Source organism: Podarcis liolepis, assembly GCF_965112155.1.
Source record: "Podarcis liolepis genome assembly, chromosome: 7".
Taxonomy (NCBI): domain Eukaryota; kingdom Metazoa; phylum Chordata; class Lepidosauria; order Squamata; family Lacertidae; genus Podarcis; species Podarcis liolepis.
In genome coordinates this window covers 16917886-17177562 of record NC_139561.1, presented here as the reverse complement: position 1 = coordinate 17177562, position 259677 = coordinate 16917886, and the positions used below count along the sequence as shown (strand labels likewise).

Genomic DNA, 259677 nt, shown 5'->3' with positions numbered 1-259677 from the left:
CTGCGGAAAAGACTTTTTTGAAAAAATCCCTAAGCCCCGGGGTCACAATTTCAGCAAAAATCTGACTTTTGGCAATTCACTCAAAAATGGTGCCAGAAGCTTGATAATGCTCCCCTGAAAGCTTTGCTGATGGAAACAGAAGTCTTCTATATCACAGGACAAGAAATCAGCCCTAGAAAACTTAACCTGCGGAAAAGAATTTTTGGAAAAATCCCTAAGCCCCGGGGTCACAATTTCAGCCAAAATCTGACTTTTGGGAAGTCACTCAAAAATGGTGCCAGAGGCTTGCAAATGATCCCCTGAAAGCTTTGGTGATGGAAACAGAAGTCTTTTATATCTCCAGATGCACTGGAGGAAAGCTCTCTGCTTCCTTGGCCTTGTGTGTCTCCCATGTAGCCTCTCCTGCTCTACCACTGGGAGCGGCCGCCGAGACCATATAACCGGTCTTGAAAGACCTACATTGGCTCCCAGTACATTTCCAAGCACAATTCAAAGTGTTGGTGCTGACCTTTAAAGCCTTGGTCCAGTATATCTGAAGGAGTGTCTCCACCCCCATCGTTCTACCCGGACACTGAGGTCCAGCACCAAGGGCCTTCTGGCGGTTCCCTCACTGCAAGAAGCCAAGTTACAGGGAACCAGGCAGAGGGCCTTCTTGGTAGAAGCACCCTCCCTGTGGAATGCCCTCCCACCAGATGTCAAAGAGAACAACAACTACCAGACTTTTAGAAGACATCTGAAGGCAGCCCTGTTTAGGGAAGCTTTTAATGTTTGATGTACTACAGTATTTTAATATATATATTTTTGGGAAGACACCCAGAGTGGCTGGGGAAGCCCAGCCAGATGGGCGGGGTATAAAAAATAAATAATAATTATTATTATTATTATTATTATTATTATTATTATTATTATTATTATCACCACTGCAGAATGTGACTGCAGAATCTGCTTTCAGTTGTTAGGACTGCAGATGGCTCTTCCAGGAGGGCAGAGATGCTTGAGGAGAAAGTAAGAGGACACTGGACCTTTGCTGAGACTGTATCAACCATAGTTCATCCCAGCAGCTGTGTGCTGTCAAGGATATTGATTCGCTGTTGTGCGCTGGCCTCTCCAGCTATGGAATATCACAGTTGGCCAGTCTAGGTATTCTGAGGTATGAGATGTATCCAGAACTTGCCCCTGAACTCCAGGACACAAGTCTTGTTGGCTCAGATGGTGTTGGCCTCAACCACAGCCAGGGCTTGTTCGGCTGTGGCTCCAATCTGGTGGAACGCTCTGTCACAAGAGACTAGGGCCCTGCGGGACTTGACATCTTTCCGCAGGGCCTGCAAGATGCAGCTGTTCCACCAGTCCTTTGGCCAGGGCACAGCCTGGCCCCCTCCTTTGGTAATCCTCACAGAACTCTAGCCCAATAGTTGCCATTAATCTGATTTGAACTGATTTTAGAATGTTGTATCATTTTATTGTTATTAGCCACTCTGAGCCCAGCTTCGGCTGGGGAGGGCGGGATATAAATAAAATATTATTATTATTATTATTATTATTATTATTATTATTATTATTATTATTATTATTACACACTGAGAGCTGGTGTGGTGTAGTGGTTAAGAGCGGTGGACTCATAATCTGGTGATCCGGGTTTGATTCCCCACTCCTCCACATGCAGCTGCTGGGTGACCTTGGGCTAGTTACACTTCTCTGAAGTCTCTCAGCCCCACTGATTCTTCATTCTTCATCATTCTCCACAAGCCATTGATGGCCTTCTCCACTCTAACTTTGTCTCATTCTCCTTAAAACTCATCAAAGGTTGGTGGCCATCCCTCCCTCCTGTGGCAGCGAATTTCATAGTTTGCTTTATTTGTGAATGAAGCAGGGCTCAAGTCTTCAGAGAAAGTTCTCACAATGACAGCTCTCACATGTTGTTATTTTCACATTGTAAGGTAAAGGGACCATTAGGTTTATTGGCTGAGGGATCCGGCGTACAGCTTCCAGGTTATGTGGCCAGCATGACTAAGCCGCTTCTTGCAAACCAGAGCAGCGCACGGAAATGCCATTTACCTTCCCGCTGGGAAGGTACCTATTTATCTACTTGCACTTGATGTGCTTTTGAACTGCTAGGTGGGCAGGAGCTGGGACCAAGCAACGGGAGCTCACCCTGTCACAGGGATTTGAACCACCAACCTTCTGATCGGAAAGTCCTAGACTCTGTGGTTTAACCCACAGCGCCACCCGCTGTCGAGAATCCAGCTCGACATCAGTAAGAAAATCAGTAAGAAATCAGTCTCACACCAAGATGACTTGAAGAAAAAGCTTTGGCTTCAGCCGTGCCATGTTTATTGTGTGCAGTAAGAAATAAATCATCCTCCCTCCTCCACACTGCGCTTGCTCTGCCTGGTACTCCAAGGTACCAAATCAAAGGAATGTAACCTTGCTTTTGCCCACAGACAAAGAGAGTGTTATGCTACGTGAGCCAATCATTAGTCTAGCATGAGGTGATCACGTGCTCATCATGCTCTTAGCAATATCTCGTGCTGTAAAATCACTCTGCAATAATAAGAACTCTGCTCATGCTCTTATGTACAAGCAATCATTTTCCCACAACCCGCGTCCCTTTTCACATTGTACTGTGCAGCAAAAATAGGAAAAGCAGAGATTTGAGAACGAATGCCCCCTTTATTAAATATAGGAAATCAAAACACCCATCATTTATTCAAAGCTTTTACACCACTGTCTTTATACTATAGAAATTAAAACAAAGAAAGTTTTATTATTTGCTTTGCATTTGTGTTCTATTCAGTTACATTGAGGTCAGGCTTTCCTCTGTTGGATTGTACAAAAATGAGCAGGGACATAGGTGACGAGCAAGCAGAGTGGGCTTGCTTCATTATAACATGATCAAGAAGAACAAAGAGCCCCAGATGTGTGGGTGGCATATTAGCAGGTGGAGGGTCCGATGGAGCAAAGTGGTTGGAACTGATCATAACTTAATCTGGGATTGTGCAATCCTGGTTGAGGTGCCCAGGAGGAACTTCTTCCCTAAGGATTGCCTGATTTCACATGCTTTTCTTTTTCTGGACCAGAAGAGGACAGTCTATTGAGTATACTTAGAATCATAGAATCATAGAGTTGGAAGAGACCACAAGGGCCATCGAGTCCAACCCCCTGCCAAGCAGGAAACACCATATAGAATCATAGAATCATAGAGTTGGAAGAGACCACAAGGGCCATCGAGGTTGTGGTTGCACCAGCTGCTATATACTCAGCAGGCTTGGCACGATTCTTCCAGACATGTTTAAAGATATCCGACATTTGTTTGTAGAAAGAAGAACAGAGGTCAGAGGCCGCTCTGGGAACAGAGGTGTTCGTGTTTGTTGGTGTGTGTGTGTGTGTGTGTGTGTGTGTGTGTGTGTGTGTGTAGATTTCCTCAGATTAGACCCACTGGAAGTACTGGCCCTAAGTAAGTAATGTCCATTAATTTCTGTGTTTTTATTCTGAGTATGACTAACTTTGGATACAACCTGGACTTTTTGCCAATCACAATCTTATCTGTTTCAGATTTGGGGGGAAATCTTCGCTGAATACCTTGTGGGGCTTCAGAGAACCAGTACTTCCCTTCCTCAAATATGCACACGCATACACATGCACACACGATGTAATTAGTATTACTTCCAGTCACAGTACCCATAACTGCATCAATTATTTTCTTCTTCAACACATCACTGAGATTGCGTAAATTATCTCCGAACTTCAAATGACTCAACTTGTCAACCACCTTATAGAACTGCTTCTCAGAACTTAGAACTTAGAACTGCTTCTTCCTTGATATTTTGAAGCAGCCCATACTTGAATCTGTGCCAGAGATTGAGCAAGAACCTGTGATTGCTCTTGGGCCCATTTGATCCACTTCATGGTCTTCATCCTGGTCCTCATCCACAGACCATGTCTTAACTTGGTTTTATTCCTTGTCCAACATGTCAGCATCAAAATTAGCCAACATGCTTGTAGTCAAGGCCAGCAGCAGTACAGCTAGCAGGATGGGCATGATGGGTCATATTCACAGTGTCCTACTTTGGTGGGCCAAAAGGAATAAGAGAGTAGAAGAGTTGTCCTGTGTCTCTACTCTGCCAGTGATGGAGCTCTCTGCCTTTCTTATTTAGCCCTCTTCAAGCTCTGTTGGGTTATGCTACCAATTACTGCACTAAAACTAAGTAGGCAGTTAGGCATTTCATGCTGGCATGGGGAATGCTGAGCTCCTTGCCAGGGCTGAGTGAATTGCCTCCATTCCCTTCCTTGACTGTCCCTCCAGTTCGTTCCACTCTGGGTCCCACTCTTCCTCAATTTCATGGTCTTTTGTTTTTGTTTTTAATGGCCGAACTACATCGTGCACAGTTTGCCACGGTTCCTAAATCCTTTCCTTCTCCCTCCATCCCATCTCACAAATATGAATATGTACATTGGAGATATGCTCCAAAAAGAAAAGAAGACGTTGCCCAATTGTTTTTTACAGGTATGGAGAATTATGAGAGTCCACTGTGGAAGTTACTCAGGCATAAGGTTCGTCATGTTCGTTCAGGTCCCAAGGAGATGCCTCAGGCTTATCACCTTGTTGCTGTTCCAATCTCCAGGCTGCTCAATGACCTTTGAAGAAAAAGATTACTGCACTTTATGACAACGTATTTAGGAGGTCCATTCACATTCCAATAGTGCCATTCAGGAGTACAGTAACTCTGCTGCAGGAACAGTATGTAAGTTGTTTAATCAGCTTAGTAGGTTACTGGTGGGGAGCGACCAACATACCAGTACATGCTGTTAACCAAGCCTAACTTATAATGTCCACAGTATCCATATTACAATGTTGCCCTGAGCAGGACTTGGAAGACTCTCAAGTCCTCCATGCCCCCATCTCCAGGTTTGAAGACGTGGCTCTCTGATTATCCTCACTCTCAAAATGACTCACTTGTAGCTTTGCCTGATCCACAGACATGCAGGACGATGTGACTGCAGAATCAGCTCTGGGCGCTTTTTAGGAATTGCAGGCAGCTCTCCCAGAGAGGGTTCCTCCACATGAGAGATGAAAGCCTCCCCAACCATCTTAAGCCTTCAAGTGCCTCTAATCCTTTTCTGAAGCAACATCTTCCATGTCCTAGCCAGAAGGGCCCACAGGAGATGTCCAGGATCCTGATTTGCCTAATATATATATATATATATATATATATATATATATATATATATATATATATAATTTTTTTATTATGTATTTTTTGCTCTATAAGACGCACCAGACCATAAGATGCACCTAGTTTTTGGAGGTGGAAAACAAGAAAAAAAATATTCTGAATCTCAGAAGCCAGAACAGCAAGAGGGATCGCTGTGCAGCGAAAACAGCAATCCCTCTTGGTGTTCTGGCTTCTGGGATAGCTGCGCAGCCTGCTTTCGCTCCATAAGACGCACACACATTTCCCCTTACTTTTTAGGAGGGAAAAAGTGAGAGCAAAAAATACGGTAGTTTTTTAACATACCATTTTCAACAGTAATTAAACATATGTTTGCATCTTACTCAATTTTTTGACTTCCATCAGTCCTATCTGAGAATTTTCCAATCTAATCTCTTAGTATACATTTCTTACCTTTCCTATTACATTTAAAACTCACAACCAATATCTCTATTCTTTAATCTACTTTGTAACACTTCATATATTTCTCCTTACAAAATTTCTTCTAGTCCTACTAGTGTAATTTGTTGATTACAATTGCTCTTCGAATAGTTCATATACTTCTTCCTTGTCCTCCTCAGAATCCTCCCTGACATTCTTCACCATTCTCCACAAGCCACAGGTGGCATTTTCCACTATAAATTTGTCTCATTCTCTTTAAAAATCATCTAGGTTGGTGGCCAATCCCTGCCTACTGCGGCAGTGAATTCCTTAGTTTGAAGATGCACTAAGAAACTCTGTGATGATCTTCTAGGAAGGGTCTACCAAGTTTAGAAGGATAATAATTTTGGGGTGGCTTTTTGTTTGCCAGGAATAAGGGGATCAGGGCACATCCTCTGAACTGTGAGGCCTATCCCCTAAATCCTCTATGGAGGACTAAATCCTTCATTTGGTAACTCACTGTCTAAGCCCAAACTAATGGATTCAAATTTCACAGAAGGAGATTCTGACCCAACATTAGTAAGACCTTTCCAGTGGGAAGATCACTTTGACAGTGGAATAACCTTGTTTGGAAGGTGGTGGCCTCTCCTTCCTTGCAGGTTTTAAAACAGAGTGGGCCACCTGTCAGGGATTGCTTTAGCTGTCTTCAGTGCCTTGCAGGGGGTTGGATTAGATGTCCCTTGGGTTCCCTCCCAACTCGACAATTCTGTGATTCAATGAAATATAATTGCTCTGTAGAAGCTCACCTGCCTCAAGATTCCTCATGTAAGCTGTGCTTCAGATGGTATGAACTCCCCTCATCCCTCTGAAAACTCATTCACAGACAATGGAAGCAGAGCCTTTACGGTTGAGCCCACCAACCTTGCTCTGCCTTCAGCCGGTCCCCACCTGTCCAGAAGCATAGGAAGGTTAGGTGGTACCCAGTGCGGAAAAATTCTTGTCACACCCCCATTGATTTTTATTTTATTTTTTGCCTGCAAAAATTGTTTTATGTTATTTCATATTTTCTTACAAAGGAATAATAATAATAATAATAATAATAATAATAATAATAATAATGTTTTATTTATACAGTCATACCTCGGGTTACAGACGCTTCAAGCTGCGTGTTTTCGGGTTACAGATGTGCCAAAACCCAGAAGTACCGGAATGGGTTACTTTCTGGTTCCAGCACTCGCACATGTGCAGAAGCACTAAATCATGCTTTGCGCATGCACAGAAGCACCTAATTGCGACCCGCGCATGCGCAGACACGGCACTGCGGGTTGCGGACGTGCCTCCCACATGGATCACATTCACAACCCGAGCGTCCACTGTATCCTGCCTTCCCCAGCCAAAGTGAGGCTCAGGGTATCTAACAACAGATACATAACATTGGTATAAAATCAAACAATAATTAAATCACCTAAAAAACATGTCAAAATCAAATTGAAGTCTAATTAGATGGCTTTCTGCAGGGCTAGGGTTGAGAACAGTAAATGCTCCACTGAATTGAAATTTCAGCCTTCACGACATAGGAAAAAGGCCAAGTAAACAGCTATTTTCATGGAGAAGGGTCAAGATATTAACCAATATACATGGAATTTCATATATAGCTATATAATCCCTAGTGTAGTAAGATAAGACCTTTGGAGCAGGCATTAAAAAAATTTTTAAAAAATTATGAACTGCCCTAGTAGGGCAGAGATTGTTCCTTGATAATTTGTCATCTCCCACCTTGATGGAAACTGGGGCAACCCATCCCACCCCACCCCCCTGCCTATGCCCCTGCACCTGTCTTGCTTCTAACTTAGGTAAAAGGTAAAGGTAAAGGACCCCTGGACGGTTAAGTCCAGTCAAAGGCAACTATGGGATTGCGGCGCTTATTTCACTTTCAGGCCGAGGGAGCTGGCGTTTGTCCACAGACAGCTTTCTGGGTCATGTGTCCAGCAGGACTAAACCACTTCTGGTGCAATGGAACACCATGACAGAAATCAGAGCACACGGAAATACCATTTACCTTCCTGCCACAGTGGTACCTATTTATCTACTTGTGTTGGCGTGCTTTCAGACTGCTAGGTTGGCAGGAGCTGGGACAGAGCAACAGGAGCTCACTCCATTGCAGGGATTCAAACCTCCAACCTTCTGATCAGCAAGTCCAAGAGACTCAGCCATTTAGACCTGCGTCCCTTCATTTCTAACTTATAAGCATTCAGCGGCTAGCTTTGTCTCTCATAGGCTCTGGCTCTGCTTGTCATTGACTCTGAACCTACCTGCTGTGGTCCCCTTGCCTCCCACCCTGCCAGCCTGAATCAGCACTGCTCACAGGTTGCCATGTGGTCAGGATTAATTTGTGAATGGAACAAGGCTCAAGGCTTTGGAGGAAGATCTCACAATGCCAGCTCTCACACATTTTTATTTTGATGGTGTGCATTGCAGGAAAAGTAGAAACAGGAGATATTTGAGAATGAATGCTCCTTTTATTAAGTACATGAAATGTAATTGAAAGTACACCCATCAATTATGCAAAGCTTTTTTTGCTGCTGACAAAATTGAAGAATTTCAATTATCATCAAAGTCAGGATTGTACAGAAATGAGCATGTGCACAGGCGACTAGCTTCCTTCATTTAGTGTGTGTGCATGTTCAAGAAATATCTCCCACCCCCTGAAAAGCTGGAGTTAACCTGAATCAACAAGAATTAGGAGACTCAAGTACGTAGGTGGTATAATAGCTGGTGGGGTGTCCAGTAGAGGAGAGAGGCTGGAACTGATCACCAGATCAAACTGGGATCCTGTAACTTAGGTTCAAGTGCCAACGAGGAAATGACATGAAAACATAAAAGTCATAAAACATAAAAGGTTTCCTGCTGTTGTGGTAATTATTCAATCATTTTGATAATTGGTTATATGTAAAAAATGTTTCCTTATCTGCATTGCATTTGAGTTACATGCAACTATATACAGTATAAGGGAAGAAATGGAGACAGTGAGAGATTTTACTTTCTTGGGTTCCATGATCACTGCAGATGGTGACAGCAGTCATGAAATTAAAAGACACCTGCTTCTTGGGAGAAAAGCAATGACAAAGCTAGACAGCATCTCAAAAAGCAGAGACATCACCTTGCCAACAAAGGCCCGTATAGTTAAAGCTATGGTTTTCCCAGTAGTGATGTATGGAAGTGAGAGCTGGACCATAAAGAAGGCTGATCGTCGAAGAATTGATGCTTTTGAATTATGGTGCTGGAGGAGACTCTCGAGATCAAACCTCTCCATTCTTAAGGAAATCAGCCCTGAGTGCTCACTGGAAGGACAGATCGTGAAGCTGAGGCTCCAATACTCTGGCCACCTCATGAGAAGAGAAGACTCCCTGGAAAAGACCCTGATGTTGGGAAAGATAGAGGGCACAAGGAGAAGGGGACGACAGAGAACGAGATGGCTAGGCAGTGTTCTCGAAGCTACTAACATGAGTCTGACAAAACTGTGGGAGGCAGTGGAAGACAAGAGTGCCTGGCGTGCTCTGGTCCATGGGGTCATGAAGAGTCAGACACGACTAAACAACTAAACAACAAAATATGAAAGATAGAGTGTCCTATGTAGGATTCTACAGAAATAAGCACGCACATAGGTGAATATTAAGCCACTCCCATTAAGCCCCTCTTTCTGCCACTGCTGTGATATTGGGGGTGCAGGTTGCACAGCTCTGGCTATGCCCATCCATTTCTTGAGTGGGTTCCAAGGTCAGCCCGGTAGAGTCAGTTGAGATGGGCTGCAGTGGGGGCTTGCTTCATGATAACGTAGTCTAGAAGAATTAAGAGCCTCAGATGTGTGGGTTGTGTAATAGTTGATGGGGGGTCCGATGGAGGAGAGAGGTTGGAACTGATCTGTAGTTCAATTGGAGATTCTGCAATCCTGGTCAAAGTGCTCAGGAGGAACATATACTCTAAGGATTGCCTGATTCCACAGGCTTTTCTGCTGCTGGACCAGTAGTGACCATACCACTCACATATATCCGGTAGATTTCAGCAATGTTCTTTGCAATACGCTTGTTAAGATTCTTCCAGATATCCTTCAACTGTTTGTAGAAAGAAGAAGGGAGATGAAGGCCTAACAGCTACAACAGTGGCTTTTGAATCCTTCTGACATTGACTTGCGTGTTAGAGATCCCATCCCCTGAAGCCCTTTAAAATTGCATTGGGAAGGTCAGTTTTTTAGGTCAAGAATAGTTCTCAAGGGGCTGTATCCAATGCTGTAAGCAAATCAGGAGAGGCTAATGCAGCAGCACAAAGCATTTCCCCATAACCTTTGTCTACCTTCAGCCATCCCCCATCTGCCAGCTTCTTAACTACAACCCCCCTACCTACCAAGATTCTGCAGGGGGTAGGGTGGGCTCTGCATGTATTGGCTCTGGCTCCACTTTCTGTTGGCCTTCCTGCCTTCTGCTCCATTAGTCACAATGAGCACCAGCCACATACACAACCCAAGGAGTTGTGGCACAGTTTTTAAGCCTTCTCCCACTGAGATTTTGTCCCCATAGAACTTAGTGTTAGATGGATTTGGAGTGTAGGGGAAGATGTATTATTTAGTGATTTTCCTTCCTTTGGCTCATGTGTGTGACAATTCTTATACAGATTCAACAGAGTTAAAAGTAACCATCCTTTGCAGCACAGAATGGACATTTCTGGGACGAAAGCTACGTAGCTTTCTATAATTATTGAGGATGTGTTAGCAGACTGGATCATTTGTGGATTTCACTACTTTGTAAGCCCTCTAGACAGAAGGTTCAGACACAGCTGACTGAACTGTAAGCATATAAAAAAAATGTTTACTTACATAGCCTTGTGCAAGGTTCAGCAGAAACAATAGTGTAAATCAAGACAGGCAAAAACTAGTTACTAAATTGCAAAACACATTGTTGAAGATCAAAATAGACCTTCTTGCTCAGGAGAGCAAAAGATATGCATCCTATCTGCTCATCAGGAAGGTGCTCAGGCAGGCAGAAAGTACATAGGTTAATCTGCTTTGCAAGAAATCCCCTCCAAAGCAAACAGAGTGAAATGACCTCACAGAGTTCTCTCTAGGATTTTTTTTACTAACCCTTAGTCATTAGGAAAAATGAAATTTTATATTTGGCTGCAACATCATTTTCCCATGCTCAGCAGGGTGCAGGATGGGCTCTGCCTGCCATTGTTTCCCTCTACTGTTGGCCTCCCTAGCCTTCTGCCCCTCCTCTCTCTTTTGCAAAACCTAGGTCACTTCTATGTGTACTTATATGTGTGTGTGTGCGCGTATGCGTTTATATATAGTTTTCTTCAGAGTAGACCCACTGGAATCACTGGTGCAAAATAATTAATGACAATTAATTTCAGCGGGTCTATTCTGAGTATAACTAACTTTGGATACAACCCAGACTCCTTTCTGCCATAACAATCTTATCTCTTTGGCTTCAGGACAAAAATCATTGTTGAATATGTTGTGGTGCTTCAGAGAGCCACTACCATCCTTCCCCAAGTACACACATATAAGGCATCTAGGGTTACTTCTACTCACAGCTGTCAAAATTTCCTCGATTAACTTCTCCTTGAGCTCGTCACTGAGATTGTATCCATCCAGGGACTTCCGGTCAGCACCAGCAATCAATGGCAGATTTCCCTCTGAGCTCCGGAGGGAGTCTGCTCTGCGAGTTCAGGTCTTGCCGTTACGGCGAAGCGGGGACCCCAAAAAATCACAGGCGGCGAAGCCTGTGAGTGAGGAGACTCGGCGGGCACCTTTGTGCCCCCCCAAAACCGGGAGGAAGCCTTTTTAAAGGCTTCGGAACAGCAGTGGGTGAGTGGTGCGGTGCTGAGAGTCATCACTCGGTCCGTGGAGCGAAGCCGCGTCGCCATTATCGGAGAGTGCTGATTTCTCCCTGAAAATTGGATTTAAAAGCAACTACCTGTGAGTAGGTTTTAAAGACTTAACTGGATTCGGAACTAATTTAAAAGAAATTTGGCACTGAAATGGGAAAGGTATAAAAAGGAAGTCTGCCTTTCCGGTCTGCAGACAGATCAAAGCAAAGAGACTGCAAAGCTGTAACTTAAGAAGGGCTACTTTTTGAAAGTGAGTAAATCCCACATTAAAAAGAGCAACCCCTCTCTTGCATGCAGGAGCTGAGGGGGAGAAAGATGTACTTTATATACCTGCTTGAAAAGGAAAGAATGAAAATTTATCTGCCGTCCTAAACCCTGGGAACAGATTGCCTGACAGGGAAGCCGACTGGAGGGCTGTCAATTTGCTAAGGGAAAAATCTTAAAACTGACGTTTGATGTAACTCTGTGAAAAGATACAGTATTGCTGGACTGTTTTGAGCTTGGAATTATTTTGGAATTGAAACTGTGGCCTTTCCTGAGACATTGGGGACTTTTAAAGGAGACATTTTGTTGCTAAAATTGTAAAGTGAAGTTGGAAGTATCCCCACCTAGAGGAGATTCTGTTGTAACAGTAACAGTTAAGACAATAGCAGCTAAGCCACTGGAAATTTCCTTTTGAAAACAAATCTACAGACTGACCTTGGCTGTGTGTGAGAGTGTTATGGCAGATGAAAGAACCACTAGGTCTGGAAGACAATACAAGACTGACACTCAACACCAGCGAAGGGCCACAGTATCTGGAGGCATAGGAGCAGCTGCAGCTGTGCAAATAAAATCAAAAGCTATGTCATCGGACGCAGTGGCACAAGCACTTTGCAAAATCAATGAATCTTTGGAATTCTTAACGAAACAGGGGGCTGAAACAATTAAACAAGGACTAGAAACTAATAAACAACTGGCTGAAACTAATAAACAAGTGGCTGAGATCTCTGCAAAAATTGATTTGAATACTACAAGCATTAATGAATTGGGAAAGAAGGTGAACTCTAATACACAGTCTATTGAAAAACTTTCAGAGGAATCGGCTACAACTCGAAAGATTGCTGAGGAAGCTAAAGGTATTGCAGAGGAAGCTAAAGGCATTGCAACTGCTATCCAGGAGAAGATACCAACAGTCCATAAGAAACTAGAGGACCATGATCTGACTTTATCAATGATTGAACTTCAGAGAAAAGAGAGAAATTTAAGAATTAGAGCAGTACCTGAAAGGGAGAAGGACAACCTGGCGGAGCTCCTTACAAAAGAATTCTTGGATTTTTGGCAACAGGATTTGGAGAAGGAAGAATTTAAGATAGTGACTGCATTTAGACTCGGCTCAAGACAAAGTAGCAAGAAGGCAAGAGACTGTTTGATAACTTTAAGATCAAAAGAAGAAAGAGACAAGATTTTGAATTTACACTACCAAAGAACTCTGGAAATTGAAGATTCCTTTGTGGATAAACTGAAATTGCAGAGTTTTGAGAAATTAAAAGACAAAGTGCGAGATTGGCTCCATTATTATCAAATAATGGAGGTTTACAAGTTGGACAGGAAAATTGGCTTCCAGGTGGAAAAATCAAAACTAGAAACAGAACTGATAGAACCCAATACTAAGAACTTGTCAAGAATGTATAACTTGCTGTTGAAATGGAATACACAAGATGAAACAGTGAAATCAGCTATGATAAAGTGGGCACAAGATATTGGTCATAACATCATGTTTGCTGACTGGGAACAGTTGTGGACCACCGGTATGAAATTTACGGCATATAATGCCTTAAAGGAAAATATTATGAAAATGATTTATAGGTGGTACATGACCCCAGTCAAGCTTGCAAAAATTTACCACTTGCCTGATAATAAATGTTGGAAATGTAAAGAAACTGAAGGTACTTTTTTTCACCTTTGGTGGACATGCCCAAAGATTAAGGCTTTCTGGGAAATGATATATAATGAAATGAAAAAGGTATTTAAATACACCTTCCTTAAGAAGCCAGAGGCCTTTCTCCTGGGCATTGTCGGCCAATTGGTGCCAAAGAAAGACAGATCATTCTTTATGTATGCTACAACAGCAGCAAGAATACTCATCGCAAAGTATTGGAAGACACAAGATCTACCCACCTTGGAAGAATGGCAGATGAAGGTGATAGACTATATGGGACTGGCAGAAATGACTGGCAGAATCCGAGACCAGGGAAAAGAGACAGCGGAAGAAGATTGGAAGAAATTCAAGAATTATCTTAAGAAACATTGTAAAATTAATGAGTGCTAGAATGATGTGGTTTTAGAAATTAAGTGGAGTACAGCTGTAAAGATTAAGTTAAAAGAAAAGAAAGGTTGACAATTAGATAAAATTAAGGGTGAGGATTTGCTGAACATAATATTTGAAATGGGAATGCAGAAAGGGGAGGTATGAGGAGGTCGGTGAAGCAAGTTTTAAGAAAATAAGGTTCTGAAATTATACTTGTTCTTTTTTTTTGGGTGTTTGTTTGTATTGTTGTCTGTGATATAATTTGTGAAACTTTAATAAATATTTTATATATATAAAAAAAGAGATTGTATCCATCCAATTCGAGCTTCGTATTGATTATTTTCGTCACAAACTTCTTGGCCTTATTCCTGGCCCAATTCTTGAATTTATCAATCATGCCAAACTCAAATCTGTGGTTCTCACCATGGTCTTCATCCTGGTCCTCATCCAGAGACCGTGTCTTAACTTGGTTTTCATCCTTGTCCAACGTGTCAGCATCAAAGTTACCCAGTGTGCTTGTAGTCAAGGCCAGCAGCATTACAGCTAGCAGGATGCGCCAAGACTTCTTGATGACCCGAGACGAGACTTCAAATTCAGGGTGCCCTGATTTAGCTGACAGAAAGGAATAGAAGAATGGAAGGACTGTCCCTTGTCTCTTCTCTGCCAGAGATGGGGCTCTCTGCATTTCTTATATAGCTCTCTTCAAGCTCTCTCTTGGGTTATGCTACCAGCTATTGGACTAGAACCAAGGTCGTTCAGGTCTCAATGAGGCTTATCACCTTGTTGCTGTTCCAATCTCCAGGCTGCTCAGTGATTTCTGCACAATGTATGTAAGAGGTACATTAACTTTCCAGCAGAGTCATTACAAAGTACACAACTCTCTTGCATGGACTGTGAGTTCTTCCTCATCCAGTCCTGCCAGCTTTTTTCGAATTTCATATCTTTCAGATTTATTTTGTTTCCCTCTTTCATCAAACGTTGAGCTGAACATTTTAAATTTTCCCAGCATCAATTGCCGAACAATATCAACAGTCACTGGCAAAATAAAAAAATTCCTTCCAGTAGCACCTTAAAGACCAACTAAGTTAGTTCTTGGTATGAGCTTTCGTGTGCATGCACACTTCTTCAGATACAGAAGTTGCCAGATCCTTCTATATAGTGAGAAGGTGGGGAGGGGTATTACTCAGAAGGGTGGTGGGAATGGGTGATTGGCAGATAACAGTCACTGGGACAGCCAAAGATACCTTTGCCATACTCAGTGTTTTAGTGCTATTAACAACTCAGTCTCTTTATAAGTCCCAACCCTGCCTTAAGATTTCCACCTTAAGATCACAGTCAAAACAATATTATTTCTCATGGAGGAAGTAATGGTTGAATTATTTCAGTTTCTCAGTGACTTTTTTTTTAAAAAAAGAAAAATAATTTTTTCTCACTGAGAATTCCCTTGTTTATTTAATTTTTTTTTCAACCATAAATCAGGCTTTTCCCTCTACCATAGACACTTTAACAACCAGTTTTCCCTCTATTCATCGTAAAGACCGAAAGGAGACCAAAACCATTTGCATTATATTTAATTATACCAAGGGCATGGTTTCACATGTAGGATTGTAGAGAAATGATTGTGTACATGTGCCTAGAAAACAGAGTGGACTTTTTTCATTTTAGCTTGTGTGTGTGTGTTAGAGAGCTATATTCAACCCCCTAAAAAGAGAGAGCCAGTGTGGTGTAGTGGTTAAGAGCGATAGACTCGTAATCTGGTGAACCGGGTTCATGTCTCTGCTCCTCCACGTGCAGCTACTGGGTGACCTTGGGCTAGTCACACTTCTTTGAAGTCTCTCAGCCCCACTCACCTCACAGAGTGTTTGTTGTGGGGAGGAAGGGAAAGGAGAATATTAGCTGCTTTGAGACTCCTTCGGGTAGTGATAAAGTGGGATATCAAATCCAAACTCTTCTGAATCAACAAGAATTGAGAGCCTCAAGTGCATGGGTGGTATATTAGCTGGGTGTCCAATAGGGAAGAGGGGCTTGAACTGATCAAGCTGTGATTCTGTAACCCAGGTTCAGGTGCCATTTCAGGTGTGGAAATAAAATGAAAACATCAAAGTTATTTAAAGCTTTTTCCACTGTTGGGGTAATTATACGATCATCTGATCATTGGTTATACAACAATAATTCAAACAAATAATGTTTCATTATTCACATTGCATTTAATGATATGCAACTATATCAAAGATAGTTTCCAATGCAGGATTCTACAGAAATGAGTGTGTACATAGGTGAATTTTAAACAGCTCCCATTAAGCCCCTCTTTCTGCCACCACTGTGATATGGGGGTGCAGATTACACAACTCTGGCTGTGCCCATCCATTCCTTGAGCAGGTTCCATGGTCAGTCCTGGTAGAGCCAGTTGAGATGGGCTGCAGTGGGGGCTTGCTTCATTATGACATCATTCAGAAGAATTGAGAGCCTCAGATGTGTGGGTTGTATAATAGTAGGTGGGGGGTCCAATGGGGCAGAGAGGTTGGAACTGATTCGTAGCTGAATCTGGGATTCTTGGTTGAGGTGCCCAGAAAGAACATCTGCCCTAAGGATTGGACGATTCCTCAGGTATTTCTTCTTCTAAACCAGTTCCTATGCCCTTTATTTTTTCCATTGTTTTCAGTGTTTTGCCGACCACATCAGACACAAGCCCCAGAATAGGCACTCCGATCTTATCCCAGCCATCAAGCTGTAGGAAGAAGAAGAGAGGGTAAGGCCAAACAGCTGCAGCAGTGGCTTTTGAACCCTTCCTACGTTGACTTGCCTATGAGAGAGCTCATCACCTGAAGCCCTTTAAAAATTGCATCAAGAAGGTCAGCTAATTAGACCAAGAAAATGGGCAATAGTTTTACTAGAGCTATATCCAATGCTGTAAGCATGCAAACCAGGGGAGGCTAATGCAACAGAACAAACAGAGCATTTCCCCATTAACTGTCGGGATTCAAGCCTAAGTAAGTAGTAACTGGCAACTCTCCAGGCACCTGGCTTGATCTCCTGTTGACCTCCCTGTCTGCATTCCTCAGCAAGATCCAGGCAGAGGTCGCGATAGGCGATCCTTCTCAGTGTGAGAAGAACACACATCCTCTTTGTTGCCCCCCCCCCGGCAGGGGAAAGAGATAGACAGAAACGTATTTACATGCCTTTATTTCTGTCATTGCAGCGTTACAAAAAACATGACTGCTCTCTTCAAACTCCAGCAGTCGAGAGACAAACACTTCCTGTACTTCCTGTACAGCTCATATTACACTCTGAGCTAATTCCGGTGCTTCGCACTGTGAATTGACTGTCCCTCTGTTTCCCACGAACAGTCCCAACATCATGTGAAGTTTTCAAGCTAGCAGCTCGCAGCTGCATTGCTTCTATATCATATCAGTCTGCCATCCGCCAACTCTCACCTGACAGCTTCTTAACTACACCCCCACTCGTGCAGAGCTTTCCCCCTTGCAGAACTCAGCAGTGGGGAGAATGGGTTCTGCATGCATTGGCTCTGGCTCCCTTACCGTTGGCCTTCCTGTCTTCAGCCCCATCAGTCGCAGTGGGCACCAGCCACTACTGGCACATACACAGACAAATAATAATAATTTTTAAAAATATTTATACCCCGCCCTCCCCAGCCAAGACCGGGCTCAGGGCGGCTAACAACCAATAATAAAAACAAGTTGATTGAAATGCAACTTAAAAAACAAGATTAAAATACAACATTAAAACATCAAAACATTAAAATGCATAAATAAAATCTAAGCTTATGACATTAAAAATGAGGAGAGGGGCTTGGAAAATAATGATGATGATGATCTTGTTCAGAGCATACCCATTGGATAGTAATTTTTATTTTATTTTTTGGAGCACTGCAGCAGAAAAATTGTATACTGCTCATCATTTTCATGGTCTGTATCCAATGCAATGCAGGCTGATAAATCAGGATTGAATAAGGCTCTGCCCAACTTAACCTCAGTCACCCTCAGTCATCCTCCACCTGCAGGTCTCTTAAAACCAACCCAATGAATGATACAGCCTGTAAGCCTCCTCCCACTGTGCTTTTGTCCCAATAGAACTAAGTGTTGAATGGATTTGGAGTGTAGGTGGTTTGAGCTGACCCAGGACAGCTGTAGCAGGATTCCTGTGTTGTAGGATGTTGGACTAAATGACTCTCAGGGGTCCCTTCCAACTTTACAGTTCTATGGCAAATGCAACTAGTGTTACGTCTACTCACAAGACCTTTCTTGATCCTCTTGACCTTTCCCTGGAACTCAGCCTGGTATTCATCATTACCCAAAACACCTGTAGTATGAACCAGCAGCATTACAGATAGGAGGATGGGCCAGAACTTCATGATGGGTTGGAATCGGAGTGTCCTCTTTCAGCAGCAGCAAAAAAAGGAAAAGAAAGAAAGAGCTGCTCTTTGCCTCTGCTGTGCCTGAGATGGTGCTCTCTGCCTGCCTTATATAGCCTTGTTTGAGCTTCAATGGGTGATGCTACCCTACTTCTGGACTAAAGCCAAGTGCCTTTCAGAAAGACAATTAGGCAGTTCATGCTGGCATGGTGAACACAGAGCTCATTGCCCAGGCTGAGTGAATTTCCTTGACTCTCTTCCTTGATTGTTTCTCCAATTCGTTCTGCTCTGGGTCCCACACATTTTGATAAACTGATAATTTCTGTGCACAGGTCATGCCCAATTTGCCACAGCTCCCCAGTCATTTTCTTATCTTGCCTCTCCCTCCTATCTCATCAATATGAATGAGTACACTCAAGTCTTGGTTCCAGAGTTCCCAGAGGCAACTGGTTAGCCACTGTGAGAATTGGATGCTGGGCCAGATGGACTTGAGCGACCAGGTTCTTCTTAAGTTCTGATGGCATGAAAGAGTGTGGAAGATCCTACATAGTGCTGTCAGAGAAACTCACGAGCAATACTGTCAGGCTGCTGGGAGCGACTCCCGGCTGGTTGCCCAGGAACGTACAAAGTCAAGGGAATGTTTCTTACTATCCGCTTTCTATACAATATTTACAGAAAGAGGCTATAGAACCCAGCCTCTTGGAAAATGGCATTGATCTGAGTGAATCTCCACCCCCGTATCTCTCCCACTTTCTCATTTGTCTCTCTTATGGGTGCTGCTATGCACCCTCTGTCTTTGAGGTTTTGCTCTCCTACTTTCAAGGCTCGCCAGGTACTGGGAGAGGGGTGGGTGTTGGTTTCTATTTCCCTCACTGAGCAGCAACTGCAGTCACAAGACATTGTTTTGCATTCCACAGTCAGAGTTACTGTTGGATTCCCACAGGAAATGGGAGACTGGATGTGACGTTCACTGGTTTCCTGTTTTTCACTGTTCTCTCGGTTTCTTTGTTAGAGAGACGGTTGCTTCTCTGCTCTCACAGAGGCAAGATGCATGTTTGTATTCTCTCAGCATAGAGAGGAAATAAAGTTAAGAATGTGGCACATACTGTTTATCCTTCTGCTGTGTGGACTGCTCTGCATGGGCTCAAGATGAGACGAGCCTGTATCAGCTTCAGATGGGCCGAAGCTGGTCAAAATCTCACAGTGGGTGGGTCTGAAATGCTTTCTAAAGACACTGTCCATCAGCTGTCACCCCCCTGGTGCTTCCTCCTCCTCCTCTCCCATTATTTCCCAACTTTTCCCCTCATCTGCTTCTGAGCAGATTTACAACCCCTGTGGTAAATCTAAACTGTCTTCCTCTTCCTCCTCCCTGGAAAGGTCAAGCTGGGGAGATGGTCGCCCCCATTCCTCCTCTGCCCAGTCCCTGACACATACATTGCTACACATTTGAAATATCGCATTCAATGGTTGGATGGGGAAGATATGAGCCCGGTTTCAATTTTAATGGAAGGTTATATAGAAAAGTACCTTGGGTATGTGGTGAAAGATATCAGTACCTCCAATGATGGTAAAAGAGAGCCAGAGTGGTGCAGTGGTTAGAGTGCAGGACAAGAACCTGGAGATCAAGGTTCAAATCCCCACTCAGCCTTGAAGGGTTGACCTTGGGATCAGTCCCTGCCTAACCCACATCACAGGAACACGGGGGGTGCTGTGGTCTAAACCACTGAGCCTCTTGGGCTTGCCGATCGGAAGGTCGGCGGTTCGAATCCACAAGGATGGAAAGGGCAAGCGCGAGGGATGCAAAGTCCTCCTTGCTCATATTGCTTTGCTGTTTTCCAAGCACACTGACCTGGTCTCCTTCAGTGTGCAGGATTTTCTTCTGTGTACAGGACTTTAACAGAATAATGCTTTTTAAAACAAAAGGGTTGCTGCTTTTGTTCTTAAAAAAAAGAAATGTGAATGGTATGTTGTGTTCGACTAAGTCTGTAAACTGCCCATTAGCTATTTGATAGTGTTTGTGTGTCTTGCTTGCTTAACAATAGCAGTGTTGATATGTGTTGTGACAAAACCAGCCAAGGGTCTGATGACAAAAACTTAACAAAAAACCCCCTGGTTGATTCCATAATGTAAGCTTTTTAATATGTTGCCGAAATGTTACTTGATTTTTATTATGTTTTATGTGTGTTGGGAGGCACCCAGAGTGGCTGGGGCAGGGTATAAATAGCAAAATTATAAATTATTATTATTATTCTGTTTCTAGAGGGGTAGCCATGTTAATCTCTTGCTATGAAAACCAAAAGCAGCACCATAAAGGCTAACACACTGCTGTAAGGTTTCTTGGAGCAAAAGCTCATGCCTATAAATGTGGCACCTTAAATGTGTTACTTTTTAGGGTGTCACGAGAGATGCTTTATGTTTATTTTTATTTTCTGTGCACCTGCTTGTTGCAGCAAAATGTTCATAGGGCTAAAGAGGAGGTTTCTACCTGCTCATTCAGTTCAGAAGTGCAGAAGCGGCCTAGATTAAGACAGGAACCGAAAATGAATCAATCAAAATACCGGTAATTGAAAGCTTTATTGCTGCTGCCATAATTGATTGATTGATTGATTCATTGATAATTTGATTGTTTTTGCTACAGAAAATGAAACAATGTGACTGGCAGAATCCGAGACCAGGGAGAAGAGTCGGTGGAAGAAGACTGGAAAAAGTTTAAAGACTATTTACAGAAATACGGTAAAATTAATGAATGTTAGAAAAATGTTGGAATGAAGTTATATGGCTTTAGTAGAAATGTTATACGGAATTAAGTATAAATAGATTAATAGAGCATTAAAGGGAAAAATAAGGTTAGAATGTGTTAAGACAATTATAGGATAGAAAACAGAGGAAGATGGAAAGGAATTGCTGAAACAATTAATAGAAGTGGAATACAAAAAGGGAGGTGCGAGGAGGTCGTGGAAATTAGTGAAAGAAAGATAAGATATTGAAATTGGACTGTGTTTTAAATGGTTTTTGTTTTGTTTTGTTAGATGTATGTTAGTGTTTTGCAGTTTGTTTGTTTTTGTATTGTATTGTATTGTTGTATGTTTTTATCTTTTTTGGTTTTTTGTAGTGTTGTGTTTAATTTGTTGGAAAACTAATAAATATTATTATAAAAAAAAAGAAAATGAAACAATGGTTGCTATCTTTGCATTATGCTAATGTTCAGTCAGTTATATTAAAGTCCCTAGTTTTCCATGTAGGATTGTACAGAAGGGGGGCAAATGATCAAACAGCTCCTGATAAGCCCCTCATTCTGCTGCTGCAGTGACCTGTGGGCAAAGGTTAGGTAGCTACAGCCATGCTCAATCTTTCCCTGAGGCAAATATCACCCTGTGAGAGCCAGCATCTCAGGCAGCAGAGTAGGCTCACTTCGCTGCAGTGTGTTTGTGATTGTGAAGGAAACCATTTCTGCCCACCCATCCTGAGAAAAGCAAGCATTCACCATAATCACCAAAAACTCGAGAATCTCAGGTGCACAGGTGGGGTATTAGTTGGTGAGTGATCCATTGGAAGAGAGAGGTTGGACATGATCTCTACATCCATCTTTCATTCCACAATCCCAGTGAAAGTGCCAAGGAGGAACATAATCATGGTTTGAAACATTTCCAATTCCACAAGCTTGGTGTTTTTTCAGTCATCACACACTAGCTGGTTCCATTTGGCTTTCAACTATTGTTTTGCCCCCTTGAACGCAGCCTTGGCAGCTGCTTTAGAGATCTTCCAGGCTTCCAGCATCTATTTGCAGAAAGAAGAAGGAAGGTGAAAGCTTAACTTCTGCGACAGTGGCTTTCGAACCCTCTCTACTTTGACTTGCCTGCCAGAAAACATACTCCCTGAGCTCCTTTTAGGATTGCATCAGGAGGGTCAGTGTAGTAGGCTGAGAAAACTGGTAGTGGGCTTCTTTGGGAGCTATATCCAATATGGCTCTGCCCCCAAACTTCTTCCAAATCCAGAGCAGTGCAAGTGACCCCCAGGTTGGCCCAGGGCAGGGTGCTCTTATTTGGAAACCACCACCCCACCCTGATTGATGCTATGGGCGACGACTATTGCATCAATAGGAGTATAGCATCTAGATCAAGGGAAGTAATAGTGCCACTGTATTCTGCTCTGGTCAGACCTCACCTGGAGTACTGTGTCCAGTTCTGGGCACCACAGTTCAAGAAGGACACTGACAAACTGGAACGTGTCCAGAGGAGGGCAACCAAAATGGTCAAAGGCCTGGAAACGATGCCTTATGAGGAACGGCTAAGGGAGCTGGGCATGTTTAGCCTGGAGAAGAGGAGGTTAAGGGGTGAATATGATAGCCATGTTCAAATATATAAAAGGATGTCATATAGAGGAGGGAGAAAGGTTGTTTTCTGCTGCTCCAGAAAAGCGGACACGGAGCAATGGATCCAAACTACAAGAAAGAAGATTCCACCTAAACATTAGGAAGAACTTCCTGACAGTAAGAGCTGTTCGACAGTGGAATTTGCTGCCAAGGAGTGTGGTGGAGTCTCCTTCTTTGGAGGTCTTTAAGCAGAGGCTTGACAACCATATGTCAGGAGTGCTGTGATGGTGTTTCCTGCTTGGCAGGGGGTTGGACTCGATGGCCCTTGTGGTCTATTCCAACTCTATGATTCTATGATTCTATGACTGTGTACAGTGCCAGATTACCAAATAGGCAGAGCAGGCACTAGCCTATGGGCCCCATGCCTTTTAGGGGGCCCACAACAATAGATCAAAATTCCAACTCAACTTTAGGAATAACGTTCTGGTGGAAAGAGCTATTGGACAGTGGACTGGACTCCCACAGGAGGTGGTGGACAATCCTTCATTGGTGGTTTTGAAGCAGAAGTTGGGTGGCCATCTGCCAGTGATTATTTAGCTGTGCTTCCTGCACTGCAAGGGGGTTAAACCAGATGACCCAACTCTACAATTCTATGATTCTATGAAAACTAGAATTATTTGGAACCACCAGTCCTTACCTGTGGCTCCAGTTTCTGTGGGCCTCCCTGCCTTCTGCCCCATCAGTCTCACTAGACACCAGCTGTGTATCACACACAAACACAAAGCCTTTGCTTAAGGACTCTTAAGAATGTTGTGAATCGCTTGGATAAGTTTTTGTGCCACAAGTTTATTAATAATAACAATAATAATACTAGACAAGAGTGTGCCTCTCACAATCTTATATGATCATTTCTTGTACAAGCCACTGCCGAATACATTGTGGAGACTTTGAAGGAACACAGGAACACAAGAAGCTGCTTTTACCATTATTGTCTGCATTGTCAGCGACTCTCCATACCTTCAGACAGAGGACTATCTATGCGCTACCTTGAGATTCCAGAGATTGAACTGGGGTTTTCTAAATGCAAGGCAGATGCTCTACCATGCTTCCCAAAAACACACATATTGCATTTAGCATTGCTTCTACTCACCTTGTTCTTATTTTTTTTTAATAATGTTTATTAAAGTTTCACAAACAATAAAAAGTTCCAAAATTTAAACATAAGAAAAACTACAAAAATATAAAAATACAAAAACAAAACACATTAAAAATACACAATAAAAAACAGTTAACAAAAGAAGGGAAGGGAAAAAAAAGAAAAACAACAAAAAGAAAAACCAAAAGACAAAACAGAAAATAGATTAGTATTTTCAAATCTTATATTTCATTCACTAGTTTCTTGATCTCCTCACACCTCCCATTTTGTATTCCAGTTCAGATATTAAATTCAGCAAATCCTTACCCTCTAACATTTATCCTCACTCAAGATATTAACCTATTATAAATATCAATTTTCCAATTATCAATCCCTATTTACATTTTCTTAGAAATCTTTTTACCAATACCACTTATTTTCCATCAGACATCGTTTTAACATTCCTTAATTTTACAGTGCTTCTGCAAGTAGTCCTTAAATTTCTTCCAGTCTTCCTCCACCGACTCTTCTCCCTGGTCACGAATTCTGCCAGTCATTTCTGCCAATTCCATGTAGTCCATCACTTTCATCTGCCATTCTTCCAGTGTGGGTAGCTCCTGTGTCTTCCAATACTTCGCGATTAGTAGTCTTGCTGCTGTGGTTGCATACATAAAGAAAGTTCTATCCTTCTTTGGCACCAATTGGCCGACTATGCCCAGGAGAAAGGCCTCTGGTTTCTTCAGAAAGGTATATTTAAATACCTTTTTCATTTCATTATAGATCATCTCCCAGAACGCCTTAATCCTTGGGCACGTCCACCAAAGGTGAAAGAATGTACCTTCAATTTCTTTACATTTCCAACATTTATTATCGGGCAAATGATAGATTTTTGCAAGCTTGACTGGTGTCATGTACCACCTGTATATCATTTTCATAATATTCTCTCTTAAGGCATTACATGTCGTAAATTTCATACCTGTGGTCCACAACTGTTCCCAGTCAGCAAACATAATGTTATGTCCAACATCCTGTGCCCATTTGATCATAGCAGATTTTACCGTTTCATCCTGAGTATTCCATTTTAACAGCAAGTTATACATTCTTGAAAGTATCTTAGTATTGGGATCTAGCAATTCTGTTTCCAACTTTGATTTTTCCACCTGGAAGCCAATTTTTTTATCTAAGTTGTATACCTCTCTTATTTGGTAGTAATGAAGCCAATCTCGCACTCTATCTTTTAATTTCTCAAAACTCTCCAATTTCAATTTGTCTCCTTCTTGCTCTAGAATCTCCCGATATTTTGGCCACTTGGCCTCCATATTGAGCCTTTTTTGAGCTTTTGCCTCCATTGGTGACAACCACCTTGGGGTTTTATTTTCAAGTAAGTCTTTGTATCGTATCCAGACATTAAACAGTGCTTTCCTGACAATGTGGTTTTTAAATGCCTTATGTGCTTTAACCTTGTCGTACCATAAATATGCATGCCACCCAAAAACATTGTTGAAACCTTCTAAATCCAAAATGTCTGTGTTCTCAAGAAGCAGCCAGTCCTTCAACCAGCAGAAAGCTGCTGATTCATAATAGAGTTTAAGGTCTGGCAGGGCAAATCCCCCTCTTTCTTTTGCATCAGTTAGTATTTTGAATTTTATTCTGGGTTTCTTGCCCTGCCAGACAAATTTGGAAATGTCTCTCTGCCACTTCTTGAAACAGTCCATTTTATCCAAAATTTGTAGCGATTGAAACAAAAACAACATTCTTGGCAATACATTCATCTTAATAGCAGCAATTCGGCCCAACAAGGAAAGCTTCAAGTTTGACCATATTTCTAAGTCCTTTTTAACGTCCGACCAACATTTTTCATAATTGTCCTTAAATAAGTTCCCGTTTTTAGCTGTCATGTTAATCCCCAAATATTTCACCTTCTTAACCACTGTTAAACCTGTCTCATTCTGAAACCTCTCTCTTTCAGTCATTGTTAAGTTTTTCTCAAGAACTTTGGTTTTTAACTGATTCAACTTAAATCCTGCCACATGACCAAACTCCTGGATCAATTCTAATACTCTTTTAGTGCTAGATTCTGGCTCCTGTAATGTCAGTACTAGGTCATCTGCAAAAGCTTTCAATTTATATTGTTTAGCTCTGACCATTATACCTTTAATCAGATGGTCCCTTCTTATCATGTTTAACAAAACCTCCAGGACGGAAATAAAAAGTAATGGGGAAATTGGGCAATCTTGTCGTGTCCCTTTCTCTATCTTAAATTCCTCTGTTACCACGTTATTAACTATTAATTTAGCCTTTTGTTCTGAATAAATTGCACTTATACCATTTTCAAACCCTTGACCGACCCCCATCACCTTGTTCTTAGTGACTGCAAGAAAATTGATTACTGCTGGACTTCCGGGTTAGTGCCATCGGCGAATGGCGGAGTTCCTCCGACCGGAGGAACTGGCTCCGTGGAAACTGGGTCTTCCCGCCGCAGCGAAGGTGGGGACCCGCTAGAAATCCCAGGCGGAGGAAGCCTGGGAACGTGGGGTTCGGCAGGGCACCAGGAGCACCTCCCCTACTCACAGGGAACCCCATTTCGGGGTTCCAGAGTGAAGTGGGGTGAGCGGTGCGGTGCTGCGAACTGATTGCTACTTTCACGGAGTGAAGCCGCACAGCCATTGCCAGAGAGCGCTGACTTTTTCCTGTGGACAATTGGATTTAAAACAAGTACCCGTGAGTAGAAACGGAAAATTGGATCAAGAAATATCCTAATTTGGCACCGAAGCGGGAAGGCTCAAAACAGGAAGTCCGCCTTCCGCTTTTTGTACATAGACTGAAGCAAAAACCTTGTAAGCTAAAGCCTGGAAAGTTGTTTAAAAAGTCTAAATTTCCTTCATTTATAACCACTAAAACCCCCTTGGAAGCAGGAGAAAGGGGGGGGGGACTTTGTTTAAGCCTGCAGGAGAGGGAGTGAAGAAAGATAAGTTTCCACCGTCTCTAACCTGGGAACGGGGTGTCAGAGAAAGAAATTTATATATATATATATAATATTTATTCAAAGTTTAAGGTTTCAAAAAGAGAAAAGAACAATACAAAATATAAAAAAGAATACAACAGTAACAGAAAAAAAAGAAAAAGAAGGTATAAAAATACATTCAATTAAAAAAAATAAAAAATAAAAAATAACAGATTAAACCTTTACATAGCTTTCTTCCTTTATTTATTTCCTTGACCTCCTCACACCTCCCAATTTTGTATTCTAATTCAAATCATTTTTTTCAGCAAATCCTTCCAACCTTATTTTCATTTCAGTAATTTAATTTAAAATAATATAGATTAACGTCCTCTCTTTCATCACTTTCATCAACTCATTTTTACTTAATCCTTTATCTCATATATACCAAAACTACCTAATTTTCTTTTTCCAACACCTTTCTAACAGTCCTTAATTTTACAATATTTTTGAAGATATACTTTAAATTTTTTCCAATCTTCTTCCACCGACTCTTCTCCTTGGTCCCGGATTCTGCCAGTCATCTCAGCCAATTCCATATAGTCCATCACTTTCGTCTGCCATTCTTCTCGGGTGGGTAATTCTTGTGTCTTCCAGTACTTTCCGATGAGTATTCTTGCTGCTGTTGTGGCGTACATAAAAAAAGTTCTATCCTCCCTTCGCACCAATTGGCCGACCATGCCCAGGAGAAAGAAATTGTTGGAGAGGTTCTCTGGCTGTGAATGGAATACTTTGACAGATAGCTAAAGAAGAGAAATAAACTGATTCCAATGTTGCCTTTTGCATTCTAAAGAAACAAAATATCTGAAAAATGAAAGTAACTTTCCTTTGTTGGATACAAATTTCTTGGATACAAATAGAAATTGTCTCCTCTAGAGGGAGCTTGTTAAATTGTTGCTGCAGTCTACTTGAGGACTCTACAGCTGTGAGATTAAGATAGTGGGACCAGTCCTTTTGACCTTGAATAAAAATGAGCTGGGAGGAAGTTTTGGTGCTTGCTTTATGCAAGACAAGTGCTTTGTTGGAACAGATGCATGAGAAGATGGATTTGATGAATGAGAAAACGGATTTGATGACTGTTGTGGTCAAAAACTGTGGACAAACAGGGAATATTGATACAGAAACCATTCAGGGACCAACTCAGGAACCTGTATTGATTGGGCAAGAGCAGAAGATAATGGAGGAGGTTGCGGCTGCACCTCAAATAATACAAATGGAGAGATCCGAGGCCCTGCAGGAGCATAAGCCGCTGTTTTTGAAGATTGAAGTTGGAGTGGGCCAGGGGGAGTCTGGAGCTGAGGAGGTTCTTAACTTCGGAGGGACTTTGAAATATGCTCTTAAATATTTTTTGGATTATATTGATGACTGTGGGGAGTGGGACTGTGGGGAATGGGCTGGTTTGATGAAGGGAGATGGAGATAATCTTGGGCTGGAACCTCCCAGAGACCTACTCCTCAATGAGAAAGGAAAGAAATTAAGAAAGAGACCAACAAAAGACAAGGAAAAGTGCAGGTATAAACAAGAAGAAGAAGATCTGCAGAAGGGACATGGAAGAGACTTAAGCGCCTCGGACATAAGATTACCAGGTTGATGGACTAGATGGAATGGACAGTAAGGACTGACATGACCCGAGACCAGGAAGAAGAGACGTTGGATGAAGATTGGAAGAAAATTTATAAAGAAAATTTATTATTTCGGGAATTAGCCTAAAATTAATGAATATTAGGGAAAATGTTGGAATGAAACTATATGGTTTTAGTAGAAATGATATAAGGAGTCATGTATAATTGAGTATTAAGTTTCAAGCTCTAAGGTATTTTACGGTAAAATAAGGTTAAATAAATCAAGGCAATTTGAATAACAGAATATGGGGAAAGATGGAAAGGATTTGTTGAGTTAATTAATAGGTTAATTTGTTAAGATAAATTATTCAATAAAAATTGAGAAAGATGGAAAGAATTTGCTGAAATAACTAACTAAACTAGAATACAAAAAGGGAGGTGTGAGGAGGTCAATGAAACAAGCAAATGGAAGTTAAAGATACGTAATATGGGATTTGTGTTTTTTTCCCCTTTGTGCTGTATTGTTGTATTGGTTTTTATGCTTTGTGTTTTTCTTCTTCTTTTTTATGTATTGTAGTTTCCTATTTTTTCTTCTTTTCTGTAATTCTGAAACTTTTAATAAATATTATTTAAAGAAAAAAAGAAAATTGATTACTGCCCCCATCCTCGTCTTTGTCCTCAATCTGTTCCTGCTCCTCAGACTTGCTCTTACTCTTGTTCTTCACCTTGCACTGACTTGAAATGCTCACATTTGTGATGGATCAGAATCAAAGTGTCCTCCTTCGGATGGCATAGACGAATAGACATGACGAAGAGTTGGCCCTTGTCGCTGATCTGTCTGAGATGGTCTCCTCAGTGAGTGCTGCCTGGCATTTTGTCACCCTCCTCTGTGGTGACACCCGGGGCAACCCGCACCCACCGCACCCCCCCTTCCTCTGCCCCTGTCTCTGCCTTCTTTGTACAGACCTGTTTGAGATGGGTGATGCTACCTACTTTAAACTAAGTGAAGTTTGGTAAGGCAATAAGCCATTTCATGCTGATGTGGGGAACACTCAGCCCTTTGTCAGGGCTGAGTGGATTTCCTCCATTCTCTTCCTTGACTGTTTCTTCAGTTCATTCTGCTCTGGGTCCCACACGTCCCAAATTTCACAGTTTCTGAGCTCAATGAGGAAATTGGCTCACACTCTTTGCAACAGCTCCTTTTCTTCTCTCTCTCCCCACCCCCACCAATCTCATAAAAGTGTATGTGTGCATTAGAAAAATGCTCCAAAAGGATTGTCTTGAACCCACTGAAGCTACCCTATTTTATTTTGTTTTATTTTATTTTATTTTATTTTATTTTATTTTATTCAGGTATGGAGAATCACAAGAGTCCAGTCTGGAAGTTACTATAGCAGATTTTCAAATCCTAATTAGAAACTCATCACTGCATTGTTGTTCCAAATTCCAATTTCTACAATAACTTTAAAAAAAAATTAAGGACATTCCCCTACTTATTTAAGAGGTATATTAACTTTTCAGCAGTATCATTAATGGATAGAGTAGCTCTGTTGTAGGAAAAGTATGCAAGTTGCATCGTGAACTTGTTTGGTTACTGGTGTGGAGTGACCAGTACTCATGCCATTGACCAAGCCTAAGTTATTATGTCCCCAACAGCCATGTCATAGTGTTGCCCTCAGGAGGACTTTGATTAAGATGACCAAGCAGTCCTCAGCGCCCCTTTCTCCACTATCCAGGCTTGAAGACGTGTCTCTCCCAGAGCAGAAGAAAAGAAGAGCCTTCTGAATCAGGTCAATGACCTATCTAGTCCAGCATCCTCTTCTCATGGTGGCAAACCAGTTGTCTGTGGGAAACCTATAAGCAGGATTTGAGTACAAGAGTACCTTCTTCTCCTGAGGTTTCTAGTAACTGGTACCCAGAAGCATTGCTGCCTTAGACCATGGAGGCAAAGCCGAGCCATCATGACTAATAATAATAATAATAATAATAATAATAATAATAATAATAATTCATTATTAATACCCCGGCCATCTGGCTGGGTTTCCCTAGGGCGGCTTCCAACAAAACACTAAAATACAATAACCTATTAAACATTGTTCCAGTAGTAGATAGGTAGCCGTGTTGGTCTGCCATAGTCAAAATAAAAAAATTCCTTCCAATAGCACCTTAAAGACCAACTAAGTTAGTTCTTGGTATGAGCTTTCGTGTGCATGCACACGAAAGCTCATACCAAGAACTAACTTAGTTGGTCTTTAAGGTGCTATTGGAAGGAATTTTTTTATTTTGACTATTAAACATTAAAAGCTTCCCTAAACAGGGCTGCTTTTAGATGTCTTCTAAAAGTTTGGTAGCTATTTTTCTCTTTGACATCTGGTGGGAGGCCGTTCCACAGGGCGGGTGCCACTACCGAGAAGGCCCTCTGCCTGGTTCCCTGTGACTTGGCTTCTCGCAGCGAGAGAACCGCTCATCGTTCAGCCCGGACACTGAGGTCCAGCTCTGAGGGCCTTCTGCTGGTTCCCTCACTGGGAGAAGTGAGGTTACAGGGAACCAGGCAGAGGACCTCCTCAGTAGTGCTGCCCACTCTGTGGAACGCCCTCCCATCAGATGTCAAGGAAACAAACAACTCTCTGACTTTCAGAAGACATCTGAAGGCAGCTCTGTTTAGGGAAGTTTTTAATGTTTAATGCTGTATTGTGTTTTTAATATTCTGTTGGGAAAACCAGCCAGATGGGCAGGGTGTAAATAAATTATTATTATTATTATTTATTTATTTATTTATTTATTTATTTATTTATTTATTCCATTCTGAAGGAAATCAGCCCTGACTGCTCACTAGAAGGACAGATCGTGAAGCTGAGGCTCCAGTACTTTGGCCACCTCATGAGAAGACAAGGCTCCCTGGAAAAGACCCTGGTGTTGGGAAAGATGGAGGGCACAAGGAGAAGGGGACGACAGAGGACGAGATGGTTGGACAGTTTTCTCGAAGCTACCAGCATGAGTTTGACCAAACTGCGGGAGGCGGTGGAAGACAGGAGTGCCTGGCGTGCTCTGGTCCATGGGGTCACGAAGAGTTGGACCCGACTAAACGACTAAACAACAACAACATTGTTATTATTATTTGTGTTCTTGTCTGGCTGGGATGTGTCCTCAACTCTGATGATGCCTCTTGGTTGCCTGGATGGAGATGTGTGTGGGTGTGTGTGGGTGTGTAATCTAGCTTAGTCTGTAAAGGTAAAATCATATGGTCACCCAGAAGGAAATGCAGCCATCGGGCTGAGAATGGTCTCCCCTTCCTTGAAGGCAGACACTGAAGCAAGCAATGTGGGAATAAACAGACTCTCTTTATTAAGTACACAAAGCAAAAAAAATCAGTTATCGAAAGCCTTTTTTGCTCCTGCTGCCACCATGATTAATGAATTAATTACATGGCCGTTCATTTATACTGTATAAATTTAAAGAAATAATATTATATTTGCATGACATTCAATTACAATTACAGTGTGGTGTAGAGAGCCAGTGTGGTGTAGTGGTTAAGAGTGGTAGTCATGTAATCTGGGGAACCGGGTTCATGTCTCCGCTCCTCCACATGCAGCTGCTGGGTGACCTTGGGCCAGTCACACTTCTTTGAAGTCTCTCAGCCCCACTCACCTCACAGAGTGTTTGTTGTGGGGGAGGAAGGGAAAGGAGATTGTTAGCCGCTTTGAGACTCCTGAAGGGGAGTGAAAGGCGGGATATCAAATCCAAACTCTTCTTCTTCTTCTTCTACATTAAAAGGCATGGCTGTCCGTTTAGGACGGTACAGAAATGGGTCTTGTACATAGGTGTCTATTAAACAGCTCTCCTTAAGCCCCCTTTTGTGCCACGGCTGTGACGAGTGGATGCAAATTGTGTGGCTGTGGCCACTCCTCATCTTCCCCTGCAGAGGGTACAAAAGCCAATTGAGATAGGGGGCAGAGTGGGCTCACTTCATTGCAGTGTGTGTTTGTGGAAGTGAAGGAAGCAGCTTCCGCCCACCCTCAATAACAGGAGGAATTTAACATAATCAATAAGAACCGAGAGTCTCCGATGTGTGGGTGGCCCGGTGGAGGAAAGAGGTCGGGGTTCATCTTGAGATCTATCTTTGATTCCACAATGCTGGCAAAAGTACCAAAGAGTCACATCTGCACAGTTCAGACACAAGGTGTTTTCTGTTTCATGGGCTTGTTGGTTGTCCCTCGCTCTCTTATTTTTACCCAAATACATTGCTGAATTTCGCCTTTGCACCTCGGGTTATTGCTGAAAATGTCGCTTTTGCCCCTTTGGCCAAGTATTTTGCAGCCGCTGCTGATGCTGACGCTGCTTTGCTCATCTGATTGGAGAAAGAAGAAGGGATGTTGAGGCCTGATTCCATCAGCAACCCTCCCTACGTTGACCTGCCTGCCTGGGGACCCCTCCCCCTGAACCCCTGTTAGAATTGCATTTGGAAGGTCAGTGTGGTAGGCTGAGAAAAGTGGTCGCAGGCTCCTTTGGGAGCTGGATTCTGCCAAGGCCTGATTCAAATCAGGCATATGTGGATGCCCCAGAGTCATCCATGACTCTCAGGGCAGAGTAGGCTTCAGGCAGGAAGGTGAGGCAGAACCTCTAAAACACTTACAGAGGCAAGCCCTGCAGAGAAGCCCCTTGCATAGGAATGGCATGGACAAGGCAAGATGGGTGCCTTTGCCAAACAGCTTGTAAAGGTACACACTTCAAAAGTGAACCCCCCCTACCTTTAGTCAGTTGTGGGGAGGCACAAGCCCCGAACTACAGTGGAACGTACTAACTCAGAAGGTGGCAAACTCTCCTTCCTTGGAGAGTTTCAAACAGAGTTTGGATGGCCATCAGCTAGGGATGTCTTAGCTGTGATTCCTGCATTGCACGGGGTTGGACCAGATGACACCTGGATTCCCTTCCAACTCTGCAGTTCTATGATTTTATTATTCTACTGCAGGAACAAATCCAGGACAGAACAAGCAGTTGCTTGGGAAATGACTTATAATGAAATTGGGCAAAGGACTAGAGGCATTCCTTTAGGGAATGGTACAGACAGAGGCTCCCAGGGGCCAGAAGAGCACATTTATATATGCAACTACAGCAACTCAGATTTTGTAAGCTCAGAAATGGAGGATGGGAGAGGTCCCAAGGAAGGAGGAATGGCAGCTAAAAATGATGGTGTATGCAGAGTCAGCAGGCTTAACTAGCAGGGTAAGAGAACAAGATGATTGAGTTTATAAAGAGGAATGATTTTTGTGTGTGGAATACGTGGAAAATAACTGGAAGCAAGTGAAAACATGAGCAAGATTAATGTGAATTCAACAGTTACAATTTTGTTTGAGGTAACATGAAAAGGAGGGGAAATTAGATGGTTGGAATAGAATATGCAGTAAGAATGGGAAACTTAAAAGAACCATGGAAGGAGAAGAAGGGAAGTTGGTGTATTATTTTGTTTTATTGGTGGGTGTTTATTTGTGGAAATTCTATAACTGGAAACTTTAATAAAAAATAATATCTGATAAAGGCCAAGTAGTTGCCAGATTGGCCCAGGGCCTGATTCAGACCCTGCCTGGATTGAGGCCATAGGGCAGATGGGAGGCAAGAGCTGTGAACACTCCTAGGATCCAGCCCTACCTAAGGATTTTGTGGGTAGGACTGGGATTTTCTGGATGCAAAGCAAGCAGCACGACCGCTGAGCTCCCATCCTTCCCCAAACTCATCAGAACTGCATGTAGAATTGCCTGTACCCACCTGCTCCTTGAATTTTTCAAAGTCACTTTTCTCTTCCACTTTAGCCATGTCTCTCTTAGCTGTGTCGCTCTTAGCTGTGTCGCTGTCATCCTCCTTGCCCTGAACCGAAATGCTCAGAGTCAAAACCAGCAGTGCTGCAGATAGCAGGATGGGCCACAACTTCATGATGGGTCAGATTCGGAATTCCTCCTTCGGCTGGCAGAAAGGAATAGAGGTGAGGAAGGGTTGCTCCTTGTCTCTGCTCTTCCTGAGGTGGAGCTCTGCCTTCCTTATATAGCCCTTGTTGAGGTCTGTTGAGTGATGCTACCTATTTCTGGCCTCAAATCAGAAATAGGGAGAGCAATTGGCCATCTTGTGTTGGGAACACTGAGTTCCTTGCCAGGGCTGAATAGATTTCCTCCATTCTCTTCCTTGACTGTTCCTCTGGTTCATTCCACTCTGGGTCTCACCCTTCCTGGGTTAGACATTTCTGATATTGACTCCAAATTTGCATCATGCAAAGTTTGCCACAGCTCCCCAGTCCTTTTGAAAAAAATAAGCAATGTTGCTTCCTGTGATGGGATGATGAGCTGCTTGTGCATAAAATAGTAGTCCCTCAGAGTTTGTTCAAGCCCACAAACTTCTGTTTGTGACAGAGCCCCTCAGACATGGCTGCTCTAGTCACTTGCAGATTCCGACAGTGGTTGCTTTCGGAATCGTTTCCAGCATAAAAGCTCCTTAACGGAAACACGTCTCCTGGACTCACGGCGTGACAGTTTCCGGCGAGGAGTGGGTCTCCCTATGGGAGCTTCAGATACCCCCCCACTGTTCTCGCTGGACATGTCCCTGAGCCCTCCCTCCTGCTCGCTTTCCCTCAGAGATCCACCTCTCCCCCTGCTGGTTCCTGCTTCAGCTGCTGAGTCTCTACCAGCCTCCGTGAGCCCTTCCACCACCTGTTCCTCCGATGGCAGTTCCCTGACATCCACCTCCCCTCCAGGGCCCCCTTCACCCCCTCCCGTTCCCTCTCCTCTGGGTGGTGAGGAGGTAAAACCACGAAAAGAATCCTCTTCATCTTCAGACGTCTCGAACATTTCCCTCCATCGGTCGCCGTTCCGGCTCGCTGAATCCTCCTCCTCCTCGGAATCTGTGAACCCCTCCAACTCCTCTTCTTCGTCGGTGGTGGCAAAGTATTCCCTCCGGAACCTCGCTACAGGCTGAGGTTTACATGGGAACCTCTGATGAAAAGTTTCTATTAAAACCTCGTCATTGACATCCTCTGCCATGACCCAGGTGTTTTCCGACTCCGGTTCCCCTTCCCACATTACCAAATACTCTACTTGATCTCCCTTCCACCTGGAATCGAGGATCTCCGCTACATGGTAGCTTTGTTCCCTTTCCTCTATTGCTGGTCCCCGAGTGACCCTCTCTTCTCTGTCCCCTTTATACGGTGACAGCAACGACCTGTGGAAAACTGGGTGCAGCTTCATGTGGTTCGGTAACCGGAGTCTGAAAGCCACTGGGTTGACCTTTTGCGTGACTTCAAATGGGCCCAATCTTTTGGGTCTTAACTTCTTACAACCCCCTTTGAAGGGTAACCCTTGGGTTGACAGCCACACCTGGTCCCCCACCCTAATGGTTTCACCTTCTCTTCTGTTTTTGTCTGCCTGCCTCTTATATTCCTCCTTGGCCCTGTCTAAGTTAAGTTGGAGCTGGCGATGGATCGCTTCCATTTCTTCTACGAACTGCTCGGCAGCTGGAACGCTCCATCTCTCCCCTCCCCCCCCTGGGAAAGCCCTGGGATGGCACCCGTAATTAGCCAAAAAGGGGCTCATCCCCGTGGACACGTTCACCGCATTGTTGTAGGCAAATTCCGCCAACGCCAGCTTCTCCACCCAATCATTCTCTCTGTCATTGACATAACACCTCAAATATTGCTGGAGGATGCCATTGGCTCTTTCCGCCTGCCCGTTGGTTTCAGGATGCCGAGCAGTCGAAAAATTGACCTCTACATGCAGTAAGCTCATGAGCTTCCTCCAGAACCTGGAAGTAAATTGTTTCCCTCGGTCTGAAACCACCCTCAAGGGGGTGCCATGCAACCTAAACACATTTTCTACAAACAATTTAGCGGTTTCTTCTGCCGTGACAGCATGTGAGCAGGCTATAAAGTGGGCCGTTTTGGTTAACAGGTCTACCACAACCATGATGGCTGTTTTCCCTCTGGACTTTGGCAGATCAGTCATGAAATCTATTGCCACTGCCTCCCATGGTCTTTCAGGTGTGTGTAGCGGTTCTAATAACCCTGCCGGTGCCCGCCTCTCCCCTTTGGCTCGCTGGCATTGGTCACACCCTCTCACATACTCCCGCACATCTTCCCTGACCTTGGGCCACCAAAATTCCCTGGTAACCAGCCACATGGTTTTGTGTTGCCCAAAATGCCCTGCTGTGGGGCTATCGTGCAGCTGCTTGAGTACCTTCTCCCTCAAATCACCTTCAGGTATATATAACGCTCCCTTGTAATACAACGCCCCGTTTCTCTCCTCAAAACCTCCGGGTTTATCTCCCTCCCTCCTGAGACCCCTGAGTTTGTCCTGGGCGTATTCATCATTCTCCGTTCCCTCTACCAGTTCCCTTTGCCCCACCAATGCTGCCCCACACACCCAGCGGTCCTCTGGAATGACATGTCTTTCTTCGGGTGCTCCCTCCCCCTCCAAATATTCAGGTTTGCGTGAGAGAGCGTCCGCCCTAACGTTCTCTGGGCCTGGCACGTAACAAATCTCAAAGTTAAATTTGGAGAACTCCTGGGCCCATCTCAACTGCCATTGGTTGAGCACTCGTGCCGTTCTCCAATACTCTAGGTTCTTGTGGTCAGTGCACACTTGCACCTTATGTTGTGCACCAATTAGCAGGTGCCTCCATCTCCGGAAAGCCTCATGAATAGCAAGAAGTTCACGGTCGTACACTGTGTAGTTCCTCTTGGATTTGTTCAGCTTTCGCGAAAAAAACGCACACGGTCTCCACTCTGACTCCTCCTTCCCTGGCTGCAGAAGAAGCACCGCCCCTATGGCTCTGTCTGATGCGTCTGTTTCGACTCTCAGCTTTTTTTGTAAATCCACATGCAGAAGTTGTTCTTCAGAGGCGAAGGCCCTTTTCAGTTCCTCAAAAGCTCGCTCCGCCTCCTCAGTCCAAACGAATTTCTTCTTACTGCTGAGACAGTCCGTAATGGGCGCCGTCAGGTGGGCAAAGTTTCGGATGAACTTACGATAAAAGTTCCCAAACCCTAGGAACCTCTGCACATCCTTCTTGGTTTTGGGTGTTTTCCATTCCAGCACTGCCTGGACCTTGCCGGGATCCATGGCCAATCCCTTGTCTGACAGGCGGTACCCCAGGAACTCCACCTCCTTGGTATGAAACTGACACTTCTCCAGTTTCACCCACAGCCGGTTGGCTTGCAGCCTGCTCAACACTTCTCTGACGTCTCTCACATGCTGCTCCTCATTCTCAGAATACACCAACACGTCATCTAGGAAGGCCACACAATTCTTGTAAAGCAAAGGCCCCAGTACGTGATTCATAAACGATTGGAAGCACGCCGAGCCTGCTTGTAAGCCAAATGGCATAACGAGATATTCAAATGCCCCCAAAGGGGTGAACATGGTGGTTTTCCATTCATCCCCTTTACTTATACGTATCAGGTTGTACGCCCCCCTTAGGTCCAGCTTTGTAAAAATCTTTCCCTTCCGCACCCTGGTCAAAATGTCGTCAATCCTGGGCATAGGGAAGGCCAATGGTTCTGACACTGCGTTTAACCCCCTAAAGTCACACACAAGTCTCGGCTTGTCCTTGTTTTTTTTATCCACAAAAAACACTGGGCTACCTCCCACCGCTCTGGACTCTCTGATGAAACCTCTCTTCAGGTTCTTGTCAATGAACTCTCTCAGCTCCTGCATTTCTCTGTCTGACATGGCGTACAACTTGCCTACAGGAAGCTGTGCCCCAGGGAGTAAATTGATTTGACAGTCAAAGGGTCTATGCGGGGGTAGTTGGTCAGCTTCCTTCTCGCTGAACACGTCGCTGAGATCTGCGTATTGTGGTGGTACCTTCACTTTCTCCATTACTTCCGTCCCTGCTAGGGTGGCTTGGGCCCCTGCTGAACCCTTTCCCCCTTTGCAGTGTTCTAAGCAATGTGCTGAACCAAAGGAAACCACTCTCTGATGCCAGCCCACCAGCGGATCATGTAACGCTAGCCAGCTCATCCCCAAAATAATAGGAGCTCCTCCCAAGGTGGCCACATTTAACGCTATCAGTTCTGTGTGCCTTGCCACCTTCATTATCATTGGGACGGTCTGCAAGCTGACTTCTCCTCCCAACAATTCCCTGCCATCGATCGTGGTCACCTGCAGGGGGTTGCTTAAAGGGATAGTCTGTATCTGGTGTTCAGCTGCAAACTCTTTGCTCATGAAATTGCAGGAGCTGCCTGAGTCCAACAGCGCCTTTATCTTTAGGGGGTGTCCATTTTGCAGCTCTAGCGACACTTCTATCACTAGGGCAGGTTTGGGAGGTTCTGGCGTGGGCACTTTCACTGCTCTTTGGCCTGGCTGCTGTGCCCCGACGGTGGCAACCAGGCGTTGGCTTTTACTTGCTCCGGTTTTTCCTCCTCTCTTCCCTCAACAGCTCCCACCATCCCTTGCCATTCCTTCCTCTGGGGGCAGACTCTGGCAAAGTGACCTGGCTGTTGGCAGAGACAGCATTTCCGGGCGCCTTTTCCCTCCTTCTTTTCCCCCTCCCTGGGCTTTGAAACTGCACGCGCGCGCGCTGTTCCGATTTCCATCGGCTCTGCCGGCGGGAAAGTTGTCTCTGGAATGTCTGGAATGCGGAACTCCTTCCAACATTCCCCCTTCCCTTCCCGCCTCTCCAAAGCTTTCGCCTCCTGGCGCGCTCCTATGGTCAGCGCAGATTTGGTCAGCTGATCCATAGAATCCGCCCTGGGACCCCGGGAAAGTTCGTCTTTCACAGCCGAAGCAAGGCCTTCTTCAAATAGCATTTGAATGGGTGCCGCCGATAAGTCCCACCCCAATATGTGAACCAGCATGGTGAACTCAGTCCAGTACTCATGGACAGATCGGCTCCCCTGCTTGCAAGCCATTAGCTGTCTGCGCACCACTCCCTGCTCAATATCGCTGGAAAACATGAGATCCATTGCACGAAAGAACTTCATGGTGTCCTTTAGGGCGTCATTATGCGTTGCCATCAGGGGTCTAACCCAGTCCCTCACCCCCCTTTCAAGATGCCCAATCACGAAAGCCACTCGCGATTCCTCGTCAGGGAATTCATCAAACTGCACATTGAGGGCATATTGCATCTCTGTTCTAAAGGCATGGTAGTCCTTGGGGTCCCCCCCCCAAACTTCTGCACCGATCCTGGTACCTTTCTGGTGAACTGGGTGGCTTTCCCCTTCTTGTCTGCATCCTGAGCCCTTCTCTCCTCAAGCCTCGCCGTCTGCAGCGCCAGTTGGATCTCCAACGCTTGGTACCTTTCTTCCAAGCTTGGACCAGCTCCAACCCCTGCTTCTCCGGTTCCGGCTGGGTCACTCATGATGCCTTCTCCTGCACACACAGCTTACAAAGACTGTCGGAATGCTGTGATGGGATGATGAGCTGCTTGTGCGTAAAATAGTAGTCCCTCAGAGTTTGTTCATGCCCACAAACTTCTGTTTGTGACAGAGCCCCTCAGACATGGCTGCTCTAGTCACTTGCAGATTCCGACAGTGGTTGCTTTCGGAATCGTTTCCAGCATAAAAGCTCCTTAACGGAAACACGTCTCCTGGACTCGCGGCGTGACAGTTTCCGGCGAGGAGTGGGTCTCCCTATGGGAGCTTCAGATACCCCCCCGCTGTTCTCACTGGACGTGTCCCTGAGCCCTCCCTCCTGCTCGCTTTCCCTCAGAGATCCACCTCTCCCCCTGCTGGTTCCTGCTTCAGCTGCTGAGTCTCTACCAGCCTCCATGAGCCCTTCCACCACCTGTTCCTCCGATGACAGTTCCCTGACACTTCCCCAACATACTTAAGAGGTACATTAACTTTTCAACAGTCTCATTAATGCGTACAATAACTCTGCTGTAGGAACAGTATGCAGGTTGTATAATGTGCTTGGTTGGGTACAGGTGTGGACTGACCAGGACACTGATGCAAGCCTAATTGCAGGACGTGCGTGGCGCTGTGGGTTAGCCATGCTGGCCACATGACCTGGAAGCTGTATGCCAGCTCCCTCGGCCAATAAAGCGAGATGAGCGCCGCAACCCCAGAGTCGGCCACGACTGGACCTAATGGTCAGGGGCCCCTTTACCTTTACCTTTACCTGAGGTGGACTTGGAGTTATATGACTCCCAAGTCCTCAGTGTCCCCCTTTCCACTATCCAGGCACTATGTACAGACAAAAGAATAATGACGTCCGTTCTCTCCAGCTCCGAAAGAACAAACAGGCACAAGTAAAAAAGTACATACAGCGGAAGAGATAAGACAGTCTTCCATTCCCCACACACTTCTCAGACAGGCACAAATGCAGCATTGGAGGAGGGAAATTGCTAAAAAAAACTTTCTCCTGAAGCATCTGTGCCCTCCCAAAAGAGTCATCTGCAACCCTTAAATGAGGAGGCCAAGATGGCGACGGAGGTAGCAGCCTAATTAGAGACTCCGATTTTAACTAAGCGTTTTTATTAATTTTAGCCTCTTCAAGACCCCAAAACTGCACCTTAAGGACCTTAAAGACTGTTGGCTGTCTGTCTTGTCGCCTCGTTTTAATTAGTTTATTCTTTTATTCTTTTATTGTTTTATCGTCGCACTGTTTACTGATACTGTTACACTGACTTACAACCTTGGAGCTCCCGGACGACGGATTGGCTTGAAATACAACCAAAGAAGCAGAGGAAACTGCTGAACTCCATTGAGCCTAACCTCGATAAGATAAGTCCAAGAACTCCCCCATGAATACCTTCCCGCCCCAAGTTAAGGCTTAAAGAGGGAAAGGTAGGGAGTCTCCCTGATCCAACAGCCTGGACACCGGTTTTCCAAACTTTACCTCTACCTTTATTTCTACAATAAAGTGCCCAATAAGGGAAGCTCTCAACCTAGAGAATGGTGTTTACAAGACAGAGCTATAAAGAGCTGGGAATCCCCCTCACCAAAGCGGCTGAACCCTCTACAAGAGGAAGGCAGGCGAAAATATCACAATACTTTAAACCGAAAACAGACAAAATAAATAATGCTGACAAACAACACCCCCACGAATGGTCCATAGACTGCACCAGGTACGGGGAGCTAATGGAAATAGACGAAGAAGGGGTGGGAGTCAATCTGGCAACGGAAATAAAACAAGTTGCCATAGAAGATGAAACCTCAGTGATTCAACTGGGGCTGGGGCAGGAACAAGAGTCACAAGAGGAAAACCCAGTAATTAAGACAGATGAGCCCTCCCAAAGACCTAGGCCCGGGGAGAAGATGGGGTTTCACATTGTGACGAATGAGGACCTGGAGGACACAAGAGCCCAATATCTGGATTTGGAATGCCTCCCCTACATACTAACAGGGCTATATAATGATCTGTTAAACGAACAGAAGTTGCAGATAGACAGAGAACTGGGACACATCAAAGACTTCCTCTCAGAATGCTTGGGCCTACTTACCACTCTGACTGAAATAACTAGGAGAATAGACAACTTGCATTCATATAAAATTCTCTCTAGCACACCAAACGATAACACCAGCAAGGAAAATAAAACCCGACATAATGTGGAAAAAAGGAAAACATCTAGGATCAAAGCAAACCAGAAGGGAAACTTGGTTGACCCTAAGAAACCCCTCTTAAAGTGGAAGTGCCCCAGGAATAAAGAGAAGAAGCCCAAGAATGTAAAAATGGGAAGGAAGACAAAGCTCCCATCTCGAACAAAGAAAATGAACCTCACAAGACTATTCAAGCTATTAGAAAATTCAAATCCAACGAACCCAGCTAACCCAGTCCTGCCACCCCTTGATAAAAGCCCAAGCCCAAGCCCAAATAAAAACCTCCATAAGGCTGGGCTTTCAATTCAACAGAGGAACTCCATAAGGCTAGGCTTCATAATTCAACAGAGCAACTAGTGCTCCCGAATGGAACCGCGGGAAAATCAAGAGAAAACCCGATACCTAAGCAAGAAACTACTCCTAAAACAACATACTCTCGCAGAAATCTAATTCTAAATAAACAAAAACTCATCATCCTACCTGTATACATGCACAAAGATCTCCTTTCTCCAGCACGACAGAGAATTTATATTCTCAAGAAAACTGAATTAGCCATTAGAGGGTTCGTCCCAGCAGAAAACATCATTAATGTTAAAATTCTGCCATCAGACAAGGACCTAAACAGAGTTGTGGTAACATTCAGAGACTGGCACACAACCAAACTCGTTTCAGACAATAAGGACAAGCTGCAAAGAGTTGGCTTGCAGGTGACTCGCCTATTTGAAGTGTCTGGTACTCCCATTCCTCTCATCGAAACAATCAAGACTGATAAGATAAAAATAAAGCCGACAATGTCTATGACGGATGAGAACTGTAAGATGCTTCAACTAGAGGCAGACAAAGCCCCAAATCAGCTGGCTAAATGACCAAAAACCCTACCCCCAAACCACGTACCAGATGAAAGCTCCAACATAGAGAAGGAAAACCGCTTTATAGTAACTATTGAACAAATACATAAAGCTCAGGACGCACTAATTGAAAGATTAGCATCCATAAGGAAATCTATTACACTCCTAGCCACACCCGTCACCAGGGAATTTAACTATCCAACCCATACCACAAAACCTTTATCCAACAGTGAGTGGATACTAAGGCTATTCCTATCGCCAGAGGAACTCGGACCTACGGAACCACCTATAACAAAGAAAACAATAACACATCAAGCTGAAATAGCGGTACCACCAGGCAAGAACGGTTCAATCTTTGTGGACAACCTAGGAGCCCTAGACACCATTCACATGGACTGAAATAAGGTCACGGGGAAAGAACGCCCCTCTGGGACATTAAAATACGTCCAAGTTCACACCGTGCTAAAATGTCCCACTACACCCCCCAAAACGGACATAATGAATGATAAATCCCAAATTGGCTATAAACCTAAGTTTGATTGTCCCTTGAGATGTCTGACAACCAAAAATCACAAGCTGACCACCTGTACGTGGAACATCGCAGGGTGGGGAGCTAAAAGCAAAGATCCCAATCTAATGGACTTCCTCACTAAATTTGACATCCTGTTCATCCAGGAATCCTGGTCGATAGACGACCTCTACCTGGATAATTACCAATCGTGTATTAAAAGAGCAACACCTAGTCAAAGAGGGGGCAGGCCCAAAGGGGGCTTAGCCTTACTGTTCTCAACGCAGATACAAGCTAATATTATCCAATTACCCTCCAATGATGAATGGTCTGTAGCAGCAGTTTTAGATTTTGGACAAAGCAAACTGCTATGCATAAACTTATACTTACCTACATGTCGTCGGCAGGCACAAGTAGAACAACTATGGAAAGAAGTGGAAGCCCACGTGGTGCAATGGAGGAGACAACACCCGTCAGCCATGATATTACTAGCTGGTGACCTAAACGCAAGAGTGGGCCCTAACGACAACGCCCTATATGCACATTTTCACCAGTGGCCTCCAGAAATGGAAACTATCCCACCCCTAATGATAAGATCATCCTACGATAAGACATGCAACATTGGAGGACTACATTTAGCACACATGGCCTACAGACAGAATCTACATTTACTGAATGGGACTATAAAAGGAGATTATCCGGGTCAATACACATATTGGTCAGGACACAAACTGTCAACGATAGATTATTGCATTGTTTCCCAGGACCTGATCCCTAGGATATCAAAATTCACCATTACAGCAAGAGCTGAAAGCAATCATTTACCTTTATCCCTCGTGTGTGATTTACCCTTCGATCTGCCCAAACCACAACGCAGATATCGACCAGATCTAACACCCGGAACAGGCCTCAAGAAAATCAGATGGAACGGACAAGTGAGCGAGCGGATTTCTAACTGGTATAAAACTGAGGAGAGCTACCGTCTCTCAAAAGCAATTATGGAAGGGTGCTTAGAAATAGAGGAGAGTGCCCCGAACATGATGACAACATATGAAATGCTTATACAAAAAATTCAAGAGTTTGTTGTAAAACCGAATTCTAAGTCTCCCCACCGTCGGAAAACTTCCAGGGAGTGGTTCGATCATGAGTGTATTACCTCCAAAAAATCATTGATCCACTCCTTCATCTGCCATAAGGATAATCCAACAGAGGATAACAGACAAAAGATGCTTGAAGCCAAAAGAAGTTACAAAAAACTTCTGACACAAAAGAAAAGATACACAATGAAGTTATTATGGCAGCAACTGATAGAGGCCTCCAAATCAAGTAACCCATCATTATTCTGGAGAATCGTAGCTGTACAGCCGGATAGGGGCCTATCACAACTATCCTGCTGCATATCAATGAAAGCCTGGGAAACGCACTTCCATAATCTTTACGAGGAATCCAGCGATGAGTCCTATGCATTAGACATACCGGATGATCAGATACAGCCATGGCCAGCAGTCTCATTAACAGAGATCCATCTGCTGATTGACCAACTAAAGAACGGGAAAGCCCCCGGAATTGACTGTATACCAGCGGAACTATTTAAAACCAATGCGAACTGGTGGGCCCCCTTGCTAGCCTCTCTGTTCACATATATAGATAGAACCGCACAGATCCCACACGACTGGGGGACTTCCATCATTATTCCCATTTACAAGAAAGGCTCGAGGGATGATCCCTCCAATTATAGACCTATAAGTCTCCTGAACATAATAAGTAAATTATACGCTAAACACCTCAGTGAGAAACTGTGCGAATGGATAGAAAGAGCGAAGATTCTTGATGATGCACAGGCAGGATTTAGACAAGGGAGATCCACAATGGATCACTGCCTGATCTTACAGCACCTAGCTGAGAAATACACGTCGCAACACAATCACCACCTATTCGCAGCATTTGTAGATTTTAAAGCAGCCTTTGACTCCATCCCAAGAACTCGACTCTGGGACAAACTCAACAAATCATCCATAGACCGACGTCTGCTGCTACTAATATACAAACTGTACAACAACACACGACTTCGCATAAGATGCAGCCAAGAAGGTCAACTCTCTAATTTCATTAGAACAACAAAGGGTGCATTTTGGCCCCCTTTTTGTTCAACATCTATATAAACTCCCTAATAGACCACCTACAAGGAGCAGATACACACGCCCCAAAATTAGCAGACAAAAAACTGCCTATTCTACTCTATGCAGATGATGCGGTTATATTGTCCCAGATTCAGATGGGCCTCAAAAGAGCTCTTAACAGCTTATCCCAATATTGTAGAGAAGAGAAACTAGCAGTGAACTACCAAAAAACAAAAATCATGGTTTTCTCTAACAAAAGGAAAATATACAGATGGAATTTAGACAATCAGGAGATTGAACAAGTGACATGCTTTAAATATCTAGGAGTGATATTCCAAGCATCAAGGAAGAAGACTGCCCACATAAACTACAGCTCCTTCACAGCTCAAAAAAGTACAACGGCAATCCTAAGATTCCATCGTACAACGGGAGGAAATTTCATTCCTGCTACAATTAAACTATTCGTTGCAAAACCAACAGCACAAATCCTATACGGCACACCACTCGTCTCCCTCTCTAATCTAGACCCATATGAGAAGATACAATCAGGTTTCCTTAGATCACTCCTGCAAACACCTAAATGCGTCCCAAACGCTGCCCTACGACTGGAAGCGGGCTTATACAGCATTAAAGCCAAAGTATGGATAAGAACCTTATGCACTTGGCTAAGACTTAACAACTCGCCGGTTGGACTACTTTCCCTGATGCTTCTTGACAAATTCCAATCTAGCTGGTTGAAGGACATTCTCAGAAAACTGGCCACATATGGTCTCTCCCCAGACTATTTATTAAGTTTAGAAGGGGGAAGGGCCAAGAACATAATCAAAGAAAGGCTGGGACACTGAAACCCAAAATGACTTTAACCAACTTCCGATAACTTATAAACTTCTATACAATTCCCAAAGGCCCCATCTAGCAAACTATCTCAAAGTTCTAGACAACGCTAAACACCGATGGGCATTTTCCAGGGCCCGCTTTAACGCTCTCCCTTCAGCTCTTCTAGAGGGAAGATATAATAAAATACCGATCGAACAAAGATTATGTCCCTGTAACAGCAATGAAATCGAAACCTGGGCATGTCATCTTATACTGCCCATTATATCGAGACTCAAGAAAAGAGCTGATCGAACTGATTCTGAGGAAAATACCTCGTAGTACAGACGACACCTATATCAGACACCTCTTAGCTGACAAAGAGCCCGAAATTAAGAGGTCCGTAGCAAAGTACTGTTACATTGCAACAAGAATAAGACGAACAATGATGTCTACAAAGGAGTTCAAACTGTAAACATCGAAAGAATGATAATAAACAGTAGCGACTCCTGAATTGAATTTTAAAAACTTAAAACTCAAAACCTGGTCATAAATATAAGCACCAATTCTGAGAATTGGCCATATTTTTACTGCTACTTGTAGCACAATACTACTCTTAATGTCATATTTTATAAATTGCTTCCTGGTCACTGACCGTATTAAAGATATTTGATTTTGCAACCCTTAAATAGCCCATGGCTGATTCTGTAGTTACAGCCTCCTGCCCAGTGGTGCAGTAGGAGAAGCTACATGGAAAGAGATGCTGAGACCTGTTCTCCAAAGGATTTGGAAGGCAGCATATTGACTACATCAGCCCCAAAGCCTGAAAGAGTTCTGCTACTGTTCTACTGGGGCTTGGCACTCACCCCAGAGGTGGGAGCAATTGTGAGAGGTTGGCAAGGAAAGGCAAATCAGGATCCTACAGATCTCTCAATGGGCCCTGCTAGCTGAGGCATGGAAGATGTTGCTCAGAAAAGAGCAAGAGGCATATGAAGGCTTAAGAGGGCTGCGGAGGCTTTCCTCTCCTGTGGAGGAACCCCCTCTGGGAGAGCTGTCTGTGATGCCTAAAAAGCATACACAGCTGATTCTGCAGTCACATCCTCCTGCATGTCTGGAGCAGGCAAAACTACAAGTGGGTCATTTTGAGAGTCTGAAGATAGTGGAAGAGCCACGTCCTCAAAACTAGATAGTGGAGAAGGAGCGACTAAGGTCTTGAGAGTCATCTAGGTCCAAGTCCTCCTCAGGGCAACTTTGCCATATGGATGTTGTGGACTGTCAGGGAACTGACATCGGAGCCAGAGGCGGAGGCAAGGCTCCCGAGCGATACTGGAGAAGGGCCCAGCAGGGGGAGAGGCAGCTCATCAGCTGAGGAAGGAAATCAGTGTAACACCAGGGATAAAGGGGGGCAGATGGGGGAATCGGCAAGGGGGCTCCAGGACTCCTCGCCGGAGACCAGCGGGGAGAGCATGGGTCCTCCGCTACCCACACTCTCCCTGCGCAGAAGACTTCCGCGCAGGGAGAGTAGGAGGAGACTTGGAGTCAAACAGCTTTTGTGCTGGAAAAGGTTTAAGAAACTCCCACTGACGGATTCTGCTAGCGACTGAAACAGCCACGAAGTGAAGGGCTGTCTAGACAGAAAGGTTTAACAAGGCAACCTAGCCAGGAGTGGCGGCAACTTACGCACGAGCAACCCCTATATTTATGACAGCAATCCGTCAGTCACTGACGTTGCTTGTGTGCAGCGACAGGCAGGCAGCATAATGAGCCAAACCGAAGAAGCCGGCGCCACGGAGGGAGCAGCTGGAGTGCAAAATCTGGTGGAGAGGAACCGAGATTTGGAACAGCATGTGGCTCTTCTGACGGCGTGGTTGGAAGAAAGGCGGGCTCACGATGCACAGGTCAGACCCACCCCCGTAGGAAGGAAGGTACTGGGACTGGTACACAAGTTTGGGGGGAAGCCCCAGGACTACAACGCGTTCCGAACGGAAATAGAGTACGCTTTGGAACTGCAGCATAAGGATTTTGCGGACGATGGGGAGAGGGTGGCCTATATTGTCGGGCATCTGCAGGATGGGGCCAGGGAATGGATCAGGCCCCTAATGGCAACGCAAAATGCCGCCTTGAAAGACCTGAGGAAATTCTTCCAGGCGATGGATGCAATGTATTCCAGTGATGTGCAGCAAAGTGTGACCCGGCGGGAACTGATGGGTTGCAAACAGGGGAACCAGTCAGTGAAAGTCTACTGGTCGCGCTTTGCAATGTTAGTCCACCGGCTCGGGTGAGAATTGGACTCTGAACCCATTCAGATGTTGTTTGAGGAGGGGTTGTCCCCAACGGTGAAGGATGAGCTTTCCTGCGCGCCACGCCCGCAGTTGATGGATCAGCTGACCAAGGCTGTGCTTTTGATTGGCCTAAGACAGAAAGCGCAGGCTCAGGAGAAGCGCGAAGGGAGAGGGGAACGTTGCCATGACTACCGCATTCCTGAAATACTGAGGCAGCCTTCCCCGCCGGCAGAGCCAATGGAAATAGATGGCGCGCACGCGGGAGGTTTCAAACTCCAATGAAGGTCGCAAGAGGGAGGGAAAGGATTGGAAAACCACCAAGAAGTGTTTCCTCTGCCAGCGGCCAGGTCATTTTGCAGGGTCTGCCCTCAAAGAAAGGCCTGGCAAGGGATGGTGGGAGCTGCTGGAGGTGAGGAAGAGGGGGAAAGGGGGCAGGAGCAGGGAAACGCCAACGCTTGGCTGCCACTCAGCGGGCACAGCAGCCAGGCCAGCAACCAATAGAAGTGCCCCAGCCAGACCCCCCTGTTGGAATGAAATCACGACAGAAAAGTAGCAGGTGTCATGTGAGAGGCATCTCTTGAGCCAGCCCCGAGAACTCTCTTTTATTGAATATTACAAACATTGCCACAGGTGCGCTTGTTGCTGATTGGTTGATACAAACACAAAGCGACTTGTTGCTGATTGGTTAACACAAGTACAAGGCGAGGATTACATATAGGCATTAATCACCAATAGATTAAAGGCTGGGAAAGGGAGCACAGAACTAGACAGGCATGAAACCTCCTAATTAAATTATAACTAATGATTGATATAGCAAGACTAAAATAATTACTAATGATTGATCATAACATGAAAGAATACAACAATCATGTTCTGTAGATGTGGTCAGCAATGCATTAAGAACAGGTCAGGGTACCCTTTCGAAAACCACAGGCGGGTGAAGCCTGCAACCGTGGGACTCGGCAGGCACCTTTTGCGCCCCCCCCATCAGCAAAGGAACCCTGCAAAGGGCTCCGGAGCAAGACGGGGTGCTGGCGCTGTGCTGTGAGTCAATCGCTACTTCTGCGGAGTGAAGCTGCACAGCTGATGTCGGAGAGCGCTGTCCTTTTCCTGTGACAATTCGGCTTTCAAACAACAACCCGTGAGTAGGACAATTGAAAGATCAGGAGATCAAAGGAATTCCCCCTTTGATCAAAGAAATAACCTTGAATTTGGCACCGAAGCGGGAAGGCGTAAACAGGAAGTCCGCCTCCCGTTTTTTGTAAATAGATCGAAGCAAAGATCTTATAAGCTAAAAAGCCGGGAAAATTGATTTTAAGATTGAAATTTCCTGCATCTATAACCATAAAAAACCCCTTGACAGCAGGAGAAAAGGGGGGAAGAAATTTTGACCTTTTAATCCTGCAAAGAGAGTGTAAGAATATAAGCTCCCATCGTCCCAAACCTGGGGACGGATTGTCAGGACAGAAATTGTCGGTGATGATTACTAATTGAAAACGGAAAAACTACTGACAGACAGAACTAAAAGAGAAACAAAATAATTCTAATGCTGCCTTCTGCTTGTTTGCATTATATTGAAAGGAAACAAAGAATCTGAAAATCGAAAGTAAATTTCCCTTTGTTGGATACACTTTAAAGATGGACGTTAAATAGTAATTGTATCCCCTAGAGGGAGCTATCCAGTGTGTTTGCTGCAATTTACAGAGAAGATATAACATCTGTGAAATTCAGACCGTGGGACCAGCTATTTGACCTTGACAGAAAATGAATAGGGAGGAAGTCTTACTTGGTGCCCTTGGCAAAATAAATGCTATGCTGCAGCAGTTGGATGAGAAAGTGACCTTGATGAACCAAAAGTTGGATCTTATATCTGCTCCAGCCAGTAAAGACGAACTAACAGGAAACGAAGTCAAAGAAACCTCACAACAGTTAATACAGGAGACTGGTTCAACAAGGCAAGTCCAAGGGCAGAGGAAGACGGAAGAGGTTGCGATTGCACCTCAAAAGATACAGAGACCTAAAATCCCGCATGACCAAAAGCTGCAACATTGGAAGATTGAACTTGGAGAACATCTGTTAAACTTCGGAGTTAAGGAAGTCATTAGCTCTGGTGGGACTGTAAAGCAAGTTGATGATCATTTTTGGAACAACTACTTTTTGGATTACAAATCAAATATTGGGGAGTGGATTATCGGGGAATGGGACAATCTGATAAAAGAAAACGGAGAATTTTTCTGTATGGAGATCCCCGGAGATTCACTCCCCAAGGAGAAAGGGAAGAAAATATGCAAGAATCCAACAAGGGACAGGGACGCGTGCAAGTATAAACAGGAACAAGAAAACCTGCAGAGGGGGCACAGAAGGGACTTGAGAGCCTCTGATATTAGAACACCCGATTGATGGATAGAACACAATGGTGGAAAGACTGACATTATCCGAAACCAGGAAGAAGGGAGGTTGGATAAATCCAGAATGAGAATCTCTTTTGTATAAACTATCTTAATTTTGGAATTAGTGTAATACTAATGAAATACTAAAATGTGCTGGAAAGGAATTAATTGGCTTTAGCAGAAAGGTTTAAAGGAGTTAAGCTTAATTATGGTTTAAATTTTAAAATTTTAAGGTTTAGAAGGTAAGATAAGGTTAAAGAAACTAATGGGAAATTGAACTGTAAATTTTTTTAAATGGTAATGAAGTTGAAATGAAACGAAGCAGTTCTAGTAATATGGTAAAATAAGAACTTGTAAGAACGGATTGATATTAGATGAAAACCTGAAGTGACAACATATGAGGATAAATAATTATGGGTAAAATAAGAGGGTATGAATTTGCTGAACCAACTTCTAAATGAAATACAAAAAAGGGAGGTGAGAGGAAGTCAGGAAAATAAGTAAATGAATGGTAAGAAACTGAAAAGAGGGTTTTTATATCTTTTTTTCTTTTTTTTCTTTTTACTTTTTATGTTAAAGTTTGGCTTTTGTATCTTTTTTGTGTCTTTTTGCTTTTGTGTCTATTGTTTTGTAACTTTTTTCTGTCAAAATCTAATAAAATATCATTTAAAAAAAAAGAACAGGTCAGGGTATAATGTTTCATGAACTCAATGGGAACTGTTCAGAACATTCTCAGACTCATGTGCAGAGGCAAAAACTTCCCAGCACCCCCCCCCCAGGGCGGCTATAGCCATAGAAGTGGTGCTAGAACTTCCGAATGGGCACCCAGTCAAGGTGAAGGGGCTGTTGGATTCAGGCAGTTCCTGCAATTTCTTCAGCAAGGACTTCGCCCTAGAGCACCACCTCCACCTGCTGCCCCTTAAAAGTGACCACCATCGATGGCAGGGAGCTTCTGGGAAGGGAAGTGACGCACCAGACCCCACCAATGAGAATGAGGGTTTCCAGGCACACGGAGACCATTGCCTTTCACGTAGCCACACTGGCAGGACCCCCAATAATATTAGGGATGAGCTGGCTGGCACTACATGATCCAGTAGTGGCATGGCATCAGTGGACGGTCACCGTCAGCTTACTGCTTGGAACACTGTCTAGGGGGGGGAACCCCAAGGATGACCGTGGCCAGGGTGGCTGGGATAGCTGTGAAGCCGAAAGGGGAGGTGCCACCACAATATGCTGACCTGCAAGAGATCTTCAGCGAGAAGGAGGCGGATAGACTCCCCCCCCATAGGCCCTTTGACTGCCAAATCAACTTGCTCCCAGGGGCGCAGCTGCTGGTGGGTAAACTATATGCCATGTCGGACAAGGAGATGAAGGAGTTGCGGGAATTTATTGACAAGAACCTGAGAAGAGGTTTCATAAGAGAATCAAAGGCGGTGGGGGGCAGTCCGGTGTTCTTTGTGGACAAAAAAGATACTAATCAACCCAGGCTCGTTGTGGACTACCGGGCCGTCAACTTGGTGTCAGAACCCGTGACCTTCCCAATGCCCAGGATTGACGACATTTTAACATGGGTGAGGCAGGCGAAAATTTTTACCAAGCTGGACCTCAGGGGAGCATACAACTTGATTAGGATGAGGGAAGGGGACGAATGGAAGACCACAATGTTCACACCCCTGGGGGCCTTTGAGTACTTAGTTATGCCATTTGGATTACACTCAGGTTCCGCCTGTTTTCAAGCTTTCATGCACCACGTGTTGGGGTCCCTGCTGTACAAGAACTGCGTAGCCTTCTTGGACGACGTCTTAATCTATTCGGACAATGAGAAGCAACATGTCAAAGACATCAGGGAAGTGCTAAAGAGACTGCAGAAGCACCAGTTGTGGGTCAAGCTGGAAAAATGTCAGCTTCACGCCAGAGAAGTCGAGTTTCTGGGGTACAAGTTGTCAGACAAAGGCCTAGCTATGGACCCAAGCAAGGTGCAGGCGGTGCTGGAATGTAAGGCCCCCAAAACCCGGAAGGACGTGCAGAGGTTCCTAGGGTTCAGCAACTTCTACAGGAAGTTCATCAAGAACTTCGCCCACTTGACAGCGCCCATCACAGATTGTCTCAGTAGCAAAAAGAAGTTCGTCTGGACAGAAAGTGCCCAGCAATCCTTTGAAAGACTGAAGAAGGCGTTCGCTTTGGAAGAGCAGCTCCTGCACGTTGATTTGGAGAAACCCATGAGGCTAGAGACCGACGCGTCTGACAGAGCTATTGGGGCGGTTCTTTTGCAGCCAGGGAGGAGCAAGCAGGAATGGAAGCCGTTTTGCCTTTTTCTCGAGGAAGCTGAGCAAGTCGGAGCACAACTATACCGTGTATGACCGCAAACTGCTTGCGATCTATGCGGCGTTTTGCCGATGGAGACATCTGCTAATAAGGGGCGCAGCAAAAGATCCAGCTTTGTACTGATCACAAGAACTTGCAATACTGGAGGACCGCATGAGTACTCAACCAGAGACAGATTCAATGGGCACAGGAGTTCTCCAAGTTTTCCTTCGAAATCCGATACGTGCCAGGAGAGGAAAACGTAAGAGCAGACGCTCTCTCCCGGAAGCCAGAGTACATGGAAGGAGAGGGACCGCCAGAGATACAACACGTGATCCCCGAGGACCGAGGGGTGGGGGGTGGGCCTTGGTTGGGAAACGAGAACTGGCCGGGCTTACTAGAAACAACGTGTTCGCTCAAACTAAAATACGGGAACTCCGAGATGGAAGAGAAAACCAAGGGGGGTGAGGAAAAGGAAGGGGTGCTGTACTATAAAGGGGTGCTGTATGTACCGGGGGAGACCCTGAGGGGAAAGGTACTCAAACAACTCCACGACAACCCCACAGCTGGGCACTTTGAACAGCACAAAACCATGATGCTCGTCACCAGGCAGTTCTGGTGGCCAAGGGTGAGGGAGGATGTACGGGAATATGTACGGGGGTGCGACCTCTGCCAAAGGGCAAAGGGGGAGAGGGCTGCCCCTGCAGGGTTACTGGAACCCTTTGTTGGCTTTTTGCAGTATAGTAACGCTGCAGAGAGCTTGCTGGGGAGACCATGCATTAAAAAGAAAGGACTCAAAAAGTACTTAAAGAAGGTTTTAATAAGAAAAACAAAAACTCCATTTACACTAAATATATTAACAAACAGACATGACCCAACCACCAACCCATCCCCCAGGGTAATGGGAGAGCTAGGTGCTGCTCCTTATATACTCTACCCAAATGCTGACACACCTTAATCAAATACAACTCAGCAGCACCTGCTACGTTTCACAGCTGTAAAGCTGGGTCTCGTTAGTTTTGCTCTGGCCCTTGCTCCGGCCCCTTAAAGACATACACATGGAGTGGAACAATGATGAACCTTTACATTTAAAGAAACCATTCAACACCCTTACCCACGCCGGGAAGACCCTGGGAGGTGGTGTCCATTGATTTTATGACAGATTTGCCCAAGTCCAGGGGGAAGACAGCAGTCATGGTAGTAGTCGATCTACTGATGAAGATGTGCCATTTCATAGCTTGCTCACATGCGGTGACCGCAGAGGAGACAGCCAAGTTGTTTGTGGATCACATCTTCAGTTTGCATGGGACTCCCTCGAGGGTAATTTCGGATCGCGGGAAACAATTTACTTCCCGGTTCTGGAGGAAGCTCATGAGCTAGCTGCAGGTAGAGGTGAGCTTCTCGACGGCGAGGCATCCAGAAACCAACGGGCAAGCAGAAAGAGCGAACAGTATACTCCAGCAATACCTACGCTGCTACGTCAGCGAGAGGCAGAACGATTGGGTAGAGAAACTAGCGCTGGTTGAATTTGCGTACAATAACGCTGAACATGTGTCCACGGGAATGAGCCCGTTCATGGCCAATTATGAGTGTCACCCCAGGGCCTTCCCGGGGAGTGGGGAGGAAGGGTGGAGCATACCGGCGGCAGAGCAGTTTGTGGAAGAAATGGAGGCCCTGCACCAGCAACTTAAGATGAACTTAGAACGGGCCAAGGAAATTTACAAGAGGCAGGCAGACAAGCACCGTAGGGAAGGGGAGACCATACGGGTGGGGGACCGGGTGTGGTTGTCAACCCAAGGGTTACCCTTTAAGGGGGGGTGCAAGAAGTTGCAGCCAAGGCGGCTAGGGCTGTTTGAGGTAACACAGCAGGTGAACACCGTGGCATTCAAGCTCAAGTTGCCTGACAGCATGAAGATACACCCGGTGTTCCATAGGTCCCTACTCTCACCATACAGGGAGGGGCGGGAGTTCCCGGGGCGAGAGGGCGAAGTCACCACACACCCGCAGATAGAGGAGAGGGAACACCACAACCTGGCCACGGAAATACTCGATTCAAGGTGGCGAGGGTGCCAGGTGGAGTACTTGGTAGCTTGGGAGGGAGAACCCGGGTCGGAAGACACGTGGGTTCCCACGGAGGCAATCAATGACGGGTATCTTGTGGAGGAATTCCACAGCCTGTTCTCGGACAAACCGAAACCACTAGCGAGATTCTGGGAGGAGCAATTTGGAACCACAGATGATGAAGAGGATTTTGTGGGTTTTTCTGCCTCCGAAAAGGAGGGAGGAGAGGCTTCAGAGGAAGAAGAATCAGACTGGGAGGCCCACCCCGCGGGGAGAGATGGAGCGGGTGGGAAGCGGGTTTTGAATCCACAGAGGATGGCGACAGCTCCTTCCGGGGATTCCCCGCATCGTCAGCCGAGGAAAGGGGTGAAGTTGGATCGAAAGGTCGGGCCGGGGGTGGAGGGGGTCCTGGGGGAGAGGTGGATGTCAGGGAACTGACATTGGAGCCAGAGGCGGAGACAAGGCTCCCGAGCGATACTGGAGAAGGGCCCAGCAGGGGGAGAGGCAGCTCATCAGCTGAGGAAGGAAATCAGTGTAACACCAGGGATAAAGGGGGGCAGATGGGGGAATCGGCAAGGGGGCTCCAGGACTCCTCGCCGGAGACCAGCGGGGAGAGCATGGGTCCTCCGCTACCCACACTCTCCCTGCGCAGAAGACTTCCACGCAGGGAGAGTAGGAGGAGACTTGGAGTCAAACAGCTTTTGTGCTGGAAAAGGTTTAAGAAACGCCCACTGACGGATTCTGCTAGCGACTGAAACAGCCACGAAGTGAAGGGCTGTCTAGACAGAAAAGGTTTAACAAGGCAACCTAGCCAGGAGTGGCGGCAACTTACGCACGAGCAACCCCTATATTTATGACATGGACAATATAAGTTAGGCTTGGTTAACAGTATGTTTCACTGTGTAGGTCACTCCCCACCAGTAACCTACCAAGCTCATTAAACAACTTGCATACTGTTCCTGCAGCAGAGTTGTTGTACTCTTGGAAAATTAATGTACCTGTTCAAAACAATCTCAAAAGGTACAGTACTTTCTCTGCAAAAGCCATTGTGCAACCTGGAGATTGGAACAGCAACAAGGTGATAAGCCTTAGATATCTCAACAGAGTTGCTGTACTCCTTCATGTTGAAAAGTTAATGTACCTCTTAAATATACCTCTTAAGTATTCATTGTTGGACTGGAACAGAATTTTGGGCTTCCTGACTAATGGAATAATAGACTCACTAGGTGCTCTCTGAAACTTGGAGTCAGATGAGATGCTTAAGGAAGTTGTTAGCCACCTCTCAAAGAAATATTTGTAATGTTAACATTGTAACAAAAGAGATTACAGCCGTAATATATCATGTGAAAAATCCTGCCGCCCCCAAAACTATTGCCTCTTCTCTGATGGGGAAATGATTTTTATTTAATGTTGGAGCACCTTATACACACGAGGACGCAGGTGGTGCTGTGGGTTAAACCACTCAGCCTAGGGCTTGCTGATCAGAAGGTCGTCGGTTTGAATCCCCGCGACGGGGTGAGCTCCCATTGCTCACTCCCTGTTCCTGCTAACCTAGCAGTTCAAAAGCACGTCAAAGTGCAAGTAGATAAATAGGTACCGCTCCGGCGGGAAGATAAACGGCGTTTCCGTGTGCTGCTCTGGTTCGCCAGAAGCGGCTTAATCATGCTGGCTACATGACCCGGAAGCTGCATGCCGGCTCCCTCGACCAATAAAGTGAGATGAGTGCCGCAACCCCAGAGTCGGCCATGACTGGACCTAATGGTCAGGGGTCCCTTTACCTTTACCTAGGTCAGTGGCTATCACTGCCTCCTGTGGGAGTGAGTGCCATAATTTAACTATCCACTGTATGAAGCAGTTCTTCCTATTACTCATCCTGAATCTTCTGACATGCAGCTTCAGTGGAGGCCCATGAGTTCTAGTATTATCAGAGAGGGAGAAAAGCTTTCCTCTGTTCATTTTCTCCATGCCATGTGGAATTTTATAAGCTTCTATCATTGTCACCAGTCAGGCTTCAGGGAATCCAATCCCTCCCACAGTAGGCAGCCAAGTATGAGATAAACAAGGAGAGTTCTTACCAAGTCTTTTATACAATACAGTGGTACCTCAGGTTAAGTACTTAATTCATTCCGGAGGTCCGTTCTTAATCTGAAACTGTTCTTAACCTGAAGCACCACTTTAGCTAATGGGGCCTCCTGCTGCTGCCACACCGCCGGAGCACGATTTCTGTTCTCATCCTGAAGCAAAGTTCTTAACCTGAAGCACTATTTCTGGGTTAGCGGAGTGTGTAACCTGAAGCGTATTGTGATGGGATGATTAGCTGCTTGTGCGTAAAATCGTGGTCCCTCAGAGTTTGTGCAACTCCACAAACCTCTGTGTGTGACAGAGCTCCTCAAACATGTCTGCCCTAGTCACTTCCAGATTCCGACAGTGGTTGTTTTCGGAAGCGCTTCCAGCATAGAAGCTCCTTAACGGAAACACGTCTCCTGGATTCACGACGTGACAGCTTCCTGCGAGGAATGGGTCTCCCTATGGGAGCTTCTGACACCTCCCCGCTGTTCTCGCTGGACATCTCCCTGAGCCCTCCCTCTTCCCTGCTAGTTCCTGCTTTAGCTGCTGCGTCTCTCTCCGCATTCATGAGACCTTCCTCCAGAGACCCATCTCTCCCCCTGCTGGTCCCTGCTTTCGCTGCTGACTCCCTCCCAGCCTCTGTGAGCCCTTCCCCCACCTGTTCCTCCGATGGCAGTTCCCTGACATCCACCTCCCCTCCAGGGCCCCTTTCACCCCCGCCCATTCCCTCTCCTCTGGGCGGTGAGGAGGTAAAACCCCGAAAAGAATCCTCTTCATCTTCAGACGTCTCGAACATTTCCCTCCATCGGTCTCCGTTCCGGCTCGCAGAATCCTCCTCCTCCTCGGAATCAGTGAACCCCTCCAACTCTTCCTCTTCGTCGGTGGTGGCAAAGTATTCCCTCCGGAACCTCGCCACTGGCTGAGGTTTACGTGGGAACCTCTGATGAAAAGTTTCTATTAAAACCTCGTCATTGACATCCTCTGCCATGACCCAGGTGTTTTCCGACTCCGGTTCCCCTTCCCACGTTACCAAATATTCTACTTGATCTCCCTTCCACCTGGAATCGAGAATCTCCGCTACATGGTAGCTGTGTTCCCTCTCCTCCATTGCTGGTCCCCCAGTGACCCTCCCTGCTCTGTCCCCTTTATACGGTGACAGCAACGACCTGTGGAAAACTGGGTGCAGCTTCATGTGGTTCGGTAACCGGAGTCTGAAAGCCACTGGGTTGACCTGTTGCGTGACTTCAAATGGCCCCAGTCTTTTGGGTCTTAACTTCTTACAACCCCCTTTGAATGGTAACCCTTGGGTTGACAGCCACACCTGGTCCCCCACCCTAATGGTTTCACCTTCTCTTCTGTTTTTGTCTGCCTGCCTCTTATATTCCTCCTTGGCCCTGTCTAAGTTGAGTTGGAGCTGGCGATGGATTGCTTCCATTTCTTCTACGAACTGTTCGGCAGCTGGAACGCTCCAGTTCTCCCCTTCCCCCCCTGGGAAAGCTCGGGGATGGCACCCGTAATTAGCCAAAAAGGGGCTCATCCCCATGGACACGTTCTCCGCATTGTTGTAGGCAAATTCTGCCAACGCCAGCTTCTCCACCCAATCATTCTCTCTGTCATTCACATAACACCTCAAATATTGCTGGAGGATGCCATTGGTTCTTTCCGCCTGCCCGTTGGTTTCAGGGTGCCGGGCAGTTGAAAAATTGACCTCTACATGCAATAAGCTCATGAGCTTCCTCCAGAACCTGGAAGTAAATTGTTTCCCTCGGTCTGAAACCACCCTCAACGGGGCGCCATGCAACCTAAACACATTTTCTACAAACAATTTAGCGGTTTCTTCTGCCGTGACCGCATGTGAGCAGGCTATAAAGTGGGCCATTTTGGTTAATAGGTCTACCACAACCATGATGGCTGTTTTCCCTCTGGACCTTGGCAGATCAGTCATGAAATCTATGGCCACTGCTTCCCATGGTCTTTCCGGTGTGGGTAGTGGTTCTAATAACCCTGCCGGTGCCCGCCTCTCCCCCTTGGCTCGCTGGCATTGGTCACACCCTCTCACATACTCCCGCACATCTTCCCTGACCTTGGGCCACCAAAATTCCCTGGTAACCAGCCACATGGTTTTGTGTTGCCCAAAATGCCCTGCTGTGGGGCTATCGTGCAGTTGCTTGAGTACCTTCTCCCTCAATTCACCTTCAGGTATATATAACGCTCCCTTGTAATACAACGCCCCGTTTCTCTCCTCAAAACTCCCGGGTTTGTCTCCCTCCCTCCTGAGACCCCTGAGTTTGTCCTGGGCGTATTCATCATGCACCGTTCCCTCTACCAGTTCCCTTTGCCCCACCAATGCCGCCCCACACACCCAGCGGTCCTCTGGAATGACATGTGTTTCTTCGGGTGCTCCCTCCCCCTCCAAATATTCAGGTTTGCGTGAGAGAGCGTCCGCCCTAACGTTCTCTGGGCCTGGCACGTAACAAATCTCAAAGTTAAATTTGGAGAACTCCTGGGCCCATCTCAACTGCCGTTGGTTGAGCACTCGCGCAGTTCTCCAATACTCTAGGTTCTTATGGTCAGTGCACACTTGCACCTTATGTTGTGCACCAATTAGCAGGTGCCTCCATCTCCGGAAAGCCTCATGAATAGCAAGAAGTTCTCTGTCGTACACCGTGTAGTTCCTCTCGGATTTGTTCAGCTTTCGCGAAAAAACGCACACGGTCTCCACTCTGACTCCTCCTTCCCTGGCTGCAGAAGAAGCACCGCCCCTATGGCTCTGTCTGATGCGTCTGTTTCGACTCTCAGCTTTTTTTGTAAATCCACATGCAGAAGTTGTCCTTCAGAGGCGAAGGCCCTTTTCAGTTCCTCAAACGCTCGCTCTGCCTCCGCAGTCCAAACAAATTTCTTCTTACTGCTGAGACAGTCCGTAATGGGCGCCGTCAGGTGTGCAAAGTTTCGGATGAACTTACGATAAAAGTTCCCAAACCCTAGGAACCTCTGCACATCCTTCTTGGTTTTGGGTGTTTTCCATTCCAGCACTGCCTGGACCTTGCCGGGATCCATGGCCAATCCCTTGTCTGACAGGCGGTACCCCAGGAATTCCACCTCCTTGGTATGAAACTGACACTTCTCCAGTTTCACCCACAGCCTGTTGGCTTGCAGCCTGCTCAACACTTCTCTGACGTCTCTCACATGCTGCTCCTCATTCTCAGAATACACCAACACGTCATCTAGGAAGGCCACACAATTCTTGTAAAGCAAAGGCCCCAGTACGTGGTTCATAAACGATTGGAAACAGGCCGAGCCTGCTTGTAAGCCAAAAGGCATAACGAGATATTCAAATGCCCCCAAAGGGGTGAACATGGTGGTTTTCCATTCATCCCCTTTCCTTATACGTATCAGGTTGTACGCCCCCCTTAGGTCCAGCTTTGTAAAAATCTTTCCCTTCCGCACCCTGGTCAAAATGTCGTCAATCCTGGGCATAGGGAAAGCCAAGGGTTCTGACACTGCGTTTAAGGCCCTGAAGTCACATACAAGTCTCGGCTTGTTCGTGTTTTTTTTATCCACAAAAAACACTGGGCTACCTCCCACCGCTCTGGACTCTCGGATGAAGCCTCTCTTCAGGTTCTTGTCAATAAACTCTCTTAGCTCCTGCATTTCTCTGTCTGACATGGCATACAACTTGCCTACAGGAAGCTGTGCCCCAGGGAGTAAATTGATTTGACAGTCAAAGGGCCTATGCGGGGGTAGTTGGTCAGCTTCCTTCTCGCTGAACACGTCGCTGAGATCTGCGTATTGTGGTGGTACCTTCACTTTCTCCATTACTTCCGTCCCTGCTAGGGTGGCTTGGGTCCCTGCTGAACCCTTTCCCCCTTTGCAGTGTTCTAAGCAATGTGCTGAACCAAAGGAAACCACTCTCTGATGCCAGCCCACCAGCGGATCATGTAACGCTAGCCAGCTCATCCCCAAAATAATCGGAGCTCCTCCCAAGGTGGCCACATTTAACGCTATCAGTTCTGTGTGCCTTGCCACCTTCATTATCATTGGGACGGTCTGCAAGCTGACTTCTCCTCCCAACAACTCCCTGCCATCGATCGTGGTCACCTGCAGGGGGTTGCTTAAAGGGATGGTCTGTATCTGGTGTTCAGCTGCAAACTCTTTGCTCATGAAATTGCAGGAGCTGCCTGAGTCCAACAGCGCCTTTATCTTTAGGGGGTGTCCATTTTGCAGCTCTAGCGACACTTCTATCACTAGGGCAGGTTTAGGGGCTTCTGGCACGGGCACTTTCACTGCTCTTTGGCCTGGCTGCTGTGCCCCGACTGTGGCAACCAGGCGTTGGCTTTTACCTGCTCCGGTTTTCCCTCCTCTCCTCCCTCAACAGCTCCCACCATCCCTTGCCATTCCTTCCTCTGGGGGCAGACTCTGGCAAAGTGACCTGGCTGTTGGCAGAGATAGCATTTCCGGGCGCCTTTTCCCTCCTTACTGGGTTTTGAAACTGCGCGCCCGCGCGCTGTTCCGATTTCCATCGGCTCTGCCGGCGGGAAAGTTGTCTCTGGAATGTCAGGAATGCGGAACTCCTTCCAACGTTCCCCCTTCCCTTCCCGCCTCTCCAAAGCTCTCGCCTCCTGGCGCGCTCCTATGGTCAGCGCAGATTTGGTCAGCTGATCCATAGAATCCGCCCTGGGACCCCTGGAGAGTTCGTCTTTCACAGCCGAAGAAAGACCTTCTTCAAATAGCATTTGAATGGGTGCCGCCGATAAGTCCCACCCCAATCTGTGAACCAGCATGGTGAACTCAGTCCAGTACTCACGGACAGATCGGCTTCCCTGCTTGCAAGCCATTAGCTGTCTGCGCACCACTCCCTCCTCAATATCGCTGGAAAACATGAGATCCATGGCACGAAAGAACTTCATGGTGTCCTTTAGGACGTCATTGTGCGTTGCCATCAGGGGTCGAACCCAGTCCCTCACCCCCCTCTCAAGATGCCCAATCACGAAAGCAACTCGCGATTCCTCATCAGGGAATTCATCAAACTGCACATTGAGGGCATATTGCATCTCTGTCCTAAAGGCATGGTAGTCCTTGGGGTCCCCCCCAAATTTCTGCACCAATCCTGGTACCTTTCTGTTGAACTGGGTGGCTCTCCCCTTCTTGTCTGCATCCTGAGCCCTTCTCTCCTCCAGCCTCGCCGTCTGCAGCGCCAGTTGGATTTCCAACGCTCGGTACCTTTCTTCCAAGCTTGGACCCGCTCCAACTCCTGCCTCTCCGGTTCCGGCTGGGTCGCTCATGATGCCTTCTCTTGCACAGGCAGCTTACAGAGACTGTCGGAATGCTGTGATGGGATGATTAGCTGCTTGTGCGTAAAATGGTGGTCCCTCAGAGTTTGTGCAACTCCACAAACCTCTGTGTGTGACAGAGCTCCTCAAACATGTCTGCCCTAGTCACTTCCAGATTCCGACAGTGGTTGTTTTCGGAAGCGCTTCCAGCATAGAAGCTCCTTAACGGAAACACGTCTCCTGGATTCACGACGTGACAGCTTCCTGCGAGGAATGGGTCTCCCTATGGGAGCTTCTGACACCTCCCCGCTGTTCTCGCTGGACGTCTCCCTGAGCCCTCCCTCTTCCCTGCTAGTTCCTGCTTTAGCTGCTGCGTCTCTCTCCGCATTCATGAGACCTTCCTCCAGAGACCCATCTCTCCCCCTGCTGGTCCCTGCTTTCGCTGCTGACTCCCTCCCAGCCTCTGTGAGCCCTTCCCCCACCTGTTCCTCCGATGGCAGTTCCCTGACACGTATGTAACCTGAAGCGTATGTAACCCGAGCTACCACTGAATTCACAGAGAAAGAGATAGCAATGCCATCTTTCTTAGATAATGGCATTTCTCCAAGTTAAGCCCCACCCCTCCATCTCTCCCCTTATACGTCATTCCTATGGTGGCTGATCTGTGCCTTCTACCTCTGAGCTCTCTGCTCTCCTACTTTCAATGACCTCCAGGTTCTGGGGGTGGTGGTGTCTGGCATGCTTACTAAAGATACTGAGTCTGTCAGCTGTCTCTCCCCTGGTGCTTCTTCTTCTTCCTGCTCCTCTCCCATTATTTCCCAGCTTCTCTCCTCCTCTGCCTCTGAGCTATGCCCTCCCACAGACCACTGACTTCCTCTTCTCTGGAAAGTTCTGGAGGAAGGGGAGGTGGTCTCGACCATTCCTCCTCCACTGTCCAGTCCCTGACATCACCTCTTACTCACTTTTTCTATGGACCCAAAAGTCTCAAATGAGGCAACCTTTGCTTGTAGGGGAGTCACTTTATTCCCTTCCACATTTTGGCTGCCCTTTTCTGAACCATCCTGAAAACCAACTCCAAAGATTCTCCTCTACTTAACTTGCTGATCTCCATCAACAAAATTGAGCCCCCATCCAAGCATAAATTGTTGGGTTTCCAGGAAGAGAGAATGCTCTTGTGCTCAGGTCTGGCTTGGCCCCTGTGAAGATGGGATGCTGAGCTGCATGGGCCACTGGCCTGATCCAGCAGAGCATTTCTTAGGTTATTATCACCCTAGTGGCAGTGGAAATGTTGTGGGATGGGGAAATATAAGGGAACCCCCTGTTCAGTACAGTTTTTCTTCCCCTAATTGGACAGGGAATATCTGAGCCATGACAGCCTCATAACCCATTAGGGCCCCAGCAAACTCTGAAACTGGCCACGTGGAAAAGAGATGTCTGCCAAGACCAGTGGTAAATGGTGTTCCAAATAACTTTGTTCCTGCTCCCTAGCCAACAATACCTCACAACCCAAGCCACTCCTGATTAAAAACAAACAAACCAGCTGAGTGGCTGGGCACAAACCCAGATTCTTCCTTGCTCATGAAGGAAAGGGTATATAAAGAGCTGGTGCCGTCACCTGGGACAGAACAGACCAAAGGAGAAGCTCTTCCACTCCATTGACCAGCGTGAAGTCATCATGAAGTTCGCCATCACCCTCTTTGTTGCTGTGCTGCTGATCTGGTCCATTATAGCTCTGGATGAAGTCCAGGCTGAGGATTCAGCCCAAGGCAAGACGGTAAGTAGAAGAATATAAGGAGAGCCCTGAAGCTGGATCAGGCCAGGGGTCCATCTAGTCCAGCATCCTCTTCTCACAGTAGTCAACTGAAGGAGAAGCCCACAAGCAGGCCCTGAAGGTAACAGCCACTCTCCCTGACACTTGGGATTCCCAGGAACTGATATTAACAAGGGGTCTCCATCCTGTTGCCAAGGAGTTGTCATTTGCTGTTTCAAACTGAACATGGCCATCCAAGGGGCCTCCAATGTGCTCAGGTCCTGCTTGTGGGCTTCTTGTGGACTTCTGGATGGCCACACTGGGAACAGGATACTGCACCAGATGGGCCTTTGCTTGCTGTCTAGTGGGACTCCTCTCAGATCTCCTAAGACACAGGGTGGTATCCAATGCTTGTCTTCCTCAGAGTAGACTCATTGAAGTTAAGAGGCATGGCTATCTTAGGTCCATTAACTGCAAGGAATCTACTCTGAGTAGGGTCTTCTCTGAGTAGGACTAGCACTTGCTACCAGTGGCATGTGAACTGAAATTGTTTTCAGATGTTGTTAGATGAGTTAATTCATTTATCTCTTGTTTTGTTTGGTGCCCGGGACCTCCAAAATGTTGTTATTTGTGGAACGTAAGGTCCTCCGTGGGGCATACCAGGAGAGGCGGTCCCGTAGGTACGAGGGACCTAGGCCTACATTCCTTCCCTCAAACTCAAGTACAATCCTAGTCTTTGTGGTTCTCATAAAGGGGTGGTTTAAAGAGAAACAGAGGAAGCTGTCTTATACTGAGACAGTCCATATAGCTCAGTATTGTCCACTCTGAGGAACAAAAGATCTCCAAGGTTTAGGACAGGAGACCCGGCAAGTACACCTGGGAATGCCATTGTAGATTGAATTTGGGCCTTTTGGCCTGCAAGGTAGATGCTCTAACACTGAGTACAGTTTGCAGTGGAAGAGGATAGTCTCTTCCACTCTTGACCAGAGGGACAAAGGTTCCACTCCACACTTGTAACACGAGGAAGGGTGTCTGCAGATGCTGGGTCGTGATATCAACTATCTTCTCTTTGCTACCAACAGGGGGCATTGTATAATGTGGTTCCTACAATCAGGAGAGGTACCCCAAAGGTAAACGGGAATGGAGTTGAGGCAGGCCTACTTTTGAAAGGGATATTTAATGCTATCACAAATGCTGGCAAGCCTAAGGAATATCAGCCTGCACCAGACCACCCAGTGGCTATGTCATAGCAACATGTCCTTCCTGCCTGCTGCTGGCCCTCCTCAAGGCACCTCCACTTCTGCAACCAGACCCTGCGATGCTCCAGTTCATTTTGATCTAACCTCCGACCGCTCCCTCCTCCCAAAGATGCTCAGAGGTTCAGCACAAGGTCTTCAAACATCAGCCCATCACCACTAATTTCTCTCCATGCAGAAGGAACCCAGCACTGAGGCATCAATTGCAATGGCCCACTCAAAAAAATAAAGGTCATCCAGCATTTCTCTGTGTCTGTTTTTACCTTGGATTAATGTCACGTCAGTTGAGTTTCAAGTAGAAGAGGTTTATTCACTAGGGCTGCCCCACTGAGCTGTGATTGTCATTGGAGGCTCAGGTGGCCTTGGCAAGGAGTGCTTTTTTCCAGCTCCAGCTGGTTCACCAGCTATGGCCCCTTTTGGACACAGATGACTTGACCTCTGTGCTCCATGTTCTGGTAACTTCCAGGCTGAACCTCTGCAAAGTGTTCTACATGGGGCTACCCTTGAAGACAACTCAGAAACTTCCGTTGATTCATAATATATCAGCCAGATTACTAGCAGGAGTTCCATTTTCATCACATATAAACCAGATGCATCAGTTGCCCGTTTGATTCCAGGCTCAATTCAATGTACTTCTATTTGTGTTCAAAGCCCTAAAGGAGTCAGGCTCCAAATATCTGAAAGATAGTCCCCTTCCTTACGCTCCCTCTTGGCTGCGAAGTTCTGTGGGCTAACCAGCCTCATGTAACCAATATGCTTAAGTCTACTTAAGGCATAAAGGGGTTAAGACCATTGAGTAAGCTGTCCTGCCAGGCTTAGCTCACCTTGGGAGGAGCTAGGGAATCAGGCCTATGGTTCTTCCCTCAGTCTCCCTCAGAAACTCAGCATGTAAAGAGGTCTGAGCTGATTGCTGAAGCTCAGATGTAGCATGGCCATTATTGTGTCCCTATGCTAATAATTTAGGAACTTTGGCCTGATCCAGCAACCAGGTTCTTCTTGTGTCCACAGATTATTTACTTCTATGTTCAGAACATTGAGACAATGTCCTCATCATGACATACAGACATTCAGCTTTCCATTTTTATGGACAGTCTTCTCTCATAATGCTAGAACGGAGTCAGGGCTGTCCAATGAAGCTGAATGCCAGAAGATTCAGGACAAAGGAAATAAACTGTATAGGTCAACTATGGACCTCAGTCCCACAAAAGGTACTGATAGTCACCAGCTTGGACGGCATGAAAAGTGGATTAGTCTAATTCATTGATAATAATAATAATAATAATAATAATAATAATAATAATAATAATAATAATTTATTATTTGTTCCCCGCCCATCTGGCTGGGTTTCCCCAGCCACTCTGGGCGGCTTCCACAGAAACCCCAAAACACTAAAATATCATACATTAAAAGCTTCCCTGAATAGGGCTGCCTTAAGATGTTTTCTGAATGTCAGGTAGTTGTCCATCACCTTGACATCCGATGGGAGGGCATTCCACAGGGCGGGCGCCACCACCGAAAAGGCCCTCTGCCTGGTTCCCTGTAGCTTCGCTTCTCGCAATGAGGGAACCGCCAGAAGGCCCTCGGCGCTGGACCTCAGTGTCCGGGCAGAACGATGGGGGTGGAGACGCTCCTTCAGGTATACTGGGCCGAAGCCGTTTAGGGCTTTAAAGGTCAACACCAACACTTTGAATTGTGCTCGGAAACGTACTGGGAGCCAATGTAGGTCTTTCAAGACCGGTGTTATGTGGTCTCGGCGGCCGCCCCCAGTCACCAGTCTAGCTGCCGCATTATGGATTAGCTGTAGTTTCCGAGTCACCTTCAAAGGTAGCCCCACGTAGAGCGCATTGCAGTAGTCCAAGCGGGAGATAACTAGAGCATGCACCACTCTGGCCAGACAGTCAGCGGGCAGGTAGGGTCTCAGCCTGCGTACCAGGTGGAGTTGGTAAACAGCTGCCCTGGATACAGAATTGACCTGTGCCTCCATGGACAGCTGTGAGTCCAAAATGACTCCCAGGCTACGCACCTGGTCCTTCAGGGGCACAGTTACCCCATTCAGGACCAGGGAGTCCTCCACACCAGCCCGCCCCCTGTCCCCCAAAAACAGTACTTCTGTCTTGTCAGGATTCAACTTCAATCCATTAGCCGCCATCCATCCTCCAACCGCCTCCAGGCACTCACACAGGACCTTCACCGCCTTCAGAAATTAGGGTTTCTGCCTAATTATGTTCTTCTCAAAGTGTATCCACTGAAGGTGATGGACCCAATTGCTCATGTTCATTCATTTTGGTGGTTCTATTCTGAGAAGGACTCACAGTGGATACCACCAAAAGGCCATCCATGGCTACTGATTGTTTTATTTTCTTTATTTATTGCATTTCTATCCCACCTTTTTCTCCAAGGAGCTGAAGATGGTGTACATGGTTCTGCCACTCCTCATTTAATCCCCACAACAACCCTGTGAGGTAGGTAAGCCTGAGAGGCAATGACTGGCTCAGGGTCACCCAATGAGCTTCATGGTTTGAAGCTTGGTCTTCCAGGAACCTAGTCCAACACGCTAACCAATGCACCACATTGTCTCCTTGCAAAGTCCAGGGATCTAGATGAACAGAGAGATTTTAGTTTGGCAAACATAGATGGGGCTTTTTTTCAGCCGGAACCGAAAGGTTCCCAAACCTCTCAGGTTGGTGCCATTGCCATTCTAAGAGAATGTGACTTCATTGTGAGTTCTGGCACTTCTTTTCCTAGAAAAATAGCACTGAGCATAGTGTTATGCAGCACAGTGAAGCTCAGAAACAAAGTGGCATGAGGCTTTGCAGGATGCTAGTCACACTGAAGAGGAATTTGTTGTTGTTGTTTTGAATAGTTTGTAGACTGCATCATTTTGATAATCTCTAAGCATTGTACAAGGAAACAAAACAACTGACCTCACATTTTGACTCAGGAGGGGGACACCCTGAGATCACCTTCATCCACCTAATTATTGGGTCCACACCCATAGGCGATTGTCAGGGAACGGACATCGGAGCAGAGTGGAGAGGCTAGGCTCCCAGATTCTGCCGGAGAGGGAACTAGTAAGGGAAGAGAGAGAACGTCCTCTGGGGAAAGAAGTCCAGGTGACACCAGGAAGAAGGGAGAGGCAGAGAGCACTTCGGAGGGGAGGCTCCGAGACTCTTCCAGTGAAGTCAGTGAGGAGAGTGGAGGACCACCGCTTGGCACGCCCACTCTGCGCAGAAGGCTTCCGCGCAGAGAGGCGAGGAGGAGGTTGTCCGTTAAGAAATTCTTATGCTGGATGAAATTTAGGAGACACCCACTGACGGATTCTACCAGCGACTGAGGCAGCCGCGCAAAAGGGCTGCTCAGCCAGGGAAAGACGCAACCACCCCTAAGCAATTGGAACAGCTGGAGGTTTACACACAAGCAACCCCAATTCTCATGATAGCGATCATGTCCACCCCAGCAGCTTTTACACCAGAGTATGGGAACCATTGGTCCTCCAGATTGTGCTTGATTCCACCTCCCAAGAGCTCCAACCAGCATAATCAATGGTTCCACATGACGTGCATTCATTATAATGGATCTACTCTGAGGAGCATGAACATTGGGTGCAGCCCTCCAGCTCTTTCCCCCAAATTTCTGGTGCCTGGAAGAACAGCTGCTCCTTCTACTCAAATTCCCCTGGGCTGAGCTGCTGCTTCATTTGTGGCTCTCATCACAGACCAGAAGAGCACCAGGCTTGAAAGCAGGACAGCTGATATTTTCCATGATGGCTGTACACAGGAAGGTGTTCCTGAATGGTTATGCAGGGAAGAACCACCTTAAAGAATGCCCTGTCTTAGATGATGGCTTCGAGCCTCCTCAAAATAACCAAGCAAGTATTAAAAGTCACCCCAGAACTGGCCCTACTAAACTTCTTCCAAGACAATAATGCCCACACACATTACAAAGAGCTCATAACCCACAAAGAGCTCATAATGACCTAGATCAAAGTCCACCAATGTGAGGGGGATATCTAATCAGGAAGAATTTTGGTCATTCAGGTTTAGTGTCTATGAAGCAGAAAGAAAATTAATGAGCATACCATTTTCCATCATCTGTGTTAGTTCCACATGGGCAGCAGCAGAAACTGCCAGGAGCCTGATCTGAGACCAAGCCATAATAGATAATATCTAACTGAGCCTGCAGAAATACTTGAGGAAATATTTGCACATTCTCTGGGCATTGTGCACATCATCCAGTCAATATGCAGTGTCGCCAATAAAAATGTCCTTGCTCTCTGTATCTAATCCACAGATGCATGCAATTCTCTGCCCCTGGAAATGGTGGCAGGCCAGATGTGGAGTGCAGGCCAGATATCCCCACTTCTTGGTGTACAGGACTGAGCTGGGATCAAGGACACCCATTCAAGGGCGTATCTGATCGGGAAAGGTTTTGGCCATTAAATATGGAGCAGGAAGAAAAACCAAGGGTTATGCCTCAGCCTCATCAACTCTGTTCTTTCCACATGGCCAACACCAGATATTACCAGCACCGTGTTCCATTGAGAGGCACATCCTCCAAGACAGAAGAAATGAGTCATTTAACTTTAGAGTTGGTGAGCTATAATATTGGGAAATAATCCATAATGAGTTGAAAAAAATGTTTAAAAGTACTTGCCAAAAAAACAAGGGTTCTTTTTGTTGGGGATAATTCAGACAGAAATTTCCAGGTGTCAAAAAAGGATATTTATGTACTGTATGCCACTACAGCGGCCCGTGTGTTGTTAGCCCAAAATGGAAAACGAGCAAGGTCCAAATTAAAGAAAAAGAATAGAAATATAAGCGGATGGAATATCTGCAGTTTGCAGACCTAACACATAGAATAAGAGAACCAGAAGAACATATGTTTAGAGAAGATTGGAGAATGTTTACTGAATATATGGGGGGAGATTGTGTACACTTGAAAACGTTGGCAGCATTAAGATAAATTCAACAGTGTAAATAAGTTTTGATGGATGTAATGGAATACTGAATGGTTTGGTTGATGTAAAATATGCAGGGATTTGTATTATGCAAAATTAACCATGGAAAGAGAAGAAGGGAAGTCATTGATATTTCAAGGTGGTTTAAATGAATATTCTAAATTGTAAAACAGAAAATTTAATGTAAATTTTTAATTTAAGTTGCCATTCTTCTTTCATTGGGACCTCGCTCATTTTCCATTTTGGGCTAACAAAACATGGGCCACTGTAGTGGCATACATAAATAACTTTTGCTGACACCTGGGAATTCTTGTCTGAATTATCCCCAACAAAAATGACCCTTGTTTTTTTGGGAAAGTACTTTTAAACATTTTTTTCCCCAATTCATTATGGATTATTTCCCAATATTACAGCTCACCAACTCTAAAGTTATATGACTCATTTCTTCTGTCTTGGTGGATGTGCCTCTCAACGGAACATGGCGCTGGCAATATCTGGTGCTGGCCATGTGGAAAGAACAGAGTTGATGAGGCTGAGGCATAACGCCATGCCCTTGGTTTTTCTTCCTGCTCCATATTTAATGGCCAAAACTTTACCCAATCAGATACGTCCTTGAATTGGTGCCCTTGATCCCAGCTCAGTCCTGTACACCAGCAAGTGGGGATATCTGGCCTGCATTCCACATCTGGCCTGCCACCATTTCCAGGGGCAGAGAATTATGATTTGAGGACCTGCCCCCTTCGCTTGGGAATAAGAAAGACACATGGACACAGTATTTTAGGTTAATGGGCTAGAAAAGGCCACAACTTTATTGATTACAGCATGTGAGAGGTACTGGCTTAGGCAGTGGAAGAAACAGCGAAACCCCTCAAGGAGGGGTGAGTCTAGCAAGGGTTAACCACCAGTAGGGGGAGCCTGTTGAAGCAAATACAACTGTAAGCTCTCCCCTGATGTCACCGGGGGTCGTGCCATGGCCCCCAGCCCCCAGCAGGGCATTGGACAGGATCCACAACCGCCGGACTTCCTATTTGCGTGGTGAGTTCCTGTCCCCCAGCAAGAAGAAATAATGACACAGGACACCAAGTATTAAGGTTAAATGGGCGAATTAGGCCACGACTTTATTGATTGCAGGAATGAGAGGTATTGGCTTAGGCATTGGTCCTAACGACTAACCGGCTCCAGCCCAATTGCATGAAGACAGGCATGGGTTAACACCAGAAGGGGGAGTCCTGCTGAGGCACGTCAACTAGGAACTCCCCCAGGGTCACCACTCAGGGGGTGCCTTAGGCCCTCACCTCCATAGGCTTCGGACAGGGCAACGCCCCCCTCGAATCCTTTAATGGACTACCCTTAGATTTTGGGGGGAGGTGATGGCGTTTCCCCCCCCCCACACATCCTCTTAACCCCTTCTTACCAATGCCTAACCGCCACTCGAGCAAAGCTTGCCTCCAATACCCTCATGCCTGCAACCAATCCCTGATCCCTTTTGCTATATCAGTCAGCCATATGGCATGTCCCGCATCCGACAGATGCACGCCATCAGACCAGTAGAGGGCCTCATTGCTGAAACGAATGCCATGGTGGTCAATGACCCGACCACCCAAGACTGCCACTCTATGCACCACCGCCCGATCCAAGGCTCTCCTAGCCCTATTTATGGCTATCGGGCACCGGCTATCTCTCCAAACCCGCCTCTCCATCAGTGATGCCCACAGAATGATTATGTCTGGGTAAGAGGCCTTCAGTTCTTTAAGTCGCCATAAATATGCCACATCAAATCGACTGCCTTTCGATAAGCTAAATCATTTTCACCTAATTGAATTATTAAAGCATTTGGGGGACCCTCCACTGCCGCTTTGGCCCTAACTGTGGGCAGCATTTCTGCCCAGCTCATTCCCCTCCGGGAGATCCAGGAAATAGTAATGTCTGCAGGTAAGTTGAGGTGCGGCCCGAGACCGGCATTGATGGTGCGGACCTTGGCCCAATACACAGTGCTATGCCCAATTATCCAGATGCGCGCCCTCATAGTTCCTGTAAGAATTGAAACAACAGGCCAAGGTCAGGTTACCCCCGGTGAGCAGTCATAATTTTTTTCTCACATAACACTTTTAAGCATCTGATTTCCAACAGCCTAGATCCTTAATCCTCCCTGCAGTCAGGCCCAGGTGCATTGCCGTGGTGGCCGCCCCTATGCAAAATGAGTGCGCCGCGAAATCAGCGGGGGGTAAGCCGCATGCTGCAATTGTTAAACACATGACACGAGTGAACTGGTGCCGAGTCAGGGGTGAGCCATCCGCATGAATCAAGAGTGGCCCTGCCATATTAGCTCTCAAAAACAGGAAGCGCCTAGTCTCCTTAACCGGGCATGGACCCGATTTACCGGTCGCCAAAAGCCGAATTAAAGCCCCCCTCCCGTACTGGTCTGTTTTAGAACTGCGTATCTGCAAGACTAGATCCTGCCACGATAGCGTGACATCGCTCAACAGTAAGCCTCGGGAAGAACAGCGTTGGCCAGCCTCATATACTACCTCCCCAATGTGGAGTGCGCCAAAAAAGGCAATGGAATACGCTGCTGAGAATAAGCGGGCCTCGTACTTAGACCAGTAAACAGTTCTCAATTTTTTATGGATCTGGTAAAGGATGTCAAACGATATTGGCCTTCTGTTATCGCAGCTGGGGGGCTGCAATCTACGCCAGCCCTCCAAGGCCTTTTGCACCATGAAGTCGCCACATGGGTCAGAAGAATAAACTGCCTTGCAAAAGAATGATATTGCCACCATCTGTATGTTAAGGGTTTTTGGGGCGCGGCCCACGCGTCTCAGATGTACTAAGTAGGAAAGAACCTCAGACTTGATGGGAAGGGAATTGATTCTAGTGGTGTAGGATTTACTGCGGAATTTTAGGAAATCCAACGAAGCTTTCTCATAAGATCTTAAAGTGGAAGGCGCCACCGAGGCTAATATTCCCGGCATCACTTCTAGTTCCCAAGGCTGAATAGGTGCTCCGGGAACGGCTGTGGAAGCTGGTGCGCGCCCGGTGCTAACGAGCGGAAGCGGTGCATCTGAAAACGAGATACGGCATCCACGATGTCATTATTAACACCAGGCACAAATTTGGCAGAAAAATGGACATTGAGCTCTAAACACAAGAGGACAAAGGAGCGTAGAAGGGCCCCCACCCTTGGTGACCGGGCGGCCTGCTTGGATAGGACTGATACTACTGCCTGGTTATCGGTGTGAAAGCATACCCTATGGTTACTAAATTCTTTAGACCACAAGTGCACTGCCACTATGATCGGGAAGAATTCCAAGAAGGTTAAATCTCTGGTTATTGGAAACTCCCCCCCCCTGCCAGGCTGCGGGCCAGTGCTGTGCACACCATTGTCCCCTGAAGTAAACACCGAACCCTAGAGAGCCTGAAGCATCTGAATGCACCTGAAAGTCAACCTGCAGCGACATGTTATCCTGCCACAGGGAAATTCCATTATAACTTTCCAAAAACTTCAACCAGACTTCCAGATCGGAGTTTACCTCTTTTGATAGGTGAACCCTGTGATGAGGTGATCGCATACCAGCTGATAGCCTCGCGAGGCGGACGCAAAATGGGCGGCCAGGGGAAACCACACGGCAAGCAAAGTTTAAATGACCAAGCAGTGACTGAATCTGCCTGAGGGTTACTTTCCTTAGGGGAAGAAGTTGCCAAATAAGGTCTCTGAGTGCAATTAATTTTTCTCTGGGAAGCTTTGAGGTTTGGGCGACAGTATCCAATTCAATACCCAAGTAAACCATAATTGTAGCTGGGCCCTCTGTTTTGTCTGCGGCCAATGGCACCCCCAGCTCAACTGCTAAAGTCGTGAAGGCTTCCAGAAGGGCCGAGCACTTTGGTCTATTATCAGCCATGAGGATAAAGTCGTCCAAGAAGTGCAGCACACCCTCCGAGCCTGTTCTATAACGAAGTGCCCAGTCCAAGAAGGTACTGAATGCCTCAAAGGCTGCGCAGGCTACTCAGCAGCCCATGGGCATTGCCTTGTCTACGAAGTATGCCCCCTTGAATTTAAAGCCCAGCCACCGGAAATCCTCTGGGTGGACTGGCAGGAGTTGAAACGCAGACTCGATATCGCATTTTGCCAGCAACGCGCCTTTTCCAAATTTGCAATTAAGTTTGACCGCTTGGTCAAAGGAAGCATATCTCACAGAGCAGAGTTCTTGAGGTATCGCATCATTGACAGACCCTCCTTTCGGGACCGGCAACCCTACCTGCTCTTATCTCATTGAAAATTTTATTGTGCGCAACTTCGGGCATTTCTCTGACTGATTTCTGATTTGGTGGGTCACCTGAACTGGTGGGAAAGGTGAGTGGAATCCTAAAGCCTAAACTAAAACTTTCCCAAAGATATAGTGCTGCTGTCCTGTTGGGGTAGAGGGCTAAAAGTATTTTTAAAGGGGTCAGCTTAATGGGAGAAAAGGCCAGGCCGAGTTCCAAGTTATTATTGGTTACGCTGTGGTCAGAAGGAAGCACCATGGGAGCCTCTAGCACGCTAGTTGGAGAAGCCTCTCCCGCCCCAAAAGGGCTGCCTTCCTTTGATGCAAGCAGTGGCTGGGTGGTTGCCGAGACATTTTTCACACTCGTGGCTATACTTATAGATAGGCCTCGTACAAACCCCTTTGTTGAATTCCCAGCACAGCCACCTCTGCTTTGAGTTGGCCTTTCCAAATTTGGACGAATCCTGGGACTTCTTCTCTACGTAGGGACCGACGTGCTCCATCCAATAATTTTGGTCCCTCAAATCCCAACGTGTAGATGATAACAGAGAAGCGTTTCTACGGAAATCCTCATCATAATTTAGAGCAGCAGTCTCCCCTGCTAATTCCCGTGCCCTCCTGACATGTGCTAAGTAAGCTATTAGATGCATCACACGTTTAGGATAAGCTGCGCTGACCACACCCATGAACACCTGGAACCCGTCTAGCCAATTTTCCAAGTTATGCTCGGCTCGTGGTGTTCTATAATGCCACTTGCCGTAGCTACACTTCCTTTTCCCCTTCCCGGTCATCTTAGCTGGGGGCAACAAAGTAAATATGTCAATGAAATCACCGTTAAGTATTTTGGTCCTCTTTCTTTGAGACAAATGATTCCCCAGGATAAAATCAGTAGATAAATTTGTAGATGTTTTTACATCCTGGACTAAAGCACCATCCTTCCATTCCAGGGAACCATTGAAGGACTCGTGGTATGAATTAGCCCTTCTTTCTTACACCTATAAGGGGAGCCCTGAGCTGTCTTCCCCCCAACCCCAGTACTCCTCCATAGGTGTGTTGCTATCAGTATCTGATGATGAGGTACCTGATCCCTCCTCAGACTCCAACTGTCTGCTTCTCTTGCTCTTCTTAGAGGTATGCTTTCTTTTTTCCTTCCCCTTTCAGCTTGGCCCTCGCCTGGGACCGGTGTTGGAACGCTGGTTACCTGGTCGCCCTGGTGCTCCTGCGCCTCCTCGTCAGAAGAGGAACCTGACGCGCCTTCTGCTGCAGCAGCTTGCGGTGGTGCATCCTGCAAAAGTCTAGGGATGCCTACATCCTTGTGGGGGTTAGTAGTATTAGGGCCTCTAGCGTTTGCCTTGCCAGCCTTACCACCCTTCTGACCCCCTTTTGACTTGCCTGCACTGGACGATTGCGACCGCGTGTTGGGACAGTTTGCTGAATCATTGCTCAACCTCAGTGTGGCCGCGCTGGCAGCTGAAGTGCTGAGGCGATCCAAATCACAAAGGGGGGCATCGGGGATGCATTCTTGCGAGGGCAGCACAGGAGGCAAGGCCAACTGGCCTGCAGACTTGCATTGTCTATAAAACGCCTCAAAAGAACTGGGCAAATGCCTGCAGGTTACAAGGCATTACCAAGGCCTGGGTCCCTTCCTGATTTCCCTGCGCCAACCCAGATCCGGCGGGGGTCTGTTGGTTCTCTTGAGCAGACATAATTAGAGACAAATACCCTTATAAGATAGTTCAGTAAAGTCTACACCAGCTGTTTTGGATTGCCTAGTAGTAGGGCGGGTCCTGTCCTGAATACGTAAGTCGGAAGTATTACCAAAATAGTTCAGCAGTGTCTGCACTAGCAAGTTTTAAAGGAAAACAAAGATGCCTACCCAAACCTCAAACCAAGGTATCTAGATGCAAAAGCCTAGTCTTTAGCACCGACCTGGGTCTATAAATATGAGTACAAGAGTACCTCCGAGAAGTAGACAGCTATGAGCAAAACTTACAGAGGAAAATGAATAAGAACCCAGAGATCCAGTGGTGCAGAGGTGTGTTGATAAAGGCCAAAACAATTAGGAATTAAGATGAGACAAATGAAATATTTAGCAAAATCTATATGACCTTAGCCAAAGAGGAGAAGCAACCTGGGGCCGAGAAGCACTTTGAATTGCAATAAACCAAATGAACTGAGAACCAAAGATGAAAAGCTCCCTGGAGCCCCTTTTGCACTTTAATTAAGATTGGCCAATTAATCCCACAAAATGAAAAGCTCCCCAGAACCCTTGTGCACTTTATTTAAAATTCCTCTAATGAATTATTCAGCCCAAATGAGAAGCTCCCTAGAGCCCTTGCATACCTTAATTAAAATTAAGCTTCAGTGGAGGCCCATGAGTTCTAGTATTATCAGAGAGGGAGAAAAGCTTTCCTCTGTTCATTTTCTCCATGCTATGTGGAATTTTATAAGCTTCTATCATTGTCACCAGTCAGGCTTCAGGGAATCCAATCCCTCCCACAGTAGGCAGCCAAGTATGAGAGAAACAAGGAGAGTTCTTACCAAGTCTTTTATACAATACAGTGGTACCTCAGGTTAAGTACTTAATTCATTCCGGAGGTCCGTTCTTAACCTGAAACTGTTCTTAACCTGAAGCATCACTTTAGCTAATGGGGCCTCCTGCTGCTGCCACACCGCCGGAGCACGATTTCTGTTCTCATCCTGAAGCAATGTTCTTAACCTGAAGCACTAGTTCTGGGTTAGCGGAGTGTGTAACCTGAAGCGTATGTAACCTGAAGCGTATGTAACCCGAGGTACCACTGTATTCACAGAGAGAGAGATAGCAATGCCATCTTTCTTAGATAATGGCGTTTCTCCAAGTTAAGCCCCACCCCTCCATCTCTCCCCTTATACGTCATTCCTACGGTGGCTGATCTGTGCCTTCTACCTCTGAGCTCTCTGCTCTCCTACTTTCAATGACCTCCAGGTTCTGGGGGGGGTGGTGGTGTCTGGCATGCTTACTAAAGATACTGTGTCTGTCAGCTGCCTCTCCCCTGGTGCTTCTTCTTCTTCCTGCTCCTCTCCCATTATTTCCCAGCTTCTCTCCTCCTCTGCCTCTGAGCTATGCCCTCCCACAGACCACTGACTTCCTCTTCTCTGGAAAGTTCAGGAGGAGGGGGAGGCGGTCTCCACCATTCCTCCTTCACTGTCCAGTCCCTGACATCACCTCTTACTCACTTTTTCTATGGACCCAAAAGTCTCAAATGAGGCAACCTTTGCTTGTAGGGGAGTCACTTTATTCCCTTCCACATTTTGACTGCCCTTTTCTGAACCATCCTGAAAACCAACTCCAAAGATTCTCCTCTACTTAACTTGCTGATCTACATCAACAAAATTGAGCCCCCATCCAAACATAAATTGTTGGGTTTCCAGGAAGAGAGAATGCTCTTGTGCTCAGGTCTGGCTTGGCCCCTGTGAAGATGGGATGCAGAGCTGCATGGGCCACTGGCCTGATCCAGCAGAGCATTTCTTAGGTTATTATCACCCTAGTGGCAGTGGAAATGTTGTGGGATGGGGAAATAGAAGGGAACCCCCTGTTCAGTACAGTTTTTCTTCCCCTAATTGGCCAGGGAATATCTGAGCCATGACAGCCTCATAACCCATTAGGGCCCCAGCAAACTCTGAAACTGGCCACGTGGAAAAGAGATGTCTGCCAAGACCAGTGGTAAATGGTGTTCCAAATAACTTTGTTCCTGCTCCCTAGCCAACAATACCTCACAACCCAAGCCACTCCTGATTAAAAACAAACAAACCAGCTGAGTGGCTGGGCACAAACCCAGATTCTTCCTTGCTCATGAAGGAAAGGATATATAAAGAGCTGGTGCCGTCACCTGGGACAGAACAGACCAAAGGAGAAGCTCTTCCACTCCATTGACCAGCGTGAAGCCATCATGAAGTTCTCCATCACCCTCTTTGTTGCTGTGCTGCTGATCTGGTCCATTATAGCTCTGGATGAGGTCCAGGCTGAGGATTCAGCCCAAGGCAAGACGGTAAGTAGAAGAATATAAGGAGAGCCCTGAAGCTGGATCAGGCCAGGGGTCCATCTAGTCCAGCATCCTCTTCTCACAGTAGTCAACTGAAGGAGAAGCCCACAAGCAGGCCCTGAAGGTAACAGCCACTCTCCATGACACTTGGGATTCCCAGGAACTGATATTAACAAGGGGTCTCCATCCTGTTGCCAAGGAGTTGTCATTTGCTGTTTCAAACTGAACATGGCTATCCAAGGGGCCTCCAATGTGCTCAGGTCCTGCTTGTGGGCTTCTTGTGGACTTCTGGATGGCCACACTGGGAACAGGATACTGCACCAGATGGGCCTTTGCTTGCTGTCTAGTGGGACTCCTCTCAGATCTCCTAAGACGCAGGGTGGTATCCAATGCTTGTCTTCCTCAGAGTAGACTCATTGAAGTTAAGAGGCATGGCTATCTTAGGTCCATTAACTGCAAGGAATCTACTCTGAGTAGGGTCTTCTCTGAGTAGGACTAGCACTTGCTACCAGTGGCATGTGAACTGAAATTGTTTTCAGATGTTGTTAGATGAGTTAATTCATTTATCTCTTGTTTTGTTTGGTGCCCCAGAGGAAGGGCAGGATATAAATATAATTAATAATAATTATGGTAATGGCAATAACAACTAAATCTCAACAACTCATAGAAAGCTGCCCTCTGCCAAGTCGAACAATTGGTTCTTCAATGTTATCTATGAATTGACTGGTTGTAGCTCTCCAGGGGTTCAGTCAGGGCTCTTTTCTATCCCCACCTGCAGATGCCAGGGATTAGGTAAAAGGTAAAGGTAAAGGACCCCTGGATGGTTAGGCCCAGTCAAAGGCAACTATGGGGTTGTGGGGCTCATCTCGTTTTTCAGCCCAAGGGAACTGGCATTTGTCCACAGAGAGCTTTCTGGGTCATGTGGCCAGCATGACTAAACTGCTTCTGGTGCAACGGAACACTGTGATGGAAACCAGAGCACACAGAAATGCCATTTACCTTCCCTCTGCAGTGGTACCTATTTATCTACTTGCACTGGCGTGCTTTCGAACTGCTAGGTTGGGAGGAGCCAGGACAGAGCATCGGGAGTTCATCCCGTCACAGGAATTTGAAATGCCAACCTTCTGATTGGCAAGCCCAATAGGCTCAGTGGTTTAGACACCACAGTCTTTGGTACCTTGGAGCTTCTGCATGCAAAGCAGATGTTCTAACACTGAGATATTATTATTATTATTATTATTATTATTATTATTATTATTATTATTATTTATACCCCGCCCTCCCTGGCCAAATCCAGACTCAGAGTGGCTAACATCAAACATATAACACATTAACATAACATCAGGCAAACAATTGAAATACATCCTAAAACCAGATCAGGATCAAAATAAAATCCAATCAGATGGCAACCCACAGATTAGGGTTGGGGACCTTAAATGCTCACCAGGCCCAACTGTTTCTGTTGAACTTATATGGGTCTGTGAGAAAAATTGGGAGGCCACTTTCATGCAAGTTCTTATGAAAGGGGAGAAGGAGTCAGACTGAACCCTGACCAAAGGCCTGGCAGAACAGCTCCGTCTTGCAGGCCCTGCAGAGAGAAGTCAAATCCTGCAAGGCCCTGCTGTTTTGTGACACAGTGTTCCACCAGGCCGCCCTGGCCGAAAAGGCCCTGGTCCTTGTCAAGGTCAGTCTAATCTCCTTGAGGCTTGGGACCTCCAAAATGTTGTTATTTGTGGAACGTAAGGTCCTCCGTGGGGCATACCAGGAGAGGCGGTCCCGTAGGTACGAGGGACCTAGGCCTACATTCCTTCCCTCAAACTCAAGTACAATCCTAGTCTTTGTGGTTCTCATAAAGGGGTGGTTTAAAGAGAAACAGAGGAAGCTGTCTTATACTGAGACAGTCCATATAGCTCAGTATTGTCCACTCTGAGGAACAAAAGATCTCCAAGGTTTAGGACAGGAGACCCGGCAAGTACACCTGGGAATGCCATTGTAGATTGAATTTGGGCCTTTTGGCCTGCAAGGTAGATGCTCTAACACTGAGTACAGTTTGCAGTGGAAGAGGATAGTCTCTTCCACTCTTGACCAGAGGGACAAAGGTTCCACTCCACACTTGTAACACGAGGAAGGGTGTCTGCAGATGCTGGGTCGTGATATCAACTATTTTCTCTTTGCTACCAACAGGGGGCATTGAATAATGTGGTTCCTACAATCAGGAGAGGTACCCCAAAGGTAAACGGGAATGGAGTTGAGGCAGGCCTACTTTTGAAAGGGATATTAAATGCTATCACAAATGCTGGCAAGCCTAAGGAATATCAGCCTGCACCAGACCACCCAGTGGCTATGTCATAGCAACATGTCCTTCCTGCCTGCTGCTGGCCCTCCTCAAGGCACCTCCACTTCTGCAACCAGACCCTGCGATGCTCCAGTTCATTTTGATCTAACCTCCGACCGCTCCCTCCTCCCAAAGATGCTCAGAGGTTCAGCACAAGGTCTTCAGACATCAGCCCATCACCACTAATTTCTCTCCATGCAGAAGGAACCCAGCACTGAGGCATCAATTGCAATGGCCCACTCAAAAAAATAAAGGTCATCCAACATTTCTCTGTGTCTGTTTTTACCTTAGATTAATGTCACGTCAGTTGAGTTTCAAACAGAAGAGGTTTATTCACTAGGGCTGCCCCACTGAGCTGTGATTGTCATTGGAGGCTCAGGTGGCCTTGGCAAGGAGTGCTTTTTTCCAGCTCCAGCTGGTTCACCAGCTATGGCCCCTTTTGGACACAGATGACTTGACCTCTGTGCTCCATGTTCTGGTAACTTCCAGGCTGAACCTCTGCAAAGTGCTCTACATGGGGCTACCCTTGAAGACAACTCAGAAACTTCCGTTGATTCATAATATATCAGCCAGATTTCTAGCAGGAGTTCCATTTTCATCACATATAAACCAGATGCATCAGCTGCCCGTTTGATTCCAGGCTCAATTCGATGTACTTCTATTTGTGTTCAAAGCCCTAAAGGAGTCAGGCTCCAAATATCTGAAAGATAGTCCCCTTCCTTACGCTCCCTCTTGGCTGCGAAGTTCTGTGGGCTAACCAGCCTCATGTAACCAATATGCTTAAGTCTACTTAAGGCATAAAGGGGTTAAGACCATTGAGTAAGCTGTCCTGCCAGGCTTAGCTCACCTTGGGAGGAGCTAGGGAATCAGGCCTATGGTTCTTCCCTCAGTCTCCCTCAGAAACTCAGCATGTAAAGAGGTCTGAGCTGATTGCTGAAGCTCAGATGTAGCATGGCCATTATTGTGTCCCTATGCTAATAATTTAGGAACTTTGGCCTGATCCAGCAACCAGGCTCTTCTTGTGTCCACAGATTATTTACTTCTATGTTCAGAACATTGAGACATCAGCTTAAACCGGTCTGTCCTCATCATAACATACAGACATTCAGCTTTCCATTTTTATGGACAGTCTTCTCTCATAATGCTAGAACGGAGTCAGGGCTGTCCAATGAAGCTGAATGCCAGAAGATTCAGGACAAAGGAAATAAACTGTATAGGTCAACTATGGCCCTCAGTCCCACAAACGGTACTGATAGTCACCAGCTTGGACGGCATGAAAAGTGGATTAGTCTAATTCATTGATAATAGGGTTTCTGCCTAATTATGTTCTACTCAAAGTGTATCCATTGAAGGTGATGGACCCAATTGCTCATGTTCATTCATTTTAGTGGTTCTATTCTGAGAAGGACTCACAGTGGATACCACCAAAAGGCCATCCATGGCTACTGATTGTTTTATTTTCTTTCTTTATTGCATTTCTATCCCACCTTTTTCTCCAAGGAGCTGAAGATGGTGTACATGGTTCTGCCACTCCTCATTTAATCCCCACAACAACCCTGTGAGGTAGGTAAGCCTGAGAGGCAATGACTGGCTCAGGGTCACCCAATGAGCTTCATGGTTTGAAGCTTGGTCTTCCAGGAACCTAGTCCAACACGCTAACCAATGCACCGCATTGTCTTCTTGCAAAGTCCAGGGATCTAGATGAACAGAGAGATTTTAGTTTGGCAAACATAGATGGGGCTTTTTTTCAGCTGAAACCGAAAGGTTCCCAAACCTCTCAGGTTGGTGCCATTGCCATTCTAAGAGAATGTGACTTCATTGTGAGTTCTGGCACTTCTTTTTCTAGAAAAATAGCACTGAGCATAGTGTTATGCAGCACAGCGAAGCTCAGAAACAAAGTGGCATGAGGCTTTGCAGGATCCTAGTCACACTGAAGAGGAATTTGTTGTTGTTTTGAATAGTTTGTAGACTGCATCATTTTGATAATCTCTAAGCATTGTACAAGGAAACAAAACAACTGACCTCACATTTTGACTCAGGAGGGGGATACCCTGAGATCACCTTCATCCACCTAATTATTGGGTCCACACCCATAGGCGATTGTCAGGGAACGGACATCGGAGCAGAGTGGAGAGGCTAGGCTCCCAGATTCTGCCGGAGAGGGAACTAGTAAGGGAAGAGAGAGAACGTCCTCTGGGGAAAGAAGTCCAGGTGACACCAGGAAGAAGGGAGAGGCAGAGAGCACTTCAGAGGGGAGGCTCCGAGACTCTTCCAGTGAAGTCAGTGAGGAGAGTGGAGGACCACCGCTTGGCACGCCCACTCTGCGCAGAAGGCTTCCGCGCAGAGAGGCGAGGAGGAGGTTGTCCGTTAAGGAATTCTTATGCTGGAGGAAATTTAGGAGACACCCACTGACGGATTCTACCAGCGACTGAGGCAGCCGCGCAAAAGGACTGCTCAGCCAGGGAAAGACGCAACCACCCCTAAGCAGTTGGAATAGCTGGAGGTTTACACAAAAGCAACCCCAATTCTCATGATAGCGATCATGTCCACCCCAGCAGCTTTTACACCAGAGTATGGGAACCATTGGTCCTCCAGATTGTGCTTGATTCCACCTCCCAAGAGCTCCAACCAGCATAATCAATGGTTCCACATGACGTGCATTCATTATAATGGATCTACTCTGAGGAGCATGAACATTGGGTGCAGCCCTCCAGCTCTTTCCCCCAAATTTCTGGTGCCTGGAAGAACAGCTGCTCCTTCTACTCAAATTCCCCTGGGCTGAGCTGCTGCTTCATTTGTGGCTCTCATCACAGACCAGAAGAGCACCAGGCTTGAAAGCAGGACAGCTGATATTTTCCATGATGGCTGTACACAGGAAGGTGTTCCTGAATGGTTATGCAGGGAAGAACCACCTTAAAGAATGCCCTGTCTTAGATGATGGCTTCGAGCCTCCTCAAAATAACCAAGCAAGTATTAAAAGTCACCCCAGAACTGGCCATACTAAACATCTTCCAAGACAATAATGCCCACACACATTACAATGACCGCTCCCCGCTTAAACGGGGGGCGCCCTTTGCGTGGACGCGTGCAGCCCCTAGATCTGGAGCGGCTCCTACAGCATAGGCTTGGCTTTGCCTTCCCTCAGGTGGGATACCTGGAGGTCTCCGCCTACCTCAGTCAGCTGTCCAATCCCACCTGGGGGAAGCGTTGCCAAGGAGACCAGGCCAGGTAGGGGAGGGATTACCTGCCCACACAATAGAGGGAGGATCTTACCTAGGAATCCTCACTTGGCTCCAGAGCTTCTCCCACCCTACCCACCCTTAGTTAATGTCTTATTTTGCAGGTTAACTTTTCCTCACAGGTTTTGCAGGTTATCTTTTCTTCACAGGTATGCGGGCGCTGCTACGTTAAGGTCGCTGTTCAAGGGCCGGAAAGGAATTTCCCTGCATTGGCAGGTTTCGCCTTTCCCGTAGCAAAACGTCACAACTTTGGCGGTATCAGGCCTTGGGCGGAATCCTTTTGTCCATCTTCCTCTTGCGGCGGCGATACCAGAGTTCCCCGTTAAAGGGGTTTTATGAAGGGAGGCTTTGGCCGTACACCGAAAGGTCGTCATTGCTCTCTCCTGCGGTGGCGGCGTTACGGGGGCGGCCATCTCTGCTTGAACATATGTTCCCCAGAGCTGGCCCATCCCCCCCCACACACACTGGATAACCCTGATGCTCCCTAGGTCCACGGCCGGGGACCGGGGAGGGAGAACACCCAATGCCTGAGCAAAGGTCTACCCACATTTGAAATTTAATAAAGTTGTGGCCAGTTTAATCCCATAGCACGTTGTCTTGAGTCGTTATTCCACGTGACGGGGGGACCGTGCAGGATCTGGGGACTCTGCCTGTCCACGCAAAGAGCTCATAACCCACAAAGAGCTCATAATGACCTAGATCAAAGTCCACCAATGTGAGGGGGATATCTAATCAGGAAGAATTTTGGTCATTCAGGTTTAGTGTCTATGAAGCAGAAAGAAAATTAATGAGCATACCATTTTCCATCATCTGTGTTAGTTCCACATGGGCGGCAGCAGAAACTGCCAGGAGCCTGATCTGAGACCAAGCCATAATAGATAATATCTAACTGAGCCTGCAGAAATACTTGAGGAAATTTTTGCACATTCTCTGGGCATTGTGCACATCTTCCAGTCAACATGCAGTGTCACCAATAAAAATGTCCTTGCTCTCTGTATCTAATCCACAGATGCATGCAATTCTCTGCCCCTGGAAATGGTGGCAGGCCAGATGTGGAGTGCAGGCCAGATATCCCCACTTGTTGGTGTACAGGACTGAGCTGGGATCAAGGACACCCATTCAAGGGCGTATCTGATCGGGAAAGGTTTTGGCCATTAAATATGGAGCAGGAAGAAAAACCAAGGGTTATGCCTCAGCCTCATCAACTCTGTTCTTTCCACATGGCCAACACCAGATATTACCAGCACCGTGTTCCATTGAGAGGCACATCCTCCAAGACAGAAGAAATGAGTCATCTAACTTTAGAGTTGGTGAGCTGTAATATTGGGAAATAATCCATAATGAGTTGAAAAAAATGTTTAAAAGTACTTTCCAAAAAAACAAGGGTTCTTTTTGTTGGGGATAATTCAGACGGAAATTTCCAGGTGTCAAAAAAGGATATTTATATACTGTATGCCACTACAGCGGCCCATGTGTTGTTAGCCCAAAATGGAAAACGAGCAAGGTCCAAATTAAAGAAGAATGGAAATATAAACGGATGGAATATCTGCAGTTTGCAGACCTAACACATACAATAAGAGAACCAGAAGAACATATAGAATCATAGAATCATAGAGTTGGAAGACCACAAGGGCCATCGAGTCCAACCCCCTGCCAAGCAATATGTTTAGAGAAGATTGGAGAATGTTTACTGAATATATGGGGGGAGATTGTGTACACTTGAAAACGTTGGCAGCATTAAGATAAATTCAACAGTGTAAATAAGTTTTGATGGATGCAATGGAATACTGAATGGTTTGGTTGATGTAAAATATGCAGGGATTTGTGTTATGCAAAATTAACCATGGAAAGAGAAGAAGGGAAGTCCTTGATATTTCAAGGTGGTTTAAATGAATATTCTAAATTGTAAAACAGAAAATTTAATGTAAAATTTTAATTTAAGTTGCCATTCATCTTTCATTGGGACCTCGCTCATTTTCCATTTTGGGCTAACAAAACATGGGCCACTGTAGTGGCATACATAAATAACTTTTGCTGACACCTGGGAATTCTTGTCTGAATTATCCCCAACAAGAAGGACCCTTGTTTTTTGGGGAAAGTACTTTTAAACATTTTTTTTTCAACTCATTATGGATTATTTCCCAATATTACAGCTCACCAACTCTAAAGTTATATGACTCATTTCTTCTGTCTTGGTGGATGTGCCTCTCAACGGAACACGGTGCTGGCAATATCTGGTGCTGGCCATGTGGAAAGAACAGAGTTGATGAGGCTGAGGCATAACGCCATGCCCTTGGTTTTTCTTCCTGCTCCATATTTAATGGCCAAAACTTTACCCAATCAGATACGTCCTTGAACTGGTGTCCTTGATCCCAGCTCAGTACTGTACACCAGCAAGTGGGGATATCTGGCCTGCATTCCACATCTGGCCTGCCACCATTTCCAGGGGCAGAGAATTATGATTTGAGGACCTGCCCCCTTCGCTTGGGAATAAGAAAGACACATGGACACAGTATTTTAGGTTAATGGGCTAGAAAAGGCCACAACTTTATTGATTACAGCATGTGAGAGGTACTGGCTTAGGCAGTGGAAGAAACAGCGAAACCCCTCAAGGAGGGGTGAGTCTAGCAAGGGTTAACCACCAGTAGGGGGAGCCTGTTGATGCAAATACAACTGTAAGCTCTCCCCTGATGTCACCGGGGGTTGTGCCATGGCCCCCAGCCCCCAGCAGGGCATTGGACAGGATCCACAACCGCCGGACTTCCTATTTGCGTGGTGAGTTCCTGTCCCGCAGCAAGGAGAAATAATGACACAGGACACCAAGTATTAAGGTTAAATGTGCGAATTAGGCCACAACTTTATGGATTGCAGGAATGAGAGGTATTGGCTTAGGCATTGGTCCTAACGACTAACCGGCTCCAGCCCAATTGCATGAAGTTAACACCAGAAGGGGTTAACACCAGAAGGGTGAGTCCTGCTGAGGCACGTCAACTAGGAACTCCCCCAGGGTCACCACTCAGGGGGTGCCTTAGGCCCTCACCTCCATAGGCTTCGGACAGGGCAACGCCCCCCTCGAATCCTTTAATGGACTACCCTTAGATTTTGGGGGGAGGTGATGGCGTTTCCCCCCCCACATCCTCTTAACCCCTTCTTACCAATGCCTAACCGCCACTCGAGCAAAGCTCGCCTCCAATACCCTCATGCCTGCAACCAATCCCTGATCCCCTTTGCTATATCAGTCAGCCATATGTCATGTCCCGCATCCAACAGATGCACGCCATCAGACCAGTAGAGGGCCTCATTGCTGAAACGAATGCCATGGTGGTCAATGACCCGACCACCCAAGACTGCCACTCTACACACCACCGCCCGATCCAAGGCTCTCCTAGCCCTATTTATGGCTATTGGGCACCGGCTATCTCTCCAAACCCGCCTCTCCATCAGTGATGCCCACAGAATGATTATGTCTGGGTAAGAGGCCTTCAGTTCTTTAAGTCGCCATAAATATGCCACATCAAATCGACTGCCTTTCGATAAGCTAAATCATTTTCACCTAATTGAATTATTAAAGCATTTGGGGGACCCTCCACTGCCGCTTTGGCCCTAACTGTGGGCAGCATTTCTGCCCAGCTCATTCCCCTCCGGGAGATCCAGGAAATAGTAATGTCTGCAGGTAAGTTGAGGTGCAGCCCGAGACTGGCATTGATAGTGTGGACCTTGGCCCAATACACAGTGCTGTGCCCAATTATCCAGATGCGCACCCTCATAGTTCCCGTAAGAATTGAAACAACAGGCCAAGGTCAGGTTACCCCCGGTGAGCAGTCATAATTTTTTTCTCACATAACACTTTTAAGCATCTGATTTCCAACAGCCTAGATCCTTAATCCTCCCTGCAGTCAGGCCCAGGTGCATTGCCGTGGTGGCCGCCCCTATGCAAAATGAGTGTGCCGCGAAATCAGCGGGGGGTAAGCCGCATGCTGCAATTGTTAAACACATGACATGAGTGAACTGGTGCCGAGTCAGGGGTGAGCCATCCGCATGAATCAAGAGTGGCCCTGCCATATTAGCTCTCAAAAACAGGAAGCGCCTAGTCTCCTTAACCGGGCATGGACCCGATTTACTGATCGCCAAAAGCCGAATTAAAGCCCCCCTCCCGTACTGGTCTGTTTTAGAACTGCGTATCCGCAAGACTAGATCCTGCCACGAAAGCGTGACATCGCTCAACAGTAAGCCTCGGGAAGAACAGCGTTGGCCAGTCTCATATACTACCTCCCCAATGTGGAGTGCGCCAAAAAAGGCAATGGAATACGCTGCTGAGAATAAGCGGGCCTCGTACTTAGACCAGTAAACAGTTCTCAATTTTTTATGGATCTGGTAAAGGATGTCAAACGATATTGGCCTTCTGTTATCGCAGCTGGGGGGCTGCAATCTACGCCAGCCCTCCAAGGCCTTTTGCACCATGAAGTCGCCACATGGGTCAGAAGAATAAACTGCCTTGCAAAAGAATGATATTGCCACCGTCTGTATGTTAAGGGTTTTTGGGGCGCGGCCCACGCGTCTCAGATGTACTAAGTAGGAAAGAACCTCAGACTTGACGGGAAGGGAATTGATTCTAGTGTTGTAGGATTTATTGCGGAATTTTAGGAAATCCAACGAAGCTTTCTTGTAAGATCTTAAAGTGGAAGGCGCCACCGAGGCTAATATTCCCTGCATCACTTCTAGTTCCCAAGGCTGAATAGGTGCTCCGGGAACGGCTGTGGAAGCTGGTGCGCGCCCGGTGCTAAGGAGCAGAAGCGGTCCATCTGAAAACGAGATATGGCATCCACGATGTCATTGTTAACACCAGGCACAAATTTGGCAGAAAAATGGACATTGAGCTCTAAGCACAAGAGGACAAAGGAGCGTAGAAGGGCCCCCACCCTTGGTGACCGGGCGGCCTGCTTGGATAGGACTGATACTACTGCCTGGTTATCGGTGTGAAAGCATACCCTATGGTTACTAAATTCTTTAGACCACAAGTGCACTGCCACTACGATCGGGAAGAATTCCAAGAAGGTTAAATCTCTGGTTATTGGAACCCCCCCCCCCCGCCAGGCTGCGGGCTAGTGCTGTGCACACCATTGTCCCCTGAAGTAAACACCGAACCCTAGAGAGCCTGAAGCATCTGAATGCACCTGAAAGTCAACCTGCAGCGACATGTTATCCTGCCACAGGGAAATTCCATTATAACTTTCCAAAAACTTCAACCAGACTTCCAGATCAGAGTTTACCTCTTTTGATAGGCGAACCGTGTGATGAGGTGATCGCATACCAGCTGATAGCCTCGCGAGGCGGCCGCACAATGGGCGCCAGGGGGAACCACACGGCAAGCAAGGTTTAAATGACCAAGCAGTGACTGAATCTGCCTGAGGGTTACTTTCCTTAGGGGAAGAAGTTGCCAAATAAGGTCTCTGAGTGCAATTAATTTTTCTCTGGGAAGCTTTGAGTTTGGGCGACAGTATCCAATTCAATACCCAAGTAAACCATAATTGTAGCTGGGCCCTCTGTTTTGTCTGCGGCCAATGGCACCCCCAGCTCAGCTGCTAAAGTCGTGAAGGCTTCCAGAAGGGCCGAGCACTTTGGTCTATTATCAGCCATGAGGATAAAGTCGTCCAAGAAGTGCAGCACACCCTCCGAGCCTGTTCTATAACGAAGTGCCCAGTCCAAGAAGGTACTGAATGCCTCAAAGGCTTCGCAGGCTACTGAGCAGCCCATGGGCATTGCCTTGTCTACGAAGTATGCCCCCTCGAATTTAAAGCCCAGCCACCGGAAATCCTCTGGGTGGACTGGCAGGAGTCGAAACGCAGACTCGATATCGCATTTTGCCAGCAACGCGCCTTTTCCAAATTTGCGAATAAGTTTGACTGCTTGGTCAAAGGAGGCATATCTCACAGAGCAGAGTTCTTGAGGTATTGCATCATTGACAGACCCTCCTTTTGGGTAGGACAGGTTGTGAATCATGTGAAACTCACCGGGCCCTTTTGGGGGACAATGCCTAATGGGGATATGTGCAAACTCTCTATGGGAGGGACCAGAAAGGGACCGGCAACCCTCCCTGCTCTTATCTCATTGAAAATTTTATTGTGCGCAACTTCGGGCATTTCTTTGACTGATTTCTGATTTGGTGGGTCACCTGAACTGGGGGGAAAGGCGAGTGGAATCCTAAAGCCTAAACTAAAACTTTCCCAAAGATATAGTGCTGCTGTCCTGTTGGGGTAGAGGGCTAAAAGAGTTTTTAAAGGGGTCAGCTTAATGGGAGAAAAGGCCAGGCCGAGTTCCAAGTTATTACTGGTTACGCTGTAGTCCGAAGGAAGCACCATGGGAGCCCCTAGCACCCTAGTTGGAGAAGCCTCTCCCGCCCCAAAAGGGCTGCCTTCCTTTGATGCAAGCAGTGGCTGGGTGGTTGCCGAGACATTTTTCACACTCGTGGCTATACTTACAGATAGGCCTCGTACAAACCCCTTTGTTGAATTCCCAGCACAGCCACCTCTGCTTTGAGTTGGCCTTTCCAAATTTGGACGAATCCTGGGACTTCTTCTCTACGTAGGGACCGACGTGCTCCATCCAATAATTTTGGTCCCTCAAATCCCAACGTGTAGATGATAACAGAGAAGCGTTTCTACGGAAATCCTCATCATAATTTAGAGCAGCAGTCTCCCCTGCTAATTCCCGTGCCCTCCTGACATGTGCTAAGTAAGCTATTAGATGCATCACACGTTTAGGATAAGCTGCGCTGACCACACCCATGAACACCTGGAACCCGTCCAGCCAATTTTCAAAGTTATGCTCGGCTCGTGGTGTTCTATAATGCCACTTGCCGTAGCTACACTTCTTTTCCCCCTTCCCGGTCATCTTAGCTGGGGGTAACAAAGTAAATATGTCAATGAAATCACCGTTAAGTATTTTGGTCCTCTTTCTTTGAGACAAATGATTCCCCAGGATAAAATCAGTTGATAAATTTGTGGATGTTTTTACATCCTGGACTAAAGCACCATCCTTCCATTCCAGGGAACCATTGAAGGACTCGTGGTATGAATTAGCCCTTCTTTCTTACACCTATAAGGGGAGCCCTGAGCTGTCTTCCCCCCAACCCCAGTACTCCTCCATAGGTGTGTTGCTATCAGTATCTGATGATGAGGTACCTGATCCCTCCTCAGACTCCAACTGTCTGCTTCTCTTGCTCTTCTTAGAGGTATGCTTTCTTTTTTCCTTCCCCTTTCAGCTTGGCCCTCGCCTGGGACCGGTGTTGGAACGCTGGTCACCTGGTCGCCCTGGTTCTCCTGCGCCTCCTCGTCAGAAGAGGAACCTGACGCGCCTTCTGCTGCAGCAGCTTGCGGTGGTGCATCCTGCAAAAGACTAGGGATGCCTACATCCTTGTGGGGGTTAGTAGTATTAGGGCCTCTAGCGTTTGCCTTGCCAGCCTTACCACCATTCTGACCCCCTTTTGACTTGCCTGCACTGGACGATTGCGACCGCGTGTTGGGACAGTTTGCTGAATCATTGCTCAACCTCAGTGTGGCCGCGCTGGCAGCTGAAGTGCTGAGGCGATCCAAATCACAAAGGGGGGGTATCGGGGATGCATTCTTGCGAGGGCGGCACAGGAGGCAAGGCCAACTGGCCTGCAGACTTGCATTGTCTTTAAAACGCCTCAAAAGAACTGGGCAAATGCCTGCAGGTTACAAGGCATTACCAAGGCCTGGGTCCCTTCCTGATTTCCCTGCGCCAACCCAGATCCGGCGGGGGTCTGTTGGTTCTCTTGAGCAGACATAATTAGAGACAAATACCCTTATAAGATAGTTCAGTAAAGTCTACACTGGCTGGTTTGGATTGCCTAGTAGTAGGGCGGGTCCCGTCCTGAATACATAAGTTGGAAGTATTACCGAAATAGTTCAGCAGTGTCTGCACTAGCAAGTTTTAAAGGAAAACAAAGATGCCTACCCAAACCTCAAACCAAGGTATCTAGATGCAAAAGCCTAGTCTTTAGCACCGACCTGGGTCTATAAATATGAGTACAAGAGTACCTCCGAGAAGTAGACAGCTATGAGCAAAACTTACAGAGGAAAATGAATAAGAACCCAGAGATCCAGTGGTGCAGAGGTGTGTTGATAAAGGCCAAAACAATTAGGAATTAAGATGAGACAAATGAAATATTTAGCAAAATCTATATGACCTTAGCCAAAGAGGAGAAGCACCCTGGGGCCGAGAAGCACTTTGAATTGCAATAAACCAAATGAACTGAGAACCAACGATGAAAAGCTCCCTGGAGCCCCTTTTGCACTTTAATTAAGATTGGCCAATTAATCCCACAAAATGAAAAGCTCCCCAGAACCCTTGTGCACTTTATTTAAAATTCCTCTAATGAATTATTCAGCCCAAATGAGAAGCTCCCTAGAGCCCTTGCATACCTTAATTAAAATTAAGCTTCAGTGGAGGCCCATGAGTTCTAGTATTATCAGAGAGGGAGAAAAGCTTTCCTCTGTTCATTTTCTCCATGCCATGTGGAATTTTATAAGCTTCTATCATTGTCACCAGTCAGGCTTCAGGGAATCCAATCCCTCCCACAGTAGGCAGCCAAGTATGAGAGAAACAAGGAGAGTTCTTACCAAGTCTTTTATACAATACAGTGGTACCTCAGGTTAAGTACTTAATTCATTCCGGAGGTCCGTTCTTAACCTGAAACTGTTCTTAACCTGAAGCACCACTTTAGCTAATGGGGCCTCCTGCTGCTGCCACACCGCCGGAGCACGATTTCTGTTCTCATCCTGAAGCAAAGTTCTTAACCTGAAGCACTAGTTCTGGGTTAGTGGAGTGTGTAACCTGAAGCGTATGTAACCTGAAGCGTATGTAACCCGAGCTACCACTGTATTCACAGAGAGAGAGATAGCAATGCCATCTTTCTTAGATAATGGCATTTCTCCAAGTTAAGCCCCACCCCTCCATCTCTCCCCTTATACGTCATTCCTACGGTGGCTGATCTGTGCCTTCTACCTCTGAGCTCTCTGCTCTCCTACTTTCAATGACCTCCAGGTTCTGGGGGTGGTGGTGTCTGGCATGCTTACTAAAGATACTGAGTCTGTCAGCTGTCTCTCCCCTGGTGCTTCTTCTTCCTGCTCCTCTCCCATTATTTCCCAGCTTCTCTCCTCCTCTGCCTCTGAGCTATGCCCTCCCACAGACCACTGACTTCCTCTTCTCTGGAAAGTTCAGGAGGAGGGGGAGGTGGTCTCCACCATTCCTCCTTCACTGCCAGTCCCTGACATCACCGCTTACTCACTTTTTCTATGGACCCAAAAGTCTCAAATGAGGCAACCTTTGCTTGTAGGGGAGTCACTTTATTCCCTTCCACATTTTGGCTGCCCTTTTCTGAACCATCCTGAAAACCAACTCCAAAGATTCTCCTCTACTTAACTTGCTGATCTACATCAACAAAATTGATCCCCCATCCAAACATAAATTGTTGGGTTTCCAGGAAGAGAGAATGCTCTTGTGCTCAGGTCTGGCTTGGCCCCTGTGAAGATGGGATGCTGAGCTGCATGGGCCACTGGCCTGATCCAGCAGAGCATTTCTTAGGTTATTATCACCGTAGTGGCAGTGGAAATGTTGTGGGATGGGGAAATAGAAGGGAACCCCCTGTTCAGTACAGTTTTTCTTCCCCTAATTGGCCAGGGAATATCTGAGCCATGACAGCCTCATAACCCATTAGGGCCCCAGCAAACTCTGAAACTGGCCACGTGGAAAAGAGATGTCTGCCAAGAACAGTGGTAAATGGTGTTCCAAATAACTTTGTTCCTGCTCCCAAGCCAACAATACATCACAACCCAAGCCACTCCTGATTAAAAACAAACAAACCAGCTGAGTGGCTGGGCACAAACCCAGATTCTTCCTTGCTCATGAAGGAAAGGGTATATAAAGAGCTGGTGCCGTCACCTGGGACAGAACAGACCAAAGGAGAAGCTCTTCCACTCCATTGACCAGCGTGAAGCCATCATGAAGTTCTCCATCACCCTCTTTGTTGCTGTGCTGCTGATCTGGTCCATTATAGCTCTGGATGAGGTCCAGGCTGAGGATTCAGCCCAAGGCAAGACGGTAAGTAGAAGAATATAAGGAGAGCCCTGAAGCTGGATCAGGCCAGGGGTCCATCTAGTCCAGCATCCTCTTCTCACAGTAGTCAACTGAAGGAGAAGCCCACAAGCAGGCCCTGAAGGTAACAGCCACTCTCCCTGACACTTGGGATTCCCAGGAACTGATATTAACAAGGGGTCTCCATCCTGTTGCCAAGGAGTTGTCATTTGCTGTTTCAAACTGAACATGGCCATCCAAGGGGCCTCCAATGTGCTCAGGTCCTGCTTGTGGGCTTCTTGTGGACTTCTGGATGGCCACACTGGGAACAGGATACTGCACCAGATGGGCCTTTGCTTGCTGTCTAGTGGGACTCCTCTCAGATCTCCTAAGACACAGGGTGGTATCCAATGCTTGTCTTCCTCAGAGTAGACTCATTGAAGTTAAGAGGCATGGCTATCTTAGGTCCATTAACTGCAAGGAATCTCCTCTTGGTAGGGTCTTCTCTGAGTAGGACTAGCACTTGCTACCAGTGGCATGTGAACTGAAATTGTTTTCAGATGTTGTTAGATGAGTTAATTCATTTATCTCTTGTTTTGTTTGGTGCCCCAGAGGAAGGGCAGGATATAAATATAATTAATAATAATTATGGTAATGGTAATAACAACTAAATTTCAACAACTCATAGAAAGCTGCCCTCTGCCAAGTCGAACAATTGGTTCTTCAATGTTATCTATGAATTGACTGGTTGTAGCTCTCCAGGGGTTCAGTCAGGGCTCTTTTCTATCCCCACCTGCAGATGCCAGGGATTAGGTAAAAGGTAAAGGTAAAGGACCCCTGGATGGTTAGGCCCAGTCAAAGGCAACTATGGGGTTGTGGGGCTCATCTCGTTTTTCAGCCCAAGGGAACTGGCATTTGTCCACAGAGAGCTTTCTGGGTCATGTGGCCAGCATGACTAAACTGCTTCTGGTGCAACGGAACACTGTGATGGAAACCAGAGCACACAGAAATGCCATTTACCTTCCCTCTGCAGTGGTACCTATTTATCTACTTGCACTGGTGTGCTTTCGAACTGCTAGGTTGGGAGGAGCCAGGACAGAGCATCGGGAGTTCATCCCGTCACAGGAATTTGAAATGCCAACCTTCTGATTGGCAAGCCCAATAGGCACAGTGGTTTAGACACCACAGTCTTCGGTACCTTGGAGCTTCTGTATGCAAAGCAGATGTTCTAACACTGAGATATTATTATTATTATTATTATTATTATTATTATTATTATTATTATTTATACCCCGCCCTCCCTGGCCAAATCCAGACTCAGAGTGGCTAACATCAAACGTATAACACATTAACATAACATCAGGCAAACAATTGAAATACATCCTAAAACCAGATCAGGATCAAAATAAAATCCAATCAGATGGCAACCCACAGATTAGGGTTGGGGACCTTAAATGCTCACCAGGCCCAACTGTTTCTGTTGAACTTATATGGGTCTGTGAGAAAAATTGGGAGGCCACTTTCATGCAAGTTCTTATGAAAGGGGAGGAGGAGTCAGACTGAACCCTGACCAAAGGCCTGGCAGAACAGCTCCGTCTTGCAGGCCCTGCAGAGAGAAGTCAAATCCTGCAAGGCCCTGCTGTTTTGTGTCACAGTGTTCCACCAGGCCGCCCTGGCCGAAAAGGCCCTGGTCCTTGTCAAGGTCAGTCTAATCTCCTTGAGGCTCGGGACCTCCAAAATGTTGTTATTTGTGGAACGTAAGGTCCTCCGTGGGGCATACCAGGAGAGGCGGTCCCGTAGGTACGAGGGACCTAGGCCTACATTCCTTCCCTCAAACTCAAGTACAATCCTAGTCTTTGTGGTTCTCATAAAGGGGTGGTTTAAAGAGAAACAGAGGAAGCTGTCTTATACTGAGACAGTCCATATAGCTCAGTATTGTCCACTCTGAGGAACAAAAGATCTCCAAGGTTTAGGACAGGAGACCCGGCAAGTACACCTGGGAATGCCATTGTAGATTGAATTTGGGCCTTTTGGCCTGCAAGGTAGATGCTCTAACACTGAGTACAGTTTGCAGTGGAAGAGGATAGTCTCTTCCACTCTTGACCAGAGGGACAAAGGTTCCACTCCACACTTGTAACACGAGGAAGGGTGTCTGCAGATGCTGGGTCGTGATATCAACTATTTTCTCTTTGCTACCAACAGGGGGCATTGTATAATGTGGTTCCTACAATCAGGAGAGGTACCCCAAAGGTAAACGGGAATGGAGTTGAGGCAGGCCTACTTTTGAAAGGGATATTAAATGCTATCACAAATGCTGGCAAGCCTAAGGAATATCAGCCTGCACCAGACCACCCAGTGGCTATGTCATAGCAACATGTCCTTCCTGCCTGCTGCTGGCCCTCCTCAAGGCACCTCCACTTCTGCAACCAGACCCTGCGATGCTCCAGTTCATTTTGATCTAACCTCCGACCGCTCCCTCCTCCCAAAGATGCTCAGAGGTTCAGCACAAGGTCTTCAGACATCAGCCCATCACCACTAATTTCTCTCCATGCAGAAGGAACCCAGCACTGAGGCATCAATTGCAATGGCCCACTCAAAAAAATAAAGGTCATCCAACATTTCTCTGTGTCTGTTTTTACCTTAGATTAATGTCACGTCAGTTGAGTTTCAAACAGAAGAGGTTTATTCACTAGGGCTGCCCCACTGAGCTGTGATTGTCATTGGAGGCTCAGGTGGCCTTGGCAAGGAGTGCTTTTTTCCAGCTCCAGCTGGTTCACCAGCTATGGCCCCTTTTGGACACAGATGACTTGACCTCTGTGCTCCATGTTCTGGTAACTTCCAGGCTGAACCTCTGCAAAGTGCTCTACATGGGGCTACCCTTGAAGACAACTCAGAAACTTCCGTTGATTCATAATATATCAGCCAGATTACTAGCAGGAGTTCCATTTTCATCACATATAAACCAGATGCATCAGCTGCCCGTTTGATTCCAGGCTCAATTCGATGTACTTCTATTTGTGTTCAAAGCCCTAAAGGAGTCAGGCTCCAAATATCTGAAAGATAGTCCCCTTCCTTACGCTCCCTCTTGGCTGCGAAGTTCTGTGGGCTAACCAGCCTCATGTAACCAATATGCTTAAGTCTACTTAAGGCATAAAGGGGTTAAGACCATTGAGTAAGCTGTCCTGCCAGGCTTAGCTCACCTTGGGAGGAGCTAGGGAATCAGGCCTATGGTTCTTCCCTCAGTCTCCCTCAGAAACTCAGCATGTAAAGAGGTCTGAGCTGATTGCTGAAGCTCAGATGTAGCATGGCCATTATTGTGTCCCTATGCTAATAATTTAGGAACTTTGGCCTGATCCAGCAACCAGGCTCTTCTTGTGTCCACAGATTATTTACTTCTATGTTCAGAACATTGAGACATCAGCTTAAACTGGTCTGTCCTCATCATAACATACAGACATTCAGCTTTCCATTTTTCTGGACAGTCTTCCCTCATAATGCTAGAACGGAGTCAGGGCTGTCCAATGAAGCTGAATGCCAGAAGATTCAGGACAAAGGAAATAAACTGTATAGGTCAACTATGGCCCTCAGTCCCACAAAAGGTACTGATAGTCACCAGCTTGGACGGCATGAAAAGTGGATTAGTCTAATTCATTGATAATAGGGTTTCTGCCTAATTATGTTCTTCTCAAAGTGTATCCACTGAAGGTGATGGACCCAATTGCTCATGTTCATTCATTTTGGTGGTTCTATTCTGAGAAGGACTCACAGTGGATACCACCAAAAGGCCATCCATGGCTACTGATTGTTTTATTTTCTTTCTTTATTGCATTTCTATCCCACCTTTTTCTCCAAGGAGCTGAAGATGGTGTACATGTTTCTGCCACTCCTCATTTAATCCCCACAACAACCCTGTGAGGTAGGTAAGCCTGAGAGGCAATGAGTGGCTCAGGGTCACCCAATGAGCTTCATGGTTTGAAGCTTGGTCTTCCAGGAACCTAGTCCAACACGCTAACCAATGCACCACATTGTCTTCTTGCAAAGTCCAGGGATCTAGATGAACAGAGAGATTTTAGTTTGGCAAACATAGATGGGGCTTTTTTTCAGCTGGAACCGAAAGGTTCCCAAACCTCTCAGGTTGGTGCCATTGCCATTCTAAGAGAATGTGACTTCATTGTGAGTTCTGGCACTTCTTTTTCTAGAAAAATAGCACTGAGCATAGTGTTATGCAGCACAGTGAAGCTCAGAAACAAAGTGGCATGAGGCTTTGCAGGATGCTAGTCACACTGAAGAGGAATTTGTTGTTGTTGTTTTGAATAGTTTGTAGACTGCATCATTTTGATAATCTCTAAGCATTGTACAAGGAAACAAAACAACTGACCTCACATTTTGACTCAGGAGGGAGACACCCTGAGATCACCTTCCTCCACCTAATTATTGGGTCCACACCCATAGGCGATTGTCAGGGAACGGACATCGAAGCAGAGTGGAGAGGCTAGGCTCCCAGATTCTGCCGGAGAGGGAACTAGTAAGGGAAGAGAGAGAACGTCCTCTGGGGAAAGAACTCCAGGTGACACCAGGAAGAAGGGAGAGGCAGAGAGCACTTCGGAGGGGAGGCTCCGAGACTCTTCCAGTGAAGTCAGTGAGGAGAGAGGAGGACCACCGCTTGGCACACCCACTCTGCGCAGAAGGCTTCCGCGCAGAGAGGCGAGGAGGAGGTTGTCCGTTAAGGAATTCTTATGCTGGAGGAAATTTAGGAGACACCCACTGACGGATTCTACCAGCGACTGAGGCAGCCGCGCAAAAGGACTGCTCAGCCAGGGAAAGACGCAACCACCCCTAAGCAGTTGGAACAGCTGGAGGTTTACACACAAGCAACCCCAATTCTCATGATAGCGATCATGTCCACCCCAGCAGCTTTTACACCAGAGTATGGGAACCATTGGTCCTCCAGATTGTGCTTGATTCCACCTCCCAAGAGCTCCAACCAGCATAATCAATGGTTCCACATGACGTGCATTCATTATAATGGATCTACTCTGAGGAGCATGAACATTGGGTGCAGCCCTCCAGCTCTTTCCCCCAAATTTCTGGTGCCTGGAAGAACAGCTGCTCCTTCTACTCAAATTCCCCTGGGCTGAGCTGCTGCTTCATTTGTGGCTCTCATCACAGACCAGAAGAGCACCAGGCTTGAAAGCAGGACAGCTGATATTTTCCATGATGGCTGTACACAGGAAGGTGTTCCTGAATGGTTATGCAGGGAAGAACCACCTTAAAGAATGCCCTGTCTTAGATGATGGCTTCGAGCCTCCTCAAAATAACCAAGCAAGTATTAAAAGTCACCCCAGAACTGGCCATACTAAACATCTTCCAAGACAATAATGCCCACACACATTACAATGACCGCTCCCCGCTTAAACGGGGGGCGCCCTTTGCGTGGACGCGTGCAGCCCCTAGATCTGGAGCGGCTCCTACAGCATAGGCTTGGCTTTGCCTTCCCTCAGGTGGGATACCTGGAGGTCTCCGCCTACCTCAGTCAGCTGTCCAATCCCACCTGGGGGAAGCGTTGCCAAGGAGACCAGGCCAGGTAGGGGAGGGATTACCTGCCCACACAATAGAGGGAGGATCTTACCTAGGAATCCTCACTTGGCTCCAGAGCTTCTCCCACCCTACCCACCCTTAGTTAATGTCTTATTTTGCAGGTTAACTTTTCCTCACAGGTTTTGCAGGTTATCTTTTCTTCACAGGTATGCGGGCGCTGCTACGTTAAGGTCGCTGTTCAAGGGCCGGAAAGGAATTTCCCTGCATTGGCAGGTTTCGCCTTTCCCGTAGCAAAACGTCACAACTTTGGCGGTATCAGGCCTTGGGCGGAATCCTTTTGTCCATCTTCCTCTTGCGGCGGCGATACCAGGGTTCCCCGTTAAAGGGGTTTTATGAAGGGAGGCTTTGGCCGTACACCGAAAGGTCGTCATTGCTCTCTCCTGCGGTGGCGGCGTTACGGGGGCGGCCATCTCTGCTTGAACATATGTTCCCCAGAGCTGGCCCATCCCCCCCCCACACACTGGATAACCCTGATGCTCCCTAGGTCCACGGCCGGGGACCGGGGAGGGAGAACACCCAATGCCTGAGCAAAGGTCTACCCACATTTGAAATTTAATAAAGTTGTGGCCAGTTTAATCCCATAGCACGTTGTCTTGAGTCGTTATTCCACGTGACGGGGGGACCGTGCAGGATCTGGGGACTCTGCCTGTCCACGCAAAGAGCTCATAACCCACAAAGAGCTCATAATGACCTAGATCAAAGTCCACCAATGTGAGGGGGATATCTAATCAGGAAGAATTTTGGTCATTCAGGTTTAGTGTCTATGAAGCAGAAAGAAAATTAATGAGCATACCATTTTCCATCATCTGTGTTAGTTCCACATGGGCGGCAGCAGAAACTGCCAGGAGCCTGATCTGAGACCAAGCCATAATAGATAATATCTAACTGAGCCTGCAGAAATACTTGAGGAAATTTTTGCACATTCTCTGGGCATTGTGCACATCTTCCAGTCAACATGCAGTGTCACCAATAAAAATGTCCTTGCTCTCTGTATCTAATCCACAGATGCATGCAATTCTCTGCCCCTGGAAATGGTGGCAGGCCAGATGTGGAGTGCAGGCCAGATATCCCCACTTGTTGGTGTACAGGACTGAGCTGGGATCAAGGACACCCATTCAAGGGCGTATCTGATCGGGAAAGGTTTTGGCCATTAAATATGGAGCAGGAAGAAAAACCAAGGGTTATGCCTCAGCCTCATCAACTCTGTTCTTTCCACATGGCCAACACCAGATATTACCAGCACCGTGTTCCATTGAGAGGCACATCCTCCAAGACAGAAGAAATGAGTCATCTAACTTTAGAGTTGGTGAGCTGTAATATTGGGAAATAATCCATAATGAGTTGAAAAAAATGTTTAAAAGTACTTTCCAAAAAAACAAGGGTTCTTTTTGTTGGGGATAATTCAGACGGAAATTTCCAGGTGTCAAAAAAGGATATTTATATACTGTATGCCACTACAGCGGCCCATGTGTTGTTAGCCCAAAATGGAAAACGAGCAAGGTCCAAATTAAAGAAGAATGGAAATATAAACGGATGGAATATCTGCAGTTTGCAGACCTAACACATACAATAAGAGAACCAGAAGAACATATAGAATCATAGAGTTGGAAGACCACAAGGGCCATCGAGTCCAACCCCCTGCCAAGCAATATGTTTAGAGAAGATTGGAGAATGTTTACTGAATATATGGGGGGAGATTGTGTACACTTGAAAACGTTGGCAGCATTAAGATAAATTCAACAGTGTAAATAAGTTTTGATGGATGCAATGGAATACTGAATGGTTTGGTTGATGTAAAATATGCAGGGATTTGTGTTATGCAAAATTAACCATGGAAAGAGAAGAAGGGAAGTCCTTGATATTTCAAGGTGGTTTAAATGAATATTCTAAATTGTAAAACAGAAAATTTAATGTAAAATTTTAATTTAAGTTGCCATTCATCTTTCATTGGGACCTCGCTCATTTTCCATTTTGGGCTAACAAAACATGGGCCACTGTAGTGGCATACATAAATAACTTTTGCTGACACCTGGGAATTCTTGTCTGAATTATCCCCAACAAGAAGGACCCTTGTTTTTTGGGGAAAGTACTTTTAAACATTTTTTTTTCAACTCATTATGGATTATTTCCCAATATTACAGCTCACCAACTCTAAAGTTATATGACTCATTTCTTCTGTCTTGGTGGATGTGCCTCTCAACGGAACACGGTGCTGGCAATATCTGGTGCTGGCCATGTGGAAAGAACAGAGTTGATGAGGCTGAGGCATAACGCCATGCCCTTGGTTTTTCTTCCTGCTCCATATTTAATGGCCAAAACTTTACCCAATCAGATACGTCCTTGAATTGGTGTCCTTGATCCCAGCTCAGTCCTGTACACCAGCAAGTGGGGATATCTGGCCTGCATTCCACATCTGGCCTGCCACCAGAGAATTATGATTTGAGGACCTGCCCCCTTCGCTTGGGAATAAGAAAGACACATGGACACAGTATTTTAGGTTAATGGGCTAGAAAAGGCCACAACTTTATTGATTACAGCATGTGAGAGGTACTGGCTTAGGCAGTGGAAGAAACAGCGAAGTTTGACTCCACCCACTCAAGGAGGGGTGAGTCTAGCAAGGGTTAACCACCAGTAGGGGGAGCCTGTTGATGCAAATACAACTGTAAGCTCTCCCCTGATGTCACCGGGGCTCGTGCCATGGCCCCCAGCCCCCAGCAGGGCATTGGACAGAATCCACAACCGCCAGACTTCCTATTTGCGTGGTGAGTTCCTGTCCCCCAGCAAGGAGAAATAATGACACAGGACACCAAGTATTAAGGTTAAATAGGCGAATTAGGCCACGACTTTATTGATTGCAGGAATGAGAGGTATTGGCTTAGGCATTGGTCCTAACGACTAACCGGCTCCAGCCCAATTGCATGAAGACAGGCATGGGTTAACACCAGAAGGGGGAGTCCTGCTGAGGCACGTCAACTAGGAACTCCCCCAGGGTCACCACTCAGGGGGTGCCTTAGGCCCTCACCTCCATAGGCTTCGGACAGGGCAACGCCCCCCTCGAATCCTTTAATGGACTACCCTTAGATTTTGGGGGGAGGTAATGGCGTTTCCCCCCCCCACACACATCCTCTTAACCCCTTCTTACCAATGCCTAACCGCCACTCGAGCAAAGCTCGCCTCCAATACCCTCATTCCTGCAACCAATCCCTGATCCCCTTTGCTATATCAGTCAGCCATATGTCATGTCCCGAATCCAACAGATGCACGCCATCAGACCAGTAGAGGGCCTCATTGCTGAAACGAATGCCATGGTGGTCAATGACCCGACCACCCAAGACTGCCACTCTACACACCACCGCCCGATCCAAGGCTCTCCTAGCCCTATTTATGGCTATTGGGCACCGGCTATCTCTCCAAACCCGCCTCTCCATCAGTGATGCCCACAGAATGATTATGTCTGGGTAAGAGGCCTTCAGTTCTTTAAGTCGCCATAAATATGCCACATCAAATCGACTGCCTTTCGATAAGCTAAATCATTTTCACCTAATTGAATTATTAAAGCATTTGGGGGACCCTCCACTGCCGCTTTGGCCCTAACTGTGGGCAGCATTTCTGCCCAGCTCATTCCCCTCCGGGAGATCCAGGAAATAGTAATGTCTGCAGGTAAGTTGAGGTGCAGCCCGAGACTGGCATTGATAGTGTGGACCTTGGCCCAATACACAGTGCTGTGCCCAATTATCCAGATGCGCACCCTCATAGTTCCTGTAAGAATTGAAACAACAGGCCAAGGTCAGGTTACCCCCGGTGAGCAGTCATAATTTTTTTCTAACACTTTTAAGCATCTGATTTCCAACAGCCTAGATCCTTAATCCTCCCTGCAGTCAGGCCCAGGTGCATTGCCGTGGTGGCCGCCCCTATGCAAAATGAGTGTGCCGCGAAATCAGCGGGGGGGGGGTAAGCCACATGCTGCAATTGTTAAACACATGACATGAGTGAACTGGTGCCGAGTCAGGGGTGAGCCATCTGCATGAATCAAGAGTGGCCCTGCCATATTAGCTCTCAAAAACAGGAAGCGCCTAGTCTCCTTAACCGGGCATGGACCCGATTTACCGGTCGCCAAAAGCCGAATTAAAGCCCCCCTCCCGTACTGGTCTGTTTTAGAACTGCGTATCCGCAAGACTAGATCCTGCCACGATAGCGTGACATCGCTCAACAGTAAGCCTCGGGAAGAACAGCGTTGGCCAGCCTCATATACTACCTCCCCAATGTGGAGTGCGCCAAAAAAGGCAATGGAATACGCTGCTGAGAATAAGCGGGCCTCGTACTTAGACCAGTAAACAGTTCTCAATTTTTTTATGGATCTGGTAAAGGATGTCAAACGATATTGGCCTTCTGTTATCGCAGCTGGGGGGCTGCAATCTACGCCAGCCCTCCAAGGCCTTTTGCACCATGAAGTCGCCACATGGGTCAGAAGAATAAACTGCCTTGCAAAAGAATGATATTGCCACCGTCTGTATGTTAAGGGTTTTTGGGGCGCGGCCCACGCGTCTCAGATGTACTAAGTAGGAAAGAACCTCAGACTTGACGGGAAGGGAATTGATTCTAGTGTTGTAGGATTTACTGCGGAATTTTAGGAAATCCAACGAAGCTTTCTTGTAATATCTTAAAGTGGAAGGCGCCACCGAGGCTAATATTCCCTGCATCACTTCTAGTTCCCAAGGCTGAATAGGTGCTCCGGGAACGGCTGTGGAAGCTGGTGCGCGCCCGGTGCTAAGGAGCGGAAGCGGTGCATCTGAAAACGAGACACGGCATCCACGATGTCATTGTTAACACCAGGCACAAATTTGGCAGAAAAATGGACATTGAGCTCTAAGCACAAGAGGACAAAGGAGCGTAGAGGGGCCCCCACCCTTGGTGACCGGGCGGCCTGCTTGGATAGGACTGATACTACTGCCTGGTTATCGGTGTGAAAGCATACCCTTGGGTTACTAAATTCTTTAGACCACAAGTGCACTGCCACTACGATCGGGAAGAATTCCAAGAAGGTTAACTCTCTGGTTATTGGAACCCCCCCCCCCGCCAGGCTGCGGGCCAGTGCTGTGCACACCATTGTCCCCTGAAGTAAACACCGAACCCTAGAGAGCCTGAAGCATCTGAATGCACCTGAAAGTCAACCTGCAGCGACATGTTATCCTGCCACAGGGAAATTCCATTATAACTTTCCAAAAACTTCAACCAGACTTCCAGATCGGAGTTTACCTCTTTTGATAGGCGAACCCTGTGATGAGGTGATCGCATACCAGCTGATAGCCTCGCGAGGCGGCCGCACAATGGGCGCCAGGGGGAACCACACGGCAAGCAAGGTTTAAATGACCAAGCAGTGACTGAATCTGCCTGAGGGTTACTTTCCTTAGGGGAAGAAGTTGCCAAATAAGGTCTCTGAGTGCAATTAATTTTTCTCTGGGAAGCTTTGAGGTTTGGGCGACAGTATCCAATTCAATACCCAAGTAAACCATAATTGTAGCTGGGCCCTCTGTTTTGTCTGCGGCCAATGGCACCCCCAGCTCAGCTGCTAAAGTCGTGAAGGCTTCCAGAAGGGCCGAGCACTTTTGTCTATTATCAGCCATGAGGATAAAGTCGTCCAAGAAGTGCAGCACACCCTCCGAGCCTGTTCTATAACGAAGGGCCCAGTCCAAGAAGGTACTGAATGCCTCAAAGGCTTCGCAGGCTACTGAGCAGCCCATGGGCATTGCCTTGTCTACGAAGTATGCCCCCTCGAATTTAAAGCCCAGCCACTGGAAATCCTCTGGGTGGACTGGCAGGAGTCGAAATGCAGACTCGATATCGCATTTTGCCAGCAACGCGCCTTTTCCAAATTTGCGAATAAGTTTGACTGCTTGGTCAAAGGAGGCATATCTCACAGAGCAGAGTTCTTGAGGTATTGCATCATTGACAGACCCTCCTTTTGGGTAGGACAGGTTGTGAATCATGTGAAACTCACCGGACAATGCCTAATGGGGATATGTGCAAACTCTCTATGGGAGGGACCAGAAAGGGACCGGCAACCCTCCCTGCTCTTATCTCATTGAAAATTTTATTGTGCGCAACTTCAGGCATTTCTCTGACTGATTTCTGATTTGGTGGGTCACCTGAACTGGGGGGAAAGGCGAGTGGAATCCTAAAGCCTAAACTAAAACTTTCCCAAAGATATAGTACTGCTGTCCTGTTGGGGTAGAGGGCTAAAAGAGTTTTTAAAGGGGTCAGCTTAATGGGAGAAAAGGCCAGGCCGAGTTCCAAGTTATTACTGGTTACGCTGTGGTCCGAAGGAAGAACCATGGGAGCCCCTAGCACCCTAGTTGGAGAAGCCTCTCCCGCCCCAAAAGGGCTGCCTTCCTTTGATGCAAGCAGTGGCTGGGTGGTTGCCGAGACATTTTTCACACTCGTGGCTATACTTACAGATAGGCCTCGTACAAACCCCTTTGTTGAATTCCCAGCACAGCCACCTCTGCTTTGAGTTGGCCTTTCCAAATTTGGACGAATCCTGGGACTTCTTCTCTACGTAGGGACCGACGTGCTCCATCCAATAATTTTGGTCCCTCAAATCCCAACGTGTAGATGATAACAGAGAAGCGTTTCTACGGAAATCCTCATCATAATTTAGAGCAGCAGTCTCCCCTGCTAATTCCCGTGCCCTCCTGACATGTGCTAAGTAAGCTATTAGATGCATCACACATTTAGGATAAGCTGCGCTGACCACACCCATGAACACCTGGAACCCGTCCAGCCAATTTTCAAAGTTATGCTCGGCTCGTGGTGTTCTATAATGCCACTTGCCGTAGCTACACTTCTTTTTCCCCTTCCCGGTCATCTTAGCTGGGGGCAACAAAGTAAATATGTCAATGAAATCACCGTTAAGTATTTTGGTCCTCTTTCTTTGAGACAAATGATTCCCCAGGATAAAATCAGTTGATAAATTTGTGGATGTTTTTACATCCTGGACTAAAGCACCATCCTTCCATTCCAGGGAACCATTGAAGGACTCGTGGTATGAATTAGCCCTTCTTTCTTACACCTATAAGGGGAGCCCTGAGCTGTCTTCCCCCCAACCCCAGTACTCCTCCATAGGTGTGTTGCTATCAGTATCTGATGATGAGGTACCTGATCCCTCCTCAGACTCCAACTGTCTGCTTCTCTTGCTCTTCTTAGAGGTATGCTTTCTTTTTTCCTTCCCCTTTCAGCTTGGCCCTCACCTGGGACCGGTGTTGGAACGCTGGTCACCTGGTCGCCCTGGTTCTCCTGCGCCTCCTCGTCAGAAGAGGAACCTGACGCGCCTTCTACTGCAGCAGCTTGCGGTGGTGCATCCTGCAAAAGACTAGGGATGCCTATATCCTTGTGGGGGTTAGTAGTATTAGGGCCTCTAGCGTTTGCCTTGCCAGCCTTACCACCCTTCTGACCCCCTATTGACTTGCCTGCACTGGACGATTGCGACCGCGTGTTGGGACAGTTTGCTGAATCATTGCTCAACCTCAGTGTGGCCCGCTGGCAGCTGAAGTGCTGAGGCGATCCAAATCACAAAGGGGGGCATCGGGGATGCATTCTTGCGAGGGCGGCACAGGAGGCAAGGCCAACTGGCCTGCAGACTTGCATTGTCTATAAAACGCCTCAAAAGAACTGGGCAAATGCCTGCAGGTTACAAGGCATTACCAAGGCCTGGGTCCCTTCCTGATTTCCCTGCGCCAACCCAGATCCGGCGGGGGTCTGTTGGTTCTCTTGAGCAGACATAATTAGAGACAAATACCCTTATAAGATAGTTCAGTAAAGTCTACACTGGCTGGTTTGGATTGCCTAGTAGTAGGGCGGGTCCCGTCCTGAATACATAAGTCGGAAGTATTACCGAAATAGTTCAGCAGTGTCTGCACTAGCAAGTTTTAAAGGAAAACAAAGATGCCTACCCAAACCTCAGACTAAGGTATCTAGATGCAAAAGCCTAGTCTTTAGCACCGACCTGGGTCTATAAATATGAGTACAAGAGTACCTCTGAGAAGTAGACAGCTATGAGCAAAACTTACAGAGGAAAATGAATAAGAACCCAGAGATCCAGTGGTGCAGAGGTGTGTTGATAAAGGCCAAAACAATTAGGAATTAAGATGAGACAAATGAAATATTTAGCAAAATCTATATGACCTTAGCCAAAGCGGAGAAGCACCCTGGGGCCGAGAAGCACTTTGAATTGCAATAAACCAAATGAACTGAGAACCAACGATGAAAACCTCCCTGGAGCCCCTTTTGCACTTTAATTAAGATTGGCCAATTAATCCCACAAAATGAAAAGCTCCCCAGAACCCTTGTGCACTTTATTTAAAATTCATCTAATGAATTATTCAGCCCAAATGAGAAGCTCCCTAGAGCCCTTGCATACCTTAATTAAAATTAAGCTTCAGTGGAGGCCCATGAGTTCTAGTATTATCAGAGAGGGAGAAAAGCTTTCCTCTGTTCATTTTCTCCATGACATGTGGAATTTTATAAGCTTCTATCATTGTCACCAGTCAGGCTTCAGGGAATCCAATCCCTCCCACAGTAGGCACCCAAGTAGTAGATAAACAAGGAGAGTTCTTACCAAGTCTTTTATACAATACAGTGGTACCTCAGGTTAAGTACTTAATTCATTCCGGAGGTCCGTTCTTAACCTGAAACTGTTCTTAACCTGAAGCACCACTTTAGCTAATGGGGCCTCCTGCTGCTGCCACACTGCCGGAGCACGATTTCTGTTCTCATCCTGAAGCAGAGTTCTTAACCTGAAGCACTAGTTCTGGGTTAGAGGAGTGTGTAACCTGAAGCGTATGTAACCTGAAGCGTATGTAACCCGAGCTACCACTGTATTCACAGAGAAAGAGATAGCAATGCCATCTTTCTTAGATAATGGCGTTTCTCCAAGTTAAGCCCCACCCCTCCATCTCTCCCCTTATACGTCATTCCTACGGTGGCTGATCTGTGCCTTCTACCTCTGAGCTCTCTGCTCTCCTACTTTCAATGACCTCCAGGTTCTGGGGGGGGGGTGTCTGGCATGCTTACTAAAGATACTGAGTCTGTCAGCTGTCTCTCCCCTGGTGCTTCTTCTTCTCCCTGCTCCTCTCCCATTATTTCCCAGCCTCTCTCCTCCTCTGCCTCTGAGCTATGCCCTCCCACAGACCACTGACTTCCTCTTCCAGGAAGAGAGAATGCTCTTGTGCTCAGGTCTGGCTTGGCCCCTGTGAAGATGGGATGCTGAGCTGCATGGGCCACTGGCCTGATCCAGCAGAGCATTTCTTAGGTTATTATCACCCTAGTGGCAGTGGAAATGTTGTGGGATGGGGAAATAGAAGGGAACCCCCTGTTCAGTACAGTTTTTCTTCCCCTAATTGGCCAGGGAATATCTGAGCCATGACAGCCTCATAACCCATTAGGGCCCCAGCAAACTCTGAAACTGGCCACGTGGAAAAGAGATGTCTGCCAAGACCAGTGGTAAATGGTGTTCCAAATAACTTTGTTCCTGCTCCCAAGCCAACAATACCTCATAAAGAGCTGGTGCCGTCACCTGGGACAGAACAGACCAAAGGAGAAGCTCTTCCACTCCATTGACCAGCGTGAAGCCATCATGAAGTTCTCCATCACCCTCTTTGTTGCTGTGCTGCTGATGTGGTCCATTATAGCTCTGGATGAGGTCCAGGCTGAGGATTCAGCCCAAGGCAAGACGGTAAGTAGAAGAATATAAGGAGAGCCCTGAAGCTGGATCAGGCCAGGGGTCCATCTAGTCCAGCATCCCCTTCTCACAGTAGTCAACTGAAGGAGAAGCCCACAAGCAGGCCCTGAAGGTAACAGCCACTCTCCCTGACACTTGGGATTCCCAGGAACTGATATTAACAAGGGGTCTCCATCCTGTTGCCAAGGAGTTGTCATTTGCTGTTTCAAACTGAACATGACCATCCAAGGGGCCTCCAATGTGCTCAGGTCCTGCTTGTGGGCTTCTTGTGGACTTCTGGATGGCCACACTGGGAACAGGATACTGCACCAGATGGGCCTTTGCTTGCTGTCTAGTGGGACTCCTCTCAGATCTCCTAAGACACAGGGTGGTATCCAATGCTTGTCTTCCTCAGAGTAGACTCATTGAAGTTAAGAGGCATGGCTATCTTAGGTCCATTAACTGCAAGGAATCTCCTCTTGGTAGGGTCTTCTCTGAGTAGGACTAGCACTTGCTACCAGTGGCATGTGAACTGAAATTGTTTTCAGATGTTGTTAGATGAGTTAATTCATTTATCTCTTGTTTTGTTTGGTGCCCCAGAGGAAGGGCAGGATATAAATATAATTAATAATAATTATGGTAGTGGTAATAACAACTAAATTTCAACAACTCATAGAAAGCTGCCCTCTGCCAAGTCGAACAATTCGTTCTTCAATGTTATCTATGAATTGACTGGTTGTAGCTCTCCAGGGGTTCAATCAGGGCTCTTTTCTATCCCCACCTGCAGATGCCAGGGATTAGGTAAAGGGTAAAGGTAAAGGACCCCTGGATGGTTAGGCCCAGTCAAAGGCAACTATGGGGTTGTGGGGCTCATCTCGTTTTTCAGCCCAAGGGAACTGGCATTTGTCCACAGAGAGCTTTCTGGGTCATGTGGCCAGCATGACTAAACTGCTTCTGGTGCAACGGAACACTGTGATGGAAACCAGAGCACACAGAAATGCCATTTACCTTCCCTCCGTAGTGGTACCTATTTATCTACTTGCACTGGCGTGCTTTCAAACTGCTAGGTTGGCAGGAGCCAGGACAGAGCATCGGGAGTTCATCCCGTCACAGGAATTTGAAATGCCAACCTTCTGATTGGCAAGCCCAATAGGCTCAGTGGTTTAGACACCACAGTCTTTGGTACCTTGGAGCTTCTGCATGCAAAGCAGATGTTCTAACACTGAGATATTATTATTATTATTATTATTATTATTATTATTATTATTATTATTATTATTATTTATACCCCGCCCTCCCTGGCCAAATCCAGACTCAGAGCGGCTAACATCAAACGTATAACACATTAACATATAACACCTTAACATAAAATGAGGCAAACAATTGAAATATATCCTAAAATCAGATCAGGATCAAAATAAAATCCAATCAGATGGCAACCCACAGATTAGGGTTGGGGACCTTAAATGCTCACCAGGCCCAACTGTTTCTGCTGAACTTATAGCAGTTCGAAAGCACCCCCGGGTGCAAGTAGATAAATAGGGACCGCTTACTAGCAGGAAGGTAAACGGCGTTTCCGTGTGCTGCGCTGGCTCGCCAGATGCAGCTTGTCACGCTGGCCACGTGACCCGGAAGTGTCTTTGGACAGCGCTGGCCCCCGGCCTCTTAAGTGAGATGGGCGCACAACCCCAGAGTCAGACACGACTGGCCCATACGGGCAGGGGTACCTTTACTTAAGGTCCTCCATGGGGCATACCAGGAGAGGCGGTCCCATAGGCATGAGGGACCTAGGCCTACATTCCTTCCCTCAAACTCAAGTACAATCCTAGTCTTTGTGGTTCTCATAAAGGGGTGGTTTAAAGAGAAACAGACGAAGCTGTCTTATACTGAGACAGTCCATATAGCTCAGTATTGTCCACGCTGAGGAACAAAAGATCTCCAAGGTTTAGGACAGGAGACCCGGCAAGCACACCTGGGAATGCCATTGTAGATTGAATTTGGGCCTTTTGGCCTGCAGGGTAGATGCTCTAACACTGAGTACAGTTTGCAGTGGAAGAGGATAGTCTCTTCCACTCTTGACCAGAGGGACAAAGGTTCCACTCCACACTTGTAACGCGAGGAAGGGTGTCTGCAGATGCTGGGTCGTGATATCAACTATCTTCTCTTTGCTACCAACAGGGGGCATCGAACAATGTGATTCATACAATCGGGAAACATGCCCCAAGGGCAAAGAGGCATGTAGTTCTGATAGTGCTTCTTTGGCGATATATAGTTAAATCTATAAAAAATGGTGACAAGCCATGTCAGCCTGCATCCAGTGGCTAAGTCATAGCAACATGTCCTTCCTGCCTGCTGCTGGCCCTCCTCAAGGCACCTCCACTTCTGCAACCAGACCCTGCGATGCTCCAGTTCATTTTGATCTAACCTCCGACCGCTCCCTCCTCCCAAAGATGCTCAGAGGTTCAGCACAAGGTCTTCAAACATCAGCCCATCACCACTAATTTCTCTCCATGCAGAAGGAACCCAGCACTGAGGCATCAATTGCAATGGCCCACTCAAAAAAATAAAGGTCACCCAGCATTTCTCTGTGTCTGTTTTTACCTGGGATTAATGTCACGTCAGTTGAGTTTCAAGCAGAAGAGGTTTATTCACTAGGGCTGCCCCACTGAGCTGTGATTGTCATTGGAGGCTCAGGTGGCCTTGGCAAGGAGTGCTTTTTTCCAGCTCCAACTGGTTCACCAGCTATGGCCCCTTTTGGACACAGATGACTTGACCTCTGTGCTCCATGTTCTGGTAACTTCCAGGTGGACCTCTGCAAAATGGGGCTGCCCTTGAAGACAACTCAGAAACTTCCGTTGATTCATAATATATCAGCCAGATTACTAGCAGGAGTTCCATTTTCATCACATATAAACCAGATGCATCGGTTGCCCCTTTGATTCCAGGCTCAATTCAGTGTACTTCTATTTATGTTTAAAGCCCTAAAGGAGTCATGCTCCAAATATCTGAAAGATAGTCCCCTTCCTTACACTCCCTCTTGGCTGCGAAGTTCTGTGGGCTAACCAGCCTCATATAACCAATATGCTTAAGTCTACTTAAGGCATAAAGGGGTTAAGACCACTGAGTAAGCTGTCCTGCCAGGCTTAGCTCACCTTGGGAGGAGCTAGGGAATCAGGCCTATGGTTCTTCCCTCAGTCTCCCTCAGAAGCTCAGCATGTAAAGAGGTCTGAGCTGATTGCTGAAGCTCAGATGTAGCATGGCCATTATTGTGTCCCTATGCTAATAATTTAGGAACTTTGGCCTGATCCAGCAGCCAGGCTCTTCTTGTGTCCACAGATTATTTACTACTATGTTCAGAACATTGAGACAATGTCCTCATCATAACATACAGACATTCAGCTTTCCATTTTTATGGACAGTCTTCTCTCATAATGCTAGAACGGAGTCAGGGCTGTCCAATGAAGCTGAATGCCAGAAGATTCAGGACAAAGGAAATAAACAGTATAGGTCAACTATGGCCCTCAGTCCCACAAAAGGTACTGATAGTCACCAGCTTGGACGGCATGAAAAGTGGATTAGTCTAATTCATTGATAATAGGGTTTCTGCCTAATTATGTTCTTCTCAAAGTGTATCCACTGAAGGTGATGGACCCAATTGCTCATGTTCATTCATTTTGGTGGTTCTATTCTGAGAAGGACTCACAGTGGATACCACCAAAAGGCCATCCATGGCTACTGATTGTTTTATTTTCTTTATTTATTGCATTTCTATCCCACCTTTTTCTCCCTAAACTAGATGCAAAAAAAAATCTTTAAAGATGATGAGGGTCGATTACTAGGGGTAAAAATAACAAAAGGTAAAGAACATTTAATTATAGTAGGAGTTTATGCACCGAATGGTAACAAAACAGAATTTTTCAGAAAACTAGAAGCTAATTTACTGGCATTTATAGAAGAGGAAATTATTTTGATGGGAGACCTAAATGGTGTCATATCAATAGAATTAGATAGGACAGAGAGAGAAAGAAAATCAAAAAAAGGCGGACTCCCAGACACCTTCTTTCAGATGGTAGAAAACTTAAATTTGATTGATACATGGAGATATAAAAACCCAGGAGAAAGACAGCATACACATTTCTCGGAAGTTAAAAAATCAGCCGGCAGAATTGACAGCATATGGGTATCAAATAACAACTAAAATTAAAAAAGCAGAAATACAGACCAAAATTATTACAGATCACAACCCAGTCACATTAGAATTAAAGGAACACAAGAAAACTAATAAAAGATGGAGACTTAATGAAAGACTATTAAATGACAAAAAGATTGTGAAAAAAGCGCAAGAACTATTGAGAGAATTTTTTGAATTAAATAAAGAACAGGATACAGACTTCAGGACAATATGGGATGCAAGTAAAGCTTTTATAAGAGGCTTTTACATACAACAAAGTGCAATAAGGAAAAGAAACAGAGAGCAAAAACTAGAACAAATAAGGAAAGAAATAGGAATAAATGAAAAATTATTAGCAAAACAACCAAAAAATGAATTAATAAACCAAAAACTAAAAATATTACAAACCCAGGCTTCAGCAATATTAAATAGCGAAATTGAGGACAATGTCAAATGGATGAAACAAAGGTCGTTCAAATTTGCAATTAAACCCGGAAAGATGCTAGCCTGGCAACTGAAAAAGAGACAAAGGGAAAAACTGATTGATAAAATAGTGGAAGAGGAGAGAACTTTAGATAACCCTGAGGAAATTAAAAAGTGTTTTACAAAATATTATAATAAGCTATATAAAGCAGGAAATGAGACAGAGGTTGAAATAAAAGAGTATTTATGTGGAAAGGATATACCTAAAATTAAGAAAGAAAAGATTCAAGAGCTAAATTCCCCAATAACCACGACAGAGCTTCATCAAGCGATAATTAAGATGAAACTGGGAAAATCCCCAGGCCCAGATGGTCTTACCGCAATACATTACAAAAAAATTAGAGGAACCACTATTATCACCTATGAAGACACTCTTAAATAGAATATTAGAAGACGGGAAGATTCCCAACACCTGGAAACAGGCGCACATAGTAGTAATCCCAAAACAAGGACGAAACAAAGAGTTTATAACTAATTATAGACCAATATCATTATTAAATAACGATTACAAGATTTATGCACAAATATTGGCAACAAGATTAAAGACAGTTTTGCAGGATTGTATAAATAAAGAGCAGGCAGGGTTCTTGCCGGGCAGGAAAATGAGTGATAATATAAGAACAGTGATTGATATGATCGAGTATTTAGATATGAAACCAAGTAAGAAGGTAGCCTTTGTTTTTGTGGACGCGGAAAAGGCGTTTGACAAAGTATCATGGAAATTTCTAAAACTATTATTAGACCAGATGGACATGGGAGACCAAATTACAAGAGGGCTAAAAGCTATTTATGAACAACAAGAAGCAAATATAATAATAAATAATGATGTGACTGATTATTTTAAAATACAGAAAGGCACCAGACAAGGGTGCCCACTTTCACCTTTATTATTCATTTTGGTTTTGGAAATATTAAATCAAGAAATCAGATTGGATCAAGAAATAAATGGAATATCCCTAGGAGAGAAAATATACAAAATAAGGGCATTTGCAGATGATTTAGTTTTAATGGTGGAAAACCCAAAGGAAAGCTTAGCAAAGGTTCTAGAAAAAATGGGAAACTTTGGAAGGGTATCAGGTTTTGCTTTGAATAAAGAAAAAACGAAATTGATGGTAAAAAACATGGGAGATCAAGAGAAAAAGGAACTGGTAGAAAAATTTGGATTACAAATTGTAAAAAAAAGTGAAATATTTAGGTATACAAATAACAATGAAAAATATAAATTTGTTTGAAGATAATTATAAAAAAAATTGGGAAGAAACAAAAAGAGAAATGGAAACTTGGACAAGATTGAAATTAACACTCTGGGGTAGAATTTCGGCCATTAAAATGAATATCTTACCAAAACTTCTGTTCCTTTTTCAAATGATTCCCATAATAGGTAAAGATGATTGTTTTAAAAAATGGAAAACGGACCTAACAAAGTTTATATGGCAAGGCAAAAAGCCACGGATCAAACATAAATTACTAACTGACATAAAAGAGCGGGGAGGTTTTGGACTCCCAGACCTGAGATTATACTACGATGCAGCATGCTTTACTTGGATTAAGGATTGGATCAAGTTGGATAATAGTGACATTTTGGATTTGGAGGGATGGAACAACAGATATGGTTGTCATGCCGATCTAATTTATAACAAAGTGGCAGTTCATAAAGAATTTCTAAGCCATGTAATTAGAAATGCATTATACAAGGTCTGGGTGAGACATAGAAGGTTGTTAGAACCAAAAACCCCATGGTGGGTCTCACCGCTAGAAGTAATATCGATTAAAAAGATAAATACTATAGGAAGAATGGCAACATACCAGCAGCTCCTAAAGGAAGAACAGGGCCAATTAAAACTAAGATCATACGATGAGGTGACCCAATACTGTACCACATGGTTACAATATCACCAAATTGCACAAATATTCAACCAGGATAAAGTAATAGGATTTGAAAAAGAAGAATCAAAATTACAAAAAGTATTACTACAAAACTCAAAAAAAATTATATCCAAAATGTATAATTTACTATTAGAATGGGAATTAAAGGATGAAGAAGTAAAAGAAGTTATGATTAAATGGGCATGCGATGTAGGATATGTAATTTGGCTGGACCAATGGGAGAAATTATGGAAATATGATATTAAATTCACGGCATGTTATACAATAAGAGAAAATTTTATGAAAATGGTATACCAATGGTACTTAACTCCGGTAAAATTGGCAAAAATTTACAAATTAAAGTCGAATACCTGTTGGAGATGTAAAAAAGAAATAGGAACAATGTTTCACATGTGGTGGGAATGCCGACCTATTAAACAATTCTGGAATGAAATCTATGAAGAACTCAAAAAGATGTTTAAATTATCTTTCAGTAAAAAACCGGAGGCATTCCTTTTAGGTTTAATTACAAATGAGATCCCCGAAAATCAAAGGAAAGTATTCCTTTATGCAACAACAGCTGCCAGGATGCTTATAGCTAAAAACTGGAAAGGCAGAAAAATTCCATCAGTGAAAGATTGGCAAGTTAAATTATGTGAATACATAAATCTGGCAAGACTCACAGCTTACATAAGGGGACAATCAGACCAGAAATTATTAAAAGAATGGGGTTGTGCCAGAGAGTATATGAAAAAATATTGTTCTGGAGTTAGTATATTGGTATGTAATGAATGATGCTTTACAGGGTTAAAGAAAAAGAAAAATGGTGTAAAAAAAATAAAAAGGACCAAGGTGGATGTAATCTAATTAGACACAACAATACAGTAAGAGTAAATTTTTTGAGGCCTTAGAACAAAGGAAGAAAGTCAATTTGTGTTTATGTACGTAATGATATGTTTTTTTTCTGTAGATGTGTGCTTTTTCGTTTTTGTTTAGTTTAGTTTTGTTTCCTTTGTTTTTTTTTCCCATTTCCCTTTTCTGTTTTGTTTTTGTTTTTGTTTGTTTGTTTTGTTTTCTATATGTTCCGGGGATTTTTGTTTGTACAGTATTGTTTTGGATTCAGTGTTTGTAATTTTTGTTATGATTCTGCATTGAAAATAAAAAAATTCTTAAAAAAACAAACAAACAAAAAGAAAAGTGGATTAGTCTAATTCATTGATAATAGGGTTTCTGCCTAATTATGTTCTACTCAAAGTGTATCCACTGAAGGTGATGGACCCAATTGCTCATGTTCATTCATTTTGGTGGTTCTATTCTGAGAAGGACTCACAGTGGATACCACCAAAAGGCCATCCGTGGCTACTAATTGTTTTATTTTCTTTCTTTATTGCATTTCTATCCCACCTTTTTCTCCAAGGAGCTGAAGATGGTGTACATGGTTCTGCCACTCCTCATTTAATCCCCACAACAACCCTGTGAGGTAGGTAAGCCTGAGAGGCAATGACTGGCTCAGGGTCACCCAATGAGCTTCATGGTTTGAAGCTTGGTCTTCCAGGAACCTAGTCCAACACGCTAACCAATGCACCACATTGTCTTCTTGCAAAGTCCAGGGATCTAGATGAACAGAGAGATTTTAGTTTGGCAAACATAGATGGGGCTTTTTTTCAGCTGAAACCGAAAGGTTCCCAAACCTCTCAGGTTGGTGCCATTGCCATTCTAAGAGAATGTGACTTCATTGTGAGTTCTGGCACTTCTTTTTCTAGAAAAATAGCACTGAGCATAGTGTTATGCAGCACAGTGAAGCTCAGAAACAAAGTGGCATGAGGCTTTGCAGGATGCTAGTCACACTGAAGAGGAATTTGTTGTTGTTGTTTTGAATAGTTTGTAGACTGCATCATTTTGATAATCTCTAAGTGTGCTGGTCCCGGGGGTAAGGTACCGTGAGTGTAGCAGAGTCCACACGAAGAGGGGCGAGGTCCAATGCAGATAGCCGGGCGGGGAACAGGAACGCTGGAACAGAAGGCTGAGCAGGTAACAGGAACGCCGGATGGTCGGGAACAGGAGGCCGAGCAGGGAACAGGAGTACTGGATAGTCAGGAACAGGAAGCCGAGCAGGGATCAAGAACACAGGAAGGTCCGTAGCCAACAACGACGTTGCTCCCGCAACCTGGGGCCGGCCTGACTGGGCTTTTATCCTCTTCTAAGGTCAGGGGCGGTCCCGACCCCCAGGAGCCCCGCCTCCTCTGGCCTTAAGGCGAGCACTCCTCCTGGGGGCAACCAGTTCCCTTCGCCTCTCTGCCCTAAGCCTCTGCAGATCAGGAGAGGCCGAAGGGTTACTGGGCCCTGGAAGAGGCTCACCTGTGGCCACTGAGTCATCCAGCACCTCTGGGGCCAGAATGGTTTCACCTGGTGCCTGCTCTTGAGTTTCCTCAGCATCTAGGCCTTGCCCCAGTTCAGCCGGCCCTGGAGGCGGGGACTCCTGTGCCGGCTGGGATTCCTCCGGATCGCTCTCAGACTCGGAATCCCAGGCCATCACACCATCCCCCCTCCCAGGCCCCCCCCTCACTTGAGGGTCTGGACCCGGCTTGCTGGGGTACGCCGCATGAAACTCTCGGATGCAGGCAGGCGCGTGGACGTTGGCCGCTGGTTCCCAGGAACGGTCCTCTGGCCCATACCCCTTCCAGTCAATGAGATACTGCAGCCTTCCCCTTCGGTATCGGGAGTCCAGAATGCGTTCCACCTCGTACTCAGGCTCTCCCTGCACCAAAACTGGCTGCGGTCGGGGACGGTTCGGGTGGAACTCTTCGGGTGGGGCCACCGGACTCAGAAGGGACCTGTGGAATACCGGGTGAACCTTCAGGTGTGCTGGCAACCGGAGACGGAAAGCCACAGGCGAGACCTGGTTCACGATAGGGAACGGGCCGGTGAACCGGGCGTCCAGCTTCCGCGAAGGTCGAGAAGGGTGGAGGTGGCGAGTGGAAAGCCACACCAGGTCACCGACGTGAAGTTCCGGCCCCACCTGGCGGTGGCGGTCGGCCTGGACCTTGTACGCCTCCTTGGCCTGGCGCAGCTGCTCCATCAACAGCTGTTGTTGGGACTGGAGCTCCTGAAGCCACTCTGTCACCGCAGGGACCACAGATGCTGGCAGCACATCCGGAAACAACCGTGGATGAAAACCATAACTGGCTTGGAACGGGGTCTGCTGGGTGGACGCATTCACCGCGTTGTTATAAGCGAACTCCGCCAATGCTAGGTGGTCGACCCAGTCGTCCTGCTGGTAGCTGCAGTAACACCGGAGGTACTGTTCCAGCACCGCGTTCGCCCGTTCCGTCTGGCCATCAGTCTGTGGGTGGTAAGCAGATGAGAGACAGACTTCTGTCCCGAGGGCCTGGTGCAAAGCACGCCAAAACCGGGACGTGAACTGAACGCCACGGTCGGACACTACACGCTCAGGTAGGCCATGCAGGCGGAAGACATGCTGAAGGTACAGCTGCGCGGTTTCCTTAGCTGAGGGTACGGATGGGCAGGGGGCACAGTGCACCATCTTCGTGAAGTGGTCGGAGAAAACTAGAAGGCAGGTGCAGCCACGAGACGGGGGTAACTCCACCACAAAGTCCAAAGAAACTGTGTGCCAAGGACGTGGTGGAACCGGCAACGGCTGAAGAAGGCCGGAGGGTCGCCCGGTAGGCCCCTTGGCCCGCCTGCAGACGTCACAACCAGCGACGTAGCGAGCCACGTCGGCCTTCAAACGGGGCCACCAAAACTCACGGCTTACCAGATGGGTGGTCCGATACCACCCAAAGTGCCCCGCCGCTGGCGCATCATGGGTCATCCGGAGAATCTCAGCCCGCAGCGGCCCTGATGGGATGTACAGGCGCCCGTGGTGCAGCAGAAGACCCTGATGCGAGACCAGCCCTGGATACTGAGGGCATGATCCTTCGGCCAGTTCCTGGAGTCGTTCCTGGGCCCAAGCGTCGACCCGCTGCTGTTCCCGCACCCGAGCCTGCAGTGGCTCAACCTCCTGGGTGGCCAGGAATGCAGCTGGTGGTAGGATCGTGGTGGGTGCTGCTTGCTGAACCGTGTCTACGTTGTCTTCGGGTTTCCGGGACAGGGCATCCGCCTTCTGGTTTTGGGAGCTAGGGATGTAGCGGATCCGGAACTGGAACCGGGAAAAGAACAACGCCCACCGGATCTGCCTTTGGTTCAGCTTGCGGGTGGTCTGGAGGTATTCCAGGTTCCGGTGGTCGGTTCTCACCTCCACCGGGTGTCGTGCTCCTTCAAGATGATGGCGCCAAACCTCAAAGGCCACCTTGATGGCCAGTAGTTCCCGCTCCCACACGGTATAGTTACGCTCCGCTGGGAGGAGCTGGCGGGAATAGAAGGCGCAGGGTACAAGTGGCGCTTCCGGTCCGTGCTGCTGAGACAAGACGGCACCGAGAGCCGTACTGGAGGCGTCAGTCTCTACCACAAAGGGTCGAGAAGGATCCGGATGTTGCAAGATTGGCGCTCTCTGGAAACAGGCCTTCAACCCTTGAAACGCCTCCTCTGCCTCCTTGTCCCAGGAAAACGGCGTCTTGGGGCGCAGTAGTCGGGTCAACGGGGTGGTGCGGTGAGCATAGTCCGCAATGAAAGTCCGGTAATAGTTGGCGAACCCCAGGAAACGCTGTAGGTCCTTGCGGTTCCGAGGTGCCGCCCATTCTCGAACCGCTGCCACCTTCCCAGGATCCATCTGCACCCCACCTGGTGAGAGTCGGTGACCCAGGAAGTCCACTGACCGCTGATGAAACTCGCACTTGCTGAGCTTTGCATAGAGACGATGCTCGCGCAAGCGCTGCAGCACGGTCCGGACATGGCCTTCGTGGCACGCCGGGTCACGGGAGTAAACCAGAATGTCATCCAAGTACACCACCACGTACTTGTCTAGTAAGTCCTGGAACACGTGGTTGATGTACCGTTGGAACACAGCAGGCGCGTTGCACAAACCAAAGGGCATAACCAGGTATTCGAACTGTCCGTACCGGGTCCCAAATGCGGTCTTCCACTCATCCCCGGCGCGGATCCGAATCAAATTGTAGGCACCCCGGAGGTCTAGCTTGGTGAACACCTGCGCCCCTTGCACCCGCTCCAGTAACTCCGAAATAAGGGGCAAGGGGTACCGGTCCGGGATGGTAATTTTGTTCAGGGCCCGGTAATCATGGCAAAGGCGGAGCTCCCCACATTTCTTTTTAACAAAGAGCACTGGCGCAGCAGTGGGCGAGGTAGAAGGCCTAATGAACCCACGCTCCAGGTTCTTGCGCAAGAAGTCCTGTAAAGCCTCGCGCTCTGGCTCTGTTAACGAGTATAAGCGACTCACCGGTAGAGGCGCTCCGGGCTGGAGGTCTATGCCACAGTCAAAGGACCGATGCAGCGGCAGCTGGTCTGCCCCCCGTTCCTCAAACACGTCGTGATATTCCCGGTATTCAGCGGGGAGCGTTGCAGCAACCTCCTCAGTGGGCGCAGCTGCTAGCATCTCAGTCTCAGCAGGAGAACTGGGGTCTGGGAAGTGTACAGTCCGTTTGACCCAGTCGATCCGCACATTGTGAGCCTCCAGCCAGTCCATCCCAAGCACCAGGGGGAACCAGGGCATGGAGGCAATATCCAGAGTTCGCATCTCACGGTGCTGTTGGAGGCACAGGACCAGGGGCTGGGTCTCCTGAGTGACGGCACCCGAACGCAGGGGCCGTCCGTCGATTGCCTCCACCTGCACCGGTTCTGGCTTGTTCCGAAGTGGCACCCGATGCTGGGCAGCAAAAGCAGCGTCCATATAAGAGCGGGTTGCGCCCGAATCCACCAGCGCATGGGTAAGAATCCATGGCCCTCCTGGAGGGTATAGATGTACCGGAACCATAAGGTGTTGTAATTCAATTGGTGCGGCCCCATTCTGTGCTGTTTGGGACCCCAGGTAGCCAGGGCCATCAGCTACTGGGGTTTGGTGGTTTCCCTGCGGCTGGCGTTTCTCAGGACAGGACCTTGCATAGTGTCCGCTTCCGCCACAATAGAGACATAGATTCCCCTCCCGACGCCGCGACTTCTCTGCGGGGGAGAGGCGTGGCCGCACTGCCCCAAGCTGCATAGGTTCCTCCAATGACTTAGCTGGGCCCGTGGGGCTGCTGGTAGACACTGGGGCCAAGAACTGGAGGTGCCGGCGGTCCCGAGCCTGACGCCGGTCCTCTAGCCGATCGTCAATCTGTAGACTCCATTGAATAAGAGTGTCTAGCGTGGTGGGGCGTTCCATTGTGGCCAGCTGGTCCAGTATCTCATCTGAAAGCCCCTCGAGATACTGGTCCCGGAGAGCCGAGTCGTTCCAGGTCAAGTCCTGTGCCAGCAGCCGGAATTCTGTGGTGTATGCGGCCACCGTGGTCTTGCCCTGCCTCAACCGCCGAATCGCCCGGTTGGCTTGACTCCCCTTCTGGGGGTTGCCGAACGCGGCCTCCAACAGATTGCAAAACCCCCCGTAGTCTGTCAGCAAGGGGGAGTCTTGCCTGAGCAGCGGCAACGCCCACTTGGCCGCCTGGTCCTTTAACAAACTAATAAAAAAATGCACCTTGGTGCGGTCGTCAGGGAAATTCCGGGCGCGCCCCTGAATATACAGCTTGGCCTGGGCAAGGAAAATGGGAAAGCTGGCCGGGGCCCCATCAAATTTCTCAGGCAAAGCCACTGGGTACTTGCCAGAAGCCAGGGCGTCGGCCCCAGGAGCCGGTAGGGCGTCCAAACGCTGCTGCAGTGCCGTAACCGCGTTACTGAGCTGCTGCACGGTGTGCCTCAAAGCCTGGTTCTCCTGGGCTATTGCCAACAGTGTAGCCGCTTGGTCGGCCATGGCCTCTGACTCTTCCCGAACGCACCCCTACGAAGGGGGAGTGCGGGTGTGGCGGGAGCAAACTGTGCTGGTCCCGGGGGTAAGGTACCGTGAGTGTAGCAGAGTCCACACGAAGAGGGGCGAGGTCCAATGCAGAGAGCCGGGCGGGGAACAGGAACGCTGGAACAGAAGGCTGAGCAGGTAACAGGAACGCCGGATGGTCGGGAACAGGAGGCCGAGCAGGGAACAGGAGTACTGGATAGTCAGGAACAGGAAGCCGAGCAGGGATCAAGAACACAGGAAGGTCCGTAGCCAACAACGACGTTGCTCCCGCAACCTGGGGCCGGCCTGACTGGGCTTTTATCCTCTTCTAAGGTCAGGGGCGGTCCCGACCCCCAGGAGCCCCGCCTCCTCTGGCCTTAAGGCGAGCACTCCTCCTGGGGGCAACCAGTTCCCTTCGCCTCTCTGCCCTAAGCCTCTGCAGATCAGGAGAGGCCGAAGGGTTACTGGGCCCTGGAAGAGGCTCACCTGTGGCCAGTGAGTCATCCAGCACCTCTGGGGCCAGAATGGTTTCACCTGGTGCCTGCTCTTGAGTTTCCTCAGCATCTAGGCCTTGCCCCAGTTCAGCCGGCCCTGGAGGCGGGGACTCCTGTGCCGGCTGGGATTCCTCCGGATCGCTCTCAGACTCGAAATCCCAGGCCATCACACTAAGCATTGTACAAGGAAACAAAACAACTGACCTCACATTTTGACTCAGGAGGGGGACACCCTGAGATCACCTTCATCCACCTAATTATTGGGTCCACACCCATAGGCGATTGTCAGGGAACGGACATCGAAGCAGAGTGGAGAGGCTAGGCTCCCAGATTCTGCCGGAGAGGGAACTAGTAAGGGGAGAGAGAGAACGTCCTCTGGGGAAAGAAGTCCAGGTGACACCAGGAAGAAGGGAGAGGCAGAGAGCACTTCAGAGGGGAGGCTCCGAGACTCTTCCAGTGAAGTCAGTGAGGAGAGTGGAGGACCACCACTTGGCACGCCCACTCTGCGCAGAAGGCTTCCGCGCAGAGAGGCGAGGAGGAGGTTGTCCGTTAAGGAATTCTTATGCTGGAGGAAATTTAGGAGACACCCACTGACGGATTCTACCAGCGACTGAGGCAGCCGCGCAAAAGGGCTGCTCAGCCAGAGAAAGACGCAACCACCCCTAAGCAGTTGGAACAGCTGGAGGTTTACACACAAGCAACCCCAATTCTCATGATAGCGATCATGTCCACCCCAGCAGCTTTTACACCAGAGTATGGGAACCATTGGTCCTCCAGATTGTGCTTGATTCCACCTCCCAAGAGCTCCAACCAGCATAATCAATGGTTCCACATGACGTGCATTCATTATAATGGATCTACTCTGAGGAGCATGAACATTGGGTGCAGCCCTCCAGCTCTTTCCCCCAAATTTCTGGTGCCTGGAAGAACAGCTGCTCCTTCTACTCAAATTCCCCTGGGCTGAGCTTCTGCTTCATTTGTGGCTCTCATCACAGACCAGAAGAGCACCAGGCTTGAAAGCAGGACAGCTGATATTTTCCATGATGGCTGTACACAGGAAGATGTTCCTGAATGGTTATGCAGGGAAGAACCACCTTAAAGAATGCCCTGTCTTAGATGATGGCTTCGAGCCTCCTCAAAATAACCAAGCAAGTATTAAAAGTCACCCCAGAACTGGCCCTACTAAACATTTTCCAAGGCAATAATGCCCACACACATTACAAAGAGCTCATAACCCACAAAGAGCTCATAATGACCTAGATCAAAGTCCACCAATGTGAGGGGGATATCTAATCAGGAAGAATTTTGGTCATTCAGGTTTAGTGTCTATGAAGCAGAAAGAAAATTAATGAGCATACCATTTTCCATCATCTGTGTTAGTTCCACATGGGCAGCAGCAGAAACTGCCAGGAGCCTGATCTGAGACCAAGCCATAATAGATAATATCTAACTGAGCCTGCAGAAATACTTGAGGAAATTTTTGCACATTCTCTGGGCATTATGCACATCTTCCAGTCAATATGCAGTGTCACCAATAAAAATGTCCTTGCTCTCTGTATCTAATCCACAGATGCATGCAATTCTCTGCCCCTGGAAATGGTGGCAGGCCAGATGTGGAGTGCAGGCCAGATATCCCCACTTGTTGGTGTACAGGACTGAGCTGGGATCAAGGACACCCATTCAAGGGCGTATCTGATCGGGAAAGGTTTTGGCCATTAAATATGGAGCAGGAAGAAAAACCAAGGGTTATGCCTCAGCCTCATCAACTCTGTTCTTTCCACATGGCCAACACCAGATATTACCAGCACCGTGTTCCATTGAGAGGCACATCCTCCAAGACAGAAGAAATGAGTCATCTAACTTTAGAGTTGGTGAGCTGTAATATTGGGAAATAATCCATAATGAGTTGAAAAAAATGTTTAAAAGTACTTTCCAAAAAAACAAGGGTTCTTTTTGTTGGAGATAATTCAGACGGAAATTTCCAGGTGTCAAAAAAGGATATTTATGTACTGTATGCCACTACAGCGGCCCGTGTGTTGTTAGCCCAAAATGGAAAAGGAGCAAGGTCCTCCCACCATTCAACGTCAAGATTATGGCCGATGTCTATTGCCCATTTAATCATTGCTTCCTTCACCTCCTCGTCTTTTGTGTACCACTCCAGTAGCATATCATATATCCTAGACAGTATTTTATTTTTACCTTCAACTACCTCTACGTGGAACTTAGATTTTTTGTCTTCAAAGCCCAGTTTCTTTTTATCTTCTTTTAACAAATCATTCACCTGGTGGTATTGCAACCAGCCAGTGAATAAGTTTTTTATCTCTTCGTAGGGTCTAAGTTTGTTCCCTTGTTCTGTTTTAGTTATAAGTTCTTTATAGGTGGCATTCTTCTCTCACTTTTGTCTATTATCAGCCATGAGGATAAAGTCGTCCAAGAAGTGTGACACACCCTCCGAGCCTGTTCTATAACGAAGTGCCCAGTCCAAGAAGGTACTGAATGCCTCAAAGGCTGCGCAGGCTACTCAGCAGCCCATGGGCATTGCCTTGTCTACGAAGTATGCCCCCTCGAATTTAAAGCCCAGCCACCGGAAATCCTCTGGGTGGACTGGCAGGAGTCGAAACGCAGACTCGATATCGCATTTTGCCAGCAACGCGCCTTTTCCAAATTTGCGAATAAGTTTGACTGCTTGGTCAAAGGAGGCATATCTCACAGAGCAGAGTTCTTGAGGCATCGCATCATTGACAGACCCTCTTTTCGGGTAGGACAGGTTGTGAATCATGCGAAACTCACCGGGCGCTTTTTTGGGGACAATGCCTAATGGGGATATGTGCAAACCCTCTATGGGAGGGACCAGAAAGGGACCGGCAACCCTCCCTGCTCTTATCTCATTGAAAATTTTATTGTGCGCAACTTCGGGCATTTCTCTGACTGATTTCTGATTTGGTGGGTCACCTGAACTGGGGGGAAAGGCGAGTGGAATCCTAAAGCCTAAACTAAAACTTTCCCAAAGATATAGTACTGCTGTCCTGTTGGGGTGGAGGGCTAAAAGAGTTTTTAAAGGGGTCAGCTTAATGGGAGAAAAGGCCAGGCCGAGTTCCAAGTTATTATTGGTTACGCTGTGGTCCGAAGGAAGCACCATGGGAGCCCCTAGCACCCTAGTTGGAGAAGCCTCTCCCGCCCCAAAAGGCCTGCCTTCCTTTGATGCAAGCAGTGGCTGGGTGGTTGCCGAGACATTTTTCACACTCGTGGCTATACTTACAGATAGACCTTGTACAAACCCCTTTGTTGAATTCCCAGCACAGCCACCTCTGCTTTGAGTTGGCCTTTCCAAATTTGGACGAATCCTGGGACTTCTTCTCTACGTAGGGACCAACGTGCTCCATCCAATAATTTTGGTCCCTCAAATCCCAACGTGTTGATGATAACAGAGAAGCGTTTCTACGGAAATCCTCATCATAATTTAGAGCAGCAGTCTCCCCTGCTAATTCCCGTGCCCTCCTGACATGTGCTAAGTAAGCTATTAGATGCATCACACGTTTAGGATAAGCTGCACTGACCACACCCATGAACACCTGGTACCCGTCCAGCCAATTTTCAAAGTTATGCTCGGCTCGTGGTGTTCTATAATGCCACTTGCCGTAGCTACACTTCTTTTCCCCCTTCCCGGTCATCTTAGCTGGGGGCAACAAAGTAAATATGTCAATGAAATCACCGTTAAGTATTTTGGTCCTCTTTCTTTGAGACAAATGATTCCCCAGGATAAAATCAGTTGATAAATTTGTGGATGTTTTTACATCCTGGACTAAAGCACCATCCTTCCATTCCAGGGAACCATTGAAGGACTCGTGGTATGAATTAGCCCTTCTTTCTTACACCTATAAGGGGAGCCCTGAGCTGTCTTCCCCCCAACCCCAGTACTCCTCCATAGGTGTGTTGCTATCAGTATCTGATGATGAGGTACCTGATCCCTCCTCAGACTCCAACTGTCTGCTTCTCTTGCTCTTCTTAGAGGTATGCTTTCTTTTTTCCTTCCCCTTTCAGCTTGGCCCTCGCCTGGGACCGGTGTTGGAACGCTGGTCACCTGGTCGCCCTGTTGCTCCTGCGCCTCCTCATCAGAAGAGGAACCTGACGCGCCTTCTGCTGCAGCAGCTTGCGGTGGTGCATCCTGCAAAAGTCTAGGGATGCCTATATCCTTGTGGGGGTTAGTAGTATTAGGGCTTCTAGCGTTTGCCTTGCCAGCCTTACCACCCTTCTGACCCCCTTTTGACTTGCCTGCACTGGACGATTGCGACCGCGTGTTGGGACAGTTTGCTGAATCATTGCTCAACCTCAGTGTGGCCGCGCTGGCAGCTGAAGTGCTGAGGCGATCCAAATCACAAAGGGGGGCATCGGGGATGCATTCTTGCGAGGGCGGCACAGGAGGCAAGGCCAACTGGCCTGCAGGCTTGCATTGTCTATAAAACGCCTCAAAAGAACTGGGCAAATGCCTGCAGGTTACAAGGCATTACCAAGGCCTGGGTCCCTTCCTGATTTCCCTGCGCCAACCCAGATCCGGCAGGGGTCTGTTGGTTCTCTTGAGCAGACATAATTATAGACAAATACCCTTATAAGATAGTTCAGTAAAGTCTACACCGGCTGGTTTGGATTGCCTAGTAGTAGGGCGGGTCCTGTCCTGAATACGTAAGTCGGAAGTATTACCGAAATAGTTCAGCAGTGTCTGCACTAGCAAGTTTTAAAGGAAAACAAAGATGCCTACCCAAACCTCAAACCAAGGTATCTAGATGCAAAAGCCTAGTCTTTAGCACCGACCTGGGTCTATAAATATGAGTACAAGAGTACCTCCGAGAAGTAGACAGCTATGAGCAAAACTTACAGAGGAAAATGAATAAGAACCCAGAGATCCAGTGGTGCAGAGGTGTGTTGATAAAGGCCAAAACAATTAGGAATTAAGATGAGACAAATGAAATATTCAGCAAAATCTATATGACCTTAGCCAAAGAGGAGAAGCACCCTGGGGCCAAGAAGCACTTTGAATTGCAATAAACCAAATGAACTGAGAACCAAAGATGAAAACCTCCCTGGAGCCCCTTTTGCACTTTAATTAAGATTGGCCAATTAATCCCACAAAATGAAAAGCTCCCCAGAACCCTTGTGCACTTAATTTAAAATTCCTCTAATGAATTATTCAGCCCAAATGAGAAGCTCCCTAGAGCCCTTGCATACCTTAATTAAAATTAAGCTTCAGTGGAGGCCCATGAGTTCTAGTATTATCAGAGAGGGAGAAAAGCTTTCCTCTGTTCATTTTCTCCATGCCATGTGGAATTTTATAAGCTTCTATCATTGTCACCAGTCAGGCTTCAGGGAATCCAATCCCTCCCAAAGTAGGCAGCCAAGTATAAGAGAAACAAGGAGAGTTCTTACCAAGTCTTTTATACAATACAGTGGTACCTCAGGTTAAGTACTTAATTCATTCTGGAGGTCCGTTCTTAACCTGAAACTGTTCTTAACCTGAAGCACCACTTTAGCTAATGGGGCCTCCTGCTGCTGCCACACTGCCGGAGCACGATTTCTGTTCTCATCCTGAAGCAAAGTTCTTAACCTGAAGCACTATTTCTGGGTTAGTGGAGTGTGTAACCTGAAGCGTATGTAACCTGAAGCGTATGTAACCCGAGCTACCACTGTATTCCCAGAGAGAGAGATAGCAATGCCATCTTTCTTAGATAATGGCATTTCTCCAAGTTAAGCCCCACCCCTCCATCTCTCCCCTTATACGTCATTCCTACGGTGGCTGATCTGTGCCTTCTACCTCTGAGCTCTCTGCTCTCCTACTTTCAATGACCTCCAGGTTCTGGGGGTGGTGGTGTCTGGCATGCTTACTAAAGATACTGAGTCTGTCAGCTGTCTCTCCCCTGGTGCTTCTTCTTCTTCCTGCTCCTCTCCCATTATTTCCCAGCTTCTCTCCTCCTCTGCCTCTGAGCTATGCCCTCCCACAGACCACTGACTTCCTCTTCTCTGGAAAGTTCAGGAGGAGGGGGAGGTGGTCTCCACCATTCCTCCTTCACTGTCCAGTCCCTGACATCACCTCTTACTCACTTTTTCTATGGACCCAAAAGTCTCAAATGAGGCAACCTTTGCTTGTAGGGGAGTCACTTTATTCCCTTCCACATTTTGGCTGCCCTTTTCTGAACCATCCTGAAAACCAACTCCAAAGATTCTCCTCTACTTAACTTGCTGATCTACATCAACAAAATTGAGCCCCCATCCAAACATAAATTGTTGGGTTTCCAGGAAGAGAGAATGCTCTTGTGCTCAGGTCTGGCTTGGCCCCTGTGAAGATGGGATGCAGAGCTGCATGGGCCACTGGCCTGATCCAGCAGAGCATTTCTTAGGTTATTATCACCCTAGTGGCAGTGGAAATGTTGTGGGATGGGGAAATAGAAGGGAACCCCCTGTTCAGTACAGTTTTTCTTCCCCTAATTGGCCAGGGAATATCTGAGCCATGACAGCCTCATAACCCATTAGGGCCCCAGCAAACTCTGAAACTGGCCACGTGGAAAGAGATGTCTGCCAAGACCAGTGGTAAATGGTGTTCCAAATAACTTTGTTCCTGCTCCCAAGCCAACAATACATCACAACCCAAGCCACTCCTGATTAAAAACAAACAAACCAGCTGAGTGGCTGGGCACAAACCCAGATTCTTCCTTGCTCATGAAGGAAAGGGTATATAAAGAGCTGGTGCCGTCACCTGGGACAGAACAGACCAAAGGAGAAGCTCTTCCACTCCATTGACCAGCGTGAAGCCATCATGAAGTTCTCCATCACCCTCTTTGTTGCTGTGCTGCTGATCTGGTCCATTATAGCTCTGGATGAGGTCCAGGCTGAGGATTCAGCCCAAAGCAAGACGGTAAGTAGAAGAATATAAGGAGAGCCCTGAAGCTGGATCAGGCCAGGGGTCCATCTAGTCCAGCATCCTCTTCTCACAGTAGTCAACTGAAGGAGAAGCCCACAAGCAGGCCCTGAAGGTAACAGCCACTCTCCCTGACACTTGGGATTCCCAGGAACTGATATTAACAAGGGGTCTCCATCCTGTTGCCAAGGAGTTGTCATTTGCTGTTTCAAACTGTACATGGCCATCCAAGGGGCCTCCAATGTGCTCAGGTCCTGCTTGTGGGCTTCTTGTGGACTTCTGGATGGCCACACTGGGAACAGGATACTGCACCAGATGGGCCTTTGCTTGCTGTCTAGTGGGACTCCTCTCAGATCTCCTAAGACACAGGGTGGTATCCAATGCTTGTCTTCCTCAGAGTAGACTCATTGAAGTTAAGAGGCATGGCTATCTTAGGTCCAGTAACTGCAAGGAATCTCCTCTTGGTAGGGTCTTCTCTGAGTAGGACTAGCACTTGCTACCAGTGGCATCTGAACTGAAATTGTTTTCAGATGTTGTTAGATGAGTTAATTCATTTATCTCTTGTTTTGTTTGGTGCCCCAGAGGAAGGGCAGGATATAAATATAATTAATAATAATTATGGTAATGGTAATAACAACTAAATTTCAACAACTCATAGAAAGCTGCCCTCTGCCAAGTCGAACAATTGGTTCTTCAATGTTATCTATGAATTGACTGGTTGTAGCTCTCCAGGGGTTCAGTCAGGGCTCTTTTCTATCCCCACCTGCAGATGCCAGGGATTAGGTAAAAGGTAAAGGTAAAGGACCCCTGGATGGTTAGGCCCAGTCAAAGGCAACTATGGGGTTGTGGGGCTCATCTCGTTTTTCAGCCCAAGGGAACTGGCATTTGTCCACAGAGAGCTTTCTGGGTCATGTGGCCAGCATGACTAAACTGCTTCTGGTGCAACGGAACACTGTGATGGAAACCAGAGCACACAGAAATGCCATTTACCTTCCCTCCGTAGTGGTACCTATTTATCTACTTGCACTGGTGTGCTTTCAAACTGCTAGGTTGGCAGGAGCCAGGACAGAGCATCGGGAGTTCATCCCGTCACAGGAATTTGAAATGCCAACCTTCTGATTGGCAAGCCCAATAGGCTCAGTGGTTTAGACACCACAGTCTTTGGTACCTTGGAGCTTCTGCATGCAAAGCAGATGTTCTAACACTGAGATATTATTATTATTATTATTATTATTATTATTATTATTATTATTATTATTTATACCCCGCCCTCCCTGGCCAAATCCAGACTCAGAGCGGCTAACATCAAACGTATAACACATTAACATATAACACCTTAACATAAAATGAGGCAAACAATTGAAATATATCCTAAAATCAGATCAGGATCAAAATAAAATCCAATCAGATGGCAACCCACAGATTAGGGTTGGGGACCTTAAATGCTCACCAGGCCCAACTGTTTCTGCTGAACTTATAGCAGTTCGAAAGCACCCCCGGGTGCAAGTAGATAAATAGGGACCGCTTACTAGCAGGAAGGTAAACGGCGTTTCCGTGTGCTGCGCTGGCTCGCCAGATGCAGCTTGTCACGCTGGCCACGTGACCCGGAAGTGTCTTCGGACAGCGCTGGCCCCCGGCCTCTTAAGTGAGATGGGCGCACAACCCCAGAGTCAGACACGACTGGCCCATACGGGCAGGGGTACCTTTACTTAAGGTCCTCCATGGGGCATACCAGGAGAGGCGGTCCCATAGGCATGAGGGACCTAGGCCTACATTCCTTCCCTCAAACTCAAGTACAATCCTAGTCTTTGTGGTTCTCATAAAGGGGTGGTTTAAAGAGAAACAGACGAAGCTGTCTTATACTGAGACAGTCCATATAGCTCAGTATTGTCCACGCTGAGGAACAAAAGATCTCCAAGGTTTAGGACAGGAGACCCGGCAAGCACACCTGGGAATGCCATTGTAGATTGAATTTGGGCCTTTTGGCCTGCAGGGTAGATGCTCTAACACTGAGTACAGTTTGCAGTGGAAGAGGATAGTCTCTTCCACTCTTGACCAGAGGGACAAAGGTTCCACTCCACACTTGTAACGCGAGGAAGGGTGTCTGCAGATGCTGGGTCGTGATATCAACTATCTTCTCTTTGCTACCAACAGGGGGCATCGAACAATGTGATTCATACAATCGGGAAACATGCCCCAAGGGCAAAGAGGCATGTAGTTCTGATAGTGCTTCTTTGGCGATATATAGTTAAATCTATAAAAAATGGTGACAAGCCATGTCAGCCTGCATCCAGTGGCTAAGTCATAGCAACATGTCCTTCCTGCCTGCTGCTGGCCCTCCTCAAGGCACCTCCACTTCTGCAACCAGACCCTGCGATGCTCCAGTTCATTTTGATCTAACCTCCGACCGCTCCCTCCTCCCAAAGATGCTCAGAGGTTCAGCACAAGGTCTTCAAACATCAGCCCATCACCACTAATTTCTCTCCATGCAGAAGGAACCCAGCACTGAGGCATCAATTGCAATGGCCCACTCAAAAAAATAAAGGTCACCCAGCATTTCTCTGTGTCTGTTTTTACCTGGGATTAATGTCACGTCAGTTGAGTTTCAAGCAGAAGAGGTTTATTCACTAGGGCTGCCCCACTGAGCTGTGATTGTCATTGGAGGCTCAGGTGGCCTTGGCAAGGAGTGCTTTTTTCCAGCTCCAACTGGTTCACCAGCTATGGCCCCTTTTGGACACAGATGACTTGACCTCTGTGCTCCATGTTCTGGTAACTTCCAGGTGGACCTCTGCAAAATGGGGCTGCCCTTGAAGACAACTCAGAAACTTCCGTTGATTCATAATATATCAGCCAGATTACTAGCAGGAGTTCCATTTTCATCACATATAAACCAGATGCATCGGTTGCCCCTTTGATTCCAGGCTCAATTCAGTGTACTTCTATTTATGTTTAAAGCCCTAAAGGAGTCATGCTCCAAATATCTGAAAGATAGTCCCCTTCCTTACACTCCCTCTTGGCTGCGAAGTTCTGTGGGCTAACCAGCCTCATATAACCAATATGCTTAAGTCTACTTAAGGCATAAAGGGGTTAAGACCACTGAGTAAGCTGTCCTGCCAGGCTTAGCTCACCTTGGGAGGAGCTAGGGAATCAGGCCTATGGTTCTTCCCTCAGTCTCCCTCAGAAGCTCAGCATGTAAAGAGGTCTGAGCTGATTGCTGAAGCTCAGATGTAGCATGGCCATTATTGTGTCCCTATGCTAATAATTTAGGAACTTTGGCCTGATCCAGCAGCCAGGCTCTTCTTGTGTCCACAGATTATTTACTACTATGTTCAGAACATTGAGACAATGTCCTCATCATAACATACAGACATTCAGCTTTCCATTTTTATGGACAGTCTTCTCTCATAATGCTAGAACGGAGTCAGGGCTGTCCAATGAAGCTGAATGCCAGAAGATTCAGGACAAAGGAAATAAACAGTATAGGTCAACTATGGCCCTCAGTCCCACAAAAGGTACTGATAGTCACCAGCTTGGACGGCATGAAAAGTGGATTAGTCTAATTCATTGATAATAGGGTTTCTGCCTAATTATGTTCTTCTCAAAGTGTATCCACTGAAGGTGATGGACCCAATTGCTCATGTTCATTCATTTTGGTGGTTCTATTCTGAGAAGGACTCACAGTGGATACCACCAAAAGGCCATCCATGGCTACTGATTGTTTTATTTTCTTTATTTATTGCATTTCTATCCCACCTTTTTCTCCCTAAACTAGATGCAAAAAAAAATCTTTAAAGATGATGAGGGTCGATTACTAGGGGTAAAAATAACAAAAGGTAAAGAACATTTAATTATAGTAGGAGTTTATGCACCGAATGGTAACAAAACAGAATTTTTCAGAAAACTAGAAGCTAATTTACTGGCATTTATAGAAGAGGAAATTATTTTGATGGGAGACCTAAATGGTGTCATATCAATAGAATTAGATAGGACAGAGAGAGAAAGAAAATCAAAAAAAGGCGGACTCCCAGACACCTTCTTTCAGATGGTAGAAAACTTAAATTTGATTGATACATGGAGATATAAAAACCGAGGAGAAAGACAGCATACACATTTCTCGGAAGTTAAAAAATCAGCCGGCAGAATTGACAGCATATGGGTATCAAATAACAACTAAAATTAAAAAAGCAGAAATACAGACCAAAATTATTACAGATCACAACCCAGTCACATTAGAATTAAAGGAACACAAGAAAACTAATAAAAGATGGAGACTTAATGAAAGACTATTAAATGACAAAAAGATTGTGAAAAAAGCGCAAGAACTATTGAGAGAATTTTTTGAATTAAATAAAGAACAGGATACAGACTTCAGGACAATATGGGATGCAAGTAAAGCTTTTATAAGAGGCTTTTACATACAACAAAGTGCAATAAGGAAAAGAAACAGAGAGCAAAAACTAGAACAAATAAGGAAAGAAATAGGAATAAATGAAAAATTATTAGCAAAACAACCAAAAAATGAATTAATAAACCAAAAACTAAAAATATTACAAACCCAGGCTTCAGCAATATTAAATAGCGAAATTGAGGACAATGTCAAATGGATGAAACAAAGGTCGTTCAAATTTGCAATTAAACCCGGAAAGATGCTAGCCTGGCAACTGAAAAAGAGACAAAGGGAAAAACTGATTGATAAAATAGTGGAAGAGGAGAGAACTTTAGATAACCCTGAGGAAATTAAAAAGTGTTTTACAAAATATTATAATAAGCTATATAAAGCAGGAAATGAGACAGAGGTTGAAATAAAAGAGTATTTATGTGGAAAGGATATACCTAAAATTAAGAAAGAAAAGATTCAAGAGCTAAATTCCCCAATAACCACGACAGAGCTTCATCAAGCGATAATTAAGATGAAACTGGGAAAATCCCCAGGCCCAGATGGTCTTACCGCAATACATTACAAAAAAATTAGAGGAACCACTATTATCACCTATGAAGACACTCTTAAATAGAATATTAGAAGACGGGAAGATTCCCAACACCTGGAAACAGGCGCACATAGTAGTAATCCCAAAACAAGGACGAAACAAAGAGTTTATAACTAATTATAGACCAATATCATTATTAAATAACGATTACAAGATTTATGCACAAATATTGGCAACAAGATTAAAGACAGTTTTGCAGGATTGTATAAATAAAGAGCAGGCAGGGTTCTTGCCGGGCAGGAAAATGAGTGATAATATAAGAACAGTGATTGATATGATCGAGTATTTAGATATGAAACCAAGTAAGAAGGTAGCCTTTGTTTTTGTGGACGCGGAAAAGGCGTTTGACAAAGTATCATGGAAATTTCTAAAACTATTATTAGACCAGATGGACATGGGAGACCAAATTACAAGAGGGCTAAAAGCTATTTATGAACAACAAGAAGCAAATATAATAATAAATAATGATGTGACTGATTATTTTAAAATACAGAAAGGCACCAGACAAGGGTGCCCACTTTCACCTTTATTATTCATTTTGGTTTTGGAAATATTAAATCAAGAAATCAGATTGGATCAAGAAATAAATGGAATATCCCTAGGAGAGAAAATATACAAAATAAGGGCATTTGCAGATGATTTAGTTTTAATGGTGGAAAACCCAAAGGAAAGCTTAGCAAAGGTTCTAGAAAAAATGGGAAACTTTGGAAGGGTATCAGGTTTTGCTTTGAATAAAGAAAAAACGAAATTGATGGTAAAAAACATGGGAGATCAAGAGAAAAAGGAACTGGTAGAAAAATTTGGATTACAAATTGTTAAAAAAAGTGAAATATTTAGGTATACAAATAACAATGAAAAATATAAATTTGTTTGAAGATAATTATAAAAAAAAATTGGGAAGAAACAAAAAGAGAAATGGAAACTTGGACAAGATTGAAATTAACACTCTGGGGTAGAATTTCGGCCATTAAAATGAATATCTTACCAAAACTTCTGTTCCTTTTTCAAATGATTCCCATAATAGGTAAAGATGATTGTTTTAAAAAATGGAAAACGGACCTAACAAAGTTTATATGGCAAGGCAAAAAGCCACGGATCAAACATAAATTACTAACTGACATAAAAGAGCGGGGAGGTTTTGGACTCCCAGACCTGAGATTATACTACGATGCAGCATGCTTTACTTGGATTAAGGATTGTATCAAGTTGGATAATAGTGACATTTTGGATTTGGAGGGATGGAACAACAGATATGGTTGTCATGCCTATCTAATTTATAACAAAGTGGCAGTTCATAAAGAATTTCTAAGCCATGTAATTAGAAATGCATTATACAAGGTCTGGGTGAGACATAGAAGGTTGTTAGAACCAAAAACCCCATGGTGGGTCTCACCGCTAGAAGTAATATCGATTAAAAAGATAAATACTATAGGAAGAATGGCAACATACCAGCAGCTCCTAAAGGAAGAACAGGGCCAATTAAAACTAAGATCATACGATGAGGTGACCCAATACTGTACCACATGGTTACAATATCACCAAATTGCACAAATATTCAACCAGGATAAAGTAATAGGATTTGAAAAAGAAGAATCAAAATTACAAAAAGTATTACTACAAAACTCAAAAAAAATTATATCCAAAATGTATAATTTACTATTAGAATGGGAATTAAAGGATGAAGAAGTAAAAGAAGTTATGATTAAATGGGCATGCGATGTAGGATATGTAATTTGGCTGGACCAATGGGAGAAATTATGGAAATATGATATTAAATTCACGGCATGTTATACAATAAGAGAAAATTTTATGAAAATGGTATACCAATGGTACTTAACTCCGGTAAAATTGGCAAAAATTTACAAATTAAAGTCGAATACCTGTTGGAGATGTAAAAAAGAAATAGGAACAATGTTTCACATGTGGTGGGAATGCCGACCTATTAAACAATTCTGGAATGAAATCTATGAAGAACTCAAAAAGATGTTTAAATTATCTTTCAGTAAAAAACCGGAGGCATTCCTTTTAGGTTTAATTACAAATGAGATCCCCGAAAATCAAAGGAAAGTATTCCTTTATGCAACAACAGCTGCCAGGATGCTTATAGCTAAAAACTGGAAAGGCAGAAAAATTCCATCAGTGAAAGATTGGCAAGTTAAATTATGTGAATACATAAATCTGGCAAGACTCACAGCTTACATAAGGGGACAATCAGACCAGAAATTATTAAAAGAATGGGGTTGTGCCAGAGAGTATATGAAAAAATCTTGTTCTGGAGTTAGTATATTGGTATGTAATGAATGATGCTTTACAGGGTTAAAGAAAAAGAAAAATGGTGTAAAAAAAATAAAAAGGACCAAGGTGGATGTAATCTAATTAGACACAACAATACAGTAAGAGTAAATTTTTTGAGGTCTTAGAACAAAGGAAGAAAGTCAATTTGTGTTTATGTACGTAATGATATGTTTTTTTTCTGTAGATGTGTGCTTTTTCGTTTTTGTTTAGTTTTGTTTTGTTTCCTTTGTTTTTTTTCCCATTTCCCTTTTCTGTTTTGTTTTTGTTTTTGTTTGTTTGTTTTGTTTTCTATATGTTCCAGGGATTTTTGTTTGTACAGTATTGTTTTGGATTCAATGTTTGTAATTTTTGTTATGATTCTGCATTGAAAATAAAAAAATTCTTAAAAAAACAAACAAACAAAAAGAAAAGTGGATTAGTCTAATTCATTGATAATAGGGTTTCTGCCTAATTATGTTCTACTCAAAGTGTATCCACTGAAGGTGATGGACCCAATTGCTCATGTTCATTCATTTTGGTGGTTCTATTCTGAGAAGGACTCAAAGTGGATACCACCAAAAGGCCATCCGTGGCTACTAATTGTTTTATTTTCTTTCTTTATTGCATTTCTATCCCACCTTTTTCTCCAAGGAGCTGAAGATGGTGTACATGGTTCTGCCACTCCTCATTTAATCCCCACAACAACCCTGTGAGGTAGGTAAGCCTGAGAGGCAATGAGTGGCTCAGGGTCACCCAATGAGCTTCATGGTTTGAAGCTTGGTCTTCCAGGAACCTAGTCCAACACGCTAACCAATGCACCACATTGTCTTCTTGCAAAGTCCAGGGATCTAGATGAACAGAGAGATTTTAGTTTGGCAAACATAGATGGGGCTTTTTTTCAGCCGGAACCGAAAGGTTCCCAAACCTCTCAGGTTGGTGCCATTGCCATTCTAAGAGAATGTGACTTCATTGTGAGTTCTGGCACTTCTTTTTCTAGAAAAATAGCACTGAGCATAGTGCTATCCAAGAACTAACTTAGTTGGGCTTTAAGGTGCTACTGGAAGGAATTTTTTTATTTTGACTATGGCAGACCAACACGGCTACCTATCTACTACTGGAACTGAGCATAGTGTTATGCAGCACAGTGAAGCTCAGAAACAAAGTGGCATGAGGCTTTGCAGGATGCTAGTCACACTGAAGAGGAATTTGTTGTTGTTGTTTTGAATAGTTTGTAGACTGCATCATTTTGATAGTCTCTAAGCATTGTACAAGGAAACAAAACAACTGACCTCACATTTTGACTCAGGAGGGGGACACCCTGAGATCACCTTCATCCACCTAATTATTGGGTCCACACCCATAGGCGATTGTCAGGGAACGGACATCGAAGCAGAGTGGAGAGGCTAGGCTCCCAGATTCTGCCGGAGAGGGAACTAGTAAGGGAAGAGAGAGAACGTCCTCTGGGGAAAGAACTCCAGGTGACACCAGGAAGAAGGGAGAGGCAGAGAGCACTTCAGAGGGGAGGCTCCGAGACTCTTCCAGTGAAGTCAGTGAGGAGAGTGGAGGACCACCACTTGGCACGCCCACTCTGCGCAGAAGGCTTCCGCGCAGAGAGGCGAGGAGGAGGTTGTCCGTTAAGGAATTCTTATGCTGGAGGAAATTTAGGAGACACCCACTGACGGATTCTACCAGCGACTGAGGCAGCTGCGCAAAAGGGCTGCTCAGCCAGGGAAAGACGCAACCACCCCTAAGCAGTTGGAACAGCTGGAGGTTTACACACAAGCAACCCCAATTCTCATGATAGCGATCATGTCCACCCCAGCAGCTTTTACACCAGAGTATGGGAACCATTGGTCCTCCAGATTGTGCTTGATTCCACCTCCCAAGAGCTCCAACCAGCATAATCAATGGTTCCACATGACGTGCATTCATTATAATGGATCTACTCTGAGGAGCATGAACATTGGGTGCAGCCCTCCAGCTCTTTCCCCCAAATTTCTGGTGCCTGGAAGAACAGCTGCTCCTCCTACTCAAATTCCCCTGGGCTGAGCTTCTGCTTCATTTGTGGCTCTCATCACAGACCAGAAGAGCACCAGGCTTGAAAGCAGGACAGCTGATATTTTCCATGATGGCTGTACACAGGAAGATGTTCCTGAATGGTTATGCAGGGAAGAACCACCTTAAAGAATGCCCTGTCTTAGATGATGGCTTCGAGCCTCCTCAAAATAACCAAGCAAGTATTAAAAGTCACCCCAGAACTGGCCCTACTAAACATTTTCCAAGGCAATAATGCCCACACACATTACAAAGAGCTCATAACCCACAAAGAGCTCATAATGACCTAGATCAAAGTCCACCAATGTGAGGGGGATATCTAATCAGGAAGAATTTTGGTCATTCAGGTTTAGTGTCTATGAAGCAGAAAGAAAATTAATGAGCATACCATTTTCCATCATCTGTGTTAGTTCCACATGGGCAGCAGCAGAAACTGCCAGGAGCCTGATCTGAGACCAAGCCATAATAGATAATATCTAACTGAGCCTGCAGAAATACTTGAGGAAATTTTTGCACATTCTCTGGGCATTATGCACATCTTCCAGTCAATATGCAGTGTCACCAATAAAAATGTCCTTGCTCTCTGTATCTAATCCACAGATGCATGCAATTCTCTGCCCCTGGAAATGGTGGCAGGCCAGATGTGGAGTGCAGGCCAGATATCCCCACTTGTTGGTGTACAGGACTGAGCTGGGATCAAGGACACCCATTCAAGGGCGTATCTGATCGGGAAAGGTTTTGGCCATTAAATATGGAGCAGGAAGAAAAACCAAGGGTTATGCCTCAGCCTCATCAACTCTGTTCTTTCCACATGGCCAACACCAGATATTACCAGCACCGTGTTCCATTGAGAGGCACATCCTCCAAGACAGAAGAAATGAGTCATCTAACTTTAGAGTTGGTGAGCTGTAATATTGGGAAATAATCCATAATGAGTTGAAAAAAATGTTTAAAAGTACTTTCCAAAAAAACAAGGGTTCTTTTTGTTGGAGATAATTCAGACGGAAATTTCCAGGTGTCAAAAAAGGATATTTATGTACTGTATGCCACTACAGCGGCCCGTGTGTTGTTAGCCCAAAATGGAAAAGGAGCAAGGTCCTCCCACCATTCAACGTCAAGATTATGGCCGATGTCTATTGCCCATTTAATCATTGCCTCCTTCACCTCCTCGTCTTTTGTGTACCACTCCAGTAGCATATCATATATCCTAGACAGTATTTTATTTTTACCTTCAACTACCTCTACGTGGAACTTAGATTTTTTGTCTTCAAAGCCCAGTTTCTTTTTATCTTCTTTTAACAAATCATTCACCTGGTGGTATTGCAACCAGCCAGTGAATAAGTTTTTTATCTCTTCGTAGGGTCTAAGTTTGTTCCCTTGTTCTGTTTTAGTTATAAGTTCTTTATAGGTGGCATTCTTCTCTCACTTTTGTCTATTATCAGCCATGAGGATAAAGTCGTCCAAGAAGTGTGACACACCCTCCGAGCCTGTTCTATAACGAAGTGCCCAGTCCAAGAAGGTACTGAATGCCTCAAAGGCTGCGCAGGCTACTCAGCAGCCCATGGGCATTGCCTTGTCTACGAAGTATGCCCCCTCGAATTTAAAGCCCAGCCACCGGAAATCCTCTGGGTGGACTGGCAGGAGTCGAAACGCAGACTCGATATCGCATTTTGCCAGCAACGTGCCTTTTCCAAATTTGCGAATAAGTTTGACTGCTTGGTCAAAGGAGGCATATCTCACAGAGCAGAGTGCTTGAGGTATCGCATCATTGACAGACCCTCCTTTCGGGTAGGACAGGTTGTGAATCATGTGAAACTCACCGGGCGCTTTTTTGGGGACAATGCCTAATGGGGATATGTGCAAACCCTCTATGGGAGGGACCAGAAAGGGACCGGCAACCCTCCCTGCTCTTATCTCATTGAAAATTTTATTGCGCGCAACTTCGGGCATTTCTCTGACTGATTTCTGATTTGGTGGGTCACCTGAACTGGGGGGAAAGGCGAGTGGAATCCTAAAGCCTAAACTAAAACTTTCCCAAAGATATAGTGCTGCTGTCCTGTTGGGGTGGAGGGCTAAAAGAGTTTTTAAAGGGGTCAGCTTAATGGGAGAAAAGGCCAGGCCGAGTTCCAAGTTATTATTGGTTACGCTGTGGTCCGAAGGAAGCACCATGGGAGCCCCTAGCACCCTAGTTGGAGAAGCCTCTCCCACCCCAAAAGGCCTGCCTTCCTTTGATGCAAGCAGTGGCTGGGTGGTTGCCGAGACATTTTTCACACTCGTGGCTATACTTACAGATAGGCCTCGTACAAACCCCTTTGTTGAATTCCCAGCACAGCCACCTCTGCTTTGAGTTGGCCTTTCCAAATTTGGACGAATCCTGGGACTTCTTCTCTACGTAGGGACCAACGTGCTCCATCCAATAATTTTGGTCCCTCAAATCCCAACGTGTAGATAATAACAGAGAAGCGTTTCTACGGAAATCCTCATCATAATTTAGAGCAGCAGTCTCCCCTGCTAATTCCCGTGCCCTCCTGACATGTGCTAAGTAAGCTATTAGATGCATCACACGTTTAGGATAAGCTGCGCTGACCACACCCATGAACACCTGGTACCCGTCCAGCCAATTTTCAAAGTTATGCTCGGCTCGTGGTGTTCTATAATGCCACTTGCCGTAGCTACACTTCTTTTCCCCCTTCCTGGTCTTCTTAGCTGGGGGCAACAAAGTAAATATGTCAATGAAATCACCGTTAAGTATTTTGGTCCTCTTTCTTTGAGACAAATGATTCCCCAGGATAAAATCAGTTGATAAATTTGTGGATGTTTTTACATCCTGGACTAAAGCACCATCCTTCCATTCCAGGGAACCATTGAAGGTCTCGTGGTATGAATTAGCCCTTCTTTCTTACACCTATAAGGGGAGCCCTGAGCTGTCTTCCCCCCAACCCCAGTACTCCTCCATAGGTGTGTTGCTATCAGTATCTGAAGATGAGGTACCTGATCCCTCCTCAGACTCCAACTGTCTGCTTCTCTTGCTCTTCTTAGAGGTATGCTTTCTTTTTTCCTTCCCCTTTCAGCTTGGCCCTCGCCTGGGACCGGTGTTGGAACGCTGGTCACCTGGTCGCCCTGTTGCTCCTGCGCCTCCTCATCAGAAGAGGAACCTGACGCGCCTTCTGCTGCAGCAGCTTGCGGTGGTGCATCCTGCAAAAGTCTAGGGATGCCTATATCCTTGTGGGGGTTAGTAGTATTAGGGCCTCTAGCGTTTGCCTTGCCAGCCTTACCACCCTTCTGACCCCCTTTTGACTTGCCTGCACTGGACGATTGCAACCGCGTGTTGGGACAGTTTGCTGAATCATTGCTCAACCTCAGTGTGGCCGCGCTGGCAGCTGAAGTGCTGAGGCGATCCAAATCACAAAGGGGGGCATCGGGGATGCATTCTTGCGAGGGCGGCACAGGAGGCAAGGCCAACTGGCCTGCAGACTTGCATTGTCTATAAAACGCCTCAAAAGAACTGGGCAAATGCCTGCAGGTTACAAGGCATTACCAAGGCCTGGGTCCCTTCCTGATTTCCCTGCGCCAACCCAGATCCGGCGGGGGTCTGTTGGTTCTCTTGAGCAGACATAATTAGAGACAAATACCCTTATAAGATAGTTCAGTAAAGTCTACACCGGCTGGTTTGGATTGCCTAGTAGTAGGGCGGGTCCTGTCCTGAATACGTAAGTCGGAAGTATTACCGAAATAGTTCAGCAGTGTCTGCACTAGCAAGTTTTAAAGGAAAACAAAGATGCCTACCCAAACCTCAAACCAAGGTATCTAGATGCAAAAGCCTAGTCTTTAGCACCGACCTGGGTCTATAAATATGAGTACAAGAGTACCTCCGAGAAGTAGACAGCTATGAGCAAAACTTACAGAGGAAAATGAATAAGAACCCAGAGATCCAGTGGTGCAGAGGTGTGTTGATAAAGGCCAAAACAATTAGGAATTAAGATGAGACAAATGAAATATTCAGCAAAATCTATATGACCTTAGCCAAAGAGGAGAAGCACCCTGGGGCCAAGAAGCACTTTGAATTGCAATAAACCAAATGAACTGAGAACCAAAGATGAAAACCTCCCTGGAGCCCCTTTTGCACTTTAATTAAGATTGGCCAATTAATCCCACAAAATGAAAAGCTCCCCAGAACCCTTGTGCACTTAATTTAAAATTCCTCTAATGAATTATTCAGCCCAAATGAGAAGCTCCCTAGAGCCCTTGCATACCTTAATTAAAATTAAGCTTCAGTGGAGGCCCATGAGTTCTAGTATTATCAGAGAGGGAGAAAAGCTTTCCTCTGTTCATTTTCTCCATGCCATGTGGAATTTTATAAGCTTCTATCATTGTCACCAGTCAGGCTTCAGGGAATCCAATCCCTCCCAAAGTAGGCAGCCAAGTATGAGAGAAACAAGGAGAGTTCTTACCAAGTCTTTTATACAATACAGTGGTACCTCAGGTTAAGTACTTAATTCATTCTGGAGGTCCGTTCTTAACCTGAAACTGTTCTTAACCTGAAGCACCACTTTAGCTAATGGGGCCTCCTGCTGCTGCCACACTGCCGGAGCACGATTTCTGTTCTCATCCTGAAGCAAAGTTCTTAACCTGAAGCACTATTTCTGGGTTAGTGGAGTGTGTAACCTGAAGCGTATGTAACCTGAAGCGTATGTAACCCGAGCTACCACTGTATTCCCAGAGAGAGAGATAGCAATGCCATCTTTCTTAGATAATGGCATTTCTCCAAGTTAAGCCCCACCCCTCCATCTCTCCCCTTATACGTCATTCCTACGGTGGCTGATCTGTGCCTTCTACCTCTGAGCTCTCTGCTCTCCTACTTTCAATGACCTCCAGGTTCTGGGGGTGGTGGTGTCTGGCATGCTTACTAAAGATACTGAGTCTGTCAGCTGTCTCTCCCCTGGTGCTTCTTCTTCTTCCTGCTCCTCTCCCATTATTTCCCAGCTTCTCTCCTCCTCTGCCTCTGAGCTATGCCCTCCCACAGACCACTGACTTCCTCTTCTCTGGAAAGTTCAGGAGGAGGGGGAGGTGGTCTCCACCATTCCTCCTTCACTGTCCAGTCCCTGACATCACCTCTTACTCACTTTTTCTATGGACCCAAAAGTCTCAAATGAGGCAACCTTTGCTTGTAGGGGAGTCACTTTATTCCCTTCCACATTTTGGCTGCCCTTTTCTGAACCATCCTGAAAACCAACTCCAAAGATTCTCCTCTACTTAACTTGCTGATCTACATCAACAAAATTGAGCCCCCATCCAAACATAAATTGTTGGGTTTCCAGGAAGAGAGAATGCTCTTGTGCTCAGGTCTGGCTTGGCCCCTGTGAAGATGGGATGCAGAGCTGCATGGGCCACTGGCCTGATCCAGCAGAGCATTTCTTAGGTTATTATCACCCTAGTGGCAGTGGAAATGTTGTGGGATGGGGAAATAGAAGGGAACCCCCTGTTCAGTACAGTTTTTCTTCCCCTAATTGGCCAGGGAATATCTGAGCCATGACAGCCTCATAACCCATTAGGGCCCCAGCAAACTCTGAAACTGGCCACGTGGAAAAGAGATGTCTGCCAAGACCAGTGGTAAATGGTGTTCCAAATAACTTTGTTCCTGCTCCCAAGCCAACAATACATCACAACCCAAGCCACTCCTGATTAAAAACAAACAAACCAGCTGAGTGGCTGGGCACAAACCCAGATTCTTCCTTGCTCATGAAGGAAAGGGTATATAAAGAGCTGGTGCCGTCACCTGGGACAGAACAGACCAAAGGAGAAGCTCTTCCACTCCATTGACCAGCGTGAAGCCATCATGAAGTTCTCCATCACCCTCTTTGTTGCTGTGCTGCTGATCTGGTCCATTATAGCTCTGGATGAGGTCCAGGCTGAGGATTCAGCCCAAGGCAAGACGGTAAGTAGAAGAATAAAAGGAGAGCCCTGAAGCTGGATCAGGCCAGGGGTCCATCTAGTCCAGCATCCTCTTCTCACAGTAGTCAACTGAAGGAGAAGCCCACAAGCAGGCCCTGAAGGTAACAGCCACTCTCCCTGACACTTGGGATTCCCAGGAACTGATATTAACAAGGGGTCTCCATCCTGTTGCCAAGGAGTTGTCATTTGCTGTTTCAAACTGAACATGGCCATCCAAGGGGCCTCCAATGTGCTCAGGTCCTGCTTGTGGGCTTCTTGTGGACTTCTGGATGGCCACACTGGGAACAGGATACTGCACCAGATGGGCCTTTGCTTGCTGTCTAGTGGGACTCCTCTCAGATCTCCTAAGACACAGGGTGGTATCCAATGCTTGTCTTCCTCAGAGTAGACTCATTGAAGTTAAGAGGCATGGCTATCTTAGGTCCAGTAACTGCAAGGAATCTACTCTGAGTAGGGTCTTCTCTGAGTAGGACTAGCACTTGCTACCAGTGGCATGTGAACTGAAATTGTTTTCAGATGTTGTTAGATGAGTTAATTCATTTATCTCTTGTTTTGCTTGGTGCCCCAGAGGAAGGGCAGGATATAAATATAATTAATAATAATTATGGTAATGGCAATAACAACTAAATCTCAACAACTCATAGAAAGCTGCCCTCTGCCAAGTCGAACAATTCGTTCTTCAATGTTATCTATGAATTGACTGGTTGTAGGTCTCCAGGGGTTCAGTCAGGGCTCTTTTCTATCCCCACCTGCAGATGCCAGGGATTAGGTAAAAGGTAAAGGTAAAGGACCCCTGGATGGTTAGGTCCAGTCAAAGGCAACTATGGGGTTGTGGGGCTCATCTCGTTTTTCAGCCCAAGGAAACTGGCATTTGTCCACAGAGAGCTTTCTGGGTCATGTGGCCAGCATGACTAAACTGCTTCTGGTGCAACGGAACACTGTGATGGAAACCAGAGCACACAGAAATGCCATTTACCTTCCCTCTGCAGTGGTACCTATTTATCTACTTGCACTGGTGTGCTTTCAAACTGCTAGGTTGGCAGGAGCCAGGACAGAGCATCGGGAGTTCATCCCGTCACAGGAATTTGAAATGCCAACCTTCTGATTGGCAAGCCCAATAGGCTCAGTGGTTTAAACCACAGTCTTTGGTACCTTGGACCTTCTGCATGCAAAGCAGATGTTCTAACACTGAGATTATTATTATTATTATTATTATTATTATTATTATTATTATTATTATTAATAATAATACCCCGCCCTCCCTGGCCAAATCCAGGCTCAGAGCTGCTAACATCAAACGTATAACACATTAACATAAAATCAGGCAAACAATTGAAATACATCCTAAAATCAGATCAGGATCAAAATAAAATCCACTCAGATGGCAACCCACAGATTAGGGTTGGGGACCTTAAATGCTCACCAGGCCCAACTGTTTCTGCTGAACTTATATGGGTCTGTGAGAAAAATTGGGAGGCCACTTTCATGCAAGTTCTTATGAAAGGGGAGGAGGAGTCAGACTGAACCCTGACCAAAGGCCTGGCAGAACAGCTCCGTCTTGTAGGCCCTGCAGAGAGAAGTCAAATCCTGCAAGGCCCTGGTGTTTTGTGACACAGTGTTCCACCAGGCCGGGGCCCTGGCCAAAAAGGCCCTGGTCCTTGTCAAGACCAGTCCAATCTCCTTGAGGCTTGGGACCTTCAAAATGTTGTTATTTGTGGACCGTAAAGTCCTCCATGAGACGCGGGTGGTGCTGTGGGTAAAACCTCAGCGCCTAGGACTTGCCATCGTCAGGTCGGCGGTTCGAATCCCCGCGGCAGGGTACGCTCCCATTGCTCGGTCCCAGCGCCTGCCAACCTAGCAGTTCGAAAGCACCCCCGGGTGCAAGTAGATAAATAGGTACCGCTATGGCGGGAAGGTAAACAGCGTTTCCGTGTGCTGCGCTGGCTCGCCAGATGCAAACAATAAAATCCAATCAGATGGCAACCCACAGATTAGGGTTGGGGACCTTAAATGCTCACCAGGCCCAACTGTTTCTGCTGAACTTATAGCAGTTCGAAAGCACCCCCGGGTGCAAGTAGATAAATAGGGACCGCTTACTAGCAGGAAGGTAAACGGCGTTTCCGTGTGCTGCGCTGGCTCGCCAGATGCAGCTTGTCACGCTGGCCACGTGACCCGGAAGTGTCTTTGGACAGCGCTGGCCCCCGGCCTCTTAAGTGAGATGGGCGCACAACCCCAGAGTCAGACACGACTGGCCCATACGGGCAGGGGTACCTTTACTTAAGGTCCTCCATGGGGCATACCAGGAGAGGCGGTACCATAGGCATGAGGGACCTAGGCCTACATTCCTTCCCTCAAACTCAAGTACAATCCTAGTCTTTGTGGTTCTCATAAAGGGGTGGTTTAAAGAGAAACAGACGAAGCTGTCTTATACTGAGACAGTCCATATAGCTCAGTATTGTCCACGCTGAGGAACAAAAGATCTCCAAGGTTTAGGACAGGAGACCCGGCAAGCACACCTGGGAATGCCATTGTAGATTGAATTTGGGCCTTTTGGCCTGCAGGGTAGATGCTCTAACACTGAGTACAGTTTGCAGTGGAAGAGGATAGTCTCTTCCACTCTTGACCAGAGGGACAAAGGTTCCACTCCACACTTGTAACGCGAGGAAGGGTGTCTGCAGATGCTGGGTCGTGATATCAACTATCTTCTCTTTGCTACCAACAGGGGGCATCGAACAATGTGATTCATACAATCGGGAAACGTGCCCCAAGGGCAAAGAGGCATGTAGTTCTGATAGTGCTTCTTTGGCGATATATAGTTAAATCTATAAAAAATGGTGACAAGCCATGTCAGCCTGCACCCAGTGGCTAAGTCATAGCAACATGTCCTTCCTGCCTGCTGCTGGCCCTCCTCAAGGCACCTCCACTTCTGCAACCAGACCCTGCGATGCTCCAGTTCATTTTGATCTAACCTCCGACCGCTCCCTCCTCCCAAAGATGCTCAGAGGTTCAGCACAAGGTCTTCAAACATCAGCCCATCACCACTAATTTCTCTCCATGCAGAAGGAACCCAGCACTGAGGCATCAGTTGCAATGGCCCACTCAAAAAAATAAAGGTCACCCAGCATTTCTCTGTGTCTGTTTTTACCTGGGATTAATGTCACGTCAGTTGAGTTTCAAGCAGAAGATGTTTATTCACTAGGGCTGCCCCACTGAGCTGTGATTGTCATTGGAGGCTCAGGTGGCCTTGGCAAGGAGTGCTTTTTTCCAGCTCCAACTGGTTCACCAGCTATGGCCCCTTTTGGACACAGATGACCTGACCTCTGTGCTCCATGTTCTGGTAACTTCCAGGTGGACCTCTGCAAAATGGGGCTGCCCTTGAAGACAACTCAGAAACTTCCGTTGATTCATAATATATCAGCCAGATTACTAGCAGGAGTTCCATTTTCATCACATATAAACCAGATGCATCGGTTGCCCCTTTGATTCCAGGCTCAATTCAGTGTACTGTACTTCTATTTGTGTTTAAAGCCCTAAAGGAGTCATGCTCCAAATATCTGAAAGATAGTCCCATTCCTTACACTCCCTCTTGGCTGCGAAATAATGCCACTTGCCGTAGCTACACTTCTTTTCCCCCTTCCCGGTCATCTTAGCTGGGGGCAACAAAGTAAATATGTCAATGAAAGCACCGTTAAGTATTTTGGTCCTCTTTCTTTGAGACAAATGATTCCCCAGGATAAAATCAGTTGATAAATTTGTGGATGTTTTTACATCCTGGACTAAAGCACCATCCTTCCATTCCAGGGAACCATTGAAGGTCTCGTGGTATGAATTAGCCCTTCTTTCTTACACCTATAAGGGGAGCCCTGAGCTGTCTTCCCCCCAACCCCAGTACTCCTCCATAGGTGTGTTGCTATCAGTATCTGATGATGAGGTACCTGATCCCTCCTCAGACCCATGAACACCTGGTACCCTCCTCAGACCCATGAACACCTGGAACTCCTCACCCATGAACACCTGGTACCCGTCCAGCCAATTTTCAAAGTTATGCTCGGCTCGTGGTGTTCTATAATGCCACTTGCCATAGCTACGCTTCTTTTCCCCCTTCCCGGTCATCTTAGCTGGGAGCAACAAAGTAAATATGTCAATGAAATCACCGTTAAGTATTTTGGTCCTCTTTCTTTGAGACAAATGATTCCCCAGGATAAAATCAGTAGCCCCAAATAAATTGACCACACGGAGCAGCAAAAAGAAGGGTAAAAAGAGAGAAACAAAGATAGTTACACAGCAACCGGCTAAGGAGGACTCGCCAAGGCTGACTCCAGTAGCAAGTGAGAAGGCAGAAGTAACAATTCAGTCCCTGGATAACCAACTTTTTAATAAACCTGATGCTGCGGAAGTAGAGGCCTCTAACTACGAAGGCAATAAAACACTTAGCAAATCAACCAGCGGGGAAGAGGAAGCGTTTAGTAGAGATGATACCCTTCTTCAGACCTGGCAAGCCTCCAGTCAGGAAAGAGATTGTAATTTGATCTTAAATCCTCAAAAATTGGTACTCACGAACTTCCCGAAGACTAAGGGCTTCCTTACAGGGAAACAGCGAATAATGAACTTTGTATCTAGCCTAAATGACATACTGCCAGGAATGGTTAATTCTAATGATATCACCTCGGTGGAATATCTACAATATGATGGTCACTCAGTGAGAGTACTGACCACTTTTAGGGATCAGAACCTGGCCAAGTTTATTTTTAGGTCAAGACCTGCCTTTTTAAAAGCACAGATAACAATACTTAGGCTCTTTGAAAACAAGGCCCCTTTGAGCCCCCTTTTGAAAATCAAGCAGGCAAATCTTAGAAAGGGGAAACAACTCTCCAAATTCTGGCCTGACAAACAGAACCCGCATTGCAAGCAAAGGCGAGGATTTCTTTACTATGGAAGAAAATACCCTAATTGACCAATTCTGGATGTTCCCACCATTAATACAAACTGACATCTTGGGAAGACTAGACAAGCTTAGAGATAAGCTGACCGAGAGAGCTTCAGGCAATGAGGTTATTAAGGGGGACCAAAAAAAAGTCCACAACACGTAACCTTCAGATTAAAGCGGAGATTAACTTCCCACCAAGAAAGAAAGTGCCACCCCTCAAGGAGAGCACTCCATCACCCCCCCCCCGAAGGAGAAATACCCCTAAGGTGACACCACCAGACGTATGGGACAAAATCAGATATCTAGATGAAACAGAATTCAGCCAAAATCAGGCCGCAACAGAATATCCACAGAAGGAATTTATGCATAATAAAGATCCGGTGTTTACAAATGTGAGCACTCTGCATCCACCTATTGAAACCATAGAGCAGCTGGATAGCCCGCCACACAAAGACAATAGGTGACCAATACATAAAGCGACAAACCCTAAAAGTACGTTAGCTAATAACTGACAAAGACTTGATTGTGATAAAGCCAATCTTAAATTTTTATCATGGAACATTGCTGGTTGGCTCAACAAGGCGACTGACCAATCATTTGTCACCTTTATTCAAGATCATGATATAGTCTTCCTGCAAGAGACATGGCTAACAGGAGATTTAGATATAAATGGTTTTGCCTCATTTTCGCTTGCAGGTTCACCGAGCAACAAAGGGGGACGGGTTAAGGGTGGGCTAGGCATTCTAATATCCACAAGGCTGAGAGCATCTTTCGTCGAGCTGGAGCCTCTGAGCAGTGTGGCCATGGCATTATTAATGAAATGCAGATATTGCATACTTCTATTGATTAATATATATGCCCCTCCCCAAAGAGGCAAGCAGCTTATCAAAAATCTCTGGCATAGAATAGAATCATATGTCGATGAGCTAATGAATCAAACTCCTGCAGCAGCAGTGCTGCTGGCTGGGGATTTAAATGCCAGAATTGGCCAATCAGACGAAGCGTTATATGCTCATTTTCATGATGTACCTCCCATTTCTGAAGAAGCCCATTCTATTCCCCCAAGGCTCTCAAAAGACAAGACCTGGCCTATGCCTTCTACGTTTTTCCAACAATCTGGATTTGACTGTATTAAATGGTCGTGTCGACAGAGAACCCAGTGGGGAATTTACATTTATATCCAACATGGGAGCCTCCACTATCGATTACGTCCTAGTGTCATCTAACCTTTTGAGCAGAGCACGGGAATGTAAAGTGGTGGAGAGGGTTGACAGCGACCATCTACCGCTTTGTTTAATACTGGAGGTAAGAAAAGATTTATTATGTTCTGATAAACTTGCAGCCCCATGTTTCGAAAACATGGAACTAAGATACTCACGCATTAAATGGTCCAGCAAATTGAGTGATGAAATATCAGAAAGACTTCACTCACATACTTTTCTTGCTAGAAAGGAGAACCTTGTTAATTCACCAACTCCTGAGGTTATATTAGACATGTTCCGGGAACTGATTTCGTCTCTACAACCTTATCTGACCAACAAAAAAGGTCACGGCAATCTCTATACTCTAATAAGTCCAAACCTTGGTTTGACCAAGAATGCATGGCTATGAAACGCCTCCTGCTGGATAAGTTCAGGAACTATAGATTAGCGAATTTACCTTCGCTTCCATTAGACTGGTTTGAGCTAAAACGCAGTTATAAAGCTTTGATTAAGAGGAAAAAGCTCCAGGCGCAAAGGGAGGAATGGCAGTGCCTAGTGGAGGCCTCCCAAAGGAAAGATTCTGCCACGTTTTGGAAAACAATTGCAAAAAGCTGGAGAGACTCCCCGATTGAAATCGCATACTCTATACCCGCTGGAGCATGGGAGGCCTATTTCCTTTCATTATATTCATCAAATCAACTGGCCCCAGTTCTGCTTCCTGCTTCAAGTGAATCTGGCAAGGAATGGCCCCCTGTAACCACAGAAGAAATTACTGGCCTTATTCAATCTCTTAAATCAGGGAAAGCCCCGGGTGCTGTCAATATCCCACCAGAAATTCTTAAGGCAAACGTTGAATGGTGGGCCCCTGTGCTAGCCGCCTTGTTCACTAGTATAAATCAAGCGGCTGTTATCCCTGAGGATTGGGGTTTAGCCATTATCATTCCAATATTCAAGAAAGGAAGCAGAACTGAGCCAGCTAACTATAGACCAATCAGTCTATTAAGTATTATTAGTAAACTGTACGCTGCTCATTTATGTGATAAATTAGTGGAGTGGATGGAAAGAGAGCATATTCTATCAGAAGCTCAAGCTGGTTTTAGAGCAAAGCGCTCAACTATAGACCAGGCCCTTATCCTCCAACACCTGGCAGACAAATACTCCAGAAAAGGGGGGTCTTTATATGCAGCATTTGTGGATTTTAAATTGGCTTTTGATCTAATACCAAGGGACAGACTCTGGGAAAAGCTTGGCGCTACAAACATAGATAAACGCTTATTACGCCTTATCCGTGGACTATATGAAAACACCAGGTTGAGGGTAAGATGCGATCGGTCAGGCCATCTAACTAAAGAAATTCAAACGCACTATGGGGTTAAACAAGGTTGTGTCCTCGCGCCAACGCTATTTAATTTTTATATCAACTCTTTAGCAGTAAATATGGCGAAAGAAAATGCCCACCCTCCCAAACTGGCAGGTATGCCCCTCCCGGTGCTTCTGTATGCGGACGACGCAGTCCTACTCTCCTTTTCCTGCGTCGGCTTGAGGAAGCTTCTGAGATCACTTGCTGACTATTGTCAAGCGGAACAACTAGCAATAAATTACAGCAAATCTAAAATTATGGTGTTTTCAAAAAAAGAGAAGGAAACACAAATGGAGAATTAATGGTCAACCTATTGACCAGGTAGTAACTTTCAAATATCTAGGAATAACTTTTCAGGAAAGGGTCTCGTGGCATCAACAGATGGAAAACGCCATTGCCAATGCAGGAAGGGCCAATAAAGCCCTTACAAGATATTTTCACGGGAAAGGGGGTAAATACGTTCTGGCGGCCTCCCAGGTTTTTGCTGCAAAAATACTTCCACAACTCACTTATGGATCCCAGGTTTGCAGTTTTAAAAATTTTGCGCCTATGGAGGCATTTCAAACAAAATTCTATCGGTGTTTATTGGGGATCCCCCCCGTGTATCTAATATAGCTGTCCGCTTAGAAGTTGGACAACCACCCGTCAACGCGCAGTTGTGGATTCTAAAGATACACTACTGGCTAAAACTTATTTTTTCCCTGGCCGGTCTGGCTCCTTTAACACTCTTAGACACCTTTCACTCCACCTGGAAAGCTTCCCTGTTTGAAAAGATAAGAAGCTTGGGATTCTCCCCGCAGATCTTGATAGCGGCAGGATATGAGAGAGCCAGAAGTCAAGTGCTCCAACGCATTAGGGACATAGAGCTGCAATGTCACATGGACAAAATGCATAAATATGCCACAATTAGAGACTTTGGGAGTGGGTTCTCACCCGCAAATTATCTGGCTGATTTACAAATATCTAAGTACAGACACTCCTTTACCCTGGCCAGATTTAACGTTTTGCCCTCTGCCCTGTTGCTAGGCAGATATGAGGGCAAACCATATGCGTCACGTGTTTGCCCATGTGGCTCATCGGAAGTGGAAACAAGTATGCATGTATTGCTACACTGTAGTTACTACGAGGACCTACGCCTGACCTTTATTGCCCCAGTTCTACAAAAGCGTAAAAATGAACCAGAACTCCAACGTATGAGAGCCTTGATAGAAGATAAGGTTCCTGAAATTACGATCAATGTGGCCAAATTTTGTGTAGCCGCTATTAGGCGTAGGAAACAAGAGCTTTCCAATGTCAATATGCAGGCGAAGGCAAATACTTAATTTTATATATGTTGTCTAATTTTAAATTGCTGTTTTGGCCTAATCTGTATTGAAATTGTCCTTTGTTTTTTCCAGTGCTAAGCTTCGCTGACTAGTTGTACGAGTTAATCTGGTCTGTGACCGTTTAATAAAATTTGAATTTGAAAAATCAGTAGATAAATTTGTGGATGTTTTTACATCCTGGACTAAAGCACCGTCCTTCCATTCCAGGGAACCATTGAAGGACTTGTGGTATGAATTAGCCTTTCTTTCATGCACCCATAAGGGGAGCCCTGAGCTGTGTTCCCCCCAACCCCAGTACTACTCCATAGGTGTGTCGCTATCAGTATCTGATGATGAGGTACCTGATCCCTCCTCAGACTCCAACCGTCTGCTGCTCTTGCTCTTCTTAGAGGTATGCTTCCTTTTTTCCTTCCTCTTTCCAGCTTGGCCCTCACCTGGGACCGGTGTTGGAACACTGGTCACCTGGTCGCCCTGGTGCTCCTGCGCCTCCTCATCAGAAGAGGAACCTGACGCGCCTTCTGCTGCAGCAGCTTGCGGTGGTGCATCCTGCAAAAGACTAGGGATGCCTACATCCTTGTGGGGGTTAGTAGTATTAGGGCCTCTAGCGTTTGCCTTGCCAGCCTTACCACCCTTCTGACCGCCTTTTGACTTGCCTGTACTGGACGATTGCGACCGCGTGTTGGGACGGTTTGCTGAATCATTGCTCAACCTCGGTGTGGCCGCGCTGGCAGCTGAAGTGCTGGGGTGATCCAAATCACAAAGGGGGGTATCGGGATGCATTCTTGCGAGGGCGGCACAGGAGGCAAGGCCAACTGGCCTGCAGGCTTGCATTGTCTATAAAACGCCTCAAAAGAACTGGGCAAATGCCTGCAGGTTACAAGGCATTACCAAGGCCTGGGTCCCTTCCTGATTTCCCTGCGCCAACCCAGATCTGGCAGGGGTCTGTTGGTTCTCTTGAGCAGACATAATTAGAGACAAACACCCTTATAAGATAGTTCAGTAAAGTCTACACTGGCTGGTTTGGATTGCCTAGTAGTAGGGCGGGTCCTGTCCTGAATACGCAAGTCGGAAGTATTACCGCAATAGTTCAGCAGTGTCTGCACTAGCAAGTTTTAAAGGAAAACAAAGATGCCTACCCAAACCTCAAACCAAGGTATCTAGATGCAAAAGCCTAGTCTTTAGCACCGACCTGGGTCTATAAGTAATTTTTTTAAGTATAGTAGAAAGGTAAATAGGGTGATATAGAGATGCTAAGAGGATTGTGATTGCTTAAGAAAGGCAGGGAGTGGGGGGGGGGGAGGTTGATGCACAGTACGAGCAAAGTTGTATGTGATGATATCATTTGATATGAATGTGACAAAAGAAAAATATGAAAACTTGATAAAAAATTATATGTGTGTGTGAGTGTGTGTGTGTAAAGGAAAATGTGCACACTGCCCAGATAGGGACACAATAATGGCTTCTAAGAGCCGTGCTACATCTGAGCTTCAGCAATCACCTCAGACCTCTTTACTGAGACTGAGAGAAAAACCATAGGCCTGATTCCCTAGCTCCTCCCAAGGTGAGCTAAGCCTGGCAGGACAGCTTACTCAGTGGTCTTAACCCCTTTATGCCTTAAGTAGACTTAAGCATATTGGTTATATGAGGCTGGTTAGCCCACAGAACTTCGCAGCCAAGAGGGAGTGTAAGGAAGGGGACTATCTTTCAGATATTTGGAGCCTGACTCCTTTAGGGCTTTAAGCACAAATAGAAGTACCTTGAGTTGAGCCTGGAATCAAACAGGCAACCGATGCATCTGGTTTATATGTGATAAAAATGGAACTCCTGCTAGTAATCTGGCTGATGTATTATGAACCAAAGGAAGTTTCTGAGTTGTCTTCAAGGGCAGCCCCATTTTGCAGAGGTCCACCTGGAAGTTACCAGAACATGGAGCACAGAGGTCAGGTCATCTGTGTCCAAAAGGGGCCATAGCTGGTGAACCAGTTGGAGCTGGAAAAAAGCACTCCTTGCCAAGGCCACCTGAGCCTCCAATGACAATCACAGCTCAGTGGGGCAGCCCTAGTGAATAAACATCTTCTGCTTGAAACTCAACTGACGTGACATTAATCCCAGGTAAAAACAGACACAGAGAAATGCTGGGTGACCTTTATTTTTTTGAGTGGGCCATTGCAACTGATGCCTCAGTGCTGGGTTCCTTCTGCATGGAGAGAAATTAGTGGTGATGGGCTGATGTTTGAAGACCTTGTGCTGAACCTCTGAGCATCTTTGGGAGGAGGGAGTGGTCGGAGGTTAGATCAAAATGAACTGGAGCATCGCAGGGTCTGGTTGCAGAAGTGGAGGTGCCTCAAGCAGCAGGCAGGAAGGTCGTATTCGGCAAGTTGTCAATTTATACCTTTGCCTGGTCCAGGACGATTTACCCTTTAACCGGTGGGTCATTGCCATAGTGATAAACCTCTGTTGCTTGAAACTCAACTGACATGACATTAATCCCAGTTAAAAACAGACACAGAGAAATGCTGGGTGACCTTTATTTTGTGAGAGAGTGAGAGAAACCAGCAGTGATGGGCCGATGTTTGAAGACCATGTGCTGAACCTCTGAGCATCTTTCGGGGGGAGGGAGGGGTCGGAGGTTAGATCAAAATGAACTGGAGCATCGCAGGGTCTGGTTGCAGAAGTGGAGGTGCCTCAAGCAGCAGGCAGGAAGGTCGTATTCGGCAAGTTGTCAATTTATACCTTTGCCTGGTCCAGGACGATTTACCCTTTAACCGGTGGGTCATTGCCATTCCTTGCCTTTGGGGTTGGGGCACGTTTCCTTATGGCATGAATCCCATCGTTCAATGCCCCCTGTTGGCAGGAAAGAGAAGACAGCTGGTATCATGACCCAACATCTGCAGACACCCTTCCTCCCGTGACAAGTGTGGACTGGAACCTTTGTCCCTCTGGTCAAGCGTGGAAGAGCCTGTCCTACAGCAAACTGTAGCTCAGTGTTAGAGCATCTGCCTTGCATGACAAAGGTCCCAGCTTCAAGCCCCAGTGGCTTCTCCTGGTGGGGATAGAAACCCTTGCAACCCTGGGGAGCTACAACGCTTCAATCCATAGACAATACTGACAAACCAATTGTCTGACTTGATTAAAGGCAGCTTTCTCCAGGTTGCTGCAATTAATATTACTTTTGTTATTGTTACTATTACCACAATAATTTATATCCTGAAACCGTCAACAGTACTGTACAGAAAAAATGTTACATTTACAGAGCAGAATATCCTCTTGAATTATATACCCAGCACCTGGAACCTTAAAAAAGGACCATATGAGTGGACTCTCTGTGCCCTTACCACAGCAGAAAGACTGATGCTGAGGAATGGGAAAAATAAAAAGGTGGCTCCCTTCTATGATTGGATTGAAGACTTTTACAGACTCGCAACATATGAACAGCTTGCATATAAATGCAGACTTGCTATGGACAAATTCAATGATATTTGGAATCCATTCTCGCAAATACTGTAGTAGGTTAAGATATGGTGAAGTACAATAAAAACCTTGCAAAATATACACTTTTGGGTTTCCCCCCTTTGTTTCCCCTTCTGCACGGGTTCCGTTCCTCTTTCTCTTTTTCTCTTTTTCATTTGCATCTCACCATGGCTGGAGCACATATAGTTACGTACTTTTTGAACTTTCAATGAAGACGTTTTAAAAATTAAAAACAAAATAATCCCCCCCTCAATAATTTATATCCTGCCCTTCCTCCAGAAGGAACCCAGGATAGTACACACAAAAGAGATAAACCTATTAACTACCGAAAGAGTCCACAAGTCCTAGAGATCATAGAATCATAAAATTGTAGAGTTGGAAGGGACCCTGAGGATCAACCCACTGCAAGGCAGGAATATGGCCACATTCCATTTGAAACAAGTGGCAAATCCCTGGCAACAGGATGGAGACCCCTTGCTTGAGCCGCCCCCTTTGACATCCAGCTTTTCCTACAGAAATCAGGGCACCCCTGAATGGAAGTTCCTGGAAATTCCAAGTAGCAGGGAGAGTGGCTGTTGTATCCAGGGCCTGCTTGTTGGCTTCCCCTTCAGTTGACTACTGTGAGAAGAGAATACTGGACTAGATGGACCCCTGGGCTGATCCAGCTTCAGGGCTCTCCTTATATTCTTCTACTTACCATCTTGCCCTGGGCTGAATCCTCAGCCTGGACCTCATCCAGAGCTATCACGGACCACATCAGCAACACAGCAACAAAGAGGGTGGTGGAGAACTTCATGATGCCTCCGCGCTGGTCAGTGAAGTGGAAGAGTTTCTCCTTTGGTCTGTTCTGTCCCAGGTGATGACACCAGCTCTCTTTATATACCCTTTCCTCCATGAGCAAGGAAGAATCTGGGTTTGTGCCCAGCCACTCAGCTGCTTTGTTTTATCTGGCATGGCTTGGGTCGTAAGGCATTGTTCGCTATAGAGCAGGAAGAAGATTAATGGGGACACCATCTACCTTTGGTCTTGGCAGACATCTCTTTTCCACGTGGCCAGTTTCCAAGTTTGCTGTGTCAGCATTGCCCCTGAGCCAGTGCCACCAACTGGACTCATCCACTTCAGCCCGGACTGGGCTAGGCGAGCTGGGTAGCACTTCCAGAGACCACCTTCTACACAGGAACAGGTCAAAGTGCTGTGGACTCACAGCTTAGAGTTGTGAGCACCGGATTCACTTCCACTTCCCTTGGTTGCCTCATTAATAGGAGTTGTTTTCCCGGGTTTCCGGATCGCTTACTACAGAGGAGCCTTGCTCCGCCGACCGGTGCCTGTTAGTCTGGGGTTAAAGGGACAGGACTTATTTCCCATGGTTCTTGTGGCTTGTTGGTTACCCACAAGACCTCACTCTCGTTGCTTGACCAAGGAATAGCTTCTAAACAAACACTAACTTTACTACAGCAGATAACCTCCAAAATCAGCTGGCTGGTGCAGCGAAAAGAGGGCGAGCCCCGGCCGCACCGGCCCTAAATAGGGCAGGCCACACACACACCCCCCAGCCACCCAATTGGCTGGCTGGGTGGGCAACACGGCCGGGATTCCCTCAGTCACGTGGGGGCTGAAGCCAGCCCCTGCACACATGGGGTGGGCGTGAAGCCCGCAACCCCACCTCCTCCCTAGGGTCGAAAGTGGCTTTAACGGAATACCCATAAGTGAAGGGGTAGGCGATGGCCACACCCTGCCCCCTTCCATACACCGACAACATATTCCAATGCCTAACTGCCAAATACCAGAAAAGTTGTGACGAATTGCTACGAGGTAGGCGAAAAAACCAAGAGGCCGGTGCCAATTTGCCAATTGGGAAAAAACTCCTACCAGGCCCCTTGGGCAACCAAGGCGACCAACCACAGGTCCATAGCAAGGTCAAGCGTAAAGGATCAACTAGAGGGAAGGTTGGGTGGGTGACTCGATGAAAACCCGGCAGCGCAATGAGGGGAAGAGCTGCTGCGGCCGCATTTGAGCGGCTAAACCCCGCCCTGGGCTTCCCACCGATTGGAAGACTGACCGGGGGACGTGGCACATCAGCAGTGACATCAGGCAGGGGGTGACACACCCCCTGCAAGCGTGGGAACGGTTCCCGATCAAAATCCCTGCCCTCCAGGAGGAAGAGAGGCTTTGCATGCGTCTGTAGATTAGATATTAGAAATGGCACATACCTCTTTCCTAGATACCATCACTGTATACAGGGATAGTGGAGGCAGAGCATGGCCACCATCACTAGCAGCCACTGATAACCCTTCTCCATGAATCTGTTGAATCCTGTCTTAAAGCCATCTGGGTTGGTGGCCACCACTGTCTCCTGGGGAAGGGAGCTCCATAGTTTAACTATGTGCTGTGTGATTAAGCCCTTCAATTTATCTGTCCTGGATCTCCTAACATTCCGCTTCATTGGATGCCCACGAATTCTAGTCTTATGAAAGAGGGAGAAGAATTAATGAGTGAATTTTTTTTGGCGTCAGCCATCAGCCATAGCAATAACAGAACAATACAATATATAAAGCATAGAAATAAAAAGTCAATTATATAAAACACAGTTTAGGGTCCTGAATCAGCAGTCAAATGGTGGGTCTTATTCTGATTGCCCCAGCTAAAAACCTTGCAACCTTTGCTGTCACCTGCTCATCTTGATCTGCCAAGAGAAAGGACACTGTGGCAGTGGTTGGGCAACCCGGAATGGACAATAAAAGAGGCTTTATAAAGAGTGCAAGATAGAAGGGAGAGAAGGAGAAGAACCTTTCTCTGTCCACTTACTCTATGCCTTTCCTCAAAGAGGAGTTGCTCTTGGTTGCCCGTCTCTCAACCATCCTCAACACCAACCCCAAAGATTCCCCACTACTATCCTTGCTGTTGTACATCAAGAAAATTGAGCCCACCTCCCAGACTTAAAGGGTTGGGGTTTGTAGGAAGGGAAAAGGCTTTTATGTTCAGGTCTGGCTTGAAGGTTTCCCACAGGCTGAGTCCTGTGAAACTGGGATGCTGGACTAGATTGGCCACTGGCTCTTCTGGGCTTCTTAACTCCCTTGTGGCACTAAAATGCTGTGGGGTGGGAAATGGTCTCCCTTCCACTCATTGGCCAGGGAATATCTGAACCATACACAACAGAAAGGAATACAGAGAAATAAAGAAACACAGCTCATAGAACTCTGTTTGTAATGATACAAAACCTCCCAAAGGCAAAATGTAATAATAAGACATTTATATTCCTCCGTCTGTTTCTTTAAATATAGCCATTACATAATGTATGCAATATCAAAACCATGTTCATGTGCAATACAGGATATCTCAAAACCAATGTTCTGTCTGAGTGTTCATTCATTTAAGAAATAGAAAAGAATCTCTAAAAGTATACTCATTGCTTAGAGAGAGAGAGAGAGAATGTTCTTATTCAGTTTCCTGTTTTACAGTTTAAGATACTCATTTTACATCCTTAAGATATCCAATGACTTCCCTTTTTCTCTTTCCATGATTCATTTTACATAACATAAATCTATGCATATTTTACAAAAAGTATACCATTCAGTATTCCATGATTACTGCATCCATCAAAACTTATTGACACTGTTGAATTTATCTTAATGCTGCCAGCGTTTTCAGCTGGACACAATTACGGTATTTCCCATATATTCAATCAATGTTTCCCAATGTTCTTTAAACATACGGTATGTTCTTCCTGTTCTCTTATTCTAAAGGTTAAGTCTACTTCTTGCTACAGGATCATCCAGTTTTCTCTGGTCTATTCCACTTGAAAATGATTTTGGTATTGCATACATTATGTAAAGGCTATATTTAAAGAAACAGACACTTTCTTTTGTCTTTGAGAAGTTCTATATAATTGCATATAGAGCTACATGAGCTGAATATCTGAGCCATGACAGCCTCATAACCGATTAGGGCCCCAGCATGAGCAGATTTCAACTTCAGAGGCAGAGGGGGAGGAGGACGAAATCCCCAAGCACATGCTACTTCAAAGGCTTTGATCTCTCGCTGCTCCAATCAACGTGGGTGGAGTTTCTTCGTGATCGACTCTGGCTGTTCCAACCACGTGACCAACTGTAGCACCCTGCTTGTGGTTAACGCTTAGCTGGAATGAAATATTCAACGCAGCAATAGAGAATTTAAAATAATTATTTATTTGTCAGACAAATAAATGAGAGGCACAGTGGTATATGGTTACCAAGCTCTGGCCTGGCCTCCTGCCATTATGGCCAGCACTTATATTCCCTTAATCCAGCCCCCTTTGCTCCTCCTTGGGCTGCCTCTGTCCAATCAGCCTGGTTGGATTTCCTATTGGCTGATTGCTATAACCAATCACAAAAAGATACACCCATATCCTTCTGTCCTTATAAGGAACACAAACAGCTATATATTGTTACATCTATAAATGACAAATAAGTAGTAATATATCTTACATGTGTCTCAACAAGGAATCTTAATTACCAGCTCACCTCTTGCCCTTCCTGCCCTATTGCCTTCTAAAACAAATGGTTAATCTTAAATTTTTATCTTAAACATATGTCAAGGATCTTGAGTTTCACATCAACATTGAAAGATATCCTTCATTTGAAGGTTTCTAAACAAATGTCTGGCAGCTAATATATCAGGACAGCATTTGATGGCGTCTTCTTGTCTGGCAAGAGGCTGGACTGGTGGCTGACTTAATTTCAAGATAAATACAACTCTTCTAGCATTTGTTAAATCCTTTGCATAATTACATTTAAACCAACATATTTAATACACAACACAGATAGCCTCTTAAAAGGAATAAGGCCTTTTTAAAGTAGAGAGAGAAAGAAAGAAAAAAGAACTCAGTTTAGAACAGTTTCAGAAGCAGCCTCTTCAGTTTACATCTCCCCCTTTCACCCTCCTTTCCAGCCTCAAAATAAAATAGGAAGAAGCTTCTTTTTTCCCCAGCCAAGCCAGTTGCCTTTTCTCTCAGTTTAAGGAAGAAACAGCTTTAAAAAGACTTCCCAGCTAGATGCTTTTTCTCCCATTTACCTCTGGCCTTAGAAAATACAGCTCAAGGTTTTAAAAGAGGCCCATGGTATCATTTTACTGGGAGGCACATTGGCATTTTACTATTTACTCATTCCTAATTATGTTTATCTCTGCCTTTGTTATCTTCTGTAACATGTAGGGTCAATGTCATTACTCAGTCTGTAATTTCAGCTTTTACGACTTTGAGAATTGTTTTCTGCTATCAATCAAGTGGGGGCCCCTTGTCTTAGGAGAATGGCCAAGGTTTTCTCTGCCTGGCATGAAACGATTGAAAATCTACTTTTGAAAATCTAAGCCCTCTTTAATATACAAGTCCTAATCAAACATTAATAAAATGCAGGCTTATGCCTGATGCCTCATTCCCCCCTTTCAAGCTCAAGGACCTTCATCCCAAGTGTCCTTGATAGCTTGACCTTCATCATATTCCTGAGGTAAAGCTCTGTATAGGGCCATGATATGAGGTAGAGTTTCATTTGAAACCATCTTGCTAATTGTACTTCTAAAACATGAGATGATACATGGCATCATACATAAAACCATTACCACTACTGTCAAGAAAAACAAGCAAGACAATAGTATCCCTTTGAGTCCTGTGACATTAGGTAACCAATTGGTGAGCCATCCCATATCCCATCCTTCCCATGTTTGTACTGGGACATGTGCTATATTCTCCATCTTTGTGGCCAACACACGGATTGCCTCACCATTATCTGAAATGTTAAAGCAACAGGCATTCCCTGTCAAGTTCAAGACTCCACATAGGCCTCCCTGCTTGGCAAGTACATAATCCATTCCCATTTTCAGCTGCAAAATGGCGGCTCTACTTTCATCCAATTGTTGTGCAATAAGTCTCAAACTCCGGGCCGTTGCATTGGTTACAAGTTCCACTACTGCTTGCAATCGAATTATTCTGTTTAGATTATAAATAGGATCCCGTGCCCCTTGTATGAGCTCACCAGGATTCCAGGAGGCAGGATCATAATAGGCTATAATGCGCTCTGGTGGCCAATCATCAGTACCGCTCCAACTTTGGGTACTTCCTCCTGCTATATGAGAAATATCAGCGTTTCTTCGTGTACGCTTGGGCAAATTAGTAGGCATAATCCACATTGGTGGTAATACCCATCCCAGGAAACAAGTCCCACTCCATTTGGAGGGGAGTTTCTTGTATGCCCATTCTCCACATATCCACCACAACCATCGTGTCTGAGGTCTTTGGTACGTGGAGTACAGAAGGCGAAATAGCAAAAGAGGTAGAGAGTTCACAGTGCAGTATGTTAGATTGCCTTTTTCTGTCACAGTTATGTTCCATACCACTTTCCATGCATGAATAAAAGGAGGTGCACAGGGCAAGGCATCCCGAGTTCGATAGGTAGTATCGTGTGCCCAGGTATTCTTAATATTATCCCAAGTATAGTGACAATGAGAAGAGCCTATCATGGTAGAATCAGCTGCATCTGATGATTTATGTACACAGAATTCCCCTTGTACAGGTATAACTCGTAATGGTTTAGTTGAGTTCCATCCGGGGAAATTCTGTACTTCTGTTTGGTTTGGTATTTCGCTTACCATACCAATGGCATCTAATGGTATCGGTAATAAGGGCATACCTCCCTCTGAATCATCTGGCCCAAGAGAGCAAACAAGGCAATTGGTCCTATTTGCAACATTGGCTACCATTTCAGCTAAACCTACCCACATATTGTGGTCATGGTGGAATCCATATTTAGTCAATTTGGCCAGATTCAAGGACCCTTCCCCTTCCCAAGGGATCAGGATTAATAATAGAATCATGTTGATGTCTAGCATATGCATTCCTTCCACAAAAGATTACCTTATAGTGATAGCAAATAAATATTAGTCCCAATATAATTCCCCCAGTGACAGAAATGGGGAACCACCAAGACCAAAACATATATCCCGAGGATCCCCAATGAGTAATATCTCTGATAATTGTTCCACAAGGGGGTGGGCAGTCAATTAATTGTATAAGAGAATCTGTCCTTTCACAATCGCTGGTTCAGATGCTCCTCAAGCTTCAGGCGTGCGCAGGTCAGCCAGCTTCCAGGTTGTGGCTGCAGCAGGCCGGTCGTCTAATGTTGCCCGTGACCTAGCCCGTTCCTGGTAGGGCTAGATACAGGGGTTTTTGGAGAGAGTCAGTTTAAGAGGATTAGAGGGGTCACCTTTGCACGTCCAACTGCCTTCGGACTTCTTCAAACGGGAGTGATGAATCCAGGGGGTCACCTCAGCTACCTTCACCGCTGTTGGAGTAGAGAGCAAGACGGTGTAAGGTCCACGCCACTTAGGTGCAAGTGGATCACGTTTCCACTCTTTCACCCATACGCTATCGCCAGCCTGGAACTGATGAATCGGCTCGGCAATGCTGCACGGCGTGCGCTCGAGGACCCACCTGTTAAGAGAAACAAAAACACGGGAGAGAGATTGCACTTGTCCCTGTGTCACATGGTCTCCTATTTGTTTAAGATCAGCTGGAATATCCTGAACAAAGGAGGGCGGTCTCCCATACAGGAGCTCAAAAGGTGACAACTTAAGTCTTTTTGTGGGTGCACACCGAACACGAAACAGTGTTATGGGTAACACATCTACCCATCCCAATCCCGTTTCCTGGGTTAATTTTGCCAATTGGGTTTTCAGAGTCCGATTCATTCTTTCAGTTTTCCCTGAACTCTGAGGCCTATAGGCTGCATGCAGTCTCCATTTCACTTGTAAGACTCGACATACTTCTTGTACTACTTGATCAATGAACGCTGGCCCATTGTCACTTCCAATGCATCTAGGTAATCCAAATCTCGGGATCAATTCAGTGAGGAGTCTCTTAGTTACCTCTCGTGCCTTTTCAGTTCGGGTGGGAAAAGCTTCAACCCATCCGGTAAGAGTATCTACAAACACAAGGAGATACTTGAATCCCTTAGAAGGGACCAGCTCTGTGAAGTCCACAATTAGGCTTTCCATGGGGACATATCCCACATGTTGGATTCCAGGAGGTTGTACCGGTCCCTGCCTGGGATTGTTTTTAGCACAAAGAACACATTTCTGTGAAATGCAAGTTGCTAATTGTGATAGGTTAATAATATACAACTTCCGACTGAGACTTTCTCTGGTTGCAGTACCGCCAAGGTGAGTAGACTCATGATAATTTCTTACAATTGTGCCTGCTAGATGATGAGGTACATAAATCCTATTATCTGGCAGGATCATCCAACCGTCCTTCACGACTGCTCCTTCCTGTTCAGCCCACTTCCTCTCTTCTGGGGTATAGTGAGGTTTAACTTCTTCTGGAGCTACCTCTGGTATGAGGGCTGCTATAAATCCTCCCACAGGCTTTTGGGCTGCCTCTCGGGCTGCTTTGTCAGCAGCATGATTTCCTCTGGTTATTGGATCCCTTCCTCGTCCATGACCTTTGCAGTGCATTACAGCAATCTGTTCTGGAGCCCATACTGCTTCTAACAGGATTTCTACTTCAGGTCCATATTTCAAGGCCTTCCCGTGGGCTCCTATTAGACCTCTTTCTTTCCATAGAGCACCATGTGCATGCAGGGTTAAGAAGGCATATTTAGAATCAGTATAGATGTTTGCCTTACATCCGGCTGCCAATTGCAGAGCTCTAGTTAAACCTATAAGTTCAGCTTTTTGTGCTGAGGTGCCAGCAGGCAAAGCTTCAGCTTCCACAACTTCCTCATTGGTGACCACAGCATATCCTGCTCGTCTGGCACCTTCATGCAGGTAACTGCTACCATCAGTATAATATACAACATCTGGATTTTTCAATGGTTCATCTTTCAGATCGGGTCTACTGGAATAAACTTCATCCATTATTTGGAGACAATCATGTGATTCTTCATCATCTACCTCTGGTAGGGGCAGCAAAGTCGCTGGATTGAGCATATTCACTACTCGTAGATGAATCCTGGGATTTTCACACAATAGGCCTTGGTACCTAGCCATCCTTGGGTTCGTTAGCCAATAACTACCCTTATATTCCATGAGTGTCAGAACAGCATGAGGTACATTCACATACATCGTCTGGCCGAAGGTAAATTTATCAGCTTCTTTGACAAGGCTGGCAGTGGCCGCTACTGCCCTTAGGCATGGAGGCCATCCTTTTGCTACTGAGTCCAATTGTTTTGACAAATAAGCTACTGGACGGTTCCAACTTCCTAATCTCTGGGTCAGGACTGCCGCTGCAATCCCATTCTGTTCATGTACATACAGCTGAAAGGGTTTTTCCGAATTAGGCAGTCCAAGGGCTGGGGCCTCCATAAGTCGTTGTTTGATAACTAAAAAGGCTTGTTGCTGCTCAGGTCCCCATACAAATGGGTCCTTTTCTGCACCTCGAGTGCTTTCATGTAAGGGTTTGGCCAGACTGCTGAAATCAGGTATCCATAGTCTACAAAACCCTGCTGTTCCCAGGAATCCTCTGAGTTGTTTCCTTGTGGTAGGTTCCTTGATAAGGCAAATAGCTTCTTTCCTCTCTGGCCTCAATGCTCGTTGTTGGTGTGAGATGTCAAAGCCCAAATATTTGACCTTTTCTAAACATAACTGTGCCTTTTTCTGGGAAACTCGGTAGCCAGCTTGCCAGAGCAAGTGGAGCAGTTCCTCTGTACCTTCTTTACAGGTATCAAAATCCTTTGCTGCTAGTATAAGGTCATCTACATATTGCAGAACCACCTTTTCTCCAGGTATTGAGGGGTAACTTGTTAGATCCTTCGCCAAGGCAGTGCCAAATAAAGTTGGGGAATTTTTGAATCCCTGGGGCAATCTCGTCCAAGTTAGCTGGCCTTTTGTTCCTGTCAAAGGGTCTTCCCACTGGAAGGCAAATATAGGTTGGCTCTGTGGTGCCAGCCGGCAACAGAAGAATGCATCTTTCAAGTCCAATACAGTAAAAAATGTTGCTTCTGGTGGGATCAAACTCAGCAGGGTGTATGGGTTTGGTACATTTGGGTGCAAGGTCTCGATAGCCTGGTTTACGAGCCTCAAGTCCTGCACTGGCCTGTATTCATCTGTCCCAGGTTTTCGAACAGGCAAAAGGGGTGTGTTCCACTCTGATTGGCAGGGCTTAAGCAGACCATATTTTAATAGGCGGTCCAAATGTTTCTGGATGCCCTCTGCTGCTCGCCGGGGTAAAGGATATTGCTTTACAGATACAGGGGTAGCCATAGGTTTTAAGGTTACTACAATTGGAGCTATATTCTTGGCCATTCCTGGTGGGCTATTTTCGGCCCATACTCCTGGTGGCACCTGTAGAGTTCGGAGGAGCTTGTTTAACTCTGTATCCAATGTGGGTTGGACTTGCAGGGCTGACATTAGGCGCCATGATTGTTCCTTAGGTACTGAGAGGGAAATTATTCCTGCTGCCTTTGATGGCAATTTCATTTCTGGACCTCGAGGAGTGAAGGTGATTTGGGCCTGCAATTTGGACAGCATATCTCTACCTAAGAGAGGTATTGGACACTCAGGTATATACAAAAACTGATGGGTTAAACGATGTCCCCCAATCTGGCATTCCAAAGGTTGGAGGAAAGACCTCTTAGCTGACTGACCAGTGGCACTTTTAATGACTACACTTTTGGATGCCTTTTTCTGCAATAGTTCTGGGAGTACTGAGTATTCAGCCCCAGTATCAATCATAAAGTCTATTAAATGGCTTCCTAATTGAATCGTGACCGTGGGCTCCTGGAAGCCTAACTTTATGGAGTCCGGTCTTTCCTAGTCTTGGGTAAAATCCTCCTCTGCCAGTCCAATGACATTGTCCCTACTCCGTCCTTGTCCAGGTCTCTGATATCTTCCATCTCGGATCATTCCCCGTCCCCGTCCCTGGTTTCTTGGGCCGGAGCCTGGGCCTGGGCCTGGGCCTGGGCGTACTTCTTCCAACCTCAGGGGTTCAGGACACTCCCGCTTCCAATGACCCTCCTTCTTGCAATTCGCACATTGATTCCTTCCCAGTGGTGGATTCCTTCCCCGCCCTCTTCCTCCATTTAAGGGGCGGTAGTCTTGCTTCACTGCTGTGGCTAGCATTACCATCTTTTCCTTCTGCCACTTCTTCTTCTCTTGTTTCTCAGCCTCATCCCTATTCCGATAAACTCGGCGTGCAATGGCCATAATTTGGCTCATCAGCATCCCTTCCCATCCTTCTGATTTCTGAATTTTCTTACGAATGTCAGAAGCGCACTGGGCCACAAATGTAGCAGTAATCATTCTGCTGTTTTCAGGGGCTTCAGGGTCAAAAGGAGTCCATATACGATAGGCTTCTTGCAGCCTCTCTAAAAAGTCTCCTGGACTCTCATTTGGTTTCTGTTCTACTTCTGAGACTTTAGACATATTAGTGGGCTTCTGGCATGCCCTGCGGATACCTTGCACAAGCGTCTGGCGGTAGGTGGTAAGTCTGGCCAGGTGAATTACATTGTTTGGATCCCAATTAGGATCTTCCAAGGGAAAGTTGTCTTGGAGATGACGGTCAATATTAAAAATATTTCCCACTCTGGCCTGCTCACGCAAATATATCTGTGCCTTTTCAATTATGTCTCTCCTTTCCTCAGTGGTGAACAGAGTATTCAGGAGCTGGCGGCAATCTGTCCAAGTAGGACTATGAGTATTTATTATTGAAGTCACCAAGTCCATCATAGCCTGAGGTTTTTCTGCGAAAGATGGGGTGTGTGTTTTCCAATTCATCAGATCTGTAGTCGTGAATGGAATATATTGCAGGGTCGAAGTTCGAGGTGGCCTTGGTCCAGGTAGCCCGTTAACCAGCACAGGCTCCTCAAGTGCATCAAATACTCTTCTGAGAGGGGCTACTACGTGATCTTTCTCTTCGCTTTGCTCTAGGGGCCTTAAATCATAGGGGATGGTATTTGTCCCAAGGCGTTCTTTTAGCAGCTTTATACGCCTGGCTGTATTGCTTGCTGACCGATTAAGGTCTCCCTGTAACTTCTGTAATAATTCTCTAGGACTTGGATGTACAGGAGTTTGGGGTAGGCAATCAGTTGTTTCACTAAAAGAGACTGTAGATGGAGTTCTACTGGGACTCACAGATGGAATAACCACTTCTGCTTGGGCTTTATTATAGGCCTCCAATGCCTCCTGAAGATATTTATCATAATCTATCAAGGAATCAAGTTCTGTGACTCCAGCCCCATTATTCATTCCACTTTCTTGCCTTGGGGTTACAACTGGTGGAGTGTTTGGATTAGGCTCCCTTCGATGTGGAGCATAGGGTGGAGGTGGAAGCAGCTCTTCCTCTGGTCCCTCAAAAATGGGTTTGAGTTTATTTGGCAAAATTCCTTTTCTAGCTTCGGCTTTTACAGCCAATAATTTGCATCGTTGGACTTTGCATTCCCTTATCCATGGAGGATTTTTATTTAATGTGCTCAGCCAGGAATCTATATATGAAAATTGTTCTGGGCACCCTCCAATTTCTTTGGCGATGTTAGACCAAAGTTTGCTTACTAAATTTATATCAAAGGTTCCTTGAGATGGCCATTCAGTATTTTGCTTCGGCCACTCTAATTCACATAACGTTCTCAGGCGCTCTGGCGTCATTTTGACTCCATATGCCCCTGAGAAGGCTTTCTTAAAATTATTTAACATACATTCAAGAGGTGTATTTTCCCCTTTTGAACCCCCAACTCCCATTGTATGGCCCTGTGAAGTATCCACTCAGTCACTCACACACACGCTTCGTGGGGTTTCTTGCCCAGATGGAGTCGCCTCACTGGGAACCGAAGTACTACCCACTCCACACTCAGGTCAGCTACAGATTGCTCTGTACTTTCTCACACATACAATGCGCTGGATACTTCACCACACACTACCTCCCAACTTCCCCTTTTCCCCCACCAGACCACCATCTGATATACCCAACCACCTAGCGTACTCAGTTCCCACTTACTGAGACGCAGAAGTTTGATCAAGACTTCTCTTCCTCCCAATTAATTGGAGGGCCAAAAATCCCTTTGTGCACTTACCCCTGGTTGGTTCCGTTTCCCCCCGGTCCGTCGCCGCCAGTGAGCAGGGTATCAGACAGACGAGACTTCTGCGTTCCCCCTGGAAAAATTTACCAGTGCGCGCTTGGGTAAGCAGTTTAGAGATCCTCTCTCTTGTACCCTGCTCAGTAGAGCGAAGGGGCTGCGTTCCAGCAGACCACTTATCCGAGTCACAGGGCACCATAAAATGTAGCACCCTGCTTGTGGTTAACGCTTAGCTGGAATGAAATATTCAACGCAGCAATAGAGAATTTAAAATAATTATTTATTTGTCAGACAAATAAATGAGAGGCACAGTGGTATATGGTTACCAAGCTCTGGCCTGGCCTCCTGCCATTATGGCCAGCACTTATATTCCCTTAATCCAGCCCCCTTTGCTCCTCCTTGGGCTGCCTCTGTCCAATCAGCCTGGTTGGATTTCCTATTGGCTGATTGCTATAACCAATCACAAAAAGATACACCCATATCCTTCTGTCCTTATAAGGAACACAAACAGCTATATATTGTTACATCTATAAATGACAAATAAGTAGTAATATATCTTACATGTGTCTCAACAAGGAATCTTAATTACCAGCTCACCTCTTGCCCTTCCTGCCCTATTGCCTTCTAAAACAAATGGTTAATCTTAAATTTTTATCTTAAACATATGTCAAGGATCTTGAGTTTCACATCAACATTGAAAGATATCCTTCATTTGAAGGTTTCTAAACAAATGTCTGGCAGCTAATATATCAGGACAGCATTTGATGGCGTCTTCTTGTCTGGCAAGAGGCTGGACTGGTGGCTGACTTAATTTCAAGATAAATACAACTCTTCTAGCATTTGTTAAATCCTTTGCATAATTACATTTAAACCAACATATTTAATACACAACACAGATAGCCTCTTAAAAGGAATAAGGCCTTTTTAAAGTAGAGAGAGAAAGAAAGAAAAAAGAACTCAGTTTAGAACAGTTTCAGAAGCAGCCTCTTCAGTTTACATCTCCCCCTTTCACCCTCCTTTCCAGCCTCAAAATAAAATAGGAAGAAGCTTCTTTTTTCCCCAGCCAAGCCAGTTGCCTTTTCTCTCAGTTTAAGGAAGAAACAGCTTTAAAAAGACTTCCCAGCTAGATGCTTTTTCTCCCATTTACCTCTGGCCTTAGAAAATACAGCTCAAGGTTTTAAAAGAGGCCCATGGTATCATTTTACTGGGAGGCACATTGGCATTTTACTATTTACTCATTCCTAATTATGTTTATCTCTGCCTTTGTTATCTTCTGTAACATGTAGGGTCAATGTCATTACTCAGTCTGTAATTTCAGCTTTTACGACTTTGAGAATTGTTTTCTGCTATCAATCAAGTGGGGGCCCCTTGTCTTAGGAGAATGGCCAAGGTTTTCTCTGCCTGGCATGAAACGATTGAAAATCTACTTTTGAAAATCTAAGCCCTCTTTAATATACAAGTCCTAATCAAACATTAATAAAATGCAGGCTTATGCCTGATGCCTCACAACGATGAAAGTCTCTTTGTTCAGCTTGAGAAGCAAGAGAAAGAAATTCGTCAAGCAGATGGGACTGTTCTCACGAGTTTGGCTCAGGGAACTGTGTTTTTAAAGAGCCTGAATGCAACAATTAAGAATGTCCTGTATGCGCCTGATATTCAGGACAATTTGTTAAGTGTGTCCCAGCTTGATCGTCAGGGGTTTAAGGCATAGCTGTCAAGTGTCCCTTATTTGAAGGTACAGTCCCTTATTCCAGTGCCATGTCCCACTGCTGTCCCTTATTGATGGATGTTCCTTAAATGTCCCTTAAATTTCAAATGAAGCAGCTCCTCTCCCACCCTCCCTGCTGGCCAGGGAGGAGGAAGGCTCTAACTGTGTTGCTTGGCTGTGTTGCTCACCCAATAAGAAGTCTAAGAATGACGGGGGGGGGTTGGAGCTTGCAAGCCTTGTGTGGGGCTAGTTAATGCAAGCTGAGGGGGGTTTTGAATGCTGGATGCCATTTTGTTGCACGTGCTGCTGCAAACTTTGCAGTGCAAAGCCAGGCCGGGGAGCCATCTTAAGTTGAGGCTGCATAGGCCTTATGGTGCATGTGATTCAGATTCTATTCAGTTGAACCTCTGGTTACAAAGTTGGTTGGACAGTGTTCTCGAAGCTACCAGCATGAGTTTGACCAGACTGCAGGAGGACAGGAAGACTGGAGTGCCTGGAACAGATGAGGCCGCAGGTCCCTTATTTTGGCTGCTGGTCCCTTATTTTCAAGGCTGCTGGTCCCTTATTTTCAAATCTGTAAATTGACAGCTATGGTTTAAGGTGGTGTTTGCTAAATCTCGTTGTGAAATTCGTCAAGATGGCAAGCTCATTCTATATGCAAAATGTGTTAATGGTTTGTACCAATTGCCTTTTGTTACAGGTACAGGTACTGCAGAAGCAACTAAGAAAGTGTTGCAATTTATCTGTTGCAAAGAATGAGAAGTTGCATGACCAATGTATTCATTATTACCACCGCGTTTATGGTCATTTGAATTTTCAGGCTGTGGCAAAAATGCCTGATATGGTTGAGGGTATGAAGTTGAAAGAATGTCCCTATCACATGGAATGTGTTTCTTGTGCTGAGAGTAAGGCAAGGCAAGCTCCCAAAGGTACAGAGTCTGGGAGAGAGGCAAAGAAACCATATGAAGTCATTCATGCAGATTTAGTGGGGCCTCTAGCACTCTCTAGAGGCAATTCAAGGTTTTTTGATGGTGCAAAAGGGGCAAAGACAGTTAAGAGGGAGGCAAGTGTTGTAGCTAATGATAATTCTGATGCCAATGTAGTTCCGGATGGTGGCACAGATTATCAGAGCCCAAAAGCCTCAGGAGAGTCTGACGCTGATTCAGACTTAGCAGCTTCGTATACTTTAGCTCCCCATTCTCCCAAAGAGGAGGAAGCACCAGAACAAGAGGATCAGAGAGTTTTGCGCAGATCCGAAAGAACAACCAAAGGTGTACCACCGAAAAGGTTTTCTGAAGAGTTCGCTAAGGCTGCAGTCACGAGCAACTCTGGTGGGGTTTTTAAACCAGGCATAAAGTGTGCTGACAGTAATAGCACAAAACGCTTCATTTATTTCCTTACCTGACCTTAAGTGGTTCATGTGTAATATATTTAAAGGATCAGGATTGAAGGAGCAAGCGTGTGTTTGAGTACAAAAGTGGTTTGTTCTAATTAGTAATATTGATTTGCATCTGAGAGGAAGAAACCTGTATGAAGATTTTTCTAGAAGCTGCTTATTCATTTGTATATTCACAGTGTGTATTTTGTGTGGGTTACAGATTGAGGTTTATGTTTTAATTCTTTCCCTAATGAACACAGAGTGATTGCAGTAACTGTTCAATGATGTAATTAAAGTGTCTTAGATAAAGGGGGAGAGAGATACCTGCAGATATGTTAACAAAGGTTCTAAGCAGAGAACAACTTTTGAGTGTGCGTAAATTGCAGTCATGTTTAGATTCTGGAATGGTTGGATGAAATGGGGGAGGATGAGGAGATTTCACCCCTCCCATATCCAAGAATCTGCTGATGTTCTCTGCTGATTCTCCAGAGAGGAGGGGCGGTTTTCTGCTCTCTACTTATTCCGCTCCAGCACCACATCAAAGTGTCAGTCAGTGTCGGAGAGAGAGAGAGACTGGGTGTTAGAGATCGTGTGCATAGACAAGGTTGCTGCTAAGAGCAGCTGCAGACACTCAGTGCAGTTCATTCATTTTAGTTTAGACCTCATTTAGCTCTGTATATAGTTTTGTATTATAGTTGTAGATGGAATAAAGAAGATATGCTACAGAGCTGCTCTCCGAGTCGTTTATGCTCTGCTATACTCTGCTATACTCTGCTGTGTGCGACAACTGTCTTCTTGTGGAAGTGAATCCGGTGCTCACAATTCTAAGCTGTGAGTCCACAGCACTTTGACCTGTTCCTGTGCAGGTGGTGGTCTCTGGAAGTGCTACCCAGCTCGCCTAGCCCAGTCGGGGCTGAAGTGGATGAGTCCAGTTGTTGGCACTGGCTCAGGGGCAATGCTGACACAGCAAACTTGGAAACTGGCCATGTGGAAAAGAGATGTCTGCCAAGACCAAAGGTAGATGGTGTCCCCATTAATCTTCTTCCTGCTCTATAGCGAACAATGCCTTACGACCCAAGCCATGCCAGATAAAACAAAGCAGCTGAGTGGCTGGGCACAAACCCAGATTCTTCCTTGCTCATGGAGGAAAGGGTATATAAAGAGAGCTGGTGTAATCACCTGGGACAGAACAGACCAAAGGAGAAACTCTTCCACTTCACTGACCAGCGCGGAGGCATCATGAAGTTCTCCACCACCCTCTTTGTTGCTGTGTTGCTGATGTGGTCCGTGATAGCTCTGGATGAGGTCCAGGCTGAGGATTCAGCCCAGGGCAAGATGGTAAGTAGAAGAATATAAGGAGAGCCCTGAAGCTGGATCAGCCCGGGGTCCATCTAGTCCAGTATTCTCTTCTCACAGTAGTCAACTGAAGGGGAAGCCAACAAGCAGGCCCTGGATACAACAGCCACTCTCCCTGCTACTTGGAATTTCCAGGAACTGCCATTCAGGGGTGCCCTGATTTCTGTAGGAAAAGCTGGATGTCAAAGGGGGCGGCTCAAGCAAGGGGTCTCCATCCTGTTGCCAGGGATTTGCCACTTGTTTCAAATGGAATGTGGCCATATTCCTGCCTTGCAGTGGGTTGATCCTCAGGGTCCCTTCCAACTCTACAATTTTATGATTCTATGATCTCTAGGACTTGTGGACTCTTTCGGTAGTTAATAGGTTTATCTCTTTTGTGTGTACTATCCTGGGTTCCTTCTGGAGGAAGGGCAGGATATAAATTATTGAGGGGGGGATTATTTTGTTTTTAATTTTTAAAACGTCTTCATTGAAAGTTCAAAAAGTACGTAACTATATGTGCACCAGCCATGGTGAGATGCAAATGAAAAAGAGAAAAAGAGAAAGAGGAACGGAACCCGTGCAGAAGGGGAAACAAAGGGGGGAAACCCAAAAGTGTATATTTTGCAAGGTTTTTATTGTACTTCACCATATCTTAACCTACTACAGTATTTGCGAGAATGGATTCCAAATATCATTGAATTTGTCCATAGCACGTCTGCATTTATATGCAAGTTGTTCATATGTTGCGAGTCTGTAAAAGTCTTCAATCCAATCATAGAAGGGAGCCACCTTTTTATTTTTCCCATTCCTCAGCATCAGTCTTTCTGCTGTGGTAAGGGCACAGAGAGTCCACTCATATGGTCCTTTTTTAAGGTTCCAGGTGCTGGGTATATAATTCAAGAGGATATTCTGCTCTGTAAATGTAACATTTTTTCTGTACAGTACTGTTGACGGTTTCAGGATATAAATTATTGTGGTAATAGTAACAATAACAAAAGTAATATTAATTGCAGCAACCTGGAGAAAGCTGCCTTTAATCAAGTCAGACAATTGGTTTGTCAGTATTGTCTATGGATTGAAGCGTTGTAGCTCCCCAGGGTTGCAAGGGTTTCTATCCCCACCAGGAGAAGCCACTGGGGCTTGAAGCTGGGACCTTTGTCATGCAAGGCAGATGCTCTAACACTGAGCTACAGTTTGCTGTAGGACAGGCTCTTCCACGCTTGACCAGAGGGACAAAGGTTCCAGTCCACACTTGTCACGGGAGGAAGGGTGTCTGCAGATGTTGGGTCATGATACCAGCTGTCTTCTCTTTCCTGCCAACAGGGGGCATTGAACGATGGGATTCATGCCATCAGGAAACGTGCCCCAGAGGCAAGGAATGGCAATGACCCACCGGTTAAAGGATAAATCGTCCTGGACCAGGCAAAGATATAAATTGACAACTTGTCGAATACGACCTTCCTGCCTGCTGCTTGAGGCACCTCCACTTCTGCAACCAGACCCTGCGATGCTCCGGTTCATTTTGATCTAACCTCCGACCCCTCCCTCCCCCCGAAAGATGCTCAGAGGTTCAGCACATGGTCTTCAAACATCGGCCCATCACTGCTGGTTTCTCTCACTCTCTCACAAAATAAAGGTCACCCAGCATTTCTCTGTGTCTGTTTTTAACTGGGATTAATGTCATGTCAGTTGAGTTTCAAGCAACAGAGGTTTATCACTAGGGCTGCCCCACTGAGCTGTGATTGTCATTGGAGGCTCAGGTGGCCTTGGCAAGGAGTGCTTTTTTCCAGCTCCAACTGGTTCACCAGCTATGGCCCCTTTTGGACACAGATGACCTGACCTCTGTGCTCCATGTTCTGGTAACTTCCAGGTGGACCTCTGCAAAATGGGGCTGCCCTTGAAGACAACTCAGAAACTTCCTTTGGTTCATAATACATCAGCCAGATTACTAGCAGGAGTTCCATTTTTATCACATATAAACCAGATGCATCGGTTGCCTGTTTGATTCCAGGCTCAACTCAAGGTACTTCTATTTGTGCTTAAAGCCCTAAAGGAGTCAGGCTCCAAATATCTGAAAGATAGTCCCCTTCCTTACACTCCCTCTTGGCTGCGAAGTTCTGTGGACTAACCAGCCTCATATAACCAACATGCTTAAGTCTACTTAAGGCATAAAGGGGTTAAGACCATTGAGTAAGCTGTCCTGCCAGGCTTAGCTCACCTTGGGAGGAGCTAGGGAATCAGGCCTATGGTTTTTCTCTCAGTCTCAGTAAAGAGGTCTGAGGTGATTGCTGAAGCTCAGATGTAGCACGGCTCTTAGAAGCCATTATTGTGTCCCTATCTGGGCAGTGTGCACATTTTCCTTTACACACACACACTCACACACACATATAATTTTTTATCAAGTTTTCATATTTTTCTTTTGTCACATTCATATCAAATGATATCATCACATACAACTTTGCTCGTACTGTGCATCAACCTCCCCCCCCACTCCCTGCCTTTCTTAAGCAATCACAATCCTCTTAGCATCTCTATATCACCCTATTTACCTTTCTACTATACTTAAAAAAATTACTTATAGACCCAGGTCGGTGCTAAAGACTAGGCTTTTGCATCTAGATACCTTGGTTTGAGGTTTGGGTAGGCATCTTTGTTTTCCTTTAAAACTTGCTAGTGCAGACACTGCTGAACTATTGCGGTAATACTTCCGACTTGCGTATTCAGGACAGGACCCGCCCTACTACTAGGCAATCCAAACCAGCCAGTGTAGACTTTACTGAACTATCTTATAAGGGTATTTGTCTCTAATTATGTCTGCTCAAGAGAACCAACAGACCCCTGCCAGATCTGGGTTGGCGCAGGGAAATCAGGAAGGGACCCAGGCCTTGGTAATGCCTTGTAACCTGCAGGCATTTGCCCAGTTCTTTTGAGGCGTTTTATAGACAATGCAAGCCTGCAGGCCAGTTGGCCTTAACTCCTGTGCCGCCCTCGCAAGAATGCATCCCGATACCCCCCTTTGCGATTTGGATCACCCCAGCACTTCAGCTGCCAGCGCGGCCACACTGAGGTTAAGCAATGATTCAGCAAACCGTCCCAACACGTGGTCGCAATCGTCCAGTGCAGGCAAGTCAAAAGGCGGTCAGAAGGGTGGTAAGGCTGGCAAGGCAAACGCTAGAGGCCCTAATACTACTAACCCCCACAAGGATGTAGGCATCCCTAGTCTTTTGCAGGATGCACCACCGCAAGCTGCTGCAGCAGAAGGCGCGTCAGGTTCCTCTTCTGATGAGGAGGCGCAGGAGCACCAGGGCGACCAGGTGACCAGTGTTCCAACACCGGTCCCAGGCGAGGGCCAAGCTGGAAAGAGGAAGGAAAAAAGGAAGCATACCTCTAAGAAGAGCAAGAGCAGCAGACGGTTGGAGTCTGAGGAGGGATCAGGTACCTCATCATCAGATACTGATAGCGACACACCTATGGAGTAGTACTGGGGTTGGGGGGAACACAGCTCAGGGCTCCCCTTATGGGTGCATGAAAGAAAGGCTAATTCATACCACAAGTCCTTCAATGGTTCCCTGGAATGGAAGGACGGTGCTTTAGTCCAGGATGTAAAAACATCCACAAATTTATCTACTGATTTTTCAAATTCAAATTTTATTAAACGGTCACAGACCAGATTAACTCGTACAACTAGTCAGCGAAGCTTAGCACTGGAAAAAACAAAGGACAATTTCAATACAGATTAGGCCAAAACAGCAATTTAAAATTAGACAACATATATAAAATTAAGTATTTGCCTTCGCCTGCATATTGACATTGGAAAGCTCTTGTTTCCTACGCCTAATAGCGGCTACACAAAATTTGGCCACATTGATCGTAATTTCAGGAACCTTATCTTCTATCAAGGCTCTCATACGTTGGAGTTCTGGTTCATTTTTACGCTTTTGTAGAACTGGGGCAATAAAGGTCAGGCGTAGGTCCTCGTAGTAACTACAGTGTAGCAATACATGCATACTTGTTTCCACTTCCGATGAGCCACATGGGCAAACACGTGACGCATATGGTTTGCCCTCATATCTGCCTAGCAACAGGGCAGAGGGCAAAACGTTAAATCTGGCCAGGGTAAAGGAGTGTCTGTACTTAGATATTTGTAAATCAGCCAGATAATTTGCGGGTGAGAACCCACTCCCAAAGTCTCTAATTGTGGCATATTTATGCATTTTGTCCATGTGACATTGCAGCTCTATGTCCCTAATGCGTTGGAGCACTTGACTTCTGGCTCTCTCATATCCTGCCGCTATCAAGATCTGCGGGGAGAATCCCAAGCTTCTTATCTTTTCAAACAGGGAAGCTTTCCAGGTGGAGTGAAAGGTGTCTAAGAGTGTTAAAGGAGCCAGACCGGCCAGGAAAAAAATAAGTTTTAGCCAGTAGTGTATCTTTAGAATCCACAACTGCGCGTTGACGGGTGGTTGTCCAACTTCTAAGCGGACAGCTATATTAGATACACGGGGGGGGGTCCCCAATAAACACCGATAGAATTTTGTTTGAAATGCCTCCATAGGCGCAAAATTTTTAAAACTGCAAACCTGGGATCCATAAGTGAGTTGTGGAAGTATTTTTGCAGCAAAAACCTGGGAGGCCGCCGGAACGTATTTACCCCCTTTCCCGTGAAAATATCTTGTAAGGGCTTTATTGGCCCTTCCTGCATTGGCAATGGCGTTTTCCATCTGTTGATGCCACGAGACCCTTTCCTGAAAAGTTATTCCTAGATATTTGAAAGTTACTACCTGGTCAATAGGTTGACCATTAATTCTCCATTTGTGTTTCCTTCTTTTTTTTTGAAAACACCATAATTTTAGATTTGCTGTAATTTATTGCTAGTTGTTCCGCTTGACAATAGTCAGCAAGTGATCTCAGAAGCTTCCTCAAGCCGACGCAGGAAAAGGAGAGTAGGACTGCGTCGTCCGCATACAGAAGCACCGGGAGGGGCATACCTGCCAGTTTGGGAGAGTGGGCATTTTCTTTCGCCATATTTACTGCTAAAGAGTTGATATAAAAATTAAATAGCGTTGGCGCGAGGACACAACCTTGTTTAACCCCATAGTGCGTTTGAATTTCTTTAGTTAGATGGCCTGACCGATCGCATCTTACCCTCAACCTGGTGTTTTCATATAGTCCACGGATAAGGCGTAATAAGCGTTTATCTATGTTTGTAGCGCCAAGCTTTTCCCAGAGTCTGTCCCTTGGTATTAGATCAAAAGCCAATTTAAAATCCACAAATGCTGCATATAAAGACCCCCCTTTTCTGGAGTATTTGTCTGCCAGGTGTTGGAGGATAAGGGCCTGGTCTATAGTTGAGCGCTTTGCTCTAAAACCAGCTTGAGCTTCTGATAGAATATGCTCTCTTTCCATCCACTCCACTAATTTATCACATAAATGAGCAGCGTACAGTTTACTAATAATACTTAATAGACTGATTGGTCTATAGTTAGCTGGCTCAGTTCTGCTTCCTTTCTTGAATATTGGAATGATAATGGCTAAACCCCAATCCTCAGGGATAATAGCCGCTTGATTTATACTAGTGAACAAGGCGGCTAGCACAGGGGCCCACCATTCAACGTTTGCCTTAAGAATTTCTGGTGGGATATTGACAGCACCCGGGGCTTTCCCTGATTTAAGAGATTGAATAAGGCCAGTAATTTCTTCTGTGGTTACAGGGGGCCATTCCTTGCCAGATTCACTTGAAGCAGGAAGCAGAACTGGGGCCAGTTGATTTGATGAATATAATGAAAGGAAATAGGCCTCCCATGCTCCAGCGGGTATAGAGTATTCGATTTCAATCGGGGAGTCTCTCCAGCTTTTTGCAATTGTTTTCCAAAACGTGGCAGAATCTTTTCTTTGGGAGGCCTCCACTAGGCACTGCCATTCCTCCCTTTGCGCCTGGAGCTTTTTCCTCTTAATCAAAGCTTTATAACTGCGTTTTAGCTCAAACCAGTCTAATGGAAGCGAAGGTAAATTCGCTAATCTATAGTTCCTGTACTTATCCAGCAGGAGGCGTTTCATAGCCATGCATTCTTGGTCAAACCAAGGTTTGGACTTATTAGAGTATAGAGATTGCCGTGACTTTTTTTGTTGGCCAGATAAGGTTGTAGAGATGAAATCAGTTCCCGGAACATGTCTAATATAACCTCAGGAGTTGGTAGATTAACAAGGTTCTCCTTTCTAGCAAGAAAAGTATGTGAGTGAAGTCTTTCCGATATTTCATCACTCAATTTGCTGGACCATTTAATGCGTGAGTATCTTAGTTCCATGTTTTCGAAACATGGGGCTGCAAGTTTATCAGAACATAATAAATCTTTTCTTACCTCCAGTATTAAACAAAGCGGTAGATGGTCGCTGTCAACCCTCTCCACCACTTTACATTCCAGTGCTCTGCTCAAAAGGTTAGATGACACTAGGACGTAATCGATAGTGGAGGCTCCCATGTTGGATAGAAATGTAAATTCCCCACTGGGTTCTCTGTCGACATGACCATTTAATACAGTCAAATCCAGATTGTTGGAAAAACGTAGAAGGCATAGGCCTGTGTAGTCGCAGGTCTTGTCTTTTGAGAGCCTTGGGGGAATAGAATGGGCTTCTTCAGAAATGGGAGGTACATCATGAAAATGAGCATATAACGCTTCGTCTGATTGGCCAATTCTGGCATTTAAATCCCCAGCCAGCAGCACTGCTGCTGCAGGAGTTTGATTCATTAGCTCATCGACATATGATTCTATTCTATGCCAGAGATTTTTGATAAGCTACTTGCCTCTTTGGGGAGGGGCATATATATTAATCAATAGAAGTATGCAATATCTGCATTTCATTAATAATGCCATGGCCACACTGCTCAGAGGCTCCAGCTCGACGGAAGATGCTCTCAGCCTTGTGGATATTAGAATGCCTAGCCCACCCTTAACTCGTCCCCCTTTGTTGCTCGGTGAACCTGCAAGCGAAAATGAGGCAAAACCATTTATATCTAACTCTCCTGTTAGCCATGTCTCTTGCAGGAAGACTATATCATGATCTTGAATAAAGGTGACAAATGATTGGTCAGTCGCCTTGTTGAGCCAACCAGCAATGTTCCATGATAAAAATTTAAGATTGGCTTTATCACAATCAAGTCTTTGTCAGTTATTAGCTAACGTACTTTTAGGGTTTGTCGCTTTATGTATTGGTCGCCTATCGTCTTTGTGTGGCAGGCTATCCAGCTGCTCTATGGTTTCAATAGGTGGATGCAGAGTGCTCACATTTGTAAACACCGGATCTTTATTATGCATAAATTCCTTCTGTGGATATTCTGTTGCGGCCTGATTTTGGCTGAATTCTGTTTCATCTAGGTATCTCATTTTGTCCCATACGTCTGGTGGTGTCACCTTAGGGGTATTTCTCCTTCGGGGGTGGGGGGTGATGGAGTGCTCTCCTTGAGGGGTGGCACTTTCTTTCTTGGTGGGAAGTTAATCTCCGCTTTAATCTGAAGGTTACGTGTTGTGGACTTTTTTTTGGTCCCCCTTAATAACCTCATTGCCTGAAGCTCTCTCGGTCAGCTTATCTCTAAGCTTGTCTAGTCTTCCCAAGATGTCAGTTTGTATTAATGGTGGGAACATCCAGAATTGGTCAATTAGGGTATTTTCTTCCATAGTAAAGAAATCCTCGCCTTTGCTTGCAATGCGGGTTCTGTTTGTCAGGCCAGAATTTGGAGAGTTGTTTCCCCTTTCTAAGATTTGCCTGCTTGATTTTCAAAAGGGGGCTCAAAGGGGCCTTGTTTTCAAAGAGCCTAAGTATTGTTATCTGTGCTTTTAAAAAGGCAGGTCTTGACCTAAAAATAAACTTGGCCAGGTTCTGATCCCTAAAAGTGGTCAGTACTCTCACTGAGTGACCATCATAATGTAGATATTCCACCGAGGTGATATCATTAGAATTAACCATTCCTGGCAGTATGTCATTTAGGCTAGATACAAAGTTCATTATTCGCTGTTTCCCTGTAAGGAAGCCCTTAGTCTTCGGGAAGTTCGTGATTTCATTGACATAGTTACTTTGTTGCTCCCAGCTAAGATGACCGGGAAGGGGGAAAAGAAGCATAGCTACGGCAAGCAGCGTTATAGAACACCACGAGCCGAGCGTAACTTTGAAAATTGGCTGGACGGGTTCCAGGTGTTCATGGGTGTGGTCAGCGCAGCTTATCCAAAACGTGTGGTGCATCTAATAGCTTACTTAGCACATGTCAGGAGGGCACGGGAATTAGCAGGGAAGACTGCTGCTCTAAATTATGATGAGGATTTCCGTAGAAATGCTTCTCTGTTATCATCTACACGTTGGGATTTGAGGGACCAAAATTATTGGATGGAGCACGTCAGTCCCTACGTAGAGAAGAAGTCCCAGGATTCGTCCAAATTTGGAAAGGCCAACTCAAAGCAGAGGTGGCTGTGCTGGGAATTCAACAAAGGGGTTTGTACGAGGCCTATCTGTAAGTATAGCCACGAGTGTGAAAAATGTCTCGGCAACCACCCAGCCACTGCTTGCATCAAAGGAAGGCAGCCCTTTTGGGGCGGGAGAGGCTTCTCCAACTAGGGTGCTAGGGGCTCCCATGGTGCTTCCTTCGGACCACAGCGTAACCGATAATAACTTGGAACTCGGCCTGGCCTTTTCTCCTACTAAGCTGACCCCTTTAAAAACTCTTTTAGCCCTCTACCCCAACAGGACAGCAGCACTATATCTTTGGGAAAGTTTTAGTTTAGGCTTTAAGATTCCACTCGCCTTTCCCCCCAGTTCAGGTGAACCACCAAATCAGAAATCAGTCAGAGAAATGCTCGAAGTTGCACGCAATAAAATTTCCAATGAGATAAGAGCAGGGAGGGTTGCTGGTCCCTTTCTGGTCCCTCCCATAGAGGGTTTGCACATATCCCCATTAGGCATTGTCCCCAAAAAAGCGCCTGGTGAGTTTCGCATGATTCACAACCTGTCCTACCCAAAAGGAGGGTCTGTCAATGATGCAATACCTCAAGAACTCTGCTCTGTGAGATATGCCTCCTTTGACCAAGCAGTCAAACTTATTCGCAAATTTGGAAAAGGCGCGTTGCTGGCAAAATGCGATATCGAGTCTGCGTTTCGACTCCTGCCAGTCCACCCAGAGGATTTCCGGTGGCTGGGCTTTAAATTTGAGGGGGCATACTTCGTAGTCAAGGCAATGCCCATGGGCTGCTCAGTAGCCTGCGCAGCCTTTGAGGCATTCAGTACCTCCTTGGACTGGGCACTTCGTTATAGAACAGGCTCGGAGGGTGTGTCACACTTCTTGGACGACTTTATCCTCATGGCTGATAATAGACAAAAGTGCTTGGCCCTTCTGGAAGCCTTCACGACTTTAGCAGTTGAGCTGGGGGTGCCATTGGCCGCAGACAAAACAGAGGGCCCAGTTACAATTATGGTTTACTTGGGTATTGAATTGGATACTGTCGCCCAAACTCAAAGCTTCCCAGAGAAAAATTAATTGCACTCAGAGACCTTATATGGCAACTTCTTCCCCTAAGGAAAGTAACCCTCAGGCAGATTCAGTCACTGCTTGGTCATTTAAACTTTGCTTGCCATGTGGTTTCCCCTGGCCGCCCATTTTGCGGCCGCCTCGCGAGGCTATCAGCTGGTATGCGATCACCTCATCACAGGGTTCGCCTATCAAAAGAGGTAAAATCCGATCTGGAAGTCTGGTTGAAGTTTTTGGAAAGTTATAATGGAATTTCCCTGTGGCAGGATAACATGTCGCTGCAGGTTGACTTTCAGGTGCATTCAGATGCTTCAGGCTCTCTAGGGTTCGGTGTTTACTTCAGGGGACAATGGTGTGCACAGCACTGGCCCGCAGCCTGGCGGGGGGGGGGGTTCCAATAACCAGAGATTTAACCTTCTTGGAATTCTTCCCGATGGTACTGGCAGCGCACTTGTGGTCTAAAGAATTTAGTAACCATAGGGTATGCTTTCACACTGATAACCAGGCAGTAGTATCAGTCTTATCCAAGCAGGCCGCCCGGTCACCAAGGGTGGGGGCCCTTCTACGCTCCTTTGTCCTCTTGTGCTTAGAGCTCAATGTCCATTTTTCTGCCAAATTTGTGCCTGGTGTTAACAATGACATCGTGGATGCCGTATCTCGTTTTCAGATGCACCGCTTCCGCTCCTTAGCACCGGGCGCGCACCAGCTTCCACAGCCGTTCCCAGAGCACCTATTCAGCCTTGGGAACTAGAAGTGATGCAGGGAATATTAGCCTCGGTGGCGCCTTCCACTTTAAGATCTTACGAGAAAGCTTCATTGGATTTCCTAAAATTCCGCAGTAAATCCTACACCACTAGAATCAATTCCCTTCCCGTCAAGTCTGAGGTTCTTTCCTACTTAGTACATCTGAGACGCGTGGGCCGCGCCCCAAAAACCCTTAACATACAGACGGTGGCAATATCATTCTTTTGCAAGGCAGTTTATTCTTCTGACCCATGTGGCGACTTCATGGTGCAAAAGGCCTTGGAGGGCTGGCGTAGATTGCAGCCCCCCAGCTGCGATAACAGAAGGCCAATATCGTTTGACATCCTTTACCAGATCCATAAAAAAATTGAGAACTGTTTACTGGTCTAAGTACGAGGCCCGCTTATTCTCAGCAGCGTATTCCATTGCCTTTTTTGGCGCACTCCACATTGGGGAGGTAGTATATGAGGCTGGCCAACGCTGTTCTTCCCGAGGCTTACTGTTGAGCGATGTCACGCTATCGTGGCAGGATCTAGTCTTGCGGATACGCAGTTCTAAAACAGACCAGTACGGGAGGGGGGCTTTAATTCGGCTTTTGGCGACCGGTAAATCGGGTCCATGCCCGGTTAAGGAGACTAGGCGCTTCCTGTTTTTGAGAGCTAATATGGCAGGGCCACTCTTGATTCATGCAGATGGCTCACCCCTGACTCGGCACCAGTTCACTCATGTCATGTGTTTAACAATTGCAGCATGTGGCTTACCCCCCCCCCCCCGCTGATTTCGCGGCACACTCATTTTGCATAGGGGCGGCCACCACGGCAATGCACCTGGGCCTGACTGCAGGGAGGATTAAGGATCTAGGCTGTTGGAAATCAGATGCTTAAAAGTGTTAGAAAAAAATTATGACTGCTCACCGGGGGTAACCTGACCTTGGCCTGTTGTTTCAATTCTTACAGGAACTATGAGGGCGCGCATCTGGATAATTGGGCACAGCACTGTGTATTGGGCCATGGTCCGCACCATCAATGCCGGTCTCGGGCCGCACCTCAACTTACCTGCAGACATTACTATTTCCTGGATCTCCCGGAGGGGAATGAGCTGGGCAGAAATGCTGCCCACAGTTAGGGCCAAAGCGGCAGTGGAGGGTCCCCCAAATGCTTGAATAATTCAATTAGGTGAAAATGATTTAGCTTATCGAAAGGCAGTCGATTTGATGTGGCATATTTATGGCGACTTAAAGAACTGAAGGCCTCTTACCCAGACATAATCATTCTGTGGGCATCACTGATGGAGAGGCGGGTTTGGAGAGATAGCTGGTGCCCGATAGCCATAAATAGGGCTAGGAGAGCCTTGGATCGGGCAGTGGTGCGTAGAGTGGCAGTCTTGGGTGGTCGGGTCATTGACCACCATGGCATTCGTTTCAGCAATGAGGCCCTCTACTGGTCTGATGGCGTGCATCTGTCGGATGCGGGACATGACATATGGCTGACTGATATAGCAAAGGGGATCAGGGATTGGTTGCAGGCATGAGGGTATTGGAGGCGAGCTTTGCTCGAGTGGCGGTTAGGCATTGGTAAGAAGGGGTTAAGAGGATGTGTGTGTGTGGGGGGAAACGCCATCACCTCCCCCCAAAAGCTAAGGGTAGTCCATTAAAGGATTCGTGGGGGGCGTTGCCCTGTCTGAAGCCTATGGAGGTGAGGGCCTAAGGCACCCCCTGAGTGGTGACCCTGGGGGAGTTCCTAGTTGACGTGCCTCAGCAGGACTCCCCCTTCTGGTGTTAACCCATGCCGGTCTTCATGCAATTGGGCTGGAGCCGGTTAGTCGTTAGGACCAATGCCTAAGCCAATACCTCTCATTCCTGCAATCAATAAAGTTGTGGACTAATTCGCCCATTTAACCTTAATACTTGGTGTCCTGTGTCATTATTTCTCCTTGCTGGGGGACAGGAACTCACCACGCAAATAGGAAGTCCGGCGGTTGTGGATCCTGTCCAATGCCCTGCTGGGGGCTGGGGGCCATGGCACGAGCCCCGGTGACATCAGGGGAGAGCTTACAGTTGTATTTGCATCAACAGGCTCCCCCTACTGGTGGTTAACCCTTGCTAGACTCACCCCTCCTTGAGTGGGTGGAGTCAAACTTAGCTGTTTCTTCCACTGCCTAAGCCAGTACCTCTCACATGCTGTAATCAATAAAGTTGTGGCCTTTTCTAGCCTATTAACCTAAATTACTGTGTCCATGTGTCTTATTTCTTTTTTCCGTTTTCGATTTGCCTCGCAAGACGAATCTCCCTATGGGCTTGCTTCGCAAGACGAAAACGTCTCGTGACTTTGTTTCCTTTGTCTAAAAACCGTTAAAACCAAGGGTGCTTAGCTTGAAGAGCTGCAGTTGCGACTTGACTTCGAGGAGCAACTGTTAGCACGTGGTTTGGTAGCCTTTTCTCAGACTTTGCTCACTTTTGAAGCTTTTCCAAAACTTTTCCAGAACTTCTCTTGCATCCATTTGGTAAGTTAAACTTTTAAAACTTTTTTGGGGGGTTTTGGATTTTGGGTTGGGGTGTTTGGGATTCAAGGACTTGGTGTTGTGGGGGGGTTTGCGATAATCTGGGAGCTTGTGGGCCTTTTTTGGGAATTTTTATGATTTTCTGTGACCACTGTTTTTTTCAATTTTTTTTTCCTGAGTTTGAATTTCTGAGTGCTGGCTGGCTGGGGGAACAGTTGGGGAGGTTTCTGCAGGAATCTGGGACCATTTGGGGTTTTTTTTGGAATTTTTATGATTTTTTTTTACCACTGGGCAAGCTTTTTTTTTTCAAATTTTTTTTTCTGAGTTTGAATTTCTGAGTGCTGGCTTGCTGGGGGAACAGTAGGGGAGGTTTTGGCAGGAATCTGGGACCATTTGGGGTTTTTTTGGAATTTTAATGATTTTTTTTTACCACTGGGCAAGCTTGTTTTTTTTCAATTTTTTTTTCTGAGTTTGAATTTCTGAGTGCTGACTGGCTGGAGGAACAGTTGGGGAGGTTTCTGCAGGAATCTGGGACCATTTGGGGGTTTTTGGGGAATTTTTATGATTTTCTGTGAGCACTGGGCAAGCTTTTTTTTTCAAAAAAAATTTTCTGAGTTTGAATTTCTGAGTGCTGGCTTGCTGGGGGAACAGTAGGGGAGGTTTCTGCAGGAATCTGGGACCATTGGGCCATGTTGTTATTTTTTGAATTTTTTTTTTTGTCTGGGTGGGGGAACAGTTGGGGAGGGGTTTGCAGCAGTTGGGGAGGGGCTGGGGGTGCAGTTGGGGAGGGGTTTGCAATTTCTGTGTTGTGGGTGGGTGGGTGTCTGTGGGAGCCGTTGAGGTTTTTGAAGCCATTGGTGATTTTTGAAGCTTTTCCAAAACTTATTTTGCAGCCATTTGAGGTTTCTGAAGACTTCGGTGATTGATTGTTGAAGCTTTTCCAGAACTTCTCTTGCATCCATTTGGTAAGTTGAACTTTTAAAACTTTTTTTGGGGGGGGGTTGGATTCTGGGTTGGGGTGCTTGGGATTCAAGGCCTTGGTTCTGGGTTTTAATTTCTGTGTGGTGGGTGGCTGGGTGCTTTTGAATTTTTTGGATTTGAAGCACATCACTGATTTTTTTTCTTTTTCTGAGTTTTTGAAGGTAAGAGCTGTGCTGCCTTGGGACCCAAGAAGACTGCTCCTGTGGTGGCCGGCGAGAAGAAGAAGGAGAAGAAGATCAAAAGCCAATTTAAAATCCACAAATGCTGCGTATAAAGACCCCCCTTTTCTGGAGTATTTGTCTGCCAGGTGTTGGAGGATAAGGGCCTGGTCTATAGTTGAGCGCTTTGCTCTAAAACCAGCTTGAGCTTCTGATAGAATATGCTCTTTCCATCCACTCCTGCTACAAAATTAAAAATGGGTCTTTGGCCCCCTGCAACCCCAGATTTCCCCCCTCAACACTGGTGGGTACTACTCTGTTTTTGGGACACAGGTGGCGCTGTGGTCTAAACCACCGAGCCTTGGGCTTGCTGATCAGAAGGTTGGCGGTTCAAATCCCCATGACGGGGTGAGCTCCTGTTGCTCTGTCCCAGCTCCTGCCAACCTAGCAGTTTGAAAGCACACCAGTGCAAGTAGATAAATAGGTACTGTTGTGGCGGGAAGGTAAACTGTGTTTCCATGCACTCTGGCTTCCGTCACAGTGTCCTGTTGTGCCAGAAGCAGTTTAATCATGCTGGCCACATGACCCAGAAAGCTAACGCCGCAACTCCCTCGGCCTGAAAGCTGCAACTCCATGGTCGCCTTTGACTGGACAACTGTCCAGGGGCCTTTTACCTTTACCTTTTAATCTGTACATGCTGTGAGCCTCTGGAACAGAAGCTGCAGAGGCTGTTCGAAGCTGCAGTCTTCTGTGCCAAACCATTGCCCCACCAGGTTCAATATTGTCTACACAGATGAGCCGTGATTCTGCATGGTTTCAGACAGGAGACATCGCCAGCCCCTACCTGGAGATGCCAGGAACTGAACGTGGGACCTTCTGCATGCAAAGCAATTGCTTGGCCACTGAGCTACAGGCATAGAGGTGTTTTAAGCAGGTGCTGAAAAGAACACAGCAAAGGTACCTCCATGCTATCAACACGCTTTGTAAAACGGTATCTTGCAAGTGTGGAATAAGTAAGATGTGGCGCCTGTAAGAGTGCCGGTTTTGATGATTGAAGCCGTCAAAGTGGGTGCTTATGGGGGAAGGTGATTCCACAAGTAAACTAGTCCCAAGCAGTTTAGGGCCTTATAGTAACACGTTGGTCTGGTAGCAAATTGGCAGACAGTGCAGAGCTTCTGAGCAGAGGTGCCAACAGAATCTCACTCCTACCAGCAATTGTGCATTCTGAACACAAGCTGCAGTTTTTGGATAAAGTGCAGGGGAAGCTCCACATATTGCACATTCTCCCAATTTTTTAGGGTTTCTGTTCCTAAAAAGAGACCATGTATGACGTGCTCCAGGCCCGAGTCTTTGATGAAGGCCTTGCTAAAGTGCATCAAGGAACAAGTCATGCCACGGTCGAAGGAGGCTTTGCAAGAGAGGAGGTGTGTGGCTCGAATTGCGTGGGGAAGAGCTAACGGATGCAACACAACAGGCTCCAAATCCCTCTCCGCTGGCTGATGGCAGAATTGTTTTGCATTTGTGCTGCTTTTCTAATTCGAAAAAGGACATTACGACCCATAAAGTTAGGCTTAGCACAGAACCACTGCTGTCCTTTCCCTATTAAGAGGAGGAAATGTAAAAAGAGGCTATTAAAAAGATGGAGGCTCCCAATAATCATATTTTCAAAAAGGAGTGTAGGAATCTGCCTTGCCCTGAGTCAGAGAATTGAATGTTGGGCCCATCTAGCTCTGTACTATCAACACGTGACTGGCAGCGATTCTCCAGGGTTATGCAGAGCAGATAATCCTGGTCTCTTGAGGGCCCTGGGACCCATGCAACTTCTTCTGAGAGCCAGTATGGTGTAGCGGTTAAGAGTGGTGGACTCGTAATCTGGTGAACCAGGTTCGCCTCTCCACTCCTCCACATGCAGCTGCTGGGTGACCTTGGGCCAGTCACACTTCTCTGAAGTCTCTCAGCCCCACTCACCTCACAGAGTGTTTGTTGTGGGGGAGGAAGGGAAAGGAGAATGTTAGCCGCTTTGAGACTCCTTAAGGGGAGTGAAAGGCGGGATATCAAATCCAAACTCCTCCTCCTCCTCCTCCTCTTCTTCTTTGGTGATCACTCGTAGTTGAGTAAGATTGTCTTCCATAAACTAAGGTTACCATATGTCCCCTTTTCCCGGGGACAGTCCCCGGATTTACAAATCAGTCCCCTGACAAAATCCATCTATTTATTAGGAAATTGAAAAGTGTCCCCGGCTTCATTGAAAAAAATCTGGTAACCTTACCATAAACACGGTCTTAATAGTGAGCCCGTAAGTTACAGTGGAGGCCCATTCGGGATCCACACGTCCTTCCACGGTGGGGACATAGGTTTCTGGGTGGAAGTTGATCATGGTGAGGGTTTGCCAAGCGTGCCTTCCTCTTAGCAGGTTTCTTCCTTTCGTCCTGACTTCAAACGTCTTCAAAGTCCATGACACCTTTGGTAAAAGCTGTTCTCCAATTGGAGCTCTGGCAGGTCAGTGTTTCCCAATTGTCTGTGTTTATACTACATTTTTTAGATTGAGAGAGTCTTTGAACCTCTTTTGTTGTGCACCAGCGTTACGCTTTCCATTTTTAAGTTTGGAATAGAGCAGTTGCTTTGGAAGACGATAACCAGGCATCTGCACAACATGACCAGTCCAACAAAGTGGATGTTGAAGAATCATCGCTTCGACACTGGTGATCTTTGCTTCTTTCCAGTACGCTGGCATTAGTTCACCGGTCTTCCCAAGTGATATGTAAACTTTTTGGGAGACACTGTTGATGGACTCTTTCGAGGAGTTGGAGATGGTGTTTATGAGTGGTCCATGTTTCACAAGCATACTGTGAGGCCTGTAAGCACCTTTGCAAACTGGAGGGGCTGCTCAAGTCATGCATGTGGACTGTGGACACACACAGAGAGAGGCATGCATGCAGCTGCACACAGTGACAGACCTTGGTGCTTGAAATTTCAGTGGCGCCCCGTGCCATGCCCAAATCTGGCGCCCCTGCCCCTTGCCTTCCATTGAATTTCATAGCTTCAGCACCCCAGAAACTCCCCCTCTCATTACACTACAATTCATGTACTTCCAAAGAGGACGAACATTGGAAGCGTCAAGGCAAAAGCTGCAATCTTTCCTTGTAGGGAAGTTTCCCAACTCCCCCAAACCAACTCAAAGGTTCTCCTGCACTTTCCTGTTGTGCAGATCCAGAATTGAACCCAGTATCAGTTGTGCATGTGTTCATCAGACAGAGATTGCTTCAAGCTCCATAAAGACCAGTGCTATACACTGAAATTCAGTTGTATCCAATATTACTTCTGTTCAGAGGAGACCTGTTGAAATTAACAGATATGCGTGCTTCATGACTTGCTTGGCTTCTAAATCAGTGGTGAGGAGGTGCTGTTGCAAAGTCAATGAACACAACCTGAAAAATGGACTAGAACCATTTTTCCTCTTTACATTTATGGATTATTGATCACAAGTGCCACGGGCAAGTAAGAGCACCATCACGAAAAGTTAGAGGCATCCAGTAGTCGTAACCTGCTGGGAACAAAACAAATCCTGAAATACTCAGCAAAGCCGCCTCTTGTCGCACACACCCCTCTCATAGATCACTTGGCATAAATGGTTTGAGAAAAGGACCCCCCCTATACCATGCTTAGGACTGCGCAGTAGGTAGATAAAACTGGGCTGTCTTTTCAATAGAAAATCAAGGTTTATCTCAGAGCTTGAAGGCAAGCTTGTGGCCTTGTTCATGATTGTTTGAAGTGGGTCTGAGACAGTGCCGGATTTACAAGCTATAGCTTAGGGCCCCACTCTCTTGGGGGCCTTCAAAAAATTTAAAGGAAAAAAACCCCTGGATGTCCATTTCCAAAATCTAAGATAAAAAACAAAATAAAACCTACATACAGCAACAGTGTTTTGTGTTGTGTAGGCTCCTATTTGTTATGTGCAAATGGCTTTAGATACCTATTAGGATCCTTAAATTACCATATAGCATATATTCAACAACAAAAACAGTGACAATTTGTTGTTGACAAAGGTCAGCTGGACATATAAAGTGCCCCATTACCTTCAGTAGCTTAGGGCCTCATCAAACCTAAATCTGGCCCTGGTCTGAGACCCTCAAAATAAAATCTGAACAAAATTGCTGAAGCAGCAAAGAGATTAATGATTACAAAACGTTATTGCAAGAGCGGGTGTCCAAAGTAGGCTCACCCAAAATTGGCAAAGCATAAACATATATTCCCTATTACTCGAAGTGCAGGTTCCCTCCCTTCTCTCCCCATCGGCTGGGGTACCACAAGGTTTACAGCCCATCATGACTGCCTAATTACCCTGCCTTTATTTGGTCTATAGGTAAAGGTAAAGGGACAACTGACCATTAGGTCCAGTCGTGGCCGACTCTGGGGTTGTGGTGCTCATCTCGCTTTACTGGCCGAGGGAGCGGGCATACAGCTTCCGGGTCATGTGGCCAGCATGACTAAGCCGCTTCTGGCGAACCAGAGCAGTGCAGAAACGCCGTTTACCTTCCCGCCAGAGCGGTACCTATTTATCTACTTGTACTTTGACGTGCTTTTGAACTGCTAGGTTGGCAGGAGCAGGGACTGAGCAACTGGAGCTCACCCCGTCGCGGGGATTCGAACTGCTGACCTTCTGATCAGCAAGTCCTAGACTCTGTGGTTTAAGCCACAGCGCCACCCGCGTATCCCTATGCAATTCTTTGCTAAGCCAAGCAAAAATACCTGGAGACAAGTGTGAATTGAACTCTGCTTTGCTGTTGCTTATCTACTTATCACACCCACATTCTGACCACCAGCAGGTGTCAGAAAGTTCTATATTTGCTGACCCCTGTTAATCTACTGTCTAAAGTTATCTAGAGCTACGGCCTTGTAGCCCATGTGAAGAAAAGTAACGTTCTATCTGAGGTTGTTTTTAGCAGCTGCAGCCTTGAATGAAAAAGCAAAATGTTTCATCATTTCTCACACTGATGAAACAAACCAGCTGAATGGCTGGGCACAAACCCAGATTCTTCCTTTCTCGGGGAGGAAAGGCTATATAAAGAGAGCTAATGACACCTCCCAAGACAGAACAGACCGAAGGAGAAGCCCTTCCTCTCCATTGACCAACGTGGAGCCATTGCGATAGGAATTTAGAGGTCTTAGATCTATGGAAATGTTCATAAATGTACTAACCAAGCACGTACATAGATCAGCACAGGAAGACCAACCTGGAACCATTTTGATTCCTAAACTGACCAAATGCTTTCTCTGCAAGGTCAAAGTGGGAAACCTCCCCATTGTCTCTTTCCTCACAAATCCTGTCTTAAGGACACATTTAAGATATGAATAGGGTGTGAGCCTGTGATCTGGCCCAGGAACTAAGTATTTATCATCACAAAAGACTGGCCAGGCTCCTCAGGCAATCCAATCAAGTAACCTGCCAGACAGGAGATAAACAAGACAGGAGAAAAACAACATTCAAATTTCTGTTTTACACCGCCTTTTCTGTGATGTAGGTATGATGTATCTGGGGGTGGTCTTGATCTGCAGGGTGGCAGTTTCAAAAGTCTTTATAAGGCCTTGTGCGCCATTTTTCTGGGTTCCTCCTCTCTCCTGCAGGTGAGGGGAGCACCCTGTTGCAACAGATCAATAAAGATCAAGCTTACTAGCTGCTTTGCTTCTCAATATTCTCTGGTTGGCCTCTGTTATTCTCTCCTACCAATAGGGAACCTATGTAAGGACTCTATATGGGCTCTTGGATACCGCAAAGGGGAAAAGAGCAATTTTTGTTTAGAACACCATCATGAAGTTCTTGGCTGGCCTCTTCGCTGTGGTGCTGCTGATCTGGTCCGTGATGGCTGGATTTTTGAATGCTTTTTGGATGCTTTTGGACCATAGGGATGTATTGGATTTAGAAGGTTTTGATAACAGATTCGGCTGGCACGCTTATTTGTGGTATGACAAGGTACATAGAGGTTTCTTAAACCACATTATAAGAAAATTAATTTATGAGGTCTGGAACAGATATAAAACATTACAGTGGTGCCCCGCAAGACGAATGCCTCACAAGACGGAAAACTCGCTAGACGAAAGAGTTTTCGTTTTGGAGGTGCTTCGTAAAACGAATCTCCTATGGGCTTGCTTCGCAAGACGACAATGTCTTGCAAGTTCCTGCTGGTTTTTTCCCCTTTTCCTCCCCTTTTCCTAAGCCGCTAAGCCGCTTATCAGCTGATCCGATCAGCAGATAAGCCGCTAAAAGCCGCTAATAGCGCTAATCCGCTAATCCTTCAATGGGCTTGGTTCGCAAGACGAAAAAACCGCTAGACGAAGAGAATCACAGAACGGATTCTTTTCGTCTTGCGAGGCACCACTCTATTAGAATGGAAAACTCAATGGTGGCTTTCACCACTGGAAGCCTTCGCAGTAAAAAATATAAATATGTTAAGTGATTGGGCTACATACAAAGACTTGGTAATGGAAGTTGATAAACTGAAGCTAAAGTCATTTGAAGAGATAAGAGGTAAGCTATCAGATTGGTTGCAGTACCATCAATTTCAATATGTATTTAAGGAAGATAGTATGAAAAATGGTTTTGGTAACACTAAATCAAAACTAGACAGAGTTGCTAAACAGCAAAAAGAAAAACACTATCAAAAATGTACAGTGGTATCTCTGGTTAAGTACTTAATTCGTTCTGGAGGTCCTTACTTAACCTGAAACTGTTCTCAACCTGAAGCACCACTTTAGCTAATGGGGCTTCCTGCTGCTGCTGCGCCGCTGGAGCACAATTTCTGTTCTCATCCTGAAGCAAAGTTCTTAACCTGAAGCACTATTTCTGGGTTAGCGGAGTCTGTAACCTGAAGCGTATGTAACCTGAAACGTATGTAACCTGCAGTGTATGTAACCCGAGGTTATTATTAGAATGGCATACAAAGGATGAAGAAGTTAAGTCGGTTATGATTAAATGGGCTCAAGATTTGGGTCATAATATTGAATTAGATAAGTGGGAAAGATTATGGACAAAAACAATTAAATTTACTGCATATATGGCACTTAAGGAAGATGATGTATAGATGATAATTGATGCCAACTAAACTTGCTAAAATGTATAGAGCTCAAAATAAGGCATGTTGGAAATGCAAGGAGAAGGAAGGGAACTTCTTCCATATGTGGTGGGCGTGCAGTAAAGTTAAATCCTACTGGGACATGATATACAATGAATTGAAAAAGATCTTTAAATATACTTTTATTTTAAAAAGGAGGCTTTTCTATTGGATATTGTGGGAGAAGAAATTCCAAAAGTAGACTTAAATATGTTTATGTATGCTACCACGGCTGCAAGGACACTTTTAGCCCAGAAATGGAAGCAGAAGGAACTTCCAACTTTGGAAGAGTGGCAGATAGAAATGACTGAATATGCAGAACTGGCAAAGCTGACAAGGAAAATCCGAAACCATCATGAAGAACTGTTTGAAAAGGACTGGAGTAAATTTATACAATATATGAAAGAACATTGTAAAAATTTGAGAACGTTTGCAGGTTTGATTTAAAATATTTTGCAACGATAATTTTTGAAACTGATTTACAAATACTAAAGTAATTTTTTTAAGTATAGTAGGAAGGTAAATAGGGTGATATAGAGATGCTAAGAGGATTGTGATTGCTTAAGAAAGCCAGGGAGTGGGAGGGGGGAGGTTGATGCACAGTACGAGCAAAGTTGTATGTGATGATATCATTTGATATGAATGTGACAAAAGAAAAATATGAAAACTTGATAAAAAATTATATGTGTGTGTGAGTGTGTGTGTGTAAAGGAAAATGTGCACACTGCCCAGATAGGGACACAATAATGGCTTCTAAGAGCCGTGCTACATCTGAGCTTCAGCAATCACCTCAGACCTCTTTACTGAGACTGAGAGAAAAACCATAGGCCTGATTCCCTAGCTCCTCCCAAGGTGAGCTAAGCCTGGCAGGACAGCTGACTCAATGGTCTTAACCCCTTTATGCCTTAAGTAGACTTAAGCATGTTGGTTATATGAGGCTGGTTAGTCCACAGAACTTCGCAGGCAAGAGGGAGTGTAAGGAAGGGTACTATCTTTCAGATATTTGGAGCCTGACTCCTTTAGGGCTTTAAGCACAAATAGAAGTACCTTGAGTTGAGCCTGGAATCAAACAGGCAACCGATGCATCTGGTTTATATGTGATAAAAATGGAACTCCTGCTAGTAATCTGGCTGATGTCTTATGAACCAAAGGAAGTTTCTGAGTTGTCTTCAAGGGCAGCCCCATTTTGCAGAGGTCCACCTGGAAGTTACCAGAACATGGAGCACAGAGGTCAGGTCATCTGTGTCCAAAAGGGGCCATAGCTGGTGAACCAGTTGCAGCTGGAAAAAAGCACTCCTTGCCAAGGCCACCTGAGCCTCCAATGACAATCACAGCTCAGTGGGGCAGCCCTAGTGATAAACCTCTGTTGCTTGAAACTCAACTGACATGACATTAATCCCAGTTAAAAACAGACACAGAGAAATGCTGGGTGACCTTTATTTTGTGCTGAACCTCTGAGCATCTTTCGGGGGGAGGGAGGGGTCGGAGGTTAGATCAAAATGAACCGGAGCATCGCAGGGTCTGGTTGCAGAAGTGGAGGTGCCTCGAGCAGCAGGCAGGAAGGTCGTATTCGACAAGTTGTCAATTTATAGCTTTGCCTGGTCCAGGACGATTTACCCTTTAACCGGTGGGTCATTGCCATTCCTTGCCTCTGGGGCACGTTTCCTGATGGCATGAATCCCATCGTTCAATGCCCCCTGTTGGCAGGAAAGAGAAGACAGCTGGTATCATGACCCAACATCTGCAGACACCCTTCCTCCCGTGACAAGTGTGGACTGGAACCTTTGTCCCTCTGGTCAAGCGTGGAAGAGCCTGTCCTACAGCAAACTGTAGCTCAGTGTTAGAGCATCTGCCTTGCATGACAAAGGTCCCAGCTTCAAGCCCCAGTGGCTTCTCCTGGTGGGGATAGAAACCCTTGCAACCCTGGGGAGCTACAACGCTTCAATCCATAGACAATACTGACAAACCAATTGTCTGACTTGATTAAAGGCAGCTTTCTCCAGGTTGCTGCAATTAATATTACTTTCGTTATTGTTACTATTACCACAATAATTTATATCCTGAAACCGTCAACAGTACTGTACAGAAAAAATGTTACATTTACAGAGCAGAATATCCTCTTGAATTATATACCCAGCACCTGGAACCTTAAAAAAGGACCATATGAGTGGACTCTCTGTGCCCTTACCACAGCAAAAAGACTGATGCTGAGGAATGGGAAAAATAAAAAGGTGGCTCCCTTCTATGATTGGATTGAAGACTTTTACAGACTCGCAACATATGAACAACTTGCATATAAATGCAGACTTGCTATGGACAAATTCAATGATATTTGGAATCCATTCTCGCAAATACTGTAGTAGGTTAAGATATGGTGAAGTACAATAAAAACCTTGCAAAATATACACTTTTGGGTTTCCCCCCTTTGTTTCCCCTTCTGCACGGGTTCCGTTCCTCTTTCTCTTTTTCTCTTTTTCATTTGCATCTCACCATGGCTGGTGCACATATAGTTACGTACTTTTTGAACTTTCAATGAAGACGTTTTAAAAATTAAAAACAAAATAATCCCCCCCTCAATAATTTATATCCTGCCCTTCCTCCAGAAGGAACCCAGGATAGTACACACAAAAGAGATAAACCTATTAACTACCGAAAGAGTCCACAAGTCCTAGAGATCATAGAATCATAAAATTGTAGAGTTGGAAGGGACCCTGAGGATCAACCCACTGCAAGGCAGGAATATGGCCACATTCCATTTGAAACAAGTGGCAAATCCCTGGCAACAGGATGGAGACCCCTTGCTTGAGCCGCCCCCTTTGACATCCAGCTTTTCCTACAGAAATCAGGGCACCCCTGAATGGCAGTTCCTGGAAATTCCAAGTAGCAGGGAGAGTGGCTGTTGTATCCAGGGCCTGCTTGTTGGCTTCCCCTTCAGTTGACTACTGTGAGAAGAGAATACTGGACTAGATGGACCCCTGGGCTGATCCAGCTTCAGGGCTCTCCTTATATTCTTCTACTTACCATCTTGCCCTGGGCTGAATCCTCAGCCTGGACCTCATCCAGAGCTATCACGGACCACATCAGCAACACAGCAACAAAGAGGGTGGTGGAGAACTTCATGATGCCTCCGCGCTGGTCAGTGAAGTGGAAGAGTTTCTCCTTTGGTCTGTTCTGTCCCAGGTGATGACACCAGCTCTCTTTATATACCCTTTCCTCCATGAGCAAGGAAGAATCTGGGTTTGTGCCCAGCCACTCAGCTGCTTTGTTTTATCTGGCATGGCTTGGGTCGTAAGGCATTGTTCGCTATAGAGCAGGAAGAAGATTAATGGGGACACCATCTACCTTTGGTCTTGGCAGACATCTCTTTTCCACATGGCCAGTTTCCAAGTTTGCTGTGTCAGCATTGCCCCTGAGCCAGTGTCACCAACTGGACTCATCCACTTCAGCCCTGACTGGGCTAGGCGAGCTGGGTAGCACTTCCAGAGACCACCTTCTGCACAGGAACAGGTCAAAGTGCTGTGGACTCACAGCTTAGAGTTGTGAGCACCGGATTCACTTCCACTTCCCTTGGTTGCCTCATTAATAGGAGTTGTTTTCCCGAGTTTCCGGATCGCTTACTACAGAGGAGACTTGCTCCGCCGACCGACATGGCTCCTCCCTAGGGTTGAAAGTGGCTTTAACGGAATACCCATAAGTGAAGGGGTAGGCGATGGCCACACCCTGCCCCCTTCCATACACCGACAACATATTCCAATGCCTAACTGCCAAATACCAGAAAAGTTGTGACGAATTGCTACGAGGTAGGCGAAAAAACCAAGAGGCTGGTGCCAATTTGCCAATTGGGAAAAAACTCCTACCAGGCCCCTTGGGCAACCAAGGCGACCAACCACAGGTCCATAGCAAGGTCAAGCGTAAAGGATCAACTAGAGGGAAGGTTGGGTGGGTGACTCGATGAAAACCTGGCAGCGCAATGAGGGGAAGAGCTGCTGCGGCCGCATTTGAGCGGCTAAACCCCGCCCTGGGCTTCCCACCGATTGGAAGACTGACCGGGGGACGTGGCACATCAGCAGTGACATCAGGCAGGGGGTGACACACCCCCTGCAAGCGTGGGAACGGTTCCCGATCAAAATCCCTGCCCTCCAGGAGGAAGAGAGGCTTTGCATGCGTATGTAGATTAGATATTAGAAATGGCACATACCTCTTTCCTAGATACCATCACTGTATTCAGGGATAGTGGAGGCAGAGCATGGCCACCATCACTAGCAGCCACTGATAACCCTTCTCCATGAATCTGTTGAATCCTGTCTTAAAGCCATCTGGGTTGGTGGCCACCACTGTCTCCTGGGGAAGGGAGCTCCATAGTTTAACTATGTGCTGTGTGATTAAGCCCTTCAATTTATCTGTCCTGGATCTCCTAACATTCCGCTTCATTGGATGCCCACGGATTCTAGTCTTATGAAAGAGGTAGAAGAATGAATGAGTGAATTTTTATTGGCGTCAGCCATCGGCCATAGCAATAACAGAACAATACAATATATAAAGCATAGAAATAAAAAGTCAATTATATAAAACACAGTTTAGGGTCCTGAATCAGCAGTCAAATGGTGGGTCTTATTCTGATTGCCACAGCTAAAAACGTTGCAACCTTTGCTGTCACCTGCTCATCTTGATCTGCCAAGGGAAAGGACACTGTGGCAGTGGTTGGGCAACCCAGAATGGACAATAAAAGAGGCTTTATAAAGAGTGCAAGATAAAAGGGAGAGAAGGAGAAGAACCTTTCTCTGTCCACTTACTCTATGCCTTTCCTCAAAGAGGAGTTGCTCTTGGTTGCCCGTCTCTCAACCATCCTCAACACCAACCCCAAAGATTCCCCACTACTATCCTTGCTGTTGTACATCAAGAAAATTGAGCCCACCTCCCAGACTTAAAGGGTTGGGGTTTGTAGGAAGGGAAAAGGCTTTTATGTTCAGGTCTGGCTTGAAGGTTTCCCACAGGCTGAGTCCTGTGAAACTGGGATGCTGGACTAGATTGGCCACTGGCTCTTCTGGGCTTCTTAACTCCCTTGTGGCACTAAAATGCTGTGGGGTGGGAAATGGTCTCCCTTCCACTCATTGGCCAGGGAATATCTGAACCATACACAACAGAAAGGAATACAGAGAAATAAAGAAACACAGCTCATATAACTCTGTTTGTAATGATACAAAACCTCCCAAAGTCAAAATGTAATAATAAGACATTTATATTCCTCCGTCTGTTTCTTTAAATATAGCCATTACATAATGTATGCAATATCAAAACCATGTTCAAGTGCAATACAGGATATCTCAAAACCAATGTTCTGTCTGAGTGTTCATTCATTTAAGAAATAGAAAAGAATCTCTAAAAGTATACTCATTGCTTAGAGAGAGAGAGAGAGAATGTTCTTATTCAGTTTCCTGTTTTACAGTTTAAGATACTCATTTTACATCCTTAAGATATCAATGACTTCCCTTTTTCTCTTTCCATGATTCATTTTACATAACATAAATCCATGCATATTTTACAAAAAGTATACCATTCAGTATTCCATGATTACTGCATCCATCAAAACTTATTGACACTGTTGAATTTATCTTAATGCTGCCAGCATTTTCAGCTGGACACAATTACGGTATTTCCCATATATTCAATCAATGTTTCCCAATGTTCTTTAAACATACGGTATGTTCTTCCTTTTCTCTTATTCTAAAGGTTAAGTCTACTTCTTGCTACAGGATCATCCAGTTTTCTCTGGTCTATTCCACTTGAAAATGATTTTGGTATTGCATACATTATGTAAAGGCTATATTTAAAGAAACAGACACTTTCTTTTGTCTTTGAGAAGTTCTATATAATTGCATATAGAGCTACATGAGCTGAATATCTGAGCCATGACAGCCTCATAACCGATTAGGGCCCCAGCATGAGCAGATTTCAACTTCAGAGGCAGAGGGGGAGGAGGACGAAATCCCCAAGCACATGCTACTTCAAAGGCTTTGATCTCTCGCTGCTCCAATCAACGTGGGTGGAGTTTCTTCGTGATCGACTCTGGCTGTTCCAACCACGTGACCAACGATGAAAGTCTCTTTGTTCAGCTTGAGAAGCAAGAGAAAGAAATTCGTCAAGCAGATGGGACTGTTCTCACGAGTTTGGCTCAGGGAACTGTGTTTTTAAAGAGCCTGAATGCAACAATTAAGAATGTCCTGTATGCGCCTGATATTCAGGACAATTTGTTAAGTGTGTCCCAGCTTGATCGTCAGGGGTTTAAGGCATAGCTGTCAAGTGTCCCTTATTTGAAGGTACAGTCCCTTATTCCAGTGCCATGTCCCACTGCTGTCCCTTATTGATGGATGTTCCTTAAATGTCCCTTAAATTTCAAATGAAGCAGCTCCTCTCCCACCCTCCCTGCTGGCCAGGGAGGAGGAAGGCTCCAACTGTGTTGCTTGGCTGTGTTGCTCACCCAATAAGAAATCTAAGAATGACGGGGGGGGGGTTGGAGCTTGCAAGCCTTGTGTGGGGCTAGTTAATGCAAGCTGAGGGGGTTTTTGAATGCTGGATGCCATTTTCTTGCGCGTGCTGCTGCAAACTTTGCAATGCAAAGCCAGGCCGGGGAGCCATCTTAAGTTGAGGCTGCATAGGCCTTATGGTGCATGTGATTCAGATTCTATTCAGTTGAACCTCTGGTTACAAAGTTGGTTGGACAGTGTTCTCGAAGCTACCAGCATGAGTTTGACCAGACTGCAGGAGGACAGGAAGACTGGAGTGCCTGGAACAGATGAGGCCGCAGGTCCCTTATTTTGGCTGCTGGTCCCTTATTTTCAAGGCTGCTGGTCCCTTATTTTCAAATCTGTAAATTGACAGCTATGGTTTAAGGTGGTGTTTGCTAAATCTCGTTGTGAAATTCGTCAAGATGGCAAGCTCATTCTATATGCAAAATGTGTTAATGGTTTGTACCAATTGCCTTTTGTTACAGGTACAGGTACTGCAGAAGCAACTAAGAAAGTGTTGCAATTTATCTGTTGCAAAGAATGAGAAGTTGCATGACCAATGTATTCATTATTACCACCGCATTTATGGTCATTTGAATTTTCAGGCTGTGGCAAAAATGCCTGATATGGTTGAGGGTATGAAGTTGAAAGAATGTCCCTATCACATGGAATGTGTTTCTTGTGCTGAGAGTAAGGCAAGGCAAGCTCCCAAAGGCACAGAGTCTGGGAGAGAGGCAAAGAAACCATATGAAGTCATTCATGCAGATTTAGTGGGGCCTCTAGCACTCTCTAGAGGCAATTCAAGGTTTTTTGATGGTGCAAAAGGGGCAAAGACAGTTAAGAGGGAGGCAAGTGTTGTAGCTAATGATAATTCTGATGCCAATGTAGTTCTGGATGGTGGCACAGATTATCAGAGCCCAAAAGCCTCAGGAGAGTCTGACGCTGATTCAGACTTAGCAGCTTCGTATGCTTTAGCTCCCCATTCTCCCAAAGAGGAGGAAGCACCAGAACAAGAGGATCAGAGAGTTTTGCGCAGATCCGAAAGAACCACCAAAGGTGTACCACCGAAAAGGTTTTCTAAAGAGTTCGCTAAGGCTGCAGTCACGAGCAACTCTGCTGGGGTTTTTAAACCAGGCATAAAGTGTGCTGACAGTAATAGCACAAAACGCTTCATTTATTTCCTTACCTGACCTTAAGTGGTTCATGTGTAATATATTTAAAGGATCAGGATTGAAGGAGCAAGCGTGTGTTTGAGTACAAAAGTGGTTTGTTCTAATTAGTAATATTAATTTGCATCTGAGAGGAAGAAACCTGTATGAAGATTTTTCTAGAAGCTGCTTATTCATTTGTATATTCACAGTGTGTATTTTGTGTGGGTTACAGATTGAGGTTTATGTTTTAATTCTTTCCCTAATGAACACAGAGTGATTGCAGTAACTGTTCAATGATGTAATTAAAGTGTCTTAGATAAAGGGGGAGAGAGATACCTGCAGATATGTTAACAAAGGTTCTAAGCAGAGAACAACTTTTGAGTGTGCGTAAATTGCAGTCATGTTTAGATTCTGGAATGGTTGGATGAAATGGGGGAGGATGAGGAGATTTCACCCCTCCCATATCCAAGAATCTGCTGATGTTCTCTGCTGATTCTCCAGAGAGGGGGGGCGGTTTTCTGCTCTCTACTTATTCCGCTCCAGCACCACATCAAAGTGTCAGTCAGTGTCAGAGAGAGAGAGAGACTGGGTGTTAGAGATCGTGTGTATAGACAAGGTTGCTGCTAAGAGCAGCTGCAGACACTCAGTGCAGTTCATTCATTTTAGTTTAGACCTCATTTAGCTCTGTATATAGTTTTGTATTATAGTTGTAGATGGAATAAAGAAGATATTCTACAGAGCTGCTCTCCGAGTCGTTTATGCTCTGCTATACTCTGCTATACTCTGCTGTGTGCGACAACTGTCTTCTTGTGGAAGTGAATCCGGTGCTCGCAACTCTAAGCTGTGAGTCCACAGCACTTTGACCTGTTGCTGTGCAGAAGGTGGTCTCTGGAAGTGCTACCCAGCTCGCCTAGCCCAGTCGGGGCTGAAGTGGATGAGTCCAGTTGGTGGCACTGGCTCAGGGGCAATGCTGACACAGCAAACTTGGAAACTGGCCACGTGGAAAAGAGATGTCTGCCAAGACCAAAGGTAGATGGTGTCCCCATTAATCTTCTTCCTGCTCTATAGCGAACAATGCCTTACGACCCAAGCCATGCCAGATAAAACAAAGCAGCTGAGTGGCTGGGCACAAACCCAGATTCTTCCTTGCTCATGGAGGAAAGGGTATATAAAGAGAGCTGGTGTCATCACCTGGGACAGAACAGACCAAAGGAGAAACTCTTCCACTTCACTGACCAGCGCGGAGGCATCATGAAGTTCTCCACCACCCTCTTTGTTGCTGTGTTGCTGATGTGGTCCGTGATAGCTCTGGTTGAGGTCCAGGCTGAGGATTCAGCCCAGGGCAAGATGGTAAGTAGAAGAATATAAGGAGAGCCCTGAAGCTGGGTCAGCCCAGGGGTCCATCTAGTCCAGCATTCTCTTCTCACAGTAGTCAACTGAAGGGGAAGCCAACAAGCAGGCCCTGGATACAACAGCCACTCTCCCTGCTACTTGGAATTTCCAGGAACTGCCATTCAGGGGTGCCCTGATTTCTGTAGGAAAAGCTGGGTGTCAAAGGGGGCGGCTCAAGCAAGGGGTCTCCATCCTGTTGCCAGGGATTTGCCACTTGTTTCAAATGGAATGTGGCCATATTCCTGCCTTGCAGTGGGTTGATCCTCAGGGTCCCTTCCAACTCTACAATTTTATGATTCTATGATCTCTAGGACTTGTGGACTCTTTCGGTAGTTAATAGGTTTATCTCTTTTGTGTGTACTATCCTGGGTTCCTTCTGGAGGAAGGGCAGGATATAAATTATTGAGGGGGGGATTATTTTGTTTTTAATTTTTAAAACGTCTTCATTGAAAGTTCAAAAAGTACGTAACTATATGTGCACCAGCCATGGTGAGATGCAAATGAAAAAGAGAAAAAGAGAAAGAGGAACGGAACCCGTGCAGAAGGGGAAACAAAGGGGGGAAACCCAAAAGTGTATATTTTGCAAGGTTTTTATTGTACTTCACCATATCTTAACCTACTACAGTATTTGCGAGAATGGATTCCAAATATCATTGAATTTGTCCATAGCAAGTCTGCATTTATATGCAAGTTGTTCATATGTTGCGAGTCTGTAAAAGTCTTCAATCCAATCATACAAGGGAGCCCCCTTTTTATTTTTCCCATTCCTCAGCATCAGTTTTTTTGCTGTGGTAAGGGCACAGAGAGTCCACTCATATGGTCCTTTTTTAAGGTTCCAGGTGCTGGGTATATAATTCAAGAGGATATTCTGCTCTGTAAATGTAACATTTTTTCTGTACAGTACTGTTGACGGTTTCAGGATATAAATTATTGTGGTAATAGTAACAATAACAAAAGTAATATTAATTGCAGCAACCTGGAGAAAGCTGCCTTTAATCAAGTCAGACAATTGGTTTGTCAGTATTGTCTATGGATTGAAGCGTTGTAGCTCCCCAGGGTTGCAAGGGTTTCTATCCCCACCAGGAGAAGCCACTGGGGCTTGAAGCTGGGACCTTTGTCATGCAAGGCAGATGCTCTAACACTGAGCTACAGTTTGCTGTAGGACAGGCTCTTCCACGCTTGACCAGAGGAACAAAGGTTCCAGTCCACACTTGTCACGGGAGGAAGGGTGTCTGCAGATGTTGGGTCATGATACCAGCTGTCTTCTCTTTCCTGCCAACAGGGGGCATTGAACGATGGGATTCATGCCATCAGGAAACGTGCCCCAACCCCAGAGGCAAGGAATGGCAATGACCCACCGGTTAAAGGGTAAATCGTCCTGGACCAGGCAAAGCTATAAATTGACAACTTGTCGAATACGACCTTCCTGCCTGCTGCTTGAGGCACCTCCACTTCTGCAACCAGACCCTGCGATGCTCCAGTTCATTTTGATCTAACCTCCAACCCCTCCCTCCCCCCGAAAGATGCTCAGAGGTTCAGCACATGGTCTTCAAACATCGGCCCATCACTGCTGGTTTCTCTCACTCTCTCACAAAATAAAGGTCACCCAGCATTTCTCTGTGTCTGTTTTTAACTGGGATTAATGTCATGTCAGTTGAGTTTCAAGCAACAGAGGTTTAATAATAATAATAATAATAAATTTTATTTATATCCCGCCCTCCCCAGCCGAAGCCGGGCTCAGGGCGGCTAACAACACTAAAATAGTGCAACATTATAAAAACATCATAAGAATTAATTAAAATCAGAATTGATGGCAACCATGAACTAAAGTACTGTAAAGATTGCCAAAGGAGGGAGTCAGGCTGTGCCCCAACCAAAGGCCTGGTGGAACAGCTCTGTCTTGCAGGCCCTGCGGAAAGATGTCAAGTCCTGCAGGGCCCTTGTCTCTTGTGACAGAGCGTTCCACCAGGTTGGAGCCGCAGCCGAAAAAGCCCTGGCTCTAGTTGAGGCCAACCTAACCTCTCTGAGGCCTGGGACCTTCAAGATGTTTTTATTTGAGGACCGTAAGTTCCTCTGTGGGGCATACCAGGAGAGGCGGTCCCGTAGATACGAGGGTCCTAGGCCGTATAGGGCTTTGAAGGTTAAAACCAGCACCTTAAACCTGATCCTGTACTCCACCGGGAGCCAGTGCAGCTGGTATAGCACCGGATGAATGTGATCTCGCAGCGAGGACCCCGTAAGGAGTCTCGCTGCGGCATTCTGCACCCGCTGGAGTTTCTGGGTCAGTCTCAAGGGCAGCCCCACGTAGAGCGAGTTACAATAATCCAGTCTGGAGGTGACCGTCGCGTGGATCACAGTGGCTAGGTCAGGGCGAGAGAGGTAAGGGGCCAACTGCTTAGCTTGGCGGAGATGAAAAAATGCCGCCTTTGTTATAGCTGTAATCTGCGCCTCCATAGAAAGGGAGGTATCGAAGATTACACCCAAACTCTTGACGGACGGTGCTGGCACTAATTGCACCCCCGCAAGAGATGGGAGTTGCCCCCTCAATCCCATATCGTCCCGTCCCAGCCAGAGGACCTCTGTCTTCGAAGGATTTAACTTCAACCGGCTCCCACGTAACCATCCAGCCACAGCTTCCAAGCATCTGATCAGTGTGTCTGGGGCCGAGTCAGGATGGCCATCCATCAACAGATAGAGTTGGGTGTCATCAGCATACTGATGGCAGCCCAGCCCAAAACTCCGGACAAGCTGGGCGAGGGGGCGCATAAAGATGTTAAAAAGCATCGGGGAGAGAATCGCACCCTGAGGCACTCCACACACCAAGGAGTGGCGGGATGACAGTTCCCCCCCAAGCGCCACCCTCTGTCCCCGACCAGAGAGAAACGAGCGCAGCCATTGAAGGACTGTGCCCTGGATCCCCACGTCGGCGAGGCGGTGGTCCAGAAGTTCGTGATCGACCATGTCGAAAGCTGCTGACAGATCTAGAAGAAACAGCAGCCCCGACCCACCTCGATCCAGCTGTCTACGAAGATCATCTGTTAGGGCGACCAGAGCCGTCTCGGTCCCATGACCAGCGCGGAAGCCGGACTGGAATGGATCCAGAGCCGATGTTTCATCCAGAAACCTACCAAGCTGTTCAGCAACCGCTCTCTCAATCACCTTACCCAGGAATGGAAGATTCGAAACTGGGCGGTAATTGGATAGATCTAAGGGATCTAATGATGTTTTCTTTAAGAGCGGACGCACCACTGCCTCCTTCAATTCCCCTGGGAATGTCCCGGTGCCAAGGGACAAATTGATGATATCCCCCAGGGGGGCCCGCACCTCGTCTGGACATGCTCTAATCAGCCAAGACGGGCACGGGTCGAGAGGACAAGTGGTGGGCTTTCCAGCTCGGAGGAGTCTGTCCACATCGGCTGGGGATATCCGGTCAAAGTGGTCCAGTACTGGACCCGAGGACAGTCGAGGGGCCTCCAGTTCCTTTATTGTATCCAAATTGGCAGGGAGGTCATGGCGGAGTGACAGGACCTTCTCCGCAAAAAAGCTCGCAAATGCCTCACAGCTGTGTGTCGAATTGTTATTTAAATTTGGCTGTCCTTCGAGGGACGTTAAAGACCGAATTATACTAAATAATTGTGCCGGGCGAGAGCTAGCGGATGCAATGGAGGCCGAGAAGTAGGACTTCTTAGCGGCCTTCACTGCCATCTCGTAGGTTTTCATAAAAACCCTATAAGATGTTCTTGAGGCTCCGTCACGGGCACCCCGCCATACTCGCTCTAGCCGTCTGAGGTCCCGCTTCATTTTCCGGAGCTCCTCAGTAAACCAGGGAGCCCGGTTTCTGCGGGGTCGCAGAGGGCGCTTAGGTGCGATCTCATTGATGGCTGCCAGGAGCTGGGTATTCCAGCCCTCAACAAGCTCAATCAATGAGTCGCCAGGGGGAGCAAGGTCCCGCAAGGCTTGGCGGAATCTATCAGGGTCCATCAGCCTCCGCGGGCGAGCCCAAATCGGCTCACCACCTAAGCAGGGTGGGGGTGGAACATCAATCCTGGCTTTCAGAGCGTAGTGATCAGACCATGGCACCTTCATCGAAGGAGACATGATCACATCTATACCAACGCCAAAGATCAGATCCAGCGTGTGGCCTGCTTGATGTGTGGGGCCCGAAACAAACTGGGAGAGCCCTAGTGTCGCCATGGAAGACACCAGGTCCAGAGCCTGTGAGGAGGGAGTGGCATCAGCATGGATGTTGAAGTCCCCCAGTACCAATAGGTTAGGGAACTCCAAGGCCCAGCCGGCCACCGCCTCCAGCAGGCCTGACAGGGTGGCTGCTGGTGCGCTAGGTGGCCGGTACACCAGCCAGACAGCCAAGCTCACCTCGGAGCCCCACACTAGGCCAACACATTCAATGCCGGGGATCGATGGCGGTGGTAGAGCCCTGAAAGAACAATCTTCCCGGATTAATAATGCCACCCCTCCCCCCCGGCCCACAGTCCGTGACTGGTGGAGGACGGAGAAACCCGGGGGCGCCATCTCTCGTAAGGTAACAGTTACCCCTTCGCGCACCCAGGTCTCCGTCACACAAGCCAGGTCGACCCCCTGCGAGATGATGAAATCTCGCAGGGTGGCGGTTTTATTGCCTATAGACCTGGCATTGCACAACACCAGTGACGGAGGTGAGTAATCCTTTCTCACCCTACCCTCGTCTCTCGGGATGGGGCGCAGATTGGAAGGGGTACGAGCATATCCGTATCTCGATCCCCTTCGCCTATGCCATCTGCCCCCACCGCCATACCTCCCTCGCCCCTCCACAGTAGGAATCCCAAGCCTCATACTCGCCTCCATTTACAGAATATAAAAGCAAACAAAAAATACACCGAAACAAAACCAATCCCCACCCCACTCAACAAACCATCCCACCCCAACCCAAAATAAAACAAAACAAAATAAAAATACATGGATAAAAAACCACCGTTTCTGGTGGTACAACAAAATAAAAAGTAAAACCCCTTTAAAACATTTTAAAATATATAACACGCTTAAACATTTGCTGCCACAGCAGCAGTGTCCTTAGAGTTGTGGCGGTGGTGAGTATGGGGGCCGCCCCCAGGCCCAAGGTGGGGAGTGGGCTTGCAGGGGGAGCGGTCCTCCCCAAGACTCACTGGCAGAACAACAGCAGCGATGTCCCGAGGCCTCCTTGGAGCCTTATATGCTGAGGTGGAGTCTGGGGCCCGCCCCCAGGCCCAAGGTGGAGAATGGGCTTGCAGGTGGGGTGGTCCTCCCCAAGACTCACCGGCAAAGCGGCAGCAGCGATGTCCCGAGGCCTCCTTGGAGCCTTATATGCTGAGGTGGAGTCTGGGGGCCGCCCCCAGGCCCAAGATGGAGAGTGGGCTTGCAGGGGGAGCGGTCCTCCCCAAGACTCACCGGCAAAGCGGCAGCAGCGATGTCCCGAGGCCTCCTTGGAGCCTTATATGCTGAGGTGGAGTCTGGGGGCCGCCCCCAGGCCCAAGGTGGAGAGTGGGCTTGCAGGGGGAGCGGTCCTCCCCAAGACTCACCGGCAAAACGGCAGCAGCGATGTCCCGAGGCCTCCTTGGAGCCTTATATGCTGAGGTGGAGTCTGGGGCCCGCCCCCAGGCCCAAGATGGAGAGTGGGCTTGCAGGGGGAGCGGTCCTCCCCAAGACTCACCGGCAAAGCGGCAGCAGCGATGTCCCGAGGCCTCCTTGGAGCCTTATATGCTGAGGTGGAGTCTGGGGCCCGCCCCCAGGCCCAAGATGGAGAGTGGGCTTGCAGGGGGAGCGGTCCTCCCCAAGACTCACCGGCAAAGCGGCAGCAGCGATGTCCCGAGGCCTCCTTGGAGCCTTATATGCTGAGGTGGAGTCTGGGGGCCGCCCCCAGGCCCAAGGTGGAGAGTGGGCTTGCAGGGGGAGCGGTCCTCCCCAAGACTCACCGGCAAAGCGGCAGCAGCGATGTCCCGAGGCCTCCTTGGAGCCTTATATGCTGAGGTGGAGTCTGGGGGCCGCCCCCAGGCCCAAGGTGGAGAGTGGGCTTGCAGGGGGAGCGGTCCTCCCCAAGACTCACTGGCAAAACGGCAGCAGCAGTTTATCACTAGGGCTGCCCCACTGAGCTGTGATTGTCATTGGAGGCTCAGGTGGCCTTGGCAAGGAGTGCTTTTTTCCAGCTGCAACTGGTTCACCAGCTATGGCCCCTTTTGGACACAGATGACCTGACCTCTGTGCTCCATGTTCTGGTAACTTCCAGGTGGACCTCTGCAAAATGGGGCTGCCCTTGAAGACAACTCAGAAACTTCCTTTGGTTCATAAGACATCAGCCAGATTACTAGCAGGAGTTCCATTTTTATCACATATAAACCAGATGCATCGGTTGCCTGTTTGATTCCAGGCTCAACTCAAGGTACTTCTATTTGTGCTTAAAGCCCTAAAGGAGTCAGGCTCCAAATATCTGAAAGATAGTCCCCTTCCTTACACTCCCTCTTGGCTGCGAAGTTCTGTGGACTAACCAGCCTCATATAACCAACATGCTTAAGTCTACTTAAGGCATAAAGGGGTTAAGACCATTGCGTAAGCTGTCCTGCCAGGCTTAGCTCACCTTGGGAGGAGCTAGGGAATCAGGCCTATGGTTTTTCTCTCAGTCTCAGTAAAGAGGTCTGAGGTGATTGCTGAAGCTCAGATGTAGCACGGCTCTTAGAAGCCATTATTGTGTCCCTATCTGGGCAGTGTGCACATTTTCCTTTACACACACACACTCACACACACATATAATTTTTTATCAAGTTTTCATATTTTTCTTTTGTCACATTCATATCAAATGATATCATCACATACAACTTTGCTCGTACTGTGCATCAACCTCCCCCCTCCCACTCCCTGGCTTTCTTAAGCAATCACAATCCTCTTAGCATCTCTATATCACCCTATTTACCTTCCTACTATACTTAAAAAAATTACTTTAGTATTTGTAAATCAGTTTCAAAAATTATCGTTGCAAAATATTTTAAATCAAACCTGCAAACGTTCTCAAATTTTTACAATGTTCTTTCATATATTGTATAAATTTACTCCAGTCCTTTTCAAACAGTTCTTCATGATGGTTTCGGATTTTCCTTGTCAGCTTTGCCAGTTCTGCATATTCAGTCATTTCTATCTGCCACTCTTCCAAAGTTGGAAGTTCCTTCTGCTTCCATTTCTGGGCTAAAAGTGTCCTTGCAGCCGTGGTAGCATACATAAACATATTTAAGTCTACTTTTGGAATTTCTTCTCCCACAATATCCAATAGAAAAGCCTCCTTTTTAAAATAAAAGTATATTTAAAGATCTTTTTCAATTCATTGTATATCATGTCCCAGTAGGATTTAACTTTACTGCACGCCCACCACATATGGAAGAAGTTCCCTTCCTTCTCCTTGCATTTCCAACATGCCTTATTTTGAGCTCTATACATTTTAGCAAGTTTAGTTGGCATCAATTATCATCTATACATCATCTTCCTTAAGTGCCATATATGCAGTAAATTTAATTGTTTTTGTCCATAATCTTTCCCACTTATCTAATTCAATATTATGATCCAAATCTTGAGCCCATTTAATCATAACCGACTTAACTTCTTCATCCTTTGTATGCCATTCTAATAATAACCTCGGGTTACATACGCTTCAGGTTACATACGCTTCAGGTTACAGACTCCGCTAACCCAGAAATAGTGCTTCAGGTTAAGAACTTTGCTTCAGGATGAGAACAGAAATCGTGCTCCAGCGGCGCAGCAGCAGCAGGAAGCCCCATTAGCTAAAGTGCTGCTTCAGGTTGAGAACAGTTTCAGGTTAAGTAAGGACCTCCAGAACGAATTAAGTACTTAACCAGAGATACCACTGTACATTTTTGACTGTGTTTTTCTTTTTGCTGTTTAGCAACTCTGTCTCTAGTTTTGATTTAGTGTTACCAAAACCATTTTTCATACTATCTTCCTTAAATACACCTTGAAATTGATGGTACTGCAACCAATCTGATAGCTTACCTCTTATCTCTTCAAATGACTTTAGCTTCAATTTATCAACTTCCATTACTAAGTCTTTGTATGTAGCCCAATCACTTAACATATTTATATTTTTTACTGCGAAGGCTTCCAGTGGTGAAAGCCACCATTGAGTTTTCCATTCTAATAGAGTGGTGCCTCGCAAGACGAAAAGAATCCGTTCTGTGATTCTCTTCGTCTAGCGGTTTTTTCGTCTTGCGAAGCAAGCCCATTGAAGGATTAGCGGATTAGCGCTACAGTGGTGCCCCGCAAGACGAAATTAATTCATTCCGCAATTTTTGTCGTCTAGCGAATTTTTCATCTTGCAAAGCACGAAATCCCATAGGAATGCATTGAAAATCAATTAATGCGTTCCTATGGTCAAAAAAAGTCGAAACAAAGCCAAATTTGGTACAAGAGTTTATTAACTGCTCTTTAAAGTCACACATACTGTAAAGAGCAGTTCAAAAATTGAAGGGAAAATAAATTAACTTTATAAACATGAGAAAAACATTTAAAAAATCAACAAAGTGCACAGTACAGTACATACATTTTCTAAGACTCTGGGGGACCACTCGAAGAAGGCTCCTCTTCCACTCTTTGCTTCTTGGTCAAGAACCTGTCCATAGTCTGCTGCTTCATCCGCCTTTTCAGCAGCTCCCTTAAAGGCGACATGACCCTCGTATCATAAAAGTTCCCAATGTCATGTGCTACGTGCTTCTCAGGGTGGTGTTGCTCTGCAAAAGTCTGCACCTCCTTCCACTTCAGGCAAATGTCCCTCAGTTTTTTGGAGGACAGCCGTCCCTCAGTTGCTTCCTCCTCTTCCAGTGAGGCCTGCTCCTGCGCAGCCTCTGCCTGCAGTTCGACCAGCTCCACGGTGGTGAGCTCGTCGTCGTGCTCCTGCACCAGCTCGCAGACATCCTCCTCCGTGACCTCCAGGCCCATGGTTCTCCCCAAGGCAACAATGTCCTGCACCACTGCTGACTCTGGTGCATCAGAGTCACTTGGTGCCACACAGTCCGGCCACAGGCTGCGCCAAGCGCAATTCAAATTTCTCTGGCTGATCCCTTTCCAGGCCGTGGTGACCATCTTCAAGCAGGTGACGATGTCGAAGTGGTCCTTCCAGAATTCCCGCAGGGTGATGGTGGTGCAGTCAGTCACCTCGAAGCATCGCCTGAAAAGCTCCTTGGTGTAGAGTTTTTTGAAATTGGCGATAACCTGCTGATCCATCGGCTGGAGCAGTGGCGTGGTGTTAGGCGGCAGGAACATGATGTTGATGAAGCTGAACTCCTCCAACAAGTCCACCTCAAGGCCTTTAGGATGGGCAGGAGCATTGTCCATCAGAAGCAAAGCCTTCAGCGGCAGGTTGTTGTCCAGCAGGTACTGCTTGACAGCAGGGCCAAAAGCAAGATTGACCCAGTCCACAAACAGCACACGTGTGACCCAAGCCTTGCTGTTGGATCGCCACATGACACTCAGCCGCTCCTTGTCGATCTTGTGTCTCTTGAAGGCCCGTGGGTTCTCCGAGTGGTACACCAGCAGGGGCTTGATCTTCAGGTCGCCGCTTGCGTTGGCACAGAAGAGCAGGGTCAGACGGTCCTTCATGGGCTTGTGGCCAGGCAACTTGGACTCCTCCTGAGTGATGAAAGTCCTTTTGGGCATCCTCTTCCAAAACAGCCCGGTCTCGTCGCAGTTGAAGACCTGCTGTGGAACGTAGCCCTCCGTCTTCACAACCTCCAGGAACTCCGCTGCAAAGTCTTCAGCCGCAGGAACATCAGAACTGGCAGCCTCTCCATGCCTGACCACGCTGTGGATGCCAGATCTTGTCTTGAACCGGTCAAACCAACCTCTGCTAGCCTTGAAGACTTCTGGCTCGGCTGAGGTTCCTGGCTGTTCCCGGATGAGGTCAGCATGCAAGGCCTTGGCCTTCTCACAAATGACGGCCTCAGACACTGTGTCCCCTGCACGCTGCTTCTCTTCTATCCAGATGAGCAGCAACTTCTCGACCTCCTCCAGAACAGCTGGGCGGTTCTTCACAATCCTGGTGACTCCCTTGGCTGCATCAGTCGCCAGGATCTTCTCCCTCATCTTCAGGATGGTCCCGATGGTTGATGGATTCCTCCCGTACTCCCTGGCGATGTCCGTCACACGCATTCCGCCGTCGTGCTTCCAGATGATCTCCTTCTTCATTTCCAGCGTCACCTTCTCCTTCTTCTTCTCGCCGGCCACCGCAGGAGCAGTCTTCTTGGGTCCCATGACAGCACAGCTCTTACCTTCGAAAACTCAGAAAAAGAAAAAGAAAATCAGTGATGTGCTTCAAATCCAAAAAATTCAAAAGCACCCAGCCACCCACCACACAGAAATTAAAACCCAGAACCAAGGCCTTGAATCCCAAGCACCCAAACCCAAAATCCAAAACCCCCCAAAAAAGTTTTAAAAGTTCAACTTACCAAATGGATGCAAGAGAAGTTCTGGAAAAGCTTCAACAATCAATCACCGAAGTCTTCAGAAACCTCAAATGGCTGCAAAATAAGTTTTGGAAAAGCTTCAAAAATCACCAATGTCTTCAAAAACCTCAACGGCTCCCACAGACACCCACCCACCCACAACACAGAAATTGCAAACCCCTCCCCAACTGCTCCCCCAGCCCCTCCCCAACTGCTGCAAACCCCTCCCCAACTGTTCCCCCACCCAGACAAAAAAAAATTCAAAAAATAACAACATGGCCCAATGGTCCCAGATTCCTGCAGAAACCTCCCCTACTGTTCCCCCAGCAAGCCAGCACTCAGAAATTCAAACTCAGAATTTTTTTTTTGAAAAAAACAGTGGTCACAGAAAATCATAAAAATTCCCAAAAAAAGGCCCACAAGCTCCCAGATTATCGCAAACCCCCCCACAACACCAAGTCCTTGAATCCCAAACACCCCAACCCAAAATCCAAAACCCCCCAAAAAAGTTTTAAAAGTTTAACTTACCAAATGGATGCAAGAGAAGTTCTGGAAAAGTTTTGGAAAAGCTTCAAAAGTGAGCAAAGTCTGAGAAAAGGCTACCAAACCACGTGCTAACAGTTGCTCCTCGAAGTCAAGTCGCAACTGCAGCTCTTCAAGCTAAGCACCCTTGGTTTTAACGGTTTTTAGACAAAGGAAACAAAGTCGCGAGACGTTTTCGTCTTGCGAAGCAAGCCCATAGGGAGATTCGTCTTGCGAGGCAAATCGAAAACGGAAAAAATAAAGAAGACACATGGACACAGTAATTTAGGTTAATAGGCTAGAAAAGGCCACAACTTTATTGATTACAGCATGTGAGAGGTACTGGGCTTAGGCAGTGGAAGAAACAGCGAAGTTTGACTCCACCCACTCAAGGAGGGGTGAGTCTAGCAAGGGTTAACCACCAGTAGGGGGAGCCTGTTGATGCAAATACAACTGTAAGCTCTCCCCTGATGTCACCGGGGGTCGTGCCATGGCCCCCAGCCCCCAGCAGGGCATTGGACAGGATCCACAACCGCCGGATTTCCTATTTGCGTGGTGATTTCCTGTCCCCCAGCAAGGAGAAATAATGACACAGGACACCAAGTATTAAGGTTAAATGGGCGAATTAGTCCACAACTTTATTGATTGCAGGAATGAGAGGTATTGGCTTAGGCATTGGTCCTAACGACTAACCGGATCCAGCCCAATTGCATGAAGACCGGCATGGGTTAACACCAGAAGGGGGAGTCCTGCTGAGGCACGTCAACTAGGAACTCCCCCAGGGTCACCACTCAGGGGGTGCCTTAGGCCCTCACCTCCATAGGCTTCAGACAGGGCAACGCCCCCCACGAATCCTTTAATGGACTACCCTTAGCTTTTGGGGGGAGGTGATGGCGTTTCCCCCCCCACACACACATCCTCTTAACCCCTTCTTACCAATGCCTAACCGCCACTCGAGCAAAGCTCGCCTCCAATACCCTCATGCCTGCAACCAATCCCTGATCCCCTTTGCTATATCAGTCAGCCATATGTCATGTCCCGCATCCGACAGATGCACGCCATCAGACCAGTAGAGGGCCTCATTGCTGAAACGAATGCCATGGTGGTCAATGACCCGACCACCCAAGACTGCCACTCTACGCACCACTGCCCGATCCAAGGCTCTCCTAGCCCTATTTATGGCTATCGGGCACCAGCTATCTCTCCAAACCCGCCTCTCCATCAGTGATGCCCACAGAATGATTATGTCTGGGTAAGAGGCCTTCAGTTCTTTAAGTCGCCATAAATATGCCACATCAAATCGACTGCCTTTCGATAAGCTAAATCATTTTCACCTAATTGAATTATTCAAGCATTTGGGGGACCCTCCACTGCCGCTTTGGCCCTAACTGTGGGCAGCATTTCTGCCCAGCTCATTCCCCTCCGGGAGATCCAGGAAATAGTAATGTCTGCAGGTAAGTTGAGGTGCGGCCCGAGACCGGCATTGATGGTGCGGACCATGGCCCAATACACAGTGCTGTGCCCAATTATCCAGATGCGCGCCCTCATAGTTCCTGTAAGAATTGAAACAACAGGCCAAGGTCAGGTTACCCCTGGTGAGCAGTCATAATTTTTTTCTAACACTTTTAAGCATCTGATTTCCAACAGCCTAGATCCTTAATCCTCCCTGCAGTCAGGCCCAGGTGCATTGCCGTGGTGGCCGCCCCTATGCAAAATGAGTGTGCCGCGAAATCAGCGGGGGGGTAAGCCACATGCTGCAATTGTTAAACACATGACATGAGTGAACTGGTGCCGAGTCAGGGGTGAGCCATCTGCATGAATCAAGAGTGGCCCTGCCATATTAGCTCTCAAAAACAGGAAGCGCCTAGTCTCCTTAACCGGGCATGGACCCGATTTACCGGTCGCAAAAAGCCGAATTAAAGCCCCCCTCCCGTACTGGTCTGTTTTAGAACTGCGTATCCGCAAGACTAGATCCTGCCACGATAGCGTGACATCGCTCAACAGTAAGCCTCGGGAAGAACAGCGTTGGCCAGCCTCATATACTACCTCCCCAATGTGGAGTGCGCCAAAAAAGGCAATGGAATACGCTGCTGAGAATAAGCGGGCCTCGTACTTAGACCAGTAAACAGTTCTCAATTTTTTTATGGATCTGGTAAAGGATGTCAAACGATATTGGCCTTCTGTTATCGCAGCTGGGGGGCTGCAATCTACGCCAGCCCTCCAAGGCCTTTTGCACCATGAAGTCGCCACATGGGTCAGAAGAATAAACTGCCTTGCAAAAGAATGATATTGCCACCGTCTGTATGTTAAGGGTTTTTGGGGCGCAGCCCACGCGTCTCAGATGTACTAAGTAGGAAAGAACCTCAGACTTGACGGGAAGGGAATTGATTCTAGTGGTGTAGGATTTACTGCGGAATTTTAGGAAATCCAATGAAGCTTTCTCGTAAGATCTTAAAGTGGAAGGCGCCACCGAGGCTAATATTCCCTGCATCACTTCTAGTTCCCAAGGCTTCATAGGTGCTCTGGGAACGGCTGTGGAAGCTGGTGCGCGCCCGGTGCTAACGAGCGGAAGCGGTCTATCTGAAAACGAGATACGGCATCCACGATGTCATTGTTAACACCAGGCACAAATTTGGCAGAAAAATGGATATTGAGCTCTAAGCACAAGAGGACAAAGGAGCGCAGAAGGGCCCCCACCCTTGGTGACCGGGCGGCCTGCTTGGATAGGACTGATACTACTGCCTGGTTATCGGTGTGAAAGCATACCCTATGGTTACTAAATTCTTTAGACCACAAGTGCGCTGCCACTACGATCGGGAAGAATTCCAAGAAGGTTAAATCTCTGGTTATTGGAAAACCCCCCCCCCCCGCCAGGCTGCGGGCCAGTGCTGTGCACACCATTGTCCCCTGAAGTAAACACCGAACCCTAGGGAGCCTGAAGCATCTGAATGCACCTGAAAGTCAACCTGCAGCGACATGTTATCCTGCCACAGGGAAATTCCATTATAACTTTCCAAAAACTTCAACCAGACTTCCAGATCGGATTTTACCTCTTGATAGGCGAACCCTGTGATGAGGTGATCGCATACCAGCTGATAGCCTCGCGAGGCGGCCGCAAAATGGGCGGCCAGGGGAAACCACACGGCAAGCAAAGTTTAAATGACCAAGCAGTGACTGAATCTGCCTGAGGGTTACTTTCCTTAGGGGAAGAAGTTGCCAAATAAGGTCTCTGAGTGCAATTAATTTTTCTCTGGGAAGCTTTGAGGTTTAGGCGACAGTATCCAATTCAATACCCAAGTAAACCATAATTGTAGCTGGGCCCTCTGTTTTGTCTGCGGCCATTGGCGCCCCCAGCTCAGCTGCTAAAGTCGTGAAGGCTTCCAGAAGGCCCAGCATTTTTGTCTATTATCAGACATGAGGATAAAGTCGTCCAAGAAGTGCGACAAACCATCCAAGCCTGTTCTATAACGAAGTGCCCAGTCCAAGAAGGTACTGAATGCCTCAAAGGCTTCGCAGGCTACTGAGCAGCCCATGGGCATTGCCTTGTCTACGAAGTATGCCCCCTCGAATTTAAAGCCCAGCCACCGGAAATCCTCTGGGTGGACTGGCAGGAGTCGAAACGCAGACTCGATATCGCATTTTGCCAGCAACGCGCCTTTTCCAAATTTGCGAATAAGTTTGACTGCTTGGTCAAAGGAGGCATATCTCACAGAGCAGAGTTCTTGAGGTATCGCATCATTGACAGACCCTCCTTTCGGGTAGGACAGGTTGTGAATCATGCGAAACTCACCAGGCGCTTTTTGGGGGACAATGCCTAATGGGGATATGTGCAAACCCTCTATGGGAGGGACCAGAAAGGGACCAGCAACCCTCCCTGCTCTTATCTCATTGGAAATTTTATTGCGTGCAACTTCGAGCATTTCTCTGACTGATTTCTGATTTGGTGGGTCACCTGAACTGGGGGGAAAGGCGAGTGGAAGCCTAAACTAAAACTTTCCCAAAGATATAGTGCTGCTGTCCTGTTGGGGTAGAGGGCTAAAAGAGTTTTTAAAGGGGTCAGCTTAGTGGGAGAAAAGGCCAGGCCGAGTTCCAAGTTATTATCGGTTACGCTGTGGTCCGAAGGAAGCACCATGGGAGCCCCTAGCACCCTAGTTGGAGAAGCCTCTCCCGCCCCAAAAGGCCTGCCTTCCTTTGATGCAAGCAGTGGCTGGGTGGTTGCCGAGACATTTTTCACACTCGTGGCTATACTTACAGATAGGCCTCGTACAAACCCCTTTGTTGAATTCCCAGCACAGCCGCCTCTGCTTTGAGCTGGCCTTTCCAAATTTGGATGAATCCTGGGACTTCTCTACGTAGGGACCGACGTGCTCCATCCAATAATTTTGGTCCCTCAAATCCCAACGTGTAGATGATAACAGAGAAGCGTTTCTACGGAAATCCTCATCATAATTTAGAGCAGCGGTCTCCCCTGCTAATTCCTGTGCCCTCCTGACATGTGCTAAGTAAGCTATTAGATACATCGCACGTTTTGGATAAGCTGCGCTGACCACACCCATGAACACCTGGAACCCGTCCAGCCAATTTTCAAAGTTACGCTCGGCTCGTGGTGTTCTATAACGCCGCTTGCCCTAGCTACGCTTCTTTTCCCCCTTCCCGGTCATCTTAGCTGGGGGCAACAAAGTAAATATGTCAATGAAATCACCGTTAAGTATTTTGGTCCTCTTTCTTTGAGACAAATGATTCCCCAGGATAAAATCAGTAGCCCCAAATAAATTGACCCCACGGAGCAGCAAAAAGAAGGGTAAAAAGAGAGAAACAAAGATAGTTACACAGCAACCGGCTAAGGAGGAATCGCCAAGGCTGACTCCAGTAGCAAGTGAGAAGGCAGAAGTAACAATTCAGTCCCTGGATAACCAACTTTTTAATAAACCTGATGCTGCGGAAGTAGAGGCCTCTAACTACGAAGGGAATAAAACACTTAGCAAATCGAACAGCGGGGAAGAGGAAGCGTTTAGTAGGGAGGATACCCTTCTTCAGACCTGGCAAGCCTCCAGTCAGGAAAGAGATTGGAATTTGATCTTAAATCCTCAAAAATTGGTACTCACGAACTTCCCGAAGACTAAGGGCTTCCTTACAGGGAAACAGCGAATAATGAACTTTGTATCTAGCCTAAATGACATACTGCCAGGAATGGTTAATTCTAATGATATCACCTCGGTGGAATATCTACATTATGATGGTCACTCAGTGAGAGTACTGACCACTTTTAGGGATCAGAACCTGGCCAAGTTTATTTTTAGGTCAAGACCTGCCTTTTTAAAAGCACAGATAACAATACTTAGGCTCTTTGATAACAAGGCCCCTTTGAGCCCCCTTTTGAAAATCAAGCAGGCAAATCTTAGAAAGGGGAAACAACTCTCCAAATTCTGGCCTGACAAACAGAACCCGCATTGCAAGCAAAGGCAAGGATTTCTGTACTATGGAAGAAAATACCCTAATTGACCAATTCTGGATGTTCCCACCATTAATACAAACTGACATCTTGGGAAGACTAGACAAGCTTAGAGATAAGCTGACCGAGAGAGCTTCAGGCAATGAGGTTATTAAGGGGGACCAAAAAAAAGTCCACAACACGTAACCTTCAGATTAAAGCGGAGATTAACTTCCCACCAAGAAAGAAAGTGCCACGCCTCAAGGAGAGCACTCCATCACCCCCCCCGAAGGAGAAATACCCCTAAGGTGACACCACCAGACGTATGGGACAAAATGAGATACCTAGATGAAACAGAATTCAGCCAAAATCAGGCCGCAACAGAATATCCACAGAAGGAATTTATGCATAATAAAGATCCGGTGTTTACAAATGTGAGCACTCTGCATCCACCTATTGAAACCATAGAGCGGCTGGATAGCCCGCCACACAAACACGATAGGTGACCAATACATAAAGCAACAAACCCTAAAAGTACGTTAGCTAATAATTGACAAAGACTTGATTGTGATAAAGCCAATCTTAAATGTTTATCATGCCTCATTTTCGCTTGCAGGTTCACCGAGCAACAAAGGGGGACGAGTTAAGGGTGGGCTAGGCATTCTAATATCCACAAGGCTGAGAGCATCTTTCGTCGAGCTGGAGCCTCTGAGCAGTGTGGCCATGGCATTATTAATGAAATGCAGATATTGCACACTTCTATTGATTAATATATATGCCCCTCCCCAAGGAGGCAAGCAGCTTATCAAAAATCTCTGGCATAGAATAGAATCAAATGTAGATGAGCTAATGAATCAAACTCCTGCAGCAGCAATGCTGCTGGCTGGAGATTTAAATGCCAGAATTGGCCAATCAGACGAAGCGTTATATGCTCATTTTCATGATGTACCTCCCATTTCTGAAGAAGCCCATTCTATTCCCCCAAGGCTCTCAAAAGACAAGACCTGGCCTATGCCTTCTACGTTTTTCCAACAATCTGGATTTGACTGTATTAAATGGTCGTGTCGACAGAGAACCCAGTGGGGAATTTACATTTATATCCAACATGGGAGCCTCCACTATCGATTACGTCCTAGTGTCATCTAACCTTTTGAGCAGAGCACGGGAATGTAAAGTGGTGGAGAGGGTTGACAGCGACCATCTACCGCTTTGTTTAATACTGGAGGTAAGAAAAGATTTATTATGTTCTGATAAACTTGCAGCCCCATGTTTCGAAAACATGGAACTAAGATACTCACGCATTAAATGGTCCAGCAAACTGAGTGATGAAATATCAGAAAGACTTCACTCACATACTTTTCTTGCTAGAAAGGAGAACCTTGTTAATTCACCAACTCCTGAGGTTATATTAGACATGTTCCGGGAACTGATTTCGTCTCTACAACCTTATCTGACCAACAAAAAAGGTCACGGCAATCTCTATACTCTAATAAGTCCAAACCTTGGTTTGACCAAGAATGCATGGCTATGAAACGCCTCCTGCTGGATAAGTACAGGAACTATAGATTAGCGAATTTACCTTCACTTCCATTAGACTGGTTTGAGCTAAAACGCAGTTATAAAGCTTTGATTAAGAGGAAAAAGCTCCAGGCGCAAAGGGAGGAATGGCAGTGCCTAGTGGAGGCCTCCCAAAGAAAAGATTCTGCCACGTTTTGGAAAACAATTGCAAAAAGCTGGAGAGACTCCCCGATTGAAATCGAATACTCTATACCCGCTGGAGCATGGGAGGCCTATTTCCTTTCATTATATTCATCAAATCAACTGGCCCCAGTTCTGCTTCCTGCTTCAAGTGAATCTGGCAAGGAATGGCCCCCTGTAACCACAGAAGAAATTACTGGCCTTATTCAATCTCTTAAATCAGGGAAAGCCCCGGGTGCTGTCAATATCCCACCAGAAATTCTTAAGGCAAACGTTGAATGGTGGGCCCCTGTGCTAGCCGCCTTGTTCACTAGTATAAATCAAGCGGCTATTATCCCTGAGGATTGGGGTTTAGCCATTATCATTCCAATATTCAAGAAAGGAAGCAGAACTGAGCCAGCTAACTATAGACCAATCAGTCTATTAAGTATTATTAGTAAACTGTACGCTGCTCATTTATGTGATAAATTAGTGGAGTGGATGGAAAGAGAGCATATTCTATCAGAAGCTCAAGCTGGTTTTAGAGCAAAGCGCTCAACTATAGACCAGGCCCTTATCCTCCAACACCTGGCAGACAAATACTCCAGAAAAGGGGGGTCTTTATATGCAGCATTTGTGGATTTTAAATTGGCTTTTGATCTAATACCAAGGGACAGACTCTGGGAAAAGCTTGGCGCTACAAACATAGATAAACGCTTATTACGCCTTATCCGTGGACTATATGAAAACACCAGGTTGAGGGTAAGATGCGATCGGTCAGGCCATCTAACTAAAGAAATTCAAACGCACTATGGGGTTAAACAAGGTTGTGTCCTCGCGCCAACGCTATTTAATTTTTATATCAACTCTTTAGCAGTAAATATGGCGAAAGAAAATGCCCACCCTCCCAAACTGGCAGGTATGCCCCTCCCGGTGCTTCTGTATGCGGACGACGCAGTCCTACTCTCCTTTTCCTGCGTCGGCTTGAGGAAGCTTCTGAGATCACTTGCTGACTATTGTCAAGCGGAACAACTAGCAATAAATTACAGCAAATCTAAAATTATGGTGTTTTCAAAAAAAAAGAAGGAAACACAAATGGAGAATTAATGGTCAACCTATTGACCAGGTAGTAACTTTCAAATATCTAGGAATAACTTTTCAGGAAAGGGTCTCGTGGCATCAACAGATGGAAAACGCCATTGCCAATGCAGGAAGGGCCAATAAAGCCCTTACAAGATATTTTCACGGGAAAGGGGGTAAATACGTTCTGGCGGCCTCCCAGGTTTTTGCTGCAAAAATACTTCCACAACTCACTTATGGATCCCAGGTTTGCAGTTTTAAAAATTTTGCGCCTATGGAGGCATTTCAAACAAAATTCTATCGGTGTTTATTGGGGATCCCCCCCCCCCGTGTATCTAATATAGCTGTCCGCTTAGAAGTTGGACAACCACCCGTCAACGCGCAGTTGTGGATTCTAAAGATACACTACTGGCTAAAACTTATTTTTTCCCTGGCCGGTCTGGCTCCTTTAACACTCTTAGACACCTTTCACTCCACCTGGAAAGCTTCCCTGTTTGAAAAGATAAGAAGCTTGGGATTCTCCCCGCAGATCTTGATAGTGGCAGGATATGAGAGAGCCAGAAGTCAAGTGCTCCAACGCATTAGGGACATAGAGCTGCAATGTCACATGGACAAAATGGATAAATATGCCACAATTAGAGACTTTGGGAGTGGGTTCTCACCCGCAAATTATCTGGCTGATTTACAAATATCTAAGTACAGACACTCCTTTACCCTGGCCAGATTTAACGTTTTGCCCTCTGCCCTGTTGCTAGGCAGATATGAGGGCAAACCATATGCGTCACGTGTTTGCCCATGTGGCTCATCGGAAGTGGAAACAAGTATGCATGTATTGCTACACTGTAGTTACTACGAGGACCTACGCCTGACCTTTATTGCCCCAGTTCTACAAAAGCGTAAAAATGAACCAGAACTCCAACGTATGAGAGCCGTGATAGAAGATAAGGTTCCTGAAATTACGATCAATGTGGCCAAATTTTGTGTAGCCGCTATTAGGCGTAGGAAACAAGAGCTTTCCAATGTCAATATGCAGGCGAAGGCAAATACTTAATTTTATATATGTTGTCTAATTTTAAATTGCTGTTTTGGCCTAATCTGTATTGAAATTGTCCTTTGTTTTTTCCAGTGCTAAGCTTCGCTGACTAGTTGTACGAGTTAATCTGGTCTGTGACCGTTTAATAAAATTTGAATTTGAAAAATCAGTTGATAAATTTGTGGATGTTTTTACATCCTGGACTAAAGCACCGTCCTTCCATTCCAGGGAACCATTGAAGGACCTGTGGTATGAATTAGCCTTTCTTTCATGCACCCATAAGGGGAACCCTGAGCTGTCTTCCCCCCAACCCCAGTACTACTCCATAGGTGTGTCGCTATCAGTATCTGATGATGAGGTACCTGATCCCTCCTCAGACTCCAACCGTCTGCTTCTCTTGCTCTTCTTAGAGGTATGCTTCCTTTTTTCCTTCCTCTTTCCAGCTTGGCCCTCACCTGGGACCGGTGTTGGAACACTGGTCACCTGGTCGCCCTGGTGCTCCTGCGCCTCCTCATCAGAAGAGGAACCTGACGCGCCTTCTGCTGCAGCAGCTTGCGGTGGTGCATCCTACAAAAGACTAGAGATGCCTACATCCTTGTGGGGGTTAGTAGTATTAGGGCCTCTAGCGTTTGCCTTGCCAGCCTTACCACCCTTCTGACCCCCTTTTGTCTTGCCTGCACTGGACGATTGCGACCGCGTGTTGGGACGGTTTGCTGAATCATTGCTTAACCTCAGTGTGGCCGCGCTGGCAGCTGAAGTGCTGGGGTGATCCAAATCGCAAAGGGGGGTATCGGGATGCATTCTTGCGAGGGCGGCACAGGAGGCACGGCCAACTGGCCTGCAGGCTTGCATTGTCTATAAAACGCCTCAAAAGAACTGGGCAAATGCCTGCAGGTTACAAGGCATTACCAAGGCCTGGGTCCCTTCCTGATTTCCCTGCGCCAACCCAGATCTGGCAGGGGTCTGTTGGTTCTCTTGAGCAGACATAATTAGAGACAAATACCCTTATAAGATAGTTCAGTAAAGTCTACACTGGCTGGTTTGGATTGCCTAGTAGTAGGGCGGGTCCTGTCCTGAATACGCAAGTCGGAAGTATTACCGCAATAGTTCAGCAGTGTCTGCACTAGCAAGTTTTAAAGGAAAACAAAGATGCCTACCCAAACCTCAAACCAAGGTATCTAGATGCAAAAGCCTAGTCTTTAGCACCGACCTGGGTCTATAAATATGAGTACAGGAGTACCTCCGAGAAGTAGACAGCTATGAGCAAAACTTACAGAGGAAAATGAATAAGAACCCAGAGATCCAGTGGTGCAGAGGTGTGTTGATAAAGGCCAAAACAATTAGGAATTAAGATGAGACAAATGAAATATTTAGCAAAATCTATATGACCTTAGCTAAAGAGGAGAAGCACCCTGGGGCCGAGAAGCACTTTGAATTGCAATAAACCAAATGAACTGAGAACCAAAGATGAGAAGCTCCCTGGAGCCCCTTTTGCACTTTAAGATTGGCTAATTAATGCCACAAAATAAACAGCTCCCCAGAGCCCTTGTGCACTTTACTTAAAATTCCTCTAATGAATTATTCAGCCCAAATGGGAAGCTCCCTATAGCCCTTGCATACCTTAATTAAAATTAACCCAATGAATTATTTAGCCAAATAATATTGATTAACTAAACCTAAATTAAATGCTTAGGCAGTGTATTGAAGGAAATAACTCTCACAGCACACCACAAAGTCAAAATAAATTTAAAGGAAACAAAACTTGAGGCCTGAATTAGCTGCTTATGGATCCAGAGAGGGCAGAGCAAGGCAAAAGGTGACCCCAGGGGGGCCTCCCGCGAATCCGCTAATAAAGGGAATTACCAGTGAAATGCTTTGGATAGTGTACAATGAAAAAGGCTGCCGCCTGTACCAGAAACACACCACAACGCTAGGCAGATCTAATTGCACTCACGCGGCCCAATGCTAAGCGGCTAATGCAGCAGGATCCGCCAATTAATGTTGCCTACAGTAATATTGCTAATAAAATTAATTTGCGCTGAAAAAGGCGTTGCCTTCGTGGCCGATTTGCGATAGAAATAGACAGAAAATGACATCCTCCCACGTGGGGTTGCCTATATTAAGATGGCGGCTGCTCCCAGGCCACGTGGTCGTTAAAATGGCGCCCGGGACAGGCTGGTAACAGAGCCACCACTTATTTCTCAACTTCAGCGTGGAAATAAAGCTCCCCCCAAAAGCACAAGCTCGTCCGCAATTAAGCCCACACACCCCTGGAAAGGCAATGCTGTGAACGCTAAGATAGTGGTGAATTAAGTCGACGGACAAGCCCCCCCTGGAGGAGCCTCAAGTCTCCCTCCTTTCACACCGCCCAGACCCCACTGAGCCCCAGCCAAGCCCACACGGAGCTCAAAAGACCCGCAGCTGCGGCCCGAAGTAATAAAACCCCACACGACCTGTTCTTCAGGGTGATGAATCCTCCCCAGGCAAGATGAAAGTGGGGATCTCCCGGAAACTTGCGGGCGCAAGAGCACGTCGAAGCTCCTTAGCGCCAACGCTGGAGCTGAGCTGGCCGAGACTTGCAAACTGTGCCCGGCAAGGCTCCGCCGACCGACAAGGCTCCTCTGTAGTAAGCGATCCGGAAACCCGGGAAAACAACTCCTATTGATGAGGCTTTATTTCCGCGGTTTCACTCAGAACACAGCTGCGGGCTTGCGGCAAAGAATCCAAGTGGAGGGAAATGTGATTAGCGAACCGCCGGCACAACAGGGGAAATACGATCGCCAAAGAGACAGAGGCGTTAGGGGTCCGATGCTGCTCCACGGCCCTGGGACAAAACAAGACCTAAAAGCAAGGTGAGGAAGAGACGAAACAAACCCAATACAAACCACAAAGCAGATGTGGTAAACTTCCGCCCCCCAGCCACTCGCCCCTCCCTCACCTGTCTTTGCTCTCCGGCCAGATCAGGTTTCTTGAGCAGGGCTGGCAGGCAAGTTTACGTTATACAGAAACAGGACAAGATAGAACCGGTAAGGCTGCCACCACTCCCTCTGTTCCGGGGAACCCAGAGCCACAACCCAGGGAGAAGGCTGTGCCCCATTATTGCTGGTTACCCCACTCCACAAGTTGTATCCACAGACTTGCAGACAGAAATTCTACGGTAGAGCGTAACCAAGCGTAAGGCTAGGAATTAGCTTTTCCCCCGGAAAGGTACACAAACCAAAACAGTTTCTTATTTAAAATTTATTTTAAAAGAACTTAAGAAAACATGCTAAATTAGCAGGCACTTCTTTAGAAAGTTACAGGCAAGAAAATAAAGACATTATAAAATCTAACTGGCTTACATACTCACAACTAAAGCACAAAGAAGATAGAGTCCTTTCAAAGTTCCGCATTCAGAGGCTTTCGCAATTCTCCATCACAAAGGACGTAAGGACAGCTACTTAGATGGAACATCAGCAGCCGGGCGGATTGCAGAGCGCGCTTTCTCAGCCATTCCCAAGATCTTTTATCCCCGATTTGCATGTGGCATCGGAACCCCCGAAACCAATCATAACTCCTGATTATTTTTAAATTCTCCAATGACCGGCTTGCGGGCTAATAAATCTAACTTCTGGCAGCTGGGCCAATTAAGAACCCAGGGCCTAAATCAAAGGGATTTCCTCCCTTCCGTGGAGCTTATGCAGATGCACATTCCCAGGCAATCAAGGCCAGATAACATCACTGAGGGAATGCACGTAACTTCGGACCCAGGTGTCAAACCTTCCATTAAATCAGAGGTTTCCTTTCCCATACTAAACCTTTCACACCCTAGGTGCCTGTTAGTCTGGGGTTAAAGGGACAGGACTTATTTCCCATGGTTCTTGTGGCTTGTTGGTTACCCACAAGACCTCACTCTCGTTGCTTGACCAAGGAATAGCTTCTAAACAAACACTAACTTTACTACAGCAGATAACCTCCAAAATCAGCTGGCTGGTGCGGCGAAAAGAGGGCGAGCCCCGGCTGCACCGGCCCTAAATAGGGCAGGCCACGCCCCCCCAGCCACCCAATTGGCTGGCTGGGTGGGCAACACGGCCGGGATTCCCTCAGTCACGTGGGGGCTGAAGCCAGCTCCTGCAAACATGGGGTGGGCGTGAAGCCCGCAACCCCACCTCCTCCCTAGAGTCAAAAGTGGCTTTAACGGAATACCCGTAAGTGAAGGGGTAGGCGATGGCCACACCCTGCCCCCTTCCATACACCGACAACATATTCCAATGCCTAACTGCCAAATACCGGAAAAGTTGTGACGAATTGCTACGAGGTAGGCGAAAAAACCAAGAGGCCGGTGCCAATTTGCCAATTGAGAAAAAACTCCTACCAGGCCCCTTGGGCAACCAAGGCGACCAACCACAGGTCCATAGCAAGGTCAAGCGTAAAGGATCAACTAGAGGGAAGGTTGGGTGGGTGACTCGATGAAAACCCGGCAGCGCAATGAGGGGAAGAGCTGCTGCGGCCGCATTTGAGCGGCTAAACCCCGCCCTGGTCTTCCCACCGATTGGAAGACTGACCGGGGGACGTGGCACATCAACAGTGACATCAGGCAGGGGGTGACACACCCCCTGCAAGCGTGGGAACGGTTCCCGATCAAAATCCCTGCCCTCCAGGAGGAAGAGAGGCTTTGCATGCGTCTGTAGATTAGATATTAGAAATGGCACATACCTCTTTCCTAGATACCATCACTGTATACAGGGATAGTGGAGGCAGAGCATGGCCACCATCACTAGCAGCCACTGATAACCCTTCTCCATGAATCTGTTGAATCCTGTCTTAAAGCCATCTGGGTTGGTGGCCACCACTGTCTCCTGGGGAAGGGAGCTCCATAGTTTAACTATGTGCTGTGTGATTAAGCCCTTCAATTTATCTGTCCTGGATCTCCTAACATTCCGCTTCATTGGATGCCCACGAATTCTAGTCTTATGAAAGAGGGAGAAGAATTAATGAGTGAATTTTTATTGGCGTCAGCCATCAGCCATAGCAATAACAGAACAATACAATATATAAAGCATAGAACTAAAAAGTCAATTATATAAAACACAGTTTAGGGTCCTGAATCAGCAGTCAAATGGTGGGTCTTATTCTGATTGCCCCAGCTAAAAACCTTGCAACCTTTGCTGTCACCTGCTCATCTTGTCTGCCAAGGGAAAGGACACTGTGGCAGTGGTTGGGCAACCCGGAATGGACAATAAAAGAGGCTTTATAAAGAGTGCAAGATAGAAGGGAGAGAAGGAGAAGAACCTTTCTCTGTCCACTTACTCTATGCCTTTCCTCAAAGAGGAGTTGCTCTTGGTTGCCCGTCTCTCAACCATCCTCAACACCAACCCCAAAGATTCCCCACTACTATCCTTGCTGTTGTACATCAAGAAAATTGAGCCCACCTCCCAGACTTAAAGGGCTGGGGTTTGTAGGAAGGGAAAAGGCTTTTATGTTCAGGTCTGGCTTGAAGGTTTCCCACAGGCTGAGTCCTGTGAAACTGGGATGCTGGACTAGATTGGCCACTGGCTCTTCTGGGCTTCTTAACTCCCTTGTGGCACTAAAATGCTGTGGGGTGGGAAATGGTCTCCCTTCCACTCATTGGCCAGGGAATATCTGAACCATACACAACAGAAAGGAATACAGAGAAATAAAGAAACACAGCTCATATAACTCTGTTTGTAATGATACAAAACCTCCCAAAGGCAAAATGTAATAATAAGACATTTATATTCCTCCGTCTGTTTCTTTAAATATAGCCATTACATAATGTATGCAATATCAAAACCATGTTCAAGTGCAATACAGGATATCTCAAAACCAATGTTCTGTCTGAGTGTTCATTCATTTAAGAAATAGAAAAGAATCTCTAAAAGTATACTCATTGCTTAGAGAGAGAGAGAGAATGTTCTTATTCAGTTTCCTGTTTTACAGTTTAAGATACTCATTTTACATCCTTAAGATATCAATGACTTCCCTTTTTCTCTTTCCATGATTCATTTTACATAACATAAATCCATGCATATTTTACAAAAAGTATACCATTCAGTATTCCATGATTACTGCATCCATCAAAACTTATTGACACTGTTGAATTTATCTTAATGCTGCCAGCATTTTCAGCTGGACACAATTACGGTATTTCCCATATATTCAATCAATGTTTCCCAATGTTCTTTAAACATACGGTATGTTCTTCCTGTTCTCTTATTCTAAAGGTTAAGTCTACTTCTTGCTACAGGATCATCCAGTTTTCTCTGGTCTATTCCACTTGAAAATGATTTTGGTATTGCATACATTATGTAAAGGCTATATTTAAAGAAACAGACACTTTCTTTTGTCTTTGAGAAGTTCTATATAATTGCATATAGAGCTACATGAGCTGAATATCTGAGCCATGACAGCCTCATAACCGATTAGGGCCCCAGCATGAGCAGATTTCAACTTCAGAGGCAGAGGGGGAGGAGGACGAAATCCCCAAGCACATGCTACTTCAAAGGCTTTGATCTCTCGCTGCTCCAATCAACGGGGGTGGAGTTTCTTCGTGATCGACTCTGGCTGTTCCAACCACGTGACCAACGATGAAAGTCTCTTTGTTCAGCTTGAGAAGCAAGAGAAAGAAATTCGTCAAGCAGATGGGACTGTTCTCACGAGTTTGGCTCAGGGAACTGTGTTTTTAAAGAGCCTGAATGCAACAATTAAGAATGTCCTGTATGCGCCTGATATTCAGGACAATTTGTTAAGTGTGTCCCAGCTTGATCGTCAGGGGTTTAAGGCATAGCTGTCAAGTGTCCCTTATTTGAAGGTACAGTCCCTTATTCCAGTGCCATGTCCCACTGCTGTCCCTTATTGATGGATGTTCCTTAAATGTCCCTTAAATTTCAAATGAAGCAGCTCCTCTCCCACCCTCCCTGCTGGCCAGGGAGGAGGAAGGCTCTAACTGTGTTGCTTGGCTGTGTTGCTCACCCAATAAGAAGTCTAAGAATGACGGGGGGGGTTGGAGCTTGCAAGCCTTGTGTGGGGCTAGTTAATGCAAGCTGAGGGGGGTTTTGAATGCTGGATGCCATTTTGTTGCACGTGCTGCTGCAAACTTTGCAGTGCAAAGCCAGGCCGGGGAGCCATCTTAAGTTGAGGCTGCATAGGCCTTATGGTGCATGTGATTCAGATTCTATTCAGTTGAACCTCTGGTTACAAAGTTGGTTGGACAGTGTTCTCGAAGCTACCAGCATGAGTTTGACCAGACTGCAGGAGGACAGGAAGACTGGAGTGCCTGGAACAGGTGAGGCCGCAGGTCCCTTATTTTGGCTGCTGGTCCCTTATTTTCAAGGCTGCTGGTCCCTTATTTTCAAATCTGTAAATTGACAGCTATGGTTTAAGGTGGTGTTTGCTAAATCTCGTTGTGAAATTCGTCAAGATGGCAAGCTCATTCTATATGCAAAATGTGTTAATGGTTTGTACCAATTGCCTTTTGTTACAGGTACAGGTACTGCAGAAGCAACTAAGAAAGTGTTGCAATTTATCTGTTGCAAAGAATGAGAAGTTGCATGACCAATGTATTCATTATTACCACCGCGTTTATGGTCATTTGAATTTTCAGGCTGTGGCAAAAATGCCTGATATGGTTGAGGGTATGAAGTTGAAAGAATGTCCCTATCACATGGAATGTGTTTCTTGTGCTGAGAGTAAGGCAAGGCAAGCTCCCAAAGGTACAGAGTCTGGGAGAGAGGCAAAGAAACCATATGAAGTCATTCATGCAGATTTAGTGGGGCCTCTAGCACTCTCTAGAGGCAATTCAAGGTTTTTTGATGGTGCAAAAGGGGCAAAGACAGTTAAGAGGGAGGCAAGTGTTGTAGCTAATGATAATTCTGATGCCAATGTAGTTCCGGATGGTGGCACAGATTATCAGAGCCCAAAAGCCTCAGGAGAGTCTGACGCTGATTCAGACTTAGCAGCTTCGTATACTTTAGCTCCCCATTCTCCCAAAGAGGAGGAAGCACCAGAACAAGAGGATCAGAGAGTTTTGCGCAGATCCAAAAGAACAACCAAAGGTGTACCACCGAAAAGGTTTTCTGAAGAGTTCGCTAAGGCTGCAGTCACGAGCAACTCTGGTGGGGTTTTTAAACCAGGCATAAAGTGTGCTGACAGTAATAGCACAAAACGCTTCATTTATTTCCTTACCTGACCTTAAGTGGTTCATGTGTAATATATTTAAAGGATCAGGATTGAAGGAGCAAGCGTGTGTTTGAGTACAAAAGTGGTTTGTTCTAATTAGTAATATTAATTTGCATCTGAGAGGAAGAAACCTGTATGAAGATTTTTCTAGAAGCTGCTTATTCATTTGTATATTCACAGTGTGTATTTTGTGTGGGTTACAGATTGAGGTTTATGTTTTAATTCTTTCCCTAATGAACACAGAGTGATTGCAGTAACTGTTCAATGATGTGATTAAAGTGTCTTAGATAAAGGGGGAGAGAGATACCTGCAGATATGTTAACAAAGGTTCTAAGCAGAGAACAACTTTTGAGTGTGCGTAAATTGCAGTCATGTTTAGATTCTGGAATGGTTGGATGAAATGGGGGAGGATGAGGAGATTTCACCCCTCCCATATCCAAGAATCTGCTGATGTTCTCTGCTGATTCTCCAGAGAGGGGGGGCGGTTTTCTGCTCTCTACTTATTCCGCTCCAGCACCACATCAAAGTGTCAGTCAGTGTCAGAGAGAGAGAGAGACTGGGTGTTAGAGATCGTGTGTATAGACAAGGTTGCTGCTAAGAGCAGCTGCAGACACTCAGTGCAGTTCATTCATTTTAGTTTAGACCTCATTTAGCTCTGTATATAGTTTTGTATTATAGTTGTAGATGGAATAAAGAAGATATTCTACAGAGCTGCTCTCCGAGTCGTTTATGCTCTGCTATACTCTGCTATACTCTGCTGTGTGCGACAACTGTCTTCTTGTGGAAGTGAATCCGGTGCTCGCAACTCTAAGCTGTGAGTCCACAGCACTTTGACCTGTTCCTGTGCAGAAGGTGGTCTCTGGAAGTGCTACCCAGCTCGCCTAGCCCAGTCGGGGCTGAAGTGGATGAGTCCAGTTGGTGGCACTGGCTCAGGGGCAATGCTGACACAGCAAACTTGGAAACTGGCCATGTGGAAAAGAGATGTCTGCCAAGACCAAAGGTAGATGGTGTCCCCATTAATCTTCTTCCTGCTCTATAGCGAACAATGCCTTACGACCCAAGCCATGCCAGATAAAACAAAGCAGCTGAGTGGCTGGGCACAAACCCAGATTCTTCCTTGCTCATGGAGGAAAGGGTATATAAAGAGAGCTGGTGTCATCACCTGGGACAGAACAGACCAAAGGAGAAACTCTTCCACTTCACTGACCAGCGCGGAGGCATCATGAAGTTCTCCACCACCCTCTTTGTTGCTGTGTTGCTGATGTGGTCCGTGATAGCTCTGGATGAGGTCCAGGCTGAGGATTCAGCCCAGGGCAAGATGGTAAGTAGAAGAATATAAGGAGAGCCCTGAAGCTGGATCAGCCCAGGGGTCCATCTAGTCCAGTATTCTCTTCTCACAGTAGTCAACTGAAGGGGAAGCCAACAAGCAGGCCCTGGATACAACAGCCACTCTCCCTGCTACTTGGAATTTCCAGGAACTGCCATTCAGGGGTGCCCTGATTTCTGTAGGAAAAGCTGGATGTCAAAGGGGGCGGCTCAAGCAAGGGGTCTCCATCCTGTTGCCAGGGATTTGCCACTTGTTTCAAATGGAATGTGGCCATATTCCTGCCTTGCAGTGGGTTGATCCTCAGGGTCCCTTCCAACTCTACAATTTTATGATTCTATGATCTCTAGGACTTGTGGACTCTTTCGGTAGTTAATAGGTTTATCTCTTTTGTGTGTACTATCCTGGGTTCCTTCTGGAGGAAGGGCAGGATATAAATTATTGAGGGGGGGATTATTTTGTTTTTAATTTTTAAAACGTCTTCATTGAAAGTTCAAAAAGTACGTAACTATATGTGCACCAGCCATGGTGAGATGCAAATGAAAAAGAGAAAAAGAGAAAGAGGAACGGAACCCGTGCAGAAGGGGAAACAAAGGGGGGAAACCCAAAAGTGTATATTTTGCAAGGTTTTTATTGTACTTCACCATATCTTAACCTACTACAGTATTTGCGAGAATGGATTCCAAATATCATTGAATTTGTCCATAGCAAGTCTGCATTTATATGCAAGTTGTTCATATGTTGCGAGTCTGTAAAAGTCTTCAATCCAATCATAGAAGGGAGCCACCTTTTTATTTTTCCCATTCCGCAGCATCAGTCTTTTTGCTGTGGTAAGGGCACAGAGAGTCCGCTCATATGGTCCTTTTTTAAGGTTCCAGGTGCTGGGTATATAATTCAAGAGGATATTCTGCTCTGTAAATGTAACATTTTTTCTGTACAGTACTGTTGACGGTTTCAGGATATAAATTATTGTGGTAATAGTAACAATAACGAAAGTAATATTAATTGCAGCAACCTGGAGAAAGCTGCCTTTAATCAAGTCAGACAATTGGTTTGTCAGTATTGTCTATGGATTGAAGCGTTGTAGCTCCCCAGGGTTGCAAGGGTTTCTATCCCCACCAGGAGAAGCCACTGGGGCTTGAAGCTGGGACCTTTGTCATGCAAGGCAGATGCTCTAACACTGAGCTACAGTTTGCTGTAGGACAGGCTCTTCCACGCTTGACCAGAGGAACAAAGGTTCCAGTCCACACTTGTCACGGGAGGAAGGGTGTCTGCAGATGTTGGGTCATGATACCAGCTGTCTTCTCTTTCCTGCCAACAGGGGGCATTGAACGATGGGATTCATGCCATCAGGAAACGTGCCCCAAAGGCAAGGCATCGCAATGACCCATCGGTTAAAGGGTCTGAGGGGGGCGTAAATCGTCCTAGACCAGACAAAGATTTAGGTATAAATTGACAACTTGTCGAATACGACCTTCCTGCCTGCTGCTCGAGGCACCTCCACTTCTGCAACCAGACCCTGCGATGCTCCGGTTCATTTTGATCTAACCTCCGACCCTTCCCTCTCCCCGAAAGATGCTCAGAGGTTCAGCACATGGTCTTCAAACATCGGCCCATCACTGCTGGTTTCTCTCACTCTCTCACAAAATAAAGGTCATCCAGCATTTCTCTGTGTCTGTTTTTAATTGGGATTAATGTCATGTCAGTTGAGTTTCAAGCAACAGAGGTTTATCACTAGGGCTGCCCCACTGAGCTGTGATTGTCATTGGAGGCTCAGGTGGCCTTGGCAAGGAGTGCTTTTTTCCAGCTGCAACTGGTTCACCAGCTATGGCCCCTTTTGGACACAGATGACCTGACCTCTGTGCTCCATGTTCTGGTAACTTCCAGGTGGACCTCTGCAAAATGGGGCTGCCCTTGAAGACAACTCAGAAACTTCCTTTGGTTCATAATACATCAGCCAGATTACTAGCAGGAGTTCCATTTTTATCACATATAAACCAGATGCATCGGTTGCCTGTTTGATTCCAGGCTCAACTCAAGGTACTTCTATTTGTGCTTAAAGCCCTAAAGGAGTCAGGCTCCAAATATCTGAAAGATAGTCCCCTTCCTTACACTCCCTCTTGGCTGCGAAGTTCTGTGGACTAACCAGCCTCATATAACCAACATGCTTAAGTCTACTTAAGGCATAAAGGGGTTAAGACCATTGAGTCAGCTGTCCTGCCAGGCTTAGCTCACCTTGGGAGGAGCTAGGGAATCAGGCCTATGGTTTTTCTCTCAGTCTCAGTAAAGAGGTCTGAGCTGATTGCTGAAGCTCAGATGTAGCACGGCTCTTAGAAGCCATTATTGTGTCCCTATCTGGGCAGTGTGCACATTTTCCTTTACACACACACACTCACACACACATATAATTTTTTATCAAGTTTTCATATTTTTCTTTTGTCACATTCATATCAAATGATATCATCACATACAACTTTGCTCGTACTGTGCATCAACCTCCCCCCCCCCCCACTCCCTGGCTTTCTTAAGCAATCACAATCCTCTTAGCATCTCTATATCACCCTATTTACCTTCCTACTATACTTAAAAAAATTACTTTAGTATTTGTAAATCAGTTTCAAAAATTATCGTTACAAAATATTTTAAATCAAACCTTCAAACGTTCTCAAATTTTTACAATGTTCTTTCATATATTGTATAAATCTACTCCAGTCCTTTTCAAACAGTTCTTCATGATGGTTTCGGATTTTCCTTGTCAGCTTTGCCAGTTCTGCATATTCAGTCATTTCTATCTGCCACTCTTCCAAAGTTGGAAGTTCCTTCTGCTTCCATTTCTGGGCTAAAAGTGTCCTTGCAGCCGTGGTAGCATACATAAACATATTTAAGTCTACTTTTGGAATTTCTTCTCCCACAATATCCAATAGAAAAGCCTCCTTTTTAAAATAAAAGTATATTTAAAGATCTTTTTCAATTCATTGTATATCATGTCCCAGTAGGATTTAACTTTACTGCACGCCCACCACATATGGAAGAAGTTCCCTTCCTTCTCCTTGCATTTCCAACATGCCTTATTTTGAGCTCTATACATTTTAGCAAGTTTAGTTGGCATCAATTATCATCTATACATCATCTTCCTTAAGTGCCATATATGCAGTAAATTTAATTGTTTTTGTCCATAATCTTATCCACTTATCTAATTCAATATTATGATCCAAATCTTGAGCCCATTTAATCATAACCGACTTAACTTCTTCATCCTTTGTATGCCATTCTAATAATAACCTCGGGTTACATACGCTTCAGGTTACATACGCTTCAGGTTACAGACTCCGCTAACCCAGAAATAGTGCTTCAGGTTAAGAACTTTGCTTCAGGATGAGAACAGAAATCGTGCTCCAGCGGCGCAGCAGCAGCAGGAAGCCCCATTAGCTAAAGTGCTGCTTCAGGTTGAGAACAGTTTCAGGTTAAGTAAGGACCTCCAGAACGAATTAAGTACTTAACCAGAGGTACCACTGTACATTTTTGACAGTGTTTTTCTTTTTGCTGTTTAGCAACTTTGTCTCTAGTTTTGATTTAGTGTTACCAAAACCATTTTTCATACTATCTTCCTTAAATACATCTTGAAATTGATGGTACTGCAACCAATCTGATAGCTTACCTCTTATCTCTTCAAATGACTTTAGCTTCAATTTATCAACTTCCATTACCAAGTCTTTGTATGTAGCCCAATCACTAATAATAATAATAATAATAATAATAATAATAATAATAATAATTTATTATTTATACCCCGCCCATCTGGCTGGGCCTCCCCAGCCACTCTGGGCGGCTTCCATAAAAACCAAAAATACAGTAAAATATCACATGTTAAAAACTTCCCTGAACAGGGCTGCCTTAAGATGTCTTCTGAATGTCAGGTAGTTGTTTATCGCTTTGACATCTGCTGGAAGGGCGTTCCGCCTGGTTCCCTGTAGCTTTGCTTCTCGCAATGAGGGAACCGCCAGAAGGCCCTCAGCGCTGGACCTCAGCGTCCGGGCAGAATGATGGGGGTGGAGATGCTCCTTCAGGTATACTGGACCGAGGTCGTTTAGGGCTTTAAAGGTCAGCACCAACACTTTGAATTGTGCTCGGAAACGTACTGGGAGCCAATGTAGGTCTTTCAAGACCGGTGTTATATGGTCCCGGCGGCCGCCCCCAGTCACCAGTCTAGCTGCCGCATTGTGGATTAGTTGTAGTTTCCGAGTCACCTTCAAAGGTAGCCCCACGTAGAGCGCATTGCAGTAGTCAAAGCGGGAGATAACCAGAGCATGCACCACTCTGGCGAGACAGTCCGCAGGCAGATAGGGTCTCAGCCTACGTACCAGATGGAGCTGGTAAACAGCTGCCCTGGGCACAGATTTGACCTGTGCCTCCATGGACAGCTGTGAGTCCAAAATGACTCCCAGGCTGCGCACCTGGTCCTTCAGGGGCACAGTTACCCCATTCAGGACCAGGGAATCCTCCACACCTGCCCGCCTCCTGTCCCCCAAAAATAGTACCTCTGTCTTGTCAGGATTCAACCTCAATCTGTTAGCCACCATCCATCTTCCAACCGCCTCCAGACACTCACGCAGGACCTTCACCGCCTTCACTGGTTCTGATTTAAAAGAGAGGTAGAGCTGGGTATCATCCGCATACTGATGAACACCCAGCCCAAACCTCCTGATGATCTCTCCCAGCGGCTGCATGTAAATGTTGAAAAGCATGGGGGAGAGGACAGAACCCTGAGGCACCCCACAAGTGAGAGCCCAGGGGTCTGAACACTCATCCCCCACCACCACTTTCTGGACACGGCCCAGGAGGAAGGAGCGGAACCAGTGTATGACAGTGCCCCCAGCTCCCAGCCCCTCTAGACGGTCCAGAAGGATGTTATGGTCAATGGTGTCAAAGGCCGCTGAGAGATCCAGCAGAACTAGGAAACAGCTCTCACCTTTGTCCCTAGCCCGCCGGAGATCATCAACCAGTGCGACCAAGGCAGTTTCAGTCCCATGATGAGGCCTGAATCCCGACTGGAAGGGATCCAAATGGTCCGCTTCTTCCAGGCGTGCCTGGAGTTGTTCGGCAACCGCTCGCTCAATCACCTTGCCCAGGAATGGAAGATTTGAGACTGGGCGATAGTTGGCCATCGTGGCCGCATCTAAAGATGTTTTTTTAAGAAGCGGTTTAATAACCGCCTCTTTCAGCGGGTCTGGGAAGGCACCCTCAAGGAGGGAAGCATTCACCACCCCACGAAGCCCATCGCCCAGCCCTTCCCGGCTAGCTTTTATAAGCCAGGATGGGCAAGGATCCAGGAGACAGGTGGTTGGTTTCACTCGTCCAAGCAGCCTGTCCACATCCTCGGAGGTAACAGATTGGAATTGCTCCCACTCAACTTGACTAGACAGAACTCTAGCACTCTCCCGCCCCAGTCCTGCTCCCACGGTGGAGTCTACTTCTTCCCGAATCTGAGCAATTTTATCTGCAAAAAACTTTGCAAAATCATTGCAGGAGAACATGTGGCCCATACTGGGCCCCGATGTTGCAGGTAGTTCCGCTAAATTGTGAACCACCTGAAAAAGTCTCCTGCTGCTGTTTTCTGCAGATGCAATAGAGGCGGTGAAGAAATTCTTCTTCGCCGTCGCTATCGCCACTTGGTAGGCTCGACGTTGAGCTCTAACCTGTGTCCGGTCAGATTCTGAATGAGTTATCCGCCACCGGCGCTCTAGCCGTCTCAACGATTGTTTCATTGCCCTCAGATCCATGGAAAACCATGCATATTTATATTTTTTACTGCGAAGGCTTCCAGTGGTGAAAGCCACCATTGAGTTTTCCATTCTAATAGAGTGGTGCCTCGCAAGACGAAAAGAATCCGTTCTGTGATTCTCTTCGTCTAGCGGCTTTTTCGTCTTGCGAAGCAAGCCCATTGAAGGATTAGCGGATTAGCGCTATTAGCGGCTTTTAGCGGCTTATCTGCTGATCGGATCAGCTGATAAGCGGCTTAGCAGCTTAGGAAAAGGGGAGGAAAAGGGGGAAAAAACCAGCAGGAACTTGCAAGACATTGTCGTCTTGCGAAGCAAGCCCATAGGAAATTCGTTTTGCGAAGCACCTCCAAAACGGAAAACTCTTTCGTCTAGCGAGTTTTCCGTCTTGCGAGGCATTCGTCTTGCGGGGCACCACTGTAATGTTTTATATCTGTTCCAGACCTCATAAATTAATTTTCTTATAATGTGGTTTAAGAAACCTCTATGTACCTTGTCATACCACAAATAAGCGTGCCAGCCGAATCTGTTATCAAAACCTTCTAAATCCAATACATCCCTATGGTCCAAAAGCATCCAAAAAGCATTCAAAAATTCAGCCATCACGGACCAGATCAGCAGCACCACAGCGAAGAGGCCAGCCAAGAACTTCATGATGGTGTTCTAAACAAAAATTGCTCTTTTCCCCTTTGCGGTATCCAAGAGCCCATATAGAGTCCTTACATAGGTTCCCTATTGGTAGGAGAGAATAACAGAGGCCAACCAGAGAATATTGAGAAGCAAAGCAGCTAGTAAGCTTGATCTTTATTGATCTGTTGCAACAGGGTGCTCCCCTCACCCGCAGGAGAGAGGAGGAACCCAGAAAAATGGCGCACAAGGCCTTATAAAGACTTCTGAAATTGCTACCCTGTAGATCAAGACCACCCCCAGAAACATCATACATACATCACAGAAGGGGTGTAACCTAAGACCACCCCTCAGATACATCACACCTATATCACAGAAAAGGTGGTGTAAACAGAAATTTGAATGTTGTTTTTCTCCTGTCTTGTTTATCTCCTGTCTGGCAGGTTATTTTATTGGATTGCCTGGGTAGCCTGGCCAGTCTTTTGTAATGATAAATACTTAGTTCCTGGGCCAGGTCACAGGCTCACACCCTATTCATATCTTAAATGTGTCCTTAAGACAGGATTTGTGAGGAAAGAGACAATGGGGAGGTTTCCCACTTTGACCTTGCAGAGAAAACATTTGGTCAGTTTAGGAATCAAAATGGTTCCAGGTTGGTCTTCCTGTGCTGATCTATGTACGTGCTTGGTTAGTACATTTATGAACATTTCCATAGATCTAAGACCTCAAAATTCCTATCGCAATGGCTCCACGTTGGTCAATGGAGAGGAAGGGCTTCTCCTTCGGTCTGTTCTGTCTTGGGAGATGTCATTAGCTCTCTTTATATAGCCTTTCCTCCCCGAGAAAGGAAGAATCTGGGTTTGTGCCCAGCCATTCAGCTGGTTTGTTTCATCAGTGTGAGAAATGATGAAACATTTTGCTTTTTCATTCAAGGCTGCAGCTGCTAAAAACAACCTCAGATAGAACGTTACTTTTCTTCACATGGGCTACAAGGCCGTAGCTCTAGATAACTTTAGACAGTAGATTAACAGGGGTCAGCAAATATAGAACTTTCTGACACCTGCTGGTGGTCAGAATGTGGGTGTGATAAGTAGATAAGCAACAGCAAAGCAGAGAGTTCAATTCACACTTGTCTCCAGGTATTTTTGCTTGGCTTAGCAAAGAATTGCATAGGGATACGCGGGTGGCGCTGTGGCTTAAACCACAGAGCCTAGGACTTGCTGATCAGAAGGTCAGCGGTTCGAATCCCCGCTACGGGGTGAGCTCCAGTTGCTCGGTCCCTGCTCCTGCCAACCTAGCAGTTCGAAAGCACGTCAAAGTACAAGTAGATAAATAGGTACCGCTCTGCCGGGAAGGTAAACGGCGTTTCTGCACTGCTCTGGTTCGCCAGAACCAGCTTAGTCCTGCTGGTCACATTGTAGCACCCTGCTTGTGGTTAACGCTTAGCTGGAATGAAATATTCAATGCAGCAATAGAGAAATTAAAATAATAATTTATTTGTCAGACAAATAAATGAGAGGCACAGTGGTATATGGTTACCAAGCTCTGGCCTGGTCTCCTGCCATTATGACCAGCACTTATATTCCCTCAGCCCAGCCCCCTTGCTCCTCCTTTGGCTGCCTCTGTCCAATCAGCCTGGTTGAATTTCCTATTGGCTGATTGCTATAACCAATCCTAAAAGATACACCCATTTCCTATTGCCTTTTATGGGATACAAAAAGCTATATATTCTTCTATCTATAAATGACAAATAAGTAGTCATATATCTTACATTTGTCTCAACAAGGAACCTTAATTACCAGCTCACCTCTTGCCCTCCTTGCCCTATTGCCCTCCAAAACAGATGGTTAATAGTTTTAAATTTTTATCTTAAACAGATCTGTTTTATCTTAAACAGATTCTCCCCTTTCAAGCTCAAGGACCTTCATCCCAAGTGTCCTTGATAGCTTGACCTTCATCATATTCCTGAGGTAAAGCTCTATATAGGGCCATGATATGAGGTAGAGTTTCATTCGAAATCATCTTGCTAATTGTACTTCTAAAACATGAAATGATACATGGCACCATCCATATAACCATTATTACTACCGTCAAGAAAAACAAGCAAGACAATAGTATCCCTTTGAGTCCCGCAACATTAGGTAACCAGTTGGTGAGCCATCCCATATCCCATCCTTCCCATGTTTGTACTGGGACATGTGCTATACTCTCCATCTTTGTGGCCAACACACGGATTGCCTCACCATTATCAGAAATGTTAAAGCAACAGGCATTCCCTGTCAAGTTCAAGACTCCACATAGGCCTCCCTGCCTGGCAAGTACATAATCCATTCCCATTTTCAGCTGCAAAATGGAGGCTCTACTTTCATCCAGCTGTTGTGCAATAAGTCTCAAACTCTGGGCCATTGCATTGGTTACAAGTTCCACTACTGCTTGCAATCGAATTATTCTGTTTAGATTATAAATAGGATCCCGTGCCCCTTGTATGAGCTCACCAGGATTCCAGGAGGCAGGATCATAATAGGCTATAATGCGCTCTGGTGGCCAATCATCAGTATCGCTCCAACTTTGGGTACTTCCTCCTGCTATATGAGAAATATCAGCGTTTCTTCGTGTACGCTTGGCCGAACTAGTGGGCATAATCCACATTGGTGGTAATACCCATCCCAGGAAACAAGTCCCACTCCATTTGGAAGGGAGTTGCTTGTATGCCCATTCTCCACATATCCACCACAACCATCGGGTCTGAGGTTTTTGGTATGTGGAGTGCATAAGGCGAAATATCAAAAGGGGTACAGAGTTCACAGTGCAGTATGTTAGATTGCCTTTTTCTGTCACAGTTATGTTCCATACCACTTTCCATGCATCAATAAAAGGAGGTGCACAGGGCAAGGTATTCCGAGTTCGATAGGTAGTACCGTTTGCCCAGGTTTGACTATTCTTAATATAATCCCAAGTATAGTGACAATGAGAAGAGCCTACCATGGTAGGATCAGCTGCCTCTGATGATTTATGTACACAGAATTCCCCTTGCACAGGTATAACTCGTATTGGTTTAGTTGAGTTCCATCTGGGGAAATTCTGTACTTCTGTTTGGTGTGGCATTTCGCTTACCATACCAATGGCATTTAATGGTATCGGTAATAAGGGCATACCTCCCTCTGAATCATCTGGCCCAAGAGAGCAAACAAGGCAATTGGTCCTATTTGCAACATTGGCTACCATCTCAGCTAAGCCTACCCACATATTGTGGTCATGGCGGAATCCATATTTAGTAAATTTGGTCAGATTCAAGGACCCTTCCCCTTCCCAAGGGATCAGGATTAATAATAAAATCATGTTGATGTGTAGTATATGCATTCCTTCCACAAAAGATTACCTTATTGTGATAGCATAAAAATATTAGCCCCAATATAATTCCCCCAGTGACAGAAATGGGGAACCGCCAAGACCAAAACATATATCCCAAGGATCCCCAATGAGTAATATCTCTGATAATTGTTCCACAAGGGGGGGGGCAGTCAATTAATTGTATTAGAGAATCTTCCTGTTCACAATCGCTGGTTTAGACGCTCCTCAAGCTTCAGGCGTGCGCAGGTCAGCCAGCTTCCAGGTTGTGGCTGCAGCAGGCCGGTCGTCTAATGTTGCCCGTGACCTAGCCCGTTCCCCGTAGGGCTAGATACAGGGATTTTTGGAGAGAGTCGGTTTTAAAGGATTAGAGGGGTCACCTTTGCACGTCCAACCGCCTTCGGACTTCTTCAAACGGGAGTGATGAATCCAGGGGGTCACCTCAGCTACCTTCACCGCTGTTGGAGTAGAGAGCAAGACGGTGTAAGGTCCACGCCACTTAGGTGCAAGTGGATCTCGTTTCCACTCTTTCACCCATACGCTATCGCCAGCCTGGAACTGATGAATCGGCTCGGCAATGCTGCACGGCGTGCGCTCGAGGGCCCACCTGTTAAGAGAAACAAAAACACGGGAGAGAGATTGCACTTGTTCCTGTGTCACATGGTCTCCTATTTGTTTGAGGTCAGCTGGAATATCCTGAACAAAGGAGGGCGGCCTCCCATACAGGAGCTCAAAAGGTGACAACTTAAGTCTTTTTGTGGGTGCACACCGAACACGAAACAGTGTTATGGGTAACACATCTACCCATCCCAATCCCGTTTCCTGGGTTAATTTTGCCAATTGGGTTTTCAGAGTCCGATTCATTCTTTCAGTTTTCCCTGAACTCTGAGGCCTATATGCTGCATGCAGTCTCCATTTCACTTGTAGGACTCGACATACTTCTTGTACTACTTGATCAATGAACGCTGGCCCATTATCACTTCCAATGCATCTAGGTAACCCAAACCTCGGGATCAATTCAGTGAGGAGTCTCTTAGTTACCTCTCGTGCCTTTTCAGTTCGGGTGGGAAAAGCTTCAACCCATCCGGTAAGAGTATCTACAAACACAAGGAGATACTTGAATCCCTTAGAAGGGACCAGCTCTGTGAAGTCCACAATTAGGCTTTCCATGGGGACATATCCCACATGTTGGATTCCAGGAGGTTGTACCGGTCCCTGCCTGGGATTGTTTTTAGCACAAAGAACACATTTCTGTGAAATGCAAGTTGCTAATTGTGATAGGTTAATAATATACAACTTCCAACTGAGACTCTCTCTGGTTGCAGTACCGCCAAGGTGAGTAGATTCATGATAATTTCTTATAATTGTGCCTGCTAGGTGATGAGGTACATAAATCCTATTGTCCGGCAGGATCATCCAACCGTCCTTCACAACCGCTCCTTCCTGTTCAGCCCACTTCCTCTCTCCTGGGGTATAGTGAGGTTTAACTTCTTCTGGAACTACCTCTGGTATGAGGGCTGCTATAAATCCTCCCACAGGCTTTTGGGCTGCCTCTCGGGCTGCTTTGTCAGCAGCATGATTTCCTCTGGTTATTGGATCCCTTCCTCGTCCATGACCTTTGCAGTGCATTACAGCAATCTGTTCTGGAGCCCATACTGCTTCCAACAGGATTTCTACTTCAGGTCCATATTTCAAGGCCTTCCCGTGGGCTCCGATTAGACCTCTTTCTTTCCATAGAGCACCATGTGCATGCAGGGTTAAGAAGGCATATTTAGAATCAGTATAGATGTTTGCCTTACATCCAGCTGCCAATTGCAGAGCTCTAGTTAAACCTATAAGTTCAGCTTTTTGTGCTGAGGTGCCAGCAGGCAAAGCTTCAGCTTCCACAACTTCCTCATTGGTGACCACAGCATATCCTGCTCGTCTGGCACCTTCATGCAGGTAACTGCTACCATCAGTATAATATACAACATCTGGATTTTTCAATGGTTCATCTTTCAGATCAGGTCTACTGGAATAAACTTCATCCATTATTTGGAGACAATCATGTGATTCTTCATCATCTACCTCTGGTAGGGGCAGCAAAGTTGCTGGGTTGAGCATATTCACTACTCGTAGATGAATCCTGGGATTTTCACACAATAGGCCTTGGTATCTAGCCATCCTTGGGTTTGTTAGCCAATAACTACCCTTATATTCCATGAGTGTCAGAACAGCATGAGGTACATTCACATACATCGTCTGGCCGAAGGTAAATTTATCAGCTTCTTTGACAAGGCTTGCAGTGGCCGCTCCTGCCCTTAGGCATGGAGGCCATCCTTTTGCTACTGAGTCCAATTGTTTTGACAAATAAGCTACTGGACGATTCCAACTTCCTAATCTCTGGGTCAGGACTGCCGCTGCAATCCCATTCTGTTCATGTACATACAGCTGAAAGGGTTTTTCCGAATTAGGCAGTCCAAGGGCTGGGGCCTCCATAAGTCATTGTTTGATAACTAAAAAGGCTTGTTGCTGCTCAGGTCCCCATACGAATGGGTCCTTTTCTGCACCTCGAGTGCTTTCATGTAAGGGCTTGGCCAGACTGCTGAAATCAGGTATCCATAGTCTACAAAACCCTGCTGTTCCCAGGAATCCTCTGAGTTGTTTCCTTGTGGTAGGTTCCTTGATAAGGCAAATAGCTTCTTTCCTCTCTGGCCTCAATGCTCGTTGTTGGTGTGAGATATCAAAGCCCAAATATTTGACCTTTTCTAAACATAACTGTGCCTTTTTCTGGGAAACTCGGTAGCCAGCTTCCCAGAGCAAGTGGAGCAGTTCCTCTGTCCCTTCTTTACAGGTATCAAAATCCTTTGCTGCTAATATAAGGCAGAACCACCTTTTCTCCAGGTATTGAGGGGTAACTTGTTAGATCCTTCGCCAAGGCAGTGCCAAATAAAGTTGGGGAATTTTTGAATCCCTGGGGCAATCTCGTCCAGGTTAGCTGGCCTTTTGTTCCTGTTAAAGGGTCTTCCCACTGGAAGGCAAATATAGGTTGGCTCTGTGGTGCCAGCCGGCAACAGAAGAATGCATCTTTCAAGTCCAATACAGTAAAAAATGTTGCTTCTGGTGGGATCAAACTCAGCAGGGTATATGGGTTTGGTACATTTGGGTGCAAGGTCTCGATAGCCTGGTTTACGAGCCTCAAGTCCTGTACTGGCCTGTATTCATCTGTCCCAGGTTTCCAAACAGGCAATAGAGGTGTGTTCCATTCTGATTGGCAGGGCTTAAGCAGACCATATTTTAATAGGCGGTCCAAATGTTTCTGGATGCCCTCTGCTGCTCGCCGGGGTAAAGGATATTGCTTTACAGATACAGGGGTAGCCATAGGTTTTAAGGTTACTACAATTGGAGCTATATTCTTAGCCATTCCTGGTGGGCTATTTTCGGCCCATACTCCTGGTGGCACCTGTAGGGTTCGGAGGAGCTTGTTTAACTCTGTATCCAATGTGGGTTGGACTTGCAGGGCTGACATTAGGCGCCATGATTGTTCCTTAGGTACTGAGAGGGAAATTATTCCTGCTGCCTTTGATGGCAGTTTCATTTCTGGACCTCGAGGAGTGAAGGTGATTTGGGCCTGCAATTTGGACAGCATATCTCTACCTAAGAGAGGTATTGGACACTCAGGTATATACAAAAACTGATGGGTTAAATGATGTCCCCCAATCTGGCATTCCAAAGGTTGGAGGAAAGACCTCTTAGCTGACTGACCAGTGGCACTTTTAATGACTACACTTTTGGATGCCTTTTTCTGCAATAGTTCTGGGAGTACTGAGTATTCAGCCCCAGTATCAATCATAAAGTCTATTAAATGGCTCCCTAATTGAATCGTGACCGTGGGCTCCTGGAAGCCTAACTTTATGGAGTCCGGTCGTTCCTAGTCTTGGGTAAAATCCTCCTCTGCCAGTCCAATGAAATTGTCCCTACTCCGTCCTTGTCCAGGTCTCTGATATCTTCCATCTCGGATCATTCCCCGTCCCCATCCCTGGTTTCTTGGGCCGGAGCCTGGGCCTGGGCCTGGGCGTACTTCTTCCAACCTCAGGGGTTCAGGACACTCCCGCTTCCAATGACCCTCCTTCTTGCAATTTGCACATTGATTCCTTCCCAGTGGTGGATTCCTTCCCCACCCTCTCCCTCCATTTAAGGTAGTCTTGCTTCACTGCTGTGGCTAGCATTACCATCTTTTCCTTCTGCCACTTCTTCTTCTCTTGCTTCTCAGCCTCATCCCTATTCCGATAAACTCGGCGTGCAATGGCCATAATTTGGCTCATCAGCATCCCTTCCCATCCTTCTGATTTCTGAATTTTCTTACGAATGTCAGAAGCGCACTGGGCCACAAATGTAGCAGTAATCATTCTGCTGTTTTCAGGGGCTTCAGGGTCAAAAGGAGTCCATATACGATAGGCTTCCTGCAGCCTCTCTAAAAAGTCTCCTGGACTCTCATTTGGTTTCTGTTCTACTTCTGAGACTTTAGACATATTAGTGGGCTTCTGGCATGCCCTGCGGATACCTTGCACAAGCGTCTGGCGGTAGGTGGTAAGCCTGGCCAGATGAATTGCATTGTTTGGATCCCAATTAGGATCTTCCAAGGGAAAGTTGTCTTGGAGATGACGGTCAATATTAAAAATATTTCCCACTCTGGCCTGCTCACGCAAATATATCTGTGCCTTTTCAATTATGTCTCTTCTTTCCTCAGTGGTGAACAGAGTATTCAGGAGCTGGCGGCAATCTGTCCAAGTAGGACTATGAGTATTTATTATTGAAGTCACCAAGTCTATCATAGCCTGAGGTTTTTCTGCAAAAGATGGGGTGTGTGTTTTCCAATTCATCAGATCCGTAGTTGTGAATGGAATGTACTGGAGGGTCGAAGTTTGAGGTGGCCGTGGTCCGAGTTGCCCGTTAACCAGCACAGGCTCCTCAAGTGCATCAAATACTCTTCTGAGAGGGGCTACTACGTGATCTTTCTCTTCGCTTTGCTCTAGGGGCCTCAAATCATAGGGGATGGTATTTGTCCCAAGGCGTTCTTTTAGCAGCCTTATACGCCTGGCTGTATTGCTTGCTGACCGATTAAGGTCTCCCTGTAACTTCTGTAATAATTCTCTAGGACTTGGATGTACAGGGGTTTGGGGTAGGCAATCAGTTGTTCCACTAAAAGAGACTGTAGATGGAGTTCTACTGGGACTCACAGGGGGAATAACCACTTCTGCTTGGGCTTTATTATAGGCCTCCAATGCCTCCTGAAGATATTTATCATAATCTATCAAGGAATCAAGTTCTGTGACTCCAGCCCCATTATTCATTCCACTTTCTTGCCTTGGGGTTACAACTGGTGGAGTGTTTGGATTAGGCTCCCTTCGATGTGGAGCATAAGGTGGAGGTGGAAGCACCTCTTCCTCTGGTCCCTCAAAAATGGGTTTGAGTTTATTTGGCAAGATTCCTTTCCTAGCTTCGGCTTTTACAGCCAATAATTTGCATTGTTTGACTTTGCATTCCCTTATCCATGGAGGATTTTTATTTAATGTGCTCAGCCAAGAATCTATATATGAAAATTGTTCTGGGCACCCTCCAGTTTCTTTGGCGATATTAGACCAAAGTTTGCTTACTAAATTTATATCAAAGGTTCCCTGAGATGGCCATTCAGTATTTTGTTTTGGCCACTCTAATTCACATAACGTTCTCAAGCGCTCTGGCGTCATTTTGACTCCATTTGCCCCTGAGAAGGCTTTCTTAAAATTATTTAACATACATTCAAGAGGTGTATTTTCCCCCTTTGAACCCCCAACTCCCATTGTATGGCCCTGTGAAGTATCCACTCAGTCACTCACACACACGCTTCGTGAGATTCCTTGCCCAGTGAAGTCGCCTTACCGGGAACCGAAGTACTACCCACTCCACACTCAGGTCAGCTACAAATTGTACTTTCTCACACATACAATGCGCTGGATACTTCACCATACTCTACCTCCCAACCTTTCCCTTTCCCTACACCAGATCACCATCTGATGTACCCAACCACCTAGCGTACTCAGTTCCCCTTTACTGAGACGCAGAAGTTTGATCAAGACTTCTCTTCCTCCCAATTAATTGGAGGGCCAAAAACCCCTTAGTGCACTTACACTTAGTTGGTTGCCTGTTTATTTCTCTGGTTCCCCCCGGTCCGTCGCCGTCGGTGGGCAGGGTATCAGACAGACGAGACTTCTGCATTCCCCTGGAAAAAAACTTTCCAGTGCGCGCTGGGTAAGCAGTGAGTGGTCCTCTCTCTTGTACCCTGCCCAGTAAGGCGAAGGGGCTGTGTTCCAGCAGACCACTTATCCGAGTCACAGGCACCATAAAATGTAGCACCCTGCTTGTGGTTAACGCTTAGCTGGAATGAAATATTCAACGCAGCAATAGAGAAATTAAAATAATAATTTATTTGTCAGACAAATAAATGAGAGGCACAGTGGTATATGGTTACCAAGCTCTGGCCTGGTCTCCTGCCATTATGGCCAGCACTTATATTCCCTCAGCCCAGCCCCCTTGCTCCTCCTTTGGCTGCCTCTGTCCAATCAGCCTGGTTGAATTTCCTATTGGCTGATTGCTATAACCAATCCTAAAAGATACACCCATTTCCTATTGCCTTTTATGGGATACAAAAAGCTATATATTCTTCTATCTATAAATGACAAATAAGTAGTCATATATCTTACATTTGTCTCAACAAGGAACCTTAATTACCAGCTCACCTCTTGCCCTCCTTGCCCTATTGCCCTCCAAAACAGATGGTTAATAGTTTTAAATTTTTATCTTAAACAGATGTCAGAGATCTTGGGTTCACATTCTCATGCATCATCAATGAAAGATCTCCTTTTTGGAGGTCTTTAAACAAAGGCCTGACAACCATATGTCAGGAGTGCTCGATGGCGTCTCCTGTCTGGCAGGGGGCTGGGCTCGTTTGCCCCTCTGGTCTCCTACAGCAATATGACTCTATGAAATAAGAATTTAACATTTCTTTCTTTCTAGATCCTTTGCATAATTACATTTAAGCCAGTATATTTCATACATTATCATAGATAGCTTTTTAGAAGAATAAACCTTCTCAAAGTAAAAGGAACAGTTTACAGCCTCAAAATAAAATAGGAAAAAAGCCTCTTCTTCTGTTTACACTCCCCTTCTCCAGCCAGTTGCTTTCTTTTCCATTTGCTCTTGGCCTTTAACCTTAGGAAGATATGGCTCAAGTTTAATGGTAGGCACATGGTTTTATTTTACTATTTACCAACTCTTAATTATGTAGGGTCAGTGTAACCTTGCTCTCAGCCTGTAATTCCCTTTTTTACGACTTTGAGAATTGTTTTCTGCTATAAATCAGGGGGCCCCCCTTGTCCAGGAGGATAAACATCTTGCCAAAGTACTTAGGCAGCTGGTCTTCTGCCTGGCATAAAACATTTGAAAATCTTTAAGCTCATTTTAAAATACAGACCCTAATCAAACTATAAGCCTTGATAAAAATGCAGGCTATGATTAGATGCCTCAACATGACCCGGAAGAGGTATGCCCGCTCCCTCGGCCAGTAAAGCGAGATGAGCACGGCAACCCCAGAGTCGGACACGACTGGACCTAATGGTCAGTTGTCCCTTTACCTTTACCTATAGACCAAATAAAGGCAGGGTAATTAGGCAGTCATGATGGGCTGTAAACCTTGTGGTACCCCAGCCGATGGGGAGAGAAGGGAGGGAACCTGCACTTCGAGTAATAGGGAATATATGTTTATGCTTTGTCAATTTTGGGTGAGCCTACTTTGGACACCCGCTCTTGCAATAACGTTTTGTAATCATTAATCTCTTTGCTGCTTCAGCAATTTTGTTCAGATTTTATTTTGAGGGTCTCAGACCAGGGCCAGGTTTAGGTTTGATGCGGCCCTAAGGTACTGAAGGTAATGGGGCACTTTATATGTCCAGCTGACCTTTGTCAACAACAAATTGTCACTGTTTTTGTTGTTGAATATATGCTATATGGTAATTTAAGGATCCTAATAGGTATCTAAAGCCATTTGCACATAACAAATAGGAGCCTACACAACACAAAACACTGTTGCTGTATGTAGGTTTTATTTTGTTTTTTATCTTAGATTTTGGAAATGGACATCCAGGGGTTTTTTTCCTTTAATTTTTTTGAAGGCCCCCAAGAGAGTGGGGCCCTAAGCTATAGCTTGTAAATCCGGCACTGTCTCAGACTCACTTCAAACAATCATGAACAAGGCCACAAGCTTGCCTTCAAGCTCTGAGATAAACCTTGATTTTCTATTGAAAAGACAGCCCAGTTTTATCTACCTACTGCGCAGTCCTAAGCATGGTATAGGGGGGTCCTTTTCTCAAACCATTTATGCCAAGTGATCTATGAGAGGGGTGTGTGCGACAAGAGGCGGCTTTGCTGAGTATTTCAGGATTTGTTTTGTTCCCAGCAGGTTACGACTACTGGATGCCTCTAACTTTTCGTGATGGTGCTCTTACTTGCCCGTGGCACTTGTGATCAATAATCCATAAATGTAAAGAGGAAAAATGGTTCTAGTCCATTTTTCAGGTTGTGTTCATTGACTTTGCAACACCACCTCCTCACCACTGATTTAGAAGCCAAGCAAGTCATGAAGCACGCATATCTGTTAATTTCAACAGGTCTCCTCTGAACAGAAGTAATATTGGATACAACTGAATTTCAGTGTATAGCACTGGTCTTTATGGAGCTTGAAGCAATCTCTGTCTGATGAACACATGCACAACTGATACTGGGTTCAATTCTGGATCTGCACAACAGGAAAGTGCAGGAGAACCTTTGAGTTGGTTTGGGGGAGTTGGGAAACTTCCCTACAAGGAAAGATTGCAGCTTTTGCCTTGACGCTTCCAATGTTCGTCCTCTTTGGAAGTACATGAATTGTAGTGTAATGAGAGGGGGAGTTTCTGGGGTGCTGCAGCTATGAAATTCAATGGAAGGCAAGGGGCAGGGGCGCCAGATTTTGGCATGGCACGGGGCGCCACTGAAATTTCAAGCACCAAGGTCTGTCACTGTGTGCAGCTGCATGCATGCCTCTCTCTGTGTGTGTCCACAGTCCACATGCATGACTTGAGCAGTCCCTCCAGTTTGCAAAGGTGCTTACAGGCCTCACAGTATGCTTGTGAAACATGGACCACTCATAAACACCATCTCCAACTCCTCGAAAGAGTCCATCAACAGTGTCTCCCAAAAAGTTTACATATCACTTGGGAAGACCGGTGAACTAATGCCAGCGTACTGGAAAGAAGCAAAGATCACCAGTGTCGAAGCGATGATTCTTCAACATCCACTTTGTTGGACTGGTCATGTTGTGCAGATGCCTGGTTATCGTCTTCCAAAGCAACTGCTCTATTCCAAACTTAAAAATGGAAAGTGTAACGCTGGTGGACAACAAAAGAGGTTCAAAGACTCTCTCAATCTAAAAAATGTAGTATAAACACAGACAATTGGACTTTGAAGACGTTTGAAGTCAGGACGAAAGGAAGAAACCTGCTAAGCAAACCCTCACCATGATCAACTTCCACCCAGAAACCTATGTCCCCACTGTGGAAGGACGTGTGGATCCAGAATGGGCCTCCACTGTAACTTACGGGCTCACTATTAAGACCGTGTTTATGGTAAGGTTACCAGACACTTTTCAATTTCCTAATAAATAGATGGATTTTGTCAGGGGACTGATTTGTAAATCCGGGGACTGTCCCCGGGAAAAGGGGACATATGGTAACCTTAGTTTATGGAAGACAATCTTACTCGACTACGAGTGATCACCAAAGAAGAAGAAGAAGAAGAGGAAGAGGAGGAGGAGGAGGAGTTTGGATTTGATATCCCGCCTTTCACTCCCCTTAAGGAGTCTCAAAGCGGCTAACATTCTCCTTTCCCTTCCTCCCCCACAACAAACACTCTGTGAGGTAAGTGGGGCTGAGAGACTTCAGAGAAGTGTGACTGGCCCAAGGTCACCCAGCAGCTGCATGTGGAGGAGTGGAGAGGCGAACCTGGTTCACCAGATTACGAGTCCACCACTCTTAACCACTACACCATACTGGCTCTCAGAAAAAGTTGCATGGGTCCCAGGGCCCTCAAGAGACCAGGATTATCTGCTCTGCATAACCCTGGAGAATCGCTGCCAGTCACGTGTTGATAGTACAGAACTAGATGGGCCCAACATTCAATTCTCTGACTCAGGGCAAGGCAGATTCCTACACTCCTTTTTGAAAATATGATTATTGGGAGCCTCCATCTTTTTAATAGCCTCTTTTTACATTTCCTCCTCTTAATAGGGACAGGACAGCAGTGGTTCTGTGCTAAGCCTAACTTTATGGGTCGTAATGTCCTTTTTCTAATTAGAAAAGCAGCACAAATGCAAAACAATTCTGCCATCAGCCAGCGGAGAGGGATTTGGAGCCTGTTGTGTTGCATCCGTTAGCTCTTCCCCACGCAATTCGAGCCACACCTCCTCACTTGCAAAGCCTCCTTCGACCGTGGCATGACTTGTTCCTTGGTGCACTTTAGCAAGGCCTTCGTCAGTGACTCGGGCCTGGAGCATGTCATACATGGTCTCTTTTTAGGAACAGAAACCCTAAAAAAATGGGAGAATGTACAATATGTGGAGCTTCCCTTGCACTTTATCCAAAAACTGCAGCTTGTGTTCAGAATGCACAATTGCTGGTAGGAGTGAGATTCTGTTGGCACCTCTGCTCAGAAGCTCTGCACTGTCTGCCAATTTGCTACCAGACCAACGTGTTACTATAAGGCCCTAAACTGCTTGGGACTAGTTTACTTGTGGAATCACCTTCCCCCATAAGCACCCACTTTGACTGCTTCAATCATCAAAACCGGCACTCTTACAGGCGCCACATCTTACTTATTCCACACTTGCAAGATACCGTTTTACAAAGCGTGTTGATAGCAGGGAGGAACCTTTGCTGTGTTCTTTTCAGCACCTGCTTAAAACACCTCTATGCCTGTAGCTCAGTGGCCAAGCAATTGCTTTGCATGCAGAAGGTCCCACGTTCAATTCCTGGCATCTCCAGGTAGGGGCTGGCGATGTCTCCTGTCTGAAACCATGCAGAATCACGGCTCATCTGTGTAGACAATATTGAACCTGGTGGGGCAATGGTTTGGCACAGAAGACTGCAGCTTCGTACAGCCCTGAGAACAGCCTCTGCAGCTTTTGTTCCAGAGGCTCACAGCATGTACAGATTAAAAGGTAAAGGTAAAAGGCCCCTGGACAGTTGTCCAGTCAAAGGCAACCATGGAGTTGCAGCTTTCAGGCCGAGGGAGTTGCGGCGTTAGCTTTCTGGGTCATGTGGCCAGCATGATTAAACTGCTTCTGGCGCAACAGGACACTGTGACGGAAGCCAGAGTGCATGGAAACACCGTTTACCTTCCCGCCACAACAGTACCTATTTATCTACTTGCACTGGTGTGCTTTCAAACTGCTAGGTTGGCAGGAGCTGGGACAGAGCAACAGGAGCTCACCCTGTCATGTGGATTTGAACCGCCAACCTTCTGATCAGCAAGCCCAAGGCTCGGTGGTTTAGACCACAGCGCCACCTGTGTCCCTAAAACAGAGTAGTACCCACCAGTGTTGAGGGGGAAAATCTGGGGTTGCAGGGGGCCAAAGACCCATTTTTAATTTTGTAGCAGGATCCCTGTCTCTAGGGTCTTAGGGCTGCCCAGTCAGCACAAAATGGGAACTATTTAGCAGCTGATTAAGTCCTCTCGCCCTTTGTGCTGACTGGAGCCAATCTGAGTGAAAGGAGGCGAGTCAGTCACTGGTGATCGGCTCCTAGGGTCACTTTGGAGAAGGTGCGTGGGAAGAACATGGAGCTGTTTGTGTACTGCTCTAAAGCAGTGTTTCCCAAACTTGAGTCTCCAGCTGCTTTTGGACTACAACTCCCATCATCCCTAGCTAGCAAGATCAGTGGTCAGGGGTGATGGTATTGCAGTCCAAAAGCAGCTGGAGACCTACGTTTGGGGAACACTGCTCTAAAGCTAAGCCTTTAGTAACTTTGAAAACTCAAGGTGCTTCAGTAGCACGTTCTGCTGCATACAATAGGAAAACACAGCTTAAGCCGCTCCGAAAGCAGATATTGGAGCCCTCCAAATCACTTGCCCATCTACATTTCTAGAAAACGGCAGATCTAGCTGAAAGGCAACACATGGGAGATGTGCATCAATAGTTGCAATGCATCCTGAATTCTTATTATTGTATAAGATGGTTGTATAATCTTAGTTGTATAATCTTAGAAGTGGGTGTGGCTGTCATAAAGGAAGCCTGCTCCCCTGAATTTGCCACTGCCCTACTAGTGCCCATGTACCCAAGCTCTCCCACGCCACCGGAAACATGCTGAGCTGACACTGAGATTTCATGGCATATCATCCCACCTGCCTCTCTCTCCTGGCAAGAACTGCCAGGCAGAAACTAGAGAAGGGCTGTGGCTCAGTAACAGAGCACCTGCCTTGCAAGCAGAAGGTCCCAGGTTCAAGTCCAGGAAGGGCTGGGAGAGAGACTCCCTGCTTGGACTGCTGCCAGACAGTGGAAGCAGGTTAGAGCTCTCTAACCAGTGAACATAATAAAACTGAAGATGCAGCTAAAACCTTAGGAGAAGCATCTCTTATGTCTCCAAGGGGGCAGTAGCTAAGTGGAAAAGCACCAGTTTTGCATGCAGAAGGTCCCAGGTTCAATCACCAGGTAGGTTTGGAAAACTTCTCTCTCTCTCTGAACCCTTGGAGAGCCACTGCCGGTCAGTGTGGACAATACTGGCTTAGGTGGTCCAATACTTTGGGTTATTTAGAGGCTGCCTAAATTCCTAGATTTAAAAACAAAACAAAACGAGAGCCATGCAAGTAATGAGATTCTTATTAAGTTAGCTCTACATGTACTATCAAGTTCTCGTGTAAACAGAATAGAAAAAAGGCTCTTTTTGGGGGGAGGAGGGGAAGCTTCTGCTGCTGGCCCTGTGAGCCTCTCAGATGTTGCTGGACTACAATTCCCATCATCCATGACCACTGGGCCCAGGTTGCTGGGAATGATGGGAGCTAGAGTCCAGGAATAACAGGAAGGCCACAAGTCCTCCATTCAAGGCAACTTGCAATAATAATAATAATAATTTATTATTTATACCCCACCCATCTGGCTGGGTTTCCCCAGAGACTCTGGGCAGCTCCCAACAGAATATTAAAACACAACACACCATTACACATTAAAAACTTCCCGAAAGAGGGCTGCCTTCGGATGTCTTTTAAAAGTGAGATAGTTGCTTATTGCCTTGACATCTGGTCTGGTGGGAGGGCATTCTACAGGGCAGGCGCCACTACTGAGAAGGCCCTATGCCTGATTCCCTGTAACCTCACTTCTCGCAGGGAGGGAACCGCCAGAAGGCCCTCGGCACTGGACCTCAGTGTCCGGGCTGAATGATGGCGGTGGAGACGCAGGGTAGGAGGCACTTGCGGCCCTCGAGATGTTGCTGGACTACAAATGCCATCACCCAACTGATTGTTGGCCCTCGCTGGCTGTGAATGACAGGGATGGGAGTTCAACAGCATGTGGAAGGCCATAGCCTCCCTCTCCTCTGCTTTAGGCAGAGCAAATGCCCTAAAGGGGAAATAAATGTCTCTCTGTGCCTCGTTCTATACAGTGGTACCTCAGGTTAAGTACTTAATTCGTTCCGGAGGTCTGTTCTTAACCTGAAACTGTTCTTAACCCGAAGCACCACTTTAGCTAATGGGGCCTCCTGCTGCTGCTGCACAGCCGGAGCACAATTTCTGTTCTCATCCTGAAGCAAAGTTCTTAACCTGAAGCAATATTTCTGGGTTAACGGAGTCTGTAACCTGAAGCGTATGTAACCTGAAGCTATGTAACCCGAGGTACCACTGTACATGCACTGTTCCACCTTCATGACATTTTTTAAAAAGGGAGAGAACAAAGCCAACTCAACACTTTGGGCAAACCTTTCTTGTATCACAGGGCAAAGTTCAGGTGATTTTCAAGCACAGGCTGATATTAACGGATCCCCCCCTCCCAACCCAAGATCACCTTTGGAAACAGACATTTTGCAATCACATATAAATGGTCCAAGATGGTCTAGAGTTCTTGGAGAGGTGACAGTCATGTTCGCTGCTGAGCACCTCACAACAGCTGGAAGGCCACAGATACCTGACAATAATACATATTGCTAAGAGGGAGGGAACCAGGTGCATGAGCAGAGCTCTAAAACAGGCTTACCCAAACTTCCTCCAGCTGTTTTGGGACTGCAACGCCCACCATCCCTACCTAGCAGGACCAGTGGTCAGGGATGATGGGAACTGAGGTCCCCAAACAGCTGGAGACCCAAGTTTGGGAAAACCTGCTCTAAAACAACAAGACTAAAGATAAAAAGATCCTCGGATCCCAACCCAGCAGTTCTTAAGACACGTGTGGGTAAGCTGAATGCCCCCCACCCCAGCTGCAGCTGAACTCCCATCAGCCTCAGCAGGCACTGCCAGTGATGATGGAAGCTGTCGTACCGAAAGATCTCAAGGACCAACAATTCTGTGACTCTTAAGAAATTCCATTAACTCTTCCCACAAAAGCAGGTGCTACTGCTGAGGCCTTGAATGCTGATGGGAGTAGGTCTTTTAGTAACTGGGGAGAGGAGAAGAGGCCCAATTAATTTCTAGGTCCACCCCCCAAAAATAAACATGATTTAGAGCCGCAATTTGGGCGCCGAGGTATTGATGAGCCGTTGGAAA

General features: G+C 46.2%; 1 protein-coding gene and 1 long non-coding RNA gene across 4 annotated transcripts; one reads left to right on the top strand and one right to left on the bottom strand.

Moving 5' to 3' along the window:
• Positions 1–16224: 16224 nt before the first annotated feature.
• Positions 16225–148412, top strand: LOC310711197. 3 transcript variants are annotated; one of them, XR_014528372.1, is made up of 3 exons: positions 16225–16374; positions 33957–34126; positions 148347–148412. It is a non-coding gene; the product is annotated as an uncharacterized lncRNA (long non-coding RNA). The 3 variants fall into 3 exon arrangements; XR_014528373.1 differs by lacking the exon at positions 148347–148412 and adding an exon at positions 80760–81045; XR_014528374.1 differs by lacking the exon at positions 148347–148412 and adding an exon at positions 65161–65542.
• Positions 148413–202374: 53962 nt separating this feature from the next.
• Positions 202375–216647, bottom strand: LOC310711129 (tigger transposable element-derived protein 1-like; the record flags this gene model as incomplete). The annotated part of the gene is made up of 3 exons (XM_083512598.1): positions 216416–216647; positions 214296–215962; positions 202375–202482 (listed from the first exon to the last, which is right to left on the bottom strand). The coding sequence occupies exons 2-3, from the start codon at positions 215694–215696 to the stop codon at positions 202375–202377; spliced, it is 1509 nt and encodes a 502-aa protein (XP_083368724.1). The 5' UTR covers positions 215697–215962; positions 216416–216647.
• Between the last annotated feature and the right edge of the window lie 43030 nt (positions 216648–259677).